The sequence below is a fragment of the Lissotriton vulgaris genome, chromosome 5, assembly GCF_964263255.1.
Source record: "Lissotriton vulgaris chromosome 5, aLisVul1.2, whole genome shotgun sequence".
NCBI classification, from domain to species: Eukaryota; Metazoa; Chordata; class Amphibia; order Caudata; family Salamandridae; genus Lissotriton; species Lissotriton vulgaris.
The window spans coordinates 2,007,887,376-2,008,175,733 of NC_141693.1; the positions used below are offsets into that span (position 1 = coordinate 2,007,887,376).

Consider the following 288,358-nt stretch of genomic DNA (forward strand, 5'->3'; position numbering starts at 1 on the left):
TTAATTGCCCACCTCAACGTCCTATTCTTAGGATACAAACTTTCAAGTGAAGGCAAAAGCCTGGCAGCCAACTTTTTAGAGAAATGTGCGCTGCTCCAACCTCCAAAAATGCTGAAAAACTTACAGTCAATTCTAGGTTTCCTGAATTTCAGAAGAACTTACATTCTAAATTACACAGAAAGGGTTAATCCTCTCTACGAACTAATCAAACCTGATTTCAAACCAACTAATTGGACTCAAAAACACACAGAAATTTTGCGTTCAGTGCAAACAGACATGTTAGCAAAAACAAATTTACATACACGCGACAACATACGCAACCTTGTAATCCGAATAATTCAAGGAAGATGCGGATTCACATACCTAACCTTTAATGAAGGTGAAAAGGTACCAATAGCTTACAAATCACATTTGTACACACAAGCTGAAATGAAATTCACTTCTAACAGAAAAGATTCTGACAGTGGTTCAAACTGCAGTAGCAAAAGAGAGAGCCCTCGCGCAAGGTAAACGCATAATGGTCGTTACACCTATACCTGCCTTGGAGGCAGTGACAAAAGCGAGCATTCCGAATGCAAAAGCTTTACATCCGAGAAGGATACAATGGGTTAATTCTCTTGCTGCAACAGACGTTGATTCCGTTTTTGACCCTTACTTGAAAACTCAAGAATTTCTACAATAGGAACAAGAATGTCCTCTGCCTATTGAGATTCTGCCTCTAGAACATTACGGATGTATAATTTATACAGACGGATCAGCACAGCCCACGATTGGGGGTAAACAAGCATATAGTGCTGCGTGCGCGTTTGTTAAAGGTCGCTGGCGCGAAGGTAAATTCAGACCCATGGTCACAAAAACACAATTTCTCGGAGACTGTACAGCTCAGCGAGCTGAACTCCAAGCATTCAAGATGACGCTTGAAAATACTGATCGCGAATTCCCCACACTCATAGTGTGCGATTCGTATTACTGCGTTCAATCTTACAATGAATACTTGCAGAACTGGGTTCAAAACAGTTTCAAAGACGCAAAAGGTGGCACAATTAAGCATAAATTGCTTTGGGAACAAGTAGTTCTATTACAGAAAGAACTACAAAAGACTCACCTGATCCATACACTGAGTCATCAGATTGATGGCGTTCACGCTGCAGGGAATTCATTGGCTGATGAAGCCGCAAAGGCAGCTGTGCAAACGGCTTCTGTAGCTGCAATCACTTGTTCAAAAACAGAAATAGACGGAGAAACAATGTCCCAGCAAGACCTGTCTGGATTCCAAAGATTGGGGATCTAGTCAGGGAAAAGATCGCGGACAAGAAGGAATTTGGGCCTTCTTACAGAAAACCAGTACCTGTCTTAGCAATCCACGGAACAAAATCAGTGTTACTACTGCCCCTTGCTGGAAGAAAGGAAAAAAGTTTCGTGTCCATCGACCTGGTCAAACCACATCATGTTGCTGAAAATAAGTAGTAGGCCCAGTGGACTCCAAAGATGTAGCAGAAGACCAAATCTTGCTACAATCCAAGAGGTTCAAACTGAAAGACTCATCACCTTTGAAGAGTCTGCAGTGAGAAAAGAAGGACTATGCAACAAAGACATGGAACTTGTGCCTCTTGAGACCGAAATACCAGTTCGTCAAGAAATACCTGTCTACAATGATATAGCCTCTGACTATACTAATATGACCATGGAACAAGCAGCCCCACGATTTCAAGTAATCCGGATGCAATTCCAACAATTGACCGAACTGCCTCTGGCTATTTAATCAACTTTGATACGTTTTCTGAGGATCCTAGTGAGCCCGAACAACGCCAGCAAATAAAAATTTCAAAGAAAAAATAACAGAACTCTTTTATCAACTTGACAAAACATATCTGGTTTCACCATGGGTTGAATTTTGGATTGTGTTAGGTGTACTTTTTCTCCTACTTTGGCTCATTCTTGTTTTAAGTTTAGGAAAGCTGATAGATGGAAAATGCAATAAAATGGACACAGCAAGTAAGAACATCAACTTGCTCCTGAAACCTCACGAATCATCTAATCGTGAACAAAGAGACCTGCCATCAGTGAACATCACAGCCGTTCCTATACCTGGTGGTATAGCATGGGACCCAACTGATTATGACATTTATGGCCCGGTGGAGCTGTTGAAGATTCTACACCAATTTAAGGTTTCTTTGAGCGACTTTGTTTCACCCAGCACATTTTCTGATGATTGTGACTTTGAGACTGTTAATAACATGATGGCAGGTTTAGAAATGTCCGCTAAATTCACAAAACATGAGTACTTAGAAGGTTCATCAGATTATGAACAAATGTATTGTTTTAATCATTATGGTCATCAATATTTGCACAAATCTGCAAACCCTAGAAATGTTTATACTTATAATCAATTGGAACATTGTCCAACGCCACCAAAGGGTAGCTCAAAGACATTTTGTGAAAAATTTCCATACTTTTCAGGCTTTAATGTCACAAATCCAGAAACGTTTTACTTTAAAAATGTAAATAAGACAGGAATGAAAGGTATGTTGATTAATACTAAGCAAATGTATTCTTCGGCATTTTATGCTCAACTATCTACATTAGGCTTTGACTTTTGGAAAGACAACATTGAGACAAAAACTGTCGGGCACAAAAGACTGGCAGGTGCAAAGTTTAGAAGCCTTATTTAGAGCCTGCATCATCCCAGAACAAATAATGTTTTTAAATGGCACTGTTCAACAGACATCTTGTCTTGGCTTAGCTAAGATAAACAATTTAAACAAACCATCCATACCTAAACCCACACCTGTTAGTAATAGAACTACAGATGAGGAGGTAGACGTAAACTATATTTTACAACAGAACAGATCTAATCCTGATTGGAAAAAATGGTTAATCTGGCCCACAGACACGAATAACTGTCAAGATAGATTCCTGAACAAGACACAAAGGTTTACAGTAACTAGGCCAGATCCAAGATATATCCAGAGACAACATCCAGGGATAATAACAACATACAGTGTAGGAAAACTATGCCTTGAGTGGCTACAGAAATCCACACTTCCAGAAATAAAACAACACTTAACTTTTCTTAAAGATGACGTTGATTTGAGAGACTTCTTACTAGGACCTTTTAAACCATGTCATAAACATTTCATATACGCCGGTATATACGCTGCTTATAATGAAGCATGGAAAATTACGCAAATGGAAACTGCAGAACGAATACGAGAAATTGATCGTATTAATTTAGAGAAAGCACTCTCTGTAGTTGACAATGGATTAACGACTGTGTCATCCAGAATTTATTCCCTTGGACAGCATTGTATCCTCTGCCAGAGACATAATGGAACAGGACTTGCTCATGTTACGTTCTATAATGTTGCTAGGCTGGACGTTACAAAATCTCCATTCAGGCTACGTGCCTTGGCGTCTAATCAACACCACGTCATTGTTTACTGGATTTAACCTTACAGATAAACAAATCTCTTTGGCATAGAGGGGAGCAGAGTATACGGTGCTGAGCATAGAAAAACTGGAAAGATTACCATTAACCGTTTCTGAGAAACCAGTTGTGGAATGGATAATACATGGCACCATCACGATACCCGTGACGATTTTCCAGTTTCAGTATTGCTTGAAACACATACCAGCAGGCCTGTATGAAAGGTTGGGTAAAGAATACATTAAGTCGACCTGGGATTTACCATACACAGTATGTAACAAAGGGAGAGTTAGGGAAGTTTTACATATGACTATGTGTGGTAGGAACTCCTGGTCCCCGTCTTTTAGTAATAATAACACAGAAGGAGTGCCTCCTGAAAGGGGAGGAAATCAGCAATTCGCTTTTTCCTAAGAGGTGTATTTAAATAAGCATTAAGTGCCCCAACACTGCTCACAGGACAGTATTAGTCCTTTAAGAAGACCCCTCACTCACCAACCTGGTTGGTGACATGCTTCATCATCGGGGTCCCACCCCATAGGCCGAGTGCCTATAGGGTGTGCTACGACACCTGACTACAGTGGAGCTGGATATTGTGTCTTTTTATATGTGCTAACTATACATGTGTGAAGATATATTAAAAAGGGTCAGTACTACTCCGTTCAAGACTTTATTCTTGAGCGTCTGAACCCTAGTAAAACCAATGTGGCACCTTTGCCCAACTAGGAGGGCTTTGGTGTCTCGAGAAGTGTATATATTAAAAACAATTTAAAAATAGCCAAGTGTGCTATGTGACAGGAAATAATAAAGTAAACTAGGTCTACATGTTTCAACCAATATAATTTTTTTTTAATGGTTTTCGTCAGGACCGTGTGTATTACAAGGGGCGGTACGCACACGCTAAGGTGCGGCCTACCCTCATGTAATTTACAGACCGCAAATAAAGGTCTGAATGTGAAAAGGTGTGTTTAATCCTGGATTCAGGATAAAACACTCAAAGCGGTATCTCTCGCTTCATGGCTTCGGGTTACCCGAGACGGCGATTCTCCGTCACTTCATAGAAGGTGGTTGCAAGACTGTAAACCTACTCGGTTCCAGTACGCGAAGCCTCGTTGTGTGATCGGCGCCGCCGTGGTGCCGGTAAAGTAAGTAACTCGGTACTTCCTGATTGGGGCGGGACCACGTGCGTCACCGCCTCCTCGGCCAATCCGTGGTCCCGCCCCAATCAGGAAGTACCGAGTTACTTACTTTACCGGCACCACGGCGAATCGCCGTCTCGGTTCACCCGAAGCCATGAAGCGAGAGATACCGCTTTGAGTGTTTTATCCTGAATCCAGGATTAAACACACCTTTTCACATTCAGACCATTATTTGCGGTCTGTAAATTACATGAGGGTAGGCCGCACCTTAGCGTGTGCGTACCGCCCCTTGTAATACACACGGTCCTGACGAAAACCATAAAAAAAAAAAATTATATTGGTTGAAACATGTAGACCTAGTTTACTTTATTATTTCCTGTCACATAGCACACTTGGCTATTTTTAAATTGTTTTTAATATATACACTTCTCGAGACACCAAAGCCCTCCTAGTTGGGCAAAGGTGCCACATTGGTTTTACTAGGGTTCAGACGCTCAAGAATAAAGTCTTGAACGGAGTAGTACTGACCCTTTTTAATATATCTTCACACATGTATAGTGTCAGGATTCTGAAGAACCTCAGGATCAGGGTGATGCTGAAAGGGGTCCACCTCCTGATTTCCCCACACACTGACTGTACATATAACACAGAGCGTAAAGGCAATCAAGCGAGGGATAACACAGGGAAGGTAGGGATGGGGTCTGGAACGGATGGGATAGCTGAAACGACAAGAACAAGAAATATTATCACATCAGTTCTACCTACTCTCATTCAATTCTCGCTAGAGGAAAGATACATACCACTGAAATCAGGAGGGGACCTTATTCCTCTAAAAACATAGATACTTCTCTATCTCTGAGTGCTACCTGGAAAAAAAACACAAATTACTAACAGTACCACAACCTTCTGGAAAACATCACACGGGTCAAACATACACCACACATACCCTTAAAATGCTTCCTTTGCAGCTGTAATAATCCTCTCCAATAACCCAGTGAAAATAATTAGGGATGTCACCAGAAACCTCAGTTCAATCACTGAAGATCAAGAGTTCGATATATGAATATCTTCCAAATCATTCAAGAACAAAAAAATGATAAAGTTCATTTAGCATTCCTAGCTGGGCCCAACTATTAAGGGAACACTAACAAAAAATAGTTCAGAACGAATGCGTCCTCATCCGAGGCTTACCGCCTTTCCTTTTCTATTGTTTGGCAAAGGTCTTTGAATTTGAGTTGCACCAACTTTCAGTTAATACAATAACCTCTGCATCGTCCTCGCGGCAGCCGCTCACGAGAATGCACCAAACACGGTCTGGCATTAGCAAGAAGATTCGCTTCAGGCTTTCACAATGTCTAAACAAACGCGCCCAGGCTATGAGCACAGACGACGGGAATCTTCCCTCGCGGCAGCCGCTCACGCACAGGGAAACTCCGACTCCTCGCAGCAACTTCCTCTGCCAGCCGGCAAAGCAATACTCGGCTTCTTCCTCGCGGCAGCCGCACGCGCAGGAACAGCGGGAAAGGGAAAGCCTTCCCCCTCGCTATCTATGGGATGATCACGTCGTTCCAAAATCTTCAGTTGAACGGGCAATCTTCAAAGTCTCTAGTCCATGAACAAAAGCTCCCCAAACAACAGGGAACATGACCACACTTCTCTCCTTCAGGATTCAAGAGTAACAATCAAATACAACGCCATCTAGTGGCCACCACCAATATGTAAACTCTGTTCACCTACTACTTGTGGGAGTTGTAGTTCAGTAGGCGCCATATGCGATTCCTGACAGTATGCCCCCCTTAACGGCGCCTTCTAGCACCAGGTTTCCCAGGATTCTGAGCATGGAATCGACGAATAGCCAAAGGGGCATGCACCTCAGCACTGGGTTCCCAGGAGTCATCTTCCGAGTCGTATCCTTTCCAAGATATCAAATACCATAGCTTACCCCGTTGGTATTTGGAGTCCAAGATACGACGCACCTCATACTCCAATTGACCATCTCTCATCACTGGAGGGACTGCTTGACGTCTCCCAGTTCTGGCAGGTTTCAAAAGACTGCAATGAAAAACCGGATGAATCCGTAAGGATGCAGGTAACTTCAGTTTGTATGCCACCGGATTCACTACTCGCAGCACTTCATAAGGTCCGATGAACCTAGGGTGAAAGATACTGCGGAAGCGGAAACGTATGTTTCTGGTCGACAGCCACACCTTATCCCCCACTGTATATACCGGACCCTTCTGACGTCGTCGGTCTTCCCACTTCTTGTATGATGTTTTCGCCTTTTCCAAGTGCTGTTGTATCCGCCGATGTATCTTCAGCAAAGCCTTCATCCGAGCCGCTACGGTAGGATGGTTGTGCACATCACTAGGGATGGTAACAGGCAAGATGTCAGCATGATAACCCGTGTTGGCCCTAAAAGGGGATTCCCCCGTAGAACTGTGCCATGCGTTATTATAGGATAATTCGGCTAACCACAGCAACGAGACCCAGGAATCATTGGCCTCTTCAGCGTAACATCTTAAATATTTCTTGAGGGTCTGGTTAAGCCTCTCGGTTTGACCGTCAGACTGTGGGTGAAAGCTCGTAGACAAAGCATCCTTTACTTGCAGAGCCTTACACCAAGTACGCCAGAATCTAGCGACAAACTGCGGGCCACGATCCGATACGATGGTCTTGGGGATTCCATGTAACCGCACCACTTCCGTCAACACCAACTGCGCGGTTTGAGCAGCCGTAGGGAGATTACGACAAGGAATAAAATGACCCATTTTGGTCAGGCTATCCACCACTACCAGAATGGCATCGCAACCTTTATCCAACGGTAGTCCAAGTACAAAGTCCATACTTATCACCTGCCAGGGTCTGGAGGGGGTGGGAAGAGGCATCAACAACCCCTTACTTCTGGTTTGTTCACTCTTGGCTCTTGCACAAATTTCACACTGCTCAATCCATGACTTCACATCATTCATCATTCCTTCCCACCAAAATTGTCTCTGTAACATCTGGAAGGTTTTTGTGTGTCCCGGGTGACCTGCCACCATGGCGTTATGACACCAATTAAAGGCCATCAGACGCAGTTCATGCGTGGGAAGAAACAGGGCATTATTCCGCATAGGTAGTCCATGTTTCAAGGTACGTTGTTTTTCTTTACCCGCCCAAACATGCCATTGTGATGCGGAACGTTGTTTACGGACAGCTTCCAGGAACATTTCAACAGTAGTGGCACACACCACTCGCTCTGGAGGCAGGATCGACAACTGTTCTCTCTTTGATGAAGCACCGGGATCCAATTGGCGGGACAAAGAGTCTGCCTTTCGATTGTCCGCCCCAGGACGAAAGGTGATTGTAAAGTCATATTCTGCGAAGAATAGCATCCAACGCATTTGGCGCTGCGAAAGGTGCCTAGCCGTCTTCATAAACTGCAAATTTCGGTGATCAGAGAACACCGTAACTGGATGTTGACCCTCCCACAAGTAAGGCCTCCACTCCTCAAATGCCCTTTTGACTGCCAACAGTTCTTTTTCGGCCACTGTATAGTTCACCTCTGCAGGATTCAGTTTTTTGGACAAGAATGCAACCGGGTGCAGCTGCCCGGTGGATTTATCTCTTTGTGACAAGACCGCTCCAATGGCAATGTCCGAAGCATCAGCTTCAACAATGAATGGAACATCGGATTGTGGATGTCTCAATATAGGGGCAGAACAAAAAGCCTTTTTCATCTGATCGAAGGCCTCTCCTGCCTCCGAATTCCAGCAGAATGTAACACCCTTTCTCAACAACCGGGTCACTGGAGAGGCTAGTTGGGAGAAATGGGCAATAAACCTCCGATAATAATTGGAGAAACCTAGAAAACATTGCACATCCTTCACACTTCTAGGTACTGGCCATTCTTGCACTGCCTTTACTTTTCTGTCCGCCATCCTAAACCCCTGAGGATTCAAGATCACTCCCAAAAACTCCACTTCAGTCACTCCAAACTCACACTTACTTAATTTGCAATATAAGCTGTGTTCCAGTAATGTCTGAAGAATCAATTTAACCTGACTGACATGCTGTAATGGATCATCGGAATAAATCAGAATGTCATCGATATAGATGACAACAAAACGGTCAATATATTCCTTCATGATGTCGTTTAGGAAGAATTGAAATGCCGCAGGGGCATTGCAGAGCCCGAACGGCATCACCAGATATTCAAACAGCCCAAAGCGCGTTTTAAACGCCGTCTTCCACTCATCGCCGTCCTGAACTCGCACCAGATGATACGCCCCTCGTAGGTCTAACCGGGTGTAGATGTTAGCTTCTTTCACCTGGTCTAACAGGACGGGTATGAGTGGAAGAGGGTAACGATTTTTAATCGTGATCTTATTTAGCTGTCTGAAGTCTATGCAAGCGCGCAGCTCACCGTTTGCCTTAGAAATAAAGAAAAGAGGCGAGGCCGCTGGGGATCGTGAAGGTCTTATGAACCCCAACGAGCACAGATGTTCTAAGTACTCTCTCAGATATTTCGTCTCAGAGTCAGACAACGCATAGACCCTACAAGTAGGAATCTTGGAGCCTTCCACCAAATCAATGCGACAATCATAGTCGCGATGAGGTGGAAGTTTCTCTGCCTCCACCTTGCTGAACACGGCTTGATACTGATGGTATTCTACCGGTAGAGTCACCTCCTTCTCCGCTGCCGTAGCCACCCTGAAACTCTGGGCCAAGGATAGGGTATGTGACCCTTCCTTGTCTTGCAAGCATTCGGATACACAATACTCTGATGTGAACTGGATGGTTTTCAACTTCCAATCCATCAAAGGATTGTGTCTCCACAACCACGGCATCCCTAGAATGACTTCGTATTGCGGAGCTTCGATCATATTTAGTACTATAGATTCTACATGATCCCAGGGATGTCCACAAAGAGTCAATTCTAAGGCTTCAGTATGTTCGACAATGGGACCAGACTTGAGAGGGGTACCATCCACAGCCAACACCAACTCTGGTAGTTGAGTGGGTACTTTCTTTAAACCAAGCTTCTGCACTAACCCGTAATCTATGAAGTTTCCAGTAGCCCCTGAATCCACCATTGTATTCACCGATACCTTTTGCTGGCCTGATCCCAAATACATGGGCAATATCACATGAGACACTGCTTCCATTCTATCCACTACCCCCAAGGATGGTATTCTCCATTCCTTCGGAGGAGCAGGAATACTCTCAGCCCCCTCGCTATCCTCCTCTACCGCATAGGTGTTGTCTGCCACTACGGCCACCATCTTTTTGGCAGGAAAAAACAAACCCCGTTTTTGGGGTTTAGCCGGACATTCTCTCACATAGTGCCCCTTTTTGCCGCAATACATGCACAAACCCAGGGCACGTCTGTTCTCTCTTTCTGCCTTGGTTAAAGGAGGGCGAACCGCCCCTATTTCCATAGCCTCGGGACCTGAATCCTTCTTGTGTGTAACACTCTCCACCTCATACCCGCTCCAGGTTCTCCCTCCTCTTTTCCTCTCACCTCCCCTCTCTGAAAGGCGGTGATCCAACCGTAAGGTCAAATTAATCAAAGCTAAACAACTCGTGGGCTGAGGATCGATCTGGGCCAGAACGTCTTTCATATCTTCATTCAACCCCTGATAATACAGTGCCATTCGTTTCTCTTCGGGCCAGGCCGTTTCACCCACCAATCTATTGAATGTTGTCATATAGGTTAACAAATCCTTTCTCCCTTGACGTAACCCCAACAAATCACGATCGGCACTAAGGGTGGTAGCCCGTCTATCAAAAACCCTCTCAAACTCGCTGCGGAAAGCATTCCAGTCCGTCAACAGAGGATCATCTTTGCGTACTAAAGGGACAGCCCAGTTTGCGGCCTCTACCGTCATATAAGAAATCGCAAACGCTACCCTAGAATGATTAGTAGGGAAGGAAGCAGGCCTACATGAAAAATGCAAGGTAATTTGCGTCAAAAATGTCTGTATCTTTAGAGGATCCCCTGCGTAACGCTCCGGACTAGCCAATGGTATCGGAGGGGGCACTGTAACCTGTATTTGGGGTACCCCTGCAGAGGCATCAAAAGGATTCCTAGCCTGTCTGTCGAAACGTTCTTTAAGAGCAGTAACTTCTGCCCGAGAATTAACCAACTCCTGCTGAACAAGAACCAATGCCTGCATCACTTCATCAAGTGTGGTCATCTTTCAGCAGACCCTGACCGGGAGGTTCAATATATCTTGGGTATTTGAATCTGTCAGGATTCTGAAGAACCTCAGGATCAGGGTGATGCTGAAAGGGGTCCACCTCCTGATTTCCCCACACTCTGACTGTACATATAACACAGAGCGTAAAGGCAATCAAGCGAGGGATAACACAGGGAAGGTAGGGATGGGGTCTGGAACGGATGGGATAGCTGAAACGACAAGAACAAGAAATATTATCACATCAGTTCTACCTACTCTCATTCAATTCTCGCTAGAGGAAAGATACATACCACTGAAATCAGGAGGGGACCTTATTCCTCTAAAAACATAGATACTTCTCTATCTCTGAGTGCTACCTGGAAAAAAACCACAAATTACTAACAGTACCACAACCTTCTGGAAAACATCACACGGGTCAAACATACACCACACATACCCTTAAAATGCTTCCTTTGCAGCTGTAATAATCCTCTCCAATAACCCAGTGAAAATAATTAGGGATGTCACCAGAAACCTCAGTTCAATCACTGAAGATCAAGAGTTCGATATATGAATATCTTCCAAATCATTCAAGAACAAAAAAATGATAAAGTTCATTTAGCATTCCTAGGTGGGCCCAACTATTAAGGGAACACTAACAAAAAATAGTTCAGAACGAATGCGTCCTCATCCGAGGCTTACCGCCTTTCCTTTTCTATTGTTTGGCAAAGGTCTTTGAATTTGAGTTGCACCAACTTTCAGTTAATACAATAACCTCTGCATCGTCCTCGCGGCAGCCGCTCACGAGAATGCACCAAACACGGTCTGGCATTAGCAAGAAGATTCGCTTCAGGCTTTCACAATGTCTAAACAAACGCGCCCAGGCTATGAGCACAGACGACGGGAATCTTCCCTCGCGGCAGCCGCTCACGCACAGGGAAACTCCGACTCCTCGCAGCAACTTCCTCTGCCAGCCGGCAAAGCAATACTCGGCTTCTTCCTCGCGGCAGCCGCACGCGCAGGAACAGCGGGAAAGGGAAAGCCTTCCCCCTCGCTATCTATGGGATGATCACGTCGTTCCAAAATCTTCAGTTGAACGGGCAATCTTCAAAGTCTCTAGTCCATGAACAAAAGCTCCCCAAACAACAGGGAACACGACCACACTTCTCTCCTTCAGGATTCAAGAGTAACAATCAAATACAACGCCATCTAGTGGCCACCACCAATATGTAAACTCTGTTCACCTACTACTTGTGGGAGTTGTAGTTCAGTAGGCGCCATATGCGATTCCTGACATATAGTTAGCACATATAAAAAGACACAATATCCAGCTCCACTGTAGTCAGGTGTCGTAGCACACCCTATAGGCACTCGGCCTATGAGGTGGGACCCCGATGATGAAGCATGTCACCAACCAGGTTGGTGAGTGAGGGGTCTTCTTAAAGGACTAATACTGTCCTGTGAACGGTGTTGGGGCACTTAATGCTTATTTAAATACACCTCTTAGGAAAAAGCGAATTGCTGATTTCCTCCCCTTTCAGGAGGCACTCCTTCTGTGTTATTATTTACCATACACACACAAATGTTGGAGTGGGGGAAAGGAAGTATTTCTTAGTGGTAAAAATGGTAAAAACTCACTAAGTGGTACACTTTTGTGACAAGGTATTATTTTTACACGGAGCCTGCGAGGGTTCTTCAAATAACCTTTCTTGCCACCTGCAGGGTTGCCAGGCAGCAGTGATAGATCCAATGTTTAGGCAGCTTGCCAATGGTAGCTACATAATGTTGAATGATCACAGCTGTTGTGGAATGATGCCAGGAATAGCCTATCTTGTTAGTGTGTCAGCCAGGATCACTTGTTGTATGCAAGTACTGTTTCCAAAAAGCAAGACAGACGGGGAGTCGCCGCTATGGCATTCACTGAACATCTCTTCTATACAAATTGATGCTTTAAGCAGAATGAATCAGAAAAGGGGGTGGTGATGGACAGAGTATCTGAATTAAACAGAACACTCATACCCAGTCAACAGATCAGGGCTTGATCCATCACCGTTTTTTAGCTCACTGCACCATCCCAGCTCAGAACCTGGCTACATGCAAATTAGTCTGTCCCTGGCCCAGTGCATCATGGGAACAGGGCAGACCAAACTACCAAACCAATTCTTATACTGGGAAGGAAACAAGCTTCCGGGGACCGGTTTCTGGCATTACAGCCGTCTTCGGCCCGGCTTGCTTGAATCCTGATGGTGCAATGAGCAAGGGACTCACATCTTCGTATACCCTGAAGGACTGGGCTATTCTAAGGCCCAGCGGTGCCAGGGGACAACACCTGAAACCTTCGTGGGTTACCTGTTCCGGCGTACAAATAACAGAGACACGGGACACTTCCTTCGGCGTCAAAGATCAGCGTTTATTTACTGCAGGGATACAGAGGTCGCAAGAAGTACACAAAGTGTAGGTTCTGAGAGACTGCTTCGAATTGCAAAAGTAGATCGCTCCTTTTATACACATTTTCGTCATTGCACAACATGGTGAACAAAAGGTTACAACTCAGTTCCCACAGTAAACTTCAAAAAGGGTTGCATTCATGTTTTCAGAAGCCCGGAACATAATTACAGTAGCATCGCCGGTTCCCAACTGTAAAAGCACGTTATCTCACCAATTAGGCACATTCCATTCTGGCTGTAAACGAGTTAAGAAAAGGAACAGAAACAGGTGCAAGGAAGACAAAGACAGACAACAGATTGAAAAGAGTGTAGGGGGCAATATCGGAAGCGTGATCGCAGGATCAAAGGATTCGAGCTTAATGCATGCACGGCTGAAACAATAGACCGGCGCGGCAAGATGAGCCTTGAGCGGAGCCATCTGCCTTTGCCGTGTCATCCCCCTAGTCATAAAGACACACTCAAAGGGATATGCATCTTCCGCAAGAGCTTGGGAAACCCAGGGTCATGAAGCGGACATTGTCCGTTCACCGGCTACGTGAGGGCAAGAAACAAAATGGATGCCGTATCTAAAATGGAACCCGTGGGTTCAGATGGAGAAACCCACGTTTAAGACGAAGGCTGCAAAGTAGAGTAGCGAAAACGCGTACACCCACTAAACTCGCCATTTGCGGTTCATAGATACCAAACTCGTCCATATTCGAACAAGCCCAAAACGTCATTACGATTCTCACGGAACCTCAGACGCTCCTTTTGCCCTCATGTAGGCAAGCACTAGTCGATATCAGAATCAATTTCGATATTCATCAGATCGTTCAGTTGTTGCTGGAACATCATTCTATCCATCAATGTCTCCTTGGTAACAGATGGCCGTCTTATACACGTTGTAGCACAGAGGCCACATAAGGTTGGACCACACTGTACACAAAGACAACACGTGAACAGAAACGTCACAACAACCCCTACAATCATCAGAATCTTCCAACCCCAAGTCGATATCAGACCCCAAAACCATCCTAGAAGCGTCCAATTACCTTCGTCCACGTGTATGGACTCGGAAATTTTATGCAACTTCGAGATGGCTTGATAAACAGTTGGAGCGTTATCAGGAATGAAAATACAGCAGCTCGAATGGATCACCTTGCACACACCACCTCTATCTGCGAGTACAACGTCTAGAACCATACGGTTCTGCAACGTCATAAGTCTATCCGCCTGAAGCTCTGCTGTCAGATTACCAAGAGCACTTGCAGTTATGTTAGCAGTCGATTCCACCACACGAGTCAACTGTCTCAGGTTCCTACTATTAACCATAGGTCCCCAAAATGGCAGGAAACCCTTAAAGAAGTCTCCTGCTTCTTGACCGGCAGTGTCCTCTTCGCTAATAACGCCTCTCACAACTCTAGTCTTGTGATAGTCTGAGGCAACTGTAAAAGTCGGTGGCAAAAGATTCGCAATATAACAGGTGCCCGAGAAGTCACGGGGCAACCACGTATATGCGCGATCATAACATACAAACTAGGTACCCTTGGCAGTCAGGAAAACGGGGGAAGAGAGCATTGGTAAAACATACGTTTCAGTACAAGCACTCTTCCCAAGCTGAGCTCTCGGATTTCGACCAAGACCTTGCAGGCAGAAACGGCCAAGGTGGGGTACGATCCAGATCGGAGACGAGCTCTTAAGCTGTCTATCACCCACTGACATACTATACTCAGCCTCACTCAGATCCTTGTATGCTCGCACCTCTTCCTCCGGAATAAGCGATGCATCAAAAATATCTCTATCTAAGTCAGCAATCGCTATTGCCAAAGACTTGTGGTACGGGCCGGGACCAAGGTCTGCAGAGCGTGGCTCTCGACGGGGGTAGGAATCTAGTGCACTACGGAACATAGTTTGAAATGCCCGAGCTGACCCCTGGGCGCTGTAAGGGAGAACCAAATACGGAATACCCTTATCCATGGTATGTGGCATTAACCCACACACCCAACAGTTGGTAGTATTCACAACCAATTGGTGTTGATGAAGAAGTTGGACAAAGGAGTTGTTCATAAATTCCGCACGTCTAACCTGTTCATGTTGGGGCAGAAGATGAAAGGAATGTGGAGAAATAGTGGGAACAGAATTCAGATCAGGAGAAGGAGAAGTAGGTGAAGTGGAAGGCAATAACGACTGAATTCCAAAATACACTCCACCCACCAATAGCATAGAAACAGTCAGGAACAGCATGAAAACCTGAAACAAAAAACATTTTGTTCGCAAAACCTTATGCAGTTTAGATCTTTGCACCGACATCCTCTCTACTTCCGACAGCTTAGAGAACTCCATCCTCTAAAAAACCGTCCGTAACGTTCTTGACGCACTTCGTTCTGAGTAGCGATTATCAATTCCCAGGAGTTCCCAGGAATCGACAAAAGTAACCGACCTAGTGTCAGGAACCTGCTAAACAGAAGGAAGTACCCGCTTGGCCCTACGGTCAACCCGGATGATAGGTTTTAATCAAATAAACATTCAGATTAATATGAATCTCCTAGCTGCACAGAAGAGAAATACACGTGATGTATAAAACAAAAATTAAAAAACTCAAAATCAATGAGAGAATGCAAATGTTCGTAGCAACAGTGAGGGGGTAATGTAAAATTTAAAAACAAAAAGGAATTCTTTATTAGTCCTTGTCACGCGATCGAAGAAAGTATCGACTTTTTCCAGGCCGAGTTTGCTCTTCAAACAACGATTCAGATGACAAAACAGTGTTCGATCGTTCAGGTGACAATTCAGAACTCGAATTCTCCAATGCTGAAGACGAAGGTACAGTTCCAGATGATTCAACAAGTGTGTCTGACTGAACTGAATCGTTCTCTACAGGTTGAGCATCACTGAATGGCACGTAACGTGGAAGGGCCTCAGTCTCCGTTGGGGCAACTCCTGCTTTCACCCAGTTATCTGCTGGCAAAGGAAGTGGAACCTTCTTTGTATGGCTGGCATGCACCCAGTGCTTCCGGCCTTCCAACCGAACTGCAGTCCTTGTTGCCAGCAGAACTTGGTAGGGCCCCACAAATCTTGGCTCGAGATTACGCTTTCTCCCAAAATTTCGGGTGATGACCCAGTCACCAGGTTGGAGACGATGTCCAGGACCTTCTGTTTGTGCCGGCAGAGCTTCAAAAACCTGTTGATGAATCAAACTCAATTTAGCAGTCAGATCATAAAGATAGTCAATCAACATTGGATATTCGAGACTGTCAAATGCCTTAGGGCTCGGAACTCCCCAAATGTTCGCAGGACGGCCGAACACAATCTCATATGGGCTAAGCCCTACTTGAGAGTGCACAGTCGCCCTGGTCGATAAGAGAGCTAGAGGCAGTGCATCAGGCCAAGACAAACCAGTCGTGGCTTGAATTTTGGCAAGTTTCAGTTTCAGAGTACCATTGTACCCTTCCACGAAACCCGCTGATTGAGGATGATTGGCGCTATGGAATTTCTGACGTATTCCAAGGCCCTTACACACACTCTTCATCACACTTCCCACAAACTCACTTCCGTTATCCGACCATACGATCCGTGGCATTCCATACCGAGGAAAATATTCCTTCAGTAGGACTTTCGCTGTGGACAGGGCAGTATTATCCTTAAGAGGGTAGGCCTCGATCCATCTGGAGAACGCGCAAACCACAACCAAAACATATTTCAAGTTATTGCATCTCTCCATATGGATGAAGTCCAACTGGATAACTTCAAAGGGACATGTAGGAGGAGCAAAATGACCAGGTGGAGTGGGGGTGCCCTTGCCGGGATTATACATCACACATACCATACAGTTCTTAACCACTCTCTCAGCACACTTAGCAATCCCATCATTCTTCCATACAGGAGACAACAACTTACATATACCTTTCACGCTAATATGTGACATACCGTGAGCCATAGTAACAACGGCAAGCACATACGCATCCGGTAACATCCATCTCTGACATTCTGACAAATCAACCCAACATCCATTCACGTCTAACTTTCCCGTACTTTCCTTCCACTTGGTCTTTTCAGTTTCGGTGGCCTCATTCTGAATCGCTTTCACGCTCTCAACAGTGTCCTCACACATACCAGTCTCCGTCGGCCACCTTACTGAACTCGTAACGTACATTCGAGTTGTCAAATTCTTAGCCGTTTCCTTAGCAATCTCATCCGCAAACGCATTACCACGACCAACATCATCCGTAATCTTTCGATGCGCGCTGCATTTAATGATTGCCACCTGCTTAGGCAATGTAAGTGCATCCAAAAGATCGTTCACGAGCTGTCCGTGCTGGATCTTCGTGCCATGAGACGTCATGAATCCTCTTTCTCTCCACAAACGACCAAAGCTATGCGCTACGCCAAATGCATACTGGCTGTCGGTAAACACATTCACTCGCTTCCCTTTAGACAAAACACATGCTCTCGTTAACGCAATCAACTCTGCCGCTTGCGCTGAATTCTGACTCAATCTCGCAGTTTCCACAACCGTACTCAACGTCACTACAGCATACGCGGTCGTCACATCACCATTCGGCAACTTGAAGCATGAACCATCAACATACAAAGTACCATCGGGATCTACCAATGGAGTGTTTTTCAGGTCAATACGACCCTTCGTCTCTTCTTCGGTTCTTAGATAACAGTCACGTGGTGCTACATCACCGGATTCCACATTAATCGGCAATAATGTCGCTGGATTCAGCACATTACAACGCTTGATCTGTATATGACTTGCCAAAAGTGTCAACTCATAACCGGACAACCTTGCGCTCGTCAAGTGTTGAGTTTTTGTTCGATTCAAGAGAGTGTCAACTGCATGCGGGACCATCACTGTGAGCATATTATCCATGACCAGACCTGCGGACTGTCGAATGGACACCGCAGCCGCCGCTGTCGCTCTTAAACAACTCGGCAATGCTCTAGCTACCGGGTCTACGGTCGAGGAAAAATATGCACATGGACGCTACTTACCACCAAATTGTTGCATCAAGACACTCAGCGCGCAACCTTCCCTCTCGTGAACGTATAGTGTAAACGGCTTACTGTAATCAGGAGTACCTAACACAGGAGCCGAACACAATGCATCACGCAATTCAGAAAAACTTTTCTGACATTCTTCGGTCCATGGCAAAGGAGTCGGAACATCCTTGCACGTGAGAGCTAACAATGGCTTCGCTAACAATGAAAAGTTTGGAATCCATTGTCTGCAGTATGACGTGATACCTAGAAAGGCACGTACATCTCTCTGAGTTGTTGGCACAGTCATTCGAGCAATCGCTGCAATTCTTTCTGGGGTCAACCTTCTTCCCTCCTTTGACAATAAGTGACCTAAATAGGTTACTTCTTGACAACAATACTGTAGCTTAGAAGGTGACACCTTGTGATGTAAGTCACATAGATGCTGTAACAACGATACTGTAGCAGTTTTGCAAATCTGCTTAGTGTCAGCAGCCACTAACAGATCATCAACGTACTGAATCAAGGCCGCACCAGCCGGTAACACAAACGCATCAAGTTGACTCTTAAGAGCTTGACTGTAGATCGATGGACTCTCACAGTAGCCCTGAGGTGCGCGTTTAAACCTGAAGTTGCGACCACCTAATGAGAAGCCGAATAGATCTCTGCTTTCCTCAGCAATCGGAATGCTAAAGAAAGCATTCTTCAGATCGATTACCGAGAACCAAGAAGCAGAGGCTGGAATCAGGGTCAGTAAAGCTGTAACGTCAGGCACCACGGGAAACTGTGGGATCACGATTTTATTGACTTCTCTCAAGTCAATGACAAAACGGTACACAGGAGGCTGGGATGGATCAGTTTGTTTCAAAATAGGTAACACCGGACTATTGCACACATTTCCCCGAGTTTCCTCGATAACATCCTTTTTGATCAAATCATAAATGATCGCTAATAGCGCTCGCTCACCATCAAGGGAGATACAATACTGGGGAATGCGTGGTAATCGCACATTCGATTTCAATTGAACGACTTAAGGTGGTATATCCAGTAGGCCCACATCATTTGGACCCGTTGCCCACAAAGACTCAGGAAGGGAACTCAATTCCGGTGGGAGCTTATCAGTTGACAAGTACATAGGAGAGATTACTCTCTGACCCAATGTAAGCTCCACTCCCGCAGGAGAGCAATACAGAGTCGCATGTAACCGCTTCAGCAAATCCAGACCGAAAAGATTCTCACCACAACCAGTAGTTAAAATCAAAGGAGCCTCTAGCTCACGCGGCCCGATCGTAAGGGACAAAGGGCTAGAAACTGGATTGCTAACCGGGGCGCCAGAGAATCCAACGGAAACATTTGTTAAGCCAGACAAAGGTGCGCCAGGGAGTTTCGAATGCATAATGGAACTTTTTGCTGCACCAGTGTCCAACAGAAAAGGCTCAACTACGCCTGATGTGGCAACTGCGACGTAAGGCTCTCTCTGATCAACCGTAACTGATACTACTCCCTCTCTTTGTCTATGGCTGTCCTAGTAATTACCATCGGCATCAATGTCATGCTCGACGTAATAGTCATCCACATGATACTGTGTAGATCTACCATACGATGAATCGCGCTGATCAAAACAACTGTTAGAGTCCGATGAAGAAGTAGAACGCTCATTTTGATTTTGAGAGGTGCAACAACCTCTACCTCGAGATGCCTGTTGAGGACCACTACGACCTCCTCGGGCCGAAACACCATTATTTCGGTCACGTAAAAAAGGACAATTAAACTTTAAATGGCCCTCACCCCTACAATAGGCACATTGATTATACCCAAGCATAGATCTGGGTGTAGAAGAGTCAGAACGCGACTGCGACCTAGAAGACTGCGACTGTGATCGATTTTGCTGCTGCGAATCATTTTGATTCGAGCGCGGAGGATACGCTTGCTGCAACAAGACCTTAGTTTTAAGCTCCTTCGTTTTCTTATCTGCACGATCATTTTCTTCTTTTTCTCTATTTTCATAATATTGAGCCGTTGCTAATATTTGAGCAGTGGTTGAAACAGCCCATGAACTTTCTGAATTTTTCAATGTGTTGCATAACTCAGGCAACAAATTTAACACAAATTTATCAACAAACAATCGCTGGCCTCCCTCAGTGCTCATATCCTGACCACTATGATCGATAAATGCCTCTTCAAATCTGGTAAAGAAATCGGAAACACTCTCATCTTTCTTTTGTTTGCAAGCAGACAATTTATCCCAGTTGACTCTCATCGCTGGCATAAGTGTCTTCATGAGCGTAATGATTCTTTGGGGCAGAGCCGTAATTATCTGTTCAGGCTTAGCCCCACCAACTTGCCGTCCGTCAGCCGCTACAAGAGCAGCCCAATCACCGTCTAACTCAGCTGCGTGATTCTCTTGACGGATTTTTGCCCAAATCGGTTGCTGTACTACGTTACCAAACAGCATGTCAATATCGGCGAGGTTCATAATAGTAGCATCCACAAGTTGGGATAACTCCTTATAATATCCTGCCGGATTTTTCCGGGGGTCAGGTAGAGATTGTTTCACCTGCAAAACTTCTGATCTCTTCCATGGGAGGTGTATCCACACTCTCTGGAAGTGTGGCAAAATGGGAGGAACTTGAGCAGCATCACCCGGCATCCACACTGGGGGAACTTCTCGCATAGGATACTGACCAGCTTGTGCTTTCGAATCATCGGAATCGTCATCAAACAACACTCGTGGATGCACTGTAGATCTAAAAGCTAACAGACGCTCTAATGCACGTCGTACATCGCCGCCTACAATCATACCGTTCGAAAACTGATTCTGAAGTTCAGTCATATCGGGCGGTACATTATCTACCTCATCATTATCCCACTCTTCTCTCAAGGATTTACACATTTCCTCGAACACGAATCTTTGTGTGGGTTCATTGAACTGAGAAAACGTATCAAACACTATGCGCGGAGTGTACTTAGCAGGATGTCTAATCCACCTGCGCGCCATAGTGATTAACGTCTCACTCTCCCTACCTCCAGGCATTTGGCTACGTCTCTGAGAGACATCAGAGACATCGGACCCAAGTATCGGTCCGAAAAGTGGAGAATAGAGATTAGCAACAGCATTAGGTATACGACTACGAACAGAAGGAGAAGAGGAGAGAAGTACAGGAGCAACAACATGAGGACTGAACGTAGCAGCAGTAGGAGTAGCCAAAATAGCAGAAGTAGCATGTTTGTTGTTTTATTATTATTATTATTATTATTATAGCAGGAACAATAGGCTGAGAAGGTATAGGCAATGGAGCAGTAGGAAGAAGGGCCGGCAAGGGAACAGGGACAACTGGAGGAACAAGAGGATTCGGAGGAACAGGACCAACAACAGGCTGACCAGCAGCCGCCGGAACAACAGGTGGAGGAACAGGAGGAACTACAGGGGCTGTAGTACCCTGTGCATAAGGAGGTGGCGATTTCAGTAGATAAGATAACAAAGGATCCTCTGTCGATTCCTCTCCCTTCTTATCAGAACTTGACGGTAAAACCGGATAACATCTATCCACCGCCATACGATGCAACCTAGTAAAAACTTCCTTTTCCTTCTCGTCTTTGTCTCGCTGATATTGTTCTGCACTTTGCATCATCGTAATGATACCGTCTCTCTTATTTTTCTTTATCTGCTTGATTTCTTTCTGTTTGGCCTCTTTGCGCCATAACCGAAAGGAATCAAACATGGCCGGCCTAGCTTTCTTTTTAAACAATTTTGCTTCAAGATTATCTAAAATCTCAGTTTCAAAACTACCATGGGCTGGCCAACTAAGGATACCATCGTTTTTAGTATAACGGATCCAAAATTCATTATATACGATAGGACCCACTCCGTGTCGACTATAGAGCTCATAAATTGGAGTTCCAACTGGAGATATCGGACATGAGTCCTCCAACCGGGAATCCGTACTGCAACATTTAAGGAAACCAAACAAAGTACTACGGCCAGGCATTGTGCACACTAACCGAGTTTACAAACTTCAAGGGTTATCGAGTTATGATGTCCTCGCAAAAATACGAGACCCTCAGTTTTAGGCAATTGCAATCGTCAAATAAAAACCCAACAACTAAGAACCAACAACTAAGAACAACAAATGCAATGGAACCATGCAAACAACCAATGTTTCAACAATAACAACCAAGGATTCTGGGAGCGACCCACAAATACTTAACTGAAAGAACAATGGCGTCACCAGGAAGGCCCGTCTATCGTCTCGCCGTACAAAGGACTACGCCAGGCGCCAAAACAGGTCGACAGTCAGGGCATCAGTCCGTCGCAGCCGTCAGGAGGCGGAAATCTTTGCGGGAAAAGTCTTCGGACCACTTATTTCGACAACAGGATCGATGAAGCGGGGTGCACCTTCCCTCGGAGATTTCACACGAAGTTCCTCACGATCGTCAGGCTTTGGACCGGTACCGCTGATGTCGCCCCACGTTGGGCGCCAACTGAAGGACTGGGCTATTCTAAGGCCCAGCGGTGCCAGGGGACAACACCTGAAACCTTTGTGGGTTACCTGTTCCGGCGTACAAATCACAGAGACACGGGACACTTCCTTCGGCGTCAAATATCAGCGTTTATTTACTGCAGGGATACAGAGGTCGCAAGAAGTACACAAAGTGTAGGTTCTGAGAGACTGCTTCAAATTGCAAAAGTGGATCGCTCCTTTTATACACATTTTCGTCATTGCACAACATGGTGAACAAAAGGTTACAACTCAGTTCCCACAGTAAACTTCAAAAAGGGTTGCATTCATGTTTTCAGAAACCCGGAACATAATTACAGTAGCATCGCCGGTTCCCAATTGTAAAAGCACGTTATCTCACCAATTAGGCACATTCCATTCTGGCTGTAAACGAGTTAAGAAAAGGAACCGAAACAGGTGCAAGGAAGACAAAGACAGACAACAGATTGAAAAGAGTGTAGGGGGCAATATCGAAAGCGTGATCGCAGGATCAAAGGATTCGAGCCTTGTTGGAAATGGGATCCCTGGCTGGCCAGGGCTTTCGCCAAAGTCAGTCAGAGACCACCACACCCAAGTCAGGGCAAGGGAGTTACACGCCAAGATAACCCCTACTCGCCCTCTAGGTAACGTGGCGCAAGCAGCAAGGCTAAACTTGGAGGCGATGTAAGTTAAGTATTTGCGCACGCACCCCAGCAACAACACCCAAGGCCCACCACAAAGGAAACTCCACACAAGGTTATATAAAAATAGCCTTTGTATTATAATAAATATACATCAGATTAAACACACATCTTGTTACACTGTGCCAACAGGCACGGGCGGAATTTACAAGGGATATTTGTACAGGACAGGGCCACTTGGACCACTGTCAAGGGTATCAGCACTTTTAGAAGCAATACTTTCAGAAATAGCACTTTAGAAAGTAAAATCAGTGTAGCACACAATATAAACATAGAGCACACAACCAGTAATCACTGGTAACAGGACCTCACTAGCACCACCTGTACTAGGGAGAAAACAACCACCTACATGTCACAATACCTGTAGGGGTGTAAAGACAAAACACATGATGCATTAACATTCAGAGGTGTAGCAATAACATTGCGCAAAACTAATATCAGTCACCACCTGTGACAGTCCCTGTGTCCCAATGTCAGGGGCCTAAATGTAGCAGTTGCCCACAAAGTGCTGGGCAACTGGTGCAGGGAAAGTTAGGGCAACGTTGGAGCCTCTCTGGGCTCAAGAACCACCACTGTGGCACTGCGGAGCCTCTCCGGGCTCCTAGACAAGGAATGGTGCCCTGAGCCTCTCTTCGGCTCCTCACAAGAATGGGCAATGAGCCTCTATGGGCTCGCAAAGCAAGACTGCCGCCTACTGGGCAGTGGGGTCCCTCATGGGGGACCCGGAGCAAAGACAAATGCCCTGCAAGAGCCTCGCAGGCTCACGAACGAAATGGCCCCTCAGAGCCTCTCGGGGCTCGTAGCAAATGCAGGCTGGGGCCTCTCTCAGGCTCGTCGAGCAAGGGTGCCGGCGATCGAGCCTCGCAAGGCTCGCTAACAGGAAATGCCCCCAAGAGCCTCTTAAGGCTCTCAACACGAGGGCGCGAGGTCGCGCTGCTGAGGGGGCAGGGGGGGGGGGGGCGGACACCGACAATGTGTCCCGGCGCCCCTCCCTCCAGAACGGCCACACTCACCGGCTCTGGTCTCCAGTGGAGGCGGGTCTCTCCCTCTGGTCCCGGGGCTCTCCTCTCCACTCGGGGAGCCTCGGGGATCCGGCCGGCAGCTTCTCTCTTCCCGGCTCAGCGACAGAGGCGGGACTTCCGGTCGGCCTCTCCTGGGCCGCGCTAGGATTGGTCGGACTCCCAACTACTTCCGGGTCGCCGCGGGCAGCGCGGCGGCTCGCTTCTTAGGCAGGCAGGCGGGCTCCCATGTGATCCGAGGAGTGGGCTCCCTCGTGGATCAACAAGAAACTGGCAAAACAACGCGGCAATGAGCGGGGTGGCACCCGCGCCGCCAAATCACCACACGGGGCGATCAGATGCCGGGTGGGCACCGGCTGTGCACACCAAGCGCTAGCAGCGCTAGCAACGAAGGGCAGGCGCTCCCAAGCGCCTCCAGGACAAAATACAGCGCTCACAGCGCTAGGGGCAAAATCAAGCGCTTTCAAGCGCTAGGCAGGCGATTTCAGCGCTCCCAGCGCTGAAGGGCAGAGAGCAGCGCTCTCAGGCTGCAGGCAAAGAATCCTCAGTGCTCCCCAGCACTGGAGGACAGGACAAGGCTCCAGCAGGGGCTGGAGGCAGGCAGGGGGGCAAGGCTGGGCCAGAGCCAGCACACTGGGTCTCCAGGCAGGGAGACACCCCAAGTGGCGGTCCTCCTGGCCCCAGCAGCAGCAAAAGCCCCCTCTGGCAGGATCCAAAAGTAGAACCACTTCAGTGGGGACACAGCCCCTTCTTATACTAGCAAATCCTTTGTTTCAGGGTGCAGGGTGGGGGGAAAACCAGTCGCAGCTGGTTCTGGAGCACTCTTGATGGCCCAACCACCCATTTCATTCACTGGGGAGGCTAGGGTCGTTAGACACACCACAGGGGGGCGGAGCCAGCATTGTGTGGGGAAAACCCAGCCCATCCAGGACACAGGTACACTCCTCCCACACATCACTCATGCTAATCTCCCACTCACCACCGGGCAAACCCATCTAGACTTCCTGGAGCCTGGCATGCCAGCCAGCTCCAGCCAATCACGCTCCAGCACCCTCACAGCACATGCACACATATCTCAATGTCCAGAAGTAGCACTTCCCTTCTAGACACATACATGCAGCAGACACCATCTTGCAGCATTCACTCTCACGAGTTTAAGCATACTAAACTCGAGCCTGCACTCCCCACGCATCAGGAACTACCAGGGACACACACATTCCCCATGCATTCCTATGGGAGGGCAGGCCAGCCATACTACACGCACGCACTTTCACTCTGGGACTCAGGGGAAAGTGCGCAGAGACCCAAAAATCACTGACACAGGGTCACACATAAGGCAAAAAGTCTAGGGGTGAACCTGCCCTAAGGGCCAAGTCCAACACAACCCCCTTCCAGCCAAAACGCAGGGGAGAACAATCACCACCGTGATGGACTTCCCTGCTTGGGGCGATAGAACACGGACGCAGGCCCGCCACTGCCGGGACACCCTCCTGTTCTATGCCACTGTGAACCCCTAGGGTTCCTTCTAAAGCTACTGTAAGGACCAGCTGGGCTACCCCACTGGTATCCTCAGCTGTCCGCGGCCAGGACCAGGCCCTAGGCCACCCAGGTGCCACTGATTCCTGCCTACTCACGAAGTGGGGGGTAGTAACCCCAGGCCCATAGTAGCCATTCTCCACTCCTCCTGTCTGCAAGACAGGACTAGACTGCCACTGGTTCTCCAGCCTAGGGTCTACAACCCCAGGCGGACCAGGAGTCTCAGGGAAGGCTCTCCTCCCCTTACCTCTTCTTTTAGGGTTCCTCCTCCCCGTGCGAGGGGGACACCTAGAACGCCATTCCAACCCAGGGTTTAACCCCTCAGGTTGCACCGGGGTCAGAGGTGGGCTTTCCCACCCTCTGCACCCCCTTCCAGAGGTCTGCCCTCTCCCAACTGGAGAAGTTCTTCTGGAAGAAGAACCGGTCAGGACACTGGTTACAGTCGTCCTACCCTTCAGGTCAGGCAGAACCTGAACCTGGCCTCCCAACCTCCGGTCTAAAACCTTTGGTGGAACAATTGCCTGGCCCTCCAGGACTTCTGGGGACTCACACGCAATCCCCCTGAGGCTGACACATGACCCATGTGTCGTGTGACTGTCTGTCTGGCGCAGATCTCCCGCCTCCTGTCCACCTGACAGTGCGCAAAGATCCCCCAGACCAGAAGTGGCGCCACCCGGGTCCACCCAAGAAGATCTAGCCCAACTGGCTAGTCCCTGGTCCACTGGTGCATCCACTGGGAAACTCATCCCCCAATCACTCCTCACTCTGGACTCCTGTACCCTCCCTACCGGAGCGGTACTGCCAGATTCTAGAACCACCGGAGCTCTGGTTACAGACGCTCCAGGTCCTCTAGTTCCTATGAGATCCTCCTCAAATGGGCTAACAGGACAGCCTAGGTCCCTAACCTGGTGTTCCCTCAAGAAACCACCCAAGTTCTGAGACAGGGCTTCGGGCCTCTGGGGGCTCTCAGCCACCCACTGACTCCTGCTCCACTGAGCCAGGTAGTCAGCCCCTCCACCCTTCTCACTATACTGGGACCTAGCTGGGCTACACTGGGCCTCTTCCACCACGCTGGGCTGGACGCTCCCTGTACCACTACTGTTGGACTCACTCTCTAATGACTGTACAGAACCTCTAGCACTTTCCCAGCGCTCTGCTTCATCTGCAAGGCCCCAAGGACAAAAACACTTCAACTTCAGCAGGTGCTGACACAACTCTGGACAGACAACACTGAGCAACTGCTCTTTGAGGAACATATTTACCACCCTGTCCACCTCATCATCCACCTCATCGTTCAAGTTAGCCTTCAGCCAGTCCCACATTGCATCTGAACAGTCATCCACAAAATACTTCCATTCCTGGTGAGGCGGTTTTCTAAGGTTCCTAAACCTCAACCTATTCTCCTCCTCTGGAGAAACAGGAACCATACTCTGGGAACTGGGAGTGGGACTGTCATCACCAACACTTAAAAAGCTGCCACCACTGGACTCCTGTACCCTCCCTACCGGAGCGGTACTGCCAGATTCTAGAACCACCGGAGCTCTGGTTACAGACGCTCCAGGTCCTCTAGTTCCTATGAGATCCTCCTCAAATGGGCTAACAGGACAGCCTAGGTCCCCAACCTGGTGTTCCCTCCTGGAACCATCCAAGTCCTGAGGCAGGGCTTCGTGCATCTGGGGACCCTCAGTCACCCACTTACTCCCGCTCCACTGAGCCAGGCAGTAAGGCCCTACACCCTCCTCGCTATCCTGGGACCTAGCTGGGCTCCACTGAGCCTCTTCCACCACGCTGGGCTGGAAGACACCTGAACCACTACTTTTGGACTCACTCCCTAGGGACTCTAAAGAACCTCTGGCCCTCTCCCAGCGGTCTGCTTCATCTGCAAGCTCACATGCGTCAGACAATCCACACCCCAACAGGTGTGTGCGCAACCCTGGAGAACAACAACTGAGCAGGTGCTCCTTGACAATCAGCTCAAACAAGACATCAAAATCATCTTTCGTGTGAACCTTTACCCAATCAAACAGGGTCCCACAACATTCATCCTCAAACTCCTCCCACGACTGGTGAGGCAGCTTCCTACTGCCCCTGAATTTCAACCTTAACTCCTCCTCCGGGGAAACAGGTACCAGACTGGGGGAACTGGGGGTGGGACTGCTCGCACTGGGCTCTACATAGCTGCCACCACTGGACTCCACCCTCCCTGGGGGATCCAGAAAATTATGACTGCGGTCAGGGGATAACCTACACTCTAGGGCTATCTTCTCCCTGGCCAAGGCCCTCTCAGCCTCTGCAGTCCGCTCATTCACACCCAGCTGCGCCATCTCTCTGGCATACTCTAACCTGAGCTTCTCCATGGCCAGCTGGTGCTCCATCTCTTCTCTCCTATCCACCCACTCCTCTGGGGACAGGGAAAGGGATGGGGTGCTACATCTGACACGGGACCCAGCAAGGGACTCCCTATCTAGGGGGTACTCGCTCTCTGCTGGCGCCCATCCACTGTCAAACTCACTCTCCACTTCAGACTCTTCAGGGCTCCCCTCAGACCCATCACCCTCATGGTGTGCGGTCCGGGCCCTCTCCCTCTCACTGTGCTCACGCTCCCAGTCACTCTTCTGCCACAGGATCATGTTATCCCTAAGCTTGGACTGGGTGTCTGACTCACTCACTGGGATGTCTCTCTCCTTACACAACCGTACCAACTCATGCACACTGTACTTAAACAGGCCACAAAGGTTAAAAGGAGATTCCATCTTGACAGGATGCTCACAGACACATGCAACACAAGGGACCTAGCAATCTGAAGTAAAAGTACACAATTCCAAAACTTCCAACCTCTCCTTAAAAAAAGAACTCACTCATGCGTCCAGGGAAACACACCATTCATCCACACACACCCTCTCCTCGGATCGGTAAGGCAGTTTCTACCACCCCTGACTTCTCAACCTGACCACATGTGACACAGGTACCAAACTCTGGAAGCAGGGCGGGGGACAAATGTACTGAACACAATTATCAAATGACACTCTTCAGGAGAAGAAATAATGGAACTTCACCAAAAACACAATAATCCCCAAAATGTGGTCATCTAAAATGTAGAGCTTTGAAGTGCGGCCAGCCGCTACTGTGGTACAACGCAAACACAAATCCTTATCCTCACCGCTTGCCACCAATGTTGGAAATGGGATCCCTGGCTGGCCAGGGCTTTCGCCAAAGTCAGTCAGAGACCACCACACCCAAGTCAGGGCAAGGGAGTTACACGCCAAGATAACCCCTACTCGCCCTCTAGGTAACGTGGCGCGAGCAGCAAGGCTAAACTTGGAGGCGATGTAAGTTAAGTATTTGCGCACGCACCCCAGCAACAACACCCAAGGCCCACCATAAAGGAAACTCCACACAAGGTTATATAAAAATAGCCTTTGTATTATAATAAATATACATCAGATTAAACACACATCTTGTTACACTGTGCCAACAGGCACGGGCGGAATTTACAAGGGATATTTGTACAGGACAGGGCCACTTGGACCACTGTCAAGGGTATCAGCACTTTTAGAAGCAATACTTTCAGAAATAGCACTTTAGAAAGTAAAATCAGTGTAGCACACAATATAAACATAGAGCACACAACCAGTAATCACTGGTAACAGGACCTCACTAGCACCACCTGTACTAGGGAGAAAACAACCACCTACATGTCACAATACCTGTAGGGGTGTAAAGACAAAACACATGATGCATTAACATACAGAGGTGTAGCAATAACATTGCGCAAAACTAATATCAGTCACCACCTGTGACAGTCCCTGTGTCCCAATGTCAGGGGCCTAAACGTAGCAGTTGCCCACAAAGTGCTGGGCAACTGGTGCAGGGAAAGTTAGGGCAACGTTGGAGCCTCTCTGGGCTCAAGAACCACCACTGTGGCACTGCGGAGCCTCTCCGGGCTCCTAGACAAGGAATGGTGCCCTGAGCCTCTCTTCGGCTCCTCACAAGAATGGGCAATGAGCCTCTCTGGGCTCGCAAAGCAAGACTGCCGCCTACTGGGCAGTGGGGTCCCTCACGGGGGACCCGGAGCAAAGACAAATGCCCTGCAAGAGCCTCGCAGGCTCACGAACGAAATGGCCCCTCAGAGCCTCTCGGGGCTCGTAGCAAATGCAGGCTGGGGCCTCTCTCAGGCTCGTCGAGCAAGGGTGCCGGCGATCGAGCCTCGCAAGGCTCGCTAACAGGAAATGCCCCCAAGAGCCTCTCAGGCTCTCAACACGAGGGCGCGAGGTCGCGCTGCTGAGGGGGCAGGGGGGGGGGGGGGGCGGACACCGACAATGTGTCCCGGCGCCCCTCCCTCCAGAACGGCCACACTCACCGGCTCTGGTCTCCAGCGGAGGCGGGTCTCTCCCTCTGGTCCCGGGGCTCTCCTCTCCACTCGGGGAGCCTCGGGGATCCGGCCGGCAGCTTCTCTCTTCCCGGCTCAGCTACAGAGGCGGGACTTCCGGTCGGCCTCTCCTGGGCCGCGCTAGGATTGGTCAGACTCCCAACTACTTCCGGGTCGCCGCGGGCAGCGCGGCGGCTCGCTTCTTAGGCAGGCAGGCGGGCTCCCATGTGATCCGAGGAGTGGGCTCCCTCGTGGATCAACAAGAAACAGACAAAACAACGCGGCAATGAGCGGGGTGGCACCCGCGCCGCCAAATCACCACACCGGGCGATCAGATGCCGGGTGGGCACCGGCTGTGCACACCAAGCGCTAGCAGCGCTAGCAACGAAGGGCAGGCGCTCCCAAGCGCCTCCAGGACAAAATACAGCGCTCACAGCGCTAGGGGCAAAATCAAGCGCTTTCAAGCGCTAGGCAGGCAATTTCAGCGCTCCCAGCGCTGAAGGGCAGAGAGCAGCGCTCTCAGGCTGCAGGCAAAGAATCCTCAGTGCTCCCCAGCACTGGAGGACAGGACAAGGCTCCAGCAGGGGCTGGAGGCAGGCAGGGGGGCAAGGCTGGGCCAGAGCCAGCACACTGGGTCTCCAGGCAGGGAGACACCCCAAGTGGCGGTCCTCCTGGCCCCAGCAGCAGCAAAAGCCCCCTCTGGCAGGATCCAAAAGTAGAACCACTTCAGTGGGGACACAGCCCCTTCTTATACTAGCAAATCCTTTGTTTCAGGGTGCAGGGTGGGGGGAAAACCAGTCGCAGCTGGTTCTGGAGCACTCTTGATGGCCCAACCACCCATTTCATTCACTGGGGAGGCTAGGGTCGTTAGACACACCACAGGGGGGCGGAGCCAGCATTGTGTGGGGAAAACCCAGCCCATCCAGGACACAGGTACACTCCTCCCACACATCACTCATGCTAATCTCCCACTCACCACCGGGCAAACCCATCTAGACTTCCTGGAGCCTGGCATGCCAGCCAGCTCCAGCCAATCACGCTCCAGCACCCTCACAGCACATGCACACATATCTCAATGTCCAGAAGTAGCACTTCCCTTCTAGACACATACATGCCGCAGACACCATCTTGCAGCATTCACTCTCACGAGTTTAAGCATACTAAACTCGAGCCTGCACTCCCCACGCATCAGGAACTACCAGGGACACACACATTCCCCATGCATTCCTATGGGAGGGCAGGCCAGCCATACTACACGCACGCACTTTCACTCTGGGACTCAGGGGAAAGTGCGCAGAGACCCAAAAATCACTGACACAGGGTCACACATAAGGCAAAAAGTCTAGGGGTGAACCTGCCCTAAGGGCCAAGTCCAAAAAGCCTAATGCATGCACGGCTGAAACAATAGACCGGCACGGCAAGATGAGCCTTGAGCGGAGCCATCTGCCTTTGCCGTGTCATCCCCCTAGTCATAAAGACACACTCAAAGGGATATGCATCTTCCGCAAGAGCTTGGGAAACCCAGGGTCATGAAGCGGACATTGTCCGTTCGCCGGCTACGTGAGGGCAAGAAACAAAATGGATGCCGTATCTAAAATGGAACCCGTGGGTTCAGATGGAGAAACCCACGTTTAAGACGAAGGCTGCAAAGTAGGGTAGCGAAAACGCGTACACCCACTAAACTCGCCATTTGCGGTTCATAGATACCAAACTCGTCCGTATTCGAACAAGCCCAAAAAGTCATTACGATTCTCACGGAACCTCAACCCTTCCACGCTTATGGTGGACAAAACGATTCAGAAAAGGGGGTGGTGATGGACAGAGTATCTGAATTAAACAGCACACTCATACCCAGTCAACAGATCAGGGCTTGATCCATCACCGTTTTTTAGCTCACTGCACCATCCCAGCTCAGAACCTGGCTACATGCAAATTAGTCTGTCCCTGGCCCAGTGCATCATGGGAACAGGGCAGACCAAACTACCAAACCAATTCTTATACTGGGAAGGAAACAAGCTTCCGGGGACCGGTTTCTGGCATTACAGCCGTCTTCGGCCCGGCTTGCTTGAATCCTGATGGTGCAATGAGCAAGGGACTCACATCTGAGTATACCCTTCCACGCTTATGGTGGACAAAACGATTCAGAAAAGGGGGTGGTGATGGACAGAGTATCTGAATTAAACAGAACACTCATACCCAGTCAACAGATCAGGGCTTGATCCATCACCGTTTTTTAGCTCACTGCACCATCCCAGCTCAGAACCTGGCTACATGCAAATTAGTCTGTCCCTGGCCCAGTGCATCATGGGAACAGGGCAGACCAAACTACCAAACCAATTCTTATACTGGGAAGGAAACAAGCTTCCGGGGACCGGTTTCTGGCATTACAGCCGTCTTTGGCCCGGCTTGCTTGAATCCTGATGGTGCAATGAGCAAGGGACTCACATCTGAGTATACCCTTCCACGCTTATGGTGGACAAAACGATTCAGAAAAGGGGGTGGTGATGGACAGAGTATCTGAATTAAACAGAACACTCATACCCAGTCAACAGATCAGGGCTTGATCTATCACCGTTTTTTAGCTCACTGCACCATCCCAGCTCAGAACCTGGCTACATGCAAATTAGTCTGTCCCTGGCCCAGTGCATCATGGGAACAGGGCAGACCAAACTACCAAACCAATTCTTATACTGGGAAGGAAACAAGCTTCCGGGGACCGGTTTCTGGCATTACAGCCGTCTTCGGCCCGGCTTGCTTGAATCCTGATGGTGCAATGAGCAAGGGACTCACATCTGAGTATACCCTTCCACGCTTATGGTGGACAAAACGATTCAGAAAAGGGGGTGGTGATGAACAGAGTATCTGAATTAAACAGAACACTCATACCAAGTCAACAGATCAGGGCTTGATCCATCACCGTTTTTTAGCTCACTGCACCATCCCAGCTCAGAACCTGGCTACATGCAAATTAGTCTGTCCCTGGCCCAGTGCATCATGGGAACAGGGCAGACCAAACTACCAAACCAATTCTTATACTGGGAAGGAAACAAGCTTCCGGGGACTGGTTTCTGGCATTACAGCCGTCTTCGGCCCGGCTTGCTTGAATCCTGATGGTGCAATGAGCAAGGGACTCACATCTGAGTATTCCCTTCCACGCATATGGTGGACAAAACGATTCAGAAAAGGGGGTGGTGATGGACAGAGTATCCGAATTAAACAGAACACTCATACCCAGTCAACAGATCAGGGCTTGATCCATCACCGTTTTTTAGCTCACTGCACCATCCCAGCTCAGAACCTGGCTACATGCAAATTAGTCTGTCCCTGGCCCAGTGCATCATGGGAACAGGGCAGACCAAACTACCAAACCAATTCTTATACTGGGAAGGAAACAAGCTTCCGGGGACCGGTTTCTGGCATTACAGCCGTCTTCAGCCCGGCTTGCTTGAATCCTGATAGTGCAATGAGCAAGGGACTCACATCTGAGTATACCCTTCCACGCTTATGGTGGACAAAACGATTCAGAAAAGGGGGTGGTGATGGACAGAGTATCTGAATTAAACAGAATGAAAGCCATTCTTTTACAAAAAACTGTGCCACTGACCTCGTCCAAAGAGACGTATGATCTGCAAGTTGCAAGGTCCTCTGAGGAGATACATGCCCTATTATCAACAAACTGTCCCATACATTTCATAGAAATGTTAGGTCGTATCTTTAACATGTCTGATACCAGTGGTACTGTACATGTATTTAAGGCAGTTTTTTCCGGACTGTTAGCACCCTTTGAAGCAGTCCTAGGCATTTTTCCAAACTTCGTGTACTCTGTGTTCAGTGGCCTGCCTCTCATCTTGGGACTCGTAGCAGGGATACTATTTTTATTTCTTCTGCTCCGATATGGCAAGTCCAGTCAACAGCGATACCCAGATTACCATGGAGAATGCTCTCCTAGCCATGCAGTATCGTGACAGAATAACACAGATTCTTGGCTTCGCTCGTTTAAGAGATCTGAATACCACATGGTTCATTTGAGACCAATCTGGCAAGATTGCATCTTACCTGTTCTACAATGCCTGCTTTGTGGAGAAGAATGTGTGTTAGATATCTGTCTGACACTTCCATCAGCACTGCCAACGGATGTTGACGCTTTGCTTGGTTCGGTAACGGCTCATGCATTGTGTTGCCCCCAACGACTACCAATCCTAATGACGGCATTCATTGAGGTCTCACCGGCAATTCCAGCTGAGGGTGAGATACGTGGACCAACAGGCACACAGGTACCATCTACTGCAAACATTGCTAATGCCACTGACGCTGATGGTGATGCTTCTCATCTGTGTACGATTGATCTACTTAATGAAGTAGTTCAACTTTCACCTACTGTGGTAGACGATTTCTTTGCCAGCTTAGACGATTTAATGTTTTCTCCGGACACCAAGAATAACTTTTGAAATTAGCACACAGCGTTCTATCAACTGTGAATTCGACCTTCATTTTTTCAAAACAAAACTTCTAACTTTGGAACTCTATTTTTTCTACTTTTTGATTTGACTTTTTCCGAAATTGAAATCTTTTTGGCACAAAGTAATCTGCTTAAAGTAGAACTATGCTTAGAGAACAGGAATTCTTTGAATACTTCCTAGAGACAATATTTGATCTTGTCCACTAACAAAACAGTTTTATATATTCTGCTATGAAATGGTCTCGACCTTTTATTCTGTAATTAAGAGCCATTTCATAAATGTAATTTGATGAATTATTCAGTTAGCATTGCCAATATCATGCTATATGCTTAGAATAAAATCATTCCTTTAAAATGCGTACAGTACAAATACTCATTTTTTTCTGTGTACAACCATTTTGAAAATGCTTTTTGTGTATTTTGGGTGGGATTGTAAACACATGCTCTATATATGTTTAGGTGCTTATGATTTAGTAATGTCGAACATAATAAAGTGGAGTGGGTGTTGTATAGCATTTTAGGACCCTAGAGTAATTTTTCCGATTCATGCCCTTATATAGGTATAAATCACCCTATCCTTATATAGGCATAGAAATCATAACCATATTTAGACATAGCTCATGCAGTACAAGTATGTTATGTTATATGTTATGTTATGTTATGTTATAAAACATTTTATTGCGCGCTCTGCTACTACAAAGTATCCTGGCGCGATATGAGAGCACTAAGCTGACCCAATCCAAGAAAAGAAAGAAACAGGGAACTAAATACTGAGATTAAAAAGATGGGTTTTTAGACCTTTCTTAAATCCTGCTAATGTAGTTGAAGATCTCAGAAAAAACGGCAAGGCATTCCAGGCCCGTGCTGTTTGGACAGAAATTGACTGACCACCCAGTCTCGCATATCTAACTTTAGGCATAGACATCAGACGGAGATTGGCCGATCGAAGAGCACGATGAGGAGTGTACAAGGTAAACCTTTTGTGCAAGTATTGTGGGCCTTGCTGATGCACGGCCCGAAAGGCCAGAACCAATGATTTGAACATAATGCGATGTGCCACTGGGAGCCAGTGGAGCTCTCGAAGATGGGCACGTGCACTAGTTCTTCGTGGAAGATGGAACAGAAGTCGCACGGCCGCGTTCTGAATGATCTGCAGCCGCTTTATAAGGTATTTAGGGAGACCACTGTAGAGAGCATTGGCATAATCGAGCCTTGACAGGATCAAAGCACGCAGAACAGTCTCCTTCGCCTCCCTGTGGAGAAGGGGAAGGAATCTCTTGAGTGACTTGAGGGTCGCGAAACAGGTCGCAGTAAGTTTTTTTAGATGAGCTTCAAACTTAAGATCCTGTCCAAACCAGACCCCCAGATTTTTGGCCGGGCCTCCGTGATAGCTAGGACATGCAGAATCGGTCGGCCAAATAAGCTCCCTAAAATTGGCCGGAAAATTGCCATAAAATAGTAGCTCTGACTTGTCCTCGTTGCATTTGAGCTGGGCTGAGACAAGCCATCGAAAAACATGGGTCAAACAAGAACAGACAGCCTGAGCGTCTAAGCAGTCCTTAGGCCAGGTGAACAACAGCTGCGTGTCATCAGCGTATGACATTATTTTGGCTCCCCACTGCTCAGCCAGATAGATCAACGGGGTCATATAAACGTTGAACAGCAGTGGGCTTAGCGTCGAGCCCTGTGGTACCCCGGTGGTGAGCTTCTTAGGTGATGAGGCAAATGGGGGTAGCCCAACTTGCTGCGTCCGTTCAGACAGAAACGAAGACAGCCAGGCCAGAACCGCACCCGACAACCCCACCTCTGCCAGCCTAGACAACAGCTGGGCATGGGGTACCGTGTCGAAGGCGGCAGATAAGTCCAGCAAAACCAGGACCGCTCTGCCGCCTCCGTCGAGACACTCCCTAATGATCTGCAGCCGCTTTATAAGGTATTTAGGGAGACCACTGTAGAGAGCATTGGCATAATCGAGCCTTGACAGGATCAAAGCACGCAGAACAGTCTCCTTCGCCTCCCTGTGGAGAAGGGGAAGGAATCTCTTGAGTGACTTGAGGGTCGCGAAACAGGTCGCAGTAAGTTTTTTTAGATGAGCTTCAAACTTAAGATCCTGTCCAAACCAGACCCCCAGATTTTTGGCCGGGCCTCCGTGATAGCTAGGACATGCAGAATCGGTCGGCCAAATAAGCTCCCTAAAATTGGCCGGAAAATTGCCATAAAATAGTAGCTCTGACTTGTCCTCGTTGCATTTGAGCTGGGCTGAGACAAGCCATCGAAAAACATGGGTCAAACAAGAACAGACAGCCTGAGCGTCTAAGCAGTCCTTAGGCCAGGTGAACAACAGCTGCGTGTCATCAGCGTATGACATTATTTTGGCTCCCCACTGCTCAGCCAGATAGATCAACGGGGTCATATAAACGTTGAACAGCAGTGGGCTTAGCGTCGAGCCCTGTGGTACCCCGGTGGTGAGCTTCTTAGGTGATGAGGCAAATGGGGGTAGCCAAACTTGCTGCGTCCGTTCAGACAGAAACGAAGACAGCCAGGCCAGAACCGCACCCGACAACCCCACCTCTGCCAGCCTAGACAACAGCTGGGCATGGGGTACCGTGTCGAAGGCGGCAGATAAGTCCAGCAAAACCAGGACCGCTCTGCCGCCTCCGTCGAGACACTCCCTAATGGCCTCTGAAACTTCCACCAGAGCCGTTTCAGTGCTAAAAGCAGCCCTGAACCCCGATTGAGCCGGGTGCAGGGCCTGAGAAGACTCAATGAAACTAATCAGTTGCCTAAAAACGACTTTTTCAGTCACTTTCGCTAGTGCCGGGAGCAATGATATCGGACGATAGCTGGAGGTAGCCTGGGGGTCCAGGCTAGGCTTCTTCAACAACGGAAGAAGCTTCGCCTGTTTCCAACAGAGAGGAACGGAGGCAGAAGCCAAAGACATATTAACAACCTGGGTAAACTCCTGATACACCAGGCTAGCCACTCCCCCCAAAACCCTAGCAGGGCACGGGTCAGAGGGTGAACCAGACTTTAGCGACTCCAAAATGGCCAGCACATCCGCTTGCTGAGCTGGCTCAAAGGTGGAAAATTGGCTAACATGTTGCTTCGCATCCGTATCAATGATAGGTGGTGAAAGCAGAAGGGGAACACCGGAGTTTAAGAGCTCCTCCTGAATTTTTTTGATCTTATTATCAAAGAAACATGACAGTTCCTCACACCACAGATCAGAAGCCGGGAGAGCAGGGGAGGCAGCACATGGAGAAAGGAAGCTCTGAACAATGGCAAAGACTTCTCTGCCATTGTTATCTGCCTTCTCAATCCTTCCTGAAAAATAGCTACTTTTGGCAGCCTTGATTTCAGCATAATATACCTTCTGCGCCCTCCGCAGCTTGCTCTTAAGTTCAGGGCAGAACTCAAGGCGCCAGGCTCGTTCTAGCTTTTTGCACCCTAATTTGAGTTCTCTAAGAGCATGGGAGAACCAGGGTTTGGAGGGAGACGACCTCGTTCGCCTGCTACCACTCTTATTAGTGTGTAGAACGGCACTTTGTTCAACCCAGGCGTTGAATGATTCCACTGCAGAATCAAGATTTAATGGCAGGGTCGGCCGGTTAGACATAAGAGAGTCCGAAAAGGTAGACAAATGTATTCGCTGGCATGAACTTGAGGGGCAGAAAAATCCTTCGGCCCTTTTGAATTTATGGGCCAGGTGAACAGAATTAAGGCGTGGTCCGACCAGATGACCCGCCTATGGGGTAACATAGTAATCTCAAAGTTAGAACAGACCAGGTCTAACCAATGGCCAGCCGCATGGGTGGGGAGGTTCACCCATTGTGTAAGATGCGCCAACGAAAGGACTTCTGCCAAGCCGATCATTTCCGGTAAATCCACTGCATCCATATGAATATTAAAATCCCCCAGAAGAAGATATCGAGAGAATTTAAGGGCGCGGGGAACAATAACCTCCTCAATATTACCAGCAAAACAACCCGCATAGCTAGGGGGGCGGTAAAGCAGAGTACCTCCCAGGGTGAAATGAGGGGAGAGGACCACAGCAAAGTGTAGCAGTTCAGTCTCGCCAAGTAGTTCGGGCGGTTCGCTCACCACTGTCCAGTGGTCTCGGTAAATTACTGCCAAACCGCCACCCCTACCCGTCGGTCGATCCATCCTGGTGATCCTGAAGCCGCGTGGTATAGCAAATTCAACCACTGGCATACAGGACTCAGAAAGCCAAGTTTCGGTGACGAAAAGGAGATCAAGCTCCTTCTCATCAAGCAGCTCAAAGATATCAGCCGCGTGTCTGACCATTGATCTAGCATTGATCAGGCCGGCTTTAATAGTATCTAGATTGGTCCGGGACGCAACGGCCGGAGAATGACGGCTAGCAAAGCAGAACCCACATGCCGGGCATCGGCGATGCATAGTCTCTAGCACCTCCCAAGATTTGGCGGCATCGCAGCTGTAGGTATTGAGGGCACACAGCTCCTCAGAAGAATACCTCAGAGAGCCAGCCTGAGTGCAGCGAGGGAGGTAAGAGGAAGCCCCGGCCCTGGGCCCGTCCGGGACACGGACGGGCACAGACGGGCCCTCCTTTGGCGCTCCTTCGGCGCGCAGACGGCGCGCCCGCAGCGCGCGACCGCTGCACGCTCGGCGCATTGCTGCGTTAAGTAGGGGCGGGCAAGGCAGGAGACTAGAGCGCCAACCCCGGTGCAATGCGGTCCCGCCTCACTTCCGGGAACCGCTGGGGCCGAGCGCTGAGGGCGGCGCTGGACAGAATGTGCAAAGAACGCGAATCAAAAGTGCAACGTGCAGTGGACCAAGGCAGAGAGGTAGGCAAGTTAAAACAAGTCAGTAAACAATTTATTTTTAAAAGCGAGTAAGTTAAAAAAAAAAAAAACGGAAGCGAGTAAGTTAAAAATCGGCAGAGTAACAGAGCAAGGTATGGGGCGGATGGTACTCACATAGTGTCGCACTGGCCTCCCTGCTCCAAATAAGTAGGGGCGGGCGAGGCAGGAGACTAGAGCGCCAACCCCGGTGCAATGCGGTCCCGCCTCACTTCCGGGAACCGCTGGGGCCGAGCGCTGAGGGCGTCGCTGGACAGAATGTGCAAAGAACGCGAATCAAAAGTGCAACGTGCAGTGGACCAAGGCAGAGAGGTAGGCAAGTTAAAACAAGTCAGTAAACAATTTATTTTTAAAAGCGAGTAAGTTAAAAAAAACAAGTACGGCATGGCTACTTCCACCAGTTCCAAAAATCCACAACGATTTTTTGGAAAACTCGCCTTCAGCAGTCAGGGACTTCCCCTTGCTTGAAAATGTATTTGTCCAAGAACTCATTGAGTTTTCAAAGAACTGTGAGTCTTTGATGACGTTATTATGTTCAACCTTACGTCAAACTCGGCACCTTCAAGGTATAAATATGCTCACACTTGCCCTAGCAAACACACGGCGGTTAGGAGCAGTTCAACTATCTACTTGCCCGTCGCATCTCGCTGCAGCAAGTGCCGAAGGAAGCCGACCCTCCAGCAGATGCACTGAGAGAGACGCTCTCTTTTCTCTTGCCGATAAATCCAGCTCCAGTGTTTCCAAGCTCCCCTTGCAGAGTGTTGGGAAATCGAGTCCTGAGACAGAGAGATACCAGACCTCCTTCATTCTAAACTAAGGTACGGAGCTGATTAGACCCTAAGAGAAATCTTGGATAGATTCTTGGCAAAAAGAATACTAACTAATGACACACCTCACTTACTTCTTCCCTTGCACTAGACCTAGGTTAGGTACATCGGCGTAGGCGTGTTTTAGAAGCACCAGTTGAGTACTTTTAGTCTTTATTTATTAATGTATGTATTTTATGGCTTAGAACCCATACCATGCTTTTACAGTATTATTTTATAATACTCTTCCTGCTGTACACAATATACTTTGCAGCCAGTATTACGATTGTAGCAGTTCATTTCTTCTGCATGAGAAAGAAGACTGTTCAATAAATACCTTTTATTGAAAACGCCTGTCTCTCTATTTCTCTGCACCTCTGGTGAAACGAAGCATGCACGATTGACTGAGTGAAATATCTATCTATTGTTTCCACAACTCTGAAGATACGTTTTATCTTGGGGAAACAAAGTTGTCAGAAACTAATCCCTTCTTGTTTATTCGAGAGAGTTTCTAGTGACCGCTGAGCTAGCTGGCACTCACAATTAAGTTTAATATATTCGATAGAGACCTAGTCAACATAAGTCCTACGTCAGATCTATAGGATATATTATTCCAATGCGCAGAGCCTATTGGGAATATAGGCACTACACTACAGGATCACTCCGGACACTTTCCACTTGGACGCCAGTAGCACTTTGCAGCATATCGCCATTGAAAACGACGACAAAACCTGACATCAAAAGACACCTATGCACCCGGCTTCTCTGGGTGAGGCAACTTGAGTACTCCAGTACTCACGTGGGTGTTGACTCTAGAACCTCCTAGTTCTAAAGGGATTTGCTCCAAGTCTTCTTCTAAGTGTCCTTTATCTTTAAAATTCCAACTGCGATTTTCCCCATAGAAGTTAACGGTAATTTGCGACTGTGTTTAGACACTTCACGCATCCCCCGTGGGTCCCCTGCATCACTACCTTGGGTGGGTCCTGGTGGCCCCAGTGGTTCTGAAGGCTCTAGGCCTTGTATCTATGCAAGTTGTGGTTCTTATACCACTTTATTGATATATAGTTTGGTACGCCACAGGGCTCAACGTGTATTGTGCTAATTTACTGTGTGATACTGAGTTTACTGAATGTATTTTTGCCTCTAGCTTCATAAAGAGACTAGAGGGAGGTTTTTAGAATAAATACATATATTTTATATATATACCTGGTGTGGTTCTCCTTTCATTTGGACATTCACGAGGTTATAGACTGGTAAAACAAGCTTCTTTACATTCCTCCAAGACTTAGCCTGAAATCTGCTCTCCACAGCTACCACTAGGATAGGTTTCTATAAAGGTTGTCTTTAACCTACCATTAATAAGGGTAGTTTGGACTGGTGCAAGGTGCCTACTAGAATAGTGGACAGCATATGCCAGGCCAACTTCTCACAGTCTCCCTTAAGGAAGGCCTATAGAGCTTAAAGGCAGGGAGCTGTATATTGTTAAATGGGACATGTATGTTTACATATGTCCTTGCAGCAAACTACTCAAACTGTTGTTTTGCTGTGGAAAAGTTAGCAGCCCCATTGGCTAATACAGGGTTGCAGACTGGAACCTCAGGCGGGCTAAATTCATCAATCTGATTACCTAATTAGGTACTATAAGGTATCAAATTAATCATGGCATGAAATCCGACCTGATTTCCAGGCCGAATTTAATGTCACAGAGGTACTTCATAAATACATCTACTCATTGTGTCAAGCAAACGAAAGCATCATGTAGCCTTGCCACGTGACAGTACATTTACTGGTGGTGAATAGTCACACCAAGGGAGTGATGGTGTTCCCCCTTTGCATTCTATCACTGCATGTGTCCCCCCCCGACAAACAAACTTGTGACGCCCCTGGCACCCTGAACCTCAGTACACTCAGCTTGGGTACAAGTCACTCCCCAGCCCCAGACTGAAACAGTGACTCCAAGGGTCAGTTGGTTGGTCCCCTGGAACCGAAGCAGTGACTCCAAGGGTCAGTTGGTTGGTCACCTGGAACAGTACCGGGTACATTGAAGCTGAAGAAACCCAAACTGGAGAGTTGGTAGCCACTTCAAAGAACTTGCCACTGGCTGCCACTGGGTTCCCCAAGAGACCGTTCCTCAATAGCTAAAAGTTGCACTTAAGTCCCCTGGACCCCGAAGTGTCATCAGAGTCTAGATTGGCCACTCAAGGGGAACACTAACTCCCAGTAACGGATTTTAGAAAGACCGCAGTATAACGAGACAGGTAGCTCAGCTACAGCTAGCCTTCCAAGACCTTGAAGAAATGTAAATTGATACTTGTATAGCGCACTACTCACCCGCAAGTGTCTCAAGGCGCTTGTATGAATACCACTGTGGTACCCATCCTGACTTTCCCTGTGAGGCGTCCACTCCTGGGCACCCCCAAGGTGCAGGCCAGGCATCCTTAGCGTTGTGGGGGCCGTTGTGGAGATTAAGCAAGCTACTGCCCAGAGTTGCAGAGTGGGACTCCATGATTGGAATAGGCACCAAGGCGAGAATTATCAGGTCCATGGAATTTTTGAGCCCAAGACTTGCCGAGGCGGGGAATTGAACCCTGGTAAGTAACATGCGGTCACATCAGTACATTGGCATGTTGATGACACATGGGCCTTTTAGGTATCGCCCTTGCAATTTTTTAAACATATGAATTCCTATCCCAAAGTAAAAATCACAGTCAAGAATGTTCTGTTGCACTTGGGTAGGACACGAAGAAAGGAATAAGTCGACGTTTCGAACCCAAGGGTGTAGGTTCACTTGCACCTTACTGCGGGGTCTTCATCAGGGATGATGTACTGATGTGACCGCATGTTACTTAATCATTTTACACTACCCGCATCCTCACCAAGCACATAATTCCCCCTCCCTGTACCCCCTTCATCTTTGCCTTTCTTTGGGCATGTAAATATTTGAAAATTTGTATAAATGTATGCATAATTTATGTATGTTTGCGTATCTGGAAGATCTTCACGTCTTTATTTCTTTGCACCGGAACTTTGCCGTATCTCCATCGCTGCAACATTGCTTGTTGTGGAAGAACAACACGTCGTAAGGTACATTGAATCAAAGTGTTGTATCTTCAGAACTGAGCTAAACTAAGCTAAAACTTCCATCTTAAGTATAGTATTGTGTACTTTTGTAGTTTATGGTCTTATGGTAAATCTACATCAAGAGTACTTATTTTTTATATGAACCTTGTGTGGTGTCCATTTGTAGTGTTGTCACTGGATTACTGTATGTGTTTACAAATGCTTTACACACTGCCTCTGAGATAAGCCTATCTGCTCGGGCTAAGCTACCAAGGGGGTGAGCAGGGTTTATTTTAGGAGTGTACCCCCTTACCCTGACTAGAGGCAAGCGTCCCTATTTGTCACAAGTACCTACCTGTGCCAACTAGAGACCCCCAAATCTAACATTTAGCATGTGCAACTAGTGACTCACAAACCCCTCTCTCCCCTCTACAGTCCCTGACAAACCTTCAAGCAAAGGAGCTGCAGACATTGCGGGGACAGTAGTGGGACGGCGATCGAGGGCTGCTACTTAGTGCTAATAGATTATCATTCTAGATGGATGGCCGCAAGACAGTGTGTTGAGTTGCAACCAATGCTCTGATCGACTTAAGGAAAGTATTTTCTGATGGGGTCGCCTGGAAGAACTTGTCAGTGACAATGAGGCACAACTGACCTCTGACATTATGAGAGTCTTGTTGTAGGAGGTGTCTGTGAAACATCAGTGAACAGCTTCGTATTGCCCGAGAGCAGATGGCCTAGTGGAAAGGATAAATAAAGTGTTTACTATCGGCACGGCCAAATAGGATTATGTGGCAAAAATATCTTCAAGAGATGGTTTGGGCATGGGATGCTAACCTCACTTCTCGACCCAATGAAGTTACCTTGAACACTGTCACGGCAGGGCTGGAAGGGGTGTGCAGTAGGTCAGGGCTGTAGTTGTCGTGTGGAGGTGTCAGTGCTTAATTTGAGCTGGGGCTGAAGGTGACCACCAACACTTATTATTGATGACCAGCACTTCTTTTTCATCAACATTCTTTTATCCAGGGCTAGAGAGAGATAAACACAAAAGGGGGAAAGGAGGAGGAAGAGAAAAAAATTGTCAAAGAGTGAAAGGGATTAAAACAACTATAAAGAGTGAGGTAAAGGACCAGAAACTCCATGTGATGGAAAAAAGAGGGATGGGGTGGAATCAAAATGTAATAAGATGAAATCTAAATGGGCATCTTTGTTGCCCGTACACCTTCTGAACTCCATGGCCCGTGGAGCTATTTTCCAACCATATTACCCTAAAAAGGGGCCCGTTTAACTGCAGGAAACAAAGCACGAAGCCATATTTGGTGACCTTTGACCCGCAGGGGTGACGTCTGCAGCTTCAAACTGAGCTGTCAAAAAGAATCTTCACCTGCATGGTGCACCAATGACGTCAGAAATTGAGGACCAGCCCTCTGCGGCTCTGCAAGGGGCGTAGGGGTCTTCCCTCAGGGTTGTCTTACTGTGGCCAAGCCCCCCCCCCCCCCCCCCCCACACACACACACACACACCCAGCGCTCCCTGGGGCAGCTGCTAACACCGGCCGCAGGTCTCACTTTACAAACAAATGCCACAGGCGGCTCTTCGAACCTTTAAACAATAAAGGACACAAACTCTTTATTCATCGACGTCCCCAAGACATCGTCACAAACCAGAAGACCTCGGCGTTACGTGGCCTCAATGTGAAGGGAGTATGTTTGGCTTCCATTTCACTCAGCTTACAATCAGGGTGGGGCGCAGGGTGCACGTGCAGGTGTTATGCGCAGCCTGGAGCCCCGGGGTGCCTCTGCACAAGGGCTCCAAAGGAGGTCATTGTATGGGGTCGCTCTATCACGCGTGACGTCACTTTCTATTACACAGTGTCAGTCTCTGGGGTGCTCGTTTCCAAGTGGTACCCACACTCTGCAGCCTCGGTGAGGGTCCATAACCATCCCCCCACCCCCCCCCCCCCCCCCCCCCCGCCCAGGCCCCTCCCAGGTCACTGAAGACAACGGAGACCTTTAACAAGCTGTTGTCTCCTTTATCTTGTATCACGTCACTACATTATGACTTGCGCTAAGACTCGCGGCTGTTGCCCCAATCCAGAAACTGTGCCCACGTAGGAGGCTCTCAGTAAGAGGCCGTCGTGCCAGTGCACGTCATTGTACCCGTTCACGCGCCGATCACAGGTTCACTGCATCAATGCAGGTGCTGTCCAATCACAGCCCTGCCCTTACTTAGGACCCGAAAGGGGCTGCACGTGGCTGTGGCTTAATACATAACGATGCCCCCCTGCCACCCGCCACACACCATCCCCACAACCGCTGAATTTGGTGAGGGCACCTGAAACTCTCATGTATTACAGATATTCACCGGCCTAACGTGAGTGAGGACCCATCTGATGTGTGCCCTCCCGGGCTGCGGGGGCTGCAGGGGCCTGCGCTGTACGAGGACCCCATTAATCGCCCTGGACAGTACACTCTGTCCACGCAGCACTCTGCCCCTGTGTCCCCAATTACTAATCTGGCTGACCACTTTTCACAACTATGGGTTATTCTTTCCCATTTCCCGGGTCTTTCGCCCCAGAAGGCTAACGAGCTGCGTCCACTCACGTTCATTCACGTCCCCCGGCTCGTGCAGGGACCCTCGCCCCTTTAATTGCTGCACTTCAGGGCAGGCCCAATCAAGGCACGTCCGGCTGCCACCGTTGCTGTGCGCGCCGAAAAGGGATCCCGGCATCTGGAATGTGTGGCGATCAGAGGAGGCACTTGAGCGCCCTGCGCAGGCGATTAGGGGTTCGGGCTATATAAAGGGCGCGCGGGGGCTGCCAACACCTTCAGAGAGCTGACGAGACGGTCCCAGGTCCCTGGAGTGACGCAACCTCCACCCCATCGCACCAGCCATGGTAAGTAAATGAATTATGCGCCAGGGGAAAATATGCCATGCGGAACAGGAATAGGAAAACAGGCCTAGCCGTTCCCAGACTAAAGGGGAAATGTAAGTGTCCGGAACTAGGGAAGCGCCTAGAAGGCACGGCGACAGGTCTATTGCCGTCCCAACTTATATTCACCGTGTGACCCTAGGTAGGTTGCAAGTATTTCCTTAAATTAGTAGCTCCCTCATCCTGGGTTTTCCTAACTGTAAATATTCTAAAAAAAAGTATATTTAAAATGTTGAGCACTGCGTGTTATATTGAGTTAACCATGAGGATCAGTTTGCACGTGAGCTGGAGTGCCTAAAAGCGTCGGTGGAATGTTCATTGCCCACAAGCCCTCACTCCCTCTTATAATATGGCTACAGCCAACATTACCTGTATCAGAAAACCTCGAGTCGACTACACAAAACAAGGTATTTTGGAGGTGGGGGTCAATGTTTGTAAAGTGTTAACATAATGAAACTGAATAAGTTAATAATAAGCCCTCCCAATGGGGGGGTGGGAGGCACATTTTACAACAGGACACAGTGGCCTGGCAGTGGGCGGGGGCTGGGAAGACAACGTGGCACTCACATGGACAGGACTCAGATGGCCTGAGGAACAGCGGGTGCAGATTCTGGCTTTGGCATTACTAGGGCGGCTCCCAGTATTTGGAATTCTGCACCATCTGCATGAGGTGACTGCGCCTATTTCCCAGTGTTCTACTTAAATATTGATTATATACAGGATGGTCAATATCTGACGCTGGCAGGATCTTTACATCCCTCCCTCCAGCACTCTCATTTGGGGGCGGAGGGGTCTCAGACTCAGAAAAGTATGATGTCATGAGGACACTGGCCTCAATACTGGACCCTTTTTTTGTAAATACGCGGTTTACTTTTCCATCAACACAGAGTGTCAGCGTTAAATTTCCACCGCCATTGTCTCCCAAATACTCCGCACTACCTGTTGGACTTGTGTTTTGCTTCCATTGTCTTTGAGAGTCAGTTTAGCCATGACTAGCAATGGACATATTTTAATTGTAATTGCATTATGTAGCGCTTAGAAGAGACTTTGAACTTCCAATGCCCCTGGGGATTTTTTCTCAGTCTGTTGGGACCGAGGCCTAATATTGTGGCGGCTGGAGGGGCAGGTACTGTGAATCCTACTGTTACCGTGACTGCTGCAGTCCTTCCTTCCAGTAAACTTTTATTAGGGGACATGTCTGTCTTATGAGTATTGGGGTGCCCACCTCACCACACTCCCCTCCAGCATCTGCCTGATGTTCCAGGGAACACTTTATGGTGATTGTCCGATGCTGGGAACCAAACATTTATACCAAAAACCTAAAGATTCCCATGGCAAAATGTAAAACCTCAAGCAAATGCTCCATACACAATCTATAAACGCAGACTTAAAACACAATGGAATAGAGTACACAGCAAATTAGGAACATGTATCTGACTTTTATCTTATAATGCCAATACCATTAAAATACCATATACACAAAAACATATAGACGTGACAACTACATATACAAATATGTAAAACAGAGAGATGTTTTCAAATAAAATTAGTCTTTCCAAAAAAACACATCTACTTTTTTGTCACTAGTGTGTTCATGAATTAAATCTATAACATATAAGGGCTACCAGTGCAACGTGTTTCGGAGAAAATAACTAATACTAACCACCTTTTTCAGGAGTACTTATATGGATATTTCCGCCCCATTCCAATCTCATATGATATTGACTGTTTCTACTATCCACAATGATGCTGTATGCCTTTTAGTACACCTCAGAGCGCACAATCCCCTGTATCCAGGGGCTTTTAAAAGAACCTCTTGTCTACGGTGCGCTCTGTATCCCTGGAGTATCAATCTCCAGGCTTTCCTTAAGGTTTTAAAGGGGCCACTATTTACGGGAGATTACTGTATTCAAACCCCCCAAATGGTGGGCATCCTATATTGTGTGGTATCCCAGCTCTTTCTCATATGCAAAACTCCTCGTCAGATATGGACGGGCTCGCTCAAGTCCCCTGGTAATGTCCAACTAACAATTGTATGTTGTTAGGGGAAAGGCCGTTCCTCACCTTATCCGTGTTCGCATTTGTCCCATCCAATTATAACCTCCAGGGTGGATTCCCTATGTTGAACCGGCAAGCTCTGTCTACATATGTCCCGCACAAGCTCTCCCACCTTTCCCGACTCATCTCTTCTTTTGTACCTGTGCTCCATTTTTCATGTATTTCCAGGATCCTTGTATGTAGAGGCTTTTGAAGGGTTGGTCTCCTACCCTTGGTACCTTGGCATGAGGTTCAGATTTCCCCTGGCTTTGATGGTGATGAAGCTGCTTCATCAAGGGTCGCTGGGAGGACTCTAGTATGGACTTGTTGATATGTAAACCTCCCTTGTTCAGGGAGCCCACATGTGTGCTCACAGCCAAGAAGTCATGTGATGTTCCCATTTCTGAGCCATATCCACTATCACTGTGCGCTCGTCAGATCTCCAGTCTTGGTGCATGGTGTGTCCTCGGGCTGATGTACAGCCTGCGGTGTCTAAAGTGTTAGTGGCGTAACGTTGGATCTCACTGCTACCGTGTCTCGATGTCCATCAGGGTGCCAGGTACTTGGCAGTCATATATATTCAATGGTCCGTGTTTACCGGGGACCCAGTGTTTGTCAGATTTCGTTTCAACCATTCCCCTATTACTCTCTGTTGGGTCTCCCTGTAGTAGATACTTACATATGGGAACCCTATGCTCCCCTAGCCTGCCCCTCGCCTTTGGAGGCATCAACGTTTTCCTTGAAACGTTGGATGTCCTGCACTGATACACAAAATGATCAAATATTTATTTCGGTTGTTTACCTTGGGCTGGTTCATACTGCAGTCTTGGTGTTAAGGTGCATTTTTGGGGGTTATTAGGCCCACCCACGATATACACAAACATCACCATTTCAGTAGGTCTGCTACCATTTCTGTCTAGGGCTTTAAGTAGGAGGAAAAAACTGGAAGGTCTCTCAAAGGGGCGTGGCCATTGGAATCCTGGGCGTGGCTTAAAAACACATAAGCTAAAAATCTGTGCTTAGCATAGTGTGTGGCCCGACTTGTATTTTGATATTTCTGTCACTGCATCCAAATATATGATATAACAAGTAACATCATACCTACAACAATTCAGGACTTTTGGCTTTGTCAATGGTTGTTAGTTGCATAAGATAAACAAGCAGCAACTGTGGCTTGTATATAATATTGAAAAGGGTTCCAATTAAAGCCCTGGTGACACCAAGACAATGTTGCTGCTTCTGAGTTTCAAAAAGAGAAGGGAAATCCAAAGAGAAAATGACCCTCTTTAAAGGATTTCTCTTCCCCTACAACACTCACCTGGCATGACGCCATGCTGTAACCTCTCCACTAGTGAGAAGTCAGCAGTGTAAGCAGCGCACATCGACGTGCCTGCTGTCACTGTAGTCCGAAAAAAACGGACCGCCTGTGCCAGGGCACAATACAGAGCCCCATAGGGACCCGTTTCAAGGCCCCCTTTAAAAAAACACTGCCAGTGCTCAGCAGCGGTGTGACCCGGCACACTTAAAGCCCTGTTTCTGTCCACAGTGGTGGTGGACGCCCAGTATCAGCCAGATAGCGAGAATGTCAGTTGCACTCCCAGGTACCTCGTCCCTCTCTCACCAGTCTTACGTGGGTCCCGCCCCCCAGTTCTTGCAGTTCATGTCCTGCAGAGCTCATGAGTGAAAGTTCTGATTTATGCTCATATATTCTATACCCTGATGCCCCGCCCTAGTCTGATAAACCCAAGCCAGAGTCGGCAAAGACCTCTCCGATGCAGTTGCAGGAGCACGCCGTCATCAGCAAACAATGATGTTTTACCAAAGAAATGACAGGACGTCCCACCACAGGATACACCTGTCTTGTCTTTGGTTGACCACATCTCCATGACCATTCATAAGAGAGAGGGCATCCTTGTCTTGTTCCTCCATGAATGCAAAGGGTCTGAGATGGATCCATCCTCTCATCACTCCTCCTTCAGACGCATGGCACCCAGGTTCTCTGGAACCATGCGGCCATGGAGGACCAACCTATGCTGTAGGGTTTACTCAATGATGCAGCAAGGATAGACACATTTTGCAACATAGTGCAGCACATTTTGTGAATATATTGCCTCATTGTTGTGTCATTTTTAGGTCTCGCCGGGACGGCGAATGCGCTGTCTCTTTGAGACATTTTGTTTTGTATCAGTGGACTAAAAGACCTCCCATTGCTTACCACCGGTTAGCTCCACTGTCTTTTTATCTGATGTGTCAACCTTTGCAGTCTTCCTTAATCTTCATATGTTTGTCCGTCCACACCCACTCCTGCTCTGTCCAATGGATGGCAGAGGCCCATGTTCACTATTAAAAGAGTATAATTCCGGTTTAATCCCTGTGCAGTCGGACCCCTGTGAGGGCCTTATGACTTGCACCCGGGACAGCGAGTCCAGCACAGCTCATCCAAACCTGGCTGCTGCTGCACCAGGAGGGCACTGGCAAATCGGGGCATGTCCCACCTGCAACACAAGATCACCAGCAGATCTCAGTGTACCATCGTCTGGTGCACGAGCTCACCACAGATCTCAGTGGACCACAGTCTGATACACAAGGGCACCGGCAAATCTCAGTGTACCATCATCAGGTCCAAAAGAGCCCCATCAGATCTCAGTGTACCACCGTATGATGCGCGAGGGAACTGGTAGATCTTACTGTACCACCACCAGGTGCACAAGTGCACCGGCAAATCTCAGTGTATCACAGTCTGAAACACAAGGGCACCAGCAGATCTCAGTGTGCCACCGTCTGGTGCACAAGGGCACCAGCAGATCACATTGTACCACTGTCTGGTGCACAAGGGCACCAGCAGATCACATTGTACCACAGTCTGGAGCACAAGGGCACCAGCAGAGCACATTGTACCATGGTCTGGTGCACAAGAGCACCAGCAGATCACATTGTACCACCGTCTGGTGCAAAAGGGCACCAGCTGATCTCAGTGTAACATTGTCTAGTGCACAAGGGCACCAGCAGATCACATTGTACCCCCATGAGGTGCACAAGGGCACCGGCAGATCTCAGTGTACCACGACCAGGTGCACAAGGGCACCAGCAGATCAGTGTACCACTGTCTGGTGCACAAGGGCCTTGGCAGTGCACAAGGGCTCCAGCAGATCACATTGTACCATTATCAGGTGCACCAGTGCACTGGCAGATCACAGTGTACCACGGTCTGGTGCACAAGTGCACCAGCAGACCTTAGTGTACCACCATCAGGTGTACAAGGGCACCAGAAGATCTCAGTGTACCAGTGCTCAGTACACAAGGGCACCAGCGGAGCTCAGTGTACCACCGTCTGATGCACAAGGGCACCATAAAATCTCAGTGTACCACTGTCTGATGCACAAGGGCACTGGTAGATCTCAGCATACCACCGTCTGGTGCACAAGGGCACCAGCAGATCGCAGTGTACCACTATTAGGTTCACAAGGGCACTGGTAGATCTCAGGTTACCACCATCTGGTTCACCAGAGCATCAGTAGATCTCAGGTTAACACTGTCTGTTGCACAAGGGCACTGGCAGATCTCAGTGTACCAAAGTCTGGTGCACAGGATCACCAGCAGATCTCAGTGGACCACCATTTGGTACGTAAGGCCACTGGCAAATCTCAGGTTACCATCGTCTGGTGCACAAGGGCACCGGCAGATCTCAGGTTACCACCGTCTGGTGGACAAGAGCACTGGCAGATCTCAGTGATCCACTGCCTGGTTCACAAGGACACAAACAGATCTCAGATTACTCAGGTCTGGTTCACAAGGGCACCGGCAGATCTGTGCAGGCACCGCCCCATCAAGGAGTATATTGTACATATTGAAGACTTGCCTCAGCGGGAACAACCACGTGTATTTTATTTCTAGCATCAGTGTTTAACCTCTTCGCTGCTGATGATGAGCTCAGCTCGTCATCAGCCACAGTAGTCGTGTGCTGATGACGAGCTGAGCTCGTCATGTAAAACGGCTCTCTGATTTTGCCGCACACAGCGGGAAAAGCCGCCGCAGCGATGCGGTTATAGCAGTCCACCAGCAGATCTGTTGTTTTTAATGTATCACCACCCCCTCCTTGTTTCTTGGCCAATCCCTGATTCTAATCTCCCTCCCAACAGCCCTCCCAGCCCTGTTTCTTATCTTTCTCCCACCCACCCCTTCTTTTTTTTAACTTATCCCCATCCCTTGCCTGCTCCATCTCATCCTGTCCTTGTTTCTTCTCCCTTTTGAGAGAAAGAGAGAGGGACCCAATGAAACCACAGGGGCAGGCTATCGAAAGACCAATGTCAGAAAAAGGTTCCCCTTGGAAACTATTATCGCAAATCAATCATACAACCTCACTAAGCGGCCTGCCAGGCACATAAGACTCACTCACATTTGCTCATACTGTGAACCAGAAAAACAAATCAGTGCAAAATAAAAAAAATATTCCAAATCAGGGAACACCACGGTAATTAGACTTGTGGATAAACAATTTATATGCACAAAGCTTTAGGCGAGACAGATTCTTGCTAGATAATCCAAAAGCTATTGTTTGCATATGTCATATATCCGTAATGATTCCCAGAGGGTTAAAGCATCGACGCGTTTCGTGGGTCCACTGGGGATAACTGCCCACCTTCATCAGGAAATAGCAAGATCTTCCCACTTCCTATAACAAATTCTAATAAAAACAACATACATGTTAAGATTTGGACTGACTTGGTTAAATGGCTCACATAAATAAAACACAGGGCAGACTGACATATCTTCTAGTAAACACTCCTTTGGCTACCATTCATCATACCATTCAACCACCCAGTGTAACTACTATCTGTATCATGCTGAAAAATATTTCCTCTTTATTGGGACTGGTCTCCGTCTCCTATTGCAAAGGAAATACCAAGGTACTAGTATTGATTTTAACATATACTTAGTACCAGACACCCACCACTTCGAATTCTGCACGAGACTTAAATGCTAAACTCATCAAAATGACTAGAGCTCTTAACACAATCAATGCTACAGTAATTCATCCTCTATGCTGATGATCTATGAATCCCATTATGAGCATGGAAGGGGTTAAGCACAAAAGAGGGGTGAAGTTACCTCATACAAACATCGGATATTCTTTGAATAGAAACAATTTCATATGGAAAAGGTAAACTGTCGCCACTACCGGCTGGAACAGAAGGAAGCAGGGAGCAGAAATCAATAGGCAATCTCTCTAAATAATCTACTGCACTAAATGCAATTCCTAAAACACTCTTCTGTGTTTAAGAGCTCTAGTCATTTTGATGAGTCAGTCTGCCCTGTGTTTTATTTATGTGAGCCATTTAACCAAGTCAGTCCAAATCTTAACATGTATGTTGTTTTTATTAGAATTTGTTATAGGAAGTGGGAAGATATTGCTATTTTCTGATGAAGGTGGGCAGTTATCCCCAGTGGACCCACCGAAACGCGTCAATGCTTTAACCCTCTGGGAATCATTACGGATATATGACATATGGAAACAATAGCTTTTGGATTATCTAGTAAGAATCTGTCTCGCCTAAAGCTTTGTGCATATAAATTGTTTATCCACAAGTCTAATTACCGTGGTGTTCTCTGATTTGGAATTATTTTTCTTGCTGTTTTTTTGTCCCACTTTTTTAAAGATGTATGAAAACAGTTTTTAACCTGATTTGCTGTATTGTATAATGTATTTTTAAACTGTATAGTTGCTATTGGTATAATTTTTCTAATAAATTGCAAGCAACTTAAATATATATATATTTTTTATTTTGCACTGATTTGTTTTTCTGGTTCACTGTATGAGCAAGTGTGAGTGAGTCTTATGTGCCTGGCAGGCGGCTTAGTGAGGTTCTATGATTGATTTGCGATAATAGTTTCCAAGGGTAACCTTTTTCTGATACTTGTTTCTTCTCCCACCTCATCTCTGTTTGTTCTCCCCTTCCCCTCCCACCCCGTTAGCTCTCACCGCCCTATTGCAAAAGGTAATAGCTCGCCCATGGGCGAAGCCTGTTGACTTTGCCAATGCTAGTTAGACATGTTAACACTATCCCATGAGAGGTTTCACCTCATTAGTACCAGTCTGTCATCCAAATACAGCAATAAGCAACAGAAAGATGGACAGTCATCTTATGTGAAGGCCTTCCCAAGGTGCAGTGACACGTGTTGTCACGTTTGTAGTAACGTTTGATCCTTTTGACCTAGAACTTTTTTTTATGTTGTTATAATCTGCAGATGATGAATTATGTGGCAATGCAGCAAACCATAAATATGTGGAAACCACCACAGCAAAGATTCACATAATTCCAGAGGCCCTGCTAATAGCCAGGCGTTACCAATGCATAAACTGACTTCCAAGACCGTGGCTTTTGCGCCTGGTGGATCAGTCCACCCCACTGGCAGCTTTTTCTGCATCGGAAGCCAACAATAGTGCTTTTAGAGTCTTGCATTCGGCTTCATCCCCACGGTGGGCCAGTCTTCCTATAATACCAGTGGACAGTGCCACTTACAGAGCATGACTGGTCCTCTGGCATCAGTGAGGGAAGGAGGCAGCCAGCTTCCTTGACATGGTTTCCATGTCCATCCACAAAAGGAAATGAGCACATTTCCCCAGTCTTAAAATCTCTACATTGGCTGCCTCTTGAAGCTAGAATACAGCTAAAGATTGCCTGCCTGTCCCACAAAGCTCTCCATTTCAAAACCTCCAGGTATCTAGTCCAAAAGTTAGAACTATCTGGAGGTGGTAGACCCTCAAGAAGTGCTAACTCCTTCCTCCTGAAACCACAGATCTTTTGCAAAAAGAGAACTCGTCAAAGAGCTTTCTCCGGCTCTGCCCTGGGGATCTGGGACCGTCTCCCTCCTGAAGTACGCAGAATCACCTCCACGAAATTGGAAGTAAAAAGATTCCTTATGAACAAGTTCTTACCTAAATTGGTTTGGATCATCTGCTGTAAGATACTGGACGACTTACACCTTTATGTCTTAAATTGTTTTGCAATATTTCCTTAATTAATCTTTTCTTCCCCTCCCAGACTCGCTATTTTTAGCTTTCTAATGTTCTTTGATGCACCCTTTGTAATTGTTTTGTTTGTTATGTATTTGACGCTTGTGCATCCCTGATCATCTTCCCTCCCTAATTGTGAAGCCCGTTGATATCCCTCGGGATCATGTTCGCGCTATATAAAACTTTATAAATAAAATAAATCAATAAAAATCCTGTTGCCCGGGTTCAGTAACATGACCTGCCCGCAGGCCGCACATTCAGACGGGTCCGTAGGTACATCTACGGTCGTAGCATCAATGTCGGTGTCACTCTGCCTGCGTCACGGAAGGACTGAAGTGCTTCCTTGATGTGTACATCTTATAAAGGTCCCCACTGAAGCCGTCTGGACCGAGCCATGACTGATTCCAGGCTTTTTACTCCTATCTTAATCTTGGCGTTTCTAATTCTTAAATCTGCTCTAGAGACAGCTTGGGAGATGTTAATCTCTCCGAGGAGGGTGTCCAATCCCCTCTCGAGTCTGCTCTTCTGCAGGCAGCGCAAACACTATAATGTAACAATGTTCCCTTTGGCATCACATGCAATGTCGCCTCCCCACCACCAGCAACCAACAAGCCTTCTCTTTGTTTGATAACACTTGCTTTTGAATGCTAGAAGAGCTCTTTGTGCTTTTTTTTAAACATCGGGCCGAGACATCCCTCTTATAGTGGTGAGTGTCTTCAAGTCTGCGTTAGTGACCGTTTTTAGGTCTCTCTTCGGTTATTTTGAGTTCATTTTCTAGTTAAATAATATTAACTCTCGAATTTTATCTTGCGCAGCAAATTAACCGTCAGTGTCTCTGGGTGCTGTTCCAAGGCTCTGGGAGATGAAGTGATTTGCCCAGAATCACAGGATGTTGAGCCGACGCCGAGACTCAAAACAGGATCCGCAGCTCCAAAGTCAGCTGTGCTGGCCGTTATGTCACATCTGCTCTCCCATTTGGCAGCTGTGGCCATGGCAGTGAGACTAGCTTTAATTGCAGCTCTGAGCAGGTCCCAGGTAGCTGCAGTGCCCTCTAGTCTACTATTTGTTGAATAATCACCTGTGGCCCCAGACAGTCCAGTCTTGCTGGCCACATCTCACCCGCCCCCCAACTGCTGTTCCTGCACCTGCAGTGTGCAAGTGTCAAATGAGCCCAGTGGTTAATTTGAACCGGTGGGTTCCGGTGCTTGGCATCAACACTTAATTGTCAACACCAGTGCTTGAGACAGACTGCCACAAGGTGGTCTGTCTGGCTAATTTAGATATGAGCACAACAACAGTTGATTATTAGTTAATATACATTAAAACTGCAGTCTAAATCATTCTTATAGTTTTGGGGGCCTGAAATAGTCTGAATTGTCTCACTTGTAGGAGTGTGATGGTCAGTAGTTGTGTTGGTACTATCATTGGCAGCCCTGACGGGTGATGTATGGTGCTAGCTGTGGCCTCCGGACTACAGCCCGGGCACTTATTTGTTTTGCATATTAAGCACTGAGACCCAATGGGCGCACGTCGAGGCAGCCATGGTTCCCACGGCTGCTCCGGGGGCTGCCCTCATTGGCGAATCGACGACTGGATATAAGGAATTGTATCTATTCGAGAATGAGTCTGGTGCACCTGCAAGAAAAATGTACAGTCCCGCCACGTGCCGCCCTCATGGTGCCTCTAGCACCCGAGTCCTGTTTCTTTTAAACTGAGGGTTCGCGCCTCGCACTTGGAGAGCTGCGCCTCGTGGGCAGGCCGATCTAAGCCGGATTCGGTTTCCTTCCAGAACCTTCGTTCAGGACTCATCTGCCATTGCTTTTCTTCAGTGGACCGGGACAACTCTTGCCTCAGAACTAGTTTCTCCTCACCGAAGAGAAGGGAAGGTATGTTCTTTGCTTCTTTTAAAATGGCGCCCGTTTGTGGATCGGAGGATAGTTTACCACTGTCTCTGGGTCTGCTGTTTTCACTCCCCTCCCTGGGACCTACACTGTGTTCTCTTGCACCAGAGATCACATTTCCCTCTTTCTGGTTCAGCAAAAGGCTCTCTTTGCTTTCTAAGTTCTCATACTGTGCTTGCACTGTTCAAGTACTAAAGCCAGTCCCAGGTTTCCCTTCGGTTTGTTTGGGGGGAGAGAATGATGGGCTGAGTCTGATCTCTTTTGGGCGACTATTCCAGACTGTTCACACAGACCCTGAAAGGGAGCACGCTATAGCAGATGTTTCTGCACATCTGGGCGTCAGTAAGTTAGTCGGATGGCTCAGGTGGCTTACATTTGTCCTGAAACAAGATGATTTGCAGTTCAAATCCAAGCAAGGTCGCCGTAGCCTTCATCCTTCCCAGGCTGTTGACTGAGTACATTGAGTGTTCGTAACACCTGATATTAACAGCACCTAAATATAGCAGAAGGTGGCATGAAGCGCTATAGAAAGCAGGCTATTATTAAGGCGCATGGTCATGGTTTCCAGTGCCGCAGGAAAGGCGCTTTGATAGCAACACTGCTTCCGTGCAGGAGATCTTTTAGGGCAGATACCCCAAAGCCTCCACAAAAGATGACAATGGTCTGGGCGGCCTAGTCAGACTCCAGAACCAGAGGCTATGGGCCGACATCAACCTGATCTAGGGTTGGCTGGGAACAGAGTATCCAAAACCTGATCTATGGTTGGGTGGTAACAGAGTATCCAAAACCTGATCTAGGGTCGGGTGGTAACAGAGTATCCAAAACCTGATCTAGGGTCGGGTGGTAACAGAGTATCCAAAACCTGATCTAGGGTCGGGTGGTAACAGAGTATCCAAAACCTGATCTAGGGTTGGGTGGTAACAGAGTATCTAAAACCTGATCTAGGGTTGGGTGGTGACAGAGTATCCAAAACCTGATCTGGGATTGGCTGGGAACAGAGTATCCAAAACCTGATCTAGGGTCGGGTGGTAACAGAGAATCCAAAACCTGATCTGGGATTGGCTGGGAACAGAGTATCCAAAACCTGATCTAGGGTTGGGTGGTAACAGAGAATCCAAAACCTGATCTAGGGTTGGGTGGTAACAGAGTATCCAAAACCTGATCTACGGTTGGGTGGTAACAGAGTATAAAAAACCTGATCTAGGGTTGGGTGGTAACAAAGTATCCAAAACGTGATCTAGGGTTGGGTAGTAACAGAGTATCCAAAACCTTATCTGGGATTGGCTGGGAACAGAGTATCCAAAACCTGATCTAGGGTCGGCTGGTAACAGAGAATCCAAAACCTGATCTGGGATTGGCTGGGAACAGAGTATCCAAAACCTGATCTAGGGTCGGGTGGTAACAGAGAATCCAAAACCTAATCTGGGATTGGCTGGGAACAGAGTATCCAAAACCTGATCTAGGGTTGGGTGGTAACAGAGAATCCGAAACCTGATCTAGGGTTGGGTGGTAATCAGTGTTACCAGTGGGTGGGAACGGAAGGGCACTGCATGCCCCTACTTTTAAAAATTATGCTAGTCCATTCCCCTACTTCTTGTTTTTAAAAAAGCATACAGTGAACTTTATTTTTCTACTTGTGTGGTGTAACCTGCACATCGAGGAAGGCCTCTGTAGTGCGCCCCATCTCCTCCCCTTCCCCTCTGTGTCTAGCCTATGGACCTGCAAAGTGACACTGAAAGGGCCATCAGTGTAGCATAGCGCAAAAACGGCTATCTCGAATGGCCCTGCTGCTGCCGTGAGCCCGTGATTCGCACCTCGTTTTGTGAGGGTGCTGCCTGCCTGCCCCCACTGCGTGACCGATACAATGGTCACATCAGGAATTGTTGGCCCGATTTCGAGGGGTGCAGGACGGAAGCCTCATTGTCCTGGAAGACTGGAAGGTGCCGCTGGTCCATCGCTGCTGACTTGGAAGGACCCAGGAGGATACTTTGGTGTTGGACGCCAGCTGGGAAAGAAGACAAGCATTTGCAATGCAATAGGTCTCGCATTTACATGAGTTTGAGCTATTGACATTGCAAATAACAATGTCTTTTATTTTTGTTTTCGTTTTTAACACATAAATAAAAGGCGTTGTCATTTACAATGCCAATAGCTTAAACTAGCGTAAATGCGAGACCTATTGCATTGCAAATGCTTGTTTTAAATGTCTTGGGCTGCTCACGTCCTAGATCTCCTCTGAACATGAACTCGTGATCAGTGTTCTCCTGCATGTGTTTCTTCTTCAGCACCCTCCTGGCATTATATTGTCAATGAATGAGGTGTGAATGTAGGTGAACAGGAGAAAGACACTGATCCCAGCGAACATGCAGTAATTGGTGAATGACGATATAGGATTCCACTTTGAAGTGATCTGAATGGTACTTATTAATTCCTGTAGTAAATTGCGTGCACTCAGTTGCTATTTTGGCTTGGGCAGAGCTGCTTTGGTTGCATATTTTTGTAACATAGGCGAGTGTTTAATGTCGCTCTTCTGAGCACATAGTGATAAGCGGTGTGTTCTGCATATGGGTTCCAGAGAAGTCAAAAGGTTACGAACCGCTGCCTTAGACCATTATTTCTTATTAATCCAAATGTGTTTCTCTGGAGTCTCTGGCTTTCCTTCACTCATTATTTATTCTCTTTCGTGGGTTTGTTAATGTTCTGAACAGAATTGGGCTGTAAGCTGCAATGTGATCTGCAATCAGGGCCTGGTGTATGCAATGACCAGATAATAATTAATGCAGAAAATAAGAGTATCTTTTACAAAGCTCTATTTTTTCACACACCCTAATTATCTTACAGTCAACCTATATTTGTTGTCCGGCAGTGACCATCATGGGGTCACGTCGAGGGTGCCTACAATCACTTGCACGGGCCAGGCCAGTCAGTGGTACCTCTCTAACGTCTACACTGGGGTGAGCGACGTGTATGCACCCAATAGCATCAACGCTGATCATCCTATTTTTGCAAGATCACCAAGTGAAAATGTATCATCAAAGGCTACCAAGGGCTTCATAGCTCAAAATAATATTTGCAACGTACTGTATAGCACGTTTCATTAGATTGTGGTGTCATAAATACGTGTGTATTACAGACTCCCCAATACAACTAATGTGGTATATTCAAGATCAGCCTCGCATGGGAGTGTTGGGGGGTTCGTGGGCGGATGGGGTGGTGGGGAGAGTGTGTGTGTGTGTGCACGTGTGTGTACGTGTGCCTTTATATTCTGCCGACCTGCCCACCACCCCTTCAGAATTGTAACCTCATTTGAAACGTTTAATGTAATTTGATGCTCTCCTAGTGGGTGTGCTCTCGGCAACAGCCTTATGTTGTCTTGTCACAGACAGACAAGCTACATGTGACTCAGTGGTACGTGAAGATATGAAATTAACTGTGTTACGTCCACAGTTTGCAACTGTTTCAGCATTACGGCACAGGCTTCATGTGAGGGCACAATGCTTATACGCTGCCCATCTCCCACTGTGCATGCCTCCTTCCGGGCACAGCCCCACAGAGTCGAGGGGTGCAGATGCTCTGCAGTAAGCCTCACTCAGTGGGGCAGAAGGGTGTTTGGTGGGGGTAGGATGTGGCACTATGGCCAGAGCTACAGAATTTGGAACTGGGGATCCTGGTTCAGCCTTCATGCCTAGTCCATCAGACCACTCCTGAGGGAGCACATTCCCATGATTGACCTTAGAAGGCCCCACTAGACCTTAGAAGCCCTGGTCACTTAGCACCAGGAGGTGAACCCTACAGGTGGCCAGTGTTGGTTAACCTTGAAGCCCTGTCCACCACAATCCATACTGAAGGTCACCTCCAGTCTTGTGGGCCGGCCCACAAAGCAGCACACCCTAGAGCAGCAGTGACTTCGTCACTGAGGTCACAGTCCCTTAGGGCCAGTCCACCTCACCCATTGGTGCCTCCATTGGTCTTATTCCAGTAGTACTCACCAGGGATTTGCAATGCAGAATATGCATGCACACCAGACAAAGGAGCATGTTTTCAAGAGTCTTGCGTCACGCTTGTACCTTGCTATGTGGTACATGCACAATGCAGAGCTCCAAGTCCTGTTTTAAAAGCCACGTGAAGCCACTTTGCATGTCTTTAAACAACTTCATAGAATGGAGTAGTGCAACGCAGCACACACTGCTGCATAGCCTTACTGTGTGCAAGGGAGGTGTTGCGGTAGGTGTTGCATGGGAGACTGGTTTTGTAACTGGGGGCTGGTTTTGCAGCAATGCTGCAACATCGGCCCCCAGTAACAAAACCAGCAGAACTGTGCAGCATTATGACTCACTTTTAAAAATGCATAAATCACTGCAGAGTTCCTTGTAAACCCAGTAGTTTTCCTGCAACAATAAAAGTCTCCCACGCAGCTCCCACGGTTTTTGACGCATTCACAGATTTACAAGAACTTGTAATCCTGGGAATGCGTCATAATCTTGCGCTGCCCCAGGGGAGGCATAACTGGGAGAAATATCTATATTTCTCCTTGTTTTTTCTTCTTTCAAAGTGTGCTTCATTCTGCAGCACACACAGAAAGAGGAAAAAGCCTCCCAAGATTGTTTTTGTGCAGGAGGGTGCCCGTTCCTGCACCAAAGCGATCCTGCATGCTACGGAGGCACCCTTGCGCCATGGGGCGAGTGTGCCTGCCTTGGCGCTAGGCTGTCAAAATGGCACCAGCGCAGGGGGAAAAGACAGGAATTCACCATATTGGATACATACCGTGCATTCTCGCCCCTTCCCTGCGATACAGGGCAGTGCAGCAAAGTAACATGCTGTGCTGCCCAGCGCCACCATTCCCATAAATATGACCCTAAGCTCACAAACGTCGCAGTCTCCCCGCTTCATACACAAGCACTTTTAGCATGTGCTGCCTGCTTTGGGGACACTGCAATTATGCAGCAATGGAGGACAGCAAGCATTATGTTGCAGTGTTGACTGAATTATGCAGCAAAAAAGACTGCAGTACTACTTTATTATTTTGACATTTTTACACATACTAATACTAGTCTCTGGAAAGCTTTCGCCGCATTAATCCCAGTGTAACATGCAAATGCAGCGGTGAGAAAGGTGACCAGTCAACCTTTGCACGCGGCCTTCCACTTCACAGCAACACAATTCACGTTGTTTAGTAACTTTTGCTCCATTAAACAACTTAAATATTAACCCTCAAAAAACATTTTTATCCATTGTTTGAATTAAATAGCGTTATAAGCTGTAACTGGTCAGTGAAATGCCAAACGTACTAAAAATTTGTATGTTTTGCTATTTCTAGCCTCACCTCCGACTCCGCCCACTAATCCAATCCACTGCTTATTCCCGCCCCCTGAGTCTACGCCCACAGTTCCCCTCCTTTTTTTCCCCCCCTTCGACCACTGGTGGTAATAGAGTATCCAAAAACCTAATCAAGGGTTGGGTGGTAACAGAGTATCCAAAACCTGATCTAGGGTCGGGTGGTATTAGAGTATCCAAAACCTGATCTAGGGTTGGGTGGTAACAGAGTATCCAAAACCTGATCTAGGGTTGGGTGGTAACAGAGTATCCAAAACCTGATCTAGGGTCGGGTGGTATTAGAGTATCCAAAACCTGATCTAGGGTTGGGTGGTAACAGAGTATCCAAAACCTGATCTAGGGTTGGGTGGTAACAGAGTATCCAAAACCTGATCTAGGGTCGGGTGGTAATAGAGTATCCAAAACCTGATCTAGTGTTGGGTGGTAATAAAGTATCTAAAACCTGATCTAGGGTTGGGTGGTAATAAAGGTATCCTGAGCCTGATTTAGGGTTGGGTGGTAACAGAGTATCCTGAGCCTGATCTAGGGTTGGGTGGTAACAGAGTATCTGTCAACCTGATCTAGGGTCGGGTGGTAATAGAGTATCCAAAACCTGATCTAGGGTTGGGTGGTAACAGAGTGTCCATCAACCTGATCTAGGGTTGGGTGGTAACAGAGTATCCAAAACTTGATCTAGGATTGGGTGGTAACAGAGTATCCAAAACCTGATCTAGTGTCGGGTGGTAATAGAGTATCCAAATTCTGATTTGGGTTGGGGGGAAACGGAGTATTCAAAACCTGATTTAGGGTTGGCTGGATACAGAGTATTCAAAACCTGATCTAGGGTTGGCTGGGAACAGAGTATTCAAAACCTGATCTAGGGTTGAGTGGTAACAGAGTATCCAAAATCTGATCTAAGGTTGGGTGGTAACAGAGTATCTAAAACCTGATCTAGGGTTGTGTGGTAACAGAGTATCCTGAGCATGATCTAGGGTTGGGTGGCAACAGAGAATCTAAAACCTGATCTAGGGTTGGGTGGTAACAGAGTATCCAAAACCTGATCTAGGGTTGGGTGGTAACAGAGTATCCAAAACCTGATCTAGGGTTGGGTGGTAACAGAGTATCAAAAACCTGATCTAGTGTTGGGTGGTAACAGAGTATCTAAAACCTGATCTAGGGTTGGGTGGTGACAGAGTATCCGTCAACCTAATCTAGGGTCGGGTGGTAATAGAGTATCCAAAACCTGATCTAAGGTTGGGTGGTAATAGAGTATCTAAAACCTGATCTAGGGTTGGGTGGAAACAGAGTATCAGTCAACCTGATCTAGTTTGGGTGGTAACACAGTCTCCTGAGCCTGATCTAGGGTTGGGGGGAAATAGAGTATGCTAAACCTGATCTAGGATCGGGTGGTAATAGAGTATCCAAAACCTGATCTAGTGTCAGGTGGTAATAGAGAATCCAAATTCTGATCTAGGATGGGGTGGTGACAGAGTATCCAAAACCTGATCTAGGGTCGGTTGGTAATAGAGTATCCAAAACCTGATCTAAGGTTGGGTAGGAACAGAGTATCCAAAACTTGATCCAGGGTCGGTGGTAATAGAGTATCTAAAACCTGATCTAGTGTTGGGTGGAAACAGAGTATCAGTCAACCTGATCTAGGTTGGGTGGTAGCAGAGTATCCTGAGCCTGATCTAGGGTTGGGTGGAAATAGAGTATTGTGGGTTCAGTGTAGGGTTTTGGATATACAAGAAAAATTGGTGCCTATGCTGGTAGCGGTAAGTGTTTAATAAAGTAACAATATAAGAACAGTGCAACATGGTCAGAGGTGACCCAAAACCTCTGTAAGGGGTGGTCAGAGCCCACCTAATTGAATACAATCAAGTCCTGTGCACACGTTACGAACAGTAAGTCCTTTAAAGGTTTACAAGAGTAAAACGAGCAAAGTAATGATCGTTGAAGCAAGATGGACTCATAACGATAGATTTTTCAAAAGAAATGTATTAAGCCTCCTATTCTGGAGGAGTGACATGAAGAAAAAGAACAACACAACCAGCCGACACGTGTTTAGTCAGCGAGCCGATGGCTCATGCCTCTTCAGGGCTGTAAATAGTATCAAAGGTAACAGGTTATGTGGACGGTGATAATTCCAACCCGGTGGAAATCGGTAAAAAGAACAGCGTAGCAAAATCAAGGGTAGGGAGAAAACAACGAACGGGTACATCCGTCGTGTAAGCGGCCAGTGTAGGAGCGCCAGTGCGGGTGGATCCGTGGTGTCTGACTTCCGTCAGATTTATCACCGGCCACATAACATGTTACCTTTGATACTATATACAGCCCAGAAGAGTCACAAGCCATCGGCTCGCTGACGAAACACGTGTCGGCTGGTTGTGTTGTTCTTTTTCTTCATGTCACCCCTCCAGAATGGGAGGGTTAATACATTTCTTTTGAAAAATCTATCATTATGAGTCCATCTCGCTTCAACGATCATTACTTTGCTCGTTTTAGTCTTGTAAACCTTTAAAAGACTTACTGTTCGTAACGTGTGCACATGACTTGTTTGCATTGGAAATAGAGTATGCTAAACCTGATCTAGGGCTGGGTGGTAACAGAGCACCCGTCAACCTGATCTAGGGTTGGGTGGTAACAGAGTATCCAAAACCTGATCTAGGATCGGGTGGGAATAGAGTATCCAAAACCTGATCTAGTGTCGGGTGGTAATAGAGTATCCAAATTCTGATCTAGGATTGGGTGGTAACAGAGTATCTAAAACCTCCTTTAGGGTCGGGTGGTAATAGAGTATCCAAAACCTGATCTAGGGTTGGGTGGAAATAGAGTATGCTAAATCTGATCTAGGGTTGGGTGGTAACAGGGTATCCGTCAAGCTGATCTAGGGTTGGATGGTAACAGAGTATCAAAAACCTGATCTAGGATCGGGTGGTAATAGATTATCCAAAACCTGATCTAGGGTTCGGTGGTAATAGAGTATCTAAATTCTGATCTAGGGTTGGGTGGTAACAGAGTATCTAAAACCTGATTTAGCTTTGGGTGGTAACAGAGTATCCAAAACCTGAGTTAGGGTTGGGTGGTAACAGAGTGTCCAAAACCTGATCTAGGGTCGGGTAGTAATAGAGCATCCAAAACCTGATCTAGTGCTGGGTGGTAATAGAGTATCTAAAACCTGATCAAGGGTTGGGTGGTAATAGGGTATCTTGAGCCTTATTTAGGGTTGGGTGGTAACAGAGTATCCTGAGCCTGATCTAGGGTTGGGTGGTAACAGAGTATCTGTCAACCTGATCTAGGGTCGGGTGGTAATAGAGTATCCAAAACCTGATCTAGGGTTGGGTGGTAACAGAGTGTCCATCAACCTGATCTAGGGTTGGGTGGTAACAGAGTATCCAAAACCTGATCTAGGATTGGGTGGTAACAGAGTATCCACAACCTGATCTAGTGTCGGTGGTAATAGAGTATCCAAATTCTGATCTAGGGTTGGGTGGGAACGGAGTATTAAAACCTGATTTAGGGTTGGCTGGAAACAGAGTATTCAAAACCTGATCTAGGGTTGGCTGGGAACAGAGTATTCAAAACCTGATCTAGGGTTGGGTGGTAACAGAGTATCCAAAACGTGATCTAGGATTGGCTGGGAACAGAGTATCCAAAACTTGATCTAGTGTCGGGTGGTAATAGAGTATCCAAATTCTGATCTAGGGTTGGCTGTTAACAGAGTATCCAAAATCTGATCTAAGGTTGGGTGGTTACAGAGTATCTAAAACCTGATCTAGGGTTGTGTGGTAACAGAGTATCCTGAGCATGATCTAGGGTTGGGTGGCAACAGAGAATCTAAAACCTGATCTAGGGTTGGGTGGTATCACAGTATCCAAAACCTGGTCTAGGGTTGGGTGGTAACAGAGTATCCAAAACCTGATCTATGGTTGGGTGGTAACAGAGAATCCAAAACCTGATCTAGGGTTGGGTGGTAACAGAGTATCCAAAACCTCATCTAGGGTTGGGTGGTAACAGAGTATCCAAAACCTGATCTATGGTTCGGTGGTGACAGAGTATCCAACAACTTGATCTAGGGTCGGGTGGTAATAGAGTATCCAAAACCTGATCTAGGGTTGGGTGGTAATAGAGTATCTAAAACCTGATCTAGGGTTGGGTGGAAACAGAGTATCAGTCAACCTGATCTAGGTTGCGTGGTAACACAGTCTCCTGAGCCTGATCTAGGGTTGGGTGGAAATAAAGTATGCTAAACCTGATCTAGGATCGGGTGGTAATAGAGTATCCAAAACTTGATCTAGTGTCGGGTGGTAATAGAGTATCCAAATTCTGATCTAGGATGGGGTGGTGACAGAGTATCCAAAACCTGATCTAGGGTCGGGTGGTAATAGAGTATCCAAAACCTGATCTAGGGTTGGGTGGGAACAGAGTATCCAAAACTTGATCTAGGGTCGGTGGTAATAGAGTATCTAAAACCAGATCTAGTTTTGGGTGGAAACAGAGTATCAGTCAACCTGATCTAGGTTGGGTGGTAGCAGAGTATACTGAGCCTGATCTAGGGTTGGGTGGAAATAGAGTATTGTGGGTTCAGTGTAGGGTTTTGGAGTATACAAGAAAAATTGGCGCCTATGCTGGTAGCGGTAAGTGTTTAATAAAGTAACAATATGAGAACAGTGCAACACGGTCAGAGGTGACCCAAAACCTCTGTGAGGGGTGGTCAGAGCCCACCTAATTGAATACAAACAAGTCCTGTGCACACGTTACGAACAGTAAGTCTTTTAAAGGTTTACAAGAGTAAAACGAGCAAAGTAATGATCGTTGAAGCAAGATGGACTCATAACGATAGATTTTTCAAAAGAAATGTATTAAGCCTCCTATTCTGGAGGAGTGACATGAAGAAAAAGAACAACACAACCAGCCGACACGTGTTTAGTCAGCGAGCCGATGGCTCATGCCTCTTCAGGGCTGTAAATAGTATCAAAGGTAACAGGTTATGTGGACGGTGATAATTCCAACCCGGTGGAAATGGGTAAAAAGAACAGCGTAGCAAAATCAAGGGTAGGGAGAAAATAACGAACGGGTACATCCGTCGTGTAAGCGGCCAGTGCAGGAGCGCCAGTGCGGGTGGATCCGTGGTATCTGACTTCCGTCAGATTTATCACCGGCCACATAACATGTTACCTTTGATACTATTTACAGCCCAGAAGAGTCACAAGCCATCGGCTCGCTGACGAAACACGTGTCGGCTGGTTGTGTTGTTCTTTTTCTTCATGTCACCCCTCCAGAATGGGAGGGTTAATACATTTCTTTTGAAAAATCTATCATTATGAGTCCATCTCGCTTCAACGATCATTACTTTGCTCGTTTTACTCTTGTAAACCTTTAAAAGACTTACTGTTCGTAACGTGTGCACAGGACTTGTTTGCATTGGAAATAGAGTATGCTAAACCTGATCTAGGGTTGGGTGGTAACAGAGCACCCGTCAACCTGATCTAGGGTTGGGTGGTAACAGAGTATCCAAAACCTGATCTAGGATCGGGTGGGAATAGAGTATCCAAAACCTGATCTAGTGTCGGGTGGTAATAGAGTATCCAAATTCTGATCTAGGATTGGGTGGTAACAGAGTATCTAAAACCTCCTTTAGGGTCGGGTGGTAATAGAGTATCCAAAACCTGATCTAGGGTTGGGTGGAAATAGAGTATGCTAAATCTGATCTAGGGTTGGGTGGTAACAGAGAATCTAAAACCTGATCTAGGGTTGGGTGGTATCACAGTATCCAAAACCTGATCTAGGGTTGGGTGGTAACAGAGTATCCAAAACCTGATCTATGGTTGGGTGGTAACAGAGAATCCAAAACCTGATCTAGGGTTGGGTGGTAACAGAGTATTCAAAACCTGATCTAGGGTTGGGTGGTAACAGAGTATCCAAAACCTGATCTATGGTTGGGTGGTGACAGAGTATCCAACAACTTGATCTAGGGTCGGGTGGTAATAGAGTATCCAAAACCTGATCTAGGGTCGGGTGGTAATAGAATATCCAAAACCTGATCTAGGGTTGGGTGGTAATAGAGTATCTAAAACCTGATCTAGGGTTGGGTGGAAACAGAGTATCAGTCAACCTGATCTAGGTTGGGTGGTAACACAGTCTCCTGAGCCTGATCTAGGGTTGGGTGGAAATAAAGTATGCTAAACCTGATCTAGGATTGGGTGGTGACAGAGTATCCAAAACCTGATCTGGGGTCGGGTGGTAATAGAGTATCCAAAACCTGATCTAGGGTTGGGTGGGAACAGAGTATCCAAAACTTGATCTAGGGTCGGTGGTAATAGAGTATCTAAAACCTGATCTAGTTTTGGGTGGAAACAGAGTATCAGTCAACCTGATCTAGGTTGGGTGGTAGCAGAGTATCCTGAGCCTGATCTAGGGTTGGGTGGAAATAGAGTATTGTGGGTTCAGTGTAGGGTTTTGGAGTATACAAGAAAAATTGGCGCCTATGCTGGTAGCGGTAAGTGTTTAATAAAGTAACAATATGAGAACAGTGCAACACGGTCAGAGGTGACCCAAAACCTCTGTGAGGGGTGGTCAGAGCCCACCTAATTGAATACAAACAAGTCCTGTGCACACGTTACGAACAGTAAGTCTTTTAAAGGTTTACAAGAGTAAAACGAGCAAAGTAATGATCGTTGAATCAAGATGGACTCATAACGATAGATTTTTCAAAAGAAATGTATTAAGCCTCCTATTCTGGAGGAGTGACATGAAGAAAAAGAACAACACAACCAGCCGACACGTGTTTAGTCAGCGAGCCGATGGCTCATGCCTCTTCAGGGCTGTAAATAGTATCAAAGGTAACAGGTTATGTGGACGGTGATAATTCCAACCCGGTGGAAATGGGTAAAAAGAACAGCGTAGCAAAATCAAGGGTAGGGAGAAAACAACGAACGGGTACATCCGTCGTGTAAGCGGCCAGTGTAGGAGCGCCAGTGCGGGTGGATCCGTGGTGTCTGACTTCCGTCAGATTTATCACCGGCCACATAACATGTTACCTTTGATACTATTTACAGCCCAGAAGAGTCACAAGCCATCGGCTCGCTGACGAAACACGTGTCAGCTGGTTGTGTTGTTCTTTTTCTTCATGTCACCCCTCCAGAATGGGAGGGTTAATACATTTCTTTTGAAAAATCTATCATTATGAGTCCATCTCGCTTCAACGATCATTACTTTGCTCGTTTTACTCTTGTAAACCTTTAAAAGACTTACTGTTCGTAACGTGTGCACAGGACTTGTTTGCATTGGAAATAGAGTATGCTAAACCTGATCTAGGGTTGGGTGGTAACAGAGCACCCGTCAACCTGATCTAGGGTTGGGTGGTAACAGAGTATCCAAAACCTGATCTAGGATCGGGTGGGAATAGAGTATCCAAAACCTGATCTAGTGTCGGGTGGTAATAGAGTATCCAAATTCTGATCTAGGGTTGGGAGGTAACAGAGTATCTAAAACCTCATTTAGGGTCGGGTGGTAATAGAGTATCCAAAACCTGATCTAGGGTTGGGTGGTAACAGAGTATCCAAAACCTGATCTAGTATCGGGTGGTAATAGAGTATCCAAAACCTGATCTAGGGTTGGGTGGTAACAGAGTATCCAAAACCTGATCTAGTATCGGGTGGTAACAGAGTATCCAAAACCTGATCTAGGATCGGGTGGTAATAGAGTATCCAAAACCTGATCTAGTGTAGGGTGGTAATAGAGTATCCAAAACCTGATCTAGGGTTGGGTGGTAACAGAGTATCCAAAACCTGATCCAGGGTTGGGTGGTAACAGACGAACCAAAACCTGATCTAGGGTTGGGTGGAAATAAAGTATCCTGAGCCTGATTTAGAGCTGGGTGGTGACACAGTGCAGTGCTTAATTTGAGCTGGTAGCTGCAGGCACTTGTTTTTGGGGACAAACACTTACTTTTTTCTGGTCAGACATTTCCAGAGAGAAAAAAACACACAAAACAAAAAGACGTAAAGCCGCCACATAGGAGAAACTATGAACCCCAAGAGTGAGAAAAGAGGGGTGGAGTGGGGTCATGGTAATGGATTAGTAGATTTGAGGTGGACTGGAGACCAGCGGCCTGAGTACTGATCCTGCCCACATGTAATAGCACAAGCCGGGATTCTGAGCACAGCTCTGGACACCGGAACTCCTTCTTTTACAAATTAAGCACTGCTAGAGGACAGCTCAACAAATAAATGAAATCTGATTCAACCTGCCCTATGTCAATCATGTTATGGTTTAACCCCTTCGCCACGGCGTGAATTTCGCTACAGCTTGGGGGGAGTGTGGTGCCGCGGTGCTCATTAGGACTCCCGGCCGGCATGAGTCACAGTAGACGTGTGCTCATGACGGCCGGGAGCCGCCCGAACTCCGCCCACTAATTAATTCACCCACACAGGCGGGGAATTAATCGCACGTGGGCGGAGCGGCAACGTTCAGTTGGCTCCCGGCCGTCAAGAGCACATGTCTTCCGTGACTCATGAGCATGGAAGGAGTTAAGTAGTCTCCATGAGGGCAAAGCCTATCAGATCACTGCTTCCCAAACTTTTTACAACCACAACCCACACTTTAGATTGTGTGTGACCCACCCAGCTCTAATGCACATGAGGCGGGCGGTTCTTAATGTGACTAAAGCTCCGTGTGGTAGTACACCGTCACTTACAGACGTACATTTCAATTAGAACGAGCCCTACATGTGCACAGACACACAGATTTACTGATAGAACTATACAGCACACACACCGTAATGTGTGAACATTGAGTTTCTATGACTATTTATCATTTGTGCATCAACGAGGCTCTTCATTTGCTTTCATCCTATTAAAATCTTTGTTTCCCTCACACTTAAGAATTACACAAAATGTGCTATAACTTTGCTTTCCTAACTGCTGAATGTGTGAGTTAATTTCCAGGTATTTAAATGTTGTTGTGTGCTACAAAAATAACATCCTGCAAACTTCCCTTCTGCACTCCCTGCACTCCCGCAAGAGTGTCACACAATTATCTTTGCTTTTCATTCCCAGATCGCAGAGGGAGAGGACTTTATAAACACCATATCAATCCCATGTTCAACAAAGAAGCAACAGTTTGTCAGAAAAAGAGCCTGGCATTTCACCTCTATCTTTGAAGGCAGCAAATGTCACAAGATAAATGCAGAATTGAAAGGCATTTTAGTGCTTTGATTTTCAGCGCTGTAACTCCACGGTTTGGGAAACGCCGTCTCAGAAAATCAGGGTCAGGTTTACAAGCCCCTTGCGCCACTTTTGCGTCACTTTTAACATGGGAAAAGTGACGCAAAAGTGGCGCAAGGGGCGTGTATATCTGCCCCTTAGTACTTTGTGTAGTACAGAAATAAATGTAGTTGTAGCTAAGATTCACCCATTTTCACCCGCCTTTGGTGGTAAGATAGCTCGGCAGGTGGATGGCGCTACTGCAGAAACACGTGTGCGTGCGCGTGTGTTTTTTATTCGTCTAATACAGAACTGGTCCTCGCAGAGGTGATGCTTACCTGGAGTTGTCAGGGATTACCAACACTGCGAGGACCAGTCTTTAAAAGACCATTTGAATGGTAATTAGGCCTTGCTGTTGTTTCACCCCTTGTTGAGCCCCTGCAGCTCCACTCTGCCCACTGATTAAAGGTTCAGCCCCCCCCCCCCGAAATGCCACCTGCATACCACCGGTTTTAACACCAGTGAGGTAGCTTGGTGAGTGTGCGCACTTGCTGTGGAGGTTTGTGGCTACCTGGAGTTCACAGTTGTCAATCCACTAACATAATTCAGGAGGAAAATACCTCTCCTTCTGAGATTTGAGTGTAACTTGCAGACCACTGGTTCAAATCTGGGTGGGCCAACTCAGCCTTTCATTCTTCAGAGACCACTGAAAAGCTAATCATTATTACAACATAATTACACCCCCTAAAGGCAATTCTGCTCATGATGTGCCCTTTCTACAGTCGCAAACAGGAAGCAGGCATCAGCGTTGTGATTGGACGGGGCGGCGCCCAGCCAGGAGCTTATGGGGAGGCCATGTTTTCCATGTAGGCTGCATTGTACCCTGCACAGAGAAGGGCAGAGTGCGTATGACTGGTTCGGGCAGCCCCAGAGGGCCGACCAAACAGTCTTTAGGCACTCAGGGCAGGAGTGGGCACACCACTCCTCGCCTGTTCGCAAAGCAGCCCTAGGACGGCCCGCCAAACAGGCGCACTTCTAAGGGGCACCAGATGCCTACTATGGCCTGTCCATGCCCCACCCTGCATGCATGTCAGAGCCAGTCAAAGAAAAATAATATAATATTGTTTCATGATTGTTTTATTTTTCTGTGACCGACTCTCTAAAGTTATGTTTTTCTAGAGAGTTTCTATAAAAACCATCTCTAAAATCAAATTTATATTTTTGCGGTGACTGGAATTTGCGATGAAGTCGGTAATCGCGATCTCCTGAGACATGTCGTGAAAACAAAAATAAAAGCAGGAGTTCAATAGCAACCACCACATTAAACAAGCATTTGCAATGCAAACGGTCTCGCCTTTGGGACCGTGCATGTATTTAGCTATGCAGCACATTAGCCTGGGTGCTGAAACAGTTACTTACTGTGTGATTGTGTCCTCGACAGTTGGCATTGCCTCTCAAAGCATCAATCACCACACCTTAATTGTCACTTTAAGCATAGCACCCTCTCTGATCAGAGGCTGGGTATTTAATCGTTGAGACGCAACCTAATTCATTTAATTTCATTTGAAAACTTTATTTCGGGCAAAGACCATAAAAGTAGCAGAAAATATAAAAATACTTCACATCACTCATAAACCGATTCACAGCCGCAATTCGAATAACATGATTTAAAAAGTTCAATAATCTGACCCCAAAACACTGACATCTCCCACAAGCCACCACTAAATCACTATATGCCATTGGCTGCAACCCCTGTATTGCGTTTCTGTTCTAGGTGCTCAGCACACACACACACACAACTGCACATTCACGTTTTTTCTCTCTGCTTCATAAACTGGTAACACACCCACTAGTAAAGGGGAGATGGAGAGAAGCATTGCGCAAGCAGCGCGCGCCTTCACCTAAGCATGCACGTGTGGGTCTTAACATTAAAAGTAACATTCTGTAACAATATTATGGTTTAACTACAGATAAGATGAATCTCAGGACTAGAAAGCAGATGTGCCAACAGGACTATTAATTTACAAACCCCTTGTCTGGTTAGCTCGTACAAGAAACTGCAGCTGCAAAGACACGAGTCTGCTCACATAAACCCGGATCCCAGAGGCTCTGGTGGTTGAAGCTGCTACAATGATCGAACTGAAAATTCAATGTCAATCTAAGTAAAGGGTAAATCATCATACGATTTGCTGAATGTGAGGCGAATCCTGCGAGATTCTTACTCATAACTAACTCACGTTGTAAGTAATACTTGCGAATAGAAGGTCTGAATAATTGAGACGGCTTTTTATGTGATGCTTCATTCAGGACTAACATTTTGTTGCAAAAGGTTGTAAAACTTAAGCAGGTCACACACAAAAACGCAATTAGTGCACAAAATGTATTTAGGTGCAAATACCTGTGGGGATAACACGGGGTTTCCGTATTTAGGCTTAAGTGTTAATTGATTTAAAGAAAAGCATTATATGAAGGATTTAAAATTGCCTGCAGCTGCGATAAACAATTTTTTTTCGCAGATTTATACAGCGCGAACTCGACCGTAAGTGCTTTACATGAGCACCGGTTACGTTACAGAAGAACATTCATTTTTTTAAATTTATTTTTCTCAGGCACGGGTAGATTAAGTGATTTGCCCAAAATCACAGGATGGGGACAAGGGACGAACCTTGGTTTTCGGCACCAAAGTCGGCAGCTCTAGCCACATGCACGCCTTTGTGTATTTAGAATGAGTGAAGCGAGTAGTATAAATGTATAACTGACTTAAAACGGTCCATAGACGAAGAGTCACACGAATTCAGGGAGAAGAGATCATTAATGACGATAGAAAGAGTTGAAGAAAGTCGTTTACGGGGACACTCGAGAAACCAGGGCCGGCAGCTCGTTAATGCAGGACTCGCGCAGGTCTCCACCTCTGAGCCATAATGAGGGTTAAGAGGACGACTATAGTGTAGTATGGTGGACGGCAGGCGCGCAACACCCATTGGACTCAAAGGGCTTCAGCCCCCCCCCCTCGTTGTGTGTGGCATCCCGGGATGAGACAGCTTCCTGGGCACACACACATCCGCACCCGAGCACTTTGAGGAAATAGAAATTTTGCTTGGCCAGTGTGTCCCCTACATGCACCCTATGTATGTACATATACCCCGTGTATGTCCATGTCATCATACAATTCCCTTCTCATGCCTGTAATAATAATGCCTCTGCATTTCCGTCCAATGTTAGCATGTCAGTTATCAGGCCCTCCATGAATGAAACGTTAATTCTGCACTGAGGCCTATGTTGCCAATGCATTTACATGGTACACGTTTAAAAGTCGAGATGAACTCGTTTTTGTGGCTCAGCCGAGCCAGGACCCGAATTCAGGCTTCAAGCCTCCTGGCACTCTGAAAGCTGCAGTTTAGTTATGTATCCCTGACCTCTCACATACTTCCTGCTCCGCCGAGAGGTGCCCAGCCTAGCCTGCCAAAGACAGTATTTTTCCTACAGTTATCTGCTCCGCTCCACAGAAACACATTCCTGTCTAATGAAAGGGGTAAACATATTCCGCCTGCAGAAGATAGGGCCTAGCCTTCCTGTCTCCATCCAAGTGATTTACAAAACCCGAATCCATAGAAGGCCCATGGCCCCACGCAATGCACGTAGAAATGTAGGCACACTAGCATTTAGTGATGAGCAGCCTTTGCTCCAGCGACCTTTAAGTCAGATAATACATCCTCCAAACTCAAGATATCAGATAAGCCAGGGGTACAGGTCGTCCTGACATCCAAGACTTCTCTACTAGTACGAAAAGTCAGCTTCCCCCAGCTTTCTCCAGTTACACGTCAATTCCACGTCATGACCAATTTGCGCGCACAAGTAGGGTAAAGGTTCCTGCTGACCATGCAGACCCCCTCCATGTATCCACCCACCTATGACACACCTATGACTCATCAAGTGAACACCCACGTGTACGCCTCCTTACACGCCCTTTCTCACGCCCATGTGCTCTTATCTCTCTCTTTCACTTGCTCCGCCTGGAGCGCTCCGCCTTCTCTATCCAAGTCAATGTATGTTTTAACTATATATAATGTGTTCTGTGAATAAAGATTTAGATGACGATCCTTCCTGATCCCTAGTGGTGATGGAACCCGATTCTCCTTTAACTCGAGTTACTGAATTAAAGCCCTTCTGAATCGGACACCACGGACTCTGCCTCTCATTATATGCATGATCCTTGTTAATGTATAGAAATTCTGACAGGGTAATTAATTTATTTACCACATTAATCTGGCGCCCGAATAGGAACCAGTCCCCTTCCCCACGCGCCGGCGATGTAGGTCCATCCCCCTGCCCCCTTCTACAGCCGTGACGGACTTCAAGTGTACACGACAGCGGGACTTCCTGCCTACTCCCTCAGGCCCACGGAGGAGACGGAGACTGCGACCAGGCATCCACACGAGGCGGTGAGGATTGCGGACCATCCCAACCAGAGCCCAAGCCGAGAGAGCAAGGTCCGAGGTATCCCGAAGCCCACCTGTTCCGAGGCGCATGCGCAGCAGCCGCAGCAGCAGAAGCAGCAGTAGCAGTCACGCAGTATCGAGTTTCTGAGGCCTTCAGTTCTGCTTCCCGGTGAGTACCGTTATTGGGAACGCATAGAGACGGGTTCATTTATTTGAGCCCGGTAAAGACGTGTCTGGGTACACAGGCACGGTAAAGACGTGTCCATTTTGGTGGACGCGGTAAAGACGTGTCTCTTTACGAGACCGGTATGGTTGTACTGTTTTGCAGTGCATAAAGTAAACAGTTTTTTCAGGATCATGTTTTGTTCTATATACTAGTTAGGATGTATCTGTTTTTAATGTTTTAATGTTGTAGTGTGAATGGTTGTTTCCAGTCTATTCTTGTGCATATTGTGTTTTTGTTCAAGTTAGTTCCAACATGCCACTGTTTTCGAAATTACGTCAGATAGGGACCAGGAAAGGGATACTCGAAGAGGCAGTCCCCGTCCCGCCCAGAGATACACCTGGTCATTTCATGTACCAGAAGTATGGGCTAGATGCCATACTGTTTTTAGACTTATGGGTAGATTACACGAAGGATCTGGACGAGAAATATAGATGGCCTGCCTCAGGAACATGGGATGCTGATTGCATTACGAGAGTAGAGGAAGCACTGTGGAAAAAGAAAGCTAGACAGTCCTAGAAAGATGCCATTGAGTTATGGCGTAAAGAAGCGCATAGGAGAGTAGAGAAAGAATTCCACAAAGCAGAGAAAAGTAAAGAAGCAGCAGAAAAAGCCAGAGAAAAAGAGCTAATGGAAGAAGGGGAACGGGTCAAGGAAGAACAAGCAGATAGAGAAAGAAATGCCCTTATTAAAGGCATGTATACTGTCCTCGCTGAAGGACTAGCTAAAGTGACTCCGGAAGTACCCGGTAATTTGCCGCCACCACTGATCCCGACTAAAGTACGTAGGCATAAACAGACAGCAGCTGAGGCTTTTATTTCCTCTTATTTAGAGGAGGCCGCTCCGGATTATGTTAATGCAGGTTTTCCTCCTCCTCCTCCTGGCAACAACCCTTTTCTCCCTCCGTTCGCATCACAGGATCAGCTAACACAACTGCTTCCTCCACCGACCGTGAAAGACGAATTAGGACAAGGGGCAGTGGGAGGGGGGACCACAAACATACCGCAAACACCGCCACCATCACGAGCACTGCAAGAGCTAGCACTACAACGAACGCCACAAATGACAGCATCACCCCATAAGCAAAATGTAACGATTGCACACTGTATATATGATCCAGTACCAGGTGTGGGCCCAATGCTCATGTACTCACTACGATTAAGACGCGTTGCAGAGTATCTGATCACATTACCAGGCATGAAGGACAATCTAGACAAAATATACCACTTCATTAGAACGGGGGAGGGACCCGAAAGTATACATGAGGCCATGGCACAGAGAAAGGTGGAGGTTCAACGCGCAATTTTACGTTTTTTAATTAATTGTCTGATCAGGGAACAAGATCAGCCAGATAAAGGAGTAACTAGAGGTATGATTGATTGGAGTGACAACATAGCTGCCTGTAAACATGATACAATGGCAAAGATAGAATGCATGTACAGGAAAATACGTAAAGAAATTCTAAACTTACACAGGAAAGAGTCAGACGAGAAAGAGGACGACTTAGCATCAGATGATGCTGAGCCTGAAACAGAGGAAGTGGATAAACTGAATTACGTAGGCAGAGCAAGACAGTTTGACAGGCCCAAGGGCCTCGACTACAGTAAACATAGACCTCCCATACCAGAAAGATATTCTCTCGAACATCTATTCCAAGCTACTGAGAACGCACTGAAAAGACGAGTAGAGTGCGATAGACCCCACACTATACACGAACAGGAACTAGCCCGGTCAGCCGTTCAATGGGCGTCTAATTCTAACATATATAACAGTGACGTAGTGGCTCAAACCTTTCTGAGCCTTCCCCCGGAAGAACAGCGTTTGGCTGGTATTTACATGGTTCAACATCTGATCACGTTGTACGAGAGTCAACGTTCTGATCCCGGTCCCTTGTACAAATTACTGGACGATATACTCCTAGAGAGATGGATAGGCCTAGGTACCGAATTAATTAATGTCATTCTAGACCAACGACATAAGTACTTGACTTTTCTGACCACGCACCCGATTCCTGCCCCACACCACGACAGAAAGATCTTCCACATAGACAGACAGAACCCCCTACGAGAGGTACATCCCGTCAAAAATGCAAACAATGAGCTTCAACGAGTATATGTTTACACACCCTTGACGAAAATAGAAATACTGGAAATGAAAAAGTTGCTGCCCTGCCATGATAAAGACCCGGGGGGGGTTCCACCGTGAATTAAAAGACATTCTCCGCATAGGGGATTACACATACACTGACATCATTAAATTATTAAAGGTACTGTTACCAGCAGGCATTTATGAAAAGCTCAAAGAGAAAGACTGGGAGGTGGGAGAGAAAAAGATAAATTGGACAGAATTGGAAGATGAGGATAAAGGCCGGGACGCTGGTGTTGGTCTCGGGGACAAAGCTAAAGCACTACCTGAACTATTGATACAGGTCCTGCAGAGATTATTGGTTACTAAAAAGGAAGATTGGGATGCTATTTCAGCATGTAAACAGTAACAAGACGAAGATACCAGTGATTTTTATTCTAGATTCGAAAAATGTTTTACTATTAATAGTGGCCTTAAGCCAAATAGTGAATCGTATCCACATCTTTTTGTGAGCAAATTAGTAGAAAATTCCTTACCCCCGATCAAAAATAGAGTACTGAAGGTTGAGAGTACCTGGCAAGCAAATAGCCCTTCCCAAATGTTGCAAATGTTACAATACCACCAGAACAGAATTAGAGAGGAACAGGAACATGAAAAGAGACGTATGAAAGATACGAAAATGAAAGTGCTAGTTGCACAATCAGTACCAGCTGATGGGCATAAAAAGGGCACGGCGCCTGTTAAAGGGAACTGTAATTATTGCAAGCAACCAGGTCACTATGTAAATGAATGTGCTGTCCTGAAACACAATATAGCCACAGGCAAGACAAAAGAAAGGCCGCATCCTCCCAGACAGAATAGCACCCCACAGAACATGCAAACGCCACAGAACACGCAACAGACAGTAGCTCTACCGCAGCCAATAGCTGCCACACAACATGTCACGCAAAAAATGTACCAGTACGCACAGTCAGACTATTCAGAATATCAACAGTACTCATGAAACAGCCTAGAGAGGGAGGTTGGCTTGCCCCTTATTGAGGTTCCTGTAGATCAAGAGGGTTCCTATGTACATAGTCGTGTATTGGGAAAAGACAGAAAATTTCTGATTGACACAGGGGCGAGCAGAACTACCATCAGTCATGACGAGGTTCCAGGGGCACCCCTTTCAGGCTCACAGAATATTTCCCTGGGATTTTCAGGAAAGCCTATTGTTAACGAAGTGTCAAAGCCAGTATCCCTAGGAGTCGGTCCATTGTCCCGCACCACAGACTTGTTACTTACTAAGTCGTGTCCAGAAAATTTGCTTGGTATAAAGACATTGAAAGAACTAGAAGCAGTTATTTGTTGTTCTCCGGAAGGAGTGCGATTGTTTTTACGTGATTTTAAAGGACATTATGTGTTGAGAGATTTTGATCCCAGACTCCAGAATGTACCACAGCATTTATGGGCACAAGGTCCGACTGATGTAGGTTACATGCACATTACGCCACACCATGTCACCCTCAAACCAGGAGTAGTACTGCCACGAATCCGACAATACAAGTTACCACCTGATGCTGTAGTAGCATTACTGAAAATTGTTGACGAACTCATTGCACAAGGAGTGGTAGTAGAAACTGACTCAAATGTATGTAATTCACCTGTCATCCCTATTCTTAAACGAACTGACCCAAATGCACCACCAGTCTACAGACTAGTGATTGACCTCCGAGAACTGAACAAATGCATAATACCCCAGTACCCAGTGGTCCCAGACATTTCTTCATTACTGACTGCAATTGATTCCGAGGCGACGTTCTTTACTGTAATCGATCTAAAGAACGCCTTCTTCGGTGTCCCAATACATCCAGAGAGCCAGTACCTCTTCGGATTCTGTTTAAATGGACGCAGTTTTAAATTTACGAGGGCTCCTCAAGGATTCACAGAAAGTCCTAGTATTTATAGTCAAGCATTGAAAAGACAACTAGACAGTATTCACATGCCTGCCAACACCGCACTGCTCCAATACGTGGACGATATCCTGATCACAGCACGAACAGAACGAGACTGCGAACGTGCATCACTAACAGTCTTATACTTCCTGGCAGACAAGGGGCACAAAGTGTCCCCTTCAAAGTTGCAATTCTGTGCACAGCAAGTGGTGTACCTTGGACACTTGCTGTCCAAGAGGGGTAGACAGCTGACACAAGACCGCATTCAGTTAATTGCAAATCTTTCACAGCCCAAAACACAAAAGGAAGTACGGGCCTTCATTGGCCTCACTTCTTACTGCAAACAATGGATTCCCCAGTATGCATATCTAGCCAAGCCACTCATACAGTTAACAACACAGGAGGCAGCATCTTCGACTGTCCTCCCTTGGACACAAGAACATACCCTTGCATTTGAAGGATTGAAAAAATCTCTATGTCAAGCACCAGTTTTAGCGACTCCTTGTTACAGCAAGCCTTTTACACTTTTTGTTACTGAACGCTATGGCACAGCATTATCTGTCCTCACACAAGGTCAGGCAGGAAAACACAAGCCTTGTGCTTATTTTTCTAGTACATTGGATCCAGTGGCCCAGGCTCTGCCTGCGTGCCTAAAATCAGTTGCAGCAACAGCCCTAGCAATAAGACAGAGTGATTCCATAGTGTTAGGACACCCCCTGACAGTAGAGGTTCCACACTCAGTGGAAGTTCTCTTGAACAGGACTCAGACACAACATCTGACTGTAGCAAGACTGACAGGATACAAACTGACATTATTTCAGCCACACATAGAGATCAGACGATGCAACATTCTGAACCCTGCTACACTCTTGCCTTCAAGCACAGCAGACACTGCACCACATGACTGTGTGGAAGTAGTAAATACAGTGACGAAGCCAAGACAGGACTTGACCGACATTGCACTACCAGACCCAGACCTGACACTTTATGTGGATGGTTCATGCATGAGAACGAGCACAGGAGAGTTAGTGGCCGCATATGCAGTGACCACTGATACTGAAGTCATAGAGACCCATCGAATTGACACACTGTCAGCACAAGCAGCAGAGCTCATCGCTCTGACACAAGCCTGCATATGAGCCAAGAACTTGAAAGTAAACATATACACAGATTCACAGTATGCCTTCGGGGTCGTTCACGACTTCGGAGTTTTATGGCAGGAGAGAGGTTTTCTGACCTCTCATGGGGCCAAAATTCAGCATGGTCCCCTCATTCAGGCTCTGTTAGAAGCTATACACTTACCTACAGCCATAGCCATCATGAAGTGCAAAGCACATACTAAAGTCACAGACACCATTTCCCAGGGTAACGACCTGGCAGATCGAACAGCTAAACTTACAGCCCAGACTCCAACAGACATTCCAACAGACACGACAAAGACAAAAGTACCATCACTGACAAATTGCATGACAGTCAGGGATCCCTCACAAGATGTACTCGACATACAGACACATGCCACTCCAGACGAAATAAAGAAATGGACTGAACAAGGAGGGGTCCAGACTGACCAGGGTTGGATGACAAAAGGCAAAGCTACATGGTTTCTTCCTGACTCCATGGTTCAAGTCATCATAAATACAGCACATAGTCCAGCACACTTAGGAGAAAAGGCTATGTTAGACAGTTTACAGAATATTTGGTTCAACAAGCACCTGCGTGCAGCAGCTAAACAGAAAGTACGCACCTGCATGATCTGTTGCCAGTTCAATCCAGGTAAAGGCATTCCTGTAGAACCCAGAGGCAGCAGGCCTTGTTGAGAGACACAATCAGACACTTAAGACAAAATTAGCGAAAGTCTGTGCAGAAAAAGGCGTGGATTGGATGGTAGCCTTGCCGGTTGCCCTCTTTTACATGCGTATGGTAGCTCATTCCAGAACAGGACTGTCCCCTTACGAGGTGGTTTTTGGTAGACCGCCGAATATGTGGGGTACGCCTATGCCAAAGAGAATTACCGATGTTGACAGTAATATGCTGACAGATTACCTGGCTTCCTTGATGTCTGCACTCCTCTCTTGTCGTTCACAGGTTGCAGCCGCCTTCCCCGACAAAACACCCAAGTGAAGGAACACTCCATTGTTCCTGGTGATACAGTGTTAGTACGGAACTTTGATCGTTCAAGTCCTCTCGAGCCCCGCTGGCGAGCACCGAAGTTAGTACTTCTCACAACGAGGACCGCTGTCAAGGTCGAGGGAAGGAAGGGCTGGATCCATGCCCAACACGTCAAAAGATTCCATGGACACGGAACTGTAATCGAAACTAAGGACTGCCCAGAAACCAGCGACTCAAAGCCCCCTTTGCTAGAAAAGACTCCGCAACAGGAGTACCGGTTAAAGTTACGGTCTAGTAAGTCAGACAGCGTTTAATTGTTTAAGTCCACCCTGTGGTGAATCGGTTAGACAGGTTCCTGACATGTATAAGATCGTAGACCCGAACAGTAGACAGAGAGATAAGAAAGAGAAATACTACAAAAACTTACTCAGCAGATGCATAGTAACTCTGATCATTATGTTTCTTCTAAGTATATTGGTTATATGTATAAGCTTGACGCTACATGTTTTCTTTCCTCCTCTTGGTTCACATATACATTCTTCCTTTAACGACACTGTAGAGCACACATTCAGTGATCTGCCACCCCATGAACTGTCATATCGACTAGCACTGCGCAACAATACTTTTATTCGCATGTTACTCCATTCTCATCAGACCAGCAATGGTAACGAATTGCTGGGTATGTGGCCGACTCCCACCTTATCAGAAAACGAAGGGAGTTCTGCCCCTCTTTCCTTTTCCGTTTTCGCACAATGGTTCGTGCGGAGCATGGTTTGCTTTAATGTCATCACAAGACAGAAAGTTCACAGATTCCCAGAGTGAAGGTATTTGGGGAGATTTGAATAAAGTAATGAATGAGGCATGTTTCCCAGACAAAGATGGTTTTCCCCAAAGGAAAGGTACAGATCTAGAAAATGAGGTGTACGACCAAGGAAATGTTTCCCTTAACTTTATGATTCTAAATGTCCAATCCGAGAAAAATACAGGTTCACCGTTCATAACAGTCTTACCAGTAAAAGGTGAATTATGCGTTAGAAAGAAAGGCTCAGTGCATTTAGGACACAGTGATTGTAATACTGTGGTCGAGTTCAATGATAAAGGAAAGTCTACTTTCAAAGCTTTCCGCCATTCCTATTTCATTTGCGGTCAGACAGCCTATGTACGTCTGCCCTTGGACTGGGGTGGGACGTGTTATATAGCGTTCCTACTGCCACCTGTCTTTCTAGCACCATCCCATTATCATCGAGATTCACGCCTAGTACATGTCAGACACAAGAGGGAGATCGATTCCCCAGTTGTTGATCAGACTGAGACAGTTTTAGAGCAATATACAGATTTCAATAAAGGATTCTTTTTCTTCATAGGTCCCGTCCAAAATAGTAAATTAATACGCAGGTTAACAAGAACTCTTGAAGCAGTAGTGAATGAGACTACTTCCGTTCTAGCGAACTTGACCGAGGAGCAGTCTGCTATGAGACTTGTTGTTCTTCAGAACCGCCTTGTTCTTGACGTCATCCTGGCAGATAGGGGCGGGGCTTGTAGAGTGATCGGCTCCAGTTGTTGTGTGTTTATTCCAAATAATGCGCCATCCGTATACGCAGCAATAACAAGACTCCATAAGATAGCTCACGAGATACACCAAAATCCAGGCACATGGACTTGGTCCGGTTGGCTCTGGAGTGTAATATCAGCATGGGGATGGAAAGTACTGTCGTTCCTAGGAATAATACTACTAGTTATATTCAGTTGCTGTCTCTGTCTGCAATGTGGCCCAGCGATTTGCGGCTTGTGTGCCACTGCCTGTATTCCCCGTCCACGTCCACGTGTACAAAAGAATAAAGACGAGCAAATGATGCTGTATGATCAGATATATGGTATCATGAATATAGATGTGTCCTGAAGGGCACAGTAGGGGACAAGGAGGGAATGAGGAAATAGAAATTTTGCGTGGCCAGTGTGTCCCCTACATGCACCCTATGTATGTACATATACCCCGTGTATGTCCATGTCATAATACAATTCCCTTCTCATGCCTGTAATAGTAATGCCTCTGCATTTCCGTCCAATGTTAGCATGTCAGTTATCAGGCCCTCCATGAATGAAACGTTAATTCTGCACTGAGGCCTATGTTGCCAATGCATTTACATGGTACACGTTTAAAAGTCGAGATGAACTCGTTTTTGTGGCTCAGCCGAGCCAGGACCCGAATTCAGGCTTCAAGCCTCCTGGCACTCTGAAAGCTGCAGTTTAGTTATGTATCCCTGACCTCTCACATACTTCCTGCTCAGCCGAGAGGTGCCCAGCCTAGCCTGCCAAAGACAGTATTTTTCCTACAGTTATCTGCTCCGCTCCACAGAAACACATTCCTGTCTAATGAAAGGGGTAAGCATATTCCGCCTGCAGAAGATAGGGCCTAGCCTTTCTGTCTCCATCCAAGTGATTTACAGAACCCGAATCCATAGAAGGCCCATGGCCCCACGCCATGCACGTAGAAATGTATGCACACACTAGCATTTAGTGATGAGCAGCCTTTGCTCCAGCGACCTTTAAGTCAGATAATACATCCTCCAAACTCAAGATATCAGATAAGCCAGGGGTACAGGCGGTCCTGACATCCAAGACTTCTCTACTAGTACGAAAAGTCAGCTTCCCCCAGCTTTCTCCAGTTACACGTCAATTCCACGTCATGACCAATTTGCGCGCACAAGTAGGGTAAAGGTTCCTGCTGACCATGCAGACCCCCTCCATGTATCCACCCACCTATGACACACCTATGACTCATCAAGTGAACACCCACGTGTACGCCTCCTTACACGCCCTTTCTCACGCCCATGTGCTCTTATCTCTCTCTTTCACTTGCTCCGCCTGGAGCGCTCCGCCTTCTCTATCCAAGTCAATATATGTTTTAACTATATATAATGTGTTCTGTGAATAAAGATTTAGATGACGATCCTTCCTGATCCCTAGTGGTGATGGAACCCGATTCTCCTTTAACTCGAGTTACTGAATTAAAGCCCTTCTGAATCGGACACCACGGACTCTGCCTCTCATTATATGCATGATCCTTGTTAATGTATAGAAATTCTGACAGGGTAATTCATTTATTTACCACAACTTCGCAGGTCTTTAGGACCATTCGCATGTTAACATCTTCGCGGTGGCAGCTATTCCGCCACAGCGCTAAGGGGACGGGGGGGGGGGCGCGGCGCGCACATGCTGGTGACGGAACCGCTCCGTCACCAGCCACGGTTGAGCTGTGCTCATGACAGAGCGGTTCCGTCATGGCCCCGCCCGCTCAATGGAACGCCCAGCGCAGGCGCGTAATCCGCGCCGCGCAGGCGCGGCGAGCGGGCCATGACGGAACCGTTTCGTCATCAGCACAGCGCCACCGGAGCTGATGACGGAGAGGTTCTGTCATCAGCACGGAAAGTGTTAATGAGGCCTTGCTGTTGTTTCACCCCTTCTAAGAGCCCCTGCAGCTCCACTCTGCATGTTGCTTAAAGATTCAGCCCCCCCCGCCTCCCACCCGAAATTTGGCTCTAGTTGCGCCTCTGGTGGATGGCACGGCCCGGCTGAGTCAGGACAAAGGTGAGATCATAGAAAGATGTAGTAAGAGGGAGGCAGAACTAGGGAATATTGAGACGATACACGCAAACTAGTAATCCGATTGAGACACCACACCTGAACACCGTGACTCTTAACGAGATGCATATTGAGAGTCGGCGGGTTAGAGAACACTTTCCCGCAACCCTGCTGCACGGTGCAGAGGATGTTGATTTGTGCTCCCGTGTCAAGTCGGTAAGGGACGGCTTCACAATGTCCCAATGTTTGCAGGAGAAATCGTCCTGAACCCGCGTGCTCCACTCTTAGATGTCCTTTTGGCAGTCGAGACTTAGGCAGCTGCAATGTTTCCTCACGACGGACCAGCAGCCCCAAAACAGTAAGCAACAACACCGCTGTCATTTCTGGGTCGGAGCTAACAGCAAGTGTAGTAACGATAGAAGCCCAATTTCCAAAGAAAAAGGGTGAAACGGGACGAGCCCACAAAATGAGCACTCACGTCAACAACAAGCACAGAATACAGACATCAAAACAAAAACGTTTGTATTGCGCGCACGCACGTGTTGTGCACATTGCCATGTTTTGGTCAGGCAACATTTCTGTGACACCAAAAAGAGTGCGATCACCCAGCAAATCCCAAAAAAAACAAGAATTTATTGCATAGGAAATGGGAAGCTGGAGGTCCAGGACTGTACGAACGGGAGTGGGAAGGTGAGGGGGCCGAAATGTCATGGACTGCAGAGGGGGCGGGGAGGGGGGCACAGGGCCAAAAATAGTTTTTGAGTAAAGGGGCCAATGGCCAGGGAAGAATATAAATGAGAACATGGCCGTGAGGAGGGACTAACAAGCCAAAAACGAATCAACATGCAGCATTTATTATTGAAGCCAATCAAAAATATGTCCGGAAAGTGGGCGTAGCTTTTCCCCACTGTAGTGTATACTGCATGCCTTCGCAAAGCGAGCAGCCCATGCACTGCTACGCTAGTCGAGACCTACAAATGATTACTATATAATTAATTCTAACCAGCACAGTAGATAACTCACTGTATAAATAACTCTATAAATATATTTATCAGGATCTCAATAATAATGCATAATGATTCACTGATATTTTTTTTATATTCCCACCAATATTTGCGGTGTCACCATGATATTAGCAATGTCTCCACAATGGTACACGGAGGGGCCGCACTGGTGGTCGGAGAAGTGTCACGGAAATCTTGTGCGATTAAAAAAAGCAATTTTAGACACATAACTTGTGGCATTAACATCCTTATTTCTCAAACATGGGGTCTGAGTACCTCTACGATGACTCCTTATGCTAGCTTTTCCAGAAATGTTCAGCTCAGGGAACCGTTCCTGCAGTAAAATGGCAGACGCAACTTTCTGTGCAGGTTCCATCCAGCCAATCAGAGCATTTCCGTTAGCACATGCGTTCGCAAAAGCACCACAAAATATCTGTGGCCAGAGATATCACTATCATTTACAGCTTAAATTTCTCTAAAACTAAAACTACTAAACAGATTTACACCAAATGGGCGAAGGACACTTCCTTGAACCAATATCTACTTCTCTGCTAAATCTGGTGTAAGTCCGTCCAGCAGTTCAGGCTGTGAGTGTGGCTAAATGTTCCTATGGGAATAAACATAATTTCAAACACACCCTTAGTTTGCACCCCAAATTCTCAGTCGACACTGCATGGACCCCCCCCCCCCCAAATTTTGCATGACCGCCAGAACCTACCTTGACACTTTTGGGGGGAAAATTTCATGGAAATTGGTCAAATGATGCCAAAGTTATAGGCAAGTCAAAAAATGTGTTTCCTTTGGGAACTAGGTCTTAACTATAACTACCTACTGGCAACTGCCAGTAGGTAGTTATAGTTAAGACCTAGTTTCCATAGGAAACACATTTATTGTTTTGCTAATAACTTTGGAGTCATTTGAGGAATCTTCACAAAATGTTCAAAACTAGTTTGCTACTCAATTCAGCTGCTGTTTGGAAAGTTTCAGGGTGATTTGTCAAGTGGAGTGGCTAGAAGAAGGGGGACCCCAAAACGTGCTTACCCACAAGCAATTTCCTATAGGGATTCTAGACACAACTACTGCCAAAACAGATGAACGGAATCACACCGAATTTGGCAGAAAGCCAGATCATCGTTCAGAAAGAGTGCTTTTTGTAATTTGGTGTAAATTTGTTCAATAGTTTTGAAGTTATTAAAGAAAAAAGATTTATGTATATCTAGAGTCACGGATCCACCCCTCCCCCCCCCCGAATGACGGGCTATAAAGACACAGCAGCATAACATCCATGTAGTGTGGTGTACTGCTTAATTTTAAAGTTTTCTTTTTATGTTTTTTAGTGTTCTCATCTTTTTTTTGGTTAGCTGCTAAGTTACCAGTAGCTGTGCTTTCATTGGGGAACCAGTGATTGACAGCAGGGGTGGCTGACCCCGGTTTGACCCCAGTTTGTTCTATTTTTTCCCTCACATTTGGATTTTAAAAACAGCCTACCAGTGCTGCACTGATGCACACTTCCTCTCACTACCCTGACAAGCCCCAGACGATGGACTACAAAGTCCCTCTGCATCTGTGTGTGCTCGGGCTGTGCTTGGGCTGTGCTGAGCGTCAGCCTCCCGGTTGGTTCTGCACCTCAAAGCTGTGGCTCCATTTGCTACTCGTTGGAAGAGTTTCTTAGTCTGAAAATTTCAGGTAAGAAGTGTGTTGGCCCTATTCTGGATCCCACAAGGGTCTTGAATATAAAAATGTTTTGATCTGCCAGCTAGCACTTACGGTGGACCAAATTCATTCACTGAATTCTTCTAATTCCCTTAATTTTCACCCGACTTGTGTTCCCACTCATTGCTGCTGCACGCTTATCAATGCAATATCTTTAGATAAAAATGCTGTTGAGTTTGCAGACTTTTTAGACGTTCATCTATTAGACATTACTTTCATCACTGAGACATGGGCAGATATGTTTAGCTTGGATCGTATTGGTGAAAGGGGTAAGGGACTAGAGTTTATTTACCATAACCACCTTAAAGTGTTGTTTGTCCTGCTTCTTGTAAATCTTGACTGAAAAGCTGCCTCCTATACAATTAAATTAACCAATCAATATACCTTCAATGGGGTTCTTATTTATCGTCCACCTGGCTCAAGATCAATCTTTAATCATAACATTGGTCAATTGCTTCAAAAGAATGATGATTTCCCTACTTCACCATTATGGGTGAATTTAATTTCCATTTTGAGAACCCTCTAGGTGAGGGCTCAGCTAATCTGTGTGACTCCCTGGCAAGTCTGGGTCTTGTTTAATTGGTAAAGGGATCCATCCACTCACTTAGCAGGCCATTTCTTAGATGCCATTTTTACTAGGGGTGGGCGGAATTTGCGTAATCGCGTTACGCAAATCTCCACGAAACGGTAAAAAATCTCCGCAAACACGTAGAAATTCCGCAAACACGCGGAATTGCTTGTTCGCGATGCTCTTTTACTGTTCGCAATCGCTGTTTGTATGCTCAGCGGGAAATATCTTGCGAACACGCATATCGAGAACGTGAACAAGCAAAAAATTGTGCAAAGTCACGGAACGCAGAATTTTGGGCAATTTTGCATTCTCCGCGTAACGCGAAATTAGCCAAATTCCCCGAACGGAACGGAATTTACCGCCCAGGCCTAATTTTTTCTGATAACCCACTGTGTTTTTCAACTTCTATTCCTCTGGCATGGTCTGACCATCATGCAATCATGTTTCATCTAAGGCTGTCCACTAAGAAATCTAATAATTGCCTGCAAACTGCCTGTACAACCTGTTGTTCATGGCATAAAACTAACTCCGATATTTTAAGCATTTCCTTAGCTCAGTCAGTGCCGGAGAAGAGTCTGGATCGTGATACTGCCCCCATCATCGATAATCAATGGATTAATATTACCATCAACCTTCTTGCCCAAATTGAACCTTACAAAAATCACAGAGCTTCCCCGTCAGAATTTTTGTTTGACCACAAACTGAGATTACAAAAACAAATCTGCCGTAGACTGGAAAGGAAATGACGTACTAACTAAGACACCCTAGACAAAGACTCATACAAACTGGCTATTTCAGTACGCAAGGAGATGATTGCGAAAGCTAAATCTAGCTATTTTACACAAACATTCAATCCTTTCTAAATTCCTCCAAAGAACTATTTGCTGTAGTAAAAAAACTAACCAAGGCTCCCAATTCCAAAAACATCACCTCTGACCACAAATTTTGTAAGGCCTTGGCCTTGTTTTTTAGGTCTAAGGTTGAGACTGTCTGTAACTCGCTTTCGCCTAGCATATCCCTCACCTCCTCTCCTGAAGTAGAGGACTTTTGGACTGAGTAGGAATTAAATGCAGTTACTCCTTCCAACAACATGACCTATCAGGACAACAACAAAGCCTCTCTTCCCAGCATGCCCGAAGAGTCTTTTCTAAAAGATAATGCAGTTCTAACCTCAATTTTCCCTATCTGCAGCATCTGTTCAGACCTTATTTAGCCAGGTCAAGTCAAGTCTGGCTCCACACTTGACCCTTGTCCCTCCATAGTCCGTTAGCTTGTTCAATAAGTTGTAGTGAAGTACCTTACAGCCATCTTCATTCGGATGTTTGTGACCAGCTACTTTCCTGAAATGGAATGGAGCCTCCATCCTCCCTCTTTTAAAAAAAACCTGCCAAAGATCCTAATAATTATCACCCCATCTCTCACCTTCCCTTCCCGCCTATTAATATCGAACTCTCTGCTTTCATTAGCAATAACGATATACTGGACGACAACCAATTTGGCTTTCGAAGCCAAAATAGTAATGAATCGGCCCTCATTACTGTCTTTGAAGAAATCAGACAAGCCCTAGATGCAGGTGTTAATGCTGCCTTACTTAATTCTATTAGACCTCTCGGCAGCATTCGACATGGTAAATCGCTGCCTTCTTATTGATGATTTATTTGTCCTCTTTAGGTATCATGGGCAAGGTTTCTGAAGCCTTTTTTCTCAGACCAAGAACACTTTGTCACCCAGGATGAGTTCAACTCCCCTTCCTTATGTCTATCATATGGGTCTCACAGGGCTCATCGCAGAGCCCTAGGCTGCTCGATCTTTACGTGACACCCTTGGCTGATATCATTAAACATTTGGTTTCGTAATAGTATGATACGCTGATGACACCCAGATCGTGTTGTCAGTGGCCAGTAATCCAGACGACACCACCTACAATTTCCACTACTGCATGTTGCAGATTGGTGTATGAATGTCCCAAAACTATCTCTCACTTAACTCGGGTAAACCCCAATGGTTAATATATGTTAGGAATACATCTTTTTGGTCGCCCTGGTGGTGGCCACAGGATTTTGCAGCACCCCCATCCCGGACTCCAAGGCTAAAAACTTAGGGGTTGTCCTTGACAGTAATCTTTCTTTTGAAGGGCACATCAACACTAGCACTTCTTTGCCTTTTTACATGCTTAAGACACAAGGGGCCAGATGTTCAACCGTTTTTTGAGGTTGCAAATGGGAAATCCGCCCATTTGCTACCACAAAATTGGTCTGCCCTGTGTAAAAACCCTACTTTGTGAGTCGGTAACCTATTACCGTCTCAGAAAATAGGGTTTACAACTCGCTATTAGGAAGCGGCATGCCGAGGGGGTCCCTTGCTAATAGCGCGTTGCACTGTAATGTATGATTGTTTTGCTGTGGCAATTGCAACCGCTGAAAAACTCGCAGTTTAGCACCCATTTCTACAATGGGTGATAAAGCAGTCGCAAATGGGAAGGGTACATATTTTCTAAGACCTGGCAGCGGTCTCTTTAAGGAAAATGGGCTGCACTAAAATAAATCTGCTTTATTTAAAAAAGCAGTCACTGGCATGGAGGTCTGCTGACCTCAGTAGGCCACAACCGCTAAGGGTGCTCGCTATTCCCAATGAGGTCGCAAATTGCACCTTCCTCATGAATATTAATGAGGCATGCAACTTGCAACCCCATTAGGAATCGCAAACAATGTCTGAGACACTGTTGTAAATTCCAATTTGCAAGTCGCAAAATGACGCAATTTGCGACTTGCATATTTGAAGGGTCTTACATCTGATTCTGAAGAAAATACTCCTCATTCTGTATGATTTACCAAAAAGTGTAGTTTCTACTCTCATTAACTCTAGAATAGATTACTGTAACACATTGTTCATTAACATCAAGAAAAGATGATTACAAAAAATGTAAATGCTTCAGAACGCTGCAGCACGACTTCTCCTGGGAAGTCTTAAGTTTCAATTTGTCTCCCAATGGTCTTGTCCAGTTACTCAGGCCCATAAAAGAAGGCAAACACAAGGAGATGATGGACGGAGCGCCAAAACTTTTCAGATAGCCACCCCCAGTCACAGATCTGGGTTGAATCTACCATTGTTCTTTAGCTCACTTAGCCACCCCAGTTCAGACCCAGCTATATGCAAATCAGTCTCGACCCTGTGCCTCATGGGAATAGTCCAGCCCAAACTGTCAAGTCAGGTCTTACCTGAACCGGAAACAAGTATCCTGGGACGGTTTGGGGGTAACTCCCCTCATCAGCCAGGCTATCTTGAATCCAGTGGCAAAGAGAGCAAGGGACCCATGTCAGAGCATACCCTGTCAGCTTAGAGCTAAGAAAGCAAACACAAGGAGATGAGAGACAGAGCACTGAACCTTTTCAGACACTCACCCCAAGTCACATATCTGAGTTGAATCCATCATCGTTCTTTAGCTCACTTCGCCACCCCAGTTCAGACATGGCCATATGCAAATCAGTCTTGACCCCATGCCTCATGGGAACAGTCCAGCCCGAACTGCCAAGCTAAGTCTTCCTTAACTGGAAACAAGCATCCTGGGACCAATTCTGAGGTAACAGCCCTCATCAGCCAAGCTAGCTGGAATCCAGGGGCAAAGTGAGCAAGGGACCCACGTCTGGGCATGCACTGCCAAATGGGGTGAACAAAGCAAATACAAAGGGATGATGGATGGAGAGCTGAAACTTTTCAGACACTCATCCCCAGTCACAAATCTGGGTTAAATCCATCATTATTCTTTTGCTCACTTCGCCACCCCAGCTCAGACCCAGCCATATGCAAATCATTCTTGACCCTGTGCCTCTTGGGAACAGTCAATTCCAAACTGCCAAGCCAGGTCTTTTTTGGACCGGAAACAAGCATCATGGGAACGGTTTCATGGTAACACCCCTTATTAGCCAGGCTAGGCTAAGTCCTGTGGCAAATGGGGCAAGGGACCCATGTTTGGTTAAACGCTGCCAACTTAGGTCAAACAAAGCAAACAAAAGGAGATGATGAACGGAACAATGAAACTTTTCAGACATTCATCCCCAGTCACAAATCTGGGTTGAATCCATCATTGTTCTTTAGCCCACTCTGCCACCCCAGTTCAGACCCAGCTATATGCAAATCAGTCTGACCCTGTGCCCCATGGGAACAGTCCAGCCCGAACTGCATGGCAGGTCTTCCCTGGACTGGAAACAAGCATCCTGGTGCTGGTTTCGGGCTAAGCCATCTTCAGCCAGGCTAGTTTGAATCCAGTGGCAAAGTGAGCAAGGGACCCACATCTGGGCATACCCTGCAAATGCAGGGCAAACAAAGCAAACACAAGGAGATGATGGATGGAGCACTGAAATGTTTCAGACACTCACCCCCAGTCACAGATCTGGGTTCAATCCAAAAGATTTATTTGCCAGGTCCAAATAGCAGTTTAAACCTGCACCACAGGCTGCAGGTGCAGGTCTAAGACATGGTTTAAAAGGCTGCTGTAACAGGTTGCACGACGAGCGCTGCAGGCCCACTAGTTGCATTTAAGTTGGAGGCCCTGAGTACAACTTCTACCACTTTCAACTGTTTACAACTGAATGGAGACAAGACAGAAATGTTACTCTTTTGTAAGGTACAGGCCCTTTGGTCTGAAAACTGGAGGCCATCTGAACTGGAGCGTGCTCTGTGCACCAGAAAGGTAGTCAAAGTCCTTGGCTTACAGGTGTATGACAAACGTTCCATGAAAGAACAGGTGGCGTCCATTTGTGGCACCTGCTTCAGTGCCATGCGCCTGGTCAAAAAAGTGTCCCAGTGGCTCCCGCTGAGGTCAAGGAGAACTCCGATTCACACCTTAATTATGAGTCACCTGGATTACGGCAATGCTCTTCTGGTGGCTGCCAATGAGGGTCTTCTTTCAAAATTCTTGATAATTCAAAACACTGCATAGCATCTGGCCTGCAAACTCCTTCCTGGCCCCCCTTCTGCTCACACCTTAAGAGCACGTACACTGGCTACCGGCCAGAAAACACAGTCTATTTAAACTTCTCTGTCTCACTCATACAACTTTTGCAGACAGCGGGGTCCTGCCTACTTGCGAGCGAGGCTTACTCAGTAATGATTCAGCAGAAATCTTAGATCTAAGGATAAAGACTTGCTAAGTCCCCGCTGCATTCCGACAACAGGATTTGGCAGTCGCTCATTCTCTTACTAAGCCCCCCACCATTGGAACGGTCTGTCCCCACCATATACAATATTGTGCTGACCTCTGGAGGTTTAAAAAACGTTTGAAATCCTGGCTCTTTCAGTCTGTGGTCTTTCCTTTGATCTGCGGAGCGCCAAGACCTCCTTCGGGAGAGAGTCTTATGCACTATATTGAGTCTGTAACACGCATAACATAAATTTCCTAGGAACTTCCAAATAGATTAAATGTGCCAATCAGGTGTAAGCTAATTGTGCCATGTTTTATGGCGCGTGCACAAGCACTTTAGCACTGGTATGTGCTCAGAGTCCCAAAGCTAAAAGAACCAAATTCCGAAAAATAAGATGGGTGAAGGCAAAAACCTTGGAGGTGACCCTGATGAGAGGGCCGGATCCAACACTAAACAACTCTGCTGTAGTGAGAATGCGTTTTTCCGGAAGGCACAGTGTAAGAACTGGGATCGCCAGCTCTCCAGGGGGTAGCATGGCTCGAGCAGGAAGGCAGCCAGGGGCTTGCGTGTAAAGCAGCTACTTAACACACTCATCCAATGAGACACACAGTGGGCGCAATAATGGAGACCACACCAGTAGTTGTATTTGTAAATCAAGTTCTTTTATATAAACTTTGGATCAAGCAGGTAATGCATTTAACTATTCATTAGTATTTCATTCAAGCATTTCATTAGGCAGTTGCAGTAAGACTTGTCATTAAGCAATGAGACATTAAATAACACCGCCTGTTGCATCGGACTCTTTGGCAGGCCAAAAGGGTACTTTCCTAAACCTGGAGGATCCTACAAGAAGCGACCATAGCATTGCATTAAAGTACCACATTAAACCTTCTGCGGATGCCTTCTAAACTGTACTTCATAGGAAGGGATAAAACATTTCATCAGGTACTTGCAGTCCAACAGATAACTTCAAAGAACACAGCGACAAGCATTTCTTCTTGTGAATACTGATCGTTTTGCAACCCAGAATCAGATCATCAGAATACCATTAGAATGAATCAATACACTTCGCAGTTTAATCCCTTCAGGAGCTGTAGAAGCCCGCCCCTGTAAGAAATTCAATGCAATGAAGTATTACCATTCCCTTAATAGGCTTGTAAATAGGGTGCAACTATGAACATTTCAGGCTGGATACATGCAGGCAAAACGTTATAGAGGGGAAAGTGTCTATCCCCAGACCTCCTAGTTCTCGAGGCACATACACAGGGGGGCAAACGGGGCCCAGTCTCAGTCCACCCAGGGGGAGGGGCGACCTCGGGCCTCACTCGGCCTACCGCCCTCCTCCCCGGGGGTTACCTTGTTCCTTCAGCCCTCCAGGGCCCTTGCGTCGGCTGGAGTCAGCGGGAGAAGCTTCCGCCGGCTGGGGGACTTCTCGCAGCCCGGCGCAGTGCTCAGGGGCAGGTGCAGGCACCGGCGCTGGGGCAAGGTGGATCCGTGGTGTGGGGCAAACCGGAGGGGGCTCTCAGGCTCCACGACCCCCTCCGCGACTATCCTGGGCTTCCCCGAGTGAAGGCAGAGGCACGGGGGCGGCAGCCAATCGCTGCACGGCTCAGGCGGGGGCGCGGCCGATGACGCGGCTCGCGTCCCCCGTCACGTGATGAGGGGAGGCTGAATTCTGGCCTAGCGCGGCCTGGTGAGCTCGGTGCAGTGGCCCACCCCTGTCACACGGGGCTGCTGGCTCCGCTGGGGCTCTGGGCACAGCGTGGGGAGGGCAATGACGGCAGCAGGCAGGGAGCGTCCCGGGGATGTGGCACGCTCGCACTGGAGCCGCGTTCCCCGAGGTGAGGGGTCTCTTCAGGCGCCTCAGTAGGGCGCAAACTGCTCCGGGCCGCAGAGGTGAGTTGGCCTGGCCATTAGCGCTTCAGGACACAGTGCGGTGACGGCGGACAGCGCTTCACAGGGTCAATTACTTCACAGCGCTTCACAGAGTCAATTACTTCACAGCGCTGCACGGAGTCAATTACTTCACAGCGCTTCACAGGGTCAATTACTTCACAGCGCTTCACAGGGTCAATTACTTCACAGCGCTTCACGGGGTCAATTACTTCACAGCGCTTCACAGGGTCAATTACTCCACAGCACTTCGCAGGGTCAATTACTTCAGAGCGCTTCACAGGGTCAATTACTTCACAGCGCTTCACAGGGTCAATTACTTCACAGAGCTTTCCATAGGATTTAACAGGGAATGCAGGCAAGACTAGTTCAGAGCATTCCAGTCAGAGGGGGGCAGGCAGAGAATCCCAGATGAGGGCAGTGAGCGCGCAGGGCAGCACAGTCCAGTACCTGGTTGGTCACCCCAGCAGTCCCTGTTCAAGGAAAAGTAGATTTCTTGGCATAGGGATGGTTCTGCGCCCTTGGATACTTGTTTCTTGAAGTTGAAGAGGGGGGGGTTGAGTTGGAGGCTGGATGAATTTCTCCTCAGTCACTGCAGATGGACCCTGGGGTTCCCTACCACTGGGCCAGATCAGGGGGCTAGCTTGGGACACCTCACCCAGCTTAAGAGGCAGCACCTAAATCCTGTCACTCCCAGTAGCATAGGTTCCTCACTAGGCACAACCGCCTAAAACTCCTGCGTGGGTTCCCCAGGTCAGTGATGACCCAACTGACTAGAAAAAGTTCCCTCCCTTGCTTATATATACCCAGGTCAGGTGACCAATCTCTAAGGCGGGAAAAGTCAGGTCCGCCTTTCTTCTGGATGGTTCCAGGAGCTTCCCCACTCTACCTATGGACAGGGGCTGGGTGGCTGGTATTGCAACATTGTATGGGGATCCAGCCTGCTCCTGGCAACTAGGGTGCTACACTAAAAGACCACGCTGCTGTTGCAGGGGCCAGTGGCAGCCATGTTGGAAGAAGAGAGCACCTGCACCCTAACACAGATTAGCGATGAAAAGGTGCCCGAAGACCTATGGGCCAACAAAAAGAAGGTGGGAAAAATGAGGCAAGGGCAAAAAGTCACAGGGAAAGACCACCCTAGGGCTGACAGGTCTAACATGCGTCCCCCCCAGCTGAAAGTGTGGAGAGCTACCCAACCTCTAGGGAGTTCTCGTCACTAAGGCGGAAAAACCGGGAGAGACCGTCAGCATTGGCGTGGTCAGCTCCGGGCCGATGTTCCACCCTAAAGTCCATCCCCTGTAGGGAAATGGACCACCTTAGCAACTTAGGGTTTTCGCCTATCATCTGCATGAGCCAGCGAAGGGGTCGGTTGTCGGTTTGAACCAGGAAGTGAGAGCCAAAAAGGAATGGCCTCAACTTCTTCAAAGCCCAGACCACAGCGAAGGCTTCTCGCTTGATGGTACTCCATCGCCGTTCCCGAGGGAGGAGTCTTCTGGAGATGAAGGCCACAGGTTGGTCTTGGCCATCATCGTTGAGTTGCGACAGCACGGCACCTACGCCATGCTCTGAGGCATCTGTCTGCACGATGAATTCTTTTTGGAAGTCCGGAGTGGCCAGCACCGGAGCAGTGCACATCGCGCGCTTCAGTGTTTCAAATGCCTCCTGGCAAGCAGCCGTCCAGATGACCTTGCATGGCTGCTTTTTGGACGTCAACTCGGTCAAGGGGGCCACGATGGTGCCATAACACTTGACGAACCTGCGGTAATAGCCAGTGAGGCCGAGGAAAGCTCGGACCTCAGTCTGAGTTTTGGGGGGCTCCCAGGCCATGATGGTTTCAATTTTGGCCTGGAGGGGTTGCACCTTACCTCCGCCCACCAAGTGTCCCAGGTACACGACAGATCCCTGTCCAATCTGGCACTTGCTAGCCTTGATGGTCAAGCCAGCCCGTTGCAAAGCCTGCAGCACTTCCTGGAGATGCTTCAGATGGTCCTCCCAGGTGCTACTGAAGACAGCTATGTCATCCAGGTACGCCGCTGAGAAGGACTCCAGGCCAGATAGCACCTGGTTCACCAACCACTGGAAGGTGGCCGGAGCATTCTTGAGCCCGAAGGGCATCACTCGAAATTGGAAGTGACCCTCGGGGGTGGAGAACGCTGTCTTCTCCTTCGCTCCATCGGCCATGGCAATCTGCCAGTACCCTGATGTCAAGTTGATGGTGCTGAGGTACTTGGCTGCTCCCAGCCGGTCAATCAGCTCATCTGCCCGTGGTATCGGGTGAGCATCTGTCTTGGTGACAGAGTTCAACCCCGATAGTCCACACAGAACCGAAGTTCTGGTGTGGTGCCCGGTGGAGCCGCTTTCGGCACCAGCGCAACCGGACTAGCCCACGGGCTGCTGGAGGGCTCGATCACTCCCAGCTCCAGCATCTTGGTCACCTCACCCTGGATGCTGTTCTTTACTTTATCGGACAGCCAGTAAGACTTGTTTTTTACTGGCGGACTGTCCCCTGTGTCCACATCATGGGTACACAGATGTGTGTTTCCAGGTGTGAGGGAGAACAACGAGGCGTGCTGCGCCAAGACCTGGTGGCAGCCCCTCTGTTGCTCGGGGGTCATGGATGGGGAGAGGACAACTCCCTCCACTGAACCATCCTTTTCCTGAGCCGCTAGAAGGTCAGGAAGAGGCTCACTTTCCTCCTCCTCGCTCCCATCCGTCACCATGAGGAGGGCAAGCTCCGATCGCTCATGGTGAGGCTTCAGGCGGTTGAGGTGGAGCACCCGATGGGGTTGACGGGGGGTCTTCAAGTCAACTAGGTAGGTGGTCTGGCCTCGACGTTCCACAATCTCGTACGGACCAGTCCACCGGTCCTGGAGGGCACTAAGCTCCCCAGGCTCCATGACCCACACCTTCTGTCCAGCGTACAACTCCACCATCCGAGCGTTGCGGTCATACCACTCTTTCATGACGGCTTGGCTGGCCTCTAAGTTGTCTGAGGCGTCTTTCCACAGCTTGGCCATCTGGCTGCGGAATGCCAGCATATAGCTGACAACATCACGGGGAAGCTTCTTCGAAGTCTACTCCCACCCCTCCTTGACCAGGCTGAGGGGTCCCCGAACGGGATGGCCATAGAGCAATTCGAAGGGGCTGAACCCGACTCCCTTTTGTGGTACCTCGCGGTATGAAAACAGCAGGCAAGGGAGGAGGATGTCCCATTTCCGCCTCAGGTCTTCTGGCAGACTCCGGATCATCCCCTTCAAGGTCTTGTTGAAGCGCTCTACGAGCCCGTTAGTCTGGGGGTGGTAAGTAGTGGAGAACCGATAGGTCACTCCGCACTCCTTCCACATGGCCTGCATGTAGGCCGACATGAAATTTGTGCCCCTGTCTGACACGATGACCTTGGGGAATCCCACTCGGGTAAATATCCCCATCAGCGCCCGCGCCACCACAGGTGCAGTCACGGTCCTCAGAGGGATGGCCTCCGGGTACCGAGTGGTGTGGTCCACTAACACCAGGATGAACCGATGTCCCGCAGAGGTCGGAGGGTCCAACGGCCCAACGATGTCAATACCGACCCGCTCGAAAGGGGTCCCGACCACTGAGAGTGGTTCCAATGGGGCCTTCAATTTGGTCCCCGTCTTGCCACTGGCCTGGCAAGTCTTGCAGGTCTTGCAGTAGGTGTCAGAGGCAACTCTCATCCTAGGCCAATAGAAATGTGGGACGAGCCTTGCAAAGGTCTTGTCCTGGCCCAGGTGTCCGGCTAAGGGTATCTCATGTGCCAGTTCCATCAAAAAGGCCCGGTAGCACTGGGGGACCACTAAGGCCCTCGATGATCCATGCACCAGAACCCTTGGCTCACTGTATAGGAGGCCATTCTCCCAATACACGTGGTAACTGCTGGTCTCTTGGTGACCGCTTGGGCTTCGGCCTGTCGCCGCATGCCTTCAAGCGTGGGGCACACTTTCTGTGCCCGACGGAATTCCTCCCGGGTAGGCCCTCCTTCCACATGCCACTCGGCAAGGGTCGGCAGGTCCCCCACGGAAACAACATCCACCTCCACGGACTCCGGGGTTACGTCCGTGGGCTCCCCATCCATCACACGGGGTGTGTCCTCCACAACACTCTCCTCTGGACCGGCATTGGGTTGGGCCATTGTTTCAGGCTCCAACCCGGGTTGAGCTTCTTGCCGAGCAGCCATGGACCGCGTGACTACGCAAGTCCACCCTGGTAATCCCAGCATCTCAGTGTGGGCCTTAAACTCCACTTCCTTCCAGGCGGTATGTTTGAGGTCATTACCGAGCAGACAGTCCACAGGCAAGGCAGGGCTAATTGCAACTCTCAAGGGACCTGACACTCCTCCCCACTCAAAGGGAACTTGATCCACGGGATAGTAGCTCATACTGCCGTCAGCCAACACGGACAGATGGTACACATCAGGAACAACCTGCTCAGGGGACACCAGCGCCTCACTGCGGTGGTCATGCTAGCTCCTTTGTGCCTCAGAGCCTCCACCTCCTCCCCATTGACCTTCACCCTCTGCTGGTACTTAGCAGTATTCGATGGTAAGGACGTCACTGGGACCATCTCTCTATCCCCAAGTGAAACCAGGGTCAGGCCTGTCCACTCCCCTTCCCTATCTAGGGGCAGCTCCAACCCAAGCGCTACACTAGCCACCCCGGGACTCTTGCCACCAAGGGGGTGCTGGGGGTCGTTTTCGACACTGGGCATCTCCCTTGTAGTGTCCGACCTCTCCACATTCATAGCACCGGACTACTTTTAGCTGCTGACTCTTGTCAGGGTAAGTGGGTTTTGGGGAATTCCTCTGAGGTGGGGTATCTACTCCTTTCCCAAACGGTCTAGTTTGTGGGCCTCGTGAGAACTCCGGTCTTTTATCTCCGCCCTCTTTCATCTGAGGGGCGCCCTGTCCGCCTTTCGGGCCATCTCCCCGGGGCCCTTGTGTGACACCCGGGTGCTAACCCAAGTATCCTCCTCCTTCACAAGCTCACAGGGATCAGTAAGCTTGCGGTCCAGCAAATGTTGGCGTAACTCCGTAAAACACTTATCCAAGAGGTGCTCTCTCAAAAAAAGGTTATACAGACCCTCAAAATCACGCACCTCGCTGCCACGCACCCAACCATCCAGAGCCTTTCGGGCATACTCAAAAAAATCCACCCAATTCTGCGTGTACAGCTTATGGCTGCCACGGAACCTCTGGCGATACCTTTCAGGGTTGAGGCCAAAATGTTTGATAAGCGCCTCCTTCATGGGGGTATACCTAAACTGATCTGCCTTTTCCAGATACAGGAGGGTGTCCCTGACGTCAGGAGGTATATACCGGTACAAACCACCTCCCCAATGTTTCTCGGGCACCCCATGGGCAGTCAAGGCCACTTCATACGCCTCCAACCACCTGGCAATGTCATCCCCCTTGGTGTAGCTCGCTATCACCTCCTTAGGTAACCAGAATCTGGGCTTCTGCTGAGCCCCTGGTACGCTGCCACCATTAGGACTTCCTGGCGCATCTATCTGTAATGCTATCAGCTCCATTTCTTTGAGCTGAAGCTCGTGCGCCAGCTTCCTTTCCTCCATAGCAAACTGCTTATCTTCTCTCTCTCTCTCCCTTTCCTGCTCTAGCTTGGCAAGCTCACACCTCAATCGCCTCTCCTCCTTCCTGTCTTCATACTCCAGCGACGATGCACTCCCCCTAGATACACTACTCCCTGCCCCGGAACGTCTTCCTGGCAATACATTGTCTGACATGTCAATGTTGAGTAGGCCTGGGTCTTCCTGAGTGTCCGCCTCCTCCCCGTGTGTGACCTGTTCCCCATCCTCTTCCTCCTCTTCTGGGTGGGCCCTTACCCATGCCCTCAAGGCAGTACAGAGCTCTTCTTTTACAGCTCTCGTCCCCACAGGCACCCCCATCCCCTGACAAAACTCCCTTAACTGCACTACAGTGTACCTATCAAGGTCAGCCAGCTGGAACTCCATTCTGTCAGGTGGGGACCTAGATAACCTGGAAGAAAGATTCTAGGACGTGGGCAACAATGCCGGTTCAACACACTTAGCTGCAGGCTAGACAGTGGTGGGCAATTGGGTTTGCTTACAGCATGACCGGTGTCCAATGACTTGCAGCACACTCTGTCCCACTGGAGGGTGTCAAGTAGCTACAGGTCCTGGATCCCACCTCTCGCCACCAATATAGGAACTGGGGCCACCAGCTCTCCAGGGGGTAGCATGGCTCGAGCAGGAAGGCAGCCAGGGGCTTGCGTGTAAAGCAGCTACTTAACACACTCATCCAATGAGACACACAGTGGGCGCAATAATGGAGACCACACCAGTAGTTGTATTTGTAAATCAAGTTCTTTTTTATAGATTTTGGATCAAGCAGGTAATGCATTTAACTATTCATTAGTATTTCATTCAAGCATTTCATTAGGCAGTTGCAGTAATACTTGTCATTAAGCAATGAGACATTAAATAACACCGCCTGTCGCATCAGACTCTTCGGCAGGCCAAAAGGGTACTTTCCTAAACCTGGAGGATCCTACAAGAAGCGACCATAGCATTGCATTAAAGTACCACATTAAACCTTCTGTGGATGCCTTCTAAACTGTACTTCATAGGAAGGGATAAAACATTTCATCAGGTACTTGCAGTCCAACAGATAACTTTAAAGAACACAGCGACAAGCATTTCTTCTTGTGAATACTGATTGTTTTGCAACCCAGAATCAGATCATCAGAATACCATTAGAATGAATCAATACACTTCGCAGTTTAATAAAAATAAATGTAAATGTATTGCGACTTATATAGCGCACGTATCACCCGAAGGCATCAAGGCGCTTGCCTTGGGAACCCGTCCTGGATTTTTCCCTGTGAGATAACCCCTACTGGGGATCCCCAAGGTGAAAGCCAGGCATCCCGCAGCGGGTGGGCCGCCGTAGTGGAGATTAAGCAAGCTATTGCCCAGAGTTGCAGCGTGGGACCCCATGATTAGAGTAGGCACCGAGGCGAGAATTATCGAGTCCATGGACATTTTTGGGCTCAGGACCCTGCCACGTCGGGAATTGAACCCCGGTCCCGGGCCAGACCTCTGCATCAGGGTCTGCCGCTCTAATCAGTGAGCCACACTCCTCCACATCAGTGAGCCACACTTAATCCCTTCAGGAGCCGTAGAAGCCCGCCCCTGTAAGAAATTCAATGCAATGAAGTAAATCACCATTCCCTTAATAGGCTTGTAAATAGGGTGCAACTATGAACATTTCAGGCTGGATGCATGCAGGCAAAACGATATAGAGGGGAAAGTGTCTATCCCCAGACCTCCTTGTTCTCGAGGCACATACACAGGGGGACCAACGGGGCCCAGTCTCAGTCCACCCCGGGGGAGGGGCGACCTCGGGCCTCACTCGGCCTACCGCCCTCCTGCCCGGGGGTTACCTCGTTCCTTCAGCCCTCCGGGGCCCTTGCGTCGGCTGGAATCGGCGGGAGAAGCTTCCGTCGGTTGGGGGACTTCTCGCAGCTCGGCGCGGTGCTCAGGGGCAGGTGCAGGCACCGGCGCTAGGGCAAGGCGGATCCATGGTGTGGGGCAAACCGGAGGGGGCTCTCAGGCTCCACGGCCCCCTCCGCGATGATCCTGGGCTTCCTCGAGTGAAGGCAGAGGCACGGGGGCGGCAGCCAATCGCTGCGCGGCTCAGGCAGGGGCGCGGCCGATGAAGCGGCTCGCGTCCCCCGTCATGTGATGAAGGGAGGCTGACTTCGGGCCTAGCGCGGCCTGGTGAGCTTGGTGCAGTGGCCCACCCCTGTCACACGGGGCTGCCGAGGGGGACACGATGACGGCGCTGGCTCCGCTGGGGCTCTGGGCACAGCGTGGTGACGGCAATGACAGCAGCAGGAAGAGAGCGTCCCGGGGATGTGGCACGCTCGCACTGGAGCTGCGTTCCCCGAGGGGGGGTCTCTTCAGGTGCCTCAGTAGGGCGCGAACTGCTCCGGGCCGCAGCGGTGAGTTGGCCTGGCCATTAGCGCTTCAGGACACAGTGCGGTGACGGCGGGCAGCGCTTCACAGGGTCAATTACTTCACAGCGCTTCACAGAGTCAATTACTTCACAGCGCGTCACGGAGTCAATTACTTCACAGTGCTTAACAGGGTCAATTACTTCACAGCGCTTCACAGGGTCAATTACTTCACAGCGCTTCACAGGGTCAATTACTTCCCAGCGCTTTCCATAGGATTTAACTGGGAATGCAGGCAAGACCAGTTCAGAGCATTCCAGTCAGAGGGGGGCAGGCAGGGAATCCCAGATGAGGGCAGTGAGCGCGCAGGGCAGCACAGTCCAGTACCTGGTTGGTCACCCCAGCAGTCTCTGTTCAAGGAAAAGTAGATTTCTTGGTGCTGGGATGGTTCTGCGCCCTTGGATACTTGTTTCTTGAAGTTGAAGAGGGGGGGGGGGTTGAGTTGGAGGCTGGATGAATTTTTCCTCAGTCACTGCATATGGACCCTGGGGTTCCCTACCACTGGGCCAGATCAGTGGGCTAGCGTAGGACACCTCACCCAGCTTAAGAGGCAGCACCTAAATCCTGTCACTCCCAGTAGCATAGGTTCCTCACTAGGCCCTCCCGCCTAAAACTCCTGCGTGGGTTCCCCAGGTCAGTGATGCCCCAACTGACTAGAAAAAGTTCCCTCCCTTCCTTATATATACCCAGGTCAGGTGACCACTCTCTAAGGCGGGAAAAGTCAGGTCCGCCTTTCTTCTGGAAGGTTCCAGGAGCTTCCCCACTCTACCGATGGACAAGGGCTAGGTGGCTGGTATTGCAACATTGTATGGGGATCCAACCTGCTCCTGGCAACTAGGGAGCTACACTAAAAGACCACGCTGCTGTAGCAGGGGCCAGTGGCAACCATGTTGGAAGTAGAGAGCACCTGCACCCTAACACAGATTAGCTATGAAAAGGTGCCCGAAGACCTATGGGCCAACAAAAAGAAGGTGGGAAAAATGAGGCAAAGGCAAAAAGTCACAGGGAAAGACCACCCTAGGGCTGACAGGTCTATTATACAGGGTACATTACAAGCGGGCTTTCTCAGTGGAAGCATACACGTTCTGCCCAATCAAATGATGTACGTAAGGGCATGAACTTGGGGGTGAGGCCAAAGCACCTCTGTCAGTAGTACTTCTGCAAGCTTTTTTTCTGTTGATCACATAAGGTGTAGTGAGAGATGCGCTCTCAAGCCAGGCATCAGAATTTGCATTTTACCTTTTTTGTCGCAACTATCATGTTCTGCTCATAAGTACAGTGGAGCTGAAACATTGCCGACATCAATTTTATTTCACTGAAGTGAACTGGAATGTGAAATGTTCCAGCGTCACAGTAGTACGAACAAGTGTAGTAAATGAGCCGTGCCCTTTGAGCAGTAAAGTAGAGCTGTGATATGTTGCGGGTGGTGCAGTTTAAAGCGCGCTGTCACAAATATATTACTGAAGCGCGATGCAGTAGCTCGCTGTCATTTACAGACAGCACATGTAACACTGACATGGACCCTAAATGTGCACAGACTTAGAGTCTTACAGATAAACTATAGAGCGCACAACCAATAATGTGTGGAAACCGGGTTTCATAAATATTTACAGTTTGTGCATCATAAACTAATGTGCCTTGATTTGTTTTAATCGCATTAAAATCGATTTCCATCACAAAGCAAGAGTGCTTCATTTGTGCTTTCCTAACTGTTGATATATTTTGAATAATTTGTACAGTTCATTTAGAGGTATCTAACTTTTGTTGTGTGTTAGAAAAAGATTATCCTGCAGGTTTTCCTTTCATACTCCCTGCACCACAACAACTTTGTCACAGTTCACTTTACAAACTGCTCAGACTTTGCACCCAAAGAAAGGAACACTGCAGTCCCCATGTCAAAAGAATAAGCAGCAATTTGTCAATAGACACAACTTGTCATGTGTCCTCCGTCTCTGAACGCAGAGCAGATGTAACAAGATAAAAACAAAATTAAAAAGCATCTTTATTGCTCGCTCAACTTCTGAAATCCCACCTGGTTATTTTGGGGGTGTTGCAGCACCCCGCACCCCTACTTCCAGAGGCTGTGCGTAAGAATACTTTTCAAGATTTTTCTGGCACCTGTGAAAAATTAACGTCCATTGGTTAACTTGTCAAAAAAAATCCCACACCTCGGTTTATACATATACTGCATCGGTGAGAACTTAGAGGTGTTTTTCTTTGCTGTGAAATACCCCTGGGACAACGATGCAGGTTTAGCGCATGCGCTTGATGCACCGGGCGGCGGCGGTCCTGTGATGGACACTGGGCCTTGCAGCGTCATCTCCAAGTCAAGTCTTCGAAGATTTTTCCCCATTGGTTGCACGGACCTTTGTTAGCTGTCATGAAGCATTGAAAGGGCAAAGACATCAACAATACATTTCCAACTTGTGTATCCAATGGGACGACACAACAAGACCAGGAATCGCTGATTATCGTTAAAGGGCTTTATTTTGGATTTCTGATCACTCCAGTATAGAAGCAAACCGAAAGTAAATTCAATAATCGCAATAGTTGAATAAGTACGCTGAAATATCTCAGTGGGTTAAGGCGGAATAGAATGACATAGGGAATTGTGAAAAACAAAATTGTAAACACACAGATTAGATCAAACAGGTGTTCCATAAAGAAACTTCCCTTCTCTCTTCTAAACATCGATCAAAAATAGGGTCATCTATCAAGTGTCTCTGAATCGATCCCATAGAGGGTGTCAGAATGAACAAGCTCCAGTAGAAGGTTTGGAAAAAGAAAAACAGGGTTTATTTACAAGCCTATTGCGCCACCTGTGCATCACTTTTTTAGACGCACCGGAAGCGCAATCGGCTTCCCCTTGTTTACAAAGCCATGTAATGTCCCCTTGCATGACTTTTCATGGATGGCCTTATATACATGTTTCCCTTTCCGGCATAACTCTGCGTGAAAGGGGCATTCCATGGGTGTTGCTGTGAGTGTTCCCACGTAACATCCATGGAACTTGACGCACTCCCAGAGTTACGACATTTTGTAAACTTGGGGATGTATCAGAATCCTGCGCCTCCCTAGGGGAGGAACAACAATGCGCAACGAAGAGAAATACTTTAATTTCTCATTGCTTTTCCCTCTTTCTATGCAATGTGCATTCTGCAGCACGCATAGAAAGAGGAAAATTAATTTAACCCCCGACGGCAACGCTACCTCCCCAGTGCTGCAAACGACCGTTGGCCGACGGGCCAGCGCTTGTTATTCGAACGTTCAGCACTGGGTGCTAAACGTTCGACGCAGCAAAGGAGTTAAGGTTTGTTTTTGTACAAGAAGGTGTCCCTTCCGGCACAAAAACAATGATCCCCTCTGCGCAAGGGTGCAAGGTGATGCGAGGGTGTCTGCACTGGCGCACGGCTGCTGTTTGTACCCTGGCACAGGGGAGAAGGATAGGAATGCGCCGTATCTTGTCAATACGTGGCATTCCTGCCCTTTTATTTTGATGCGCGGCAGCGTAGCAGGAATGCGTGCTGGGCTGCCGTGAGTCAATGTTAATGAGGTCCTAAGTGTTCATCATAAAGCTTCACATTCGCAAGAATCAGGCAAGTGAGAGGTCTTTACCTCTCAAACCGCCATATTCATGAAAATCGGCATTTGCGATTCTGTAATAGCGAAAAAAAGTGAATCGCTAATCAGAAATCGCAAATCAGAATTCATGAAGAATTGCGATATAAAAAAGCGATTCGCACGCGATCGCAAATTCCGTTAGCGATTACCGATAATCGCAGAAAAATCGCTATTTTCGGCTACCCGCCGGGATTGCGAACTCGCAAATAGCGATATCGCTATTTGCGAGATCGCAAACTCGCGAGATCGCAAACTCGCGAGATCGGGAAAACGGGAAGTCGCATTTCGAGCCCAGTGATGACATCACAACCAGGAAGCTGCCAGTTCCCACCCCCATTCTCCACAGTGAGGCTGACTGAGAGGGAGCAAGTTGGAGAACTGCTGCAATACAGGAGAGAACTACAGAACCACAACTCTGCTACAATGTCTGAGGAACCTGTACCTGGCACCAGCAGCTCGTCTGGGCTCAAAAGGAAACTAAAATTTTCCGAGCAGGAGCTAGAACACCTGATAGAGGGGGTGGTGGCAAACCATGAGAAACTGTTTGGAAAAGATTCGAGGAGGGTCCCAGAACAAGAGAAACGCAGGATATGGCAGGGGATTGCCTCCACTGTGAACTCCGTGGGAGTGGCGGGCAGGTCCCTAGAGGAGTTAAAGAAACGCTGGTATGACCTCCGAGGCCGTGCCAGGGAGAAGGTGGCGGCGCGCCTTGGAGAGTCGTCGGGCACTGGAGGAGGTGGACCAACTGTCCCACCCAATACTGCCATGGAGGACCAGGTGGAGGAAACCCTGGAGAAGGAGGCCTGTATAGGATTCACACGACTGGACTCATCCCGCACCACCCAAGACACCCAAGGTAAGTGGCATGTGACTGCGACCCTGCCCCAATGAATGTCCCTGACCAAATAGGCTCCCCTAATATCCCATAGACATGCCATAGTTGCACATCAAGGAATGTCCTGATGCATTGTGGGAGATGTAGTCTGGCCACAATGTTGTAGTACCACAATGCAGCCAGACAGGTCCCAAAGCACACAAAGCCACAGCCATTCAGGGAATGTCACCCAGCATGCATGTAGCAACTGCACGTCTGCCAGATACATGCAACTAATGATCCACCACTTACCCCCACAGGTGGCGAAAGCAGCGATAGTGAAAGGCTGCAAATTGATGAGGAGGTCCAGGAGGAGGAGGTGCCACCACCAACCCAGGCACCAGCCCCTGCCGCTGCATCAACACCAGCAGCCAGATCCACCTGCAGTGTCCCCCCTGCGACTGGTGCAGCACCCACAGCCGCTGCCAGGCCAGCTACCATTGTGCCTCCTGCTACCGCTGCACCACCTAGAGCCGCTGCCAGGGCAGCTAACAATGTGCCCCCTGCATCTGGCACACCAGCAACACCAGCTGTCACACCCCCTGCATCTGGCGCACCAGCAACACCAGCAGTCACACCCCCAGCAGCTGTCGCCACAACATCCGGGCCCGCGCCAGTTGCCACACAGCGGCCAGCCACAGACTCAGGCCAGCAGGGCAGGCGTGGCAGGTCACGCCAGCACTCCACTCCAGCAAGCAGGTGGGCCAATGAGCAGGGACTGGCGCGGCTCAGCGTTGAAAGACGCATGTTGCGGATACACCAGCGCCAGGCACAACAGCAAGGAGCTATTCAGCTGCAGCTCCATATGATAGGGCGCAATGTGGCCACAGTTGCAGACCACATGGACGGCATGAGGGCGGCCATGGCAGGTGTGGGGGAGCGCTTAGACAACATGACTGCAGCCATGGCAGGTGTGGGTGAGGGAATGGCCCGCATGGCTGCAGCCATGGAGGCCAACACCGCTGCGATGTCCACAAAGCGCAGTGCAGCACGCCGCCGCCACCGTCAACTTATGAGCCGGCTGGCCTCATACAGCAGGGCAAGTTATGTAGCTGCAAATGCAACTTCTCTGTTGGCGCGGCGCTCCCTGACACAGCAGCACCAACTAATCCAGTGCAGTGAGGACATGACCAGGGTCCTGGAGCACCTCACCATGGCCGTCATTGCACTACACCCTCCAGCAATACCATCCACTGTGGGGGGTGATGATGCTAGTGGGGAGGGCGTCCAGTGTCAGCAGCCACTCAGCCTCACAAATCCCACCACACAGCCGCAGCACCAGGCCCACGCCAGGTCCTGAAGCCCCGGAGGAGGATGCCCCTCAGAGGCGCTTGGGCACAACGCGCAGTAGGCGCACCTGAGAACTTCAGACTTTCATTGGCACAGGCTGACGTTAAGCCTGCCATGTTCTAATACACAGCAGTATGCTGTAATACTGTTAGTGGGAGTTATTTGTACTGGAACCTTATTTATTTTTTGTGAATTGAACAAATACATTTATTTTGCTACACACATTAGCATTGTGTCATCATTACATTTTGCATGCATTGTTGATTTGTGGGGTGATGGAAGAGGTTGTACTAGAAACTGTTCACTGTGATGTGGTTGCGACGTCTGTGCCCTTCTGCTGGGTTCTCCCCATGTGCATGGCGTGCATGTGCAGGTGGCCGGTTGTCCCCCTCAGATTCACTGCCAGAGATGTCAACAGGTATCCGGCGCTTGGTTGCAATGTTATGTAGTATTGCGCAGACAGCCACAATGCGGCAGCACATTGCAGGACTGTAATACATGACCCCACCTGTCTTGTGCAGTATGCGGAACCTGCTCTTGAGCAGGCCAAATGTCCTTTCTATGCAATTCCTTGTCCGTATGTGTGCAATATTGTAGCGCCGTTGCTGGGGTGTAGCAGGGTTGAGGTATGGGGTCAGGAGGTATTCACGGAGGGCGTAGCCACTGTCACCTGAATGAGAGGAGCAGAAGGTGATTGCCTGTGCTGCGCTGTTACAACTTAGCAATGTGACATTTTAAACAAAGTGTACTTACCAAGTAGGTGTCCTTCCCCAAACTCTCCCCTGACCAGTCGTGTGTGGAGGCCGCTGTGCCGGAATATGAAGGAGTCATGGCTACTCCCTGGGTACTGTGCGACAATGTCAGTGATGTATGTCTTAGCATTGCAGACCATCTGGATGTTGAGGGAGTGGTAGGACTTTCTATTGCGGAACATATACTCCATGGCAGCTGGTGGGCAGATGGTGACGTGGGTACAGTCTATGCATCCGAGCACATGTGGAAAATGGGCTACATTGTAGAATTGTAGCTTGGTCATGTCCAATTCCTGTTGGCTGGCGGGGAATTTGATGTGACGGTGTAGCTGGGTGAGCATGGGGTCAACAAAAGTGTGGAGGCAGCGTGACATGGTGGGCTGGGATATCCCCCCAGCAGCCGCTACTATCCCCTGGAAACTCCCGGAGGCCAGGAGGTGCAGGCTACACAATACCTGCACATGTTTAGGCACCGCATTGGTACGGCTTGTTGGGTGCTGCATCAGGGGGTCAAGGTCCTGTATTAGCTGCATTATCATTTCCCCATTCAACCTGTATTTCGCATATATCTGCTCTCTGGTTTGGCCCAGCAAGGTGACCCGCTGGCGGAATATCCTGTCCTGGATCCTGCGTCTCCTCCTTGCTAATCGCTGTAGCCTTCGACGCCTCACCACCATGTACATTCCTGGCATTGTGGGACTCCTAATGCTGCTGATGATGATGGTCCTTATGTGTGATTGGTCAGGCCAGAACCTGTTGGTGATTGGACAACGGTTTTTTGAAAGTTTTTTTTGCATGGCTTTTATGGTTACCACCTGCTTTGAGTTGTCCTTATTTAGCGCGGTGCAAAATGCGATTTTGGTTTTTTTCGCAATTAGCGATTTTTCTTGAATACCGATTGCGATTATATAGCAAATTCGCTATTATTTTTGCAGAATCCGTGGTTTCTCGCTTTTTCCGATTCCCTAATGCTCACCTGCCGGGAATCTGCGAATATAATAGCGAATTCGCTATTCTGTGTTTGCGATTTCGCTATTTTGATGTTGAATGCCGATTACGGAAATTGTGCCCGCATTTGCATTTTCGCAGCGATTGCGGGCGCAATTTTACTTCATGAATCAGGCTGAAAGTCTGAAGGGAATCTTTAGTAACTCTGACTGTGTGAACACCAATTTACAAGTAAGAGGAGATTCAGAAATGCCCTTGTCTCCCTTCACACTTCCAGGGACCAGTGAAAACATTACTTGAGTGCATCTGCACCATTGTGCCTCGAACTCGGTTATCAACCTTGAACATCTTGCCATCCTGGTATATGATGAACAAAAGGCCTCTTTCAATCATTGTTTCTCCACTTTTACTGCCAAGTTTTCCCTCCAGGCCTCTCTATCAAAAGCTAACACAGACAATACGCCTTTCTCTAGCTAACAAAAATCATGATAATAAACCTGCAAAAAAGGGAAAACATGCTGGCAAAGCAAAATGCATTTCAACTGAAGCATGTAGTCAGGCTAATTTTAATTAAGCACTTAATGTGCAGTTTGAATAAGGGTTATACATGTGCACCTGTAACTTAAAGAATAAATGTAAAACATGAGTAAAAGCATGCATGCTTACTTATGCAAATATAATGTGAAGTGTAAGTGTAAAACGTGAATAAGAATACATGCTTGAAACTGAACATTAGTGCACGCGTGTGTAAATCTCTAGTCTCTGCAGTGAATACATTTCAGTAATGTGATTAAATGCTTCACACACAGTGAATATGTCAAATGCACGCATATAATAATTGCATTTCAGTTAGTGTAAGGGTGGAGTCTAAATCTTTAATCTTACAAAACCAAAGAAAGCAAAACAGGAGGGGTGAAGGCAAAGCGTTTGGGGGTGACTCTGCAGAGAGCACAGGGCCAACACTACACAACTCTGCTGTGGTGAGAATACGTTTTTCCACAAGGCACAGGGTACAATACAAGCGTGCTTTCTCAGTGGAAGCATACAAGTTCTGCCCAATCAAATGATGTACGGTAGGGCATGAACATGGGGGTGCAGCTAGAGCCCCTCTGGTAGTAGTACTTCCACAAGCTTTTTTCTGTTGATCACATAAGGTGTAGTGAGAGCTGCGCTCTCAAGCCAGGCATAGAAATTTTCAATTTACCTATTTTTGTCGCACTGGTCATGTTCTTCTCATGAGAACAGGGGAGATGAAACACTGCCAGCATCAATTTTAATTCTTTAATTCACTGAAGTCATTGGGAATTCTAAGGGCCTCATTTAGTGGCTGTGCGTCACTTTTACGCCGCCGGTGCATCACTTTTTGTGACGCACCAGTGGCGTAAAAAATGTGCCTTGTTCGTGGTGAACATATATGGACAAAATGCAGACCTCCCTGAATTCTGGGAATATGTCTCGAAAAAACTGGAGGACATCCCCAAGAAGAGCTCCTAGTGGTGGGCGGGGACTTCAACATCCCTCTTGACCCACTGCTAGACAGACAATCTAAAAGTTCTCATCACCCCACACGATCTCACGAGGCATTGTTACGTTTATGCTCTAAATTCCACCTACATGACTCATGGTGGCTACAGCACCCAGACGGTCGTGATTACACCTTCTACTCCCCACCGCACAACTCCTACTCGAGAATAGATTATTTATTGATCTCCAACCCATTCACACACCTAATTGATTAATCAGATATAGCCCCTATTTTGGTGTCAGATCATTCCTGCATACACATGAAACTAGCAGGGTCACACACACTTATCCCTCCGAAGCGGTGGCGTCTAAATGAAGAGATCTTGTTGGTCCCTGAAAACAGGAGGACTATAGAACACGCCATACAAGAATACTTTGAAATAAACTCTAGCCCAGACTCAGATGCCACAATGGTATGGGACACCTTTAAAGCCACAATAAGAGGTACAATGATAGGAATTAGAGCTAGAATGAACAAGTCCACCAACTCTGAATTAGACACCCTAGAAAAAGAAATCAGGCAACTGGAGGCTTACCATACCTGAAACATAAATGACAAGGCGACTATTGACCGCTTGACTAATCTGAAGTACAAATATAATGATATCCTAAGCAAAAGATTCAGTAAAGGGGGTGGTGGTGGACAGAGTATCTGAATTAAACAGAACACTCATACCCAGTCAACAGATCAGGGCTTGATCCATTACCGTTTTTTAGCTCACTGCACCATCCCAGCTCAGACCCTGGCTACATGCAAATTAGTCTGTCCCTGGCCCAGTGCATCATGGAAACAGGGCAGACCAAACTACCAAGCCAATTATTATACTGGGAAGGAAACAAGCTTCCGGGGACCGGTTTCTGGCATTACAGCCGTCTTCGGCCCGGCTTGCTTGAATCCTGATGGTGCAATGAGCAAGGGACTCACATCTGAGTATACCCTTCCACGCTTATGGTGGACAAAACGATTCAGAAAAGGGGGTGGTGATGGACAGAGTATCTGAATTAAACAGAACACTCATACCCAGTCAACAGATCAGGGCTTGATCCATCACCATTTTTTAGCTCACTGCACCATCCCAGCTCAGAACCTGGCTACATGCAAATTAGTCTGTCCCTGGCCCAGTGCATCATGGGAACAGGGCAGACCAAACTACCAAGCCAATTCTTATACTGGGAAGGAAACAAGCTTAAGAGTGGTCTGCTTAATTCAGACACTCTGTTCATCACCACCCCCTTTGCTGAATCGTTTTTGGCCACTATAGGTGTGGCAGGGTATACTCAGACATGAGTCCCTTGCTCACTGCACCATCAGGATTCAAGCAAGCCGGGCCAACAACGGCTGTAATGCCAGAAACCGGTCCCCGGAAGCTTGTCTCCTTTCCAGTGAAGAATTGGCTTGGTAGTCTGGTCTGCCCTGTTCCCATGATGCACTGGGCCAGGGACAGACTAATTTGCATGTTGCCAGGTTCTGAGCTGGGATGGTGCAGTGAGCTAAAAAACGGTGATGGATCAAGCCCTGATCTTTGGACTGGGTAAGAGTGGTCTGCTTAATTCAGACACTCTGTTCATCACCACCCCCTTTCCTGAATCGTTTTTGGCCACTATAGGTGTGGCAGGGTATACTCAGACATGAGTCCCTTGCTCACTGCACCATCAGGATTCAAGCAAGCCGGGCCGACGACGGCTGTAATGCCAGAAACCGGTCCCCGGAAGCTTGTCTCCTTTCCAGTGAAGAATTGGCTTGGTAGTCTGGTCTGCCCTGTTCCCATGATGCATTGGGCCAGGGACAGACTAATTTGCATGTAGCCAGGTTCTGAGCTGGGATGGTGCAGTGAGCTAAAAAACGGTGATGGATCAAGCCCTGATCTTTGGACTGGGTAAGAGTGGTCTGCTTAATTCAGACACTCTGTTCATCACCACCCCCTTTGCTGAATCATCCTAAGCAAAAGGGCAGGAGTATGGATTAACAAATTCAAGGCGCTAAAACTCTGCGAGGGTAACAAGGCAGGGAAACTTCTGGTGTCTTATCTTAAGCACAAAAGGAAACAATTTCATGTCACCTGTATTAAAGATCAGACCAACACCACCTTCACCAAACAGAAAGATATCCTACGCACCTTCCAATCTTTTTATGAGGACCTATACAAAAACAAGAATAAATTCAACTTAGAAGATTGTTGTACTTATTTAAAATCAATGCACCTACCCCGTATTTCTGAGGCTAATAAAACCAAATTAGAGTTCCCACTCACACTTAAAGAAGTCTCGGATGCGGTCAGATCATTAAAGAACAACAAGGCTCTAGGGCCTGACGGCTTTACAGCTATGTTCTACACGACCTTTGAAGACCAACTCAATCCCTCACTGCTCAGCCTGTTTCAATCCTTCTCACAACACAACAGAATCACCCCCTCGATGAGCGAGGCACAATCATAGTGATACCAAAGGACTGAAAGGACCCACTACTACCAAAGAACTACATACTGATCTCCCTCATAAACCTAGATTGTAAGATTTACGCGAAAATATTAGCCAGCAGGTTGAATTCCGTCTTACCAACTATAATAAATAGCTCCCAAGTGGGGTTTCTAAAACACCGGCTATCTAATGACAACACAAGGCATCTTTGCCACGTGCTCGAGAAATCAAAAATCTCGGACGCCCCCGCAGTCTCAATTACACTTGACGCGGAGAAGGCGTTTGATAGGGTGTCGTGGCCATTCTTGCGTCAATGTATGCATACATTTAACCTGGGAGACACGTACATTGACATGGTCATGTCGCTCTATGCCTGCCCTTCCGCTAGAATAGCCATAAATAGCTCACTTTCAGAACCCCTCCAACTAGAGCAAGGGACCAGGCAGGGGTGCCCCTTATCACCCGCCCTTTTCCTGCTAGCGTTAGAACCACTCCTTCGCGACATACAGCAAAACAACAGAATTAGCGGGATTATGTTTGGTGATAGGAGTGTAAAGCTTGCTGCCTATGCAGACGACATCCTGGTGGTTACTGAGGAGCCAGAAGTATCAATAGCGGCCCTAATGGAATCAATCGTATCCTACTCCACACATTCGGGCTATAAATTAAATTGCGATAAATCGGAGGTCAAACCTCTTAACATTTTCACCAACAAAGAGGAGCTAGGCGACTCGGGATTAGTTTGGCAAAATAACTACATCAAATATTTGAGTATAGAGTTTGGCAGCTCCACTATAGAGACCCTCCAACACAATGAAAACCTGACACTGGAAAAAATAAAAAAACAGCTAGAAGGATGGTCTCCCCAATTCATCACTTGGTGGGGCAGGATTGAGACCATCAAGATGATGATTACACCACTGGTAAATTACCTAGTCACCATGCTTCCTCTATTACTGTCCCAGGAATTCCACAACAAATTAGACAAGGCCCTTACCAACTTTCTCTTGAAAGGAAAAAAAGCTTGCATCAGCCTTCAGAAACTCAGACTAGATAAGTCCATAGGCGGAGTCAATCTCCCTGACTTTAAGAGATACCAAATTGCTTTCTTGGCTAAGCAGGGTGCCTACTGGCTGACCCCTCCTGTAGATTATTCACCTGAGTGGTTAGACATAGAAACTGCTCTACTGGGGGATATCCACCCAATCTCGATCATGTCGATGAGAACAAATCAAATCCCTTGCTCAAAATCCATATTCACTAGCACTAAACTAGCCCTACTTAAAATTGACAAATTGCAAGAAGCATCGATAAGAAGATCTAGATGGGAATCGATCCGGAAGAACCCTAACATCACATATAAAAGCATACAGTTGTACAACCATACTTGGATTAAATGTGGCATCTTCTTCCCCTACCAACTCTACGAGGGCACCTACCCGTTACCCTTTACAGCAATCCAAGCAAAATTTGGTATTGATGCTGCCGAATTTTATACATTCCTAAACATTAAAACAGCCATTACGAAAGCGGGATTATCCCCCACGCCTCCAGCCCTTCCACCGTTCTTATCCAACCTAAATAGGCTAGGCCACCAGGTCTCCAGACTGTACAAATTGTTAAGCCCACAGTCCTCCAGACTAAATGAAAAATCTACACAATTTTGGTCCTCTCTCGCCTCTTTTCCCATCTCTGAGTCGGAGTGATCAGCGGCATGGAAATCCTGTATGAGCCATAAAATAAGCCCTACGTTATCACAAACCAAGTTCTGGCTCATGCACAGGGTCTTCTGGACGCCCGCACGCCTCTATGCCCACAAAATCAGTCCTGACGCATTCTGCTGGAATTTCAAACAGACTGAGGGAGATCTGGACCATCTTGTCCTCCAATGCGACTGCGTCTCATCCTATTGGGACAGAGTATTTAACTTCATCCACAAACTGTTCAACATCAAGCCCCGCAAGGAACTCCCCTACCTTGTTTTTGGCTTCGTTAAGGAACTCCAGCTCCATGAACCAGACAGAGCCCTACTAGATCTCCTACTCATGGCGGCTGTTAAGGTCGTCTTAAATAATTGGAAAGACACCAAAAAGGCAAGTTATGCTTGCTGGTTAAACTGGGTGATTAACCTCAGAGGAGCAGACAACATCACTCTCCAAACCACACCATGGCGACCCGCACGAAGGAGAATGTGGGACGTACTAGATAGCTACTTTGAAACCCATAAATGCCCATGATCTGTCACCCCTCCTGACTTCATGATCGCCACGAAGTCCATGTCAATCACACAGAACATACACGCCTCTGGGTAAACTGGAATGGTCAGATCCGTGGTGCTTCATCGTGGTGATCCATCGTGGCGCTCTTCTTCTTCTTCTCTTTCTCTTGTTCTTTCTCTCTCATCATCTTCTATAACTCCATTCTCTCTTTCCTCTCCTCTCCTCTTCTTTGATCTCTGACTCCATAAAGCCTCTTGAAAATGCCGTGATATCTACGAGATCCATGGTCACATCTGAATGTAACAGTAACTACCGTGGTCAATCCTTCTAATGTGTGCTTGCCATAATTGTCCTTTGGACCCAACCCCTGTCTCATCCGCACATGCAATGTATTCAAGCTGCTGTACTGAAATATTCAATACAATTTTTCTGAAATAAAAAAAAAATGCGCCTTGTTGCGCCATATTTACAAAGTGATACATGTAGGTAGATGTGTCACTTTGTAAACCCCTGCGCCACATTATACCTGCTCCAGGTATAATGTATGCAAGGGGGGTGTATTGACGCAAGAAAGGGTCGTAGAAGTGACGCAGTGAAATCTATAAGATTTCACTGCGCCACTTCTGGGATGCAAATGCGTCAATATCTTATGCCTGCCTCACAGCAGGCGTAAGACTGACGCAGGCCCTTTCACATGGGGCTTGCCTCATGTGAAAAGGATGCATTGCTGGAGTTGCGTCACTTTTGTGACACACTCCAGCAATGCGTCACTTTTGCGCCATACAGATACGTCAGAAATACTGACGTATCTGTAACTCCTTGCGACATGATGTGTCATACTGTAAATATGAAAGCAGTGGGAGCCTTACAGGGGGTAAGGACAAATCCTGGGCACTCTAGTGGGCACCTTGGTGCGTAAATATGTTCAATAAAATTCTGAGTCCAAAGTTGAACAAAACTGTTGTTTGATTTATTTCAACATATTTTCATCGTCATGGTAGTTTGTTAATCATAATTCTATATTTTCATAATCATATTCCAGTCATATGATCAAGCATCAAAATTTCAATGTTTTTGTTGGATTATACAATCAAAATTGTCCCCGATGCATTTCGTGCAAGGATGCACTTCTTCAGGGGGAATCTAGAAAGTAAAAGGAAACACTACGTAGGGCGCTGATACAGGAGTCCTAAATACACACCATGCATTAATGGTGAATGAGTGAAAAAAGGAGGGGTGAAGTCCGGGTTTATTTAACAGTAATGTAAGGGTGTGGGGCCATCACCAGTCTAGTGAGAGGAAACACAAGCAATAAAGAATAAAATGTGATTTAAAAGAGTGGGAGTGCACGGAGAGAAAATAAAGAAGAACAAAGGTCCTGAAGATTCAACCCGAGGTGTGCGTGTTGGTTTAGAAAAAAACGGCGGTGCTCTAAAGTGAATAATCACTTGTGAACGGAAGAGGCGTTGTGGAAAGCGTTAGAAAACCATTAAAAACAAATGTGCCACCTTACCAAGTATGAGAAGAAAAACCGGCATTCTACATAATCCAGGGAATCTCCGCGAAAGTGATCGTGAACCCGGAAGACGCCGGGCATGCGCATAAGTGCGAGATAAGAACGCGAGGAACATGAAAAGTGAAAGCAGACTAGGCTGCAGGGACGGTAAACAACGCGAATGTAACAAAAAGTGTGGAACCAAAGCGGAAAGTCCGAAAGGAAAGTGAATGAAAGTAAAAAAAATTTAAAGATAAAGAATGAAATGGTAAATGGAATATATTAAGAAAATGAGAAAAAGATGAAGAGAAATGGTGAGATTTATACATAGAAATGCGGTAACAGAACACAGGGAAAAACATACATAAAGTGAAAGAAGGATACGCACAATAGAATAAAAAGGTACAAGGGTAGAAACAGGGTATATGGCAGCAGAAGAAATAATAAGGGGCTGTAAGAAGACAGTGAAAACAATGTGAAATCTAGGACGTATAGAGGGCAAGGTTAACACACATAGGGGAATCAATCAAAGAAGCAATGAAATTAGCAATGAAAAGTACAGATTGAGTAATCTGGATGTTCAATCATCCCCTAAAGGTAACAACTATATTCTAATCTGTCATTTAGTCCTTTAGGGTGCATGGCCAGAAGGCGGTGTATCCAGTACAGTTCACGACGTAACAGGTTTTTGTTGTTGTCTATATGTGGATATTTTTCCACCACTTCCAGGATGATGAAGCGAATTTGGCTGGGGTTATGGCCATGTTGAATGAAGTGAGCTGCTACGCAGGATTTGAGATTTTTAGTGCGTATGTTACTGCGGTGCTCCGTCAGTCTTACTTTGATTTTCCGTTCAGTTTTACCAACGTATGGAAGGCCACACGGGCATTTCAACATGTATACCACGTTTGTGGAGTCGCAGGTGGCATTGACTCGAAGTCGTATGGGCGTCCCTTGAGTGGGGTGAGATACACAATTTCCTGGTATGATGCTACTACAGTGACCACAGTTGTAGCATGGTATAGTACCTTTGTAGGTCATTTGTTCTTTGGTGGAAGATTGTTTTAGCATGGACGCAATATTTTTAGAGCGTTGGTGTGCAAAGATGGGTGGTTGGTCAAATATTTTGTTGAAGTCTGTTTCAAATTGTAGCATTTGCCAGTGCTTGCGAATAGATTGTTTTATTTTTGTAGATTGTGTCGAATATTTGGAGACAAATACAACACAGGTGTCTGATTCTGTAGGCTTTTCTCTGGGTTTTAATAGTTCTTGTCTAGGTTTATTCAAAACTCTGGTTTTAGCTGATTCTGTAAGATCATCCGGATAGCCTCTTTGTCTGAATTTTGTGATGATTGTAGTGCTATTATGGTCATAAATCACATTTTATTCTTTATTGCTTGTGTTTCCTCTCACTAGACTGGTGATGACCCCACACCCTTACATTACTGTTAAATAAACCCGGACTTCACCCCTCCTTTTTTCACTCATTCACCATTAATGCATGGTGTGTATTTAGGACTCCTGTATCAGCGCCCTACGTAGTGTTTCCTTTTACTTTCTAGATTCCCCCTGAAGAAGTGCATCCTTGCACGAAATGCATCGGGGACAATTTTGATTGTATAATCCAACAAAAACATTGAAATTTTGATGCTTGATCATATGACTGGAATATGATTATGAAAATATGGAATTATGATTAACAAACTACCATGACGATGAAAATATGTTGAAATAAATCAAACAACAGTTTTGTTCAACTTTGGACTCAGAATTTTATTGAACATATTTACGCACCAAGGTGCCCACTAGAGTGCCCAGGATTTGTCCTTACCCCCTGTAAGGCTCCCACTGCTTTCATATCGAACGCACCTTTTGGACCTGGAAGGTGACTTCCTGCGCACCTATCTAATAGATTATCTACATTACCCAGTTTAATTGTATTTACCTTGGAGTGCAGCGGCCCTCATATATTATACTGTAAATATGACACATCATTGGTGTCACAAGGAGGGAGCAATGAAAAGTGACGCATCGCTGTTTTCACGCAGCGATGCGTCACTTTCATAAATGAGGCCCTAAATTTTCAAGCGTCACAGTACAATCAAGTGTAGTAAATGAGCCGCGCCCTTTGAGCAGTAAACTAGAGCTGTGATATGTCGCGGGTGGTGTAGTTTGGAGCGCGCTGTCACAAATATATTACTGAAGCGCGATGCAGTAGCGCGCTGTCATTTACAGACAGCACATGTAACACTGACATGGTTACCTAAATGTCCACGGTCTTCCAGTTTTACAGATAAACTATAGAGCGCACAACCAATAATGTGTGGAAACCGGGTTTCACGAGTATTTACAGTTTGTGCATCATAAACTAATGTGCCTTGATTTGTTTTAATCGCATTAAAATCGATTTCCATCACAAAGCAAGAGTGCTTCATTTGTGCTTTCCTAACTGTTGATATATTGTGAATAATTTGTACAGTTCATTTAGAGGAATCTAACTTTTGCTGTGTGTTAGAAAAAGATTATCCTGCAGGTTTTCCTTTCATACTCCCTGCACCACAACAACTTTGTCACAGTTCACTTTACAAACTGCTCAGACTTTGCACCCAAAGAAAGGAACACTGCAGTCCCCATGTCAAAAGAATAAGCAGCAATTTGTCAACAGACACAACTTGTCATTTTTCCTCCGTCTCTGAACGCAGAGCAGATGTGACAAGTTAAAAACAAAATTTAAATGCATCTTTATTTCTCGTTCAACTTCTGAAATCCCACCTGGTTATTTTGGGGGTGTTGCAGCACCCCGCACCCCTACTTCCAGAGGCTGTGTGTAAGAATACTTTTCCTGTTTTTTCTGACATACGTGAAAAATTACCGTCCATTGGTTAACTTGTCAAAAAACATCCCACACCTCGGTTTATACACAAACAGCATCGGTGAGAACATAGAGGTGTTTTTCTTTGCTGTGAAATCCCCCTGGGACAACGATGCAGGTTTAGCGCGTGTGCTCGATGCACCGGGCGGCGGCGGTCCTGTGATGGACACTGGGCCTCGCAGCGTCATCTCTTAGTCAAGTCTTCGAAGATTTTTCCCCATTGGTTGCACGGACCTTTGTTAGCTGTCATGAAGCATTGAAAGGGCAAAGACATCAACAATACATTTCCAACTTGTGTATCCAATGGGACGACACAACAAGACCAGGAATCGCTGATTATAGTTAAAGGGCTTTGATTTGGATTTATGATCACTCCAGTATAGAAGCAAACCGAAAGTAAATTCAATAATCGCAATAGTTGAATAAGTACGCTGAAATATCTCAGTAGGTTCAGGCGCAATAGAACGACATAGGGAATTGTGAAAAACAAAATTGTAAACACACAGATTAGATCAAACAGGTGTTCCATAAAGAAACTTCCCTTCTCTCTTCTAAACATCGATCAAAAATAGGGTCATCTATCAAGTGTCTCTGAATCGATCCCATAGAGGGTGTCAGAATGAACAAGCTCCAGTAGAAGGATTGGAAAAAGAAAAACAGGGTTTATTTACAAGCCTATTGCGCCACCTGTGCATCACTTTTTTAGACGCACCGGCAGCGCATTCGGCTTCCCCTTGTTTACAAAGCCATGTAATGTCCCCTTGCATGACTTTTCATGGATGGCCTTATATACATGTTTCCCTTTCCGGCATAACTCTGCGTGAAAGGGGCATTCCATGGGTGTTGCTGTGAGTGTTCCCACGTAACATCCATGGAACTTGACGCATTCCCAGATTAATGACATTTTGTAAACATGGGAATGTATCAGAATCCCGCGCCTCCCTAGGGGAGTCATAACGATGCGCAATGAAGAGAAATACTTTCATTTCTCATTGCTTTTCCCTCTTTCTATGCATGATGCATTCTGCAGCACGCATAGAAAGAGGAAAATGAACTTGTTATGTTATGTTATGTTATGTTATGTTATGTTATGTTAAAATCAATTTGTAAAGCGCTCGTACGCCCGTGGGCTTAATGGCGCTTTAGGGAAAGTGAAGAATCCGTCAACATAACACTGAACTAACAATGGCTAATGGTAAGCTTGAGAGAACAGCCAGGTTTTTAGTCCCTTACGAAAGGTGAGCAAATCCTTACTCTGCCTAATCGGTAAGGGGATGGAGTTCCAAAGTGAGGCTGCTAGATGGCGGAAGCAGCAGCCTCCCTGTCGCTTCCTTTTAAAGCGAGGCACCTCCAATAAGGATTTTTGAGCAGAGCGCAAGCTTCTGGTGGGAATATATTTAGAAACCAGACTGCGAATAAAGGCAGGGCCTTTATCTTGTGTGGCCTTGAAGGTGATACAACCTGCTTTAAAGGCTATGCGCTGGGAAATCGGAAGCCAGTGAAGCTTTTCTAGTCCTGGTTTAATAGAAGACCATTTTGGCTGTTGTAAAATGAGTCTAGCCGCCTGATTCTGGACTAGTTGAAGTCTCTTCGACAGGCCCACTGGAAGTCCCAGGTAGACGCTGTTGGAATAGCCCAGGCGGGACATAACCAAGGCAATAGTAACCTGGATTAAGGCAGACTGGGTAAGGAGATGAGCAATTTTTTTATTTTCCTCATTTGGAAAAAGCTTGCTGAAACCACGGCGTCCACTTGGGTTTTTAAGGACAGGTCCGTGTGGAGCGTGATACCTAGGCTCTTTACAGCGGTGGACCTTACAGGGGGGGTGCCCAGGTCTGCTGGCCAGTAGTTAACACTCCAGCTGGATAAACTGTTCCCGGGCAAAAGTAATTCTGTTTTGCCCGGGTTGAGTTTTAGATGGTTTTCGTTCATCCAGCACTGGATGTCTTTCATGGTGTTCTGAAATTCGGACACAGCATCAGGGATGTCCAGTTGAAATAATAGCTGTAAATCGTCCGCATAATTGAACACCGTGACTTTAAACTTCTTAAGGGAATAAAGAAGAGGGCGGAGATAAAGATTAAATAATAAGGGGGATAAAGACGACCCCTGCGGGACTCCACAGGTGGACGTATGCCTAGTGCCTATAAAGTTGCCCAGTTGAGTTGCCTGAGTCCGGCCCTCGATAAAGGATGTGATCCAGCTCAACGCTGGTCCTCTCAGGCCGGCCTGTTCGACACGGTGAGCAAGATGTCATAGTCAACCGTGTCGAACGCAGCCGAGAGGTCAAGCAGCACCAGGGCTTGGTGTGTATCGACATCCGCAACTTAACCCCTTAAGCGCTGCCGTCAGCCAACGGCCGACGGCAACGCTACCTCCCCAGTGCTGCAAACGACCGTTGGCTGACGGGCCAGCGATTGTTATTCGAACATTCAGCACTGGGTGCTGAAAGTTCGACGCAGCAAAGGAGTTAAGGTTTGTTTTTGTACAAGAAGGTGTCCCTTCCGGCACAAAAACAATGATCCCCTCTGCGTAAGGGTGCAAGGTGATGCAAGGGTGTCTGCACTGGCGCACGGCTGCTGTTTGTGCCCTGGCGCAGGGGAGAAGGATAGGAATGCGCTGTATCCTGTAGATACGGGGCATTCCTGCCCTTTTATTTTGATGCGCGGCAGCGTAGCAGGAATGCGTGCTGCGCTGCCGTGAGTCAATGTTAATGAGGTCCTAAGTGTTTATCGTAAAGCTTCACACTCGCAAGAATCAGGCAAGTGGAGAGGTCTGTACCTCTCAAAGTCTGAAGGGAATCTTTAGTAACTCTAACTGTGTGAACACCAATTTACGAGTAAGAGGAGATTCATATCTCCCTTCGCACCTCCAGGGACCAGTCAAAACTTTACTTGACTGCATCTGCACCATCATGCCTCGAACTCGGTTCTCAACCTTGAACATCTTGCCATCCTGGTATATGATGAACAAAAGGCCTCTTTCGACCATTGTTTCTCCACGTTCACTGCCAAGTTTTCCCTCCAGGCCTCTCTATCAGCAGTCTAACACAGACAATACGCCTTTCTCTAGCTAACAAAAATCATGATAATAAACCTGCAAAAAAAGGGAAAACATGCTGGCAAAGCAAAATGCATTGCAACTGAGGTATGTAGTCAGGCTAATTTTAATTACGCACTTAATGTGCAGTTTGAATAAGGGTTATACATGTGCACCAGTAACTTAAAGAATAAATGTAAAACATGAGTAAAAGCATGCATGCTTACTTATGCAAATATAATGTGAAGTGTAAGTGTAAAACGTGAATAAAGAATACATGCTTTAAACTGAACATTAGTGCACGCGTGTGTAAATCTCTAGTCTCTACAGTGAATACATTTCAGTAATGTTATTAAATGCTTCACACACAGGGAATATGTCAAATGCACGGATATAATTGCATTTGAGTTAGTGTAAGGGTGGAGTCTAAATCTTTAATCTTACAAAACCAAAGAAAGCAAAACAGGAGGGGTGAAGGCAAAGCGTTTGGGGTTGACTCTGCAGAGAGCACAGGGCCAACACTACACAACTCTGCTGTAGTGAGAACACGTTTTTCCACAAGGCACAGGGTACAATACAAGCGTGCTTTCTCAGTGGAAGCATACAAGTTCTGCCCAATCAAATGATGTACGGAAGGGCATAGACATGGGGGTGCAGCCAGAGCCCCTCTCTCAGTAGTACTTTCACAAGCTTCTTTTTGTTGATCACATAAGTTGTAGTGAGAGCTGCGCTCTCACGCCAGGCATAAAAAATGTGAATTTACCTTTTTTTGTTGCACTGGTCATGATGTTCTCATGAGAACAGCAGAGATGAAACGCTGCCAGCGTCAATTGTAATTCACTGAAGTAATTGGGAATTCTAATGGCCTCCTTTATGAGGCTGTGCGTCACTTTTTGTGACGCACCAGTGGCCTAAAAACTGCACCTTGTTGCGCCATATTTACAAAGTGACACATTTAGGTAGATGCGTCACTTTGTAAACCCCTGCCCCACATTATACCTGCTCCAGGTATAATGTATGCAAGGGGGGCGTTTTGATGCAAGAAAGGGTCGTAGAAGTGACACAGTGAAATCTATGAGATTTCACTGCACCACTTCTGGGATGCAAATGCGTCAATATCTTATGCCTGCCTCACTGCAGGCGTAAGACTGACGCAGGCCCTATCACATGCGGCTTGCCCCATGTGAAAAGGACACATTGCTGGAGTTGCGTCACTTTTGTGACACACTCCAGCAATGCGTCACTTTTGCGCCATACAAATACGTCAGAAATACTGATGTATCTCTAACTTCTTGTGACATGATGCGTCATACTGTAAATATGACGCATCATTGGTGTCGCAAGGAGGGCGCAATGAAAAGTGACGCATCGCTGTTTTCACGCAGCGATGGGTCACTTTCATAAATGAGGCCCTAAATATTCAAGCGTCACAGTACAATCAAGTGTAGTAAATGAGCCGCGCCCTTTGAGCAGTAAAGTAGAGCTGCGGTATGTCGCGGGTGGTGTAGTTTGGAGCGCGCTGTCACAGATATATTACTGAAGCGCGATGCAGTAGCTCGCTGTCATTTACCGACAGCACATATAACACTGACATGGTTACCTACATTTGCACGGTCTTCCAGTTTTACAGATAAACATTATAGCGCACAACCAATAATGTGCGGAAACCGGGTTTCACGAGTATTTATAGTTCGTGCATCATAAAGTAATGTGCCTTGATTTGTTTTAATCGTATTAAAATCGATTTCCATCACAAAGCAAGAGTGCTTCATTTGTGCTTTCCTAACTGTTGATATATTGTGAATAGTTTGTACAGTTCCTTTAGAGGTATCTAACTTTTGCTGTGTGTTAGAAAAAATGATATCCTGTAGGATTTCCTGTCACGCTCCCTGCACCACAACAACTTTGTCACAGTTCACTTTACAAACTGCTCAGACTTTGCACCCAAAGAAAGGAACACTGCAGTCCCCATGTCAAAAGAATAAGCAGCAATTTGTCAACAGACACAACTTGTCATGTGTCCTCCATCTCTGAATGCAGAGCAGATGTGACAAGATAAAAACAAAATTAAAAAGCATCTTTATTTCTCATTCAACTTCTGAAAACCCACCTGGTTATTTTGGGGGTGTTGCAGCACCCCGCACCCCTACTTCCAGAGGCTGTGCGTAAGAATACTTTTCAAGCTTTTTCTGGCAACCGTGAAAAAATACCGTCCATTGGTTAACTTGTCAAAAAAAATAACACCTCGGTTTATACATATACTGCATCGGTGAGAACATAGAGGTGTTTTTCTTTGCTGTGAAATACCCCTGGGACAACGATGCAGGTTTAGCGCGTGTGCTCGATGCACCGGGCGGCGGCGGTCCTGTGATGGACACTGGGCCTTGCAGCGTAATCTCTAAGTCAAGTCTTCGAAGATTTTTCCCCATTGGTTGCACGGACCTTTGTTAGCTGTCATGAAGCATTGAAAGGGCAAAGACATCAACAATACATTTCCAACTTGTGAATCAAATGGGACGACACAACAAGACCAGGAATCGCTGATTATAGTTAAAGGGCTTTATTTTGGATTTATGATCACTCCAGTATAGAAGCAAACCGAAAGTTAATTTTAATAAACGCAATAGTAGAATAAGTACGCTGAAATATCTCGGTAGGTTAAGGCGCAATAGAATGACATAGGGAATTGTGAAAAACACAAATGTAAAGACACAGATTAGAGCAAACAGGTGTTCCATAAAGAAACGTCCCTTCTCTCTTCTAAACATCGATCAAAAATAGGGTCACCTATCATGGGTCTCTGAATCGGGAGCATAGAGGGTGTCAGAATGAACAAGCTCCAGTAGAAGGTTTGGAAAAAGAAAACGGGGTTTATTTACAAGCCTTTTGCGCCGCCTGTGCATCACTTTTTTAGACGCACCGGCAGCGCATTCGGCTTCCCCTTGTTTACAAAGCCATGTAATGTCCCCCTGCATGACTTCATGGATGGCCTTATATATATGTTTCCCTTTCAGGCATAACTCTGCGTGAAAGGGGCTTCCATGGGTGTTGCTGTGAGTGTTCCCATGTAACATCCACGGAACTTGACGCACTCCCAGAGTTACGACATTTTGTAAACTTGGGGATGTATCAGACTCCCGCGCCTCCCCAGGGGAGTCATAACGATGCGCAACGAAGAGAAATACTTTAATTTCTCCTTGTTTTTCCCTCTTTCTATGCATGATGCATTCTGCAGCACGCATAGAAAGAGGAAAATGAATTTAAGGTTTGTTTTTGTACAGGAAGGTGTCCCTTCCGGCACAAAAACAATGATCCCCTCTGCGCAAGGGTGCAAGGTGATGCAAGGGTGTCTGCACTGGCGCACGGCTGCTGTTTGTGCCCTGGCGCAGGGGAGAAGGATAGGAATGCGCCGTATCTTGTAAATAGGGGGCATTCCTGCCCTTCTAGTTTGACGCACGACAGCGTAGCAGGAATGAGTGCTGTGCTGCCGCGAGTCAATGGTAATGAGGTCCTAAGTGTTTATCGTAAAGCTTCACACTCGCAAGAGTCAGTCAAGTGAGAGGTCTGTACCTCTCAAGGTCTGAAGGGACTCTTTAGTAACTCTGACTGTGTGAACACCAATTTACAAGTAAGAGGAGATTCATATCTCCCTTCGCACCTCCAGGGACCAGTCAAAACTTTACTTGACTGCATCTGCACCATCATGCATCGAACTCGGTTCTCAACCTTGAACATCCTGCCATCCTGGTATATGATGAACAAAAGGCCTCTTTCGACCATTGTTTCTCCACGTTCACTGCCAAGTTTTCCCTCCAGGCCTCTCTATCAGCAGTCTAACACAGACAATACTCCCTTCTCTAGCTAACAAAAATCATGATAATAAACCTGCAAAAAATGGAAAACATGCTGGCAAAGCAAAATGCATTTCAACTGAAGCATGTAGTCAGGCTGATTTTAATTAAACATGTAATGTGCAGTTTGAATAAGGGTTAAACATGTGCACCTGTAACTTAAAGAATAAATGTAAAACATGAGTAAAAGCATGCATGCTTACTTATGCAAATATAATGTGAAGTGTAAGTGTAAATCGTGAATAAAGAATACATGCTTTAAACTGAACATTAGTGCACGCATGTGTAAATCTCTAGTCTCTACAGTGAATACATTTCAGTAATGTGATTAAATGCTTCACACACAGTGAATATGTCAAATGCACGCATATGATAATTGCATTTCAGTTAGTGTAAGGGTGGAGTCTAAATCCTTAAGCTTACAAAACCAAAGAAAGCAAAACAGGAGGGGTGCAGGCAAAGCGTTTGTGGGTGACTCTGCAGAGAGCACAGGGCCAACACTACACAACTCTGCTGTAGTGAGAATGCGTTTTTCCACAAGGCACAGGGTACAATACAAGCGTGCTTTCTCAGTGGAAGCATACAAGTTCTGCCCAATCAAATGATGTACGGAAGGGCATAAACTGCAGCTAGAGCCCCTCTGTCAGTAGTACTTCTACAAGCTTTTTTCTGTTGATCCCATAAGGTGTGTGTGTGTGTACCTTTTTTTATCGCTCGTTCAACTTCTGAAATCCCACCTGGTTATTTTGGGGGTGTTGCAGCATCCCGCACCCCTACTTCCAGAGGCTGTGCGTAAGAATACTTTTCAAGCTTTTTCTGATAACCGTGAAAAATTACCGTCCATTGGTTAACTTGTCAAAAAACACCCCACACCTCGGTTTATACATATACTGCATCGGTGAGAACATAGAGGTGTTTTTCTTTGCTGTGAAATACCCCTGGGACAACGATGCAGGTGTAGCGCGTGTGCTCGATGCACCGGGCGGCGGCGGTCCTGTGATGGACACTGGGCCTTGCAGCGTCATCTCCAAGTCAAGTCTTCGAAGATTTTTCCCCATTGGTTGCCCGGACCTTTGTTAGTCGTCATGAAGCATTGAAAGGGCAAAGACATCAACAATATATTTCCAACTTGTGAATCCAATGGGACGCCACAACAAGACCAGGAATCACTGATTATAGTTAAAGGGCTTTATTTGGATTCCTGATCACCCCAGTATAGGCGGACATGGACAGAGGAGCAAACAGAGTGCCCCCCTCACACAGGAATCACAGGGTAAACATGGACAGAGGAACACACAGAGTGCCCCCCCTCACACAGGAATCACAGGGTAAACATGGACAGAGGAACACACAAAGTGCCTCACCTTACATATGAATCACAGAGTAAACATGGTAAGAGGAACACACAGAGTGCCCCCCTCACACAGGAATCACAGGGTAAACATTGACAGAGGAACACCTAGAGTGCCCCCTCACACGGGAATCACAGGGTAAACATGGACAGCGGAATACACAGACTGCCCCCTCACACGGGAATCACAGGGTAAACATGGACAGAGGAACACACAGAGTGCCCCCCTCACATGGGAAAACAGAGGGCAAACATGGACAGAGGAACACACAGAGTGCCCCCCTCACACAGGAATCACAGGGCGAACATGGTAACTGGAACACACAGAGTGCCCCCCTCACACAGGAATCACACGGTAAACATGGACAGAGGAACACATAGAGTGCCCCCTCACACATGAATCAGAGGGTAAACATGCACAGAGGAACACACAGAGTGCCCCCCTCACACAGGAAACACAGGGTAAACATGGACAGAGAAACACACAGAGTGCCCCCTCACACAGGAATCACAGGGTAAACATGGTAACTGGAACACACAGAGTGCCCCCTCACACAGGAATCACAGGGTAAACATGGACAGAGGAGCAAACAGAGTGCCCCCCTCACACAGGAATCACAGGGTAAACATGGTAACTGGAACACACAGAGTGCCCCCCTCAGACAGGAATCACAGGGTAAACATGGACAGAGGAACACCTAGAGTGCCCCCTCACATGGGAATCACAGGGTAAACATGGACAGAGGAACACACAGAGTGCCCCCCTCACACGGGAAAACACAGGGCAAACATGGACAGAGGAACACACAGAGTGCCCCCCTCACACAGGAATCACAGGGCGAACATGGACAGAGGAACACATAGAGTGCCCCCTCACACATGAATCAGAGGGTAAACATGGACAGCGGAATACACAGACTGCCCCCTCACACAGGAATCACAGGGTAAACATGGACAGAGGAACACCTAGAGTGCCCCCTCACACGGGAATCACAGGGTAAACATGGACAGAGGAACACACAGAGTGCCCCCTCACACGGGAAAACACAGGGCAAACATGGACAGAGGAACACACAGAGTGCCCCCTCACACAGGAATCACAGGGTAAACATGGTAACTGGAACACACAGAGTGCCCCCCTCACACAGGAATCACAGGGTAAACATGGACAGAGGAACACACAGAGTGCCCCCCTCACACAGGAATCACAGGGCAAACATGGTAACTGAAACACACAGAGTGCCCCCCTCACACAGGAATCACAGGGTAAACATGGACAGAGGGAGACATCGAGTGCCCCCTCACACATGAATCAGAGGTTAAACATGGACAGAGGAATACACAGACTGCCCCCTCACACAGGAATCACAGGGTAAACATGGACAGAGAAACACGCAGAGTGCCCCCTCACACAGGAATCACAGGGTAAACATGGTAACTGGAACACACAGAGTGACCCCTTCACACAGGAACCACAGGGTAAACATGGACAGAGGAACACACAGAGTGTCCCCCTCACACAGGAATCACAGGGCAAACATGGTAAGAGGAACACACAGAGTGCCCCCCTCACACGGGAAAACACAGGGCAAACATGGACAGAGGAACACACAGAATGCCCACCTCACACCAGAATCACAGGGCAAACATGGTAACTGGAACACACAGAGTGCCCCCCTCACACAGGAATCACAGGGTAAACATGGACAGAGAAACACACAGAGTGCCTGCCCCCACACAGGAATCACAGGGTAAACATGCACAGAGGAACACACAGAGTGCCCCCTCAAACAGGAATCACAGGGCAAACATGGACAGAGGAGCACACAGAGTGCCCTCCTCACACAAGTTCAAGTTCAAGAATTTGTATAGCGCACTACTCACCCAGAGGGTCTCAAGGCGCTTGAGGGGATGAGCGGTGCATTATTTATCGTAAAGCCAGGTTTTTAGCTGTTTTCTGAAAGAGAGGTGGTTCTGTGTAGACCGGAGGTGAGTGGGGATAGAATTTCAAGTCTTGGCCGCTAAGTAGGAGAAGCATCTTCTTCCCATGGTGGATCTATGGATGCGCGGAATTGCGGCGAGGGCTTGAATGGATGATCGTAGTGCGCGGGTGGGTATGTAGAAGGATAGTCGTTTGTTGAGGCATTCTGGACCTAGGTCGTAGAGGGCTTTGTGTGCGTGGGTGAGGAGACGGAACGTTATTCTCTTGTTGATGGGGAGCCAATGGAGGTCTTTCAGGTGGCCGGAAATGTGAGCTTGACGGGGGATGTCCAGTATGAGTCTGGCTGAGGCGTTTTGGATGCATTGGAGTTTTTTCTGTAGTTTAGCTGTGGTTCCGGCATAAAGGGTATTTCCATCGTCCAGTCGGCTAGTGACCAGTGCGTGGGTGACTGTTTTTCTTGTTTCGGTGGGGATCCAACGGAATATTTTTTTGAGCATGCGTAGGATGTTGAAGCATGAGGATGAGACGGCGTTGACTTGTTTGGTCATAGAGAGGGAGGAGTCCAGGATGACGCCCAGGTTACGTGCGTGATCAGTAGGTATGGGTGCGGTTCCCAGGGCTGGAGGCCACCATGAGTCGTCCCAGGCAGAGGAGGATGATCTTAAAATGAGGACTTCCGTTTTGTCCGAGTTTAGTTTTAAACGGCTGTTCTTCATCCACTCGGCTACTTCTTTCATTCCTTCGTGTAGATTGGTTTTGGCGGTGTTAGGGTCTTTGGTGAGGGAGAGTATCAGCTGGGTGTCGTCTGCGTAGGAGATGATGTTGAGGTTGTGTTGTCGCACGATGGATGCGAGGGGGCTCATGTATACGTTGAAGAGAGTGGGACTGAGCGATGATCCTTGAGGTACGCCGCAGATGACTTCGGTGGCCTCTGATTTGAATGGGGGGAGGCGGACTCTCTGGGTTCTTCCTGCGAGGAACAAAATGATCCATTCCAGAGCTTTTCCTTGTATTCCGACGTTGCTGAGGCGTTGTATGAGGGTGCTATGACAGACTGTGTTGAAGGCTGCTGAGAGGTCAAGTAAGATAAGGGCAACTGTTTCTCTGTTGTCCAGTAGTGTTCGGATGTCGTCTGTAGCTGCAATAATTGCGGTTTCGGTGCTGTAAACATGGACAGAGGAACACACAGAGTGCCCCCTCACACAGGAACCACAGGGCAAACATGGTAATAGGAACACACAGAGTGCTCCCCTCACACAGGAATCACAGGGTAAACATGGACAGAGGAACACATAGAGTGCCCCCATCACACAGGAAACACAGGGCAAACATGGACAGAGGAACACACAGAGTGCCCACCTCACACCCGAATTACAGGGAAACATGGTAACTGGAACACACAGAGTGCCCCCCTCACACAGGAATCACAGGGTAAACATGGACAGAGAAACACACAGAGTGCCCCCCCTCACACAGGGATCACAGGGTAAACATGGACAGAGGAACACACAGAGTGCCCACCTCACACCGGATTACCAGGGCAAACATGGTAACTGGAACACACAGAGTGCCCCTCTCACACAGGAATCACAGGGTAAACATGGGCAGAGAAACACACAGAGTGCCCCCATCGCACAGGGATCACAGGGCAAATATGGACAGAGGAACACACAGAGTGCCCCCTCACACAGGAATCGCAGGGTAAATATGGACAGAGGAACACACAGAGTGCCCCCTCACACAGGAATCACAGGGCAAACATGGACAGAGGAAAACACAGAGTGCCCCCCTCACACAGGAATTACAGGGCAAACATGGAAAGAGGAACACACATAGGTGAACATGGACAGGGGAACACACAGAGTGCCCACCTCCACACAGGAATTACAGGGTGAGTGCCCCCCTCACACAGGAATCACAGGGCAAACATGGACAGAGGAACACACAGAGTGCCCCCCCCCCTCTTACAGGAATCACAGGGCAAACATGGACAGAGGAACACACAGAGTGCCCCCCCCCCCACTCTTACAGGAATCACAGGACAAACATGGACAGAGTAATACACAGACTGCCCTCTTACAGAGGAATCACAGGGCAAACATTGACAGAGAAGCACACAGAGTGCCCCCCTTCACACAGGAATCACAGGACAAAAATGGATAGAGGAACACACAATAATTTCCCCCACAGGAATCACAGGGTAAACATGAACAGAGGAACACACAGAGTGCCCCCCTCTCACAACAGAATCACAAGGCAAACTTGGATTATTATTATTATTATGTTTCTTATATAGCGCCTGAATCGACCCCCGAAGGGGTATCTCCGCGCTTGCCTTGGGAACCCGTCCTGGCTTTTCCCTGTGAGATAGCCCCTACAGGGCATCCCCAAGGTGAAAGCCAGGCATCCCGCCGCGGGGGGGGGGGCCGTTGTGGAGATTAAGCAAGCTTAATGCCCAGAGTTGCAGAGTGTGAACCCATGATTAGGTCAGGCACCGAAGCGAGAATTATCGAGTCCATGGACATTTGAGCTCAAGACCCTGCCGCGCCGGGAATTGAACCCTGGTCCCGGGTCTGACCTCTGCTTCAGGGTCTGCCTGCTCTAACCAGTGAGCCACACTTCTCACACTTCTCCCTCTGGATAGAGGAACACACAGAGTGCCCCCCTCACCCACACAGGAATCACAGGGCAAACATGGACAGAGGAACACACAAAGTGCCCCCTCACACCGGAATCACAGGGCAAACATGGTAAGAGGAGCGCACAGAGTGCCCCCCTCACACAGAAATCACAGGGTAAACATGGACAGAGGAACACACAGAGTGCCCCCTCACGCAGGAATCACAGGGCAAAAATGGACAGAGGAACACACAGAGTGCCCCCTCACAGCAGAATCACAGGGCAAACATAGGAAGAGGAACACACAGAGTACCCCCCTCAAAAAGGAATAACAGGGTAAACATGGACAGAGGAACACACAGACTACCCATCACACAGGAATCACAGGCAAATATGGGCAGAGGAGCACACAGAGCGCTCCCCTCACACCGGAATCACAGGGCAAACATGGGAAGAGGAACACACAGAGTACCCCCCTCACAAAGGAATAACAGGGTAAACATGGACAGAGGAACACACATATAAGCATGAGCGAATTTTGCGGATCTCGCGTTCGCGAATTTTGCGGATTTGCGGATTCGCAATCCGCAAAATCCGCGAATTCCCGCGAATTTGCGGATTTTTTTTTTTTTGTGTTCGCCCGTGTTTCTGCCAGTTCGCGAGGGTTTTTACAATTTCGCAATTTGCGAACTTACCTGTCGGGTCGCAAGTTTTGCGAACTTGTTGTTTCTACGTGTCCAACCTGTTTGGGACACTCTTCTTCATCACTGCCACTCTCTGTCACCACTGCCACTCTCTGACTACTCATGCCACCCTCTGGCCCACCCATGCCACCCTCTGTTTCATCACCACACCCTCTGGTTGTCCAGTGTACATTATTTTCGGCAAAGCAAAGCACACCTTCCCTGCCTCAAGTGACCTGAATTAATTTGGGGCTGATTAATGTGTCACAGAATATTTTTTTAGCTGGCACCTGCTTCCTTAGTGCGCCCTGATTAGTGATCTTTTGCACTTGCTAAGTGCTTTCATTGTTGCAAAATTAGTTACAACACCTGCCCTGCCCCAACTGACAATAATGAATTAGGGGCTGATTAATGGATTTTAACTTCCAGCCTGGCTCCTGCTTGTCTCCCTTAGCTGTAATTCATGACCTTTGTGGCATATGTGTAACTATTCTGAGGTTCAGAGCAGGGTCACATAATAGTTTCAACTGGCAACTGAACTCTGGAGGGGCCCCTCAGGAAGCACTACAGGAAATGGCTACTAATGATGTGCCTGAACTTTTGAACCTGGTAAGTAGTTACTTTCAGTTTTGCTTAGATCGTATTTCTGCAATTTCGCACTTATTCGCGGGGTGCGAACTCACGCGAACAGTGCGAGCAGTGCGAGCAAAATCCGCTGCTCGCGGATTTGCGGATTTTGCAGGAAATTCGCAAATCTCGCGGATTGCGGATTTCCCGAAAATCCGCAAAATCCGCGAGCGGAACGGATTTTCCGCCCATGCCTACACACATAGTGCCCCTCACACAGGAATCGCAGGGCATAAATGGACAGAGGAATACACAGAGTGCCCCCTCACAGCGGAATCACAGGGCAAACTTGGACAGAGGAACACACAGACTACCCATCACACAGGATTCACAGGGTAAACATGGACAGAGGAACACACAGAGTGCCCCCCTCACACAGAAATCACAGGGCAAAAATGGACAGAGGAACACACAGACTGCCCATCACACAGGCCTCACAGGGCAAACATAGTAAGAGGAACACACAGAGTGCCCCCCTAACACAAGAATCACAGGGTAAACATGGACAGAGGAACACACAGAGTGGCCCCTCACACCGGAATCACAGGGCAAACATGGTAAGAGGAACACACAGAGTGCCCCCTCACACAGGAATCACAGGGTAAGCATGGACAGAGGAACACACAGAGTGCCCCCCTCACACAGGAATCACAGGGAAAACATGGACAGAGGAACACACAGAGTGCCACCCCTCACACAGGAATCACAGGGCAAACATGGACAGGGAAACACACAGAGTGCCCCCCCTCTTACAGGAATCACAGGGCAAACATGGACAGAGGAACACACAGACTGCCCCCTCACACAGGAATCACAGGGCAAACATGGACAGTGTAATACACAGACTGCCCTCTTACAGAGGAATCACAGTGCAAACATGGACAGAGGAGCACACAGAGTGCCCCCCTTCACACAGGAATCACAGGACAAACATGGGTAGAGGAACACACAAAGATTTCCCCGACAGGAATCACAGGGTAAACATGGACAGAGGAACACACAGAGAGCCCCCCTCCACCACATAGACATCACAGGGTATACATGGACAGAGTAACACACAGAGTGCCCCCCCACACAGGAATCACAGGGCAAACATGGACAGAGGAACGCACTAAGTGCCCCCTCACACAGGAATCACAGGGCAAACATGGTAATAGGAACACACAGAGTGCCTCCCTCACACAGGAATCACAGGGTAAACATGGACAGAGGAACACACAGAGTGCCCCCCCACACAGGAATCACAGGGCAAACATGGATAGAGGAACACACAGAGTGACCCTCCTTACACAGGAATCACAGGGTAAACATGGACAGAGTAACACAGAGAGTGCACCCCTCACACAGGAATCACAGGGCAAACATGGACAGAGGAACACACAGAATGCCCCCCTCACACAGGAATCACAGCGCAAACATGGACAGAGGAACACACAGAGTGCCCCACCTTATATAAGAATCAAGGAGTAAACATGGTAAGAGGAACACACAGACTGCCCATCACACCGGAATCACAGGGCAAACATGGACAGAGGAACACACAGAGTGCCCCCCTCCCCCACACAGGTATCACAGGGTAAACATGGACAGAGGAACACATAGAATGCCCCCACACAGGAATCACAGGGCAAAAATGGACAGAGGAACACACAGAGTGCCCCCCTCACTCATGAATGACAGGGCAAACATGGTAAGAGGAACAGACAGACTGCCCATCACACAGGAATCACAGGGCAAACATGGACAGAAGAACACACAGAGTGCCCCATCCCCCACACAGGAATCACAGGGTAAACATGGACAGAGGAACACACATAGTGCCCCCCTCACACAGGAATCACAGGGCAAACATGGACAGAGGAACACACAGAGTGCCTCCCCTCACACAGGAATCACACGGCAAACATGGACAGAGGAACACAGAGAGTTCCCCCCTCAAAACGGAATCACAGGGCAAACATGGACAGAGGAACACACAGACTGCCCCTTTACACAGGAATCACAGGGCAAACATGGACAGAGAAACACACAGAGTGCCCCCACAGGAATCACAGGGTAAACATCGACAGAGGAACACACAGAGTGACCCCCTCCCCCACACAGGAATCACAGGGTAAATATGGACAGAGGAACACACAGAGTGCCCCCCCTCACAACGGAATCACAGTGCAAACATGGATATAGGAACACACAGAAAGCCCCCCTCCCCCACACAGGAATCACAGGGCAAACGTTGACAGAGGAACACACAGAGTGCCCCCTCACGCAGGAATCACAGGGCAAAAATGGACAGAGAAACACACAGAGTGCCCCCTCACAGCAGAATCACAGGGCAAACATAGGAAGAGGAACACACAGAGTACCCCCCTCAAAAAGGAATAACAGGGTAAACATGGACAGAGGAACACACAGACTACCCATCACACAGGAATCACAGGGCAAATATGGGCAGAGGAGCACACAGAGCGCTCCCCTCACACCGGAATCACAGGGCAAACATGGGAAGAGGAACACACAGAGTACCCCCTCACAAAGGAATAACAGGGTAAACATGGACAGAGGAACACACATAGTGCCCCTCACACAGGAATCGCAGGGCATAAATGGACAGAGGAATACACAGAGTGCCCCCTCACAGCGGAATCACAGGGCAAACTTGGACAGAGGAACACACAGACTACCCATCACACAGGATTCACAGGGTAAACATGGACAGAGGAACACACAGAGTGCCCCCGTCACACAGAAATCACAGGGCAAAAATGGACAGAGGAACACACAGACTGCCCATCACACAGGCCTCACAGAGCAAACATAGTAAGAGGAACACACAGAGTGCCCCCCTAACACAAGAATCACAGGGTAAACATGGACAGAGGAACACACAGAGTGGCCCCTCACACCGGAATCACAGGGCAAACATGGTAAGAGGAACACACAGAGTGCCCCCTCACACAGGAATCACAGGGTAAGCATGGACAGAGGAACACACAGAGTGCCCCCCTCACACAGGAATCACAGGGAAAACATGGACAGAGGAACACACAGAGTGCCACCCCTCACACAGGAATCACAGGGCAAACATGGACAGGGAAACACACAGAGTGCCCCCCCTCTTACAGGAATCACAGGGCAAACATGGACAGAGGAACACACAGACTGCCCCCTCACACAGGAATCACAGGGCAAACATGGACAGTGTAATACACAGACTGCCCTCTTACAGAGGAATCACAGTGCAAACATGGACAGAGGAGCACACAGAGTGCCCCCCTTCACACAGGAATCACAGGACAAACATGGGTAGAGGAACACACAAAAATTTCCCCGACAGGAATCACAGGGTAAACATGGACAGAGGAACACACAGAGAGCCCCCCCTCCACCACATAGACATCACAGGGTATACATGGACAGAGTAACACACAGAGTGCCCCCCCACACAGGAATCACAGGGCAAACATGGACAGAGGACGCACTAAATGCCCCCTCACACAGGAATCACAGGGCAAACATGGTAATAGGAACACACAGAGTGCCTCCCTCACACAGGAATCACAGGGTAAACATGGACAGAGGAACACACAGAGTGCCCCCCCACACAGGAATCACAGGGCAAACATGGATAGAGGAACACACAGAGTGACCCTCCTTACACAGGAATCACAGGGTAAACTTGGACAGAGTAACACACAGAGTGCACCCCTCACACAGGAATCACAGGGCAAACATGGACAGAGGAACACACAGAATGCCCCCCTCACACAGGAATCACAGCGCAAACATGGACAGAGGAACACACAGAGTACCCCACCTTATATAAGAATCAAGGAGTAAACATGGTAAGAGGAACACACAGACTGCCCATCACACCGGAATCACAGGGCAAACATGGACAGAGGAACACACAGAGTGCCCCCCTCCCCCACACAGGTATCACAGGGTAAACATGGACAGAGGAACACATAGAATGCCCCCACACAGGAATCACAGGGCAAAAATGGACAGAGGAACACACAGAGTGCCCCCCTCACTCATGAATGACAGGGCAAACATGGTAAGAGGAACAGACAGACTGCCCACCACACAGGAATCACAGGGCAAACATGGACAGAAGAACACACAGAGTGCCCCATCCCCCACACAGGAATCACAGGGTAAACATGGACAGAGGAACACACATAGTGCCCCCCTCACACAGGAATCACAGGGCAAACATGGACAGAGGAACACACAGAGTGCCTCCCCTCACACAGGAATCACACGGCAAACATGGACAGAGGAACACAGAGAGTGCCCCCCTCAAAACGGAATCACAGGGCAAACATTGACAGAGGAACACACAGACTGCCCCTTTACACAGGAATCACAGGGCAAACATGGACAGAGAAACACACAGAGTGCCCCCACAGGAATCACAGGGTAAACATCGACAGAGGAACACACAGAGTGACCCCCTCCCCCACACAGGAATCACAGGGTAAATATGGACAGAGGAACACACAGAGTGCCCCCCCCTCACAACGGAATCACAGTGCAAACATGGATATAGGAACACACAGAAAGCCCCCCTCCCCCACACAGGAATCACAGGGCAAACGTTGACAGAAGTACACACAGAGTGCCCCCCTCACACAGGAATCAGAGGGTAAACACGGACAGAGGAATACACATACTGCCCCCTCACACAGGAATCACAGGGCAAACATGGATAGAGGATCACACATAGTGCCCCCCTCACACAGGAATCACAGGGTAAACATGGACAGTGGAATACACACACTGCCCCCTCACACAGGAATCACAGGGCAAACATGGGTAGAGGAACACACAGAGTGCCCCCACCAAACACAGGAATCACAGGGAAAACATGGACAGAGAAACACACAGAGGGCCTCACCTCACACAGGAATCACATGGTAAACATGGACAAAGGCACACAGAATATCCCCTCTCTAAGGAATCACAAGGAAAACATGGACAGAGGAAAACACAGACTGCCCCCTCACACCGGAATCACAGGGCAAACATGGATAGAGGAACACACAGAGCGCCCCCTTCACACAGGAATCACAGGGGAAGCATGGACAGATGAATACACAGACTGCCCCCTCATACAGGAATCACAGGGCAAACATGGATAGAGGAACCCACAGAGTGCCCCTCCTCACACAGGAATCACAGGGTAAATATGAACAGAGGAACACACAGAGTGCCCCCCTCACACAGGAATCACAGAGCAAACATGGATAGAGGAACACACAGAGTGTCCTCTCACACAGGAATCACAGGAAAACATGGACAGAGGAACACACAGAGTGCCCCCGAACACAGGAATCACAGGTCAGACATGGACAGAGGAAGACTCAGAGTGCCCCCTCACATAGGAATCACAGGGCAAACATGGATAGAGGAACAGACAGAGTGCCCCCTCACACAGGAATCATAGGGCAAACACTGACAGAGGAACACACAGAATGCCCCACTCACACAGGAATCACAGGGTAAACATGGACAGAAGAACACACAAAGTTCCCCCACAGGAATCACAGGGTAAACATGGACAGATGAACACACAGAGTGCCCCCCTCAAACAAAAATCACAGGGCAAACACGGACAGAGGAACACACAGAGTGCCCCCTTCACACAGGAATCACAGGGTAAACATGGACAGAGGAATACACAGACTGCCCCCTCACACAGGAATCACAGGGCAAACATGGATAGAGGAACACACAGAGTGCCCCACCTCACACAGGAATCATAGGGAAAACATGAACAGAGGAGCACAGAGTGCCCCACCTTTCACATGAACTCACAGGGCAAACATCAACAGAGGAAGACAAAGAGTGCCCCCATCACACAGGAATCACAGGGTAAACTTGGACAGAGGAACACACAGAGTGCCCCTCACACAGGAATCACAGAGTAAACATGGACAGAGGAACACACAGAGTGCCCCACCTCACACAGGAATCAGAGGGTAAACATGGACAGAGGAACACACAGTGCCCCAACTTACATATGAATCACAGAGTAAGCATGGTAAGAGGAACACACAGAGTGCCCCTCCCTCACACAGGAATCACAGGGTACACATGGACGGAGGAACACACAGAGTGCCCCCCTCACACAGGAATCACAGGGCAAACATGGACAGAGGAACACACAGAGTGCCCCCTCACACAGGAATCACAGGGCGGATATGGACAGAGGAACACACAGAGTGCCCCCCTCACACAGGAATCACAGGGTAAACATGGACAGAGGAACACACAAAGTGCCCCACATTACATATGAATCACAGAGTAAACATGGTAAGAAGAACACACAGAGTGCCCCCTCACACAGGAATCACAGGGTAAACATGGACAGAGGAAGACACAGACTGCCCCCTCACACAAAAATCCTGGTGCAACCGTGGACAGAGGAACACTCAGAGTGCCCCCCAGGAACTCACAGGGTAGATGTAGTCAGGTGAACAGACAGAGTGCCCCCTCACACAGGAACACACAGGGTGGATATGGACAGAGGAGCACACCACACCACAAAGTGCCCCCTCACACAGGAATCACAGGGCAAACATGGGTAGAGGAACACACAGAGTGCCCCACCTAACACAGGAATCATAGGGAAAACATGGACAGAGTAACACACAGAGTGCTTCACCTCACACAGGAATCACAGGGTAAACATGGACAGAAGAACACACAGAGTGCCCCCCTCACACAGGAATCACATGGTAAACATGGACAGAGGCACACAGAGTGCCCCCTCACACAGGAATCACAGGGAAAACATGGACAGAGGAAAACACAGGCTGCCCCCTCACACAGGAATCACAGGGCATGGACAGAGGAATACACAGACTGCCCCCTCACACAGGAATCACAGGGCAAACATTGATAGAGGAACCCACAGAGTGCCCCACCTCACACAGGAATCACAGGGAAAACATGGACAGGGGAACACACAGAGGGCCTCACCTCACTCAGGAATCCCAGGGTAAACATGGACAGAGGAACACACAGAGTGCCCCCTCACACAGGAATCACAGAGCAAACATGGATAGAGGAACACACATAGTAGCCCCTCACTCAGGAATCACAGGGAAACATGGACAGAGGAACACACAGAGTGCCCCCGCACACAGGAATCACAGGTCAGACATGGACAGAGGAAGACGCAGAGTGCCCCTCACACAGGAATCACAGGGCAAACATGGATAGAGGAACACACAGAGAGCCCCCTTCACACAGGAATCACAGGGTAAACGTGGACAGAGGAACACACAGAGTGCCCCTCATACAGGAATCACAGAGTAAACATGGACAGAGGAACACACAGAGTGCCCCTCACACAGGAATCACAGAGTAAACATGGACAGAGGAACACACAGAGTGCCCCACCTCACACAGGAGTCAGAGGGTAAACATGGACAGAGGAAAACACAGAGTGCCCCACCTCACACAGGAGTCAGAGGGTAAATATGGACAGAGGAACACACAGAGTGCCACAACTTACATATGAATCACAGAGTACGCATGGTAAGAGGAACACACAGAGTGGCCCTCCCTCACACAGGAATCACAGGGTAAACATGGACAGAGGAACACACAGAGTGCCCCCCTCACACAGGAATCACAGGGCAAACATGGACAGAAGAACACACAGAGTGCCCCCCTCACACAGGAATCACAGGGCGAATATGGACAGAGGAACACACAGAGTGCCTCCCTCACACAGGAATCACAGGGTGGATATGGACAGAGTAACACACAGAGTCCCCCCTCACACAGGAATCACAGGGAAAACATGGAAAGGGGAACACACAGAGGGCCTCACCTCACACAGGAATCACAGGGTAAACATGGATAGAGGAACACACAGAGTGCCCCCTCACACAGGAATCACAGAGCAAACATGGATAGAGGAACACACAGAGTGCCCCCTCACACAGGAATCACAGGGAAATATGGACAGAGGAACACACAGAGTGCCCCCGCACACAGGAATCACAGGGCAAACATGGATAGAGGAACAGACAGAGTGCCCCCTCACACAGGAATCACAGAGCACACGGACAGAGGAACACACAGAGCGCCCCCCTCACACAGGAATCACAGGGTAAACATGGACAGAGGAACACACATAGTTCCCCCACAGGAATCACAGGGTAAACATGGACAGAGGAACACACAGAGTGCCCCCCTCACACAGAAACCACAGGGCAAACACGGACAGAGTGCCCCCTTCACACAGGAATCACAAGGTAAACATGGACAGAGGAATACACAGACTGCCCCCTCACACAGGAATCACAGGGAAACATGGACAGAGGAACACACAGAGTGCCCCCGCTCACAGGAATCACAGGTCAGACATGGACAGAGGAAGACGCAGAGTGCCCCCTCACACAGGAATCACAGGGCAAACATGGATAGAGGAACAGACAGAGTGCCCCCTCACAGAGGAATCACAGAGCACACGGACAGAGGAACACACAGAGTGCCCCCCTCACACAGGAATCACAGGGTAAACATGGACAGAGGAACACACAGAGTTCCCCCACAGGAATCACAGGGTAAACATGGACAGAGGAACACACAGAGTGCCCCCCCTCACACAGAAATCACAGGGCATACACGGACAGAGTGCCCCCTTCACACAGGGATCACAGGGTAAACATGGACAGAGGAATACACAGACTGCCGCCTCACACAGGAATCACAGGGCAAACATGGATAGAGGAACACACAGAGTGCCCCACCTCACACAGTAATCACAGGGAAAACATGGACAGAGGAACACAGAGTGCCCCACCTTACACATGAACTCACAGGGCAAACATTAACAGAGGAAGACACAGAGTGCCCCTCACACAGGAATCACAGAGTAAACATGGACAGAGGAACACACAGAGTGCCCCTCAAACAGGAATCACAGAGTAAACATGGACAGAGGAACACACAGAGTGCCCCAAATCACACAGGAGTCAGAGGGTAAACAGGGACAGAGGAACACACAGAGTGCCACCCCCACACAGGAATCACAGAGTAAACATGGATAGAGGAACACACAGAGTAGCCCCTGACTCAGGAATCACATGGAAACATGGGCAGAGGAACACACAGAGTGCCCGCGCACACAGGAATCACAGGTCAGACATGGACAGAGGAAGACGCAGAGTGCCCCTCACACAGGAATCACAGGGCAAACATGGATAGAGGAACACACAGAGTGCCCCCTCACACAGGAATCACAGGGTAAACATGGACAGAGGAACACACAGAGTGCCCCTCATACAGGAATCACAGAGTAAATATGGACAGAGGAACACACAGAGTGCCCCTCACTCAGGAATCACAGGGTAAAAATGGACAGAGGAACACACAGAGTGCCCCACCTCACACAGGAGTCAGAGGGTAAACATGGACAGAGGAACACACAGAGTGCCCCACCTCACACAGGAGTCAGAGGGTAAACATGGACAGAGGAACACACAGAGTGCCACAACTTACATATGAATCACAGAGTAAGCATGGTAAGAGGAACACACGGAGTGCCCCTCCCTCACACAGGAATCACAGGGTAAACATGGACAGAGGAAAACACAGAGTGCCCCCTCACACAGGAATCACAGGGCAAACATGGACAGAAGAACACACAGAGTGCCCCCCTCACACAGGAATCACAGGGCAAATATGGACAGAGGAACACACAGAGTGCCTCCCTCACACAGGAATCACAGGGGGGATATGGACAGAGTAACACACAGAGTCCCCCCCTCACACAGGAATCACAGGGAAAACATGGAAAGGGGAACACACAGAGGGCCTCACCTCACACAGGAATTACAGGGTAAACATGGATAGAGGAACACACAGAGTGCCCCCTCACACAGGAATCACAGAGCAAACATGGATAGGTTGCTCTCTTGTTCTCCTGAGGCGGAAAGCCGGGAGTGTGTTTTTTAACCTGTTTTAATTTGATCTTAAACATTGGACTGTCACATTATTTACTTGCTGCACTTCCTATTTCCTTGCTCTCCCTCTTGGCACTTGAACTCTTCGTTGGAAGGCGCTGCAGCAGAGGTCAGCGCTGCCGCCATTCCGTCGTCGAGTGAGGCCACGCCCCTTTTTCGAAGCCACGCCCCCTCGAGGGCGCGCGAAACTGACAGAGCATTCATAAGGACGCTGATTATAAGCGCCGGTGGTTGCTCTCTTGTTCTCCTGAGGCGGAAAGCCGGGAGTGTGTTTTTTAACCTGTTTTAATTTGATCTTAAACATTGGACTGTCACATTATTTACTTGCTGCACTTCCTATTTCCTTGCTCTCCCTCTTGGCACTTGAACTCTTCGTTGGAAGGCGCTGCAGCAGAGGTCAGCGCTGCCGCCATTCCGTCGTCGAGTGAGGCCACGCCCCTTTTTCGAAGCCACACCCCCTCGAGGGCGCGCGAAACTGACAGAGCATTCATAAGGACGCTGATTATAAGCGCCGGTGGTTGCTCTCTTGTTCTCCTGAGGCGGAAAGCCGGGAGTGTGTTTTTTAACCTGTTTTAATTTGATCTTAAACATTGGACTGTCACATTATTTACTTGCTGCACTTCCTATTTCCTTGCTCTCCCTCTTGGCACTTGAACTCTTCGTTGGAAGGCGCTGCAGCAGAGGTCAGCGCTGCCGCCATTCCGTCGTCGAGTGAGGCCACGCCCCTTTTTCGAAGCCACACCCCCCCTACTGACGTTATCTGCAGCTATAAAACATGTGCTTCCATCGGAAGCGCAGTGGACGAGCGCAGCGGGAGCGCCGTTTGCGCGCCGAAGTCGCGCCTAAGTCCAGCCCGTCTGCGCCCGTCCGCGCCGGACCCGCGCCCAACGCCGTAACCCCTGCTCCACTTGCCCCAAAAATTCGTTGGTCCTCTGAACAACTTCTTCACCTCCGTCCTGATACCTGTGCCCCCTTTACTTGCTGTAACATTGCTAGCCTAGATACTACTGTCTATTCCTGCCCTCACTGTAACTTTTCTCTTCCCATAGTACCTAGACCTCGGCGTCTACCCTCTAAAATCAATGATCAGCCATCCACCATCTTAAAGGCCGCATTAGTCAATTGCAGATCTCTCCCAGCCCATGCTCATGACATATGGCTATCTCTTGAAACCCACAATTGGGACCTATTGTTTCTTACTGAAACTTGGTTAAAAGACTCCTCCAAACCGGACATCACTCTTGCTACTCCCCCTGGTTATCATTTCATTGGCATTAATCGAGACAACTCTAAGACCGGAGGAGGTCTTGCGATCATTGCTAAATCCCATCTCAAATTAAACCTCACGAAAATTCCCAACCTTGGCATCATCGAAGCCGCTCACTTTTCAATTATGGACCCTGCTTGTTCCATCTGTGCAGGCATACTGGTCTATAATCCCCCGGCCGTCACCTCTTCCTCCCTTATCACTCTGATTCACTCCATCGCCGATTTTTCTCTCAAACACCCCCATTTTACTGTTTTAGGAGATTTTAATATTCATATTGATAATCCCTCCTGCACACTAGCCTCCTCTCTGTTAGAAACCTTACAAGGACTCACCTTGCCTCAACTAGTGACAGGTCCTACTCATATAGCAGGCCATACCCTTGACCTCATTTTTTCCAATCTTCCTTCCCTCTCCACTCTCCCCCCCACTCCTTTGACATGGACCGATCATTATCTTATCCCTTTTTCTTTCACGGCCCCCTCCCCTCCTCCCCCTATCCCCCTTAATCGAGTTAAAGGTCGTAAATGGACCAAAGTTACATGTAACTCCCTGGAAGCTCATCTACATTTTCATTTTAACCAGCTAAATGACCTCAATTTAGAAACATTGAGATTCAATTCGGCCCTCTCGGATGCACTTGACTCGGTTTCCCCTCTGGTCCCCGTCACTTCCTCCAGATCCCGTCCTTCTGCCCCTTGGTTCTCCCCTCTGTTGCGTGAGGAAAAGAGCAAGTGTAAGCAGTTGGAACGTAAATGGAGATTGAACTATGATCCTGTAGCCAAATTGGCCTACAAATCTGCCCTGAGTAAGTTCCACAAACTAACACGCTCGTCCATGAGAGCTTACTTTTCTAATTTGATTCAACAGGCGCAGAATTCCTCCAAAACTCTTTTTTCCATAGTGAATGACTTCGTAAATCCTCCTGCTTTGAAATCCCTCTATACTCCCACTCAAGATCTCTGCAATGGATTGTCTGATTTTTTTCAAGAGAAGATAGTTAAACTCTCCTCCTCCTTTGCAGCAATGGCTCCGGATTTCCCTGATGATTGCCCTGGCCTCCCCTCTTGTTCTTTCAACTCTTTTAGCGAGCTAACTCCTGATCTCGCGTTAGCTTTATTACGCAACGTTAAGTCTGGTTCCCCCCTGGACCCAGTTCCTGCCAAAATCATGGGTAATCTCGCCCCTATCCTTGTGAACCCGTTTCTTTCCATCTGGAATGCCTCTTTGTCGCAAGGTCTATTCCCCTCAGTTTGGAAACAGGCCAGGCTGGTCCCCATACTGAAAAAACCTGGTGCAGACTGGAGTTCTGGACTTTTTGGTTCCGTCCAGAGGTGTCAGGGTACAACACCCAAAGACCCCGGAGTTCCAACCTGCCTTGGTGCACAAATGAACAGAAACACGGGCTTCTCGATGGTGGCGTCAAAGACCAAAGGTTTATTACTGCAGGGACACAGAAGTCACAGATACTACACACGGGCAGTAATCAGGAGCCTGTTCGATTTGTACAAAGTGGGTTGCTCCTTATATACGAAATTTTAAGCTGGGGGCGAATTCTTTACATGTAATACATTCCCAAAACCTTTGTGTCTAAAACAATAAATATTTGGTGTTACACAGGAACCGTCGATAATATCTGAGGCCAAACATTGCGAAGAGAGGGGTTCCCACTAGTTTGTCACAATTCCCTGTCAATATTGCATTCAGGACCCGGACCGCCTCATCGTAAAGTTCGTTACCTCCCCCTAATAAAGATTCAGAAAGAAAGAAACAGAGCCAGGTGTGGAAGATAGAAAAGTGGGATAAGGGATGTTTGTGGGTTGTAAATGGGCAAGGCTACCGGCTTCGGCCGCCTAATCATGATCAGGTACAATGGACACGAAGACCAGTTTGGTAGGGCTGGCCTCGGGCAGAGGAGGTAGCCTTTGTCGAGTCATGCAGCTACAGCGTGATCTGGTTTAAGGTGCACGTGTCATGAAAGAGGTGAATCTCCGGCTAAGGTTACGTGTCCTTAATCGAAATGAAGTGATCAGAGGCTATTGCATATGTGAGGGCAAGAATCACAAAATGGCGGCCATGATCTAAGATGGATGCCATGGGTAGATCAGAAATGTGTTTATAGAAGGAGTGCTCTTGCTCGTAGCGTAGCGAAAACACCAGGATATACTAAATGGATCATTTGCGGTTCACTGATACCAATATTATGTATTTCCGTCAAACTTGAAAACACGGGTTCAAGTCGTCACGGAACCGTCACGGAACCTCAGACCCTCCTTTTGCCCTTACATAGGCAATAACTCAGTCTATGTCAGAATCTAGTTCTATGCTCATCAGGTCAGTGACATGCTGTTGTATCATCATCCTTTCTCGTGTCTTTTCTCCAAACGCAGGTGGTTTTCTGAGACAAGTTGCAGCACAAAGACTACACAGAGCAGGACCACACTGGATAATCAGACAACATGAGAATAGGAATACTAAGATGGCACCAATGACCATTAGAACCTTCCATCCCCACGCTGATATCAGAGTCCAAAACCACTCCATGAAGGACCAGTTTCCCTTGTCTACATGTATGGAATCTGAAATCTTGTGCAACTTAGAGATCGCCTCATAGACCGTTGGAGCATTATTAGGAATAAAGACACAGCAGCTCGATTGGATCATTCTGCATACCCCACCTCGATCTGCAAGTATAACGTCTAGAACCATACGGTTCTGCAACGTCATGAGCCTATCCGCCTGAAGCTCAGCTGTCAGATTGCTAAGGGCACCAGCAGTTTCGGTAATAGTAGATTCAACTACCCGTGTTAGCTGACGTATGTTTCTACTATTGGCCATAGGTCCCCAGAACGGAAGGAAGCCTTTGAAGAAGTCTCCAGCTTCCTGACCAGCGGTATCTTCCTTGCTGAAGACACCTCTCGCTATTCTGGTTCTGTGGTAATCAGATGAAGCAGTGTATGTCGGAGGCAACAATCGAGCAATGTAACATGATCCTGAAAAGTCAGCAGGCAACCATGTATAAGCTCTGTCTCGACAAATGAAGTAGGTACCCCTAGCAGTAAGAAAGGCAGGGGAAGAGTTAGCCGGAAACACATAAGTCTCTACGCACTCACTCCTCCCTAGCTGAGCTCTCGGATTTCTCCCATTACCTTGCAAGCAGACCTGACCTCGGTGAGGTACGACCCAGATTGGAGTTGAGCTTTTACGCTTGCTTTCTCCTAAACTAAGGCGATACTCTGAAGTATTCCAACTTAAATATACTCGCAATTCGTCTCTAGGGTAAGATGGAGTATTATTGACGTCCTTGACCATGTCAATAATTCCCTGGACTAAGGCTTTGTTGGCAGAGTTATATTTAGTGGAACGCGGTGGACGTGGAGGATAGGTTTCAAGGGCATAAGCAAAGATGGTTTGGAAGGCCTGAAATGATCCATTATAGCTGTAAGGCAAAACCAGATAAGGAATACCTTTATCCATAGTGTGGGGTATCAAGCCACACACCCAGCAGTCTGTAGTGTTAACTACCAGTTGGTGTTGGTGCAAGAGCTGTACAAAAGTGTTGTTAGTGAATTCTGAGCGTCGTGCTTGCTCATGTTCCGGAAATGAGTGAAAAGAGTGTATGGAAGAAACAGTAGAAACAGCAGGATCAAGGGGAGGTACTGTAGAAACTGGCACAAAAATCAAATTTACACTAAAGACGATTCCACCCACCAATGTTGCTAAAATAATCAAAAATGTAATGGCACATTGCATCAAAAAGCATTTGCTGTGAAGAATTCTATTAAGTCTGTTTCTGCGAACATAAATCACATTTTCTCGTTGCAGCGCAGGAAGCTCCATCTTCTACAATCCGCTCGCGACCACTGATGATGTGTACGTAGATGAAAATGCCTCTATCAGCCCTGGGAGTTCCCAGAACCAATAGAAAGATCGACCTTGTGTCAGACCCCTGCAGATTCAAACTAGGCACACAGCCACGACCCTACGGCTACCCAGACGGCAAGGCAATTTTTAAAAACAAATAAACAATAGCAAACTTCCTGGCTGAAGGCAAAAAGTTCAATATATCAAAAGCACAATATGCAGTTGCCTGCTTTATTTGTCCATTTTATGGCTTCTTAGGTTGTATCTCTGCTTCGCTGGTACTGTCTGATCGGAAAATAGTGTATCACTAGCAGCTGTTGCAGAGTTTAAGTTCGCAGATAACAAAGTTTCTTCTGATGCTGGAGACAAATGTTCAATGTTCAAAGGAGTCTTTTCTGGAGGAGAGCCAGGTTTGGAAGTGTCAGTAATCAATTCGGCATCGCTGAAAGAGATGAACTTCGGAGTGATTTCAGATTCGGAGGCACCAATTCCCTTTTTCACCCAGCCGTCGTAAGGGAGCGGCAAAGGAACACGTTTTACGTGGGAGGCGTGAATCCAGTGCTTGCGGCCAGCGACACGAACTGCTGTCCTCGTCGCCAGTAAGATCTGAAAAGGCCCCACAAATCTTGGTTGAAGGTTCTTCGTCCTCGCAAAGTTCTTGATTACAATAAAATCACCCGGTTTCAGCTGGTGCCCTGGACTCTCCGGAGGTTTTGGCAAGGCATCGAAAACCTGTTGATGAATAAGACTCAATTTAGCAGTCAAGTCGTAAAGGTAGTCTATCAACATAGGATATTCAATGGAGCAAAATTGTTTAGGCCTCGGCACACCCCAGATATTTGCCGGGCGGCCAAACACAATCTCGTATGGACTAAGCCCTATTCTAGAATGTACTGTTGCTCTCGTCGATAACAGGGCCAAAGGAAGTGCGTCTGGCCAGGCTAAACCTGTGGATGCTTGTATTTTGGCTATTTTTAGCTTGAGGGTGCCATTGTAACCTTCGACTAAACCAGCAGACTGGGGATGGTTTGCACTGTGAAATTTCTGTTTCAGTCCTAGACCGGCACACACACTCTGCATAACTTTCCCTATAAACTCACTTCCGTTATCTGACCATACAATCCGTGGCATTCCATACCTAGGGAAAAATTCCTTGAGAAGAATTTTGGCAGTAGATAGGGCAGTGTTGTCCTTTAGTGGGTATGCTTCTATCCACCTGGAAAAAGCACAGACTACCACCAGGACGTACTTTAGATTGTTGCAGCGTTCCATGTGAATGAAGTCTAACTGAATCACTTCAAAGGGGCAGGACGGAGGAGCGAAATGACCAGCTGGAGTTGGAGTTCCCTTGCCATGATTATGCATCAAGCACACCATACAATTTTTCACCACTCTCTCTGCACACTTACTTATTCCCTCATTCTTCCAGACCGGAGCTAACATCTTACATATCCCTTTAGAACTTATATGCGCTACTCCATGCGCCATCGTCACTACTGCAAGCACATATGCATCGGGCAACATCCAACGCTGTTGTTCTGTCAAATCAATCCAACATCCATTCGAGTCCAACTTGCCCGTACTTTCTCTCCATACACGTTTCTCTTCCTCAGTCGCTTCTTTCTGAATCTCTTTCACACTTTCCATAGTATCCTCACACATTCCAGACTCAGCAATCCATCTTGCAGACGTGGCAACATACATTCTGCTCATCGTGTCTCTAGCTGTCTGTTTAGCGATTTCGTCAGCAAAGGCATTCCCACGACCAACATCATCCGTGATTGCTTTATGAGCACTGCACTTCACAATCGCAACTTCAGTCGGCAAGGTTAGAGATTCCAACAAGTCGTTAACTAGCTGACCATGCTGGATCTTAGTCCCATGGGACGTAATGAACCCTCTTTCTCTCCACAACCGGCCAAAACTATGGGCCACGCCAAATGCGTACTGACTATCTGTAAACACATTCACTCTCTTTCCCTCAGCTAAAACACACGCTCTCGTTAGAGCTATTAATTCTGCAGCTTGGGCAGAATTCTGACTTACTCTTGCAGTCTCCACAATCGTCTTCAAAGTCGTTACTGCGTAGGCAGCAGTCACATCACCATTCTCCAATTTAAAACATGACCCGTCCACATACAGCGTACCATCCGGATCTGATAGGGGAGTATCTTTCAAATCGATGCGTCCTTTTGTCTCTTCCTCCGTTTTGAAATGGCAATCATGTGGCTCGGAATCACTCGACTCTTGATCAGTCGGCAACAATGTTGCTGGATTCAATACATTGCATCTTTTAATCTGAATATGACTCGCTAGTAATGTCAGCTCGTACCCAGATAATCTCGCACTAGTAAGGTGTTGAGTCTTCGTTCGGTTCATGAGTGTATCCACTGCATGAGGAACCATGACCACTAGCATGTTATTCATCACCAAACCAGCAGATTGTCGAATGGAAACCGCAGCTGCCGCTGTAGCTCTCAAACAACTAGGCAACGCTCTAGCTACCGGATCTAATGTTGATGAAAAATACGCACAAGGGCGTTGTTTATCACCAAACTTCTGTGTCAGAACACTCAACGCGCAACCTTCTCTTTCGTGAACGTAGAGCGTGAATGGCTTACTGTAATCAGGTGTACCCAATACAGGAGCTGAACACAATGCTTTTCGTAATTCAGTAAAACTCTCTTGACATTCATCAGACCATGGCACCGGACTCGGAACATTTTTCCCAGTCAAAGCTACCAATGGCTTCGCTAAAAGAGAAAAATTTGGAATCCACTGCCTACAGTAAGAGGTAATACCTAGAAAGGCACGTACTTCTCTCTGTGTGCGTGGAACACTCATCTGCGTAATTGCTTTTATTCTTTCTGGGGTCAACTTCCTTCCCTCCTTTGACAAGAGATGACCTAGGTAGGTCACTTCTTGGCAGCAGTATTGCATTTTGGAAGGAGACACCTTGTGATTCAAATTAGACAAATGATGCAATAGGGAAACTGTAGCTACTTTGCAAGTTTCCTTGTCATCGGCAGCCACTAGAAGATCGTCTACGTACTGTACTAGGGCAGAACCTGGAGGAAGGACAAAAGAATCTAACTGGCTTTTTAATGCTTGACTGTAAATGGATGGACTTTCACAATAGCCTTGTGGAGCGCGTTTAAATCTAAAACTGCGACCTCCTAGACAGAAGCCGAAAATATCCCTACTTTCTTCGGCTATCGGAATGCTGAAAAAGGCATTCTTTAAGTCAATAACTGAGAACCATGTGGCTGTGGCAGGAATCAATGTTAACAAGGCAGTAATGTCTGGTACTACAGGAAACTGCGGGACTACAATCTTATTAACTTCTCTAAGGTCTATGACAAACCTATATACTGGAGGTTTTGTCGGATCAGTTCGCTTCAGAATCGGTAAGACAGGACTGTTACAGACATTACCTCTAGTTTCTTCAACCACACCCTTCTTAATCAAGTCTTGCACAATTAATAAAAGTGCACGCTCACCTTCACTCGAGATTTTATATTGGGGAATTCTTGGAAATTTCACATTCGCTTTCAAAGTTACCACATACGGTGGAATTTCTAGGAGACCTACATCGTTAGGACCAGTCGCCCAAAGAGAATCAGGGAGTGAATGTAGCTCCGGCGGGAGTGCATCCATTGACAAATACATCGGAGAGGTGATATTTTTACCCAATGTAAGCTGTACTCCTTCCGGAGAACAGTACAATGTCGCATATAGTCGTTTTAACAAATCTAAACCAAGCAGATTTTCATTACAACCTGTCGTCAAAATCAGGGGTGCTTTCAATTGGCACGGTCCAACAGAAATAGACAAAGGACCAGATATCGGGTTGTAAACAGGGGCGCCTGAAAAACCTACGGAAACATTTGTTGAGCCAGACAAAGGTGCGCCAGGGAGTTTCGCATGAATGATAGAACTTTTTGCGGCACCAGTATCCAACAGAAACGGTTCGACTACACCTGATGTTGCTACTGCGACATAAGGCCCACTCTGATCCACTGGAACTGATACTACTCCCTCTCTCTGTCCATGGCTGTCCTAGTACCCATTTTGCTGAAAACCCTCATCTACTTCATTATAGTCCTCAACAAGATACTGTTGAGATCTATTTTGCTGAGCAGATTGTCCATTTCGTTGATCGAAGTGATTGGAGGGACGATCATTCGTTTGTGGAGGCATAGCACCTCGTCCTCGACCTCTAGAATTCTGCACAAAACCACCACGACCTCTCTGAGCTGCTGCTGCATTATTTTGCGCTAAGATCGGACATTCATTTTTATAGTGACCCTCTTTCTTACAGTACGCACACTGATTCCACTGGTATTGAGGTCTTGATGAACCATAATCTGTCCTTTGGTATGAACCTTGCTGCGTATTAGTCTGATTTGTGCGAGGCGGATACGCCTGCTGCAAAAGAACTTTAGTTTTTAAATCTTTCGTTTTCTTCTCTGATTTCTCCTTTTCCTCTTTATCTCTATTTTCGTAGTACTGTGCAGTTGCAAGTATTTGCGCTGTCGTAGATACAGCCCACGCACTCTCTGAATCTTTCAGTTTATTACATAATTCAGGTAACAAATGATGTACAAATTTATCTACAAACAATCTTTGTCCTCCTTCTGTACTCATGTCCTGACCACTATGATCTACAAAAGTCTCTTCAAACCTCGTGAAGAAGTCAGAGACACTTTCGTCTTTCTTCTGCCTGCATGCTGACAACTTGTCCCAATTAACACGTAATGCTGGCATCAGAGTCTTCATTAGATCAATTATTCTACCTGGCAGATTAGCAATCAAAGGTTCGGGTTTCGCACCACCTATTTGTTGACCATCTGCTGCAGTGATAGCTGCCCAATCACCACCTAAAGCAGCTTGATGATCCTCTCTACGAATTTTAGCCCACACTGGTTGCGGAACTACATTACCAAACAACATATCTATGTCGGCTAAGTTCATTATACAAGCCTCAACTGTCTGTGTTAATTCCTTGTAATATCCGGCTGGATTCTTACGTGGATCTGGCAAGGCCTGTTTCACCGCTAACACTTCAGCTCGCTTCCATGGAATGTGTATCCACACTCGTTGGAACTGTGCTGGAGCAGCTGCAATTCCTGCATTATCATCACGTTGTATTGCTTCGCGCCAGATTGGAGGAACCTCCCTCATAGGATATTGGCGACTTGGCTTCACTTTACCTTTCTCTAAATCTCTCGGTGAACGAAGAGATGGATCACTCCTAAAACTTAAAATGAGTTCCATCGCTTCCTTTATATTCTCACCCACTATCATTCCAGCAGCGAACTCCTTTTGAACCCTAATTAAATCTTCCAAATCTGATTCGACATCGTCTTCTTCTATCTCCTCACGTAACAACGAGCACATCTCATCAAAGACGTACCGTTGCGTCGGTTCCCCCCACTGCATAAATGTGTCTAGCACATCTCTCGTACTATATCTTCTACTCTTTGAAATCCATCTGAGAGCCGTGGAATCTAAAACTCCCCGTTCCTCAGTACTTGGAAGCTGACTCCGTCTCTGTACAGAGTCAGAAGTAGGAGTCTTAATCAAAGTTTTATATATAGGAGACAGCATATTAGTAACAGAATCAGTGATTCTTCGACGAACAGAAAGTGGAGTTAGCACACTCGCAGACATAGAGAACGCAGTAGAGGTAGGAATAGATGACGAAACAGTAGGAGTATCAGTATCGAGGAAAATAGTTTCTGGAGCAGTAGGTACAGCAGTAGGTATGGAAGCTGGCAGTACAGGAAGAGGAGGAGCTGTAGGAACATTCACATTCATCACAGGAAGTACGGGAACTTGATTCTGAGGGATAGGAGCAGGAGCACCAGGTTGTCCAGCAACCGGCAATTGAACATTCGGGACAGGCGGAGTCGTAGCACCTTGTGCATACGGTGGAGGTGACCTTAACAGATAAGATAGCAGAGGATCGTTTTCAGAATCCTCCAGTATCTTAGCCATTTTCGATGGCAAGGCAGGATAGCACTTGTCAATCGCTAAGTTATGCTCTCGAATAGCTACATCTATGGCCTTCTCACACTCGTTAGCCTGCAACTGTTTAGCCGCTTGCTCTAGAGTTAACTCTTCTTGTTCTTTCTGTTCTTTCTTCAACCTTTTCATTTCTCTCTGTTTGGATTCTTTTCGCCAGTAACGGAAAGAATCAAACATTGCCGGCCGGGCTTTCTTCCTAAACAATTTCGCTTCTAAGTTGTCAAGTATCTCTGGTTCAAAACTACCATGCAGTGGCCAACTAAGGACACCATCCTTCTTACAATAACGGACCCACACCTCATTATAAGATATAGGACCCACGCCATACTTGCAATATAAATCATATAGGGGAGTCCCAATCGGAGGAACCAGACAAGAGTCCTCCAATCGTGAGTCACTGTTGCAACTAAAACAAGACAACATTTTCCGACTTACCATTTTCAGTCCGGAACACAAAACAAACAAACACGGAACAAATATGTGCACTCGAACCAAGAACTTAGGCCTACCAAAACGAACTGATGTATCGATACCCAAACTAAACCAAATAGATTATCATAACTAGAACAACCAGTGATAATCTGACAAAACCAAACCAAACCAAGAACCGATCAAGGATTTTTAACAATCCTCACAAAAATAACCAGCTAGCTATCACTAAATACTTAACTGAGTCACTGAAGACGTCACCAAGGAGAAACCCGTCACGTTTCGCCGTACTAAGGACTGCACCACTTCGGGTCCAAGACAGGGCGACGGTCAAGGCAACGGCCCACTGCAGCCGTCCTGAACGGGAAACCCTCGTGGAAGAGAACTTCGGGCCACTTTTGCGATATGCCGGGATCGATGAAGTGGGGCGCCTCCCTCAGGAATCTTCACACGAAGCTTCTCGAACTCTTCAGGCTTTTGGACCGGTACCGAATGACGTCGCCCCACGTTGGGCGCCAATTGGAGTTCTGGACTTTTTGGTTCCGTCCAGAGGTGTCAGGGTACAACACCCAAAGACCCCGGAGTTCCAACCTGCCTTGGTGCACAAATGAACAGAAACACGGGCTTCTCGATGGTGGCGTCAAAGACCAAAGGTTTATTACTGCAGGGACACAGAAGTCACAGATACTACACACGGGCAGTAATCAGGAGCCTGTTCGATTTGTACAAAGTGGGTTGCTCCTTATATACGAAATTTTAAGCTGGGGGCGAATTCTTTACATGTAATACATTCCCAAAACCTTTGTGTCTAAAACAATAAATATTTGGTGTTACACAGGAACCGTCGATAATATCTGAGGCCAAACATTGCGAAGAGAGGGGTTCCCACTAGTTTGTCACAATTCCCTGTCAATATTGCATTCAGGACCCGGACCGCCTCATCGTAAAGTTCGTTACCTCCCCCTAATAAAGATTCAGAAAGAAAGAAACAGAGCCAGGTGTGGAAGATAGAAAAGTGGGATAAGGGATGTTTGTGGGTTGTAAATGGGCAAGGCTACCGGCTTCGGCCGCCTAATCATGATCAGGTACAATGGACACGAAGACCAGTTTGGTAGGGCTGGCCTCGGGCAGAGGAGGTAGCCTTTGTCGAGTCATGCAGCTACAGCGTGATCTGGTTTAAGGTGCACGTGTCATGAAAGAGGTGAATCTCCGGCTAAGGTTACGTGTCCTTAATCGAAATGAAGTGATCAGAGGCTATTGCATATGTGAGGGCAAGAATCACAAAATGGCGGCCATGATCTAAGATGGATGCCATGGGTAGATCAGAAATGTGTTTATAGAAGGAGTGCTCTTGCTCGTAGCGTAGCGAAAACACCAGGATATACTAAATGGATCATTTGCGGTTCACTGATACCAATATTATGTATTTCCGTCAAACTTGAAAACACGGGTTCAAGTCGTCACGGAACCGTCACGGAACCTCAAGACCCTCTGCTTTTTAGCAACTATCGACCTATTTCTCTCCTGCCTAAACCTGCCAAGATACTGGAGAAGGTGGTACAGAAACAAGTGGCACTGTACTTAGAGTCAAATCAGCTGCTACACGACTCTCAGTCCGGTTTTAGATCCGGCTATAGCACCGAGACTGCGCTGCTTGAAGTCTCTGAAATTATCAGGGAATCAGTGGATAGGGGCGAGGAGGCCATGTTGGTCCTCCTCGACCTATCCGCTGCTTTTGATACTGTCTCCCACAAAATACTTACCTCCCGCCTACAGCAGCTAGGGGTCGGTGGGACAGTGCTGGCCTGGATTATTTCTTTCCTGTCTAGCCGTTCCCAAAGGGTTACGATGCACCCTTTTGAATCCGAAGACAAACCCCTCCTGTGTGGAGTGCCTCAGGGCTCTGCCTTGAGCCCTCTACTGTTTAATGCTTATGTGGCTCCTCTGGCCAAGGTAGTTGAATCCTGGGGCGTCAGGGTGGTCTCCTACGCTGACGATACTCAGCTTATCTTTTCCTTTCGAGACCATTCTGACTCCCTCTTTTCCAACTTTAGAAACTGCCTTGGTAACATATGCTCCTGGATGTCAGCCAATCACCTTGCCCTTAACACCGACAAAACCGAGGTTCTCTTTTTCAGTAAAAAATCCCCCCCCCCTGCAACCCTCTGGTGGCCTACCATTCTGAATCCCCCACCCTCTCCCGTGAAGGCAGCTCGTAACCTGGGCTTCATTTTTGACAACTCTTTGTCCGGAAATGCCCAAGTTAACAAAGTGGTAGGGGCCTGTTTCTCTAAACTTCGCATGATCAGAAAAATCTTCCCCTTCCTCCCTCTATCCTCACGCAAAACTGTAGTCCAGGCCCTTATCATCACCCATCTAGACTATGCTAATAGTCTATATGCAGGTGCCCCGCACTATCTTATTGACCGCCTGCAAATAGTCCAAAATGCGGCAGCCCGGCTCATCGGTAACATCCCTGCCCGTACTTCAGTCAGAGCCTACCGAGAAGAACTTCATTGGCTTCCCATTTCACGACGCATAGACTTTAAAATTCTGATCCTGACATTTCGGGCTATCCATGGTACTGGCCCACTTTATCTGAAAAAGCGTCTCAAGATCTCTGTTTCAGCCAGACATCTCAGATCCAATAACCTTCGTCTTCTGTTGGTTCCTAGATTCAGGCTTTCTCGGACTGGCGGCAGATCTTTCACCGTCACTGCCGCCAAGCTCTGGAATAGCCTCCCCCTTGACCTCAGGTTCTGCGAATCTGAGCCAGCCTTTCGCCGCAAACTCAAGACCTGGCTGTTCACTAGGCGGTAGGACTTGGAACTGTCAACTCCTCACCGTTTCCCATTTTCTCTGTGAGATATGATCTTGGTTACTCCTCATGGGGACAGTTATGTAATCTTAGCGCCGGGACACCTCCTTCGGAGGTAGCTGCGCGCTCTATAAGCTCCATAAATAAATAAAATAAATAAACACACAGAGTGCCCCCTCACACAGGAATCACAGGGAAACATGGACAGAGGAACACACAGAGTGCCCCCGCACACAGGAATCACAGGTCAGACATGGACAGAGGAAGACGCAGAGTGCCCCCTCACACAGGAATCACAGGGCAAACATGGATAGAGGAACAGACAGAGTGCCCCCTCACACAGGAATCACAGAGCACATGGACAGATGAACACACAGAGCGCCCCCTCACACAGGAATCACAGGGTAAACATGGACAGAGGAACACACATAGTTCCCCCAAAGGAATCACAGGGTAAACATGGACAGAGGAACACACAGAGTGCCCCCCCTCACACAGAAATCACAGGGCAAACACGGACAGAGTGCCCCCTTCACACAGGAATCACAAGGTAAACATGGACAGAGGAATACACAGACTGCCCCCTCACACAGGAATCACATGGAAACATGGACAGAGGAACACACAGAGTGCCCCCGCTCACAGGAATCACAGGTCAGACATGGACAGAGGAAGACGCAGAGTACCTCCTCACACAGGAATCACAGGGCAAACATGGATAGAGGAACAGACAGAGTGCCCCCTCACACAGGAATCACAGAGCACACGGACAGAGGAACACACAGAGTGCCCCCCTCACACAGGAATCACAGGGTAAACATGGACAGAGGAACACACAGAGTTCCCCCACAGGAATCACAGGGTAAACATGGACAGAGGAACACACAGAGTGCCCCCCTCACACAGAAATCACAGGGCATACACGGACAGAGTGCCCCCTTCACACAGGGATCACAGGGTAAACATGGACAGAGGAATACACAGACTGCCGCCTCACACAGGAATCACAGGGCAAACATGGATAGAGGAACAACAGAGTGCCCCACCTCACACAGGAATCACAGGGAAAACATGGACAGAGGAACACAGAGTGCCCCACCTTACACATGAACTCACAGGGCAAACATCAACAGAGGAAGACACAGAGTGCCCCTCACACAGGAATCACAGAGTAAACATGGACAGAGGAACACACAGAGTGCCCCTCACACAGGAATCACAGAGTAAACATGGACAGAGGAACACACAGAGTGCCCCCCTCACACAGGAATCACAGGGTAAACGTGGACAGAGGAACACACAGAGTGCCCCTCACACAGGAATCACAGAGTACACATAGACAGAGGAACACACAGAGTGCCCCACCTCACACAGGAATTAGAGGGTACACAGGGACAGAGGAACACACAGTGCCACAACTTACATATGAATCACAGAGTAAGCATGGTAAGAGGAACACACAGAGTGCCCCTCCCTCACACAGGAATCACAGGGTAAACATGGACAGAGGAACACACAGAGTGCCCCCCCCTCCCTCACACAGGAATCACAGGGCAAACATGGACAGAGGAACACACAGAGTGCCCCCCTCACACAGGAATCACAGGGTAAACATGGACAGAGGAACACACAAAGTGCCTCACCTTACATATGAATCACAGAGTAAACATGGTAAGAAGAACACACAGAGTGCCCCCCCTCACACAGGAATCACAGGGTAAACATGGACAGAGGAAGACACAGAGTGCCCCTTCTTACACAGTAATCACAGGTTAAACATGGTAAGAGGAACACACAGAGTGCCCCTTACACAGGAATCACAGGGTAAACATGGACATAGGACATAGGAATACACAGACTGCACCCTCACACATAAATCACGGAGCAAACGTGGACAGAGGATATAGTCAGGTGAACATACAGAGTGCCCCCTCACACAGGAATCAGAGGGTAAACATGGACATAGGAATACACAGACTGCCCCCTCACACAAAAATCACGGGGCAAACGTGGACAGAGGAACACACAGAGTGCCCCCTCACACAGGAACTCAAAGGGTGGATATAGTCAGGTGAACATACAGAGTGCCCCCTCACACAGGAACTCACAGGGTGGATATAGTCATGTGAACATACAGAGTGCCCCCCTCACACAGGTACACACAGGGTGGATATGGACAGAGGAACACGCACAGTGCCCCTTCACACAGGAACTCGTAGGGCAAGCCTGTACACATGGTCTGAGGAGGAGCCACACGTTGTGTAAACAACGATCTCTACATGTATGTATTTTGAACTGTATTTGTTTCTCACATGGGTGTGCAGGACAGCGTGTAATCTGTGCGTATGTGTGCGTATTCCCGTGCTCTGTGCTTCTTGTCTGTATATTCGTGTTCCCACATACATGAATGTTGCTTGTGTGTCTGTGTGCCTGTTTGTGTGTGTAGATCCCCGGGAGAAGAGTGGGGGCTGGGGGCGCACAGAGAGAAAGATGCGCGTTGAACTGTATGCATCTTCGTTCAGATTTTCAGTTCGTGGAGCAGTCGGATGTTTCCGAGCCGTGCATGCAATCTTCTAATTAAGGTAATTAAGGGCCCTCGCGGAGACCAGGGTTTATTTGCCGATTCCCGGCTTGCTGGAGGTAAGATTTTAAACGGAATAAATACAGCCGCAGGCACGAAGCTCTGCAGTGAAACACTGTACTTTCAGATGTGACATCCCGCACCTGCCCCTTATAGAAAGGACCCCCCCCCCCCTTTCAGGTACCTCCACCCACACACACCCCACTGCAGCACACTGGCTCTTGCAAACGCGCACTCTCGCTGGTCATCTTAATGACCCTATCAGATTTCAGAGCTGTGGCGGGTAATTTATGAACCAAGCCCCTGGCCCAGCGCAGAGCCTGAGAGGCCACCGGTGCTGAAGGGTCACTTGACCAATACTCACCCAGAGAGGCCACCGGTGCAGAAGGGTCACTGGCCCAGCGCAGACCCTGACAGGCCACCGGTGCAGAAGGGTCACTGGACCAATACTCACCCAGAGAGGCCACAGGTGCAGAAGGGTCACTGGACCAACGCAGACCCAGAGAGGCCACCAGTGCAGGAGGGTCACTGGACCAACACAGACCCAGAGAGGCCACCGGTGCAAAAGGCTAATTAAACCAACACAGACCGAGAGAGGCCACCGGAGCAGAAGGGTCATTGGACCAACGCAGACCCAGGGAGGCCACTGGTGCAGAAGGGTCATTGGACCAACACAGACCCAGAGAGGCCACCGGTGCAGAACGGTCATTGGACCAACACAGAGCCAGAGAGGCCACCGGTGCAGAAGGGTCATTGGACCAACGCAGACCCAGAGAGGCCACCGGAGCAGAAGGGTCATTGGACCAACACAGACCCAGAGAGGCCACTGGTGCAGAAGGGTCACTGGCCCAGCGCAGACCCAGAGTGGCCACCGGTGCAGGAGGGTCATTAGACCAATACTCGCCCAGAGAGGCCACCGGAGCAGAAGGATCATTAGACCAACGCAGGCCCAGAGAGGCCACCGGAGCAGAAGGGTCACTGGACCAACGCAGACCCAGAGGCCACCGGAGCAGAAGGGTCACTGGACCAACGCAGACCCAGAGAGGCCACCGGAGCAGAAGGGTCATTAGACCAACGCAGACCAAGAGAGGCCACTGGTGCAGAAGGGTCACTGGACCAACACAGACGGAGAGAGGCCACCGGAGCAGAAGGGTCATTGGCCCAGCGAAGACCCAGAGAGGCCACCGGTGCAGAAGGGTCATTAGACCAACGCAGACCCAGAGAGGCCACCAAAGCAGAAGGGTCATTAGACCAACGCAGACCCAGAGAGGCCACCGGAGCAGAAGGGTCATTAGACCAACGCAGACCCAGAGAGGCCACCGGAGCAGAAGGGTCACTGGCCCAGCGCAGACCCAGAGAGGCCACCGGTGCAAAAGGCTAATTGGACCAACACAGACCCAGAGAGGCCACCGGTGCAGGAGGGTCACTGGCCCAGCGCGGACCCAGAGAGGCCACCGGTGCAGGAGGGTCATTAGACCAACGCAGACCCAGAGAGGCCACCGGTGCAGGAGGGTCACTGGCCCAGCGCAGACCCAGAGAGGCCACCGGTGCAGAAGGGTCACTAGACCAACGCAGACCCAGAGAGGCCACCGGAGCAGAAGGGTCACTGGATCAACACAGACCCAGAGAGGCCACCGGTGCAGAAGGGTCACTAGACCAACGCAGACCTAGAGAGGCCACCGGAGCAGAAGGGTCACTGGACCAACACAGACCCAGAGAGGCCACCGGTGCAAAAGGCTAATTGGACCAACACAGACCCAGAGAGGCCACCGGTGCAAAAGGCTAATTGGACCAACACAGACCCAGAGAGGCCACCGGAGCAGGAGGGTCATTAGACCAACGCAGACCCAGAGAGGCCACCGGTGCAGGAGGGTCATTAGACCAATGCAGGCCCAGAGAGGCCACCGGTGCAAAAGGCTCATTGGACCAAAACAGACCCAGAGAGGCCACCGGTGCAGAAGGGTCATTGGACCAACGCAGACCCAGAGAGGCCACCGGAGCAGAAGGGTCATTAGACCAACACAGACCCAGAGAGGCCACCGGTGCAGGAGGGTCATTAGACCAATGCAGGCCCAGAGAGGCCACCGGTGCAAAAGGCTCATTGGACCAAAACAGACCCAGAGAGGCCACCGGTGCAGAAGGGTCATTGGACCAACGCAGACCCAGAGAGGCCACCGGAGCAGAAGGGTCATTAGACCAACACAGACCCCGAGAGGCCACCGGAGCAGAAGGCTCATTGGACCAAAACAGACCCAGAGAGGCCACCGGTGCAGAAGGGTCATTGGACCAGCACAGACCCAGAGAGGCCACCGGTGCAGAAGGCTCATTGGACCAAAACAGACCCAGAGAGGCCATCGGTGCAAAAGGCTAATTGGACCAACACAGACCCAGAGAGGCCACCGGGGCAGGAGGGTCACTGGACCAACACAGACCCAGAGAGGCCATCAGTGCAAAAAGCTAATTGGACCAACGCAGACCCAGGGGGGCCACCGGTGCAAAAGGCTAATTGGACCAACACAGACCCAGAGAGGCCACCGGTGCAGAAGGGTCATTGGACCAACGCAGGCCCAGAGAGGCCACCGGAGCAGAAGGGTCATTGGACCAACGCAGACCCAGAGAGGCCACCGGAGCAGAAGGGTCACTGGCCCAGCACAGACCCAGAGAGGCCATCGGTGCAAAAAGCGAATTGGACCAACGCAGACCCAGAGAGGCCACCGGTGCAGAAGGGTCATTGGACCAACGCAGACCCAGAGAGGCCACCGGAGCAGAAGGGTCATTGGACCAACACAGACCCAGAGAGGCCACCGGAGCAGAAGGCTCATTGGACCAAAACAGACCCAGAGAGGCCGCCGGTGCAGAAGGGTCATTGGACCAACACAGACCCAGAGAGGCCACCGGAGCAGAAGGCTCATTGGACCAAAACAGACCCAGAGAGGCCATCGGTGCAAAAGGCTAATTGGACCAACACAGACCCAGAGAGGCCACCGGGGCAGGAGGGTCACTGGACCAACACAGACCCAGAGAGGCCACCGGGGCAGGAGGGTCACTGGACCAACACAGACCCAGAGAGGCCACCGGTGCAGAAGGGTCATTGGACCAACGCAGGCCCAGAGTGGCCACCGGACCAGAAGGGTCACTGGCCCAGCGCAGACCCAGAGAGGCCATCGGTGCAAAAGGCTAATTGGACCAACACACACCCAGAGAGGCCACCGGTGCAGAAGGGTCATTGGACCAACGTAGGCCCAGAGAGGCCACCGGAGCAGAAGGGTCATTGGACCAACACAGACCCAGAGAGGCCACCGGAGCAGAAGGGTCACTGGCCCAGCGCAGACCCAGAGAGGCCATCGGTGCAAAAGGCTAATTGGACCAACACGGACCCAGAGAGGCCACCGGTGCAGAAGGGTCATTGGACCAACGCAGGCCCAGAGAGGCCACCGGAGCAGAAGGGTCACTGGCCCAGCGCACACCCAGAGAGGCCACTGGTGCAGAGGGGTCACTGGACCAACACAGACCCAGAGAGGCCACCGGTGCAGGAGGGTCATTAGACCTACGCAGACCCAGAGAGGCCACCGGTGCAGAAGGGTCACTGGACCAACACAGACCCAGAGAGGCCACCGGTGCAGGAGGGTCATTAGACCAACGCAGACCCAGAGAGGCCATAAGTGCAAAAGGCAAATTGGACCAACACAGACCCAGAGAGGCCACCGGTGCAAAAAGCTAATTGGACCAACACAGACCCAGAGAGGCCACCGGTGCAAAAGGCTAATTGGACCAACGCAGACCCAGTGGGGCCACCGGTGCAAAAGGCTAATTGGGCCAACGCAGACCCAGTGGGGCCACCGGTGCAAAAGGTTAATTGGACCAATGCAGACCCAGTGGGGCCACCAGTGCAAAAGGCTAATTGGACCAACATAGACCCAGAGAGGCCACCGGTGCAGAAGGGTCACTGGACCAACACAGACCTAGAGAGGCCACCGGTGCAGAAGGATCATTGGCACAGCGCAGACCCAGAGAGGCCACCGGTGCAGAAGGGTCATTAGACCAACGCAGACCCAGAGAGGCCACCGGTGCAGAAGGGTCATTGGACCAACGCAGAACCAGAGGGGCCACCGGAGCAGAAGGGTCATTGGACCAACGCAGGCCCAGAGAGGCCACCGAAGCAGAAGGGTCATTGGACCAACGCAGACCCAGAGAGGCCACCGGAGCAGAAGGGTCATTGGACCAACACAGACCCAGAGAGGCCACCGGAGCAGAAGGCTCATTGGACCAAAACAGACCCAGAGAGGCCGCCGGTGCAGAAGGCTAATTGGACCAACACAGACCCAGAGAGGCCACCGGGGCAGGAGGGTCACTGGACCAACACAGACCCAGAGAGGCCATCAGTGCAAAAAGCTAATTGGACCAACGCAGACCCAGGGGGGCCACCGGTGCAAAAGGCTAATTGGACCAACACAGACCCAGAGAGGCCACCGGTGCAGAAGGGTCATTGGACCAACGCAGGCCCAGAGAGGCCACCGGAGCAGAAGGGTCATTGGACCAACGCAGACCCAGAGAGGCCACCGGAGCAGAAGGGTCACTGGCCCAGCACAGACCCAGAGAGGCCATCGGTGCAAAAAGCGAATTGGACCAACGCAGACCCAGAGAGGCCACCGGTGCAGAAGGGTCATTGGACCAACGCAGACCCAGAGAGGCCACCGGAGCAGAAGGGTCATTGGACCAACACAGACCCAGAGAGGCCACCGGAGCAGAAGGCTCATTGGACCAAAACAGACCCAGAGAGGCCGCCGGTGCAGAAGGGTCATTGGACCAACACAGACCCAGAGAGGCCACCGGAGCAGAAGGCTCATTGGACCAAAACAGACCCAGAGAGGCCATCGGTGCAAAAGGCTAATTGGACCAACACAGACCCAGAGAGGCCACCGGGGCAGGAGGGTCACTGGACCAACACAGACCCAGAGAGGCCACCGGGGCAGGAGGGTCACTGGACCAACACAGACCCAGAGAGGCCACCGGTGCAGAAGGGTCATTGGACCAACGCAGGCCCAGAGTGGCCACCGGACCAGAAGGGTCACTGGCCCAGCGCAGACCCAGAGAGGCCATCGGTGCAAAAGGCTAATTGGACCAACACACACCCAGAGAGGCCACCGGTGCAGAAGGGTCATTGGACCAACGTAGGCCCAGAGAGGCCACCGGAGCAGAAGGGTCATTGGACCAACACAGACCCAGAGAGGCCACCGGAGCAGAAGGGTCACTGGCCCAGCGCAGACCCAGAGAGGCCATCGGTGCAAAAGGCTAATTGGACCAACACGGACCCAGAGAGGCCACCGGTGCAGAAGGGTCATTGGACCAACGCAGGCCCAGAGAGGCCACCGGAGCAGAAGGGTCACTGGCCCAGCGCACACCCAGAGAGGCCACTGGTGCAGAGGGGTCACTGGACCAACACAGACCCAGAGAGGCCACCGGTGCAGGAGGGTCATTAGACCTACGCAGACCCAGAGAGGCCACCGGTGCAGAAGGGTCACTGGACCAACACAGACCCAGAGAGGCCACCGGTGCAGGAGGGTCATTAGACCAACGCAGACCCAGAGAGGCCATAAGTGCAAAAGGCAAATTGGACCAACACAGACCCAGAGAGGCCACCGGTGCAAAAAGCTAATTGGACCAACACAGACCCAGAGAGGCCACCGGTGCAAAAGGCTAATTGGACCAACGCAGACCCAGTGGGGCCACCGGTGCAAAAGGCTAATTGGGCCAACGCAGACCCAGTGGGGCCACCGGTGCAAAAGGCTAATTGGACCAATGCAGACCCAGTGGGGCCACCAGTGCAAAAGGCTAATTGGACCAACATAGACCCAGAGAGGCCACCGGTGCAGAAGGGTCACTGGACCAACACAGACCTAGAGAGGCCACCGGTGCAGAAGGATCATTGGCACAGCGCAGACCCAGAGAGGCCACCGGTGCAGAAGGGTCATTAGACCAACGCAGACCCAGAGAGGCCACCGGTGCAGAAGGGTCATTGGACCAACGCAGAACCAGAGGGGCCACCGGAGCAGAAGGGTCATTGGACCAACGCAGGCCCAGAGAGGCCACCGAAGCAGAAGGGTCATTGGACCAACGCAGACCCAGAGAGGCCACCGGAGCAGAAGGCTCATTGGACCAACGCAGAACCAGAGAGGCCACCGGTGCAGAAGGGTCATTGGACCAACGCAGACCCAGAGAGGCCACCGGAGCAGAAGGGTCATTAGACCAACACAGACCCAGAGAGGCCACCGGTGCAGGAGGGTCATTAGACCAATGCAGGCCCAGAGAGGCCACCGGTGCAAAAGGCTCATTGGACCAAAACAGACCCAGAGAGGCCACCGGTGCAGAAGGGTCATTGGACCAACGCAGACCCAGAGAGGCCACCGGAGCAGAAGGGTCATTAGACCAACACAGACCCCGAGAGGCCACCGGAGCAGAAGGCTCATTGGACCAAAACAGACCCAGAGAGGCCACCGGTGCAGAAGGGTCATTGGACCAGCACAGACCCAGAGAGGCCACCGGTGCGGAAGGCTCATTGGACCAAAACAGACCCAGAGAGGCCATCGGTGCAAAAGGCTAATTGGACCAACACAGACCCAGAGAGGCCACTGGGGCAGGAGGGTCACTGGACCAACACAGACCCAGAGAGGCCATCAGTGCAAAAAGCTAATTGGACCAACGCAGACCCAGGGGGGCCACCGGTGCAAAAGGCTAATTGGACCAACACAGACCCAGAGAGGCCACCGGTGCAGAAGGGTCATTGGACCAACGCAGGCCCAGAGAGGCCACCGGAGCAGAAGGGTCATTGGACCAACGCAGACCCAGAGAGGCCACCGGAGCAGAAGGGTCACTGGCCCAGCGCAGACCCAGAGAGGCCATCGGTGCAAAAAGCGAATTGGACCAACGCAGACCCAGAGAGGCCACCGGTGCAGAAGGGTCATTGGACCAACGCAGACCCAGAGAGGCCACCGGAGCAGAAGGGTCATTGGACCAACACAGACCCAGAGAGGCCACCAGAGCAGAAGGCTCATTGGACCAAAACAGACCCAGAGAGGCCGCCGGTGCAGAAGGGTCATTGGACCAACACAGACCCAGAGAGGCCACCGGAGCAGAAGGCTCATTGGACCAAAACAGACCCAGAGAGGCCATCGGTGCAAAAGGCTAATTGGACCAACACAGACCCAGAGAGGCCACCGGGGCAGGAGGGTCACTGGACCAACACAGACCCAGAGAGGCCACCGGGGCAGGAGGGTCACTGGACCAACACAGACCCAGAGAGGCCACCGGTGCAGAAGGGTCATTGGACCAACGCAGGCCCAGAGTGGCCACCGGACCAGAAGGGTCACTGGCCCAGCGCAGACCCAGAGAGGCCATCGGTGCAAAAGGCTAATTGGACCAACACACACCCAGAGAGGCCACCGGTGCAGAAGGGTCATTGGACCAACGTAGGCCCAGAGAGGCCACCGGAGCAGAAGGGTCATTGGACCAACACAGACCCAGAGAGGCCACCGGAGCAGAAGGGTCACTGGCCCAGCGCAGACCCAGAGAGGCCATCGGTGCAAAAGGCTAATTGGACCAACACGGACCCAGAGAGGCCACCGGTGCAGAAGGGTCATTGGACCAACGCAGGCCCAGAGAGGCCACCGGAGCAGAAGGGTCACTGGCCCAGCGCACACCCAGAGAGGCCACTGGTGCAGAGGGGTCACTGGACCAACACAGACCCAGAGAGGCCACCGGTGCAGGAGGGTCATTAGACCTACGCAGACCCAGAGAGGCCACCGGTGCAGAAGGGTCACTGGACCAACACAGACCCAGAGAGGCCACCGGTGCAGGAGGGTCATTAGACCAACGCAGACCCAGAGAGGCCATCGGTGCAAAAGGCAAATTGGACCAACACAGACCCAGAGAGGCCACCGGTGCAAAAAGCTAATTGGACCAACACAGACCCAGAGAGGCCACCGGTGCAAAAGGCTAATTGGACCAACGCAGACCCAGTGGGGCCACCGGTGCAAAAGGCTAATTGGGCCAACGCAGACCCAGTGGGGCCACCGGTGCAAAAGGCTAATTGGACCAATGCAGACCCAGTGGGGCCACCGGTGCAAAAGGCTAATTGGACCAACATAGACCCAGAGAGGCCACCGGTGCAGAAGGGTCACTGGACCAACACAGACCTAGAGAGGCCACCGGTGCAGAAGGATCATTGGCACAGCGCAGACCCAGAGAGGCCACCGGTGCAGAAGGGTCATTAGACCAACGCAGACCCAGAGAGGCCACCGGTGCAGAAGGGTCATTGGACCAACGCAGAACCAGAGGGGCCACCGGAGCAGAAGGGTCATTGGACCAACGCAGGCCCAGAGAGGCCACCGAAGCAGAAGGGTCATTGGACCAACGCAGACCCAGAGAGGCCACCGGAGCAGAAGGCTCATTGGACCAACGCAGAACCAGAGGGCCACCGGAGCAGAAGGGTCATTGGACCAACGCAGACCCAGAGAGGCCACCGGTGCAGAAGGGTCATTAGACCAACGCAGACCCAGAGAGGCCACCGGTGCAAAAGGCTAATTGGACCAACACAGACCCAGAGAGGCCACTGGTGCAGAAGGGTCACTGGCCCAGCGCAGACCCAGAGTGGCCACCGGTGCAGGAGGGTCATTAGACCAATACTCGCCCAGAGAGGCCACCGGAGCAGAAGGCTCATTAGACCAACGCAGGCCCAGAGAGGCCACCGGAGCAGAAGGCTCATTAGACCAACACAGACCTAGAGAGGCCATCGGTGCAAAAGGCTAATTGGACCAACACAGACCCAAAGAGGTCACTGGTGCAGAAGGGTCACTGGACCAACACAGACCTAGAGAGGCCACCGGTGCAGAAGGGTCACTGGCCCAGCGCAGACCCAGAGAGGCCACCGGGGCAAAAGGCTCATTAGACCAACGCAGGCCCAGAGAGGCCACCGGAGCAGAAGGGTCATTAGACCAACACAGACCTAGAGAGGCCACCGGAGCAGAAGGGTCATTAGACCAACACAGACCTAGAGAGGCCACCAGTGCAGAAGGGTCACTGGCCCAGCGCAGACCCAGAGAGGCCACCGGGGCAAAAGGCTAATTAGACCAAAACAGACCCAGAGAGGCCACCGGAGCAGAAGGGTCATTGGCCCAGCGCAGACCCAGAGAGGCCACCGGTGCAGAAGGGTCATTGGACCAACGCAGGCCCAGAGAGGCCACCGGAGCAGAAGGGTCATTGGATCAACGCAGACCCAGAGAGGCCACCGGTACAGAAGGGTCATTGGACCAACGCAGGCCCAGAGAGGCCACCGGTGCAGAAGGGTCATTGGACCAACGCAGAACCAGAGAGGCCACCGGTGCTGAAGGCTCATTAGACCAACGCAGGCCCAGAGAGGCCACCGGAGCAGAAGGGTCATTAGACCAACACAGACCTAGAGAGGCCACCGGTGCAGAAGGGTCACTGGCCCAGCGCAGACCCAGAGAGGCCACTGGGGCAAAAGGCTAATTAGACCAAAACAGACCCAGAGAGGCCACCGGAGCAGAAGGGTCATTGGCCCAGCGCAGACCCAGAGAGGCCACCGATGCAGAAGGGTCATTGGACCAACGCAGGCCCAGAGAGGCCACCGGAGCAGAAGGGTCATTGGACCAACGCAGACCCAGAGAGGCCACCAGTGCAGAAGGGTCATTGGACCAACGCAGGCCCAGAGAGGCCACCGGTGCAGAAGGGTCATTGGCCCAGTGCAGACCCAGAGAGGCCACCGGTGCAGAAGGGTCACTGGACCAATGCAGACCCAGAGAGGCCACCGGTGCAAAAGGCTAATTGGACCAACACAGACCCAGAGAGGCCACCGGAGCAAAAGGCTAATTGGACCAAAATAGACCCAGAGAGGCCACCAGTGCAGAAGGGTCATTGGACCAACGCAGAACCAGAGGGGCCACCGGAGCAGAAGGGTCATTGGACCAATGCAGGCCCAGAGAGGCCACCGGAGCAGAAGGGTCATTGGACCAACGCAGAACCAGAGGGGCCACCGGAGAAGAAGGGTCATTGGAGCAACGCAGACCCAGAGAGGCCACCGGAGCAGAAGGGTCATTTGGCCAACGCCGACCCAGAGAGGCCACCGGAGCAGAAGGGTCATTGGACAAACGCAGACCCAGAGAGGCCACTGGTGCAGAAGGGTCACTGGCCCAGCGCAGACCCAGAGTGGCCACCGGTGCAGGAGGGTCATTAGACCAATTCTCGCCCAGAGAGGCCACCGGAGCAGAAGGCTCATTAAACCAACGCAGGCCCAGAGAGGCCACCGGAGCAGAAGGGTCATTAGACCAACGCAGACCCAGAGAGGCCACCGGTGCAAAAGGCTCATTGGACCAACGCAGACCCAGAGAGGCCACCGGAGCAGAAGGGTCATTGGCCCAGCGCAGACCCAGAGAGGCCACCGGTGCAGAAGGGTCATTGGACCAATGCAGGCCCAGAGAGGCCACCGGAGCAGAAGGGTCATTGGACCAACGCAGACCCAGAGAGGCCACTGGTGCAGAAGGGTCATTGGACCAACGCAGGCCCAGAGAGGCCACCGGAGCAGAAGGGTCATTGGACCAACGCAGGCCCAGAGAGGCCACCGGAGCAGAAGGGTCATTAGACCAACGCAGACCCCGAGAGGCCACCGGTGCAGAAGGGTCACTGGCCCAGCGCAGACCCAGAGAGGCCACTGGAGCAGAAGGGTCACTGGCCCAGCGCAAACCCAGAGAGGCCACCGGTGCAGAAGGGTCATTAGACCAACGCAGACCCAGAGAGGCCACCGGTGCAGAAGGGTCACTGGCCCAGCGCAGACCCAGAGAGGCCACCGGTGCAGAAGGGTCATTAGACCAACGCAGACCCAGAGAGGCCACCGGTGCAGAAGGGTCACTGGCCCAGCGCAGACCCAGAGAGGCCACCGGAGCAGAAGGGTCACTGGCCCAGCGCAGACCCAGAGAGGTCACCGGTGCAGAAGGGTCACTGGACCAACGCAGCCCCAGAGAGGCCACCGGAGCAGAAGGGTCACTGGACCAACGCAGCCCCAGAGAGGCCACCGGAGCAGAAGGGTCACTGGACCAACACGGACCCAGAGAGGCCACCAATGCAGAAGGGTCACTGGACCAACACAGACCCAGAGAGGCCACCGGAGCAGAAGGGTCATTGGACCAACGCAGGCCCAGAGAGGCCACTGGTGCAGAAGGCTAATTGGATCAACACAGGCCCAGAGAGGCCACCGGTGCAGAAGGCTCATTGGACCAACGCAGAACCAGACGGGCCACCGGATCAGAAGGGTCACTGGACCAACACAGACCCAGAGAGGCCACCGGTGCAGGAGGGTCACTGGCCCAGCGCAGACCCAGAGAGGCCACCGGTGCAGAAGGCTCATTAGACCAACGCAGGCCCAGAGAGGCCACCGGTGCAGAAGGGTCATTGGACCAACGCAGACCCAGAGAGGCCACCGGTGCAGAAGGCTCATTAGACCAACGCAGGCCCAGAGAGGCCACCGGTGCAGAAGGGTCACTGGCCCAGCGCAGACCAAGAGAGCCCACCGGTGCAGAAGGCTCATTGGACCAACGCAGAACCAGAGGGGCCACCGGAGCAGAAGGGTCACTGGCCCAGCGCAGACCAAGAGAGCCCACCGGTGCAGAAGGGTCACTGGCCCAGCGCAGACCCAGAGAGGCCACCGGAGCAGAAGGGTCATTAGACCAACGCAGACCCAGAGAGGCCACCGGTGCAAAAGGCAAATTGGACCAACACAGACCCAGAGAGGCCACCGGAGCAGAAGGCTCATTAGACCAACGCAGGCCCAGAGAGGCCACCGGTGCAGAAGAGTCACTGGCCCAGCGCAGACCCAGAGAGGCCACCGGTGCAGAAGGCTCATTAGACCAACGCAGAACCAGAGGGGCCACCGGTGCAGAAGGCTCATTGGACCAACGCAGAACCAGAGGGGCCACCGGAGCAGAAGGGTCATTGGACCAACGCAGGCCCAGAGAGGCCACCGGAGCAGAAGGCTCATTAGACCAACGCAGGCCCAGAGAGGCCACCGGTGCAGAAGGGTCATTGGACCAACGCAGAACCAGAGAGGCCACCGGTGCCGAAGGCTCATTAGACCAACGCAGGCCCAGAGAGGCCACCGGTGCAGAAGGGTCATTGGACCAACGCAGAACCAGAGAGGCCACCGGTGCCGAAGGCTCATTAGACCAACGCAGGCCCAGAGAGGCCACCGGTGCAGGAGGGTCACTGGCCCAGCGCAGACCCAGAGAGGCCACCGGTGCAGAAGGCTCATTAGACCAACGCAGAACCAGAGGGGCCACCGGTGCAGAAGGGTCATTGGACCAACGCAGACACAGAGAGGCTACTGGTGCCAAAACCTCATGTTACAATTTCTCCAGCCACCTGCAAACGGCAGATGTTTATCATTCCAGTTGCATGCCTAGTGTTTTATAGCTGTTGCTGGGGAATGCCCAGATGTGCTCCCCCAACCTCCGGTGGGGACTGGAGCCTAGCGCCAAGGCATACCAAGAGTTCAGAACACAGAAATGCCACTTTCTAGCAGTGGCATTCCTGGGCGAATTATGAAAAAGTCGCCTTTACTACTGGCAAGGGGTTGTCGCTGCGAATCCAATTATAAGAACAATCACGAGGTTCTTCACTCTAAGCCACTACTGCAGCCTGAACTGATTTCAACCATTTCCCCATGGTAACCTATTGGAAGTGCAAGCCTCATAGGTAGTGAAGACTTGTGTGGGTATTCCTCACTACCTGGGCAGGGAACACACATGTGTACCTGCCATGCCTTTCACCTCCACTCGCTTCAACCCTTAAGACGCACCCTCGAGGTACTCTGGTGGAAGTAAAAGGTCCTCTCAGAATGGCTAGTGACAAACAGGCCAGTCTGAGTAAATGCACAATTGCATGCGTCAGCCTGCGAGGGCAGGCTGGGCACATATGTAAGAGCGCCGTCGGTGTAAAGCATTCACCAGCCTGCAATAGCACACCGGACACGTATTAAGAAGCACTATTGGTGCAAAGTCCATACTAGCCTGTAATGGCAGGCTGGACACGTATTTAGAAGCACATTCGGTTCAAAGCACCTACCAGCCTGCAATGGCAGGCTGGACACATGTTTGCAACCCTTAGCTAAGCACAACTTCCTAACGTGTGTAGGAAGGGTGCACACACTTACACAGCATTTACAGTGGGAAAGTGTCCCAGGCCCAAAGGCCCTAACAAGAGAATTAGAAAAACCTGGGAGTAGAAAACTAAAAGTTTGGGGAAACATTACTGGAAGGGTTAAGGACTATTAACCATTTACTAGGAACAAAAGGTTGTATCGATTCCAACCTTCTTTTCTTGTTTGTGTTCTCACTGTTATGTCACTCCATTTTTAATGTAGTAGCAACAACAATTATAGACAGGTCCTGAAGAAAGCCGAGGACTACCAGTCCAGAAGGCTGAAACATGTCGACCTCATTTACAAGCAGTTATGTTTGAAAACTGCTTTCTGCACTGTTTTTATTAAGGATTACAAGAGATATCCCAATAAAAGTCTTTCTCTCTTCTAAATCCTTTCTTAAATTTCACTTTTCACACCATTGCATTGCACCTATCACCCCCATACAGTGTTTGTGATCACATCTCTGTGTTTTGAGAGCTTGGTTTCCCTCATTCCTTTGTTCCTCCTACATGACCCATTTAAGATACAATCTACTAGAAATCCCTTCATGCTCAAGAGGTCCGGTGGATGGTGGGAAGGATACCCGGATGATGATACTGGTCACTTTGGTGAGCAATGGGAATCCGGTGGTTCCTAAGGGTCTCTCCATTCTGTCATTTCATCCTGTAGCCCTCCTTCTGTTGTATATGTTCAGAGTCTTCTGCCCAGATAGGTTTCTGTTTCAGCGCCCCCCGGATTAGACATCTTGTTGTTGATAGCATACAAAGCTGCACACACTGCTAACATACAGACTATACAGGCAGGGCATGCACGCCAGGAGCATTCACTGTCTGTGTACACTGGCACATATACCCGTAGCGTACACTTGCTCTGTACACTGCCAGATACTCTGATAGCTACACTGGAAGCATTCACTGGATGTGCACACTGGCACATGCACTCGTAATGTACACTCACACTGTACACTGGCAGATACTCTGATAGCGTACATTAGAAGCCTTGACTGGCTGTGTACACTGGCACGTGCACTGGAAGCATTCACTGGATGTGCACACTGGCACATGCACTCATAGCAAACACTGGCAGATACTCTGATAGCGTACAATGGAAGCCTTGACTGGCTGTGTACACTGGCACAAACACAGGTAGTGTACGCTCTTTGTGCACACTGGCACATACACTGGAAGCATTCACTGGCCTTGCACACTGGCACATACACTGGAAGCATTCACTGGCCTTGCACACTGGCACATACACTGGAAGCATTCACTGGCCTTGCACACTGGCACATACACTGGAAGCATTCACTGGCCTTGCACACTGGCACATACACTGGAAGCATTCACTGGCTCTGTATTTTGTATTGTATTGTATTGTAATTGCATTTAAATAGTGCTTACTATAAACTCTGGCTTATATATACATATGTAGATCAATAGTGAAGCAATAGTAGATAAATAGTTATGATAACAAGATTTATTTATTAATGCACTCCCTTATATACATGTTAAAACATAGAATAATGTAACTATTAGTAATATGTAGATTTCTTAAGCAGAACTAATGAATATCAATATAGATTTTTTTTAAACAAAGGTATTCTACATGTTTATAGAAAGCAATACACATATGTAGGTACATATCTATAGTACAAATAAACTCATATACAGAGAGATATGCTGTATATTTCTATCTGTTTGCATATGGTGGTTATGCGGGGAAGAGATCAATCTTGAGTAGGCATGGGCGGAAAATCTGTTCCGCTCGCGGATTTTGCGGATTTTCGGGAAATCCGCAATCCGCGAGATTTGCGAATCTCCCGCAAAATCCGCAAATCCGCGAGCAGCGGATTTTGCTCGCACTGCTCGCACTGTTCGCGTGAGTTCGCGTGAGTTCGCGCCCCGCGAATAAGTGCAAAATTGCAGAAATACGATCTTAGCAAAACTGAAAGTAACTACTTACCAGGTTCAAAAGTTCAGGCTCATCATTAGTAGCCATTTCCTGTAGTGCTTCCTGAGGGGCCCCTCCAGAGTTCAGTTGCCAGTTGAAACTATTATGTGACCCTGCTCTGAACCTCAGAATAGTTACACATATGCCACAAAGGTCCTGAATTACAGCTAAGGGAGACAAGCAGGAGCCAGGCTGGAAGTTAAAATCCATTAATCAGCCCCTAATTCATTATTGTCAGTTGGGGCAGGGCAGGTGTTGTAACTAATTTTGCAACAATGAAAGCACTTAGCAAGTGCAAAAGATCACTAATCAGGGTGCACTAAGGAAGCAGGTGCCAGCTAAAAAAATATTCTGTGACACATTAATCAGCCCCAAATTAATTCAGGTCACTTGAGGCAGGGAAGGTGTGCTTTGCTTTGCCGAAAATAATGTACACTGGACAACCAGAGGGTGTGGTGATGAAACAGAGGGTGGCATGGGTGGGCCAGATGGTGGCATGAGTAGTCAGAGAGTGGCAGTGGTGACAGAGAGTGGCAGTGATGAAGAAGAGTGTCCCAAACAGGCTGGACACGTAGAAACAACAAGTTCGCGAAACTTGCGACCCGACAGGTAAGTTCGCAATTTGCGAAAGTGAACAAAACCCTCGCGAACTGGCAGAAACACGGGCGAACACAAAAAAAAAAAATCCGCAAATTCGCGGGAATTCGCGGATTTTGCGGATTGCGAATCCGCAAATCCGCAAAATTCGCGAACGCGAGATCCGCAAAATTCGCTCATGCTTAATCTTGAGTCGTTTTCTGAAGATAAGGTGGTTATTGGTGGATCTTATGTTGGAGGTAAAGAGTTCCATAGTTTGGCTGCTTGAACAGAGAAGGATGTGCCAACCGATGGTCTTTATCATGTAATTTGGGATTCTGAGGCGAGGTTCCACTCTAGAGCGGAGGTTCCTTTGTTGAATGTGTTTGGTGATTTTATTCCTGATGAAGGGCAGTCCCGTTCCATGTATCGCTTTCTGGGTGATACAAAGCAGCTTGAACATGAATCTTCTGGCAACCGGAAACCAATGCAGGGCTTTCAAGGCAGGGGAGATGTGGTCTCACGATTTTATATGTAAGAGTAGTCTGGCAGCCGAGTTCTGAATCTGTTGTTCTCTTTTCATGGTCGTTAAAGGTGATCCAGAGTAGAGGCTATTGGCGTAATCGAGTTTCGGACAAAACAAGAGAGATGGTAGCCTGGACCTTGTGTGGAAATCACAAATGGGGGAAGATTAGTCGCAGAGTTTTTATTGTAACAAAACTTGATCCTGCTTGTTTGTCCACTTGGGCATTCATCAATAGCTTGGAGTCCATGGTCATTCCAATGTTTCTTACTTCCTTTGATATTTTAGGCGGTGTTCCAAGGTCATAATCTTTCCAATTGCCACACATGAGTATTTCAGTTTTGGAAGCTTTCAATATGAGACGGCTCCACGTCATCCATTGAAAAATTGGTGAGTTTCCAATGTCTTCAGGGCAATGCAGTTGAGGGAGTATTTGCATGTCATCTTCATAGTTGTAGCACGTGAGGTGAAATTGATTGATCAGTGCCGGTAATGACTTCATGTGGATGTTGAAAAGCATGGGCGAGATGATAGAGCCTTGAAGGACCCCTGCTTTTGTGAAGTACGGTTTGAACGAGAAAGGAGGGGTATGGATGACATTAGTTCTATTGCAAAGGTAGGACGTGATCCAGTCCAGAGCTTCTTAGAGTCTTTGTACCAGAGTGTCATGGTCAACCATGTTAAAGGCAGCCAAGAGGTCTAAAAGAAGTAGTGTTGCAACCCCGTGGCAGTCAACTGTGTTCTTCGGGTCATCTCAGATGGAAAAGAGGGCAAATTCTGTGCCACTTCCCGGACGGAATCCTGTTTCGGAGTCTGAAACTATGGCATTCTCTTCGATGAATTGTGACATCTGGGTGAACGCTGCTCTTTCTATCATTTTGCAAAGGAAAAGTCCATTCGAAATCGGTCTGTAGTTGTCAGGGTTCAGCGGGTCCAAGTTTGTTTTCTTCAGTGATGGGCGCATATATGACTTTTTGATTTTTTTATGTAAATATTCCAGTAGTAAGGAGTTGATGATTCTCCTTACTGGAGTGGCAGCAGAGGTTGTTAGAAGAATTGTCTTGAAGGTAAAGGATGGATACAGGTCAGAAAGGCTGCCGGAAGGCCTACTTGCTTTGACCAGGTCCATAAATTCATCATGTGAATGTGTTGGAAGGAACAGAGAGGCTGGGTTAGAGTATTATTGAATTGTATCTTTGTAAAAGGGCCAGTGCTGATGCTTGGTCTTTGTTTTAAATATGAGTCCAACATGTCTGCTTTGTTCGGTGTGTTACTGCTACAACGCATCTTTTACAACGTAATGCTGTTACAACGCAGCTATTACATCGCAAATACCATTACAATGCATGCCATTACAACGCATGGCATTACATAGCAGATGCTATTACAACGCATACCATTACATCGTAAGTATTGGTAAGTATTTAATTTTTTTTTAATTTTATTTAATATTTTATAATTGATTTAATTATTATTAATTATAAAAAAATATTTATTTCGTTTTTAAATATTATAAATTAAATATATTAATTTATGTTTTTTTTAAAATAAGTATGAGTATAGGAGTATATGTTTTGGGGTACTGATGTATATGTTTTGGGGTGTTTGGGTATTTTTAGGTTTTAGGGCAGTGTTTGGGTTTTGGGGTACAGGGGTGTTTTTAGGTTTTAGGGCAGTGTTTGGGTTTTGGGGTACAGGGGTGTTTTTAGGTTTTAGGGCAGTGTTTGGGTTTTGGGGTACAGGGGTGTTTTTAGGTTTTAGGGCAGGGTTTGGGTTTTGGGGTACAGGGGTGTTTTTAGGTTTTAGGGCAGGGTTTGGGTTTTGGGGTACAGGGGTGTTTTTAGGTTTTAGGGCAGGGTTTGGGTTTTGGGGTACAGGGGTGTTTTTAGGTTTTAGGGCAGGGTTTGGGTTTTGGGGTACAGGGGTGTTTTTAGGTTTTAGGGCAGGGTTTGGGTTTTGGGGTACAGGGGTGTTTTTAGGTTTTAGGGCAGGGTTTGGGTTTTGGGGTACAGGGGTGTTTTTAGGTTTTAGGGCAGGGTTTGGGTTTTGGGGTACAGGGGTGTTTTTAGGTTTTAGGGCAGGGTTTGGGTTTTGGGGTACAGGGGTGTTTTTAGGTTTTAGGGCATGGTTTGGGTTTTGGGTACAGGGGTGTTTTTAGGTTTTAGGGCAGGGTTTGGGTTTTGGGGTACAGGGGTGTTTTTAGGTTTTAGGGCAGGGTTTGGGTTTTGGGGTACAGGGGTGTTTTTAGGTTTTAGGGCAGGGTTTGGGTTTTGGGGTACAGGGGTGTTTTTAGGTTTTAGGGCTGGGTTTGTTTTTTGTGGTACAGGGGTATTACGACTTTATATAAATTAAATTAATTAAATTAATTTTATTTAATTTAATTACATTAATAACTATATTTACAATTATTAATTTAATTGTATTAATAAACGATTATAATTAAAGTATATTATTTAAAAATGTTTAATTAATTAAATTCTTTTAATTATATTAAATATAATTATATTATGTATTATTTATAATTTAATTAAATTATAATTATATTTATTGTAATTAATTACATTATATTATTTACTATTTATAAATTTTTTATATTTCATTAATTATATTATTTTAAATATATTAAATTAATATCAATTTTAATATTAATTAAATTACTATAATTAAATTAATTACTGTTTTAAAAATGTTATATTATTTTTATTATTTTAAATTAATTTAATTAACTTTATTACATTTTTTTTAAAAAAGATATACTTACCTATACTTACGATGTAATGCCATGCGTTGTAAAAGTATCTGCTATGTAATGCCATGCGTTGTAATGGCATGCATTGTAATGGTTTTTGCGTTGTAAAAATCGCGTTGTAACGGAACGCGTTGTAATACATCGCGTTGTACTGACACCAATCCGCTTTGTTCGTGTAATGATTTGCCAGTTTGTCTGTGAACTCTTGAGTAACGGGATGAGCTGCTTCTAGGCAATTTGGCTTATGAAAGAATTCATTGAGAATTTTATAGAATTCTTTACTTGCACATTTAGCATTTTAAATTCTGTCTAAATGGTAGCTTTTCTGTTTTTTGATAGCTGACTTGTACAATCTGTTAATTTTATGTAGGCAAAGTTTGTCTTGGTTGGCGTTTGTTTTGAGCCAGGCACGCTGCTGCTTTCTAATTTGTTGTTTTATCTCTTTTATCTCTGTATTTCTCCAAGGTGCTTGTTTTCTTATGTTCTGTTGTGTGGGTTTTAGTGGTATCAGGATATCAAAAGCTTCCTTCAGCCACTCATATAGTTTTTGAACAGAGTTTTTTCTCTCTAGATCTCTACAGGATGATAGTTGTGTTTCTAAGTGTTACAAATTGAGTTTGCATGTGAGGTGGTTTTAGGTGTGTCGCTTGGTGTTGTTTTATGTTGGAAGGCAAGCAAATGGTGGTCTGGCCATGTGACTGGAGTCATCATTTGAAACGTAAATAGTTCTGTATTAGCAAAACTGAAACTAAGATGTGTCCATCAATGTGTGTGGGTTTGTGGATGATGTGATGCAGGTTCAGTGCTTCTAGGCCAGCTATGATTGTTTTTGGATGGGGCATATTTGGTTTGTCATTCGGAATATTGAGGTCACCCAGAACGCATAGGTTGGAGTGTGGTATTATCAGGTTTGAAACCGTGTCTAGAAGTGCGTCTGGGAAAGTTGCCTTGCTAGGTGAAAGTCTTTAAAGGAACAAGAAGTTACAGGAGGAAGATTGTGTAAGATTGAATATGAAGAAAAGGGCCTCACAATTTTTTAGGGAGATGTTGTCAACTTTAGCGATATGTAATGTTTGCCCTAGCACAACAGCTAGGCCACCTTCTTTTTTGCCTCTATGATTTGAGGTGATCATTTGATAGCCTAGAGGAGCAGCTTCATGCAGGACTGGAGCCATTTCATCTCCTAACCATGATTCAGTTATGAAAAGTGTTAGACCTACGGAATCCTAGACTACATAGGGTAGCCTGGCACAGAGGGGAAACAGCTAACCTCCAAGGCTTTTGTGTAGTACTTACAGAATCCACTCACAGTAACTCAATGTCTTACCCCTAAAAATAAAGGGCGCCACACCAATTTAGAAAAATACGAATGTTTTATAAAAGAAAGCTATGGTTTCTTGTTTTGGTTCTGCAATAACGTTTCACCTTTTCACATAAAATATTTCTGCATTGGTGTACTTTTACATTCGCAATCTTTACATTACTTTCATTGAATACATTTGCCCCCACCTCTTTCTGATTGGTAGGTGTATCAAAATTCCACTGTTAGCCTTACTTCTTATTATTTGATCTCAATATACAGTTGGTAAATAGCTAAATGACACTTTCCTATAAGAGAATCAAGTTCCACATTACCATATGAACTGTAAGACAAAATATCAGCTGGAAGGATCAGTTGTGCAACAAGAGGACCTTACTGTCGTATTAGTAACTGGATTAGGCAGCTGGGTATCTGAAAGGAGACAGGGTAATTAATACCTCAATACATTTAGCCCCCTAGATTCCTCTAAGCACTCATGGGAAAGCTGGGATATTTTGTACACCTATTCTTTCTCAATGAAAGCTTTCCTCTACAGCTTAGTTCATATACTGCATTACGGCCAGTTCCTGTCCTCCTGTAATGCCTGCCCGCCCTATTGCCTCAGTTCTAAAGTCCCTTTCGGACGTCTCACCACTTGTCAGGTAATTTTTATGAGTGTCACAGTTCCAGGCTAAAGCGGCACAACTTAGTTAGTGGTTCGTCTCGTACAGTCCAAGCACCGGAGGAAGCGCCACTGAAGGAGGCTCGTACTTTGTTCACGCCCGGCGTCTGGAAGCGTTTCCTTTCACCGCCCCCCACCAGAGTACTCTTCCCAGCTTACTTTAGTGAGCGTCCAGCTTCAGGGTAGTTCTCTCATCGGTACCTTCTTCGCTGTTACGACGCACCTTCCACGGCTGCTCACTGGGGGGGGGGGGGAGGGGGTCCGAAGAAGCTCCAGCAACGCTCTTCCGCCCGGCTTCCTTCACTCCTGACTCCGCCTCCGACCAACCTCCTGGGCGTCCGTCGTCTTCTTCTGTTGCCGCCGCCGGCCTCCTCACACAGGGCTCCGCCTCCGCCCAGCCTCCTCAGCTACGTCAGGCACGGAAGCCGCGTCTTCGACGAAAAGGGAAACCTCCGCTGACACTCAGCTGATCACGCGACTCTCGCTCCCACATGTAACGGGGGAACTCACATCAGCGGGGGGGTCACCGCCTTGCAGTCGGACCTGCAGATAGACGATCGCGACTTCACCCAGTAAGTCCTGGTTCTCTCAGCTCATTCACAGAGCCCACGACTCATTACGCTACGAAGTGCTTTTGGCTTGAGTTCATAAAGTTGCTGTTTCCCCTGTTGGTGTGGGGATGGCACAGCGACGCCAAGTCGATTTACCAGGGCTGCATATAAATATTGTGGGGGTAAATTGGGACTAGGTTTGAGTCCCGCAGACAGGGATCGGTCAACAGATGAGGGGTCACGTCAATAACGAAGTGCAGCTGGCCCACAGGACAGTCTTTCTTCCTATAAAGCGCCTTCCTCCTCACTGAGCCGCCTCACTCCTGTCCAGTCCCACCCCACTACCTCTGGTCACTTCTCTCCTAAAATGGCCGCCCTGTCACTGGCCTTATATAGGCTAGCCCTCAGCTGCTAGAATTAGCCAGAAGGTTCTAGAGCTTTCCTTATGTAAGCCAATGGGTCAGCAGCACTGAGGGAACCGTTATGGCAGTTGCCAGCCACCATTTTAGGTCTCTGTGTTGATCAGTTTCTTCTCTGAGGGGAACTAGGCCCTAAAGAAAAATCACCATAGGTAAGGCAACACCTAGCCCCTTGACAACACTGAAAAAATTCTGGTGGACATGAAAAAGAATTGGGAACACTAGGAGGCCAAAGGGGACAAAATAAATAATTAACAGTAAAGACACACCCAGAGGCAGACAGGTCTAACACGCGTCCCCCCAGCTGAAAGTGGGGAGAGCTACCCAACCCCTTGGGAGTTCTCTTCACTAAGGCGGAAATACCTAGAGAGACCGTCTGCATTGGCGTGGTCCACTCCAGGCCGATGTTCCACCCGGAAGTCCATTCCCTGTAGGGAGATGGACCATCTCAACAGCTTGGGATTCTCCCCCTTCATTTGCATCAGCCAACGAAGGGGCCGGTGGTCGGTCTGAACCAGGAAGTGCGAGCCAAATTGGTATGGACGCAACTTCTTCAGAGCCCAAACCACCGCAAAGGCTTCCCGCTCTATAGTACTCCACCTCTGTTCCCTGGGGAGTAGTCTCCTGGACAGGAAGACCACGGGTTGATCCAAGCCCTCATCATTTAGTTGCGATAACACTGCCCCAATGCCATGTTCTGATGCATCTGTTTGGACAATGAACTCTCTGGAAAAATCAGGAGCCCTAAGTATTGGAGCAGTACACAATGCTTGTTTCAAAGTCACAAAGGCTCGCTGACAAGCCTCCGTCCAGACTACCCGTCGAGGTTGTTTCTTGGAGGTAAGTTCAGTGAGGGGTGCCACGATGGTGCCATACCCCTTCACGAAACGACGGTAGTAACCAGTGAGGCCCAGGAAGGCTCGGACCTCAGTTTGGGTCTTGGGGGGCTCCCAGGCCATGATAGCCTCGATCTTCACCTGGAGGGGCTGCACCGTCCCTCTGCCCACCAAGTGGCCTAGGTACACCACCGACCCCTGCCCGATCTGACACTTGCTGGCCTTGATTGTCAAGCCAGCCTGTTGCAGGGCCTGGAGAACAGCTTGCAAGTGTTGCAAATGATCCTCCCAACTACTACTGAAGACAGCAATGTCATCCAGATAAGCAGCAGAAAAAGATTCCATACCAGAGAGGACCTTGTTCACCAGCCGCTGAAAAGTGGCAGGGGCGTTCTTGAGCCCAAAGGGCATCACGCAGAACTGGTAGTGACCCTGAGGCGTGGAGAAGGCTGACCTTTCCTTTGCTCCATCAGTAAGGGAAATCTGTCAGTACCCTGAAGTAAGGTCAAAGGTACTCAAGTATTGGGCTGCTCCCAGCCGGTCAATGAGTTCATCCGCCCTTGGGATCGGATGAGCATCAGTCTTTGTTACTGAATTTAGTCCTCGGTAGTCCACACAGAATCTCAATTCGGGTGTGGTGCCCGGCGGGGCAGCTTTTGGTACCAAAACCACCGGACTGGACCAAGGGCTACTAGAAGGTTCAATCACTCCTAGCTCCAGCATATTAGCGACTTCACCATGGATGCTGGCCTTCACCTTGTCTGACAGCCGGTAGATCTTAGACTTCACAGGTGGGCTGTCTCCTGTGTCCACATCATGGGTACACAGGTGGGTTCTTCCCGGGACAAGGGAGAACAGCGGGGAAAATTGCCCCAGGATCTGACGGCAATCTCTCTGCTGTTCAGGAGTCAGGGATGGTGAGAGAATCACTCCCTCCACCGACCCATCCTTTTCCTGAGACGAGAAAAGATCAGGGAGAGGTTCACTTTCCTCTTCCTCTGCTCCATCGGTCACCATCATCAAGACGACCTCGGGCCTCTCATGGTGTGGCTTGAGGCGATTGGCATGAAGCACCCGGTGGGGCTGTCTCGGGGTCTTAAGGTCCACCAAGTAAGTGGCCTTACCCTTTTTCTCCAATACCTCAAAGGGGCCTGTCCAACGATCCTGGAGGGCATTTAGCTCTCCAGGTTCCATCACCCACACTTTTTGTCCAGGCTCCAGTTCCACTGGGTGAGCATTGTGGTCATACCACCCCTTCATTACTGCTTGGCTGGCTTCCAAGTTGTCAGAAGCTTGCTTCCACAACTTGGCCATTTGGCTCCGGAAGGCCAGCATGTAGCTCACCACGTCCTGGGGAAGCTTCCTGGGAGTCTTTTCCCATCCGTCCTTCACCAGGCTGAGAGGACCCCGTACAGGGTGCCCATACAGAAGTTCGAAGGGGCTGAAGCCCACTCCCTTCTGTGGCACTTCCCTGTAGGAAAACAAGAGACAGGGTAGGAGGACGTCCCATTTCCTCCGCAGGCTCTCAGGCAGACTTCTTATCATGCCTTTCAAGGTTTTATTAAACCTTTCCACAAGTCCATTGGTCTGTGGGTGATAAGGAGTGGTAAACCGGTAGGTGACACCACACTCCTTCCACATAGCCCGCATGTAAGCTGATAGGAAGTTGGTCCCCCTGTCGGACACAACCTCCTTGGGGAAACCCACTCGGGTGAAGATCCCCATCAGGGCCCTTGCCACTGCAGGTGCAGTGATGGTCCTCAGAGGAATTGCCTCTGGGTACCGTGTGGCATGATCCACTAGAACCAGGATGAACCTGTGACCAGCCGAAGTTGGTGGATCCAATGGCCCTACAATGTCGATGCCCACCCTTTCAAAGGGGGTGCTAACAACAGGAAGTGGTTCCAGGGGAGCTTTCAGCTTCACCCCTGTTTTCCCACTGGCTTGGCAAGACACACACGTCCGACAGTAGGTATCAGACGCCACTCTCATCCGAGGCCAGTAAAAGTGGGGGACAAGCCGGGCAAAGGTCTTGTCCTGACCCAAGTGACCTGCCAAGGGTATCTCGTGAGCCAGTTCTAGAAGAAAGGCTCTAAAACATTGAGGGACCACCAAGGCCCTGGATGAACCATGTCCGGGTGCCTTGGGCTCACTGTAGAGGAGTCCATCCTCCCAGTAAATCTGGTAGTGTCCTCCAACGTTCCCTGCTGCCTGGGCTTTGGCCTGTTGCCGCAGCCCCTCAAGAGTAGGACACTCCTTCTGAGCTTTGCAGAATTCCTCCCTGGAAGGACCTCCCTCCACATGCCACTCAGCAGGGATGGGTAGGTTCTCCAAGGAAGTAACATTCTCCTCCGTGGACTCCAGATCCACCTCCGCAGGTGGCCTATCTATCTCACGAGGTAGAGATGTTGAGGCAGGTTCCTCCGGCCTATTGTCCTTCTCTTCTCTCGCAGCGGGCTGGGCCATTGTTCCAGGCTCCAGCGTAAGCGAACTCCCCCTCCGGGTAGTCGCGGACCTTGTGCTGACACAGGCCCAGTCAGGTGTACCCAGCATCTCAGAATGAGTCCGGTATTCCACCTCCCTCCAAGCATTGTGCTCCATGTCATTCCCCAACAGGCAATCAACAGGCACGGCAGGGCTTACGGCAACTCGAAGTAAACCTGCAACCCCTCCCCACTCAAAGGGAAACTCGGCCACGGGATAGTGGCCCAATCTGCTGTCAGCCATCACAGCGGGATGGAGTACATTTGGGATGACCTGCTCTGGAGACACCAGATGACTTCTCACCATAGTCATAGTGGCTCCTGTGTCTCTCAGAGCCTCCCCTCTATGGCCATTGATGGTGACCCACTGCTCATACTCGGTAGTATTTGAGGGCAATTGGGTCTTTGGAACCATCTCCTTATCTCCCAGGGAGACTAAAGTGGCACCCGCCTACTCCCCTCCCTTAACCAAAGGCATCTCCTCCCCGAGCACTACACTAGTTATTCCCGGGGCTTTTCCTCCAGTGGGAGGGGGTGGTCTTTTTGGGCATCTCACGTCTCCTTTATAGTGTCCCACACCACCACACTCGAAGCAATGGACAACCCTTGGCTGCTGGCTTTGGCCAGGATTAGGGTTTCGGGGTGGGTTAGCCTTAGGGATGAATCCTCTGCCCCTTCCTTGAGAAGTATTTTGTGGACCTTTTGAGAACTCCCTCTTATTATCTCCCCCCTCTTTCTTCTGGGGGGCGCCCTGTCCAGACTTCCGGGAATCCCCTCCAGTCCCCTTCGAGGACACCCGGGTACTAGCCCAGATGTCCGCCTCCTCAGCAAGCTTCCTGGGGCTGGTCAGCTTGCTGTCCACCAGGTGTTGACGCAGCTCGGGAAAACATTTCTCGAGTAGGTGTTCCTTGAGTATATAAACCTTCATAGTCCCCTACCTCACTGCCTTTCACCCAACCCTCCAAGGCCTTTTTTGCGTAATCAAGGAAATCCACCCAATTCTGTGTGCCTAGTTTGTGGCTACTCCTAAATTTCTGCCTATACTTCTCGGGAGTTAGTCCAAACTTTCTTATCAGCGCCACTTTCATGGTAGGGTAGTGGGTTTGCTTTTCCTGCTCTAGGGCCAACAATGTGTCCCTGCCAGCAGGAGGCATGTACTTATACAAACCTCCCCCCCAGTGAGTCTCCAGTATCCCATGGGCTCTTAAGGAGACCTCATAGGCGGCTAACCACTTGGCAATATCATCACCTGGGGTGTAGCTAGCAATGACATCCTTGGGTAAGTAGGGTCTGGGTTCTCTGGTGATCTCTTTGTTTTCGCTGCCACCATTGTTAGGATTGGGGGACCCTAATGTTAAGGCTTGAAGGTCTAGCTCCTTTATTGTTAGTTCGTGGGCCAACCTCCTGTCCTCCCTCTCCATTTCTAATCTAGCTAACTCCAATTTCAGTCTCCTCTCTTCCCTCCTGTCTTCCAGCTCGGCTTCAGTAAAGCTCCTCCACTGAGACACTGCTGCCCTCCCTTGAAAGTGTCCTGGGACCTGTCAGCAGATTCCCCCCTTCAGTTTGGTACAGCAGCCCTGTCCCAAGGACAGTGTCTCTATCACTCTCTTCTGTTTCCCGTTCCTCCTCTGTATGAGCTTCCACCCATGCCCTCAAGCTTGTTTGCAACTCGCTTTTCTTGGCACCTTTCTTGAAGAACACCCCCTGTCGTTGACACCACTCTCTAAGTTGGGCCACAGTGTAGGTCTCTATCTCTTCAAGGTTCAATTCCATTTTTCAAATATGGTTTGAAATGGGCACTCAGGAGAGAACTTACGAAGTGTAATTTGAGGACAAGCCCCACCCACCACCAGGAGTAAATTTGGAAAATCAAAATATAAATTTGGGAGACCGCTTGGATAAAACTCCAGGTGTAGGCCCGTGGTAAGCACTGCGTACTACTAAGTGAGTGTAAGCACAAATCCGTTATCCCACCGCTGAAGCACCAATTATGTTAGACCTAGGGAATCCTAGACTACATAGGTTAGCCTGGCACAGAGGGGAAACAGCTAACCTCCAAGGCTTTTGTGTAGTACTTACAGAATCCACTCACAGTAACTCAATGTCTTACCACTAAAAATAAAGGGCGCCACACCAATTTAGAAAAATACGAATGTTTTATAAAAGAAAGCTATGGTTTCTTGTTTTGGTTCTGCAATAACGTTTCACCTTTTCACATAAAATATTTCTGCATTGGTGTACTTTTACATTCGCAATCTTTACATTACTTTCATTGAATACATTTGCCCCCACCTCTTTCTGATTGGTAGGTGTATCAAAATTCCACTGTTAGCCTTACTTCTTATTATTTGATCTCAATATACAGTTGGTGAATAGCTAAATGACACTTTCCTATAAGAGAATCAAGTTCCACATTACCATATGAACTGTAAGACAAAATATCAGCTGGAAGGATCAGTTGTGCAACAAGAGGACCTTACTGTCGTATTAGTAACTGGATTAGGCAGCTGGGTATCTGAAAGGAGACAGGGTAATTAATACCTCAATACATTTAGCCCCCTAGATTCCTCTAAGCACTCATGGGAAAGCTGGGATATTTTGTACACCTATTCTTTCTCAATGAAAGCTTTCCTCTACAGCTTAGTTCATATACTGCATTACGGCCAGTTCCTGTCCTCCTGTAATGCCTGCCCGCCCTATTGCCTCAGTTCTAAAGTCCCTTTCGGACGTCTCACCACTTGTCAGGTAATTTTTATGAGTGTCACAGTTCCAGGCTAAAGCGGCACAACTTAGTTAGTGGTTCGTCTCGTACAGTCCAAGCACCGGAGGAAGCGCCACTGAAGGAGGCTCGTACTTTGTTCACGCCCGGCGTCTGGAAGCGTTTCCTTTCACCGCCCCCCACCAGAGTACTCTTCCCAGCTTACTTTAGTGAGCGTCCAGCTTCAGGGTAGTTCTCTCATCGGTACCTTCTTCGCTGTTACGACGCACCTTCCACGGCTGCTCACTGGGGGGGGGGGGGAGGGGGTCCGAAGAAGCTCCAGCAACGCTCTTCCGCCCGGCTTCCTTCACTCCTGACTCCGCCTCCGACCAACCTCCTGGGCGTCCGTCGTCTTCTTCTGTTGCCGCCGCCGGCCTCCTCACACAGGGCTCCGCCTCCGCCCAGCCTCCTCAGCTACGTCAGGCACGGAAGCCGCGTCTTCGACGAAAAGGGAAACCTCCGCTGACACTCAGCTGATCACGCGACTCTCGCTCCCACATGTAACGGGGGAACTCACATCAGCGGGGGGGTCACCGCCTTGCAGTCGGACCTGCAGATAGACGATCGCGACTTCACCCAGTAAGTCCTGGTTCTCTCAGCTCATTCACAGAGCCCACGACTCATTACGCTACGAAGTGCTTTTGGCTTGAGTTCATAAAGTTGCTGTTTCCCCTGTTGGTGTGGGGATGGCACAGCGACGCCAAGTCGATTTACCAGGGCTGCATATAAATATTGTGGGGGTAAATTGGGACTAGGTTTGAGTCCCGCAGACAGGGATCGGTCAACAGATGAGGGGTCACGTCAATAACGAAGTGCAGCTGGCCCACAGGACAGTCTTTCTTCCTATAAAGCGCCTTCCTCCTCACTGAGCCGCCTCACTCCTGTCCAGTCCCACCCCACTACCTCTGGTCACTTCTCTCCTAAAATGGCCGCCCTGTCACTGGCCTTATATAGGCTAGCCCTCAGCTGCTAGAATTAGCCAGAAGGTTCTAGAGCTTTCCTTATGTAAGCCAATGGGTCAGCAGCACTGAGGGAACCGTTATGGCAGTTGCCAGCCACCATTTTAGGTCTCTGTGTTGATCAGTTTCTTCTCTGAGGGGAACTAGGCCCTAAAGAAAAATCACCATAGGTAAGGCAACACCTAGCCCCTTGACAACACTGAAAAAATTCTGGTGAACATGAAAAAGAATTGGGAACACTAGGAGGCCAAAGGGGACAAAATAAATAATTAACAGTAAAGGCACACCCAGAGGCAGACAGGTCTAACAAAAAGTATGTCTGGTTTTGCGTCAGTGAGAAGGTCGTAGATGTGATGTTTGTTTTTAGAAAGAGATTGAGCATTTATTAGCAGACAGTTTAGAGAATTTGCTTTAGAGATGCTGTGAATTTGTTTTGTAGAGGAGTGAGCAGTATTTTGTGGGCTTGTGGTAGGTGTGTCCTTAGTGTAGGTATTAGGTATATGAGGTTAGCAATCCTATAGCTTTTCTGTATTGTGTTCATCATCCAGTAGGCTAAGAGGGCATTTTGATGGGTCTGCATGCGTAGCTGGTGGGCAGTGTTTGAGAGTGAGTTTTTGTGCTGTGTTGTATTTTGTAGTGTAACCTTGTTGTGCAATAGACATGGATAAGCAAAGTTGTGAGGTGTGGCACGTTGCTTATTTTGTTTGTGTCTGTTTAGGGCTGAAGGTGTAGCCACTCGCTGTGCAAACTAGCATATTTTTTGTAGAGTACAATGGAAGCATTCACTGGCTGTGTACACTGCAACATACACTCGTAGCATAAACTTGCTGTGTACACTGGCACACACTCGGGTAGGGTACACTGGCACATGCACTGGAAGCATTCACTTGCTGTGTACACTGGCACACACTCGGGTAGGGTACACTGGCACATGCACTGGAAGCATTCACTTGCTGTGTACACTGGCACACACTCGGGTAGGGTACACTGGCACATGCACTGGAAGCATTCACTTGCTGTGTCACTGCCACATACTCTGGTAGCATACACTGGAAGCATTCACTGGCTGTGAACATTGACACATACACTCATAGCTTACCCTTGCTGTGAAAACTGGCACATACACTCGTAGCATACACTCACCCTGTACACTGGCACATACCCTGGTAGCATACACGGGAAGCATTCATTGGTTGTCTACATTGGCACACACACTTGTAGAATGTACTTGCTGTGTCACTGGCACATACTCTGATAGCGTACACTGGAAGCATTCACTGGCTGTGTACATTGACACATACACTCGAAGCCTAAACTCGCTGTGTACATTGTGGAGAAGTGTGGCTCAATGGTTAGAGTGGCAGACCCTGATACAGAGGTCTAGCCCGGGACCAGGGTTCAATTCCCAGCCTCGGCGGGTCTTGGACTTAAAATTCCACGGACCTGATAATTCTCGCCTCGGTGCCTATTCCAATCATGGAGTCCCACTCTGCAACTCTGGGCAATAGCTTGCTTAATCTCCACAACAGCCCTAAAGCGCTGGGATGCCTGGCTTCACCTTGGGGGTGCGAAGTAGGGAGCATCTCACAGGGAAAGCCAGGACGGGTTCCACAGCGGTATACAGCGCCAAGATGCCTGTCAGGTGATAGTGCGCTTTACAAGTATACATACATTACATTTACATTGGCACATACTCTAGTAGCATACACTGGAAGCATTCACTGACTGTGTACACTGACACATACACTCGTAGTGTACACTCGCTGTGAACATTGGCACACACTCTGATAGCATACATTGAAAGCATTCACTAGCTGTGTACATTGACACATAAAGTGGCATAAACTCGCTGTGTACATTGGCACACACTTTAGCAGTATACACATTCACTGGCTGTATACATTGACCGTTGTGGCATACACTCGCTGTGTACACAGGCAAATACTCTGGTAGCGTACACTGGAAGCCTTCGCTGGCTCTGTATGCTGACAACAGTAGGATAAAGAGGCAGTGAGTGTCTGGCAGTGGATTAAAGAGCCATGGGGTGGAATCAAATCTAAGCTGCCTTGGCATGTGGCACACTGACCTTCGATAGTGCCCGCCGTGTGATTCAGAGCAAACTTTTGGGACCTGGTGCTTGCTCTTTTACAAATTAAGCATGAGTAAGGCTGCTAATCCCACTCGAGCTGCTGAAACTGAAGAGCAGTTTTCTTATTGTCTTTTAAGATGGCCTGATTTAGGGGAGGTGACTTTAGAATGAAACCTCGCAAATGGCCCTGCAACTCATGGTCCCTCTGCGCCCCAATACACATCTTATCATGCCACTGAATGCACAATGTAAATGTAAATGTATAGGCATTTATATAGTGCACTACTTACCCGTAGGGTCCCAAGGCGCTTCGACCGCTGCGAAACCCTTCCTGGCTTCCCTGAGAGATGGTCCCTTAATGGGTATCTCCAGGGTGAGACCAGGCATCCCCGGCGGTCTGGTGGGGCCGTTAGTGAAGATGAGGCAAGCTAATGCCCAGAGTTGCCGAGTGTGATCGCTGATCAGAGTGGGCACCGAGGCGAGAGAATTATCGAGTCCGCTGACCCTGGTCCAGAAACCTGCCGCGCCGGGAATCGAACCCTGGTCCCGGACCGTCCTCTGCTCTCGGGTCTTATGGAAGGTTGGCCTCCCTACCTGGGCACATAAAGCAAGACCATGGCTGCAAGGGCCAAGGCAGGGAGCCCGCTCGCTATAGAGGGACCTGCAAAGCCCTTATGATTGTACATACAATGTTGGATCACCAGATCCTACATGCTGCTGCACACCTTATTAGGCCCTTATGAAGCATAACCACATAACCCCACCCTGAGGGAACCCTGCAGGCTCCTCTCACAAACCCACACCACCTCCAAAACAGGCGGCACCTCCTACAAAGCCATCACGATGCATTATTGGTCCACAAACCGGCTGCACCTCCCACAAAGCCATCATGATGCGTTATTGGTCCACAAACCGGCTGCACCTCCCACAAAGCCATCACAATGCGTCATTGGTCCACAAAACGGCTGCACCTCCCACAAAGCCATCACGATGCGTTATTGGTCCACAAACCGGCTGCACCTCCTACAAAGCCATCACGATGCGTTATTGGTCCACAAACCGGCGGCACCTCCCACAAAGCCATCACGATGCGTTATTGGTCCACAAACCGGCTGCACCTCCTACAAAGCCATCACGATGCGTTATTGGTCCACAAACCGGCTGCACCGCCCACAAAGCCATCACGATGCATTATTGGTCCACAAACCGGCTGCACCTCTCACAAAGCCATCACGGCGCGTTATTGGTCCACAAATCGGCTGCACCTCCTGCAAAGCCATCACCATGCATTATTGGTCCACAAACCGGCTGCACCTCCTACAAAGCCATCACGATGCGTTATTGGTCCACAAACCGGCTGCACCTCCTACAAACCCATCACAATGCGTCATTGGTCCACAAACCGGCTGCACCTCCTACAAAGCCATCACAATGCATTATTGGTCCACAAACCGGCTGCACCTCCCACAAAGCCATCACGGCGCGTTATTGGTCCACAAATCGGCTGCACCTCCTGCAAAGCCATCACCATGCATTATTGGTCCACAAACCGGCTGCACCTCCTACAAAGCCATCACAATGTGTTATTGGTCCACAAACCGGCTGCACCTTCTACAAAGCCATCACGATGCATTATTGGTCCACAAACCGGCTGCACCTCCCACAAAGCCATCACGATGCGTTATTGGTCCTCAAAGTGGCTGCACCTCCTACAAAGCCATCACAATGCCTTATTAGTCCACAAACTGGCTGCACCTCCCACAAAGCCATCATGATGCGCTATTTGTCCACAAACCGGCTGGACCTCCTACAAAGCCATCACAATGCATTATTGGTCCACAAACCGGCTGGACCTCCTACAAAGCCATCACAATGCATTATTGGTCCACAAACTGGCTGCACCTCCCACAAAGCCATCACAATGCATTATTGGTCCACACACCTACTCCACCTCCTACAAAGCCATCACGATGCGTTATTGGTCCATAAACCCGCTGCGCGTCCTACAAAGCCATCACAACACGTCATTGGTCCACAAACCGACTGCACCTCCTACAAAGCCATCACCATGCATTATTGGTCCACAAAGCAGCTGCACCTCCTACAAAGCCATCATGATGCGTTATTGGTCCACAAACCGGCTGCACCTCCCACAAAGCCATCACGATGCGTTATTGGTCCATTAACCGGCTGCGTGTTCTACAAAGCCATCACAACGCGTCATTGGTCCACAAACCGACTGCACCTCCCACAAAGCCATCACGATGCATTATTGGTCCACAAAGCAGCTGCACCTCTTACAAACCCATCACGATGCATTATTGGGCCACAAAGCAGCTGCACCTCCTACAAAGCCATCACAATGCGTTATTAGTCCACAAACCGGCTGCGCGTCCTACAAAGCCATCACAACGCGTTATTGGTCCACAAACCGACTGTACCTCTCACAAAGCCATCACGTTGCGTTATTGGTCAAACAAACTGGCTGCACCTCCTACAAAGCCATCACGATGCGTTATTGGTCCACAAACCGGCTGCACCTCCTACAAAGCCATCACGATGCGTTATTGGTCCACAAACTGGCTGCACCTCCCACAAAGCCATCACGATGCGTTATTGGTCCTCAAAGCGGCTGCACCTCCTACAAAGCCATCACGATGCGTTATTGGTCCACAAACCGGCTGCACCTCCCACAAAGCCATCACGATGCGTTATTGGTCCACAAACTGGCTGCACCTCCCACAAAGCCATCACGATGCGTTATTGGTCCTCAAAGCGGCTGCACCTCCTACAAAGCCATCACGATGCGTTATTGGACCACAAACCGGCTTAGTGCACTAATCTGGAAACAATTTGTTAACATACGATTAAAGATATGAGTTTTATAATGGACTTCGCCAAGCTTTCTTATAAAAACATTTGACTAATGTATTTCCTCTTAATTTTAAATGTAAGTACTTATTTTATTAGGGTTAATATTTAGAGGGGCATATTTACAAGAAACTGACGCATCTGTACAGACGCGTCTGTTTCCCTGCGCCTCCATGCAAAACCCTTGCGCCACCATGGATAGGCCGTATTTACAATATGGCGCACCATGACGCAAGGATTGACAGAAGCGTCAGAAATTCTGAGGCTTCTGTTGGCCCAAATGTCATGCATTGCTGGAGTTGTGTAGCAAGCACGATGCAACTCCAGCAATGCAACGGAAGGCCTGTTCCTAATCCACTGCGTCACTCCTTATGCCAGCTCCATCCATGCGTACAGTTTGATGCAGTGGCGTCCTAGAAGTGCCGCAGTGAAATCTTGTAGATTTCTCTGTGTCACTTCAAACAAGGATTTCCTGCGTGGGAACGCCCACCGTGCATACATTATACCTGACTTGGGTATAATGTGGCGCAGGGCTTTACAAGGTGACGCATCTCCCTGATACGTCACTTTGTAAATGAGCCACAAAGTGGTTCATTGGTTACGCCGCCACTGCGTCACAAAAGGTTTGACATCAGTGGTGCAAAAGTATTGCAAGGGGTCTGTAAATCTGCCCCATAGTTTCATAGTTTTAGTGATGCCTGCACAAGAAAAGTTGCTTTCAGCAAAGTACCTTCACCAACGCCAGAAGACTAATAGCCAATTGATGGCATTAATTGTGATGCAATTTCCTGTAATGTCACGTTGTATGCAAATTAGAGGCATTTTGCATCCTCCCTTTTTTGCCCAGGACTCCAAAAATCTTTCAACCATCCCTCTGGCCAGGCCAGTCCATTTCCGGTGTGCAGCACAGGACTGTCTTCAACCAGTGAACTCGGTTTCCTCTCACTCCCTGCCATTGAGACACCATGACTTGGGGGCATATGTAGGTAGCTGTTTGCGATTCGTAAACGCCGAAATTCGCCGAATTTCGGCGTTTGCGAATCGCAAACAGCGTTTTGATATGTAGGTGCATATTAGTAAAATAAGGAATCACAAAAATTGTGATTCCTTATTTTGTTCAAGCATTTAAGGAATCGCAATTTTGCGATTCCTTAAATGCTATGTAGGAGATGGTATTTTGCGATTTCCTTTAAAAATACATTTTTTTTAAAAATTCAAAGTGCCATGTGGCGCACAGACATGCCCTTAGGGCATGTCTGTGCGCCACATGTACTTACAGGCACATTCCGGGGTGCAACAGGTGTCCTTTCGACACCCTGGCACCCTTGGAATTGCGATTCTCAAATTGCGATTTTCTCATAGAAAATCGCAATTTGAGAATGTATCCCCATTCATTCCTATGGGCCTCTTGGCCCTTAGGAATGAATGGGACACTCATTCCTTAATTGCGATTCGCAATTTGCTAATCGCAATGAAGGAATATTAGGTAATCGCAAAAAAATTGCAAATTATTACCTACATTCCATTTTGCGATTCTCAAATAGCGATTCCTTAAAAATCGCCATTTCAGAATCGCAAAATGGAGATTACCTACATATACCCCTAAGTCATCAGCTTTCAGTTGACAACCTGATGTATTCTGGGATTTGTAGTCATGGTTTGGTTCAACAGAACTAGTTAGACTGACATCTTATAGGGCCAGTGTGACATAAAGGTGATTGTAGGCAACCACTGGAAGGCACCCAATCAGAATAATTGCAAAAAGAGGCTCAAAATGAGCCTGGGGCTACAGGGAAGGGTGTCTACATTCCTCGAGAAAGGTACCCCCTAAGAATACTTTTTAGGTCTAGGAGCCAGTAGGAAGAATAAAAACAATTACATCAAAAAATACTCCTGTCAGACCTATGCCTTTTTATCTAGTGGCCTACACAGGGCTCAAATCAGGCTATCCCACAATAATCAATCTTACCGTGCACGAATATGCGAAATATAGTGCATTAATTATTATATTTTGCATATTCGTGCATGGTAAGATTGTTTATCGTGGGAGAGGCCGATGTGAGCCCTTTGCAGGCCACTAGATAAAAAGACATAGGTGTGACAGGATTGTTTTTTGATGTCACAGGAAGGGGAGTCTCCCAGTAACAAAGTAACATTTTGCCTGTAAGTCTGAAAACCTCTGCACCAGCCAAGGATTTGTGACAGAAAGCTCCAGGGATGGAGACATGACATTCTGGTGGCGGGTGGGAGGGCTGCGGGGGGTTGTGCCAACGGCAGACTGCGGCGCAGGCACCGCGCCTGCTCAGCTGCCCACAGGGACCTCCCGCCGTGCGCGCTGATGGCCTGACGCCGGAGATCGCGGTAATAAAATATAGATTTATCGGCCACCGCGTGAGTCCCGCGCCGAGGGAGCCCGGCTGTCTCCGCAGCAGCAGCAGGCCAGGAGTACACGGCGCGCCTGGAGGGCTGACTGCGCCGATGGAAGAAAGAGGGGCCATCAGGGTGGGACGGGTTTATGTTGTCGATCCTCAGCCGGAAGTCCCCAGACACAGGGACAGGTGTTCGGGGGAGCGAGCGGGTAATGAGCAGGGAGCCGAGCTGCCGCTCAGCATTTGTAAAACAGGCATCTCCAGCAGACAGGCACGGCGGGAAGGGGGTGCCTGCGCAAACCGAGGGGATGAGACACCCTCGCTGCAGCCAGACTGCACCTGGCGCGCCAAGAACAAGGCTGGCCTGTCCTACCTCCACCTCACGACTCTCTCTGGTGCCACCCTACACTTCCTGCCTCTTTATCTCATGAATAAGAAGGCTGCCCTGTGCTGCCTCTACCTTATGACTCTCTCTTGTGCCACCCTACACTTTCTGCCTGATTATCCCATGAATAACCAGGCTTCAATGTCCTGCTACCACCTCACACTTCTCTTGTGCCACCCTATACCTCCTACTTCTTTATCTCAGTAATAGTAAGGCTCCCCTGTGCTACATCCATCTCACTCCTCTCTCTTGTGCCACCCTACACTTGCTGAAACTTTGTCCTATCCTGCTTCCACCTTATGCCTCTCTCTCGTGCCACCCTATGCTTCCTACCTCTTTATCTCATGAATAAGAAGGCTGCCCTGTCCTGTTTCCATTTGACGAATCTCTCTCGTGCCACCCTACACTTCCTGCCTCTTTATCTCATAAATAACCAGCTGCCCTCTCCTTCGTCCACCTCACGCCTCTCTCCTGTGCCACCCTACACTTCCTGCCTCTTTATCTCATGAATAAGAAGGCTGCACTGTGCTGCCTCTACCTTATGACTCTCTCTTGTGCCACCCTACACTTTCTGCCTGATTATCCCATGAATAACCAGGCTTCAATGTTCTGCTACCACCTCACATTTTCTTGTGCCACCCTATACCCCTACTTCTTTATCTCAGTAATAGTAAGGCTCCCCTGTGCTACATCCATCTCACTCCTCTCTCTTGTGCCACCCTACACTTGCTGAAACTTTGTCCTATCCTGCTTCCACCTTACGCCTCTCTCTTGTGCCACCCCACAATTCCTGTCTTTTTATCTAATAAATAACCAGGCTGCCTGTCCTACTACCACCTCTCGCCTCTCTCTTGTGCCATCCTACACTTCCATCCTCTTTATCTCGTGAATAACCAGGCTGCCTGAAATAAGGCGAGGTCTTCCAGAGTATACAGATAAATATTAGTCTTTATTTGACAGAGATTGTTAAGATGCTGTTGTATTTCATATGCTATTATGTATGTATCTCTTTAAGTAGGATCTGCCTGTTGTTGCCTTACAAACCCTGTACTGCAATCTGTTACTAAGTGTAAAGGTTCTAGATTCCAGCCTGTATTACTACTGGACCTGTCCTGCTGAGCAGATGCTGTACTGTGTTCCTCTGTACAATAAACCTACTTTCACCTTCAACTGGACTGGATTACTACAAAATTGGCGACGTTTTCATTGGTTTGCTACATTTGGGAACACAGGAGCAACCAAAGGATTATAACCTGCGCTGCATGATTTTCATCATTTTCATGGATTTTGGATGTAAAGTATACCTTATTATTATTCTACTTCAACTACAATTGGAATATTGCCTTGGCTTTCATCTCGTTTTACCATCTCTACAAACTATTTTGTGATTTTTAGTGATTCCGTTTTCTCACCCGATTTCTTTCTCACTCGAAAGAAACCTTGGAAAAGCTCACGTTTTTCAGAGACTATCAGAATCCCACACGGATACTTTACTGTGTATTTCCGTATTTTGTGACCTTTTTCACGATTTTGGCACTAACATCAGCTGTTACATTGACTGTTTGCTTACTTTTGAACTGCCGGTTTGCTCCCTCGGCAACTGCTTTTCCTCGCGCTCTTCTACTGCACGCCATTGTTGTGCCTCACGTGCGACACTCTTTCAATTACCAATCTCGATGGTAGTACGTGTGCGCTTGACGTCATCGCGCACACGTCGACTCCATTTTGTTTACCAGTTGCTTAGCAACGAAGCCCCGGACAATTACCATCGCGTTTTAACGCGGAAGGAGCAAATCCGTTCGCTTTTCCACACAAAAGGATCGTCTCACCTAATAGTATTCTGCATCGCGTTTAGCGCGTTTCTTATGTGCAAGGGACAAAACTCTTCGTGTTGCACATAAAAAGATTGTTTCTTCATCAAAGAGATCCATTTTATACAGGTTTGACTTTCACTATTGTTATTTACTCGTGGTTTTATAACATACTACTTTTACATATCCTATTTACAATTATTTGAATTTACTAGTATTCATCAACTGAAGCATATTATCAAACATGCAGTTTGATCCCCCCCCTAAGTTTCTACAAAATAAAGGAGAGCCTCCCATACCTTGGATTCGCTGGAAAGAGGAGTTTATGACATTTCTAAAAGCCATAGATGGGGAGAGATTCTCACAAGAAAGGAAAAAGAACATTTTATTACATTCTTTGGGTTCTGAGGGTCAAGTAGTATTCAGAACACTTCCTTTACATGATGGGGGAGGAGACAGAAATGTGTTTGATGATGCTATGACTCGTCTTGAAGCTAGATTTAAACCTACTTTTAGTGTGGCTCTGAATCGCTATAAGTTTTATACTAGAGCTCAAGAAGAGTCTGAAACTTTTGATGATTTCTTGACAGCTTTACGTTATTTATCTACTAATTGTAATTTTGGTCCTATCTCTGATGAGATGATCAGAGATCAAATTATAGTCCATACCAAGAGCAAGAAAATCCAAGAAAAATTATGGATTATGGGAGATCCGGATTTAAAGGATGTTATTGTTACGGCTAAAGCTATTGAACAATCAGACAAATGGATAAAGTGTTTGGATAAGAAGGACAAAGACAGTTCCTCCGAAGTGTGTGCTGTTAAATCTGACGCCTCCTCTGCGTCATCTTCCAACAAAACTCAACGTGCCAGTTATTCCTTTCAACGTCCTTACAAAAAGAATGACAAATTTTTCCATTGTTTCAGGTGTGGTAGTCCTAGTCATGCTGCTTCTTTTCCTAAATGTCCTGCTATTGGAAAGGAATGTAACAAGTGTGGTAGACAAGGACATTTCAGTAGTTTATGCAAGACCACTACCGGAACCACTTCTGGGAATATCAACAAGAATAGAGTCTCTTTTGTTACTGACTCTGTGCAAGAAGTTGATGTTCCTGGGGAAGATAATGGAAATGATTGTGAAAGAGGCATAGTTGTTTCCATTGTCGATCCCAATGAACAAGAGTTGATTCACCTTAAACAACCTGAGTGCATAGTACATGTTTTAGGTGTGGATCTTAAATTAATGGCCGACTCAGGGTCACCTTGGACAATCATCACTAAACAATATTTCACTGAGATGTTTGAGGGCATTGTTAATCTTACAGACCTTAAAGTTCCTGACATAATTGCCAGGACTTTTCTTGAAACTGTTATCCCTATGGAAGGATATTTGGGAGCAGACATGCTTTTTAGAGGTCGAATGAGGTTTGTTAAGATATACATTGCTACAAAGGGAGTGAATGTGCTTGGATGGAGAGATCAATGGAGTTTTGGTATTACTCTCAATCCCAGGAAATTAGATCCCATTGTCATGATTGATGATTGTGTAGAAGAAACTCATTCTGTTAAAGCTATAACTGGTACTGAGGCATGGATAAATGAGATCATTAATTTGTTTCCCAAGGTTTTTTCAAAAGAATTGGGAAAATTACATAACTTTCAACACTTGATCAGACTCAAGAAAGGAACCATTCCTGTTACACAAAAGTTAAGAAATGTTCCCATAAATGTCAGAGATGATCTTAAAATACTTTTGAAAAACTTAATTGATGATGATATTATTGAAGAAGTTGAGTCTTCCGAATGGGTTTCGCCCATCGTTTTAGCCCGAAAATCTGATCAAAGCCTGAGGCTATGTGTAGATTTGAGAGCTCTCAATTCGAACATCATAGTGGACTGCCATCCCCTTCCTAATATAAATGAGGTTGTATGTATGTTAGAGGGAGCGAAGGTTTTTTCCACATTTGATTTGCGATCAGCATATCACCAAATTGTGTTAGCAGATGAATCCAAGCAAATGACAGCTTTTCTCACCCCTGAGGGTTTATTTCAATATAAGAGAATGCCTTTTGGTTTGGCTTCTGCGGCATCAGTTTTCCAACGTGCTATGCATCACATTTTTAAAGATCTCTACAAATTTGTGAGGTGCTTTCAAGATGACATTCTTGTGTTTTCCCCTGATAATGCCTCTCACAAAGATCATGTCATGGAGGTTTGTAAAAGATTGGGAATGCATGGTCTCACTCTAAAAGACAACAAGTGCAAAATGTTTTGTGAATCTGTGGAATATCTTGGACACACCCTTACGGGTAATGGTGTTGTTCCCAAGAAATGTTTGGTTGATGCTATACTTAAAGCACCATGTCCTGACAACAAGGAAAAGTTGCTCTCTTTCAATGGCTTGTGTGAATACTATAGCAAGTTCATTAAAGGGTTTGCAACTAAAATGGAACCATTGAGAGAATTGACAAGACAAAAGGTAGAATTTTACTGGGGTGAGAAGCAGGAGTCTGCCTTTCAAATCGTTAAGCATGATATTGCCAATGCTCCCACATTGAAACCGTTCTGTGTTAATAAACTGTGTGTGGTTACTGTTGATGCCAGTGAGTATGGGCTAGGAGGGGTTCTATCACAAAAGTGTGGAAATGATGAGTGGTGTGTGGCGTTTGCTTCCCGGACTTTGACTGAAACAGAAAGGAAGTATTCGGTCATTGAGAAAGAGCTTTTAGGATGTGTCTGGGGAATAGAACATTACCGGAATTTTTTATGGGGTAGTCGTTTTCTGTTGAAAACGGATCATAAACCACTAGTCTCTATACTTTCCCCTGGTGGTGGTCGGAACGCCACAGCACGGATTGCTAGACTCATGTCTCGCTTACAAGAGTACAATTTTGATGTAGAGTATTTTCCTGGAAGGAGCAATGTTACAGCCGACTGTCTTTCGAGACTTCCCTGTGACTCTAAATGTACTGCAAATGACAAAGGAGAAGAGGATGTTGAGTTTGTTGCTTCTTTAAGGGACTTTTTAGGAGATGAATTCTCTTCCATTTCAAAATCTGTTTGGGATGATGCTGTTACACGTGACAAGAATTGGACTACTCTTAAAGAGTATATCTTAAAGGGTTGGCCTAGTAGTAATATGGTTCCTCCAGAATTGAAGTCCTTTCATCAAGTTCTTAGCGAATTAGAAGTTGACAATGATTTGGTTTTTAAAAGTGGAAAATGTGTGCCTCCTGAGGATATGCAAGAGGAAATTATTAGGCTTGCTCATGAATGTCATTTAGGCATGTCTTCCATGAAGAGATTAGTGAGAACTAGTTTTTGGTGGCCAGGAATGGATAAAATGATTGACAGAGTAGTTCGTGAATGCTCCATATGTGTCAGCAGTGACAAGATGTTGAAGACCTACCCTGCCCCACTCATACCTATTTCCTGGCCAGAGAATCCTTGGAGGAAGCTAGCGCTTGATATTTCCGGTCCTTTCAATTCTCTACCTCAAGATGCCCGTTTTGCTTTGGTGTTGATAGACTACCATTCTAAGTGGCCTGAAGTTAGGTTCGTGTCTTCAGCTTCCTCGCAGGTCATTGTTGAATTTCTCAGAGAAGTATTTGCAAGAGAAGGTAGCCCTGAGGTTCTGATTACTGATAACGGGGTACAATTGATTTCTACTGAAGTAGAGGACTATCTCAAGTCTTGTGGGATTAAACACATCACTACACCTCTTTACGAACCACAAGGTAATGGACAGGTAGAAAGGTTTAACCGCGTCTTGAAAGATTCTGTTGAATGGGCGAGAAAGACTCCCAGTGTGTGGAAAAAAGTTATCAGAGAAAGGTTATGGTTGTATAGAATAACCCCTCACTCGGTTACTGAGCTTAGTCCCTTTCGTTTATTGAGGGGGAGGGAACCCGTGTCAAAATTGTGTCCGTGGTGGATGAAAGAGAAGTTTAGCTCTCCTGCCATTTCTTCTTCTGTTGACGTACGAAGCACTTCTCTGAGAGTCAAACATCATCAGCAAAAGATGAAGGAATATCATGACTCTAAGTACAATGTGAGAGTTCCTGATTTTGTAGTGGGAGACTTTGTCAGGATACGTAAACCTGGGTTTTTGATTAAGGGTGCTTCTAAATTTGGGCCTATTCGAAAAGTTGTAAAAGTCAACACCAACAGCATTATAACTAATGATGGCAAAGTCTGGAATGTGAGACGAGTTGTTAAGTGTCCTAATCTTCACACTCCTAGCTTTGACAATGTTACTCCACCTGTAAAAAATGATTCTGTAATAAATGATTCTGTTTCTTCTAGGGTTAAGACCAATAATAGAAGCGTTAATGTACCACTTAGGTTTAGAGATTGATTCAGTTCTCTGTGCTTCCTCATTTTGTTTTCTTTACAGAAATGTTTGCTTTTTGCATCATACCTCCAATTTTCCTCATGTTTCTTTTGTTCTCTTTCTTCTGTTTCATTTTTCTCTTCCGTTTCTCTTTCTTCTGGCTTCCTTCCTTCTTTCCTTCTTTCCTCCTTTTCTTTCTTTTCTTTTTAGGGATAAGATGTGTTGTATTTCATATGCTATTATGTATGTATCTCTTTAAGTAGGATCTGCCTGTTGTTGCCTTACAAACCCTGTACTGCAATCTGTTACTAAGTGTAAAGGTTCTAGATTCCAGACTGTATTACTACTGGACCTGTCCTGCTGAGCAGATGCTGTACTGTGTTCCTCTGTACAATAAACCTACTTTCACCTTCAACTGGACTGGATTACTACAGATGCTCATTGGTAAAAAGCCTGGGTCTAACTGTCTCTACTGGAATCTGGGACATCCCGTGTTCCAGATTCCAGCTGTGACATCACCAAGATACCACACTGCCCTGCCCTTTTTCCACCTCTCGCCTCTCTCTCATGCCACCCTACACTTCCTGCCTCTTTATCTCATGAATAACCAGGCTGCCCTGCCCTTTTTCCACCTCTAGACTCTCTCTTGTGCCACCCTACGCTTCCTTCCTCTTTATCTCATGAATAAGAAGGCTGCCTTGTCCAGTTTTCATTTGACGAATCTCTCTTGTGCCACCCTACACTTCCTGCCTCTTTATCTCATAAATAACAAGGCGTCCCTGTCCTGCTACCACCTCTCGCCTCTCTCTCTTTTGCCACCCTACACTTCCTGCCTCTTTATCTCATGAATAAGAAGGCTGCCCTGTCCTGTTTCCATTTGACGAATCTCTCTTGTGCCACCCTACACTTCCTGCCTCTTTATCTCATAAATAACCAGCTGCCCTCTCCTTCGTCCACCTCACGCCTCTCTCCTGTGCCACCCTACACTTCCTGCCTCTTTATCTCATAAATACCCAGCTGCCCTCTCCTTCGTCCACCTCTCGCCTCTCTCTCGTGCCACCCTACACTTCCTGCCTCTTTATCTCATAAATTACCAGCTGCCCTCTCCTTCGTCCACCTCTCGCCTCTCTCCTGTGCCACCCTACACTTCCTGCCTCTTTATCTCATAAATAAGAAGGCTGCCCTGTCCTTCGTCCACCTCTCGCCTCTATCCTGTGCCACCCTACACTTCCTGCCTCTTTATCTCATAAATACCCAGCTGCCCTGTCCTTCGTCCACCTCTCGCCTCTCTCTCGTGCCACCCTACACTTCCTGCCTCTTTATCTCATAAATACCCAGCTGCCCTGTCCTTCGTCCACCTCTCGCCTCTCTCTCGTGCCACCCTACACTTCCTGCCTCTTTATCTCATAAATTACCAGCTGCCCTCTCCTTCGTCCACCTCTCGCCTCTCTCCTGTGCCACCCTACACTTCCTGCCTCTTTATCTCATAAATAAGAAGGCTGCCCTGTCCTTCGTCCACCTCTCGCCTCTCTCCTGTGCCACCCTACACTTCCTGCCTCTTTATCTCATAAATACCCAGCTGCCCTGTCCTTCGTCCACCTCTCGCCTCTCTCTCGTGCCACCCTACACTTCCTGCCTCTTTATCTCATAAATACCCAGCTGCCCTGTCCTTCGTCCACCTCACGCCTCTCTCTCGTGCCACCCTACACTTCCTGCCTCTTTATCTCATAAATACCCAGCTGCCCTGTCCTTCGTCCACCTCTCGACTCTCTCTCGTGCCACCCTACACTTCCTGCCTCTTTATCTCATAAATACCCAGCTGCCCTCTCCTTCGTCCACCTCACGCCTCTCTCTTGTGTTACCCTACACTTCCTGTCTCTTTCTCTCATGAATACCAACACTGCTTTGATCTGATTCCACCTCATGATCTTTTGCCCACTAGCCTACACTTTCTACTTATCTTATGAATACTAAATCTGCCTAGTCCTGATTCCAGCTCACACATCTTTCTTCCACCCCTCTATACACCCTCTCTCTGTATCTCATGAATTCTAAAGCTGCCTCTTCCTGCTTCCACCTCATGCCTGTCTCCTCCACCACTCTACATTAGCTGTCTATTAATCTCATTCATGCCAAGGCTGCCTAGTCCTTATTCCATCTCACACATCTTTCCTCTGCCACCCTACACTTTCTGTCTCTTTATTTCATGAATACCGACCGTCTTTTCCTGTTTACCCCTCACACCTCTTTCTTCCTCCGCCCTTCACTTCCTGTCTCTTAATCTCATGAGTACCAAGTGTACCTAGTCTTGGTTCCACCGCACGCCTGTTTCTTGCTCCACCCCGAGTTTTCTGTCATTCTATCTTGTGAGTACCAAGGCTGCCCAGTCTTGGTTCCACCGCACGCCTGTTTCTTGCTCCACCCTGAGTTTCCTGTCACTCTAGCTCGTGAGTACCATGGCTGCCCACTCTTGATTCCACCGCACGCCTCTTTCTTGCTCCACCCCGAGTTTTCTGTCATTCTATCTTGTGAGTACCAAGGCTGCCCAGTCTTGGTTCCACCGCACGCCTGTTTCTTGCTCCACCCTGAGTTTCCTGTCACTCTATCTCGTGAGTACCATGGCTGCCCAGTCTTGGTTCCACCGCACACCTGTTTCTTGCTCCACCCTGAGTTTCCTGTCACTCTAGCTCGTGAGTACCATGGCTGCCCAGTCTTGGTTCCACCGCACACCTGTTTCTTGCTCCACCCTGAGTTTCCTGTCACTCTATCTCGTGAGTACCAAGGCTGCCCAGTCTTGGTTCCACCGCACGCCTGTTTCTTGTTCCACCCTGAGTTTCCTGTCACTCTATCTCGTGAGTACCAAAGGTGCCCAGTCTTGATTCCACCGCACACCTGTTTCTTGCTCCACCCTGAGTTTCCTGTCACTCTATCTCGTGAGTACCAAGGCTGCCCAGTCTTGGTTCCACCGCATATTTCTTGCTCCACCCTGAGTTTCCTGTCACTCTATCTCGTGAGTACCAAGGCTGGCTAGTCTTGGTTCCACTGCACGCCTGTTTCTTGCTCCACCCTGAGTTTCCTGTCACTCTATCTCGTGAGTACCAAGGCTGCCCAGTCTTGATTCCACCGCACGCCTGTTTCTTGCTCCACCCTGAGTTTCCTGTCACTCTATCTCGTGAGTACCAAGGCTGCCCAGTATTGGTTCCACCGCATGTTTCTTGCTCCACCCTGAGTTTCCTGTCACTCTATCTCGTGAGTACCAAGGCTGGCTAGTCTTGGTTTCACCGCACGCCTGTTTCTTGCTCCACCCTGAGTTTCCTGTCACTCTAACTCATGAGTACCAAGGCTGCCCAGTCTTGATTCCACCGCATGCCTGTTTCTTGTTCCACCCTGAGTTTCCTGTCACTCTATCTCGTGAGTACCAAAGGTGCCCAGTCTTGATTCCACCGCACGCCTGTTTCTTGCTTCACCCTGAGTTTCCTGTCACTCTATCTCGTGAGTACCAAGGCTGCCCAGTCTTGGTTCCACCGCACACCTGTTTCTTGTTCCACCCTGAGTTTCCTGTCACTCTATCTCGTGAGTACCAAAGGTGCCCAGTCTTGATTCCACCGCACACCTGTTTCTTGCTCCACCCTGAGTTTCCTGTCACTCTATCTCGTGAGTACCAAGGCTGCCCAGTCTTGGTTCCACCGCATGTTTCTTGCTCCACCCTGAGTTTCCTGTCACTCTATCTCGTGAGTACCAAGGCTGGCTCGTCTTGGTTCCACTGCACGCCTGTTTCTTGCTCCACCCTGAGTTTCCTGTCACTCTATCTCGTGAGTACCAAGGCTGCCCAGTCTTGGTTCCACCGCACACCTGTTTCTTGCTCCACCCTGAGTTTCCTGTCACTCTATCTCGTGAGTACCAAGGCTGCCCAGTCTTGGTTCCACCGCATGTTTCTTGCTCCACCCTGAGTTTCCTGTCACTCTATCTCGTGAGTACCAAGGCTGGCTAATCTTGGTTCCACTGCACGCCTGTTTCTTGCTCCACCCTGAGTTTCCTGTCACTCTATCTCGTGAGTACCAATGCTGGCTAGTCTTGGTTCCACTGCACGCCTGTTTCTTGCTCCACCCTGAGTTTCCTGTCACTCTATCTCGTGAGTACCAAGGCTGCCCAGTCTTGGTTCCACCGCATGTTTCTTGCTCCACCCTGAGTTTCCTGTCACTCTATCTCGTGAGTACCAAGGCTGGCTAGTCTTGGTTCCACTGCACGCCTGTTTCTTGCTCCACCCTGAGTTTCCTGTCACTCTATCTCGTGAGTACCAAGGCTGCCCAGTCTTGGTTCCACCGCATGTTTCTTGCTCCACCCTGAGTTTCCTGTCACTCTATCTCGTGAGTACCAAGGCTGCCCAGTCTTGGTTCCACCGCATGTTTCTTGCTCCACCCTGAGTTTCCTGTCACTCTATCTCGTGAGTACCATGGCTGCCCAGTCTTGGTTTACCCGCACGCCTGTTTCTTGCTCCAGCCTGAGTTTCCTGTCACTCTAACTCATGAGTACCAAGGCTGCCCAGTCTTGATTCCACAGCCCCACTCTTTCTTGCACCATCCCACACTTCCTCTCTCTTTAGCTCACTCATGCAGGCACTTTTTTCATCCCTGTTTTCTCCTTGTGTTACTGTGTTTATACTTTTTCTCTTCCTCTTTCTTTCTTCTCGTTCTTTTCTGTGTCTTGTTCTGGTTCAAAGTGTACCAATGAAACATACGTCTCCACAAATGAGTCGCACAAGGAATCGCATGGTACTAATCTACTACCCACCTACCGCTAATCTTGGGCTCTGGAGTAGCGTGCTACTCACCTCCAAGCACTTCAACCACACACGACGAGCAGTAAGCACTATAAAATGCAATTCACAATTACAAAGTTACACATATAGTTGGAAACCGTTAACATATATTTTCTCTCAAATACTTCAGTTGATTTCAACCATTTTCGAAGCTTGCACAAGTTCAGAGTAACATTTGTGAGTATTCCAAATTTGGTGAAATTTAGCGTGGGCGTGTTTAATAATGCGAATATTCTTTATTATATAGTTAATAAAAACCGTTACAACATACTGATATTGCACTGGCTGATTTTGAATTTGTTTCCGAAACTATTTATGTGTTTAATATTTTTGACATTTGTTTTGAAAGAATTCAATGGACAACCAGGTGCAAAGCAACCAAAAGTGCATATTTTAAACAATGAAATGTGGGACGAATCATCATTAAGGGTGCAACTTGCAAGCGTGTTCGTAACAGCATTTAACCACATCGCTGCGGCGGCTATTTCGCCGCAGTGCTAAGGGGGCGGGGCGGCCGCGCGGCTGGCGCATGCTGGTGACGGAACCGCTCCGTCACCAGCCGCGGTTGGGCTGTGCTCATGACGTAGCGGTTCCGTCATGGCCCCGCCTGCTCAATGGAACGCCCAGCGCAGGCGCGGAATCCGCGCCACACAGGCGCGGCGAGCGGGCCATGACGGAACTGCTCCATCATCAGCACAGCGCCACCGCAGCTGATGACGGAGGGGTTCTGTCATCAGCATCGAAAGAGTTAACAGGGTAAGTTTAGAGTGTTAAGTTTCGTTTAGTTATGATTATGTTAATGCAAGGCAATGCACAATGGTCCTTGCTTGGCTCACTTGTAATCTGCACCTCTGGTTAGGGCCCTGCCAGCACAGGGGTGAGGATCTTTGCATGAAGCTAAATCTTACAAAACTCCACCCTGTCACAACTGCTAAGCATTTTTACTACCGACCTGAAGTGCCTACAATTGCGGCCAATGATGGTTCGTCTAAGGAAAGGCAAGATTCAGAAAGGTGCGCAGCTAGACATAATGTGCACCCTTCAAAACTGATGGATATCTTTCTGTAATTCAAACATCCCAAAATATTCTGAACGAAGTTGCACCAAGCCACAAATAGTTCCTATTCTGTGTCAAACATCTTAGCTGATGAATTTCAATGTATTTTGAGTTGTGTATCATAACCATAGACTTCCCTCGTCTGATTTCTATTTTTTTAGTTGAACTGTGTTTTTGATAACACTATTTGATATGATTACTTTGTTCAAACGCTCCTTAAACAAACTTTTTCCTGGAATCTTCTAGGTTTTGTATTAACGTATGTTATCCTCTTGTCGAAGCACTATATATGTTTGTGTGTTGCAGCCTATGCTTAAAGGGCTTTTGACCAAGCCCTCCATCCAGCCCCGTGTCCACAGAGCTCACTGCACACAGGCGGCTCGTGCCAGTGTCCTGTGTTCCCTGGACTGTGGTCACTGCATCAGCCGTGCACGGCCTTCGGCAGAACAGTGCTTAATTTGAGCCAGTAGTTTCCAGTGCCCAGCACTGGCACTCAATTGTTAACACTGGCGCTTATGACAGTCTACCACAAGGTGGCGCTGTCTGGCTAATTTAGAGATGACCACAACGCCAAGTCAAGTCAAAATATTTATATAGCGCACTATATACCCAGAGGGTCTCAGGCGCTTGAAGAAGGGTGGGGAACTACTTGTCGAATATCCAAGTTTTAAGTTGCTTTCTGAATGCTAGGTGGTTCTGAGTGAGACGAAGGTGAGTGGGAAGTGAGTTCCGGGTCTTAGCTGCCAGGTAGGAGAAGGATCTACCTCCCATGGTGGTTTTGTTGATGCGGGGTACGATAGCAAGGGCTTGGTTGGAAGATCGCAGCTGGCGGGGGGGTGTAGAAGGAGAGTCGTGTGTTGAGGCATTCGGGTCCAAGGTCGTAAAGTGCTTTGTGAGCGTGGGTCAGGAGGCGGAAAGTAATCCTCTTATTGACGGGGAGCCAGTGGAGGTTTCTCAGGTGACCAGAGATGTGTTCTTTGCGCGGGATGTCTAGTATGAGCCTGGCTGAGGCATTCTGGATGCGTTGGAGTTTTTTCTGGAGTTTAGCTGTGGTACCGGCGTATAGGGTGTTTCCGTAGTCCAGGCGGCTCGTGACTAGTGCGTGGGTGACCGTTTTTCTAGTTTCGGTGGGGATCCAGCGAAATGTTTTTTTGAGCATGCGAAGAATGTTGAAGCAGGATGATGAAACGGCGTTGACTTGTCTGGTCATCGAGAGTGAGGAGTCCAGGATGACGCCCAGGTTTCGTGCGTGGTTCGTCGGGATGGGTGCTTTTCCAAGGGCCTCTGGCCACCAAGAGTCATCCCAGGCAGAGGGGGAGGTGCCTAGGATGAGGACTTCTGTTTTGTCTGAGTTCAGTTTCAGACGGCTGTGCTTCATCCACTCGGCTACTTCTTTCATTCCTTCGTGTAAGTTGGTTTTGGCGGTGTTAGGGTCTTTGGTGAGTGAGAGGATCAGTTGAGTGTCGTCAGCGTAGGAGATGATGTTGAGATTGTGTTGGCGAGCGATGGCCGCAAGGGGGCTCATGTAAACGTTGAAGAGGGTGGGGCTGAGTGACGATCCTTGTGGCACGCCGCAGATGACTTCAGAGGCCTCTGACTTGAATGGTGGGAGGCGGACTCTCTGGGTTCTTCCGGTGAGGAACGAGGTGATCCATTGCAATGCTTTTCCTTGGATTCCGACGTTTCTTAGGCGCTGTAGAAGGGTGTTATGACAGACTGTGTCGAAGGCAGCGGAGAGGTCGAGGAGGATGAGGGCGACTGTGTCTCCATTGTCTAGTAGAGTTCGAATGTCGTCTGTTGCTGCGATAAGTGCGGTCTCAGTGCTGTGTTTGGCTCGGAAGCCGGATTGTGAGGAGTCGAGGGATTTGTTGGTTTCGAGGAAGGTGGCAAGCTGGTTGTTGACGGCTTTCTCGCTGACTTTGGCCGGGAATGGAAGAAGCGAGATGGGGCGGTAGTTTTTGAGTTCGGTGGGGTCAGCTGTGGGTTTTTTCAGAAGGGCGCTGAGTTCCGCGTGTTTTCAGCTTTCCGGGAATGTGGCGGAGTTGAGGGAGCAGTTGATGACATCTCGGAGGTGTGGTGCTATGATGGAGTTTGCTTTGTTGAAGATGTGGTGAGGGCATGGGTCAGTTGGGGAACCTGAGTGGATGGAGTTCATCAGGCGGATGGTGTCCTCAGTGGAGATTGGGTTCCAGTCGTTAAGGATGTTCAAGGGGGGTGAAGGTCCTGCAGCAGGTTGGGTGGGTTGGTCTCCGGGTCGGTTGTCGAAGCTGTTGTGGATGTCAGCGATTTTGTTGTGGAAGAAGGAAGCTAGGGAGTCGCAGAGGGCTTGGGAGGGGGTGATGTCGTTGGAGTTGGCTGATGGGTTGGTAAATTCTTTGACGATGTTGAATAATTCCTTGCTGTTGGGAGCGTTGTTATCTAGTCGGTCTTTGAATGCGGCATTCTTGGCAGCCCGGATTAGTTGGTGGTGTCTGCGGGTGGCGTTTTTGAAGGCGTCTCTGGTGCTGGTGTTTGGGTCTTTTTTCCAGGCCTTCTCGAGGGATCGACAGAGTTTCTTCGATTTCTTAAGATCATCGTTGAACCAGGAGGCGTTTTTGCTGCCTGGTTTGTTTTGACGTTTTTTCAACGGTGCTAGGATGTCGGCGCTGTTGGATAGCCATTGGGTGAGGTTAATGGCTGCTTGGTCGGGGTTTGAGGAGTGGGCGGGGGGGTTTAGAAGAAGCGATGAGGAGATCTGGTCGATGGTGATTTTGTTCCAGTTTCTTCGCAGGGTGGGTTGAGGATGGTTGTGGATTGTGGTCTTATTGTAGGTAAAGTGAACGCAGCTGTGGTCCGTCCAATGAAGAGCTGTGGTGTGGCTGAATGAGACATGTTTGCTGGAGGTGAAGATGGGGTCGAGCGTATGACCTGCGATGTGGGTGGGTGTAGTGACAAGTTGTTTGAGTCCGAGGTTGGCGAGATTGTCCAGAAGGGTGGTGGCGCTGCTGTCCTTGCTCTTTTCCAGGTGAAAATTGAGGTCTCCCAATAGAATGTAGTCCTCGGAGGGGAGGGCGTGTGGGGTGATAAAGTCAGTGATGTCGTCCCTGAATTGTGCACGGGGTCCTGGAGGCCGGTAGAGGAGGGTGCCTCTGAGTGTGGTCTTGGGGTCGGCGTGGATCTGGAAGTGGAGGTGTTCGGCGCTGGCAAGGTTGCCGTCAGAGCTGGTTGAGATGCGGATGGAATTCTTATGGACGATAGCGATGCCTCCTCCTGTTTGCTTGATGCGGTCCTTGCGGATGATCTTGTATCCTTCCGGGATGGCAATGGTGATGTCAGGGGCTGAAGAGGCATTCATCCAAGTTTCTGTTAGGAAGGCGACGTCTGGTGAGATGGTGTCTAGTAGATTCCAGAGGTCGATGGCGTGTCTGTGGACCGAGCGTGTGTTGAGCAGGATGCATTTTAGGTGGTTGGTGTCAGGTCTCTGTATGGTGTTGGTGGAAGAGGAGTTGGTTTTGGTGCCGTCGAACTTGCAGGAGTAGCAAGAGAAGGGTCCATGGGTGTGTCCAGGAGCGGCTTGGACGCAGTTGGGGGGTCGGCCGGGGTTAAGGGCTAGGAGGGTGGTGGCGTCGTATGTAATGCGGGAGGGGTGGGTGGAGCGGGGACCAGGGGGTCTGGCGCTGGGCGCGGTCCAGGCGCGGACGGGCGTAGACGGGCTTACCTTTGGCGCACCTTCGGCGCGACTGGGGCGCGTGGACGCTGCGCGTTGGGACATCTGTCTAACATGGAAAGTGGGAGGGGGCGGAGCGTGGGCGGGTCAGCTGGGAGGCGGTAGCGGGGAGGCGGGGCAGGGGAAAGCACAACAACAAAATGGTGGGAGGGATAGGAATCGAAACCAACACAGTACAATGCCAGCTATGAAGGAATGCACTGTAAGCAGTGAAAGCGCAAAGGACTGAATACTGCTGCAAATATGTAAAAAGCGCTACCAAATGCAGTTATGTTCAAGCGCTACCCAAATGAGCCAAGCACAAAGCGCTATGAAATTCCACACGAGGGCTGATTGAAGGTGCCTCAGCTGTGGGCAAATGCAGCTACGTTAAAGCGCCACCACAATGAGCAAAGCACAGAGCGCTATGAGTCAGTGAAGCCAAAAGAGTCGCAAGAGCTACGATACCACACACGAGGGCTGATTGAAATCGCTTCAGCTGTGGGCGCTGGAAGAGGATTGCAAGCAGGAGCCAGGGAGCGTGGGGGAGCAACCGTTCGGGACGGTCAGGTTTTTACTGACTCAATACACTAATAAAAGTGACTATTACCTGCAACCCAAGCATTCTCACAGATTTGGGGGCCGGAAATAGTTCCAAGTTTCACACTTGTCGGAGTGTGATGGTCAGTAGTTGTGTTGATACTATCATTGGCAACAAAGCAGGAGCAATGTGCGGTGCAAGCTGCAGTGGCCCCCTGACGAGAGCCCTGCCACTTGTTTTTTCACAAAGTAAGCACTGCAGGATGTTTAGCCGATGTGAGGCTCAAGCCTGCTTTCCTCAGCTCGAAAGTCGGCAGCTCTAGCCTTAGGCATAACTTTGCCCAGAAGAACGGGATAATATTATATTCAACAAAGTCATGGTTGTTGTTACAACCATTGACAAAGCCAATAGTCTTGGCGTGTTGTATGTATAATGTTACTTGTTGTATTACATATCTGGATGCAATGACAGAAACAGCAAAATACCAGTTGGGCATCACACTATGCTAAGTACAGATTTAGGCCAAGCACGTAAATACATCAGCCACTCCCCTATGAGTAACCCTGGGTAGAGACCTCCGCTCCCCCGCAGAGTGCGCAGAGATTTTCCTACTCCACGTTCCGCGGTGAACGCAGAGTAAGCACATCTCTGCGCACTCCATGGGGGAGTGGAGGTGGCCAGCCCGCCTCCCACCGGCCCTATGAACAATTGCTTAAAGTTAAATAAAACAACTTTAAAATAAATAAAAACACCTTACCTTAGCTGCGACGTCCCTGGGCTGTCATCCTCCTCTCCATCGCGTACTCTAGAAAAACTGCACATGCGCGGGCGTATGCACATTTCTCATGAGAAATGTACAGGCGCGGGCACATGCGCAGTTTTTCCAGATAACGTGATGAAGAGGAGGATGGCAGCCTGGGGATGCCTCAGCTAAGGAAGGTGTTTTTATTTACTTTAAAGTTGTTTTATTTAACTCTAAGCAATTGTTAACCCCTTCGGTCCTCATGACGGAACGGTTCCGTCATGAGAGTCGGTTGACCTGTGCTTATGACGGAACCGTTCCGTCATGAGTCCGTTGGCCCAATAGAACCTTCAGCACAGCGCGACAATTTGCGCCGCGCTGAAGGGGTTAATAGGGTGGGTGGGAGGCGGGTGGCGTAGCGGAGCTTCACAGAGTTCCACAGAGTTTGTTCTCAATTCCTTGGCCCTCCGCGTAGCCCCACAGAGTTCCACAGAGTTTGTTCTCAACTCCTTGGCCCTCCGCGTAGCCCCGCTACACCCACTATGCTCAGGGTTATCTATGAGAGACCCCCCAGTTTTTTCATCCCACTTAAAGCCCTGGCTTCTGGGGCATATCTATGAGAGCCTTGCGTCACGTTTGCACCACTGTAGTGATGCATGTGTGATGCAAGTCAGATTTATAAACCACACAGGTAACGTTGCGTGGCTTTGAGTGGGCTCTTTAATCTCAATTAAGGCAACGCAGTGCAAATCGCTCCGTTGCCTTACTCTGCACAAGGGGGCTTTTCATGGGCATTGTGCGTTTCCACGCAACTCCCATGGGTTTTGAACCATTCCTAGATTTACAAGGACTTGTAAACCTGGGGCAGCCTCAAAACCGCACGCGCCCCAAGGACAGGCGTAACGAGGAGAAACATGTTTATTTCTCCTCGTTGTTTCCTCTTTCTATGTGTGGTGTATTCTAAAGCACACACAGAAAGAGGACCACACTTCAATAGATTGTTTCTGTGCAGGAAGGTGCCCCTTCCGCACCTTCCTGTACTCAAACAATCCTGGCGACAAAGAATAAGACGTTGCAACGAATGCAATAACAACGCATGCGTTTACAATGCAGTCTTTACATCGTAATTACATTGCATGATTTTACAGTACATGCCATTACAACGCATTTTAAAAAACTACCATTACAATGCATTCCATTACAACGCATACCATTACAACGCATAATACTTTTAGGGCACCAGTAGGGTAAGTGTTGGGTAGTGTAGGGGTAGAAATTACTATTCCCACTCAAGTGAGTGCAGCAGTAGGGAAAGTGTTGGACAGTGTAGAGGTAAAAATTACTATTCCCATGTACCCCAAAACCCATACCCACCCTAATACTAAAAAAATCTCCATTACTTACCTTATAATGCATTGTAATGGCATGCATTGTAATGGTATGCATTGTAAAGGTATGAGTTGTAATGGCATACATTGTAGTGACATGCATTGTAATGGCATGCGATGTAAAGGCCGTTGCGTTGTAACAATTGCGTTGTAAAGGTAGGTTGTTATAATGACTTTGTTGTAACGGATGTTTCCCATCGACAACGCAGGCACCCTTGCGCCTGGGTGCCTGAGTTGGTGCTAGGCTATCGAAACTGCGCCAGTGCAGGGAAAAGGACAGAAATGCACCACATTGATAAATACAGCGCACTCCTGCCCTTTCACTGTGACGCAGCGCAAAGCAACGAGCTGACCTTCTGCGCTGCCCTACGCCAAACCCCATAAATGAGGCTTGATAAACTCACCCACCTGTAACAATGGGCCTTAAATTTCAAATGATCACTTCGCAGGCCATGGAAACTGTTTTTGGAATGTTTTGTGCAGATTCGTCAAATGAGGCCAGAGTTGTCAGTGACTAAAAACCCACATTTTCAAAGCACTGACTAACAATCAACTACAGAGAAGCTAACTCTGCCCTATAAGAGTAGATTCCTTCATCATGCAGACAAAGCGCTTTATTCCCGATATGTAGTGCCTGTATCGTCCTCCCCTGCCCAGGGTATGCACAAAGAATAAGCCGCACACGGAGCTCTGGGTCTTATGTCTTTATTCCTCAGCATACAATCACAAACTGCACTCTCATTACGTCATAACCGTTAATACCCACATCCTAACACCTCCCAGCACCTTACGCAGTTCCTTGTTGAGTCCGCCCAGAAGCGCAAGGGTCCTAGCGCACATAGTCTCACGACACTACAGTGCCTAGACACAACACTTCCTTAGGCTATTAATGCAGCACTGCGAAACGACAACATGTGTCCTCTTCAGGTGGCAGTGCTCCCAGAGTGACATTATTCTAGATTACCCTACAAGGCCACTGCTCTACCCATGGGGTTCATCTGGGTGACCCAGCACCGCCAGCTATTTCAACCTGGCACCCAGCCCTCTTTCAGGTGAAGACCCCAGAACACCCTGCTCAGGGCTCCTTTTCCCTCCCAGTCCCCATCCTCATCTGACAGAAAAAGATGTACTCCAGCTTGTCTCTGACAGGGCAAGAGAAGCACCCAGCTTTATGCTGAGTCAGAATCAAGCTTAGTATCAAAATCTTTTAGTCCCATTTGTGTAAATCCAAAAAATGAAAGGCAGAGCCACGCCTCCAGGCTACAGAGAGTAGAGGTAGAAGACAGACAGAGAGTAGAGGAAGAAGACAGACAGAGAGTAGAGGTAGAAGACAGACAGAGACGGAGAGGTAGAAGACAGACAGAGAGTAGAGGTAGAAGACAGGCAGAAGGTAGAGGTAGAAGACAGACAGAGAGTAGAGGTAGACAGACTTGCAATGCTCAGACCAAACTGAGACAAGCCCAATACTTCCTGGATATAGCATCTGCTTTAAAGGAAACCACTTTCAGAGGAAGCGGGGCAAGCATAAGGAAGCGGTCCAGGTTGGGTGATCGTTCAGTCTCGATTTTCTGGTACAGTCCAGGTGTTTCATCGTCAGTCCATGTACATTTCCCTAAATTCAGCATCTCCTGGTTTTTAGAACGGGTCGATGGCCCATAGAGGAAGGGAATCTCTTGGGCATTCCAGTGCAGGGTTAGTTACCCGCCTTTCGGAAATCAATTTAATTCGCGGTTGGTACTGTGTGTGAAAGTTGCATTTTAGATACCCTCTGCACTGCCTCGATGTTTGTGTTTTCTTTCTTGCTGAGCATGTCTTTTAAGTCGTTCTCTGCCCCTCCGTCGGTGAGAAAGGGTAGTCCTACTTCTATGTCTATGAAATGTCCTGGTTTTTGGTTTTCTTACTCTGGTCGCCCTAACTAGAGGATACTTTGGGTTAGGTTGAGAGAGCTGGACAGACACTTTCATCACACGTCCCATTCCTGTGGGAGACACAAGGAATCAAGACTGGAGCATGGAGTGCCATAGGACATTCAGAAATGAAACACTGACACAATTTCACAAACAGTGACACTCTTATTTATTATTTATTGTATTTATTATTTTATTTTATACATTTGTAAGGCGCGCAGCTACCCAAAAAGGGGTTCCCGGTGCCGAGACACAAGACAGGATAGGTGTATACCAAATGAAACAAGCAGGATTTATTTCTCAAACAACCAGGTCTTGATGCTTCTCCTGAACATGGCGTAATTCTCCTCCTTGCAGATGTGGGGAGTGAGTGTATTCCAGAGGGTGGGTCCCAGGTGTGAGAAGGACCTCCAACCTCTTACATGAGTACATCACACCTGTGGCTGCAGAGTAGGAATGCAGTTGAGTGAGAGTTGGCTGGTTAGTCTCGACAGAGGTGGGGCACTAGTCAAAGGGGATTTGACTCTTGATCATTGTGAAATACTCTGTTCTGTGACTGCCAAACTTGACTTGGTTTGTTTCTCTTCTTGTGCAGATGAAGAGTGCTTGTGGCCTGTCCTGCCTGGTTCTCCTTGCCCTCGGAGCCTGCTTTGGCCTAGACGAGCGCCAGGAGCTTGGCCAAGACCCCATGGAGGGAGCGGTGCCCTGGAAGGCCCTGCTGGAGGGCCTGGACGATGAGTGGCCGAGCTCTTTCTCTGGACACCCCAGGCCCAAGATGTCGGTGGACCCCAGCAACTTGTTCAATGTGGCCAAGGAACTGCAGGGCTTTGGGAAGGAGCGGGCTGGCTTCCGGTTCCGGTTTGGTCGCCAAGGGGAGGAGAACGAGGCCGCCGACTTCCTGGAGATGGGCGCGCGGAAACGGGGAGACTCGACCCTCGGCTCCCTTGCAGAAGAGCTCAATGGATACAACCGGAAGAAAGGTGGCTTCAACTTCAGGTTTGGGCGACGATGAAGATGATCGCCCCTGTAGGCCTCCTGAACCCCCTCTTCCTAAAAGAACCAAATTTACCCATCCACATTCCCAAGGCTCTGTGGCAAGGCAGGAGCCTCTCTCTTGTGGCTTGTGGACAGAGACACCCTCAGGCTCATTACCCCATTGTGCCTCTTGGCGGCTTCCATGCACTAAACCCACCTGGTAGATTTCCAACACGCCCTGGACCTCACGCCTCGTCTACCCTGGCACTGCCGCGTGGTAAGGACGGCGACCAGTACTGAAACCAAGGACTGTTTGATAAATAAAAAATAAAATATATGACATACAAGGCAACATTCCTTCTGTAGTTCTTTTTCAGTAGGGTATCTTCACTACTCTCACAAAAGTTTCTCAACCGGGCCACGGATATGTTTGTTGTGGTCTCTACAGCCAGCAGTGGTGCTGGAACAATTTTCAGAGTGGGGGTGCTGCCATCAGTGTTGCTTCACTGAACTCACAGGGACTGTGAAAAATTCAAGCATCACAAAAAATAAACAACTGCAGCAAATGAGCCGCGCCCACTCAGCGGGAGAGGGGTCAGGATGTGGCATGCAGCGGGTGGTGCACACAAATACATTACTGAAGCATGGTCAGGTAGCCCACTGTCATCTATCAACAGCACAATTCAATCAAAGGGCCACTACATTTGCAGACATGCAATTTCACAGATAACACTGTACAGCGCACCTATAATATGTGGAAATGGGGTTTCAGTGAATATTTATAATTTGCACATCACCAAGTAAAGCGTCTCAATTTGTTTTGATCCTATTAAAATATTTATTTCATCACACTTCAGGATTACAAAAGAAAGTGTTTCATTTGTAGTTTCCATACTGATATATTACGAAACATGTGTACAGTTTAAGATTTTTTGTATACTAAGAGGGGCAGGAACACACTGCCTCACATCCCCACACCATTACTCCTTTGCATCCTGGTTGGTTAAGTTCAGGATTTCGCACTTTCATCAAACGTCATCATAATTTTTTACCAAAGCTGGTGCAGTCATTGCCGTATCTTTAGACACGTGTTTCTGGATTATTCCGTCATCAGTAGAGAATTATTCTGAAATCGGTGGACCCGCTGGCACACATTTACTCAGGTCAGTTCCATTCCGGGCATCCAGCAGTTCTGAAGCTTGTCAGCTTGTTGGCTCATGGGAACCTTTTTAAGCAGTATGTGGGGGTAGAAGCACACTGCCGCACATCCCATCGCCATTACCCCGTGCATCTTGGTTGGTGTAGTACAGGACTTTGCACCTGCATCAAGTGCAGACCCAGCTCTCAGTCAGTCTTTATTTCACAATGTCTCCAGAGTATATTAAGTACATCAATATAAAAATACATATATAATAAAATGCCACAAATGCGGCCACATTAAACAATGGTTAATAAAATCCAAAGATAAAAAGCAAAGCAATCACCACAAGAGTATAAAGTGCTTTGCACCTTCACTAATCGTCACCCCATGGAATATAAACCACACTGTGCCTTAGCTCATGGTCACCCCAGGGAATATAAGCACATTATGCTTTCGGTCATGGTCACCCCATGGAACGTAAAGCGCATTGTGTCTTCATTCATGGTCACCTCATGGAATATAAAGATCATTGTGCCCTCGCTCATGGTCATCCCATGGAACGTAAAGCGCATTGTGTCTTCATTCATGGTCATGGAATATAAAGAGCATTGTGCCTTCGCTCATGGTCACCCCATGGAATATAAAGAGCATTCAGCCTGATTCATGTACATGCCGTTTTGTGTGTCCCTAATAGCGAATCATAGCGAATCGCTATTGAGGACACGCAAAACGGCATTCATGTAGGAATTGCTACTTAAATAGCGATTCCTACATGTTCTTTATTTGCGAGTAGCAATTTGCTACTCGCAAATACTCCCCAATCATTCCTATGGGCCAAGAGGCCCATTGGAATGAATGGGGATTTGCGAGTAGCAATTTGCTACTCGCAACTGAGATAGCGATTTTAAGGGTGCCAGGGGTGTCCAAAGGACGCCCTGTAGCACCCCTAAAATGCACTTTGGACAGGTGTTGCGCACACACATGTCCAAAGGACATGTGTGTGTGCTACATGCAACTTTGAATGATGCTTTTAAAAGCATTTTTCTGAGTTTTTGCTATTTACCGACAGGTCTGACCTGTCGGTAAATAGCGGCCCCAAAAGTCCAAAATCGCAATTTTGTTGTGTGTCATGAATAGCATTTGAGGAATCTCTATTAGAGATTCCTTAAATGCCATTCCACGCAAATATGCGAATTCTTACATAGCGATTTTTGCATTTGGTATCATGAATACCAAATGCAAAAATCGCACTCGCTAAGGGCCAGATTCTGAGAATCTGGCCCTTTGCGAGTGCAATTTACCTACATGAATCAGGCTGATTGTGCCTTCACTTATTGTCACCCCATGGAATATAAACACATTGTGCCTTCGCTCATGGTCACCCCATGGAGTATGAAGCACATTGTGCTTCACCCATGGTCGCCCCATGGATTATAAAGTGCATTGGGCCTTAGCTCTCGGTCATCCCATGGAATATGAAGCACGTTGTACCTTCGCTCATGGTCACCCCATGGAATGTAAAGAGCATTGTGCCTTCACTCATGGTCATCCCATGGAGTATGAAGCACATTGTGCCTTCATCCATGGTCGCTCCATGGATTATGAAGCGTACTGTGACTTCTCTCATGGTCACCCCATGCAATATAAAGCACATTGCGCCTTCGCTCATGGTCACCTCATGGAATATAAAGAGCATTGTACCTTCGCCCATGGTCACCCATGGAATTTAAAGTGCATTGCGCCTTCGCTCATGGTCACCTCATGGAATAGAAAGCGCATTGTACCTTCGCTCAGGGTCTCCTAATGGAATATAAAGCGCATTGTGCCTTCGCTCAAGGTCAACACCTTGGGATATGAAGTGCCTTGTGTCTTCATTCATGGTCACCCCATGGAATATAGAGTGCATTGTGCCTTAGCTCATAGTCAACCCATGGAATATGAAGCGCATTGTACCTTCGCTGATGGTCACCCCATGGAATTTAAAGTGCATTGTACCTTCGCTGATGGTCACCCCATGGAATTTAAAGTGCATTGTTCCTTCACTCATGGTCACCCCCTGAAATATAATGCGCATTGTTCCTTCGCTCATGGTCACCCCATGGAATATAAAGTGCATTAAGCCTTCGCTAATGGTCTCCCCATGGAATATTATCTGCATTGTGCCTTCGCTCATGGTCACCCCATGGAATATTAAGCACATTGTGCCTTCGCTCTCGATCACCCAATGGAATATAAAGTGCATTCTTCCTTCGTTCATAGTCATCCCAAGGAATATAAATAGCATTGTTTCTTCGCTCAAGGTCACCCCGTGCAATATAAAGTGCATTCTGCCTTCGTTCATGGTCATCTCATGGAATATAAAATGCATTGTTCCTTCGCTCATGGTCACCCCATGGAATATAAAGTGCATTGTGTCTTCATTCATGGTCACCCCATGGAATATAGAGTGCATTGTGCCTTCGCTCATGGTCAACCCTTGGAATATGAAGGGCATTGTGTCTTCATTCATGGTCACCCCATGGAAAATGAGGCACATTGTGCCTCCGCTCATGGTCACCCCATGAAATATGAAGCACATTGTGTCTTCGCTCATGGTCATCCCATAGAATATGAAGCACATTGTGTCTTCGCTCATGGCCACCCCATGGAATATAAAGCACATTGTGTCTTCGCTCATGGTCACCTCATGGAATATAAAGTGCATTGTGCTTTCGCTCATGGTCACCCCATGGGATATAAAACGCCTTGCGCCTTCGCTTATGGTTTACCCCATGGAATAGGAAGCACATTGTGTCTTCGCTGATGGTCACTCCATGGAATACGAAGCACATTGTGTCTTCGCTCATGGCCACCCCATGGAATATAAAGCACATTGTGTCTTCACTCACGGTCACCCCATGGAATAGGAAGCACATTGTGTCTTCGCTCATGGTCACCCCATGGAATATAAAGTGCATTGTGCCTTTGCTCATGGTCACCCTATGGGATATAAAGCGTATAGTGCCTTCGCTCATGGTCACCACATGGGATAAAAAGCTCACTGTGCCTTCGCTCATGGTCACCCCATGGAATATGAAGGGCACTGTGTCTTCATTCATGGTCACCCCATGGAATATGAAGCATATTGTGTCTTCGCTCATGGTCACCCCATGGAATATGAAGCACATTGTGTCTTTGCTCATGGTCACCCCATGGAATATGAAGCACATTGTGTCTTTGCTCATGGCCACCCCATGGATAATAATTATCTGCATTGTGCCTTCACTCATGGTCACCCCATGGAATATAATGAGCATTGTTCCTTCGCTCATGTTCACCCCATGGAACATAAAGCGCATTCTAAATTCGCTCATGGGCACCCCATGGAATATAACGCTCTTTGTGTCTTCATTCATGGTCACCCCATAGAATATAAAGTGCATTCTGCCTTTGTTCATGGTCATGCCGTGGATAGTAAAAGTGCATTATACCTTCGCCCATGGTCACCCCATGGAATATAAAGTGCATTGTGTCTTCATTCATGGTCACCCCATGGAATATAGAGTGCATTGTGCCTTCGCTCATGGTCACCCCATGAAATATGAAGCACATTGTGTCTTCGCTCATGGTCATCCCATGGAATATGAAGCACATTGTGTCTTCGCTCATGGCCACCCCATGGAATATAAAGCACATTGTGTCTTCGCTCATGGTCACCTCATGGAATATAAAGTGCATTGTGCCTTCGCTCATGGTCACCCCATGGGATATAAAACGCATTGCGCCTTCGCTTATGGTTTACCCCATGGAATAGGAAGCACATTGTGTCTTCGCTGATGGTCACTCCATGGAATACGAAGCACATTGTACCTTCACTCATGATCACCCCATGGAATGTAAAGAGCATTTCGCCTTCGCTCACGGTCACACCATGGAATGAAAAGGGCATTGTTACTTCGCTTAGGCTCACCCCAGGGAATATAAAGCGCATTGTGCCTTCGCTCAAGGTCACGTAATGGAATATGAAGTGCATAGTGCCTTCGCTCATGGTTACAATACGGAATATAAAACGCATTGTGCCTTCGCTCATTGTCACCCCATGGAATATGAAGCGCATTGTACCTTCGCTCATGGTCACCCCATGGAATATAAAGTGCACTGTGCCTTCGCTCATGGTCACCCCATGGAATAAAAAGCACATTGTTCTTGCGCTCATGGTCACTCAAGGGAATATAAAGCGCATTGTGCCTTCGCTCATGGTCACCCCATGGAATATAAAGTGCATTGTGTCTTCACTCATGGTCACCCCATGGAATATGAAGCTAATTGTGCCTTAACTCATGGTCACCCCATGGCATATAAAGCACATTGTGCTTTTGCTCATGGTCACCCCATGGCATATGAAGCACATTGTGTCTTCGCTCATGGTCACCCCATGGCATATAAAGCGCATTGTGCCTTCGCTCATTGTCACCCCATGGCATATAAAGCGCATTGGGCCTTCACTCATGGTCACCCCATGGAACATAAAGCGCATTCTAAATTCGCTCATGGGCACCCCATGGAATATAACGCTCTTTGTGTCTTCATTCATGGTCACCCCATAGAATATAAAGTGCATTCTGCCTTTGTTCATGGTCATGCCGTGGATAGTAAAAGTGCATTATACCTTCGCCCATGGTCACCCCATGGAATATAAAGTGCATTGTGTCTTCATTCATGGTCACCCCATGGAATATAGAGTGCATTGTGCCTTCGCTCATGGTCACCCCATGAAATATGAAGCACATTGTGTCTTCGCTCATGGTCATCCCATGGAATATGAAGCACATTGTGTCTTCGCTCATGGCCACCCCATGGAATATAAAGCACATTGTGTCTTCGCTCATGGTCACCTCATGGAATATAAAGTGCATTGTGCCTTCGCTCATGGTCACCCCATGGGATATAAAACGCATTGCGCCTTCGCTTATGGTTTACCCCATGGAATAGGAAGCACATTGTGTCTTCGCTGATGGTCACTCCATGGAATACGAAGCACATTGTGTCTTCGCTCATGGCCACCCCATGGAATATAAAGCACATTGTGTCTTCGCTCACGGTCACCCCATGGAATAGGAAGCACATTGTGTCTTTGCTCATGGTCACCCCATGGAATATAAAGTGCATTGTGCCTTTGCTCATGGTCACCCTATGGGATATAAAGCGTATAGTGCCTTCGCTCATGGTCACCACATGGGATAAAAAGCTCACTGTGCCTTCGCTCATGGTCACCCCATGGAATATGAAGGGCACTGTGTCTTCATTCATGGTCACCCCAAGGAATATGAAGCATATTGTGTCTTCGCTCATGGTCACCCCATGGAATATGAAGAGCATTGTGTCTTCACTCATGGTCACCCCGTGGAATATGAAGCATATTGTGTCTTCGCTCATGGTCACCCCATGGAATATGAAGCACATTGTGTCTTTGCTCATGGTCACCCCATGGAATATGAAGCACATTGTGTCTTTGCTCATGGTCACCCCATGGATAATAATTATCTGCATTGTGCCTTCGCTCATGGTCACCCCATGGAACATAAAGCGCATTCTACATTCGCTCATGGGCACCCCATGGAATATAAAGCTCTTTGTGTCTTCATTCATGGTCACCCCATAGAATATAAAGCACATTGTACCTTCGCTCATGGTTACCCCATTGAATATGAAGCGCATTGTACCTTCACTCATGGTCTCCCCATGGAGTATAAAGTGCATTGTACCTTTGGCCATGGTCACCCCATGGAATATAAAGTTCACAGTGCCTTCGCTCATGGTCACCCCATGGAATTAAAAGCACATTGTTCCTTCGCTCATGGTCAGCCTATGGAATATAAAGTTCACTGTGCCTTTCTCATGGTCACCCCATGGAATAAAAAGCGCATTGTACCTTCACTCATGATCACCCCATGGAATGTAAAGAGCATTTCGCCTTCGCTCACGGTCACACCATGGAATGAAAAGGGCATTGTTACTTCGCTTAGGCTCACCCCAGGGAATATAAAGCGCATTGTGCCTTCGCTCAAGGTCACGTAATGGAATATGAAGTGCATAGTGCCTTCGCTCATGGTTACAATACGGAATATAAAACGCATTGTGCCTTCGCTCATTGTCACCCCATGGAATATGAAGCGCATTGTACCTTCGCTCATAGTCACCCCATGGAATATAAAGTGCACTGTGCCTTCGCTCATGGTCACCCCATGGAATAAAAAGCACATTGTTCTTGCGCTCATGGTCACTCAAGGGAATATAAAGCGCATTGTGCCTTCGCTCATGGTCACCCCATGGAATATAAAGTGCATTGTGTCTTCACTCATGGTCACCCCATGGAATATGAAGCTAATTGTGCCTTAACTCATGGTCACCCCATGGCATATAAAGCACATTGTGCTTTTGCTCATGGTCACCCCATGGCATATGAAGCACATTGTGTCTTCGCTCATGGTCACCCCATGGCATATAAAGCGCATTGTGCCTTCGCTCATTGTCACCCCATGGCATATAAAGCGCATTGGGCCTTCACTCATGGTCACCCCATGGAATATGAAGCACATTCTGCCTTCACTTATGGTCTTCCCATGGAACAAAAAGCACATTGTGCCATTGCTCATGGTCACCCCATGGAATATAAGCAAATTGTGCCTTTGTTCATTGTCACCACATGGCATATAAAGCACACTGTGCTTTCGCTCATGGTCACCCCATGGCCTATGAAGCGCATTGTGCCATCGCTCATGGTCACTCCATGGAATATGAAGCACATTGTTCCTTCACTCATGGTCACCCCATGGCATATAAAGTGCATTGTACCTTCGCTCATGGTCGCGCCATGGCATATAAAGCGCATTTTGCCTTCCCTCATTGTCACCCCATGGCATATAAAGCGCATTTTGCCTTCGCTCATTGTCACCACATGGCATATAAAGCGCACTGTGCCTTCACTCATGGTCACCCCATGGCATATAAAGTGCATTGTGCCTTCGCTCATGGTCACCCCATGACATATAAAGTGCATTGTGCCTTTGCTTAAGGTCACCCCATGACATATAAAGTGCATTGTGCCTTCGCTCATGGTCACCCCATGGAGTATAAAGCACATTGTACCATCGCTCATCGTCACCCCATGGCATATAAAGTGCATTGTGCCTTCGCTCATTGTCACCCCATGGCGTACAAAGACCATTGTGCCTTCACTCACGGTCACCCCATGGCGTATAAAACACATTGTGCCTTCGCTCATGGTCACCCAATGGCATATAAAGCGCATTGTGCCTTTGCTCATGGTGACCCCATGGCATATAAAACGCATTGTGCCTTTGCTCATGGTCACCCCATGGAATATAAAGCACATTGTACCTTCGCTCATTGTAACCCCATTGCATATAAAGCGCATTGTGCCTTCGCTCCTTGTCACCCCATGGCATATAAAGCACATTGTGTCTTCGCTGATGGTCAACCCATGGGATATAAAGTGCATTATACCTTCGCTCCTCGTCACCCCATTGAATATAAAGTGCATTAAGCCTTTGCTCATGGTCACCCTATTGAATATAAAGTGCATTAAGCCTTTGCTCATGGTCACCCCATGGCATATTATCTGCATTATTCCTTCGCTCATGGTCACCCCATGGAATATTATCTGCATTGTGCCTTTGCTCATGGTCACCCCATGGAATATTAAGCGCATTGTGCCTTCGCTCTCGGTCACCCAATGGAATATAAAGCACATTCTTCTTTCGTTCATGGTCATCCCATACAATATAAAGTGCATTCTGCCTTCGTTCATGGTCATCCCATGGAATGTAAAGTGCATTATACCTTCGCCCATGGTCACCCATGGAAGATAAAGTGCATTGTGTCTTCATTCATGGTCACCCCATGGAAAATAAAGTGCATTCTGCCTTCGTTCATGGTCATTCCATGGACTATAAAACACATTGTTCCTTTGCTCATGGTCACCCCATGGAATACAAAGTCCATTCTGCCTTCGTTCATGGTCATCTCATGGCATATAAAGCACATTTAGCCTTTGCTCATGGTCATCCCATGGCATATAAAGCACATTGTGTCTTCGCTCATGGTCACCCCATGGCATATAAAGCGCATTTTGCCTTTGCTCATGGTCACCCCATGGCATATGAAGCACATTGTGTGTTCGCTCATGAACACCCCAGGGAATATATAGTGCAATGTGCCTTCGCTCATTGTCACCTTAAGGAATATAAAGTGCATTGCGCCCTCGCTCATCGTCACCCCATGGAACATAAAGCGCATTGTGCCTTTCGCTCACTGTCACCCCATGGAATATAAAGTGCACTGTGCCTTCGCTCATGGTCACCCCTGGGAATATAAAGTGCATTGTGCCTTCGCTCATGGTCACCCCATTGAATATGAAGCACATTGTGCCTTTGCTCATAGTCACCTTACAGAATATAAAGCACATTGTGCCTTCGCTCATTGTCACCCCATGGAATATAAAGCACATTGTACCTCCGATCATGGTCACCCCATGGTATATAAAGCGCATTGTGCCTTCACTCATGGTCACCCTATTGAATATGAAGCACATTGTGCCTTCGCTCATGGTCACCCCATGGCATATAAAGCACATAGTGCCTTCGCTCATAGTTACTCCATGGCATATGAAGCACATTGTGTCTTCGCTCATGGTCACCCCATGGAATAGGAAGCACATTGTATCTTCGCTCATGGTCACCCCATGGCTTATAAAGCGCATTGTGCCTTTGCTCATTGTCACCCCATGGCATATAAAGCGCATTGTGCCTTCGCTCATGGTCATCCCATGGCATATAAAGCACAATGTGTCTTCGCTCATGGTCACCCTATTGAATATGAAGCACATTGTGCCTTCGCTCATGGTCACCCCATGGCATATAAAGCACATAGTGCCTTCGCTCATAGTTACCCCATGGCATATGAAGCACATTGTGTCTTCGCTCATGGTCACCCCATGGAATAGGAAGCACATTGTATCTTCGCTCATAGTCACCCCATGGCTTATAAAGCGCATTGTGCCTTTGCTCATTGTCACCCCATGGCATATAAAGCACATTGTGCCTTCGCTCATGGTCATCCCATGGCATATAAAGCACAATGTGTCTTCGCTCATGGTCACCCATGGCATATAAAGCGCATTGTGCCTTCGCTCATTGTCACCCCATGGCATATAAAGCGCATTGTGCCTTCACTCATGGCCACCCCATGGAATATGAAGCACATTCTACCTTCGCTTATGGTCATCCCATGGAACAAAAAGCGCAATGTGCCTTTGCTCATGGTCACCCCATGGAACACAAGCACATTGTGCCTTCGCTCATTGTCACCACATGGCATATAAAGCACACTGTGCCTTCGCTCATGGTCATCCCATGGCCTATGAAGCGCATTGTGCCTTCACTCATGGTCAGTCCATGGAATATGAAGCGCATTGTTCCTTCAATCATGGTCACACCATGGCATATAAAGTGCATTGTACCTTCGCTCATGGTCACGCCATGGCATATAAAGCGCATGGTGCCTTCGCTCATGGTCACCCCATGGCATATAAAGCCTATTTTGCCTTCACTAATGGTAACCCCATGGCATATAAAGTGCATTGTGCCTTCGCTCATGGTTACCCCATGGAATATAAAGGGCATTATACCTTCGCTCATTGTCACCCCATGGCATATAATGTGCATTGTGCCTTCGCTCCTTATCACCCCATGGCATATAAAGCGCATTGTGCCTTCGCTCATGGTCACCCCCTGGGATATAAAGTGCATTATACCTTCACTCATGGTCACCCCATGGCATATAAAGCGCATTGTGCCTTCGCTCATGGTCTCCTAATTGAATATAAAGTGCATTAAGCCTTTGCTCATGGTCTCCCCATGGAATATTATCTGCATTGTGCCTTCCCTCATGGTCACCCCATGGAATATGAAGCGCATTGTGCCTTCGCTCTCGGTCACCCAACGGAATATAAAGCGCATGCTTCCTTCGTTCATGGTCATCCCATGGAATATAAAATGCATTGTTCCTTCACTCATGGTCATCCTATGCAACATAAAGTGCATTCTGCCTTCGTTCATGGTCATCCCATGGAATGTAAAGTGCATTATACCTTCACCAATGGTCACCACATGGAATATAAAGTGCATTGTGTCTTCATTCATGGTCACCCCATGGAAAATAAAGTGCATTCTGCCTTCGTTCATGGTCATCCCATAGAATATAAAACGCATTGTTCCTTCGCTCATGGTCACCCCATGGAATACAAAGTGCATTCTGCCTTTGGTCATGGTCATCCCATGGAATATAAAGTGCATTGTACCTTCGCCCATGGTCACCTGATGGAATATAAAGTGCATTGTGTCTTCATTCATGGTCACCCCATGGAATATTGAGTGCAATGTGCCTTCGCTCATGGTCCACCCATGGAATATGAAGGGCAGTGTGTCTTCATTAATGGTCACCCCATGGAGTATGAAGCACATTGTGTCTTCGCTCATGGTTACCCCATGGAATATGAAGCACATTGTGTCTTTGCTCATGGTCACCCCATGGAATATGAAGCACATTGTTTCTTTCCTCATGGTCACCAAATGGAATATGAAGCAGATTGTGCCTTTGCTCATGGTCACCCCGAAGGAATATAATGTGCATTGTTCCTCCGCTCATGGTCACCCCATGGAACATAAAGTGCATTCTACATTCGCTCATCGGCACCCCATGGAATATTATCTGCATTGTGCCTTCACTCATGGTCATCCCATAAAATATAATGTGAATTGTTCCTTCGCTCATGGTCACCCCATAGAACATAAAGCGCATTCTACATTCGCTCATGGGCACCCCATGGAATATAAAGCGCTTTGTGTCTTCATTCATGGTCACCCTATGGGATATAAAGTGCATTGTACCTACACTCATGGTCTCCCAATGGAGTATAAAGTGCATTGTACCTTTGGCCATGGTCACCCCATGGAAAATAAAGTGCATTCTGCCTTCGTTCATGGTTGCCCCATTGAATAAAAAGCGCATTGTTCCTTCACTCATGGTCGCCCTATGGAATATAAAGTTCACTGTGCCTCTGCTCATGGTCACCCCATGGAAAAAAATGTGCATTGTACCTTCCCTCATGATCACCCCATGTAATGTAAAGAGCATTGTGCCTTTTCCAGCGCCGGGACGCCCCGTTGCGGGGGCAGCTGTTTGCGCTTTACAAAACTAATAACATAACATAACATTTTCTCACAGTCACACCATGGAATAAAAAGCGCATTGTTCCTTCGCTCATGGTCACCCCATGGAATATTATCTGCATTGTGCCTTCGCTCATGGTCACCCCATGGAATATTAAGCGCATTGTGCCTTCGCTCTCGGTCACCCAATGGAATATAAAGCGCATTCTTCCTTCGTTCATGGTCATCCCATGGAATATGAAATGCATTGTTCCTTCACTCATGGTCATCCCATACAATATAAAGTGCATTCTGCCTTCGTTCATGGTCATCCCATGGAATGTAAAGTGCATTAAACCTTCGCCCATGGTCACCCCATGGAAGATAAAGTGCATTATGTCTTCATTCATGGTCACCCCATGGAAAATAAAGTGCATTCTACCTTCGTTCATGGTCATCCCATGGACTATAAAACGCATTGTTCCTTCGCTCATGGTCACCACATGGAATACAAAGTGCATTCTGCCTTCGTTCATGGTCATCTCATGGCATATAAAGCACATTTAGCCTTTGCTCATGGTCACCCCATGGCATATAAAGCACATTGTGTCTTCGCTCATGGTCACCCCATGGCATATAAAGCGCATTTTGCCTTTGCTCATGGTCACCCCATGGCATATGAAGCACATTGTGTGTTCGCTCATGGACACCCCAGGGAATATAAAGCGCAATGTGCCTTCGCTCATTGTCACCTTAAGGAATATAAAGTGAATTGTGCCCTCGCTCATCGTCACCCCATGGAACATAAAGCGCATTGTGCCTTTCGCTCACTGTCACCCCATGGAATATAAAGTGCACTGTGCCTTCGCTCATGGTCACCTCTGGGAATATAAAGTGCCTTGTGCCTTCGCTCATGGTCACCCAATTGAATATGAAGCACATTTTGCCTTTGCTCATAGTCACCTAACAGAATATAAAGCACATTGTGCCTTCGCTCATTGTCACCCCATGAAATATAAAGCACATTGTACCTCCGATCATGGTCACCCCATGGAATATAAAGCGCATTGTGTCTTCACTCATGGTCACCCCATGGCATATAAAGCACATAGTGCCTTCGCTCATAGTTACCCCATGGCATATGAAGCACATTGTGTCTTTGCTCATGGTCACCCCATGGAATAGGAAGCACATTGTATCTTCGCTCATGGTCACCCCATGGCTTATAAAGCGCATTGTGCCTTTGCTCATTGTCACCCCATGGCATATAAAGCGCATTGTGCCTTCGCTCATGGCCCTCCCATGGCATATAAAGCACAATGTGTCTTCGCTCATGGTCACCCATTGCATATAAAGCGCATTGTGCCTTTGCTCATTGTCACCCCATGGCATATGAAGCACATTCTACCTTCGCTTATGGTCATCCCATGGAACAAAAAGCGCAATGGGCCTTTGCTCATGGTCACCCCATGGAATACAAGCTCATTGTGCCTTCGCTCATTTTCACCACATGGCATATAAAGCACACTGTGCCTTCGCTCATGGTCATCCCATGGCCTATGAAGCGCATTGTGCCTTCGCTCATGGTCACTCCATGGAATATGAAGCGCATTGTTCCTTCAATCATGGTCACACCATGGCACATAAAGTGCATTGTACCTTCGCTCATGGTCACGCCATGGCATATAAAGCGCATGGTGCCTTCGCTCATGGTCACCCCATGGCATATAAACCTATTTTGCCTTCACTAATGGTAACCCCATGGCATATAAAGTGCATTGTGCCTTCGCTCATGGTCACCCCATGGACTATAAAGGGCATTGTACCTTCGCTCATTGTCACCCCATGGCATATAATGTGCATTGTGCCTTCGCTCCTTATCACCCCATGGCATATAAAGCGCATTGTGACTTCGCTCATGGTCACCCCCTGGGATATACAGTGCATCATACCTTCGCTCATGGTCACCCCATGGCATATAAAGCGCATTGTGCCTTCGCTCATGGTCACCCCATTGAATATAACGTCCATTGTGCCTTCGCTCATTGTCACCCCATGGCATATACAGTGCATTGTGCCTTCGCTCATGGTCACCCCATTGAATATAAAGCACATTGTGCCTTCGCTCATGGTCACCTAATTGAATATAAAGTGCATTAAGCCTTTGCTCATGGTCTCCCCATGGAATATTATCTGCATTGTGCCTTCGCTCATGGTCACCCCATGGAATATTAAGCGCATTGTGCCTTCGCTCTCGGTCACCCAACGGAATATAAAGCGCATGCTTCCTTCGTTCATGGTCATCCCATGGAATATAAAATGCATTGTTCCTTCGCTCATGGTCATCCCATGCAACATAAAGTGCATTCTGCCTTCGTTCATGGTCATCCCATGGAATGTAAAGTGCATTATACCTTCACCCATGGTCACCCCATGGAATATAAAGTGCATTGTGTCTTCATTCATGGTCACCCCATGGAAAATAAAGTGCATTCTGCCTTCGTTCATGGTCATCCCATGGAATATAAAACGCATTGTTCCTTCGCTCATGGTCACCCCATGGAATACAAAGTGTATTCTGCCTTTGTTCATGGTCACCCCATGGAATATTGAGTGCAATGTGCCTTCGCTCATGGTCCACCCATGGAATATGAAGGGCAGTGTGTCTTCATTAATGGTCACCCCATGGAGTATGAAGCACATTGTGTCTTCGCTCATGGTCACCCCATGGTATATAAAGCACATTGTGTCTTTGCTCATGGTCACCCATGGAATATGAAGCACATTGTGTCTTTGCTCATGGTCACCCCATGGAATATGAAGCACATTGTTTCTTTCCTCATGGTCACCAAATGGAATATGAAGCACATTGTGTCTTCGCTCATGGCCACCCCATGGAATATAAAGCACATTGTGTCTTTGCTTATGGTTTACCCCATGGAATAGGAAGCACATTGTGTCTTCGCTCATGGTCACCCCATGGAATATAAAGCGCATTGTGCCTTTATATCCTATGGGATATAAAGCGCAGTGTGCCTTCGCTCATGTTCATCCCCTGGGATATAAAGCACATTGTGTCTTCGCTCATAGTCAGCCCATGGAATATGAAGCACTTTGTGTCTTTGCTCATGGTCACCCCATGGAATATGAAGCACATTGCGTCTTCGCTCATGGTCTCCCCATGGAAAATAAAGCGCATTCTACATTCGCTCATGGGCAACCCATGGAATATTATCTGCATTGTGCCTTCACTCATGATCATCCCATGGAATATAATGTGCATAGTTCCTTAGCTCACGGTCACCCCATAGAACATAAAGAGCATTCTACATTCTCTCATGGGCACCCCATGAAATATAAAGCGCTTTGTGTCTTCATTCATGGTCACCCTATGGAATATAAAGTGCATTGTACCTACACTCATGGTCTCTCAATGGAGTATAAAGTGCATTGTACCTTCGGCCATGGTCACCCCATGGAAAATAAAGTGCATTCTGCCTTCGTTCATGGTCGCCCCATGGAATGAAAAGCGCATTATTCCTTCGCTCATGGTCACCCTATGGAATATAAAGTTCACTGTGCCTCTGCTCATGGTCACCCCATGGAAAAAAATGTGCATTGTACCTTCCCTTAGGATCACCCCATGTAATGTAAAGAGCATTGTGCCTTTTCTCACGGTCACACCATGGAATAAAAAGCGCATTGTTCCTTCGCTCATGCTCACCCCAGGGTATATAAAGCGCATTGTGCCTTCGCTCATGGTCACTTAATGGAATATAAAGTGCATAGTGTCTTTGCTCATGTTTACATTACGGAATATAAAACGCATTGTGCCTTTGAAGTATTACAAAAATAACATATAGGGCTATACCTGCCAATAGCCCTAATCCCATTGCCAAAGAATCAGTCAGTTTGCAGTGAAGAAATTTCAATTGTTTATTAAGCAAAAATACTCTATAGAGGAGCCTCTCCAACCCTCACCCATCAGGTGCGCGGAGAAGACTGTTGGCTCGCATTCAAACATGAGCTTATATACTTTTCAGTTCAACATAATCACTGCACAAGGACAAAACACCAGTTGGCCCTCGAGCTCCAATGAAAAACCATATATAGCTCACATGATTAGTTTCAAAGCTTAACTATTTATTACTGAGAAGGTCAGGAGGGGTGACTCCCTTTCGTCTTGGTGCCCGGGAGTGTAGGCACGGTGCCTCCAAGAATGCGCATATCGCACCCAAAGCCAGATGCGACCTTTAGTCCCCGCACGGTCAAGTAGGAAGCCTAAGTTCAGCTGCTCCCAATAATTCAGCTGAACTGGGGCTTGACAACTGCCGGAAACTAACACGTGATCACAGCCCATGTTGGAGCATAGGATCAGATAATGGCGTCTGTATGGTTCTCAGCCTACTCTATTAGCAGTAAATACGCAAGGAGCAAATAAACGTTTCCCTCCCTGCAAATACATATATGTACATATAAAGCAAAAGAATACGTATAGATGCATCATACTAACATAATATAGGTCCGATACTCCTTATGCATGGGAAATCTATTTTTTATCCCTCAGAACGGCCCTTTTTAGCATGATGTAGCTAACTAAAACAGCGTAATCTTCAAATATTCCCTCATCAATCTGCAGTAAATCTTTGAGCTCCTGCTGAACTAACTGGGCCTTTACTGCTGCTGGGGATGGTCCAGTCACGGAGGAGGTGATTTTAGATGCGCAATAAGAGCAACATGCAGGTCCACATTGTATACAGAGGCAACACGTGAATATGATACCGGCTATACATGCCAGCACTATCAGAATTTTCCATCCCCAAGTAGACAACAAACCCTAGAACCAACCAGAGAGGGACCACATACCAGTCTCTACATGTATTTCGGAAGCCAAATGATGTAGATTCTGGATAGCCAAATGAACAGAGGGGGCGGAGTCAGGGATATAAACACAGCAAGAACTGACGATCACACGGCATGCTCCTCCTCGATCTGCCAAGATAACGTCTAAAACCATATGATTTTGAAGCGAAGCGAGTCTGGTCGCTTGTAGCTCTACAGTTAAATTAGTCAATATCCCTGCAGTAGTGTTAATTACCCCTTCAACTACTCTGGACAAACGGCGTACTTCTTTGCTAGTGATTATAGGGCCCACCATGGGAAACACTCCTTTTATAATGTCAGTAAAATGCTGTCCAGGAGTATCTGATCTATATCTGTTGTATCTATCATTCTTTTATTTCTCTTAACTGGCATACTTTGTTTATCTAAGTGGTGATCCTTGTGATAATTAGAAGGGGCAATATAGACTGGTGGGTACAGGAATGACAGGTAGCAACGTCCAGCCCAACCTTGTGGGAGCCCAGTATAGGCATTTTCTCCACAAACAAAATATATATTAGGAGGGGTTAACAAATGAGGGCTGCTAAAAGTGCGTAAAAGGTGTAATTACATCGGCTTTCTCCTACTGATATGTACCCTACTCCCTGAACGCAAAACACAGAGGTACTATTTTTTAATATAGGCACTGGCATATCCTTATCTTCAGTAACATTGCGGTCCTGAAAATGTTGAAAATACTGGGTGAAATTAAACTCAACAAAATCCAAAATCTCATTTTTCAACCAGGTGGTATTCTCATGCGTTGTATACATATTCATACATGCATTCGGATCTAAGGTTCCCTCTCCATTATTTCCTTCGGGGTCAAATCCTTTATGAGTCTCAATATATGCTAAAATCATTTCATAATCCTTTTCCAAAAACCTTTTAGTGTCCACAGTATAATGCATATACATCATTGAAAGTAATTTGAACCAAGCCTCAGAACTCTTCAGATGAGACAAGGGTAGGGATATGAATAAATCATGTTTGTGCATAACAGATGGTAAAAGACCACAAACCCAATAATTTGTGGTATTGATGGCACTGTGTGTTTGAGGAAGCATTTCAACAAATACATTTTTCACATAAGTCTGACGATGCCTTTCCTTATTTGGGGCTAAAGTATGAAACACATGTTCCGGAGGTGGTGTAGTTGTTCCTAAAACAGTATGCATAGGGTGGCAAAATTCTAAGTAGATGAATACTTCCATCAATGTAATTAGTAATATTGCTCTAATACCTATAAATGCAATTTTAACTTGTTGGGTCCAACTAGAAAAGACATGCATAAATGCAGGGAAATATCGTGGTACAATAGAACGCTCCTCTTCATGAACGAAATGGGCAAAGGGATACATACTAACTAAAAGTCCGAAAATAAACTCGAGCGATGCAGTCCAACCTGCAAGAGGGTGCTTCTTTCCTGTGTCCGTTTAGAGCCTCACAGGCAGGCTCCTATCGTTCATCACAGATAATATCAAAACAAAACTTCTCACGTTGGAGTTATGTTCTCACACAAACCTTGAAGAAAACACAGCATGGGCCCCTTGAAGCAAGAAATTCAGTCTTTCTTTCTGAACACAGTAAGCAAATGATCAAGGCTCTCGGAGCGTTCAGTCCAGTGTCTCGCTCAGTACCCCAGAAGTGCATCTAACAGACATTCGAGGAACAGGTATGTACCCTATCACTCAAGTGTCTCCCTACCTCCTATCATGTTCACCTGGGGTACCGCGTTGTTTTCTGGGCCGCTGGTTGTATCGAACATGGCCAGGCACTTCTTGATCAGAGAACACAACAGAGGATGATAAATCCGGTGAAACAGGGGTACTGTGAGCCTCTCGTTTGACTGTAGGGGCAACAGAATCTGGGGCAATCACTTGTGCTGATGACAAAGCTCCTTCCGAGCCTCGAATACCTTCTCCTTGCCCTTCCCCAATCATCTGGGCATCAGAAAAAGGGACAAAACAAGGAACTCGCTCACTTTCCTGGGTCGGAACCCCTTCCTGGATTCGCTGATCATATGGAAGCGGGAGAGGTAGTTTTTTCAGATGTGACACATGGATCCAGTGACGCTTGCTGTGCACCTTTACCGCCGTCCGCGTGGCCAACAAGACCTGGAACGGTTCAGACCAACGGGGATCCAAGCTGGATTTTCGCTGATAATTACGGACCAGAACCCACTGTCCTGGCTCCAAGCGATGTCCGGGACCCTCCGGCAGGGGCTGCAAGACTGCTGAGACCTGTTGATGAATGGAACGGAGATCTTTAGTCAAGGCATACAGATAGTCTGTCACCATAGGATACTCTATATCATGAAATGTTCTGGGTCTCGGGACGCCCCAAACATCAGCAGGGCGCCCAAAAATAACCTCATACAGAGTTAAGCCAGAACGAGAATGTGGGGTTACCCGTATTGACATTAATGCCAGTGGCAGAGCATCTGGCCACTTAAATCCGGTACTTTCTTGAATTTTTGCTAATTTGAGCTTCAGTATTCCATTATACTTCTCGACCAACCCAGCTGACTGGGGGTGTCGAGCTGCATGGAATTTCTGTTTAATCTATAGTCCATTACAAATGTGCCTGGTAAGATCTGCATTAAAGTGCCTGCCATTATCACTCCAGATCACCCGAGGCAATCCATAACGTGGGAAGTATTCCTTCATCAATGCTTTTGCCGTGGCCAAAGCAGTATTTTCTTTAGTTGGGTAGGCCTCCACCCAATTACTGAAAGCACACACCACGACCAGGACATACTTCAAATTATTTACGCGCTCCAGCTGGATATAATCCATTTGGAGCACCTCAAAAGGCAAAGCTGGTGGTGCAAAGTTTCCACTCAGAACAAGCTTCCTGCCCCCAGGATTATGTCGTAAGCAAACCATGCAATATTGCACCAAATGAGCAGCGATCTTTGGAATATTGGGATTGTACCATACAGGTTCTAATAATGCACAAATACCTTTCACCCCAATATGAGCTGAACCATGTGCCATTGTTACCACTGCATTCACTAATGCATTGGGCAACAACCACCGTTGTTTTTCTGTCAAATCAATCCAACAATCATCTGCATCTAATTTCCCCACTTTCTCTTTCTAGTGAGCCAGCTCAATAGGGGTAGCTTCTTTCTGTATTTCTCAGACACTCTCCATGGTGTTATTAAACATCTCTGTTTCAGCCACCCACCTAGCAGAGCTAGTCACAAACATCAGCCATCATCTCTGGTAACGTCAATGCTGTCAATAGTCGCAAAATCAAGGGGCCATACTGTATTCGCTGACCATGGGAAGTGAGAAAACATCTTTCGGCCCACAGTCGGCCAAAACTATGAGCCACGCCGAAGGCGTACTGGCTGTCAGTGCAAATATTTACCCTCAATCCTTCACTTAACTCATAGGCCCGAAGTAATGCCACTAACTCAGCTGCCTGTGCTGATTGATAGGGTACTCAACTACAGTGTGAAGAGTAGTTATCGCATATGCAGCAGTTGTCGTGCCATCTGGTCATTTGAAACAAGAGCCATCGACATACAACTCCCCATACAACTCCCCTTGAGGGTCAGATAGAGAATTGTCTGTCAGGTCTACCGGTCCCTTCGTCTCTTCCTCCGTCCGAAATATACAATCATGAACATCATTGTTCCTTTCATTCGAAGGGAGGGGTAGTAATGTGGCAGGGTTCAGAGTGGCACATTGTTTAATCGTAATGTAGGGAGCAAACAAAGTCAATTCGTAACATGTAAGACGCGCACTCGTAAGGTGCTGAGTCTTTGTTTTATTCAATAATGTATCAACAGCATGCTGTACCATCACTGTAAGGTCAGTGTTCAGAACGAGCCCTTCCGACTGTCGAATAGCCACCACGACCGCAGCAGTAGCTCTTAAACAGCTAGGGAGAGCTCTAGCGACATTGTCCAACACCGCCGAGAAATATGCACAAGGTCTCTGCTTACCACCAAATACTTGTGTTAACACTGAAAGCGAGCATCCGTCCACCTTGTGTACATAAAGTACAAAAGGTTTTTGGTAGTCAGGGGTGCCAAGAACGGGTGCAGAGCAAAGCGCAGAGTCAAAAGCATTTTGGAAAGCATCATTCCAGGGTAAAGGTTTATGCACATCTTTAGTGGTCAAATATAGGAGAGGTTTAGTAAGAAGGGAAAAATTAGGGATCCATTGGCAACAGTAAGAAGTTATGCCCAGAAATGCGCGAACATCACGCTGAGTACAAGGTACAGGCATATTAAAAATGGTAGTCACACACTCAGGGGTTAGTCTCCTCCCCTCTTTTGACAGTAGATGACCTAGGTAGGTCACCTCCAGGTGACATTACTGGAATTTAGAAAGAGATACTTTATTGCCATTAGCTGCCAAATGAGACAATAATCGTACAGTGGCTTCCTTACAACCTTCCTCAGTATCAGAGGCCACTAGCAGATCATCGACGTATTGCAAAAGCACATTACCAGGGGGCAGAACCAAATCATCCAACAATGTTTTCAACGCTTGACTGTAGATACTAGGACTCTCCGTGTACCCCTGAGGAGCGCGACAAAACCGGAAACTGCGACCAGATAATGAGAAGCTGAAAATATGATGGCTATCAGGATGTATCTGAATGCTAAAGAAAGCATTCTTTAAATCGATCACAGATAAATATTTAGCAGTGGGAGGAGTCATAGTGAGAATAGTAGTGATGTCAGAAACCACAGGATATTGGGGCACCACTATTTTATTAATTTTGCGTAACTCAATCACAAAACGATAAGTATTGACATAGTCAGGATCACTTCCAACAGGGGCCTTTTTTAAGATCACTAAAAATGGGGCTGTTGCATACATTAGCAGCCGTCTCCTCCACCACATCCCTTTTGATCAAATCTTGTATGATGGAGAGAAAAGCTTTCTCGCCTGCCGGAGAAATTTTGTACTGAGGTATACGTGGAAGCCGAGCATTTTGCTTCAAAGTAATAGAAACGGGTGGAATCCTTAATAATCCTACACCTACACCACCAGCTGATCCGCGCCGCCAAGAGAACAGCATTCAAGGACCGGTTGGACAACAACGCACACAACAGCAAGGAACTCTTCAACATCGTGAAAGAGCTTTCCAACCCCAGCGCAGGAAACAACGACATCACCCCATCGCAAGACCTCTGCAACTCCCTCGCCTCATACTTCCACAACAAGATCACGGACATACACAGCAGTTTCAACAACCAACCAACGCACACCACGACCGACCTGCCACCCCCCCCCACCATCACCCTCCACGCCTGGACCCCGATCAGCACAGAAGACACCATCCGCACGATGAACTCCATCCACTCCGGATCACCAACCGACCCCTGCCCTCACCACGTCTTCAACAAGGCCGACGCTGTCATCGCACCCCACCTGCGAGACATCATCAACACATCCTTCGACACCGCCATCTTCCCCGAAAGCTGGAAACACGCCGAACTCAGCGCTCTACTCAAGAAACCAACAGCAGACCCCACCGACCTCAAGAATTACCGCCCCATCTCGCTTCTCCCGTTTCCAGCCAAAGTCATCGAGAAGACCGTCAACAAGCAGATGGCCGCCTTCCTCGAGACGAACGGATCCCTCGACCCCTCACAGTCCGGCTTCCGAGCCAAACACAGCACCGAGACCGCCCTCATCGCCGCCACCGATGACATCCGAGCCCTGATGGACAATGGAGAAACAGCGGCCCTCATCCTCCTAGACCTCTCCGCGGCATTCGACACGGTCTGCCACCGCACCCTAACACGGCGCCTCAGCAACATCGGTATCCAGGACAAGGCGCTGGAATGGATCATCTCCTCCCTCGACGGAAGAACACAGCGAGTCCGCCTACCACCGTACAAGTCAGAGGCCTCTGAAGTCATCTGCGGCGTCCCCCAAGGATCATCACTGAGCCCCACCCTCTTCAACGTCTACATGAGCCCCCTCGCGGCCATCGTACGCAAACACCACCTCAGCATCATCTCCTACGCCGACGACACCCAGCTGATCCTCTCCCTGACCAACAACCCCGCCGCCGCCAGAGCCAACCTGCACGAAGGGATGAAAGAGGTAGCCGAATGGATGACGACCAGCCGCCTGAAACTGAACTCGGACAAGACGGAGGTCCTCATCCTGGGCTCTTCACCCTCCGCCTGGGACGACTCCTGGTGGCCTCCCGCCCTGGGCACCGCACCCAAACCGACAGACCATGCACGCAACCTGGGCTTCATCCTGGACTCCTCCCTCTCCATGACCAGGCAAGTCAACAGCGTCTCCTCGGCGTGCTTCAACATCCTACGCATGCTACGGAAGATCTTCTGGTGGATCCCCTCAGAGACCAGGAAGACCGTCACCCAGGCCCTCGTCACCAGCCGACTGGACTACGGCAACGCCCTCTACGCCGGGACCACCGCCAAGCTCCAGAAGAGACTCCAGCGGATCCAAAACGCCTCAGCCAGACTCATCCTCGACATCCCACGATCCAGCCACATCTCCGGACATCTGAGAGACCTTCACTGGCTCCCCATCAACAAGAGAATAACCTTCCGCCTCCTCACCCACGCACACAAAGCCCTACACGACCAAGGCCCGAGCTACCTCAACAGCCGAGTCAACTTCTACGCTCCCAAACGCCACCTCCGATCAGCCAACCACGCCCTCGCCGCCGTCCCCCGCATCCGAAGAGCGACTACAGGAGGAAGGTCCTTCTCCTACCTGGCCGCCAAGACCTGGAACTCCCTCCCGCCCGACCTGCGCCTGACCCAAGACCACCTCTCCTTCAGGAAGAAGCTGAAGACCTGGCTGTTCGAGCAGTAGCGGCACCCCCCCTCCCCAGCGCCTTGAGACCCTACGGGTATGTAGCGCGCTTTATAAGTGTCACTGATTGATTGATTGATTGATCTGTGTCTCTAGTGGCCCACAGAGTCACTGGAATAGCAGCGATCTCAGGAGGGAGGGGTTCATTTTTGGTGAAATACTGCAAAGTATGCTTGCCCAGGGATTGATAGTCAAATAAACACCATCAGGTGAACAATGAATTTGTGCATGTAATTTCTTCAACAAATCTAAGCCCAATAAATTTTCACCACAATAGAAAGTCAAAAGAAACGGGGAGTCTACCGTTACTGGACCAATTGTAAATGGTATAGGTTTGGAAATGGGGCTCACCACTGGAATTCCCGAGAATCCCACCAAAACATTATTTTGCCCGGACAGAGCAGCCCCTGGGACCAGAGAACGAGAAATAGAACTATTCATCGCACCCGTATCAACTACAAACTTTTCAGACATCCCCATCAAATGCGCCTTTACATAAGGACCTTGCTGATCCACGGGTACTGACACCTGGCCCCCACTCTGTCCCTGGCTGTCCTATGTATAGGCATACCCTTTGGTTGCATCCATCACACAGTCCTCATTATAATACTGCCTACCTCTCGGATTGTCAAAATAATTCTTTTCTGATCCACCATGCATCGCCTCTTCTCGTTGCATATCACTGCGATCCACACCTCCTCGACCTCTTCCTCCTCCTCTCATAGCCCTATTCTGAGCCAGCAACAAGGGGCACCGAGATTGCCAATGCCCTTCCTCCTTGCAATAAGCACACTGGTTTATTCCCAAAGCAACAGCAGGCCCTCCCCCTCGTCCGGTTCTTGCCCCCCTTGGGACGAACCCTCTACCGCCTCTCTCTCTGCCTCATCCTCGAACGACCTGTTGCAACAACACCCGTGTCTTAAGATCTTTTGTTTCTTTTCTGTCTTGTCCTCACTCTCAATTTCTCTATGTTCGGAATATTGGGCCATACTCAATATCACCGAGGGCGTAGAAGTGGTCCAGGTACTTTCAGCGGCTTGCAGCCATGCAGAGACTTCTGGTAACAGATTGGTCACAAAGCAATTAAAGAATAACAATATACTGCCTTCCAATGATAAATCCTGTCCACTAAAATCAATGAATATGCCTTCAAATCTAGTAAAGAAATCAGAAACACTTTCATCTTTCTTTTGCTTACATGCTGTCAATTTATCCTAATCTACCCAATCTACGCGGCGGAATTAAGGAATGCATGTAATAAATAATACGGCCAGGTGACACCAATAGTTTGGGTTTTGGTTTATCACCAGGCTTACGTTCCTTATCCCAATCTTTTATATGATCCCATGTTCCGCCAAACTCTTGAACATGGTCCTGATCATGCACCTGCCACCATACATCAACAGGGACTAACAACGCAAAAAATAGCTCTATGTCAGCTAGGGTCATAACGGCTGAGGAAGCCGCTTCTGTGAGTTATTTATAATAAGCCGTGGGATTCTTTTGGGGGTCAGGTAGTGAAGATTTTAGTGGGAGGACTTCACTCCTCTTCCAAGGGGTGTAAACCCATTGTTCCTGCGCTCGTGCTTCCACACGAGGTCTAGTCACCACATTCTGATCATTTTTTAATTCTAGTATTTCAGGGTGAAAGATAGGATGGACTTCTCGCAGAGGGTGCTGAGAGTTCCACGAGGGACATTTTTGATGCATCCGCTCCCGATAACTTTATAAAACCTCTATATTTTTGTACACTTCCTCTGGTCTAAGTTCAAACTTATGAGCCCTGTCCCGAATATCATACATCACTTGGGGGGCCATACCTCCTGCAAAACATTGTTCCCATAAAGTAATAAGACATGCGGCCATATGTTTCAGAGCATGTTGCTGCATAACAGGCTCAAAGTCTCAGAAACATGCTCCATATTTCAGCTATAGCATAAATAGGCTGTCACATCCACTGGGATGACTGATTTTCAATCATCTGTTTCTCAGTTAGTCCTACAGTTGAATGAGTAAACAACTTTTGTGTGTCGAAATCCCCCGGCACACGAGCTGGAGTTTAAACAGCTAGGGATGGGGTCATGCTCGCGGATTGAGAAGCCCACGTAAGAGTAGGGGGAGACAAAAGAGCTGTGGACATAACAGAAGATGGCAATGTAACAGACCATAAGGAAGCCGTCTTAGTCGCGGAGGGAGATAAAACAGAAGACGACGTTCCCGGAGAGACAGGGGTAGAGAAACAACAGGGGCAGAAGCCAAAGAGACCAGTACTGGAGTCGGGGGAACAACGGGATGTATACGTTGTGGAGCATAGAGGGGAGGTGGACGAGTGTCCAACAAATCCTCCATCTCATCCTCCGCTTCAGTCCTAGCCACATAGGTCTTATCCACTTGCAATCTAAATTGCCTCTCTGCACGATCAATTCCCTGTTCCGTTTGAGCTTTATCTTATGCAATGGCTTTCTGCGTAATTGTTTGACCTCCCTTTATCCTGTGTAATTTCTCCTCCCGTATATGTCTATGCTTTGCTTCTTTCTGCCATAGATTTAGGGAATCAAGCATTGACTGTTGACTACGTTTCGAAAACAATCGATCCTGCAGGAAATGTATCTTTTTCTCATGACAGACCCGGTTAAGGGCCATTGCAACTCCACATTTTCCTTAGTATATTATTTATGCCTAGTGTATTAAACAAGAGAGGTGTAATTCCATGCTTTACATACATATCATAACTCGGGCTGCCCTCATGCAGGGCAGGTTGACTTTCAGCCAAGCGCGTATCATTAGGGCGGCAACAACATCCAAAACAACTCAATTTGCTGATACACGGCATCGTGATTGTTGTCATGTATTCCTCATTCAATCATAACCACAGACTTTCGAACATGGCCATGTTCAAACATTCACAACACATTCAACATCGCTCTTATTCGAACACACACAGAACAATAATACATATGTACATACAAAGATATTCAAAACGACATGTCTCTTTTTTCTTTCCAAACAAAGAACAGAGCCCGTCGACTCCTGTTCATGGAGAATCAATCAATTCAGATTCCAGACCAACAGATAGCAACATCAAGCAGTCCAAAGACTACCAAGAGACCGTCGGACAGGTATAACCACAGACTGTCCTACAGACCATCCTGCAGTCTTCCTGGTTCACCCCTGGGACTATTCTGAGTAAGCCTGCTTCCTTAGCATTGCTTCAGATACGTCCACAAGGCTACCCAGGTACAACCAGAGGCCTTTCCGAGACCACTCCGGCAGGGTGCGTCCCACACGAGCCACAACAAAGCTTCCAAGGCACTGTTCAACAGCGCGTTCCAAAAGTCATCAAAAATCCACTCACCTGGTGCACGCAGGTACAATTGTGTATTTTCCACTGCCAACTCCTGAAGACCAAAACTGTCAGCTCCTGGGTTATGCCCGTAGGACTCCGGCGAAGGGTCACTAGTAGCTGGGGCACTCTGATCGCGAAAGCGGAGTAAGTCCAAAGAGGAAAAAAAAGATTTTGGTCCGTCCACCCGCTCAACCAGAGTTCCCCTTTCTTTGTCCTTTCTACCTGTTTACTGGAGGACGACCCTATCAGAGTCGCCAACTGAAGTATTACAAAAATTAAATATTGGGCTATACCTACCAATAGCACTAATCCCATTACCAAAGAATCAGTCAGTTGGCAGTGAAGAAAGTTCAATCGTTTGTTAAGCAAAAATACTCCATAGAGGAGCCTCTCCAACCCTCACCGATCAGGTGCGCGGAGAAGACTGTTGGCTCGCATTCAAACATGAGCTTATATACTTTTCAGTTCAACACATATAATCACTGCATAAGGAAAAACACCAGTTGGCCCTCGAGCTCCAAGGAAAGACCATATATGGCACACATGATTAGTTCAAAGCTGAACTATTTATTACTGAGAAGGTCAGGAGGGGTGACTCCCTTTTGTCTGGGTACCCGGGAGTGTAGGCACGGCGCCTCCTAGAATGCGCCTATCGCACCCAAAGCCAGATGCGACCTTGAGTCCCAGCAGTCAAGTAGGCAGCCTAAATTCAGCTGCTCCCAATAATTCAGCTGAACTGGGGCTTGACAACTGCCAGAGACTAGCAAGTGATCACAGTCCATGTTCGAGCATAGATTCAGACATACAGATAGATTCTGTATGGTTCTCGGCCTACTCTATTAGCAGTAAATACGCAAGGAGCAAATAAACGTTTTCCTCCCTGCAAATACATATATATATATACATATCAAGCAAAAGAATACGTATAGATGCATCATGCTAACATAATATAGGTCCGATACTCCTTATGCATGGGAAATCTATTTTTTATCCCTCACCTTCGCTCATTGTCAGCCCATGGAATATAAAGTGCACTGTGCCTTCGCTCATGATCACCGCATGGAATAAAAAGCGCTTTTTTTTTTGCTCATGGTCACTCCAGGGAATATAAAGCGCACTGTGCCTTCGCTCATGGTCACCTTACCTTAAATCAATATATATTTTCAATATATATCTGTGTGGTGTCCTTTCATTTGGTATTCAAGGGGGTTGTGTATGGTAATACAGCTGGCTTCACATGCCTTTCAGAGTTTAGCCTAAGACTGCTTTGTCCACGTTACCACTAGGATAACTGGTCTATAAGGTTGACTTACAACCAATCATCATAAGGGTTGCTTGGCATGGTACAAAGTGAAAGTGATCACTAGAATTAGTGAGCATTATATACCAGGCCAACTTCTCACAGTCACCCCTTGGCATATAAAGCGCATTGTGCCTTCGCTCCTTGTCACCCCATGGCATATAAAGCGCATTGTGCCTTCGCTCATGGACACCCCATGGGATATAAAGTGCATTATACCTTTGCTCATGGTCACCCCATGGCATATAAAGTGCATTGTGCCTTCGCTCATTGTCACCCCATGGCATATAAAGTGCATTGTGCCTTCGCTCATGGTCAACCCATTGAATATAAAGTGCATTGTGCCTTCGCTCATTGGCACCCCATGGCATATAAAGCACATTGTGCCTTCACTCATGGTCACCCCATTGAATATAAAGCGCTTTGTGCCTTCGCTCATGTTCACCCCTTGGCATATAAAGCGCATTGTACCTTCGCTCATTGTCACCCCATGGAATATAAAGCGCATTGTGCCGTCACTCATGGTCACCCCATGGCATATAAAGCGCATTGTGCCTTCGCTCATGGTCAACCCCATGGAATATAAAGTGCATTATACCTTTGCTCATGGTCACCCTATGGCATATAAAGCACATTGTGCCTTCACTCATGGTCACCCCATTGAATATAAAGTGCATTGTGCCTTCGCTCATGGTCACTCCATTGAATATAACATCCATTGTGCCTTCGCTCATTGTCACCCCATGGCATATAAAGCACATTGTGCCTTCACTCATGGTCACCCCATGGAATATAAAGCGCATTGTGCCTTCGCTCATGGTCACCCCATGGGATATAAAGTGCGTTTTTACCTTTGCTCATGGCATATAAAGCGCATTGTGCCTTTGCTCATTGTCACCCCATGGCATATAAAGTGCATTGTGCCTTCACTCATGGTCACCCCATTGAATATAAAGCGCTTTGTGCCTTCGCTCATGGTCACCCCTTGGCATATAAAGCGCATTGTACCTTCGCCCATGGTCAACCCATGTATATAAAGCACAGTGTGCCTTTTGTCATTAGTCATCACAATAATATAAAGTGCAGTCTATCCTCAATCTTGGTGGTGATCATTCCCAGTGTGCTTCACTAGTCCAATCTGTCAAGTATATCTTGTAATCAAATGTTTAAAAAACGAAATAGATTTACATATCATGTAACCAGCCTCATAAAATATGAAGAGAAATTGTATTTACCAAAACTAAAGCTAAGACAAACACGAAAAAGTGACCACCACAAATATATACAGAACAATATGCCCTGGGACTTGAAGGCTGTCATCTCCCTTTCAAGCTCCCCTGTCCCATTCTGTCAAAGCTCTCTTACTAGACCAAGAGGACAATAAGAACCAGCACCTCAGGTCCGTCCCTGGCCTCGGTGCTCCCTCGCTGCTGCTCGTTCTTCCTTCCGTTGTTGCCCTCTTCTGTGCCTTTGTTTTGTATTTCACTTTGTTTTGTACTGCACTGTAGTGTTCTAATTTGTCAGTAGGTTTAGCGATTTTTGCCGCTTGTTCCCCTGGTTTGACCCCCCCTCCACTCCCTGCCGCTGCTCCCTCGTGGCCCCGCCCCCTTTTCTTTCTGTGTCCCCATTGGCCGCCCCGCTCCCGCCTCCCAGCTGCTCCTCCCTCTCACTTGGCCTTAAATGGAGGCCGCGCGGCATAGGTGAGTGTGACCTGACCTCAGGACACTCCCACGCCGCACGGCCCACCAGCTGTAGGCGCCTCTCTGCCCCAGCACCTCAGGTCCGTCCCTAACCTCGGTGCTCCCTCGCTGCTGCTCGTTCTTCCTTCCGTTGTTGCCCTCTTCTGTGCCTTTCTTTTGTATTTTGCTTTGTTTTGTATTGCACTGTAGTGTTCTAATTTGTCAGTAGGTTTAGCGATTTTTGCCGCTTGTTCCCCTGGTGTGACCCCCCCTCCGCTGCCCGCTTCCCGCTGCTGCTCCCTCGCGGCTCACCCCCTTTTCTTTCTGTGTCCCCATTGGCCGCCCGCTCCCGCCTCCCAGCTGCTCCTCCCTCCCACTTAGCCTTAAATGGAGCCCGCACGTACACGCAGCGGTCACGCGCAGCGGGTGCGCCGATTGTGCGCTGAAGGTGTGCCAAAGGCAAGCACGTCTACTCCCGTCCGTGCCTGGACCACGCCCAGAGCCAGGATCCCTGGTCCACGACAAAGCCAGCGCACCCGATGAACTTACGACACCGCCACCCTCCACGCACTCAACGCCGGCCGAAACACCGCCTGCTACCAAGCCACCCTGAGGCGCACACACGGACCCTTCACCTGCCAAGCCTGCAAATTCACCTGCCTCCGAACCTGCACCGCACCCACCAAGCCGAGCACCAGCAACAACCACCTCAAGTGCATCCTGCTCAACACCCGCTCCGTCCACAGGCACGCTGTGGAACTCTGGAACCTCCTCGACACAACATCACCAGACGTCACCTTCCTCACGGAAACCTGGATGAACGCCTCCTCAGCCCCCGACATCGCCATAGCCATCCCGGAAAGCTACAAGATCACCCGGAGGGACCGCGTCAACCAAACCGGAGGAGGCATCGCCATCATCCACAGCATCCGCAACACGACCAACTCCGACGACACCCTCGCCGCCGCCGAACACCTTCACTTCCAGATCCACACAGACCCCAAGACCACCCTCAGAGGCACCCTCATCTGCAGACCCCCGGGACCACGAACACAATTCAGCGAAGCAATCGCAGACTTCATCAGCCCACACGTCCTCACCTCCACAGACTACATCCTCCAAGGGGACCTCAACTTCCAACTGAAGAACAACAAGAACTGCAACACCGCCGCCCTGCTGGACAATCTCGCCAACTTCAGACTCAAGCAGCTGGTGAACACCCACACCCACTACGCCGGCCACACGCTTGACCCCGTCTTCTCCTTCAGCAAGCACATCTCCTTCAGCCACGCCACCGGACTACACTGGACAGACCACAGCTGCGTCCACTTCAACTTCAGGAGAACCACGACCCACCACCACCCGCAACAGGTCCCCCGCAGAAGCTGGAGCAAGATCACCGCCGACCAGCTCACCACCTCCCTCAGCCAGAACCCGCCCACCAACACGACGGATCCCGACAAAGCAGCCCGCAACCTCACACAGTGGCTCACCAACTGCGCCGACGAACTCGCACCACTGAAGAACCCTCCTAGCAGACCCGGCAGCAGGAAAACCTCGTGGTTTACCAACGACCTCAAAAACTCCAAGAAAACCTGCGCACCCTCGAGAAAGCCTGGCACCACGACCAAACAGCAGAACACATGACCGCCCTCAAGAATGCCACCCGCAAACACCACCAGCTGATCCGCACCACCAAGAAGACAGCATTCAAAGAACGACTGGACAATACAAGGAGCTTTTCAGCATCATCAAAGAGCTCTCCAACCCCAGCGCCTGCAACACTGACATCACCCTCTCGCAAGACCTCTGCAACTCTCTTGCCTCGTTATTCCACCGCAAGATCGCCGACATACACAACAGCTTCGGCGCACTGACCACGCACCCAACCACCGAACCAGCGCCCCCCACCACCACCCTCTGCACCTGGACCCCTGTCAGCACCGAAGACACCACCCGCATGATGAACACCATCCACTCCGGCTCCCCTACCGACCCCTGCCCACACCACATCTTCAACAAAGCCGACTCCATCATCGCACCCCAACTCCGGAACTTCATCAACAGCTCCTTCGCATCCGCCACCTTCCCGGAGAGTTGGAAACATGCCGAGCTTGAGCGCCCTCCTGAAGAAACCCACTGCGGACCCCACGGACCTGAAGAACTTCCGCCCCATCTCGGTCCTCCCCTTTACAGCCAAAGTCATCGAGAAGACTGTCAACAGACAACTCTCCGCCTTCCTCGAGACCAACGGATTCCTCGACCCCTCACAGTCCGGCTTCCGAGCAAACCACAGCACCGAGACCGCCCTCATCGCAGCCACCGACGACATCAGGTCCCTGCTCGACAACGGGAAAACGGCTGCCCTCATACTTCTGGACTTCTCAGCAGCCTTCAACACCGTATGCCACCGCACCCTGATACAACGCCTCAGCAACACCGGAATCCAAGGAGCGGCACGAGAGTGGATCATCTCGTTCCTCGCCGGAATAACCCAGAGAGTCCGAAGTATCTCAACAGCCGCCTCACATTCTACACACGTGCCCACCAGCTCCGATCCGCCAGCCTCGCCCTCGCCTCCGTCCCAAGAGTTCGGAAATCCACCGTCGGAGGAAGACCCTTCTCCTACCTGGCAGCCAAGACATGGAACTCCCTCCCCACTCTCCTACGGCTGACCCTGGGCCATCTCTCCTTCAGGAAACAACTCAAGACCTGGCTGTTGGAACAGTAGCGACACCCCCCCCCCTCTCAGCGCCTTGAGACCCTCACAGGTGAGTAGCGCGCAATATAAATATTGATGATTGATTGATTGATTGATTGATTAAGAACGATGCTGCGCGGTAACAGATAAAAGGAGTGGATAATTGTTTTATGAAATAAAGCACAGGACGGCATTGTTTAAAATTGAGTTTTCGCAGAAGAGGGAGGATGAACCTTTTCCTGTGTGAGATTTAAAACCCCTAAAAGAATAATATGTGGGATTAGACTGAGTGGACCTTTTATCGCAGGGACAAACTGGGAGATCGCTTAATGTGTAAACATTATTTGGAAAACCCATCATTAACAGGATATAATTAATGCGAAATCGAATTCGTATAAAAAGGAGTTGGGGATTTGTCACAAATATCAATTAGGGGTCATCCACCTGGGTCGGGAGGGGGCTAGTGAGGTATAACTTTGCTGAACTTTTAGTGCAACTAGCATCTGCTCTTGGGCTTCCCGACATCTCCAAAAAGATTTCTTTTTTTTTTTTTTTTTGGGAAAACCTTTATTTGAAAGTCAAGGCACACAGCTATTCAGCCTTACATCCCAGAGGCTAGGCAGCATTATAAGAGACGGATATATGGTGTAAACAGTACAAATTGAAAAATCGTATCAGGTTTAATTTTATAATACGGAAACAATAAACCTATAAGATAACAACCTAAAGAAACACTAAGAAAGGGTAAAGAGGCAAGGAAAAGTACGAAAGCGACTATACCCAGTTCCAGGGGGTGGGCAGGGTCATAAGACCACAAAGTGCAACTAAACTGTGTAAATTAGACGACAACGGGGGGAAAAGAGTCAGGATGTCAGTGGAACAACAAGTAAGTTGAAGTGAGGGCTAGGGGGAAAGTCGAGCTTCCAGTGGGTCAGCGTCGGGAGGTAGGCGGATATCACCACTATATTCATTCCATGCCCCCCAAACCGTTCTCCACCTCCTAGGCTTACCCCTGGCCACATACACCGTCTTCTCACGGACCATGCACCAATCCATATTGGTCTTCCATAGTTCCACAGAGGGGGGGCGAAGCGGCCCCCCACTTCTGGGCTATGTCCCGCTTCGCCACCATATTCCCCAGGGTAACCCATTGGGTTTGAGCATTATTGTAGTCCGTGGGGCCCCACACATTCAACAGGCAACGCCGGGCCTCCGCCGGTAAAGCCACACCAGTCACCGTACGCATCACTGCATGAACTCGCCTCCAGTAAGAGGCTATAGCGTGGCACTCCCAGATGATGTGCATGAATGTGGCTAGTTCTCCACATCCACGCCTACAAAGACCATCCACTGAGAGTCCCATATGGATCAGTCTGGGGCCAGTCACGTAGACTCTATGGAGAATTTTCAGTTGGACTAGACGTAATCTAGCTGGAATTGCCACATCCTTAGGAGAAGACACCGCACACTGCCAATCCTCATCATCCAGTTCCACACCATCATGCACCCATTGTTCCCTCACCCCGACAGGAGGTCCACGCGGACATTGATCAGTTTTTTTTGTAAATCAATGAAATGGCACTGTCCGGCATATGGCCGTCCAGTACCCTGTCTTCCAGCGGGGACGATTCAAGGACCTTCTCTCCCACCGGCAGCACCGCCATAAGAGCGTGTCGCAATTGGGCATATCTAAAGTATTCTGTCACCCCCAGTTGAAACTCCGCTTTTAAAGCGGCAAAGGACTTTATCTCGCCCCTGGCCATCATGTCATCCACTTTAGAAATGCCAATGAGGTCCCACCGATCAAACCCCTTTGTGTGCCACAGTTTGCCCAGCAAGTCAGAGTCATAAAGCGGAGTAGCCAATGTAAGCCTGCCCTGCCACCCCTGTGCCTTCGTGACGGCCCTCCAAATATGTACAGCTGTCTTAGTGGGACCTGTCATGCCTCCATCCAGAGATCTCGAATATAGCGCTCTGTAGTACTTCCCTTCGTCGAGGTGCCACCGATCCATGGCGTACCCCGGATTATCAGCCGATCCGTAGAAACCATGGTTAAGGGCGGCCAACTGGGAGGCCCAGTAGTACCGCCGGATATCCGGCAAAGCTATACCGCCGTCGTACCAAGGGAGTGTTAATTTGGTGATAGCAATCCGCGGCCTCCCCTCCCAAAGGAGGGTCCGCTGCAACCCTTCAATCTCCCTAAAATACCCGGAGGGAACAGGGTCCTGTGTGTTCTGGAGCGCGTACAAGAATCTGGGCAGGGACATCATCTCAAACAATGCTAGAGGGGGAAGCAAATTATTAGAGTATCACGTCCGGGCATCGGTTGAAATATAAATGCCCAGGTATTTGAACCCCTGCCTCGCGATCTGTATAGCGCAACCCCTGGGAAGACGCAGAGTCTCCCCGTTCAGTACATAAAGGTGAGATTTAGACCAGTTTATAACCAGGCACGAATATCTACCGAAAGTATACAGCACATCACAGGCCACAATCAAGGATTTACAAGGGGAGGTGAGGTAGAGCAGAATGTCATCCGCGTATAGTGACACGCGGTCCTCACATCCACAAATATCTGGGTGGGTCCGTAACCAAGCGGCAAGAGGTTCAAGCGCCAATGCAAAAAGCAGCGGCGACAAAGGACATCCCTGTCTGGTGCCTCTTCGCAAAGCAAAAGAAGCTGACACTCGCCCGTTGACCGTGACGTTGGCCATTGGATTAGCATATAGAAGTCTGACCCATCTGATAAATTCAGGGCCAAACCCGAACTTCATCAGTACTGCCCACAGGTAATTCCACTCAAGGGAATCAAATGCCATCGTCGCATCCAAAGAAGCCAAGACGGACGGCTCCCGGAGTGTGTTGACCCTTGCCATGACCGCATGAAGTCTCCTGAGGTTGAGGGCAGTGTTGCGATGAGGTATAAAACCCGATTGGTCCGGGTGAACCAGGTCGGCAATCACACCCACCAACCGGTTGGCCAATAACTTAGCCAGGATTTTAGGCTCGGCATTCAACAGGGAGATCGGGCGATATGACCGGCAAAGGTCTCTAGGCTTCCCATCTTTATGAATGACCACAATAGTGGCCAGTCGCTGGTCCGGAGGGAGCTCACCCGCCTCGCGCGCCTCTAGGAACATGTTCCGCAAAGGCAAAGCAATGGCATCAGCCTTTATTTTGTAAAGCTCTACCGGAAGTCCGTTGGGCCCGGGAGCTTTGCCAGACCTTAAGGAGCGTATCGCAAGCGCCACCTCGTCCACTGTAATACCTCTGTCTATGTCGTCACGTTCAGTATCAGACAAGCAAGGAAGTTCAATCCCTGCAAGGAGAGAGGCAGAGTCCACCTCAGTCATATCAGAGGCCGATGTGTAGACAGACTCAAATAGTCAGCAAAGACCGTAACTGTAGCACTGGGGTCAGTGACAACCAGTCCGTCTTCACCCTTCACCTCGGGAACCACTCGGGAAGCCATCTCCTTCTTGTCAAGCCACGCAATAAGCTTGCCTGCCTTATCCCCTACATCGTAGATCCTCCCCTGCTGTTCTCTGCCCATCACCTTAGCTGCTTCAGTAACAGTGGCTCGGTACTCCGCCTGCTTGAGCGAGAGAGCATGTAACAGGGCAGGCGTCGGATCAGTCTCCAACTGCGAATCAAGATCCTCAATCTCTGATTCCAGCCGCACCACATCCTCATCCCTGCGTCTGCGCGCCTCGGCTATTAAGGAGAAGGCCACTCCTCTAAGGACAGTTTTAAAGGCCTCCCATAGAGACGAGGCCGACATCACACAGAGCCCGTATTTTCGGAAAAATAAAGGTCAATGGCTTTAGCCAGGAGGTCTCGAGTCTTGGGGTTACGGAAATACCACGGATTGACCAGCGCTACTCTAGAGGCCACTACGATGTCAAAATCAAAGGACACCCAGACCGGGGAATGGTCCGATATGCCCCTGGCCATCAAGCGGGCCTCAGAGACGGCTGACGCATGGGCAGCCAAAGCCAGTACGTAGTCAATCCTGGAGAGGCTGCCGTGCGCTCCCGAGTGAAAGGAGTATTGCCGCTGAGCGGGATGGAGAAGTCTCCAGCAATTGACAAGCCCCATGGTGTTCAAAAAACCGGGAAGCCAGGACTGCGAGCTGCGAAGATCCCTGGATGGAAAACGGTCTAAGGTCCCAGACCCAACTGCATTGAAGTCCCCACCAACTATAAGCAAGCCCTCCGGCAAGCCCAAAATGGCGCCCCCAAGATCTTGAAAAGTCATCGTTTGTAAGCCAGGGGGGACATAAACAGAAACCAAAACCAGGGTACGTCCCTCCCACCTGCCCGTGACGGCGACGTAGCGTCCCCTCTTGTTGACCACACTAGTCTCCACCTCAAACGGGAGAGACATGCGCACCATGATCCCCGCCCCTCGGGACCCCGAGGAGAACCCCGAGTGTGCCACCATTTTAAAGCCTTTTCTGTTGAGTGTGTGGCATGTATTGCCAATGAGATGCGTTTCTTGTAACAAAATGACATCAGGCATGCATCTTTTAAACATTTGCAACACGACCCCTCGCTTAATGCGATCACTCAGCCCATTAACATTCCAACTCAGAATATTTAGCTTCTTACCCCCATCGTCGATGTACAGGCCCCCGCCACCCCCACAGGGAACAGCCACTATAGCATATTCAACAGAAGAATAATCACCTTGCCGTGGAAAAGAAAAGAGAAAGAAAACACACAAGAAACAGTCATCCCAACCACCCCCCACCCTGCACCCCTGCATTAGACTAAAAATCCCCCCCAACTAGCAGTGTGCCTGTCGCCCCAAAAAACTAATCTACGAAAAGCCCCTAGAGGAGTAAGGAGTCAGCCTATCCCCCCGTATCCCCCGTTCCCTGAGAAAGAATGTCAGCAGAAAACAATAGTCCGTGACTAACTGCCTGAGCAGACTCATCGTCCGAAGACGGTCCAAAGGGACCTTTCACTCCTGAAGATCGGGGCCGCCCGACGCCCCTTCCGACTGTTCCTCGGGCGCGCTCCGGCGTTGGGGCAGTGTCCAGCAAATCCCCAGCCGCTTCTGGCATGTCGAAGAACAATGCCCGGCCATCATGTTCGATACGCAGTTTCACTGGGAATAGCATTGAGTACTTCATCCCCAAGTCTCTCAGTCTACGCTTCACGCCCATGAAACTTTGCCTACGCTTCTGCACCGCTTGGGTGAAGTCTGGGAAAAAGTTGATGTCAGTGTTCTGAAACTTTAGCGGCCCACCTCTCCTCGAGGCCTGCAGGATAGCGTCTCGGTCCCTAAAATTGAAGACCCTGGCGATGATTGGGCGCGGAGAGGCTCCCAGTTTCGGTCGGCCTCCAGGTAGTCTGTGCGCTCGCTCAACCGAGAAAAACTTGCTGAGTCCACCGGGTGCTAGATGGTTCTGAACCAAGTTCTCGACAAAGAGATCAGTAGCATCCTCCTCCGCACCCTCCGGTACTCCAATGATATGGACGTTCTGGCGCCTGGCCCGTCCTTCAAAGTCATCAAGCCTGCGGGCAAACAACATGTTCGCAGCTTTTAGGTCGCGGATCTCCGACTGTAGGTCCGTCACGTCAGAGGTTAAACTCGACGATTTTATGTCAAGCGACTTGACTCTGTCGTTAGTCTTGCCGAGATCGGCCCTGATCAAATTGATCTCGATGGCCAGCGTGTCGACCTTATTTGTTAACACCTCATGTTGCTTATGCATCTCAGCCTTGATGCCCGCAATGGCTCCCATGACGTCCCGGAGGGTTGGATCTGAGTCATCCGGCGAGACATCTGTAATGGCTGGATTTTCTGTGTAGATGGGATCAGCCCCCAGGGGCCCCTGTGACCCAGCCAAAACGTACTCACCTTCCCTCCTCAGATCGTATTCACAATGAATAGATATACAGATATATATATATATATAGGTCGCACCTAAGGATGGGGAATGACAATATATGTATGTACGGATTTTCTACAATATCTTATTCACATCAGTTGGTCTCGCGGCCACCCCGACCCAGACCGTTCTACCCTAGGGCAGATCTGACACACAATCCGGTGTGTCTACACATGGGCCTGCAGAACCCAATGCTCCCTTTTCCAAACTGTTCGCAATCCGGCGAAACTACGCGCCAGTATCCTCCCTGGCGTTCTCACTTATTCAAGCCACAATCCAGTGGGTATCCACGTTGGTCTCCCCCCCAACGTTCTCACTAACGCCGCATATCAACGACGACCACATTCCTATGAACAATTATTGGGATAATATCTCAGCGATCTACTCGGGATAAAACTACAATAATAACTTTGAATATAGTTCCAGATTGTATAGTGTACTCCCTGCTCTTGGCATCAAAGGTCCACTCACTCCCTCTTTATTCAATCACCATTTACCTGATCGGGATTTCTCATCCGTTCACTTAAACAGCTTTCGACTAGGAATGTAGTTTACCAAGATTGAACACGAACACCAGGTACACAATAATTCTATAAGAATTAGGGTATTTATTAACAATAGACACAAATCACATTACTATGCAACATGAATCCTGCAAGAAAAAGGTAAAGATTAGAGTGCACATTCTATTAAAGTTAGACAGAGGTCACCTTATTAGTGGGAAGTCTGGACTCGGCAGTCATCTAGGTTCCCTTCTCGTCTCTGTATCCTGGCTCGCCTTGCAGTCACCCTCAGCCGTCACAAGTACACGTCTGCACCGCTAGGCTCAACCTCGTCTGCTTCCCCTCAGGACACCGGAACCTTGCTGATTATTAGCTACCGTCTCTCTCTCTCTCTGTATCAGTGCGCTCCGCGCTACTTCTCGTTCAGTCTTTCTCAGAGAGTTTCGGTCTTAAATCTTTCTCCGACTTCAAAGATGGCGACTTGTCCACCATGAAAATGAGTAATGGCAGAGATGCTAACGGCTAGATGCCGCCTACGGACTAACTGACAAAACTGACTAACACCTTCGCTAATATCAAAGCCCGTTCCTTCATGGAAATTCACGGCCAGTAACCTGCCGCCCACCAAATTCTTGTACCTCCCCGTACCAAGGACACTTTCCCAGCCGGCCGGCCTGAAGTTGTGTCTTCGGAGTGGAGAAAAATACATTCCTTCGATAAGGGTCAGCCTGAACCGGTTCTCTCCAAGCGAACAACAGCTTGAAACTAAAACATTACACTTCACCTAGAAAGCCTTCTCAAGCTACCGGGCAGAAAGCAAAATGGAGTCTGTCTCGTTTAAGGCCTACGGAGCCCACAATATGCATAGCTCCATGGAAAACAGCCTAGCATGTTAGCAAATGAGCAAATCATGACTGATACTTATATATCTATCCCCTAACTTAAATTCATAAGCCTTACTTTAAGGAAAATGGTACGAAAATGCCCTAATATATGTAAGACAGGGTCCCTGTCTATCGGCCTAATCCCTATACTATGGGGGTGATAGGCTGGAGTCACTCTCCATCATTCTCCTTCTCCAAAGAGCTAGCAAAAAGGCAGCCATTACATTACACCCCTTGACTCCAGTCTATTAACCACAAACTAAATGGAACTAACATCGGTAGAAGAATAATATGAAACAAAACTAACTGATCTACGACCCTTGCTAAGTCTAAAAAATTGCAGCAGGGAAGGGATGCACTGAATAAAGCAACAAATAGCTATTAGGACACAAATAGCGACAATAATCCCCCCTAAAATCTGTCGTAAGGAATGCATGTCAGGGAGCCAATTAAAAAGCCAGTCAAAGAAACCCTGATCAATATGTTCTCTAATTTCTGCAGTCAAGTCGTGGAGTTTGTCAATGTGGGATTGGATAGCTTTAGAATGGTCAGACAAATTAAAACAGCATAGACCTTCAAAATCAGAACATTCATGTCCATGTTTCAACAATAGATAATCAATAGCGGCCCTGTTCTGCAAAATAGCTCTACGTTCACCTTGGGCGTCTAATAAGAGATCAGATAAAACAGTAGATGTTTGGTTAATGGACTTAACCATCCAGCAGGCCATTTTGCCGATAGTTTTGGCATTATAAACGGCCAATGCAGGCACTCCAATAATAGAAAAAGCTAAACCAAGGTACTCTGATCTAGAATAGAGATGAACAGAGGAATCACAATCTTCATGCAATGACATCGAATCACGTACAATACGGGAATGTGAAGTAGGATGTGAGGAAAACATTAGCAAACTCAATCTAGTGATGGCACATGGGCCTCCAGAAATATTTGCAGGAATATAGGGCCAAGATGAATTCCCACAGGAAAAGAGCCATCCAGCTGGCAATAGCATTGAACGATAATGGCTAGTGGCTACTAATAAACGTTTACATGTCATATTATTTTTAACTGAAAGACATGAATTAGGAAGTCTCTTTGAACATAACAAACGTTGATGAGTTGAAAAAGTAGTAGCGGCTTGGAGCTTCAGCCGCAAGCACTCAGTAATAGCTTTAGGGTCACAAGTCATGATGAAGCAAAGGTCTCCAGGGGTAATATTAAAAGTAGTGATTCGGGAATGAATAGGGACATCGAGGTCTGGAAGAGTAGTACATGAGGGACAAAATTCATGTGCCGCGAAATCACCCAGAATAACATTAGGTCGGGCATTAGATATATTAAAAATATGGCGAAGAGTTTCGGTGGATGCAGGGACAGCAACCAAACAGGTCGCTAAAATGTCAGTAACAGACTTCATGGGGGTAAGGCAAAAATGCGGAGAGTTCGTCACCCGCCTTGCGAGTGTAATCCAAAAGTTCGAAGACTTCTCCCACGCGGACCGCGGGGCTCTTATTATCCCATCAACCGGCGTCGGTGGATCCTCTCCTCTCCCGGCGTAGCAAGCCAAAAGGAGTCCAACGCCGACACATCCTGCAGCAGCAATCCAAAGAATGATCTGAAAGAATACAAATACAGGCCTTAATCATTCTCGTAAGTAACATTTATCAGCTGGGACAGCTTCCCAGCCATCTTTCCCTGGCTTCATCACCAAAACGGTGTTGTCAAGACCGGTCGCAATAATATCAGCCTGTTCAGGAGGATTTTTAGGCGATTGCACCCATATTTCAGCTCCAGGAAGATCAGACGATCCGAAGCCTTTTTGTCCTCGCACAGTTAGCAACGTTGGGGCAGGGCCTTTTTTGATCTCACCACTGAAGACAGGCATAATCAGTAATTGAGCAACACGGTCAGACTTTTTGATGAACAAATCCGTCTCACTGCTATTAAGCAGGAGAACCTTAATCTCTCCCTGGTAATCACTGTCAATTACTCCTCCGAGTACTTGTACACCTTTCAGGGCCAGGCCAGATCTAGGGGCAATTAATCCAAAACTACCGGCAGGTATAGAGACACCAATGCCAGTTTCAACAATTATTCGATCTTTTCCTGGAAATTTTGCATCATTTAAAGCATGCAGGTCGAGGCCTGCGGAACCTGGGGTTGCTCTACATGGAGCCAAAGCACCGGGGGTAATTTCCCAATACATTACAGTATTTGATATAGAATTTGGTTTCGCGTCAACATGTGGAGGAAACAAACGCATCAAAGGAGATTCAGCATGTAACAAAGGACGATTATTTAAAATTAACAAAGCTTGAAGTAGGACATCTCTCCACTGGCTGTACCGGTCATCAGTCAACTTACGCAACTGTTCTTTCAACAAGCCATTCATTCTCTCAATCAGTCCTGAAGCTTGTGGGTAATATGGAATATGAAACACCCAATCAATATTATTTTCCGTACAGAATTCCTGCACCAATCTTCCACGAAAGTGGGATGCATTATCTGATTGAATCTGGAATGGGACACCATAGTACAGAATAATTAGCTCCAGGGTTTTAATTGTATTCACTTGGGTAGCATTCTTGCAAGGGAAAGCGACCAAAAGGCCACTATAAGTATCAACCACTGTGCAAATATATTGACAATTTCTGCTCATAGGGAGCGGACCAATGTAATCAATCTGCCAAATTTGGGCGGGCAATTTACCTCGATGTAAGTGGCCTCGAACAATCTGAGGCACCTCTTTTTTCCTAGAGTGCTGGCAAATGGGACAATGTAGAATGACATCTTTTATTAAAGAAAAGGGAATATGAATTCCTCTATCGGCAGCCCACCTGCTAGTGGCTTTCTCTCCAAAATGTCCTGCTTTCTGATGGGCCCACTTCGCCAATCCCGCCAAATCAGAATCCTGCATGTCAACCACTGCCTCAGAAATTTTAGACTGTTCATCTGCAATATTATGAAAAAATTTGTCAAGGGAGTCAATTGGAGTATGAGCATCCACGTGAAAGATTGTTACAGTACTCTGCGGGAGCAATTCCCAAATTTCTTGCCACAGCTCTTTGCCCCATAACTCTTTTGAATGCAATTCCCAATTATGAGAATGCCATGTTGGCAACCACACCGCTAGTCCATTTGCAGTGGACCAGGAATCAGTGAAAATATGACATGATGTACCAGGTAATTCCTGTTTCAAAACTTGGTAAACTGCATAGAGTTCAGCATATTGACTACTCTTACCGTCTCCAGTGGTGCTTAACAATTTCTGTGTAATCGGATTATAAGAGACAGCTTTCCAATGTCTTTTGTCACCAATGAACTTCGCAGAACCATCCGTAAACCACACATGTTTTCTATCCTCCGCGGACAGATCATCAAATGATTTACCCCACTTCACGGGAGACTCCTGCACTACGGGAACCGAACACTCACTTTCAGCCTCATTGGAGGGCGCCTGCGCCACTCGCTCATGTAAAACCGCCACACCTTTCGGACCCACACGTGCCCTGTCCTGAATGTACCATTTCCATTTAATCACACTAGCCTCCTGAGCATGTCCAATTCGATGGGACTTTGGTGAACTCAAAACCCACTGCATAATGGGAATTTCAGGCCTTAAAATCACAGAATGGCCTAGGGTCAATTGCTCGGTATCCACCAGAGCCCAATAGCAAGCAAGCAGCTGTTTTTCAAAAGGTGAGTAACGCTCACCAGCCTCAGGTAACTTTTTGGTCCAAAAACCTAATGGCACTTTTTGTCTGCCCTGCTTTTGCCACAAACTCCAATTGGCATACAGGCCTTCCACGGACACATTCAAATCCACATCACCTTCACTCACGGGCCACAAATCCAAAGCATACTGAATAGCTTCTTTAGCCAAATTAAAAGCAGTCTGTTGAGGTTCACCCCATTCAAACGCATTCTTTTTACGAGTGACTCGATACAATGGAGCCAAAATCTGACTCAAATGGGGAATATGCTGACGCCAAAATCCAAACAAACCAATAAAGCATTGAGCTTCTTTCCTGTTTCTGGGAATAGCAAAATCAAGTATTTTTCGTTTAACCTGTGGAATCACCTCTCTGTGACCCTCATGCCAATTAATTCCTAAAAATTTCACAGCTTGGGATGGAGTTTGTAATTTGTCAGGATTGATTTCCCAGCCTTTCGCTCGCAAACAGTCAATGATTTGATCTAAATGGGACTGCACCTGGTCTTGCGTTTCACCTTGAATCAAAATGTCGTCAATATAATGACAAATCTGAACTTGTGGATTCGTGGGTACTTCAGACAAATGTTCCGCCACCAGCCGGTGACAGATCGTAGGACTATGTACATAGCCTTGAGGAAGACTCCGGAACGTCATTTGACGTCCATTCCATGTGAAACTGAACTGTTCCTGACATTCAGGGGCAATCGGAATTGAAAAGAACGCATTAGCAATATCAATGGAAGCATACCACGTACCTGGATGCTTTTGAATTCTCTGAATCAGTGTGACAATGTCAGGCACTGCAACAGTCAATTTAGGTGTATTTTTGTTCAATTCTCGATAATCAACAGTCATGCGCCAAGAGTTGTCACTTTTGCGCACGGGCCAAACGGGATTATTCCAAGCAGATGTGACCGGAGTAATGACTCCCGCATCAACCAAATCCTGAATCGTAGCGGTAATTTCTTCATGACCACCTGGGATGCGATATTGCTTTTGAGAAATCACTTTCGTTGCTAAAGGTATTTTAATAGGTGGCATGCGTAAACGGCCAACCCGTACGGGTCTGGTCGAAATGTACTGTCGTGTACCAAATTGATAGTACCCATCATCCAAATGCAAAGTCATACCTTTCAAAATGTCAATTCCAATAATGTATTCCAAAAGTGGCACAACCAACACAGAGTATTCTCTACGAGGAATTCTACCAATTTTAATTTCGAGTGCAGTTTGAACCGCGGGTGTCTCTTTACCACCCAGACCAGTAATCGTAAAAGATTGTCCATGAAATTTTCTCGACTTACCATGGATTAAAGTGGCCTCCGCCCCAGTATCAACCAACGCTCTGGCCCTTTGGATATTACGATGTTTCCAAAAAATCTCAATATCTACATAGGGTCTGTAATCTCTGTGGGCCCACTTGCGTACCGGAGCTTGACCTATTTCCTAGTCATTTTTCCTGCGTTCTGTCAACCAAGACAAATCAGGGTAAATGTTCTCAGTTTTCTTTGGTATTAGAATGTCTTGTTCATATCCGTCTCCAGTACGAAACGGATTAGTGTCAGGTTCATAAAGTTGTGAGTTACGGTCAGAGAGTCTGTTACGATCCTCCCTCCTTCTTACGTCAGGGGAATAACTCCTTGCATCTCGTCGTCTGCTAGAAACACGATCATCTCTTCCCCTCTCGCGATCATCCTCTCTCCCCCTCCCATCATTACGACGAGGGGATCCATCACGTTCATAGCGCCGATCATCACGGCGATCAGAATTCACACGTCGTCTCTCATCACCACTGTCATCCGAACCACGATCATACTCATTCTTTCGCACACGACGGGCGCCCTCCTTTCGATCCAAACCACGCTTACGAAACATGTCCCATAAGCGATTATTAGGCTCGCCATCAATGTCTTCCCTTTTGACACCATCAGCAATGAGAGCAAGAAACATGTCACGTCTAGAGAACTTATAGTCACCACCAGTACGACCCTCAGGTCGAGATTGTCTTTCAGGTTTAAACCATTCACCCAGCTCACCAAGCTGACGAACAGACTCAAGCACAACAGACAAAGGATTGCCAGTTTGGTTAATCAATAATGTCATCATGACCTGCTTGTAAGCAACAGGAGAAGAACGGATAATGCGATTACGCACAGAAGATGTTAAAAGACCATCCAATAACTTGTCAGCAGTACTAAGGAAGATAGACGTTTTCATGACTTCCTCTTTTAAACGTTGCGACGCATCGCGCAGAGTGTACCACGGTTTCTCATCAGTAGGCCAATCAGATTCAGTTGGATATTTATGATTACAGCCGTCAGACGCAAGCTGGAGCAAAGAAATTTGACCAGCACCATTATAATTCCGAAAATGATCCTGAATCGTAGAATCAGAACTCAAAGAGCAAAATCGTAAGCAATCAACAGCATCGAGCATAATACCGGCAGCGCCAAGCTCATAAAGGCGCACCATCCAGGTAAGCAAGGCCTCACCAGGCCGTTGTCGAAATCGTTGTAAAATGTCACTAACCTCCTGCTGAGTAAAGTCTTCAATACAATCAAGAGCTATACCACCCGGGTTACCAGGGGCCTGTTGTAACTTCCGTCGAAAAATCGGGTGAGCAGAAACTGCGGGAAGAGCTTCCGAGGAAGCCCGCATCTTAGATTTAACAGCACAATCAGGGCAAGCTACGTCATCCACACGGGAAGAACGAGCACGGTCACAATCGGGAGTTGAATCAATACATGAAGCAGATTTACAATCACGTCCGGAGCGAGAAGACTCGCGCTTGTCACCCTCCTCTGCCGAGGAGTCAGAAGTATGAGAATCCCAGATATTACCGTCCCACTCATCGGGGTTCCAATCCATTCCAGCTTTTGCTACAACCATACGCACTTTGCGTGAAGACACACGTCCACGACGATGTTTATACTTATATCCTGCAATACGGACCGCAGCCCTTTCGGCAATGGTCTGATATGTTTCAAGTTTGTCGGCAAGCAATTTATTTTGACAACGCAACAAAGTATGCGCATTTTGCAACTCAACACACTGTCCTTCCGTATCTTTAAACTGTTTCTGTAGCTGAACAAACCTCTCATGCAATATCCTGTATGCATTAAGAACAATCCAGCCCCTGCGTCCTAAAATAGGAAGCTCATCACCCTTCACTACTGGCGCTTTCTGCAAGCACGACACAACATCGGCAGGCTCCGCCTGCTCCAAGCATGAAGACCAATTTTCACTCAAACCAGTAGAATCGGCCCACTCACGGGCCAAAGCCTCGTAAGGAGTACATTCCCAGCCGGGAATCTGAATCGGTAATTTGAAAACCGACGATGATTTTTTCGCAAACATAATGACACAAAAAAAAAAAATTTATATACACAATTATAAACAAAAATTTATACGTACAAGCCGAGCGCAAACCAACGAGATTAAAACAACACAATGCACACAGGCTTCGTAAACAGTTCGTGACGCCAGATGTAATGGCTGGATTTTCTGTGTAGATGGGATCAGCCCCCAGGGGCCCCTGTGACCCAGCCAAAACGTACTCACCTTCCCTCCTCAGATCGTATTCACAATGAATAGATATACAGATATATATATATATAGGTCGCACCTAAGGATGGGGAATGACAATATATGTATGTACGGATTTTCTACAATATCTTATTCACATCAGTTGGTCTCGCGGCCACCCCGACCCAGACCGTTCTACCCTAGGGCAGATCTGACACACAATCCGGTGTGTCTACACATGGGCCTGCAGAACCCAATGCTCCCTTTTCCAAACTGTTCGCAATCCGGCGAAACTACGCGCCAGTATCCTCCCTGGCGTTCTCACTTATTCAAGCCACAATCCAGTGGGTATACACGTTGGTCTCCCCCCCAACGTTCTCACTAACGCCGCATATCAACGACGACCACATTCCTATGAACAATTATTGGGATAATATCTCAGCGATCTACTCGGGATAAAACTACAATAATAACTTTAAATATAGTTCCAGATTGTATAGTGTACTCCCTGCTCTTGGCATCAAAGGTCCACTCACTCCCTCTTTATTCAATCACCATTTACCTGATCGGGATTTCTCATCCGTTCACTTAAACAGCTTTCGACTAGGAATGTAGTTTACCAAGATTGAACACGAACACCAGGTACACAATAATTCTATAAGAATTAGGGTATTTATTAACAATAGACACAAATCACATTACTATGCAACATGAATCCTGCAAGAAAAAGGTAAAGATTAGAGTGCACATTCTATTAAAGTTAGACAGAGGTCACCTTATTAGTGGGAAGTCTGGACTCGGCAGTCATCTAGGTTCCCTTCTCGTCTCTGTATCCTGGCTCGCCTTGCAGTCACCCTCAGCCGTCACAAGTACACGTCTGCACCGCTAGGCTCAACCTCGTCTGCTTCCCCTCAGGACACCGGAACCTTGCTGATTATTAGCTACCGTCTCTCTCTCTCTCTGTATCAGTGCGCTCCGCGCTACTTCTCGTTCAGTCTTTCTCAGAGAGTTTCGGTCTTAAATCTTTCTCCGACTTCAAAGATGGCGACTTGTCCACCATGAAAATGAGTAATGGCAGAGATGCTAACGGCTAGATGCCGCCTACGGACTAACTGACAAAACTGACTAACACCTTCGCTAATATCAAAGCCCGTTCCTTCATGGAAATTCACGGCCAGTAACCTGCCGCCCACCAAATTCTTGTACCTCCCCGTACCAAGGACACTTTCCCAGCCGGCCGGCCTGAAGTTGTGTCTTCGGAGAGGAGAAAAATACATTCCTTCGATAAGGGTCAGCCTGAACCGGTTCTCTCCAAGCGAACAACAGCTTGAAACTAAAACATTACACTTCACGTAGAAAGCCTTCTCAAGTTACCGGGCAGAAAGCAAAATGGAGTCTGTCTCGTTTAAGGCCTACGGAGCCCACAATATGCATAGCTCCATGGAAAACAGCCTAGCATGTTAGCAAATGAGCAAATCATGACTGATACTTATATATCTATCCCCTAACTTAAATTCATAAGCCTTACTTTAAGGAAAATGGTACGAAAATGCCCTAATATATGTAAGACAGGGTCCCTGTCTATCGGCCTAATCCCTATACTATGGGGGTGATAGGCTGGAGTCAATCTCCATCATTCTCCTTCTCCAAAGAGCTAGCAAAAAGGCAGCCATTACAACATCTCGCTGCATGTCTTTAGGCCGTCCTGTGACTCCGGGCGATCCCTTTGGGAGGGCGCAGCGATTGGAGATAGTGGGTTGAGAAAGGGACGTTTTCCTGCTGACTCTAGGTTTCCCTTTGTCTGGGTCTCCTCTGCCCGCCATGTTGGGCAAGAGGGTCGCTCAATCAGGAAGACTCCCCGGTCGTAGTTGAGGCCCCAAGTCGGTAGGCGTTAGCATCCGCCCCCACCGCTCATCCAACACTTCAATCCACAGGATGACCTAGCCAATGCCTCAGAACGGGGCGGCCTTCCTCTCCCCAGACTGCCACCCTGTAGCTGCGCTGCAGTCGCCCACGTAATTCCGGGCTATGGTGGCGTCATCGTCCCCAACCTTCAACACGGTGTAACTTCACCTAGAAGACTCGGATCTTCGATCGGAGAACGAGTCCAGCGTCAGCAGCAGTTCAACAGCATGTTCCCACTACTGTGGGGCAGGATAGGCGACAGGATTAATTCGGAGGATCGGAGGGTCTTCGGACCTCCGAGCTCACGCGGCCATCTTGGTTGCCCACGAAGCTCCTCCTCTCCAAAAATATTTCTTTGATTCTTTCTTTAGACATAGTTCTACAACTTGAAGGGTTACTAAAAAGATCTACCAATGTCGAGGCTCCTCAGCACTGTTTTAAAGTTCTTGCAATTAACACAGGTTCTCCTCGAGACAGCCGAGAGAGACGCTTCACTTCAATTGAGCCGCTACAGACCGGATACGGATCCTGACTTATCCTTTCCTGCACCGGGGACACAGGATTAACTTCATAAAAATCGATACGTGGAGTGATCCCTCCCTGCCTAGCACCCGGATCGTTTTGCCTTACCCATGTGGGATATTGGACCTTATTTTTCAAGATTCAATGCCAATATCGACCTCATCAAATGATTACAACCCACCAACACTGATATATTCAGGTTGCCTGCCCCACTACCCCTTCCTCGTCCTGATGAAGACCCACCTGCAAGGATTTCATTGATTCCTGCTTCCTTTGGGTCGAAACGTCGACTTTTTCACCTTATAACACAGCCTCCTCCTACCCCAATTTTTGCATAATATGGACTTTGGGGCATGTGTATTGTGAACTTTTGTGTTGATTGAATATCGTTACGCTGTCTATTCGACATTGAACTCATATGAATGTCTGAATAATACGTGTTTTTACTGTCACTATCCCTCCCTACACTACCCTCACGACTGCACGTCCACCTTACCCCCAGGGGCACTGATACAACTGTATATTATAATTGGTTTTGAATACCTTTCCCTATAATGTGAATAAAACATTATAGATGCATTTATTTTCATTTACTTTATTTAAATTGTCTCTATTTATGCGTCTTCCTTACTGGGACCCCTTCTTCTTAACGCTTGCAATTAACACAGCATCACCTGCATAAAAATGATGCTGTGTTAATCTGGTGCAGTCATTGCTGTATCTCTAGACATATGTGTTTCTGGATTGTTCCGTCATCAGTAGAGTTTTCTACTGGGGTTGCCAGACATGCAGTCAGCAAATCAAAAGTAAACACCAATCTCCAAGTTAAAAGAATAAGCAGCAATTTTTTAGAAGACAGAGCCTGACATTTGACCTCTACGACAAGATCAAATTTAAAGGCTTCTTTATTGATCATTCACCTTCTGAACTACAGCATGGCTATTTTGGGGGTGCTGCAGTGCCTTTGCTCTACAGTTTTGGGGAGCAGCAGGGGAATGTTGTCTTAATTAAAAGACCCTGGCAAAACAGGATGAACTGACATTGAGCCCCAGTTCTAGAGGTCCCAGCTGACACCAAACAGGTGTAAAGTCTGCACCAGAAATCATATTAAGAGAGATGAAACGTACTAAACATGGATCTTCTGGAAATGAAACGGGGGGGGGTAAAGAAAATTAGAAATATAAGTACTACATGGGAACAAAGGACCAAGATACCAACAGAGTGTGGGAATTCATACCTTAGAAAATGCATAGAAAGAGCACTAAACTGAACATCCTCAAAGGCTTTTGTCCTCTAACGTGGAGTTACTAGCTGAAAGTAGGTTCAGATGCCCAACTTCACTGAGGTGAAGGACAGGGCTCCGAGCCCCTCCAAGCAGGACCACTTCCTGGTGCAGGATGTGGGTAGAAAAACTGCAGCAGGAAATAACAGTGCAGGATGTGGGTGGGACATACTGAAGCAGGAAATAACGGTGCAGGATGTGGGCGGGACATACTGCAGCAGGAAACAATGGTGCAGGATGTGGGCGGGACATACTGCGGCAGGAAATAACGGTGCAGGATGTGGGCGGGACATACTGCGGCAGGAAATAACGGTGCAGGATGTGGGCGAAACATGCTGCAGCAGGAAATAACGGTGCAGGATGTGGGCGAAACATACTGCAGCAGGAAACAATGGTGCAGGATGTGGGTGGGACATACTGCGGCAGGAAATAACGGTGCAGGATATGGGCGGGACATACTGCAGCAGGAAACAATGGTGCAGGATGTGGGCGGGACATACTGCAGCAGGAAATAACGGTGCAGGATGTGGGCGAAACATACTGCAGCAGGAAACAATGGTGCAGGATGTGGGCGGGACATACTGCAGCAGGAAATAACGGTGCAGGATGTGGGCGGGACATACTGCAGCAGGAAATAACGGTGCAGGATGTGGGCGAAACATACTGCAGCAGGAAACAATGGTGCAGGATGTGGGCGGGACATACTGCAGCAGGAAATAACGGTGCAGGATGTGGGCGGGACATACTGCAGCAGGAAATAACGGTGCAGGATGTGGGCGGGACATACTGCAGCAGGAAACAATGGTGCAGGATGTGGGCGGGACATACTGCGGCAGGAAATAACGGTGCATGGTGTGGGTGGGACATACTGCAGCAGTAAATAATGGTACAGGGGGCAGGACATACTGCAGCAGGAAATAATGGTAAGGGGGCGGGACATACTGTAGCAGGAAATAATGGGGAAGGATGTTAGTGGGACATACTGCAGCAGGAAATAATGGGGAAGGATGTTAGTGGGACATACTGCAGCAGGAAATGTCGGAAGAGCCAGCAGCCCTCTCAGGATCACCAGGTAAAAGTTGCTGGAGGAGGGAACAGTACAGGATATGGCGGGGGTGTTGGTGCCTGGGGTGGAGCCGGGGTGCCACAGGGTAGGGATTGGTGTGGGGGGAGGGAGGGCTAGTGGGCCTCACATGAGGTTTGGAGCAAAAGGGCTCTGGACTTTGCCAGGATGGGGGGGGGGGCAGTAAGATAGGATAATGGGGGGAGGCTGTCACGAAGGGCCACTAAAACCGCTCATTCTTCTTTTTAGGTCTCGCTGAAGCAATGCGTAAGTATTGTTCGGCAAGATTCTAGTAAGGCTTCCGATAAGTCTCCCCAAGCTGCGGATTAGACACAGTTCATGCGAGCCAGGCACGTGCACATCACCAGCCACATCGCAAATCGCACTCCATACACCATTTGTCTGCGACTTCAAAGCAAACCGCTCCCCCACCACCCCATCAGACTTCAAAGGAATGTGCTCCCCCGCCCCCGCGCAATGCCAGAGCTTGTCTCCCCAGCCACGCAATGCCGAGAGCATGTTCACATTTTCTGTTTTCCAACATGCCTCTCTTTCCTCTAAATCTTCAAACCCCGTCCCCTTCCCGCTATCTGCTCTCAGCTTCTCAGCAATGTAGAGAGCTTCAAATGCACAACAATTGTCCTGCTTTCACTCGCTCCCTTTCTCCTCCCACCCAGCATGTCTCTGTCTTGCTGCCCCCGCCCCACACCCCTTCATACCGTCATCACTGGACCCTACCCACAGGCTTCTCCAGCTTAAAGCTTGAGTGCATGTGCGCGTGAAAGCACGCAACAAGCCTCCTCGTCAGGTTCTCTGCCCCTCCCCCACCTTTCCTGTCCTTCCTCTCCGCCCCACTCCGTCACAATTTCTCCCTCCACTTACCCGTCTTTAGCCCTTTCACTCACATTTCACTGATTTGTCATTTGCCCTCTGTACCATCTTCCTCCCCGTTCCTTTCTAACCCCAGCTTCAATTTTCATTCCTACCACCCTTTTCATCTACCCCACATCCACATAGCCCCCAGTCTGCCTTTCTATTCTCTCTCCCCCTCGTCGGCTTAGTTGCCTCCTTTCCCACTTTTCACACTCTCCCGAACCTCTTTCCACAATGTATCGCCTTCCGTCAGACCGTCATGCCTCAAAGCACAGTGCTCTCCCAAGTGCCTCGCTCTGCCCCATCCCACCTCCTCGTCAGCTTCTCTGCCCCTCCCCCTCCTTTCCTATCCTTTCTCTCCGCCCATCACAATTTCTCACACCACTTACCCGTCTTTAGCCCTTTTACTCACATTTCATTTGTCATTTCCCCTCCGTACCCTCTTCCTCAGAGTGGCAACTTGATCAGTCCGCATTGGGTGGGGGTATTTTCATCCACCACACTACTCTCTTTTTACAGTTCACCATTCTCTGCTGTCCTATCTGGCATTTCTTTTCAAAAAGTGCTGGGCCTGGGCTACTCCTCTTCAAGATGGGCGGGCGGAGGGGGCAGGGCTCCGGGGGCATCAGTTTACATCTCTTTTGTGCAATGGCGAACATCAAAAAGAAAACGAGCCTTCAAAAAGGCCGCTATGCTTTGCTAACACATCCCAGGGAGACGCTTTCTGCTCTGCTCCCCTTCCCCCATAAGCCCCATAATGAGTTAACAAGTGCTGCAGGGAGACACTCCCACCCCTCCACCAATCAGCATTACAACACTGTGAAATGTGCTGCCGCGAGAGGCTCGCGGTGCCTGTGACCTCTTTACCCTCCCAGGGGGCGCCACCAGCCCACTCCCATCCTTACGCCTGTACACACACAGTATACCAAAAGAGAAAACAATACAGATCAAACCTCACCTTCTAAAGAACAGCCGTTCATTTCTGGAGGAGGGAATGTTTAGTGGATATGTGCTTGAGAAGTTAGGGAACGCTGGAGCACCGGGTACTACGTGGACCTTCCAGATAATGTCCAATTACAAATAACATCTCAAGAGGCACAGTTTAATTAAAATGCAATGGGGCGGGGCAGGGATGACGCCAGGAAATCAGCCAGCAGGCTCCGTTACGTTTTTCATTTAAAGAACAATTGTGCAGGTGAAATCGTATGGATTTTGGGGGCCCGGGGCCAAACATATTTTGGGGGATCCTATTCAGAGCAGCTTCGAATTTGTGATCCAATTTCAGATTTGTTATTCTCTCTTAAGCTAGTTCATTCATTGACAGTCCACAGGCACACTGGTCCAAATTCTAAATATGTTTACATCTAATATTCACGAATAGTGACACGTGTTTTCAACATTGTAACACAGCAGCAGCTCACTAATATTACCTAAAATAATCTCTGTGACTCCCTCCCATTTCTCATACGTGAGGTCCTGTTTTGATCACAAAAAACTTTTTTCTCCTTTTTTTAATGTTTGAGCGGATGAAACTAGATGACTGAACGGAAAAATCTGCATTATGAGCATTGTAAGCTTTATAACAACACCACACACACAACCACGCCCAACCACACATCCACACACACACACACAACCATACACATGCAGCCACACACACAGCCACACACACACACACACAACCACACACACACACCACAGACAACCACACACAACCAAACAACCACACACACAACCCACACACACACCCAAACCCCACCCACACACACCCAAACCCCCCCCCACACACACAACCCACCCCCACACCCCCACAAACAAACCCCCAGACACGCCCCCACACCCTCCCCACACACACACCCCCACACAAACCCCCCACACACAAATCCCCCACACACAAACACAAACCCACACACAAACACAACCCTACACACACACACAACCCCACACACAACCACTCACACACACAACCCCCCACCCCACAACCACAACCATCTATCTATCTATCTATCTATCTAGCTATCTAGTGCCCTCAGTGTATCTATTGCCCTCACTCTATCTATCTAGCGACCTCACCCTATCTATCTATCGCCCGCACTCTGTCTATCTATCTATCGCCCTCACTCTATCGATCGCCCCCACTCTATTTATCCATCTATCGATCGCCCTCACTCTATCTGTATATCTATCTATCGCACTCTATCTATCTATCTATCTATCTATCTATCTATCTATCTATCTATCTATCGCCCTCCCTCTATCTATCTATCTATCTATCTATCTATCTATCTATCTATCTATCTATCTATCTATCGCCCTCCCTCTATCTATCTATTGCCCTCCCTCTATCTATCTATTGCCCTCCCTCTATCTATCTATCGCCCTCCTTCTATCTATCTATTGCATCAGCACAGCATCACTTAGCACTACCACAGCATCACTCAGGGGCACCTCAACATCACTATGCGCTACCACAGCATCACTGAATGCCACAGCAATCAATCAATCAATCAATCACAGGCATTTATTTAGCGCACTACTTACCCGGAGGGTCCCAAGGCGCTAAGCATCATTTGTCGCCACCACAGCATCACTCGTCCGTCGCCACCACAACATCACTCGCCGCCACCACAACATCACTTGTCGCCACCACAGCATCACTCAGCACCACTACAGCATCAATCTGTGCAACCATTCAACAACAACTGGTTCAAAATAAGTTCTCTCAATGTTTCAAGCTTTATTACAAATGTCACAAAAAGATGTTAATATTTAACTTCTGTTCTTGGATTTTCATCACAATAAAATACACTGAACATAATCTTCACAAAAGGTATTAACAAAAATTTAAGCTATTGCCATTATAAATTACAATAACTTTTATTTAAGTATTAATTATTAATTAAATTAAAAGCCATTGTTATTTGTAATATCAATACATCTAAGTCACGTAAATACAACACATATTGCATTACAAATGCTATAGGTGTCCCATTTGAGAATGTTAAAACTATTATTATTATTATTATTATTATTATTGAGATTTGTTGAGCGCGCGGCTACCCCCCACGGGGGTGTCCCGGCGCTGAGGATTGCGAGCAGATGGAAGAAGAAATTAGCAGCCAGAGAATAGAAAGGTCTTTAATTTGCCCCTGAATTCGATGTCAATAAGACGAAGACTGATGGGTAGGGAGTTCCACAGTTTAGATACCACTACTGCAAAGGCTCTGCCACCCTTCCTTGCGAGGCGGAATCTGGGGGGGAGTAAGAGCCGGAGGTGGTTAGATCTAAGGTTAAGAGACGATTGAACTAGTTTCAGTCTCTGTCTAAGGTATCTAGGGCCTTTACCATTCAAAGCCCTAAAAACTAGTATGAGGGCCTTGAATCTGACGCAAGCAGTGATTGGGAGCCAATGCAGCTTCCTGAGATGGGGTGAGATGGAGTAGCGATAGGGGACTTTACAGATCAGCCTGGCGACGGCGTTCTGCACGATCTGCAGCCTGTGTAGTAGGTAGGCTGGAAGTCCTAGATACAGGCTATTCGCATAGTCAAGGTGCGAAGTGATCAAGGCGTGGGTCACTGTCTTCATAGCCTCGACGGGAAGAAAGGTGGAGATCTTTTTTAGTATGCGTAGTTTACCAAAGCATGTCAAAGTTACTTTCTGGATTTGGGTTTTGAAAGATAATTCATTGTCGAATTGGACTCCAAGGTTACGCGCCACTTTTACCGGAGAAGGCGGTGGATTGAGTTCCGCTGGCCACCAGGTGGTGGGTGGCATGGGTTTGCTTGATTAAAAAACAGCACCTCTGTTTTGTCCGATTGCGTGTTCAAAGTCATCCAAGCTACAATCTTAGAAAGACAAGTTCTGAGATTTTTCAAACCAAAGGGTGAGTGGTCTCTGATGGAAAAGATAAGCTGAGTATCATCAGAGTATGATATCACTCTAACCCCAGTTGTCTCAATCACCTTTGCTAGGGGAGCCAAATACACGTTGAAAAAAAGGGGACTGAGAGCAGAACCCTGGGGCACCCCGCAGCCAAGTGGTTTCTTGTCTTTAGACCAGAAAGGTCGGCACCATACTTGTTGTGTACGGTCCGTTAAGAAGGAAGTGATCCAGGCTAACGGGGGGTGTCACAAATCCCCATCTCGAAGAGTCTGTTTAGGAGGATGGCATGGGAGACCGTGTCGAAAGCTGCGGACAGGTCGAGGAGCACAATCATGGCTACCTCACCCCTGTCCACACCTTCCCGCACGGTCTCTGAGACCTCTAAAAGTGCTTGTAAATGACAAAGCTATTGAGACTGGCACAGGGACCCCTGGAAGTCTTTGGAAGTCCAAGTGATTTGGTCAGATGTATTTAGACCTCTGTTGAGGAGTGCCCCTGAGTCAGACTCCATTTTTAAATGCACTTAGCATTATCCAGACTCAGGCAATCTGCCTGGACACTTCACGACACGCAGGCACCTTCAGTTTGCACAACATCCTTTCTTGAGTATCAGCAAACAGGAGACATAAGTCATGCCTGGATGCCCTGAATATCTACATCTGAGGGTCGCCTGGGGCACACCTCAAGATACAGAGATGGCATGTGCGCAAGAGCTGACACATAGTAGGAACACCGGTTCCAGCTGGATTTTTTACTATGTTTCTGCTTTGCTTTTCCCTCATAATCAGCTATAATAAGCAGTGGTCAATTTATTATATGAACACTGAGAGTTGACCATTCAGGCTAGAGAGGCCGTCCCACCCGAGCTGTCCAGAAAGAAGCCAGATTCCAGACCACTGGTTACTGTCCCTTTTCTGACCGAACTTGGACACCCACGCGGAACAGAGCTCAGCTGAGCGAGAGCATGTTTTCATTTTTCATTGGTGCTCCCTCTCATCCACCTCCTCCCACTGAGGGTCTGATAACACAGGGGCACTCTGGGGCAGATTTACAAGCCCCTTGCGCCACCTTTGCGTCACTTTTAACGTGAGAAAAGTGACGCAAAAGTGGCGCAAGAGGCTTGTAAATCTGCCCCTCTGTGTTCAGGTATGTACGGCGACAACTGCAACATTTTCCCTGGCAGGCAAAGGTATTCTGTCTCGTGCAGCCTGAGGCTGAGGCTGGTGCCAGCGTAGAATCCCAGGGAGGGGGCACTGTCCCGTGCAGCCTGAGGCTGAGGCTGGTGTCAGTGTACAACCCCAGGGAGGGGGCACTGTCCCGTGCAGTCTGAGGCTGGTGCCAGCGTAGAATCCCAGGGAGGGGGCACTGTCCCGAGCAGCCTGAGGCTGAGGCTGGTGTCAGTGTAGAACCCCAGGGAGGGGGCACTGTCCCGTGCAGCCTGAGGCTGAGGCTGGTGTCAGTGTACAACCCCAGGGAGGGGGCACTGTCCCGTGCAGCCTGAGGCTGGTGCCAGCGTAGAATCCCAGGGAGGTGGCACTGTCCCGTGCAGCCTGAGGCTGAGGCTGGTGTCAGTGTAGAACCCCAGGGAGGGGGCACTGTCCCGTGCAGCCTGAGGCTGAGGCTGGTGTCAGTGTACAACCCCAGGGAGGGGGCACTGTCCCGTGCAGCCTGAGGCTGAGGCTGGTGTCAGTGTACAACCCCAGGGAGGGGGCACTGTCCCGTGCAGCCTGAGGCTGGTGCCATCGTAGAATCCCAGGGAGGGGGCACTGTCCCGTGCAGCCTGAGGCTGAGGCTGGTGTCAGTGTACAACCCCAGGGAGGGGGCACTGTCCCGTGCAGCCTGAGGCTGAGGCTGGTGTCAGTGTACAACCCCAGGGAGGGGGCACTGTCCCGTGCAGCCTGAGGCTGGTGCCAGCGTAGAATCCCAGGGAGGGGGCACTGTCCCGTGCAGCCTGAGGCTGAGGCTGGTGTCAGTGTACAACCCCAGGGAGGGGGCACTGTCCCGTGCAGCCTGAGGCTGAGGCTGGTGTCAGTGTACAACCCCAGGGAGGGGGCACTGTCCCGTGCAGCCTGAGGCTGAGGCTGGTGTCAGTGTACAACCCCAGGGAGGGGGCACTGTCCCGTGCAGCCTGAGGCTGGTGCCAGCGTAGAATCCCAGGGAGGGGGCACTGTCTCGTCTCTCTTGCAGTCTGAGGCTGAGGCTGGTGCCAGTGTACAACCCCAGGGAGGGGGCACTGTCCCGTGCAGCCTGAGGCTGAGGCTGGTGTCAGTGTACAACCCCAGGGAGGGGGCACTGTCCCGTGCAGTCTGAGGCTGGTGCCAGCGTAGAATCCCAGGGAGGGGGCACTGTCCCGAGCAGCCTGAGGCTGAGGCTGGTGTCAGTGTAGAACCCCAGGGAGGGGGCACTGTCCCGTGCAGCCTGAGGCTGAGGCTGGTGTCAGTGTACAACCCCAGGGAGGGGGCACTGTCCCGTGCAGCCTGAGGCTGGTGCCAGCGTAGAATCCCAGGGAGGTGGCACTGTCCCGTGCAGCCTGAGGCTGAGGCTGGTGTCAGTGTAGAACCCCAGGGAGGGGGCACTGTCCCGTGCAGCCTGAGGCTGAGGCTGGTGTCAGTGTACAACCCCAGGGAGGGGGCACTGTCCCGTGCAGCCTGAGGCTGAGGCTGGTGTCAGTGTACAACCCCAGGGAGGGGGCACTGTCCCGTGCAGCCTGAGGCTGGTGCCATCGTAGAATCCCAGGGAGGGGGCACTGTCCCGTGCAGCCTGAGGCTGAGGCTGGTGTCAGTGTACAACCCCAGGGAGGGGGCACTGTCCCGTGCAGCCTGAGGCTGAGGCTGGTGTCAGTGTACAACCCCAGGGAGGGGGCACTGTCCCGTGCAGCCTGAGGCTGGTGCCAGCGTAGAATCCCAGGGAGGGGGCACTGTCCCGTGCAGCCTGAGGCTGAGGCTGGTGTCAGTCACAGTGTACAACCCCAGGGAGGGGGCACTGTCCCGTGCAGCCTGAGGCTGAGGCTGGTGTCAGTGTACAACCCCAGGGAGGGGGCACTGTCCCGTGCAGCCTGAGGCTGAGGCTGGTGTCAGTGTACAACCCCAGGGAGGGGGCACTGTCCCGTGCAGCCTGAGGCTGGTGCCAGCGTAGAATCCCAGGGAGGGGGCACTGTCTCGTCTCTCTTGCAGTCTGAGGCTGAGGCTGGTGCCAGTGTACAACCCCAGGGAGGGGGCACTGTCCCGTGCAGCCTGAGGCTGAGGCTGGTGTCAGTGTACAACCCCAGGGAGGGGGCACTGTCCCGTGCAGTCTGAGGCTGGTGCCAGCGTAGAATCCCAGGGAGGGGGCACTGTCCCGAGCAGCCTGAGGCTGAGGCTGGTGTCAGTGTAGAACCCCAGGGAGGGGGCACTGTCCCGTGCAGCCTGAGGCTGAGGCTGGTGTCAGTGTACAACCCCAGGGAGGGGGCACTGTCCCGTGCAGCCTGAGGCTGGTGCCAGCGTAGAATCCCAGGGAGGTGGCACTGTCCCGTGCAGCCTGAGGCTGAGGCTGGTGTCAGTGTAGAACCCCAGGGAGGGGGCACTGTCCCGTGCAGCCTGAGGCTGAGGCTGGTGTCAGTGTACAACCCCAGGGAGGGGGCACTGTCCCGTGCAGCCTGAGGCTGAGGCTGGTGTCAGTGTACAACCCCAGGGAGGGGGCACTGTCCCGTGCAGCCTGAGGCTGGTGCCATCGTAGAATCCCAGGGAGGGGGCACTGTCCCGTGCAGCCTGAGGCTGAGGCTGGTGTCAGTGTACAACCCCAGGGAGGGGGCACTGTCCCGTGCAGCCTGAGGCTGAGGCTGGTGTCAGTGTACAACCCCAGGGAGGGGGCACTGTCCCGTGCAGCCTGAGGCTGGTGCCAGCGTAGAATCCCAGGGAGGGGGCACTGTCCCGTGCAGCCTGAGGCTGAGGCTGGTGTCAGTGTACAACCCCAGGGAGGGGGCACTGTCCCGTGCAGCCTGAGGCTGAGGCTGGTGTCAGTGTACAACCCCAGGGAGGGGGCACTGTCCCGTGCAGCCTGAGGCTGAGGCTGGTGTCAGTGTACAACCCCAGGGAGGGGGCACTGTCCCGTGCAGCCTGAGGCTGGTGCCAGCGTAGAATCCCAGGGAGGGGGCACTGTCTCGTCTCTCTTGCAGTCTGAGGCTGAGGCTGGTGCCAGTGTACAACCCCAGGGAGGGGGCACTGTCCCGTGCAGCCTGAGGCTGAGGCTGGTGTCAGTGTACAACCCCAGGGAGGGGGCACTGTCCCGTGCAGCCTGAGGCTGAGGCTGGTGTCAGTGTACAACCCCAGGGAGGGGGCACTGTCCCGTGCAGCCTGAGGCTGAGGCTGGTGTCAGTGTACAACCCCAGGGAGGGGGCACTGTCCCGTGCAGCCTGAGGCTGAGGCTGGTGTCAGTGTACAACCCCAGGGAGGGGGCACTGTCCCGTGCAGCCTGAGGCTGAGGCTGGTGTCAGTGTACAACCCCAGGGAGGGGGCACTGTCCCGTGCAGCCTGAGGCTGAGGCTGGTGTCAGTGTACAACCCCAGGGAGGGGGCACTGTCCCGTGCAGCCTGAGGCTGAGGCTGGTGCCAGTGTACAACCCCAGGGAGGGGGCACTGTCCCGTGCACCCTGAGGCTGAGACTGGTGCCAGCGTAGAACTCCAGGGAGGGTTTCTTCACCTAGTTCAGTGTAACTGAAGCCTGTGTCTGGCAAATATCACTTCCTCCGCGTCATCCTGCAGCATGAATGACATTTTAACACTTCTACAGGCGCGAGTGACTTCACAACTCTGCGACTCCTGTATTTTTAATCTGAGGGTTGGTGCGCCTTTGAGCTTCCAGTGTGTGAACACACTTTGATTGCGGGTCTGTGTGTGAACACACTTTGGCTGTGGGTCAGTGTGTGAACACACTTTGATTGTGGGTCAGTGTGTGAACACACTTTGGCTGTGGGTCAGTGTGTGAACACACTTTGATTGTGGGTCAGTGTGTGAACACACTTTGGTTGTGGGTCTGTGTGTGAACACACTTTGGTTGTGGGTCAGTGTGTGAACACACTTTGGCTGTGGGTCTCTGTGTGAACACACTTTGGCTGTGAGTCTCTGTGTGAACACACTTTGATTGTGGGTCAGTGTGTTAACACACTTTGGTTGTGGGTCAGTGTGTGAACACACTTTGGTTGTGGGTCTGTGTGTGAACATAATTTGGCAGTAGGTCTGTGCATGTGAATACACTTTGATTGTGGGTCAGTGTATGAACACACTTTGGTTGTGGGTCTGTGTGTGAACACACTTTGATTGTGGGTCTGTGTGTGAACACACTTTGGCTGTGGGTCTGTGTGTGAACATACTCTGGCTGTGGGTCTATGTGTGAACACACTTTGATTGTGGGTCAGTGTTTGAACATAATTTGGCGGTGGGTCTGTGCATGTGAACACACTTTGATTGTGGGTCAGTGTGTGAACACACTTTGGTTGTGGGTCTGTGTGTGAACACACTTTGATTGTGGGTCAGTGTGTGAACACACTTTGGTTGTGGGTCTGTGTGTGAACACACTTTGACTGTGGGTCAGTGTGTGAACACACTTTGGTTGTGGGTCTGTGTGTGAACACACTTTGGTTGTGGGTCTGTGTGTGAACACACTTTGGTTTTGGGTCTGTGTGTGAACACACTTTGGTTGTGGGTCTGTGTTTGAACACACTTTGACTGTGGGTCTGTGTGTGAACACACTTTGGCTGTGGGTCTGTGTGTGAACACACTTTGATTGTGGGTCAGTGTGTGAACACACTTTGGCTGTGGGTCTGTGCATGTGAACGCACTTTGATTGTGGGTCAGTGTGTGAACACACTTTCGTTGTGGGCCTCTGTGTGAACACATTTTGGCTGTGAGTCTCTGTGTGAACACATTTTGATTGTGGGTCAGTGTGTTAACACACTTTGGTTGTGGGTCTGTGTGTGAACATAATTTGGTGGTGGGTCTGTGCAAGTGAACACACTTTGATTGTGGGTCAGTGTGTGAACACACTTTGATTGTGGGTCAGTGTGTGAACACACCTTGGTTGTGGGTCTGTGTGTGAACATAATTTGGCAGTAGGTCTGTGCATGTGAACACACTTTGATTGTGGGTCAGTGTGTGAACACACTTCGGTTGTGGGTCTGTGTGTGAACACACTTCGGTTGTGGGTCTGTGTGTGAACACACTTTGGCTGTGGGTCTGTGTGTTAACATACTTTGGGTCTATGTGTGAACACACTTTGATTGTGGGTCAGTGTTTGAACCTAATTTGGTGGTGGGTCTGTGCATGTGAACACACTTTGATTGTGGGTCAGTGTGTGAACACACTTTGGTTGTGGGTCTGTGTGTGAACACACTTTGGTTATTGGTCTGTGTGTGAACACACTTTGATTGTGGGTCAGTGTGTGAACACACTTTGGTTATGGGTCTGTGTGTGAACACACTTTGATTGCGGGTCTGTGTGTGAACACACTTTGGCTGTGGGTCTGTGTGTGAACACACTTTGGTTGTGGGTCTGTGTGAGAGCACACTTTGATTGTGGGTCTGTGTGTGAACACACTTTGGCTGTGGATCTGAGTGTGAACACACTTTGGCTGTGGGTCTGTATGTGAACACACTTTGTGTTGGACCTGGCCTCGTGGCGTGGTCCTCGCTGATCTCTGAAGCTCCCGATCTACGTTCACCCAGAACTGTACATGACACTACTACCCCGGACCTGAGACGATACCCAGACCGCGTGCCTGCACCCGTGCACGTGACCATCAGACTCCATGTTTGGCCACCCTGGCCGGCCGGCCGCCTTCTTTCCTTTCGGCAGCCCCTGGCCACTCCTGGCTACAGCCAAGCATGCGCGTCCGGCGCGCCCAGATCCGCCCGGGGGGTGAACGACTCCCCAAGTACCCGAAACCAAGACCTCCATCACACCTCCGGCCCCCTCCCGAGGAACTGGTTTCCCTCACACCTCTGAACTATCCCTGGGGGCTGGTTTCGATCGCACCTTGGGCCTCCTAGCGAGCTGGCTCCAGGCCTTGATGGGCGTCTGGGATTCCCTGGACGCATGGTCCAAAGCATCAAAGAACCAACCGCCCAGACAATCGGGCGCCTGGCCCTCGGACCTCCGGCCTCCTGCCTCTGAGGGTCCGGACATCAAAGAGCTCCAGTACTATAAGACAGCCTGCCTTCCATCTAGTCGGCAGTTGTATCTTGGACAAGAAAGCCCTGCTGATCTGATCGCGGCTGACTTTGAGGAGAACAGACTCTGACCCACGGAGCCCTGCTGACGTCGTCGCGGCTCATCCTCGAACATACGGAACGGAACCATCGGGGCCCTGCTGACGCTGTCGCGGCCCCCTCCCGAAGGACAAGAAATCTGAACCATCAGGGCCCTGCTGACGCTGTCGCGGCCCCCTCTCGGAACACAAGACCTGAACCATCGGAGACCTGCTGTCGCGGCTCCCGCTGCTTACGAGTACGACAGAGTACTCCTGACCAAGCCCTGCTGACCTCGTCGCGGCTTGACGAACTCTCTGGTCCGGCTGGACCATCGACGCTACCCTCACGATCATCTTGAACCAGAAGTGAGTAGGACAGCAAGTCCCATCGCCAGCCCCCGTACCCCCCAGTTTGAGGATTGAGAACTGTGCGCAGGGTGCGTTGTGTGCCAGCTGGCCTCCTAAGACTGTCCCCCTTCCCCAATCCCTCGCTACGAGACTTTTGCGATCCCTCGATCGCTGTGTATTGCTCCTTACCCTTAATCTTGATAGTCTTTCTTGACAAAGAATCACGGTGTGGTGTCCGTTCATACGTGTGGTGTGTCGACAGTGTGTACGATAAGTCCTCCCCGGCGGGGACTCCCCCCTCGATAAGACTCAGCAGTAATTGTGGGAGAGGAGGTTCCAGGTGGTTAGGAGAGTCCTCTTGACCCCTGGGGTCACCGCTTTCCAACACTTTGATTGTGGGTCTGTGTGTGAACACACTTTGATTGTCGGTCAGTGTGTGAACACACTTTGGCTGTAGGTCTGTGTGTGAACACACTTTGGCTGTGGGTCTGTGTGTGAACAGACTTTGATTGTGGGTCTGTGTATGAACACACTTCGATTGTGGGTCAGTGTGTGAACACACTTTGGATGTGAGTCTGTGCATGTGAACGCACTTTGATTGTGGGTCAGTGTGTGAACACACTTTGATTGTAGGTCAGTGTGTGAACACACTTTGGCTGTGGGACTGTGCATGTGAACGCACTTTGTGGGTCAGTGTGTGAACACACTTTGGTTGTGGGTCTGTGTGTGAACACACGTAGGCTGTCGGTCTGTGTGTGAACAAACTTTGATTGTGGGTCAATGTGTGAACACACTTTGATTGTGGGTCAGTGTGTGTAGTGACCGGGTTTTTGGTTCTATTTCTGAGTGATGGTGACTTTAGCTTGCTACCATCCTAGATCCCTATTCTTAGCTTGATTTGGTCCTTTTCAGGCCTCTTTTCAGACCTAGAAGCATAAACTAGAGGATAGCCGCTTTATATGATGATAGATCCCTTATTTCTAACTCTAATCTATGTATTGCCTATTGGCTTTGACATTATTATGTGTCCTTTCATCATTCTACCTATAGTAGAGGGTGGATCCTGTAGTTCTGACTTTATATTACCTATTGGTAGGCTTTGTGTATAGAGCTAAGTGTCTATTTCATCCTTTTCGGGCCTACAAGGCCTAGAACCAGAGAGACTCCATTTTGCTTTCTGCCTCTACTGACTGAGGAGCTTGCAGGGTAAAGGTAATGTTTACAGTTAAGCCTGTTGTGTGCTAGGGGAAAACCAGCAGAGACCGCTTCTTATCAAAGAAATGTGTTTGTCTCTTGGGTCCAGACGCAACATGCAGATGGCCACTGCAGTTGCGCGGAGAGCCTTGGAGCTGGCACAAGAATTCGGTGGGAGGTAATTTCTGTTGGAAATTTCCATGAGGAGAGAGCGAAGTGCAGAGAGGCAGAGTGGTCAGATGGTGTTTGGAGCTGAAGAGAGCCGTCAGATGGTTTTTGGAGTTGAAGAGAGCGGTCAGATGGATCTTGGAGCAGTCAGATGAATCTTGGAATGGTAGAAGGCAGATGGTTTTTGGAGCTGAAGAAAGCAGTCAGAAGCAGTTACTTGTCAGAAGGAGTTGTGATCAGTTGGAGCAGGCAGTTAACAGCTGGAGTTTGGAGTGATACCTTTTGGAAGAGACTGAAGTTATATTGTGGATTAGTCTGTGGGAGCAGCTGGAGTGAATTGGACATTGGAGCTGGAACAATCAGACAGAGTGAAGAAGCTAGTGGAGCGAACGGTTATCAGAGCGGCAGAAACTATATCATTAGACTGAAGTTGGAAGGTGAAGACAGTTTGTGGGAGAGAGGAATCCAGTGCAGAGTGATCAGCGCAGATGTGTGTCCAAGAGTGCAGGGGAGAATCTGAGATGAGCCAAGGCACAGACGAGAGTGGGACCCAGATGACAGCTAGAACAAGACTTCATACTAATCAGGTGATATCTGTCCTGTTATATTAGTGCCCATATATACATATATACATTAATCTTTTCCTTTATCTCCTAGGCTATATTCCCCACTGCATTGTTGCACTGAATAATCCCTTTTCTTTCAGCGGTGTGCA

At 48.4% G+C, this 288,358-nt stretch overlaps 1 protein-coding gene across 1 annotated transcript; it reads left to right on the plus strand.

The window, feature by feature from the left end:
• The first annotated feature begins 46,244 nt into the window (after positions 1–46,244).
• Positions 46,245–221,907, plus strand: QRFP (pyroglutamylated RFamide peptide). The gene is made up of 2 exons (XM_086920595.1): positions 46,245–46,298; positions 221,195–221,907. Exons 1-2 carry the CDS (start codon positions 46,296–46,298, stop codon positions 221,609–221,611), a joined length of 420 nt encoding a protein of 139 aa, XP_086776721.1. The 5' UTR covers positions 46,245–46,295; the 3' UTR covers positions 221,612–221,907.
• Positions 221,908–288,358: the final 66,451 nt, after the last annotated feature.